This window comes from Poecile atricapillus, chromosome W (genome assembly GCF_030490865.1).
Source record: "Poecile atricapillus isolate bPoeAtr1 chromosome W, bPoeAtr1.hap1, whole genome shotgun sequence".
NCBI classification, from domain to species: domain Eukaryota; kingdom Metazoa; phylum Chordata; class Aves; order Passeriformes; family Paridae; genus Poecile; species Poecile atricapillus.
In genome coordinates, this window is record NC_081288.1 from 44,282,369 (window position 1) to 44,526,161 (window position 243,793).

At 39.6% G+C, this 243,793-nt stretch overlaps 2 protein-coding genes and 1 long non-coding RNA gene across 11 annotated transcripts; 2 read left to right on the top strand and 1 right to left on the bottom strand.

The window, feature by feature from the left end:
* The first annotated feature begins 3,640 nt into the window (after positions 1–3,640).
* On the top strand, positions 3,641–127,168 carry LOC131591378 (protein phosphatase 1H). Its single transcript, XM_058861992.1, has 10 exons — positions 3,641–3,897; positions 59,204–59,372; positions 67,941–68,285; positions 75,269–75,381; positions 90,319–90,403; positions 97,461–97,579; positions 110,573–110,636; positions 112,251–112,358; positions 120,884–121,035; positions 127,021–127,168. The coding sequence occupies exons 1-10, from the start codon at positions 3,662–3,664 to the stop codon at positions 127,166–127,168; spliced, it is 1,539 nt and encodes a 512-aa protein (XP_058717975.1). The 5' UTR covers positions 3,641–3,661.
* On the bottom strand, positions 109,959–232,598 carry LOC131591377 (protein MON2 homolog). Of its 6 annotated transcripts, XM_058861991.1 has the most exons (37): positions 232,306–232,598; positions 222,000–222,054; positions 219,536–219,599; positions 215,467–215,594; positions 214,519–214,650; positions 212,970–213,099; positions 212,326–212,423; positions 211,000–211,125; positions 210,033–210,227; positions 209,205–209,329; positions 208,690–208,829; positions 206,144–206,297; positions 201,709–201,938; positions 200,536–200,617; positions 199,676–199,857; positions 198,331–198,443; positions 197,311–197,415; positions 196,986–197,066; positions 196,656–196,729; positions 196,487–196,577; positions 195,168–195,269; positions 192,873–192,983; positions 192,018–192,193; positions 188,688–188,850; positions 187,903–188,196; positions 186,955–187,153; positions 185,000–185,628; positions 181,930–182,073; positions 181,389–181,406; positions 180,997–181,125; positions 178,932–179,122; positions 172,889–172,949; positions 171,420–171,543; positions 170,428–170,635; positions 169,649–169,731; positions 167,625–167,767; positions 109,960–110,073 (listed from the first exon to the last, which is right to left on the bottom strand). In XM_058861991.1, the coding sequence occupies exons 4-37, from the start codon at positions 215,551–215,553 to the stop codon at positions 110,032–110,034; spliced, it is 4,962 nt and encodes a 1,653-aa protein (XP_058717974.1). In that variant the 5' UTR covers positions 215,554–215,594; positions 219,536–219,599; positions 222,000–222,054; positions 232,306–232,598; the 3' UTR covers positions 109,960–110,031. The 6 variants fall into 6 exon arrangements, with proteins under 6 accessions (XP_058717968.1, XP_058717974.1, XP_058717970.1 ...); XM_058861985.1 differs by lacking the exon at positions 222,000–222,054 and having other exon boundaries at positions 109,959–110,073; XM_058861986.1 differs by lacking the exons at positions 109,960–110,073; positions 222,000–222,054 and adding an exon at positions 126,501–127,216.
* Positions 232,599–232,688: 90 nt separating this feature from the next.
* On the top strand, positions 232,689–243,060 carry LOC131592306 (uncharacterized). Of its 4 annotated transcripts, none has more exons than XR_009280581.1 (3): positions 232,689–233,326; positions 238,549–238,662; positions 239,029–243,060. It is a non-coding gene; the product is annotated as an uncharacterized LOC131592306 (long non-coding RNA). The 4 variants fall into 4 exon arrangements; XR_009280583.1 differs by having other exon boundaries at positions 239,829–243,060; XR_009280582.1 differs by having other exon boundaries at positions 242,098–243,059.
* Positions 243,061–243,793: the final 733 nt, after the last annotated feature.

Consider the following 243,793-nt stretch of genomic DNA (forward strand, 5'->3'; position numbering starts at 1 on the left):
GACTGTATTTGTCTCCTTTCCTCCTGGCTCTGTGGAATAAGTTGATAGCTGGAGGGCAGGACTACAACTCAGAGGGATCTCAGCAGCCTGAAGGAACGAGCTGACAGCTGGGAGTTTAGCAAGAACATGTGCAATGTCCTGCAACTGGCTGGGGAAAACCCATGCAGAGGGCTGACAGTCAAGAAGACATGTTCACAGGAGAAAGCCTGAGGATCCTGGCAGGCAATAAAGTGAGTGTCAGTCACCAATGTGCCTTTGAAGTGATGGAAGTTAAACACGCATTGGGGTGTATCAGCAATAGTCATGGGAAGTGATCACACCCCTCTGAATGGCACTTATGAGAGGATTGTCCAGTTTGGGGCTCCCCAGCTGACCTACTGGAGGGAGCCCAGCAGTGGGCCACCAAGGTTCTGCAAGAAGATGCTGAGATAAATGGATTTGTTCAGCTTTTAGAAGGCAGGGCTGAGGTGAAGAAACCTTACTTCTGCCTTTGACTACCTAATAAGAGGGTACAGGGAGGAAAGAATCTCAGAGGAATTCTCAAAGGTGAAGGGTAATAAGGAGCAACAGACACAAACTGCAACAGAAACAAACAGATGGCAGGGGAAAAAGAATTAATGAATGGGTGGTTGAATATTGGAACTGGTGCCCAGAGAGGCTGTGGTATCCCCATCCTTGAAAATCTATCCTTGGAAATATTGAAAACTTGACTGGACAAGTTTCTGGAGAATATAACATAACTTTAAAGTTGACCCTGCTTTGAAAAGGAGCTAGAGGACATGATCTTCAGAAGCCATCTCCAATCAGAATTATTTTATGCATAAAAGTTTACTGTGTTCTTTGTGTAAATCTGTTCTCATTATGATTAAAATTATTGAATTTTTTGAATGATGAATATGATTCATGGCAAGGTGGCATAACTCAGATGCTTCAAAGAGCTCATATGAATGTGTTTCTGGCCCACACACAGCTTCACTCCCTGGCATGGTTACCCATTCAGAGAGAAAAGTAGATTTACTCCAATGTCACAAATAAGATAACATGTAAAAAAACCTCCAAACTGTCATATTTCCTTTGCATTAGTCATGGGATTGCAGAAGGACAGAGTCAATTTTCAAACATTTGCATAGAGAATTCATCCTCCAAATTTTACTGGAATTCAATATCCAAGCTTTTAAAGGTCTACCTGCCACTAAGAAAAATGTCTGGCTTGGACCAGGTGGACCACAGGCTGGGAGATATGGGGAACTCATTGAGCCCTGCAGGGACTGATTATTACTTCCTTTGAGAAGTGAGGCTTCACTTCTGACTCACAAATAAACATGATCCTCTTTCCCAAAGAACTGAAATCAAGGCGTCTCTCTGTACTTTTCAGTATGAAGAGGCCATATCCCTCCTGTTGTACTGTTGTATCCTTACAGCATTCTTGAAATAAGCATCCATAGAATTTCAAACAGCGCACAGATCTGTTTTGAGTGGTGAGCTACTAAGCTGTCTCCCCATATGTCTCATCTGGGCTTTTCCTTGTCATCTAGCAGAGATAATAATTTAAACTGTAACACATTCCTCCACATTTCTCCTCATGTTTTGTGCAGAATAGTGACTGCAGTATGGGGCCAGAGAACAAACACGGCGTTCTCTCTGAGTTTTAGTCAATTATATTTTTCAATGTCTTTAGGTCCAATAAACTGCAAAGTCTAGTATGTTGGCACAGCTTCTCCGGAAGTTCCATTCATAACCTGTGATGGATACAGGGATACAGATCAACTTCTGCTGCTGTCCCTCTTCTCACACCTCTCTTCTCTGGGTGGGAGGTCCTATAAGCATTAGTGAGGCAAAAGAGTGCTGGAGTACCTGTTAGATGAAAAAAAAGAGGCCATCCAGCAGACAAAAGATAGTATAAAGAGATTATCTTGGGTGGAAGAAACTGGGAATAAACCAAGAGAGGTTTACCGTTCTTCAGAACACTTATAATATCAACCCTGGAAATGACTATACAAGAGATAAGAAAAAATAAACACCTTGTCCTAAAGGAAGTGTATCTGTAATGCTTAATTTGGAGTAGATATATTTCCATTTCTACTTTAGAAGGCACTTATCATGCTCTTAGCATCTCTGTTCTCTAATATACTTTTGGCTCTCTGGACTTTATTAGTAGACAGCTTTATCATAAAAACTGGTGAGTGTCACAATAGGTTTACATTTCTTATGTCTGTATATAAAGAACCTGGAGCAAACACAGGCATTGTTTGAAGTCAGTTCTCAGGATATTTTTTAATAATCAGAAACTGAGCAAGCTCACAAGACTAATTCTTTAAATCTCTGTAACTGTGTGTTCAGTTTCATGGCAGCCAGTTTCTAGTATGAGCCAGCAAGATGATGGCTGACCATCCCCACTGCATGTATGCCATGTATGATAACTAACCAGCTTTCTCCTGCAAGTTCCAGTGCTGCATTACCATTTCGGAGGTCACTGCCTTTCAGTGAGCCTTACAGCTCTCGAGGGGGTTGCAGAATCACAGGGCTCAGACAAAGTCTTGCTTCAGAGGTCAGACTTCCTATATGCTCCTGCTCCATTCCAACATTTTCTTAAAGCTTGGCACACTGAAATCTGCAACCCTTCCACACATCTGGGTGACCACCACATGGAAGAGACCTCCCAGTTTATTTTTTTTTAATCGTGAAAGAGTATGACATGGTCAAAATTACATAACAAAAGAAGAAGAGGTTAAAACATCTATGTCCGCAAATTTGAGGATTTTTGGCCAGTCCTTTCACTTTTGCTCCATGGCAGCATCCGAAATGTCCTGCGGTGAGCGGAGCAGCCGGGGGCTGCCACTCCCGTCACCGCTGCCCGGCGGACGGGCACGTCCCCGGCCTCCCCCGGCAGGCAGGGGGAAACCACGGCAGGCCGGCAGCAGGGCTTTCGGCCACTGCCCCGGGTTCTTTTTTCTAACAAATGGCTTCCTGGGGAAAATATCCTTGGCGTGTTTGAGCAGGAGAAGGCACGTAAACCCTCCAAGCGGCCGTCTTGTCCCGCAGGATCAGCGGGCTCTGCCGGGGCTGGGACGGCGCTGGCTCAGCCTAGGGGCAGCAGGGACAGCGCACCGCGGGCGGCGATCTCCAGCCCCGGCGATGGAACCCCGAGCGACCCCGAGGGCACGGCCTCCCGGGCGGCTCATCCCGGAGGCGGCGGCGGCACGGCCGCATCGCTGCGGGAGCGGGAGCGGAGCGGGGGCGGCCCCGCCGGCCGCAGGCTCCGCCCGCCGCGCACCTGCCGCGGGCCGGCCCCCGGCGCGGGTGGGCGGGCGGGGGCGGCGGCCGCCCGTGCCCGGCGTGTGCCAGGAGCCCGCCGGTGCCGCAGGAGGAGCAGGAAGCGCCCGGGCGAATCCAGCCGCGCTATCACATGACTCAGCAGCCGCTGCCGCCGGGCTGAGTTCACCCAGCGCCGCGCCGGGAGGGGGAAACCTGCAATGAGGCCTCGGCCCCGCGGCTGCCCCTGAGCCCGCCGTCCTCTCGCCCGGCTCCGCGCGGCCCGGCGCCCCCATTGCGGGAGCGCGGCGGGGGCTGCCGGAGCCGCCTCGGCAGCGCTGCCCGCCGGCGTGCCCCGCTCCCCGCCCTGCGCGGCGGCCCCGGCGCTGCCGCCGCCGGCGGGGTTACTATGCTCACACGGGTGAAGTCCGCCGTGGCCAATTTCATGGGCGGCATCATGGCTGGCAGCGCGGGCGCCGACCACGGCAGCGGCGCGGACTTGCCCCTCCGCTTCCCCTACGGGAGACCCGAGTTCCTGGGACTGTCCCCGGACGAGGTGGAGTGCTCCGCCGACCACATCGCCCGCCCCATCCTCATCCTCAGCAAGGACACCCGGCGCCTGCCCTGGACCACGGGCTACGCGGAGTGAGTACGCCGCGGCTCGCAGGTGGAGTGCGGCCGAGCCCGCTGGCCGCGAAAGGCGGCGATGCCGGGGCAGCCCCCGGCGGGTGCCCGCGCTGCCGGAGGCGGGGGGAGCGCAGCCCCGGGCCTGCGCGGGCAGCGGGAGCGGAGGGGGGAAGGTGCCGGGGGAGGGAGCGGCATCCCCGGCGCCGTGTGTCCGGCCCTGGCCGCGGCTCTGTGCCTGGGTGGTTCCCTCCTGGGAGCCCGAAGAGGCAGACGGTCAGTTGCCCTTGAAAGCCCCCGCGGGAGTGGCCGGTGCCCAGATCGGCGAAGGATGGCCAGGGGCAGCGCCGGGCTCCCCTGCCCGTAGTGACGGCTCCGGGGCCAAGGATGGGGTACCCGCCGGTGAACAGCGGTTTAGGTCCTTGACCCTTGAATAGAAAGGGCTTTTGGTAGGAAACACGGTTTGGTTTGTGCCTGTGTAAATGCTTTATGCTACCTGGGAATGGTGAAATGTGTGGGGTTTGGAACACCTTCCTGTGGACCTGACAGTCGTTGTGCTCGCTGGTGGTGATGGGTCACATATCTCTCTCTCTCAAAGTGCTTTCTAGTTTGGGGAGACGCTTGAGGACCGCAGGTTCCAAACGGAAAGAAAACAAAATCCGTTGGCTAGCCCCCAAACTGGGCTTTCCAAATGGTTTGTTGCCCTGACTTACTCATATAATGGTATTTACTTTAGAGGGTGTCTGATCAGGACCTGGTTGTAGACTTGGCAGCCAGGCAAACGGCAGTGCTCCTTTGGATGCATCCAGCTGGCAGTGGGAGTAGCTGCAGAGGCAAGGCATGTCCTTGCACTTGATGCCTTTATCGGTAGGCACATTGTTTTCCTTGAGGATTCTGGGTGCAGGATTCAGTATTTGGTTTCTTTCTGTTACTGCTTCTAAGTCTTGAGCATGTCTGGCTATCCATGTTGCTACCAACTCAGAGATTAATGAAGTTACTAAATTAGCCCTTCCAGACTACAAGTCGTCTCTTCAGATGTACATGAATTCCCAAAAAAACTCCAGCAAAAGCTACAGTGAAGGCTTCACATTGTTAATGACCAATCACTAGCTTTATTTAAAAGGTTGTTACATCATTGGGGATGCTGAAATGGGAGAATTAAAGAGAGATTTTAATGAGAGATTTAAAGCATTTTAAATTGGATTGTTTTCCTCAGACAAATAAAGACTTGAATAGGTTACTGAGTAAATTCCCTATAAACTGTAAATATTTAAAAATAAGCTCTAATTGTTCTGCCACTATATTAGTCCCTTAAAAAGCACTTCTTTACCGAAATAAGTACATGCTGCTATTTTCAGCTCAGGCGAAGTTCTGTGGCTTTCAGCAAGTAACTGTAATTGCAAGTTGGTGACAAAGTGGAAGGGAGGTTCTCTGGCTCCCAGGTGTGTGCATCCCATGACCTTCACCTGACACTGCCAGGGCAGAAAAATGTCGGTGCTGGAGAGTGAAGGTTTCATTGACCCTGTCGATGAAACCAGATGGGAGAGAGCATTTGTAGATAAAGTAAATGACTCTGGTGGTCATGAAAGCAGAACATACCAGGATTGTTTTCATATACTTGTTGCTCTTCCCTCTTGAGCTTTGAGCAGCTTGGTTAATTGGGAGGCATAAAAAAAAGGCACTAGCTTTTTCAGTTCCTGTCGTTATCTATGTGAAAAGAAGTTGCCCTTTTGTTTTTTCTCTGGTGGCTTTTTTGTTGTTGTTTTTGTTAGGTTGGCTGGTTTCGGTTTTTTGTCTCATCCCCTTCCCTTGCAGTTACTGGCTCTGGTGCTGGTGGAGCAGATCTAAGGGAAAGGTGGTACTTGTTAGAGAGAATTAGTGAATGTGTTACTACCCTCTGCCCAGAAGTATGCATATGATGTTCCAAAATTGGGATTCATTCTAACCAGAAGATCTCAAAACTGCAGAGAAGCTAACAGGAAAGCGGTGCCACCAAAATTGCATTGTTTTCCAAAGGCAAAGCATTAAAGAATAATGAAATAGAAGAAAATATGGACAAACTCAGATTTTGACAAATATGACTTTTTTTTTTGTTTGTTTTACTCACGCTGAGCTATTACCAGGCTTTCTGAAAATACTTGCAAAGACTTGCTATATGTGTTGAAACTATGTTTTCCTTTTGAAACAGATTTGAGTTACATAGAAGAAATGGAAAGAGTACCAGGAAGATGAAATTACTAGTATACATATTCTGAAGTTTGTTGGCTTGAGTAAAGCAGGGAATAAAGTACTTCCACGCTATTATTTAGCATTTTGTTAATGTCTGTGTTAAGGAAACTATCAGAACAATGTTTGCCTTTTGTTACAATACAAGTACTTACAAGAATGTTAGGAGGAAGTCTGGTGTCCTCACAAGCAGCTTGTGATGTAACACAAAGGTCAGCTATTTAACTCACATTTTGCTAGTTTGCTTAGGTATGAAGACATGAAAGAAGACATGACATACCTGTGGTGTGCCAAGGTGCAGCTTCCCTGAGCTATTGCCCTTTCTGTGTTTTCATGTTTTAGCAAATCAGCAAAAGTGATTTCAGCGTTTTGTTGGTTGGGGTGCCTATGGACACAGGGATTTTTACTTCCTGAAGCTAATGAGAGAATTGTTGTAGACTTAGAAGGTGGGGTTTTGGCCCAGAAGGTGTAAGGAGAGTGTGTGCCACCTGCACTGTGTTTGCCCTGATGTTGTGAGCCGTTGCACGGCAGGGTTTGAGTCAGTGGATTTATGTTCCACACCCAGCACTAGCATCTGTCTCACTATCTTTAGGAAGAAATTCTGGCTCTGAGAATAGGTCACCTGGAGGCTGAGTTTCAGGAAATAATTTGTAGTGTTCATGTTCTTTAATTGTAAAACATGTCAGTTTACAGATGATACTGGAGTTCCTTGATGTTGTTGTGTCGACATCCAAGGAGAAGGCATTTTGGGGTTAGACCTGGTTCCCATGCCAGACTGAAGCAGTTTGTATCTACAAAATATGCACTTTTTTAGGGGATTCCTTTTGTTTCTTTGATTCCTGAGGATTAGTATTTCTTACTAAACAATATATTGGCAAAGTAGCTCACCCTGTTGACTATTTCTTTTCCCTAGCATTTGTGTGGTATGGGCCTGTTCATCTGACTTACTCCCCTGGAATAAGCATTTCTCCTCTACTCCACTTTCTTCATCCTTTTGTACTGAACATTTTGTGTAATTGGTATTTTTGCAATATTGCTCATTCATGTAATATATTTTAACTTATTTTTAAAATTACCTACTTAGTTCTATGATATTATGATGTGAAATGTAAACTAGCTTTTATTTTTTATTATTAATGTTCCCTCTTTTAATGGTGTGGTCATTACAAAAAACACACAGGCAGGCAAATTAAACATACTTGGTGCTGAGATAAAATATCAGTGCTTCTTAGCATTTTACTGGGAATCTCATAGGGACCCAGCTCTCCTTAGTCAGTAAGCAGACTAAAAGTTGTCTTCTGAAATGAGTTGTCTTCTGTCCCTGCTGTCTCTTCCTTGCATGGGAGCTCTGAGACCTTGAATTTCATTTCACCTCATACAGGATGGCAAAAGGCCATGTTTCAAAGAGATATTCTTATACCACAGACACTTGTCTAATATTTGTCAAGCTCCATAGGAGAAAAATTAAAATTGTGTCCTACAATCCAGTAAGCTCTTTAATTGTCTTTAAAAGTATCATTATTAGAAATAAACTTTTCATTTTTGAACAAGGGCATAACATAATTTTCTGCATGTGGTTAGCTGGTGTGCATCAGGAATGACCCTGGGAGAGGGTAGTCTGTTAACAAATGTTCTTGTAAGTCTGCCTTTAATCCAGAGGAGTAAGGAGATTTGCTGCTCTCTGAAAAGTTAAGTGATTTATTCAAGTAAGGGAGGGTGGGAGGGATCTGCCTCACACTTTATTTAGTTGTTGCCCTGCCTCTCATCTGCAAGCAGCTGCACTGGATCTCCTCTAGAGCTTTCCATGTCTGAGCCACGAGCTGGTTTTTGAGCTTCTGCATGGATTGTCCTGTTACTGGGAGGGGAATTTCTTCTTTGGTCCCTTCCTGTGCTGTTTTCAGGGTGTTAAGACCTCTTCCCTGCAGCACTGCTGATAAGCAGCCCTAGTGTTCAACTCTGAAAGTAACTGGCAAAGTAAAGGCAGTAGCAGAGAGTATGTAGCATGAAATGACCCAGATTATATTCACTGCATCTAAACTCTACCCAGAACAGTATTTCTCACCTTTTCCTCCTCTATTCTATCTTCTTCCCTCTGTGAAGCTAGAGGATGAACAGGGTGGAGCAGAGCTCTCCTCTCCCAGTTGAATTCCCTTGACTACATATGGCACGATAAAATAAATGCTAAATTTGTAAATGACAAAGAACTAGCCTGCTGCTTATGCTGGTGGTGTTGCAGAGTAACTGCAACTGAGTAGCATTTTGTGGTAGAAAAACAAGCTTAGTCATTTTCCATCCATTTTGAATGTATATTCCTACAGTCTGAATCCAGTACTAAAATATCTATATCTAGCTATCTATATAAAATATATATACTAAACTATACTATAAACTATGTATATAGTTTATATATATTTATAGATATAAACTATATATATACCATAAACTATACAAAACTATATATATAATCTATATACTACATGTATATATATACACTATATATATATATACATACACACACACTATATATATATATGTACACACACACAATATGTATATATACTATACAAATTGCTTTTCTAAAGGGTATGAATCCTGGGGATGGGACCATAGCTGATTGCTTTTGTGTCACATGTGTCCCTCTCTTTGCTCTTGCCTTTCTGCCACATCTCTGGAGAACTTCAAAAGGTACTATCAAATAACACTTCAGGGACAGGGGGAAAGATTTGATTGTATGTTGTCTGTGTCCTCATACAAGAGACAATTTGGCTTGCCTTTTAAATTCTAAGTGACACTTCAGATACCTTTGCAGTTCTGAGTTATGTTTTCAGAAACTTGACTTTGCTGGTATGTGTGTTTCTTGGCTTAAAAAGTCAATTTATTAGCCCAGCAGTACCTTTTGTTTGATGAGACAAAGTCCAGGCTGTTTTTCCATAATGTTACATTTCAGATACTGTGGTTTCTCTACTCTGCAGGCCTGCAGTAGAAATTACATTTTCTCTGTGATGTTGGTGGCTACTGACCTGTAATGAATGCAGAGTTGTAGGTGAAGTATGATGACCATGTCCTTCTACAGCATTATTACAGTGGCAAGTTGTTACAGTTCAAAATGAAGCAGGGGAGGGGATAGTTTATAGATTTTATAGGTGTTTTATTTTCCTTCTCAAGGTTCTGGATTTTTTGTAAGGCTGATGCTATTGCATCATGTTTCCTCATGCTATGCTACTTAGTTTGTAGCAAATGAATGTACGTGAGAATTAACTGGGGGTTTTTATTAAAATATTTTCCAACATTTCTGAGTGATCATAAATACTTAAGTAAATTAAGATAACACAGAAGCATTCTTCTACCATGTGCTGTGTAGACCAAAATATTTATTCAAATGCTAAGTATTTTAATAATGTTATGAAGCAGGTGAAAGCTTAATATATCTGTCAGCTGAGGTGAGGCAAAACACAAAAAATGTTTGTCCTGGGTTGAATATTTTGATGTTGGAGGATAGCATAGGGCATGCAGCTACTGATTGCTTATTCTAATCCCCATTGCTTCTTATTAATAGAAGATAACAACACCACAGTCCTGCTCCTGTGAATTGGAAGTGATAGTCTTTCTAACCCTCCCCTGGGAGCATGACTCATACCCATAGGTAAACACACTTCTTGTGTGTGTTCTGTTTGGTACAAATTTCAGGAGGATGAGACTCGTGGGGAAGGGAATACTTTTTTTTATCTTGTTCTGTTTGGTTGTCAGTTTATGTACACAGAACTAATGAATTACTTTCCTTTTAAAACTTCTTAAAAAGTTGTTTGCAATTCTCCTTGTCTAGATGAAAATATTTTCTTTTCTCCTTTTTGTAGTTCAGAACATAAGACTGAGTAGTACCTGATGAATGAACTGAAAACTCAAGTCCCATATATGTAGCTTGAGACAACTGAACAGTCTTCCTCTGTATGAATTATTCTTCTATGCATATTATAATGTTAACTTTAATATATATTGCCTGGCTCTTGTTTAAGCCTGGCTTCATATAAAACAGCGTACAGAAACCTCATGATAATTTTAACACCTTCAGAAATCCCTTTACTTGTGTAAGACCTTATGCTATAGCATCTAATATTTATGTAATGCCTCTAATCTGCCAAGTGCATTGCAAATAATAATTTCAGAGTAACCTTGGAGAAAAATGTAAATGTGTAAATGTACTGGTTCTTCCCAGTGAAAAAAATGCAGCAGTGAGGATAAGCTTTGGCAAGAGATTTTATATGAATGTAGAAAATGAATCTCAGGTTTTAGGTTCTGTGTTTTGATGACAGTTATTTTTCCTGCTGTTGTGTACTTGGCTTTTCCTATGTGGTCTCTGATTTCATAGAACTTACAGGGGTAAAAGGAGAAAAATAAAAACAGGATAAAAAACGTAAATCATGCTCAGATATTTTTAATACTATCTAAGTTGCACAAATGTGTTTCCTAATGGGACAAGTATGCAATTCATCCCTCAAAGCTCTCGCCAGTCCCTCAGAGGCTCAAGACTAGTGCTGTCTCACATGTTTCTGAAAGGCTAGCTTGAGTGTGCTTCTAGCTTCTGACAGCAGAGCATGGCTGTGTCCTCCCAGGCAGCCTTCCTGTGTTCCCTCCTGCCTTTGCACTGTCAGCAGATGCTACCTGCAAGCACTCCAGCTTTGTTCATTTGTCTCTGTTGCAGCTGCATCACTCGGGATAGGTGTAATGGGAATGGCTTGGCGCAGTTATCACCATGGCATGAAGTGAACCGACAGGGCTGTGCCCCTCGGGGTGAGCTGCTTTGAGCCTGTGAGTGTGAGCAAATGAAACATGTTTGACCTTGAAAGGGAAGCAGTGCTGCAAAGCACAGGTCATTCCTGTGATGGGAGCTGTGTACCACTTGAGAAAGAAATATGGTTTGTGGGTTGAAGGATGGGTTAAGTCAGCTTTGTGAGCTGAATCCCAAATAAGACTTGGAGTGGGGGAGTGCTGTTAATGAGTGCAGGGAGATAATTTAGGCAGAGCAGACATAGCTGCTTTGATGTGGCATGGGGCTGGGGTAGGTGCTATATCTGTGATGGAGCAGCATTTGCAAGGAAGACGGAGGCTCCTGAACTACATCTAACCTGGATCTTCATGCACTTCCCCTTGGGTTTCTGTTCTGACTGAACTTGCTAAAATGCAAGAGGCCCTATTGGACAGCAGCACCATCATATTAACTGTGCCTTTTGTTGTCTCTAATGATTTTTTTTCTTTCTTCAAGAGAAAGAGAAAGATGACTTCAAATTGGTTCCCATTTGGCCAGTCACATTTACTTGGTAGGGTATGTTTGGGATGTCCAGCTGTAACACATGTATTATCCAGAGTGGTTTCCTGATCAGAGGTCAGGTGGACTAGATCAGTTTTAAGTGTTCAGGGCCAAAACAGTGAGCAGAGCTGGTGAGAGAACTCCCAGCTTGTATTGAGCTGCTCTGCCCCTCAGATCTAACTGACATGGGGTGGAAGTTTTATTGCACAGTAATTACAGAGGGTCCAGGAAGTAGGAGATAGCCAGCAGGTCCACTGAAGCCTTTTGGCTTCTTCACCCATATCTCCCTCAGCCAGCAGCACACTTGCTGTCTAGTAGGTGCTGCCAGCTGTACTTGGGGCTATAAATGCCATGGTTACTAAGTGGTTGATTCTGCATGAGCTGTTCAGTAGGTGAAGCTCATAAAATGGCTGGAGGCAGGTGTGATTCCTCTTCCCAATACTGTATGAGGCAAGTGTTTGTCTTAAAAATTGAACATTCTCCAAATAAATACTGTACACAGTATTTTGTCAGGGTAAAGTATTTTGCTAGGGTAAAGCCAGCCAAGGGGATCTCTGTGGTTCTTGATCACAATATGATTTAATTCCTGGAATGTGAGTGGGGAAAGGACAAAAATAACACCAAGCTGAGGCAGTCAACATTAGGAAGTGCAGTAGATAGTGCAGGAGAGTAGGTGGTCAATGCATAATTGGGGAATGCCAAAATATGAACCCTGTACATAACTTAGCAATCACACTGATTTAAGAAAGAAACTCAAACAAGAAGAGGTTTTAGGGGGCTGTGGCCAGCAGAGAACTTCCTGGCATGAAGTAGGGTGGCAAATCTACAACTTCACTCATTGTTTGGGATCTGTAACCCACACAGTGAGGCTTAAGTGGGAGAGAATCTGCTTCTAGATTCTCTAGGGAGTCTAGAGCTGCTGGAGGTACAGAGGTATGAGCAGTGATGTGTCTGCATAGAACTTCCAGCTTGACTGAAAATCTTGTGTGGCCCAAATGGGGACCTAAATGCACCATCTCCAAGACAAGCAGGAGTTGAATGGGTCTGGTTCCCCCAAGATCGTGTCAGCCACTCCCTCCTCTGGTGTGGGGAGATTTGTCTGTCCATTGCTGTCATTTGTCATAGTGCCAGCTTGTTTTAACTCTGTGAATGATGTCAGACCCTGTAGGCTCTACACTTTTCCCTCTTATGAAAGCAGGTCTGAGGTCCAGGTGGTGACTGTGGCTTCAAGGTGAATAACCATTTCAAATATCTTTTTTTTCCCCCCTCCCTCTTTCTTCTTTCTAAAGTGCTGCCCTAAGATGTAGTCAATCTTGACTGATTGTTTTGATACTGTTCAGGTTCTTTTGCAGGAAACAATAATGACACTGAAACTGATTTGAGAAAGCCAGCTTTGCCTGATTTCAGGAAGAAAGGGTGGGGAGGGAAAAGTAGTAGAAGACCATGTGCCATTGTCTTTATGCTTTCCATGATGGTGTTCTGCTACAGGAAGGGGAGAAATACACTGAGCTTTGATTGCATCTGATATCCTACATACTCTGCTCCAGAAATTCTGCAGCACAATGTCCTTGGACTGGCATTAGAGGTCTGTGATATTGTCCCTCTATAGACATTGCTCTGTATTTTCTTCTTTTATTGTATCTGCTAGTCCCACATCTAAGTGCCTTCTGTGCTGTCCTGTCTGTGTATCTACTCCATTGCATAAAGGTGCAGACAAGAGATGAGTTCTTTCCTCCTCTCTGCTCCCCACTGTGAGCCCTTCTGGATTTCCCTGATTTATTTCTATGTCCTTTGTGTCCTGTTATGATAATTTCTGCTTTCCAAACTCCCTGCAAGGAGCAAAAAAGATCCAGCTCCAGCCAAGTTCTGCAGCAGATCACTTTTTTTTTCTCCTGACAACATTGATTCATTCAGGCCAAGTATGATTTTTCTATCTTTAGGTATGTGTTAGAGACCTCCTCAGAAACAGATGATGCGTAGTGCATGTTTGTAATGCTGTAAAATACCTGTCAGTCATAACTAACAATCTGGTCCTTGGTGGAGTTTTTCATTGGAGGTGGGACTGAGGACACATCTCCAGCTCTTATAACTTGAGCAGTGCTCCATTTTGTGCAGAACTCTTGTGAAGAGATAAGTTACCTTGCTGTTCATAAGTGATCCCTGTATTTCCAGATGTGGTAGGTCACCATGTGAACCCATGGGTTTTGTTTGGTTTTGAAACAGTTTGAGTGAAAGGTGGGCTTGGGCAACATCCCCTCCCCCCCCCAACTGAGTGCCACTAATATTTAAAAAACTTATTATTATTATTCTTTTCTCCCTCTCTCTTGAGGGAAGTTGCTATTTTATTGTTGGCTGTGGACTTTTTTCTTTTTGATTCATTAGCTCTGCTGCCTGTCTGGGGAGGAGAGGGCAAGAAGCTGTGAAACTTAATAATGGACAGCAACATTTTTCTTTCTGGTTGGGAAGAGCATTCCTGAAATTGATTCAGGCCCCAGCCATTGTAAATGAGAGCAGGGTCCTGTTCAGCAGCTTTGGGGTTGCACTGAATGATCACTTTCAAAGGCAAGGGCCCCATGTTAAAGGTCCCTGCCTAGCTGGCCAGGCTCAGGGAGTGGCTGGACAGCTCTGCTCCTGCCCCAGAGTGCAAAGGCTTGCAGCTCTCTTGGTTCCAGGGCCTGGTGGGGGAGCTTAGTGCCCCTTCCTCTATCTCATTGCATCCCTCCCACTGTTACTTCCATGCCTCCAAGTCTGTGCAAGTGCCTGGGCAGGCTGAGTGAGTGTCCTGGGTGTTTTATTTGTTCAGCAGTCCATGATGCTTTGAAGAATCCTGTGCTAAGGTCCTTAAATTGCTGGTTGTGTGTTTTAAAACTTAATTTTGAAGAAAGTGCTTTTTCTTCTGAATTTGTATTAAGAATCTTTGTTTCATGAATGATCGCTAAAAGTTTGGGATTGAAACAAGATTTATCTGAACTAGTTTTTGTTTCTCTTTACTGACCTTATTTGTAGGTGTCTTGACTGAGAAAGATCAAATCCTTGAAAATAAATGGTAAAAAAAGAAAACTTTTCATTTCCTAAGTTGATACTTGCAATGTTTATAATTTAGAAAGTTTAGAAGTTGTACAGTGAAACCTTGCATTGTATTTGTGATGCCATGGGGAGTGGAGTACGGCTTTATATTTTGGTATTTGGAAATGAAAAACAGTAATCATAAAGCCAGCCTCAGTGATTATTGCTGCTTATGTCATGACAAATGTCAAAGTTTTATGTATGTTTGGTTTGATATGAGTGACTTGCATTTTGAAGCATGTAAATAGAAAATTTTCTCCCCTTCTTTGTCTTCCCCTTTGAACAAAAAAAAAATAAAAATTTTCAGCTATTTTCATGAGTCATTTGAAGACTAGAACTTAGCCATACATGCTCTCAACAATAATTCAGGAGTTGATAGGGCATTAAAACATACACTGATCTCTTCAAACAAATGTAAATCAACATCAGTCTTGGAGGGCAATTCCCTCTCCCTTACTTTGTCACTGCTCTCATTAATCACATCTCCAGACCTGGGATTTCAGTTCATTTTGTTGTTCCTCTCAATAAACTTTAAGATTAGTGTTGCCACAGCCCTTACAAAATCTTCTTCAGACCCTGGCTCCCTCTAGGGTACTTCTCAGTGTAGTTTTAAGGTCTTTCTATCCCTTTCTGTTAGTGCAAAGCCAGGAATTACAGTCCAGTTAGTTCCTTTGGCAACCTTTCCAGAGTAATCCCTGAAAATCCTAGGTCTGTGGATGGTAATTCTATTAGCTGTTCAGCAAGCTGAGTCTGGAAGAATGCAGCTGGTGTGTGGGAATGTGGGAAGTTCCCCATCTCTGCCTTTAATCCTGCTTTTAGAGGGGAAAAAAGTTATAGGCTAATGTGATTAGCTGTAATTCCATTCTTGCTTGGTTTTAGCAAAGTGTCTGATTCCTAAATCACAAGCTAGTTCTGCGAAGTGCTTTCGTAGAGGGGAGAAAGAACTATTTTGGTAACTGCTCATCTGTCTTTGAAAAAGTGCTGGAATCAAGAGAAGAAGAAACTCTCACAGCCAGCAGTAAGTTTCTAGTTCTTGCTGCACAGAATAATTTAGAAATCTGAAGCTAAGAGCATTTAAATGGAAACAAAGAATGAGCATAATCCTTTCAGGTGTCTGTGTCTAAACATGGGCATGGAACAACTTAATGCACACTGCACATGGTTCTTCAGGGCTTTGCAGCCCAGAGGATTGCACTGGGATTGTGTTATCGGCTGAAATGTGACTGCTGCTGGGACTGGTGGTGTACCTGTCCCTTTTAAATTCCTTTAAAAAATAAAAAAGCTCTTTTAATGGTGGACAGTATTTTTATTTTATGTGTATATTTAAACATTGCAGAAGGCAATTTTTTTTTTGTTCAAAGATGAATGCGCTTATTTTATGGTATTCCAGAGTAAGAGCTTTTCCCCAATAAGAATTGAGAAAGGCTACCTCACCAAGGAGAAAAATAATTACTGCTGGCTATTGGCATCATGTAACATCTTATTCTTTGTCTTTCAGTTCTTGTGTAATATTCTGAAACTCATGTTTCAGAAACAAAAAGGCAGGAGAAATATATCCAGATACCTTTTGGTTTTTTGCGGTTTTTTTTGTCTGTTCTGTTGAGAGTCACAACACATCAGAAGCGTCACAGACCTGTGGGGCTCTATACTGCTTTCCGCTGTGTTGCAAGATTACTGTTTGAAAAAGATTTCACAAAAGTCAAGTGAACATCCTACTACAGTAAACAAGCCAGCATTGTTACAGGCAGGTCAGAAAGCAGGGAAGATCTGTGACTTGTGAATGGATTAGTCATAAAGAATCACTGAACAAGTATCTCAGTCTGGGGGAGCGGCAAGGTGGTGTTGACTTCGAAAATAAGAATGGAATCTGAAAACTCTTTCCCTTGTGAGGTCTTTAACAAGACCTGGAGGAACTAAAGTGTTGACAAGGAAGTAGTTATGCTCTCAAGGAATTAGAGCAGGTGGGATTTGTTTTCTGTGCAGGGGAAGGCACTCACAGTACAGAAGTGCTTGGTGCTCACAGTAGCACATCACAGTGCAAGTGAGTGACCTGAGTCCATATGGAGCTGTCGTAGCATTTTGCCAGAGAGCTTATCTTAACCAAAGTTAAAAGCATGTTTGGAATTTGTAGAAAGAGATGAGAGTTTTTATATATGAGGCACAAAATAAGCTTGTTTGGGAATGCTCCTGCTAGAACTTCTTCATAAACTATTACTCTTCTGCGTCTGAAACAGGAAAAAACGCATTATGCGTATCTGCAGATCAGTGCTTATCCAGTATTTGTCAGCAAAGTAAACCTGGTAAACTGTGCAACTTTAGCTACGTAAAAGGTACATCTGTGGGGCTATCGGAGGAACTGTGATTGGAGGCTCAAAAACAAAGGTGAAATAGTTCCAACTTGTTGTTTTAGGAAACAACACAAAATCTGAACAATAGCTTGAGGTGTTAGATATAACATACTTCCAGGTAGCTGTGTAAGCTGTGTGTACCCTTGATCAGCTTTGGATGGGTTGCAGGAAAGGCCCTCCCTGTAGCCTTTGTCTGTTCCCCTTATGCTCTGCTGCCCAGAGATGTGGAGCTATAAAAGCTTTAATTTTGCAGCAGTGAGGTTACTTTTTGCAGACAAGGAAGCTGGTGGTAGCATGGCTGTGCAGTGGGGACTAGATCTGTCTGTGGTGGTCTGCCGCTGATGGGAAGGATTTGCTACAGAAAGCATTGACTTGTCAGAGCCTCTCCTCATGTGTGCTATGTAGGATGTGTTCTGAAAAAGGAGGTGAAGTGGCTGATGTGACTGCAAAACTGACTTCTATCCCTCTTGTCCTCCATATTTCATGGATGCAGTTCCTATTACAAAAGAGTGAAATGTGTCCGTCGAATGGCAGAACACTCTGACAATGTAGCTAAAGAAGTGTTTCTACTCACAGCTAGTTTCAACTAGCTGTGAACAGCAATTTGGTCTAGAAATCTGAACATAAGAATTTGACAACTTATGGAAGTAGGACCATTACTAGTGTTGCCTTCTTGCAAGTGGGGGCTTCCTGTGTGAGCAGCTGCCTTAGCTGGTGTTAGCAGCGGAGGAATGCGCACCACAGCTGAGAGTATAGATTTCATCTGTATGTGCTGGTAATGACCTATTAGATGATGTTTTGAAAAAAGCCATTTTAGACAGGTTTTTAAAGAAAACAAACCCATGATCTTTGTCTGAAACAAAGCCTTTCCTTATTCAGTGTGCTCAGCAGGTTGCCATACTGGGAGGTAGGTCTGTTCTTGAAAATGTTTTGTTTTCTTTTGCTTATTACTTTCTTTTGGCCCTTCCCATGAAATTGCTCCTGTGAAGTCTCATGCTGTTTGTTTGTAACAGTTAAATAAAATGGAAAACTTCTAATTATATTTAAGAGTGCTCCCACTTGACTCGAGTACTATAGGGGATAAAACAGCCATGTTGCTCTATTTTTCTGCTGGTCTAATCTTGCAGTGTGGCAGATATGCTTTGTGAATTATGCTGATAATGATTCCTTTTAATTAGTTGTGTGGCAAATCAGCATGAAACAGAAGAGTTTTGTCTAAAGGGAGGCAATATTATTTTCCTCAGCCAGCTTGTAGTCTATGGTGGCCAGCGTGGCTGTGCTGTCCATTTGACGTGTGGAGCATTAGGGGACAAGGAAATTGTCATCATGCTTTGTTTTCTTAGACGTTGTCAAACTACTGCAGTTTGATCACACACCAAGAAATCCTTATTCCCAAAACTAGCAGGCATCTGAAACACTAGCAAAGTGTTATATGCAACTCATGTGTTGCACTTACCTTAAACTCACTTTCCTTTTCTGCCCTTAGTTCTTGAGCCTTCAGAATAACCACCAGTCTTAACAAAATCTTTGTAAGGAACAAACTAAAACCAACAACAACAAATCCCACCAAGCAAAACAAACAAACAAAAAAATATCTGAAACTGGGCTTTGCCAGAATAGAATCAGAGAATCATGCCTGGTTTGTGCTGGAAGAGACCTTAAAGATCATCCAGTTCCAACCCCCTGCCTTGGGTAGAGACAGCACTGTTTCTAATAAATGCTTTGGAGGGCAGAGGTGTAGGAAGTTTGAGTTTTACATATGAAATTTACATATGCTTTGAATACAGTAGGCTCTGTCCAGAGCAGTAGGAATTGTGTGGGTGACTCTACACCCAGACACATTGCTCCAGACAGTTGGTGAAGGGCTGGAACACTGTTTTCATATCTTCCCATCATCTTCCTGGCCATGATTTTTCTGAGATATTTTAAATCCCCCAAAAATCCAGAGCCAAACAAAAATATTTTTAAAAATGGACCTGAGAAATCAAGCTTACTGCAACTATTCTGGATATGCATAATGGGAAAAGCTAGAGATACATGCATAATGGTAAGGGATATCCCTAGAAGTGTATAATGGCTTTACGGCCTGACTGGTAATTATACTCTGCTCTCCTTCTTTGTCCCCCTTTATTCCTAGTCTGCCCTTTCTTGCATCATCTCACCAACTAGTGCTCTTCTTGTCTGATGAGATGCCCTATGTTCTACCAGCAGTTTGGTTTTTTTATGGTTTATCTGCATAGAGCTAGAAGTTTTGTGCATTTCTTCATTTCTGAAGAAGTTTCTGCATACTTTGGGGAAAGCATCAAGCAAAGTTTGAGCTCTGTAAGCTATTCTCATAAAAGGTGCTGTTGCTCTCTAGAGACCTGATCTCCCCAGTATTATTTTGATAATGGATTATTTTAAGCCACAGTCAAAAAACCAAAATAACCCCCAAATTTGATTGTTAAAAGAAACACATGCTGTAGACTTACAGTAAGTCTCTTGGAAAAAAGCCAGTAAGATTAAATGCTGTCTGTGAACTCCCAGATGGTGAAGCTAGCAAAAGATTACACTTAAAGATTGTGTGAAACCCTCCTAGTCACTGAGAAATAGTTATGATATGTGGGAAGCCTGAGAAATATTAAAACAATTATTTGCATTACACTGACTTCCATCATCAAATATAAGTGTCATATCTTCAAGTTTTAATAATCTTCATTTTTCTGCATCGTTTAGATCCTGTTAAAACCATCCGGATTTCCTAATTTCAGATTATGGTGGTATTTGTTGACAGTCAAATACTAATGTGACTTTTATACATTTTGCTACAAAAAGAAAATGGCTATTTTCCTCTCTTATTTCAACTTCAGAGTCTGTTTTCAACCATTGCTACTGTGCCTTATGTTTTAATCAGGTCCTGGCAGAGGGATGGGAAGTGTAGGAGGACAAGCAATTGATGTTTAATCCTTCATATGATTTCTAATTTATACTGGGGCTGATTATACATGCATCTAGAGCAAATAAGCGCACATGCATATGCTAAATAGAGATACATTATGATTTTTTTTGCTACAAACAGTGTATCATCTTCCAAGGCCTCCGTGGTTTGGGTCTGGTAAAATTCCTTATTATGTATTTTCACTTCTTCACTGTTCTTGCAGATGGGAAAACCTTGATAAAGATTCAGTGCTTGAAAAGTCTTGTTTCTTAGGAGATTTTCTCAAACTGTCACTTCTTAGATCAAAATTGGGCCTTTTTTATACTGAATAATTAAAAATGCTGCATAAACTAGAGAATTCCCTTGAGTGGTTGTGATAATTGAGTGGTTGTGATAATTGAGTGGTTGAGTGATCATTTTATATGAAGGTTTTGCAATGTATCTAATGCTTTGTTTAAAAACTAAATATAAACCCTTGCAGTGTTGTGAAGGCAAGAACATTGATGCTGCTTCGATACAGGGCTGAATTTGGCCCCGTCATCTCTTTGGTCCATATAGGCAAGGTACCTGTTTTGCAGAATTGCCCATTATTCCAGGACTGAAAGCTTGGGCAAGTCTGATAGCTGCCCCCTAAGGGTACTTTGCAGGCTCCCTGACACCCTGGTGGCATTTGTCAGCAGTGGGGAGTGCTGTGGGGAGGGTTTCATAAAGTTACTTTGTTTGGGGAAAAGGTCTCTTGTTTTTCTGTTCTGTATATAAAGAAAAAGAAGAGAAGGAAATCTTTCTATCTTCATATCATACACTGTGTGTGTAATGACTATGAGTTATTTTTGTATTATTGAGCGTTTCCTGCTCTGGTAATTACTGGTGTGTAGCATGCTGCCAAATGGTTTTATAAATCTGCAGAGACTGCAGCTAGCACGGGAAGTCTATTAAAATAACACAGACTTTTGATTTACAGTGTTTCTCGCAAAATTTGGAATTTCTGTGCTGCAGAGCACAGACACAGTGCTTACAACTTTATACTGCATTTTGAAGTCACCTTGACAAAATTTGAGGTGGCTGTGGCACTTCTTGGGATGAGAAGGGGAAAACTACAGGGACACACCCAATGGGAGTAGATGCAGGACAGGGCAAGTCACTTCCAGTGGAGACCTTTCCACTCTATCTAAACATGAGGTTAACAAGCTGGTGTGCTTTGAAAGAGCAGAGAGCAGAAGAGGAGACAATGCAGAAAGTTTTGGAGATTAATCACTCCTTGTCATAAGTAGGCAGAGCTGAAGGCTCTGGGGTTTTGATAGCTTGAGCCTTGTTTTAAGCTGAGATGTTGATGAAAAGACCCACTGTGCCTTATGGACAACTTGGCTGTATCTCTTTGATGTCTCCCTAACATGGCGGAGAACTGCAGGATGAATAACCTCTGCATATCACATTGCATGGGCAATGGTAATGTCTTGGTGCCAGTATCCTTTAAAGAATGTTAGAAAAGCTGCAGGGTGAAGAAGGGGGCCGTGGAAGTTATTCCAAAGACTAAGAAAGTGTCTTAGAGCAGGAGACTTGGATGTAACCTATATGGTTGAAAAAAAAAAAAAAAAAAGTTTGAGAAATGAACTGATTAGATTTATGAAAATATTCATGGAAAAAAGGAACTCTTTTCTTTAGTGAAGAGAAACAGAAAAAGAGCTGAGACCTGGAAGGTAAAACTGTTAATTCAAATGAAAAATGAAGCTCAAATCTTCCATGAGATTGTGGGTAATTCAATGCTTCATCAGGGAAATGAGTGAAGCTCCTATCTTGTGCCCCAGACTTTCATGTGAACGCACCAGAGACACCAAAATACTTCTAGAAACACAAAATGACTGATGTTGATACTGAGATATTTCAATCACACATAAGGATCTGTGGTACATCAGTGGTCTGACTAGATAATTAACTTTTTTGGCTTCAGAACTTACAAGTATACTTTTTAGAATACTTGTACTTTCATGGCAGTTGGGTATATTGGTTATAGCACTTGGCTGCAGTTTTTCACATACAACTGCTCTAATCAGAGGTTGTGGCAGCCTTGTCAGTAGCTGTGGGTATGCTCTGCACTTCCAGCCATTTAGAAAACATTATCGTGGCTGGGGTTGAAATTAAGCAGGCAGCCAATTATCTGAGCAGCAGCTGAACTCCCAGATGCCGTGTGTGTGCATGCAAAATCCGTGTGCTAGGTCGTGCTGGTACCTGGCACTGTAAGAGCCCGCCTGGTGGAACAGCCTCAGCGAGGAGCTGGGGAGGGATGCGGTGATGGGGACCTTTGGAGAGCTGTCCCTTGCAAAGGGGCACCTTCTCACTGCAGAGGAGCAGCAACCCTCTGTTTCAAGCTAACTAGGGCAGAAATTTGGAAGTGGATCGTGAAGGTCGTCTCTCCCAGTTGCTCTGTAAAATAGCCAAAAAAGATTCTGTGAAAGCCCATCTTTGGCACTTTACAGTCTTGAAAAAAACTCATTTTAATTAGGGGGTGCCTGTACTTGGAGCATTTGTATTTCTGCTGGGTTATTTACTATATCATCATATTTACCCTAGTGCTGCTTTGACTGCTAGAAGATTGCTTATTTTTATTTTGGTTAATTCTGATTAATTGAAGGCGAGCATTTGCGTCACCACATTTCCTTTTCCATTTGATTTAATTTTATTCAGCCCCCAAGGAGTTATAAAATATCTATGACCTTTCTACAGTATCTACATAAATACTTAATTGTGAGGTGACTGTATTAATGGAATTTATTGTTCCTTATATGAGATTAATGTTTACATGTCATTTCATAACACAAGCAGTGAAAAGAAAACCCTGCTAAATTTCACGTATACAGAAAGCAATGCCTCCTTGTCAGAAACACTGTAGGGATTTCTATGTGTCTGTCTCCCTCTCTAAATATATCTGTGTAAGTGTTAGAATATATTTATAGATATATAAAATATATCTGTGTTTGTAAATATTTGTATATGTGTATTTGTTTTAGAATAATTTTCCATCAAGATATGACAGACCATGTGAATCAGCTCTTTGAGACCTCACATGTGCGGAAACCTTTCAGGACAGCTGGTTCAAGGCAGGACTGAGATTTTAACTTGCCTGCTCTGCTTGGTCTTACCTTTGTGCTTTAATTGTAAAGAGTAGTATTTTCATTACCAGCCTCTTTCTTTCCATTGTCTTATTCTAGATTACTGAAGTTGGAAATAATTGAGATGATAATTGAGATGAAAAGATCAGAAGTGTATTACCCTTTGCCTGATTCAAAATATGTATTAAAGTGAAACTGATTGTACAGAGCAAACAAAAACTCCCACAAAATTCTGTGGACAAAGTGAAGTCAAAATTGAAGGACAGATGCACACTTGTTTATCACATCTCTCAGGGGTAGATCCGTAGCTTGAAGTTTGCAGGGGAAAACTTCCAAGCCAAATTTATCCAAGGAGTGTGGCTCCAAGTTGAATACTCTCAGACTTCTTGAAAATACCTTGATTTATCTGTTCTCTTTTACCAGGCCTGATTGTCAGTCAGAGTTGGGTGTATTGGCCAGGGAGTCAGCAGATGCTTAGCTAGGGATTGGGCATTACACAAGTTGACTCTTCCCCTGAAAAAAAGGTTGTGCAGAAGGAGCTGGAAATAATCTTAGAATATTTGTTTCATCAGAAAAGGGGAGAACACAGGGACTGTGGTGATATCTGGGACAGAGACAGGCGTGCTGTTATGGTGTTTTGAGTGGCATAAGGATGAGAGAAACAAAGTTTTGTCATCTCTGCTGCTATCATTCCAGTCTTCTGAAATGCAGAGGAGACAATGAAGCTCTCTATTGACCTTCACGAGAACATCAATGCCCTGGGTCCTAATTATTAATGTGCTAAAACAAGGGCTAGTTGATACCACAGAGCAAAAATAAAATTTACCAGAAATAAGTGAGGGGTTTTTAGCATTATGTTGAAGTATAATCTATTCTTAATGGAAATCTTTTTATAACTTCTTAGGCTGAGCATTTAAAAATATTGATTATAGGACTAGTGGTTTTAAGTGAAAAGATGCTTTATATGCCACAACATAAGGGGGAAAGTTTGTGGTTTTTGGTGTTAAGGAGGTACAGAGATTGCCATCTCCCTTCTCTTCAGAGTAAAAAAAAATTAGAAATTAAGTTATAAAAGTGAAAGAAAAAACAAAAAACCTCCTCTACTGCACAGAAGTAGAAAGATAATTTTTTATAATTACATCTGTTAAAGTACTTTATGTTCCAAAATGCTGTTTGGACCATTTACTTCTGAACTCTGACATCAGCTAACTAGAAGCCTAAACAATTTAGCTGGGAGTTTTTTCTTTTTAGTTGTAGTGCTCATTTCTTGTGGAGTATGTAGAAGAATTTGAACACTGATGTTTAAGTTGGTTTTGAAAACAAATGTTCTGTGGGGCACTCAAAACCTTTAGATTTGAAAAATAAGCTGATAAAATATACAGCAAAATCCATACTGTCTGTGCTAGTGCTTTTATCAAAATTTACCAAAGGTGATGACACCCATCATCTAATACAATGTAATAGTGAGGATCTGAAAGTTTAATGCTGCTGAACTTCTTTTGAAGTCTGGACATCAGGGATATTTGATTAAATCTGATCTTTATCAGGAGGATTTGACATTCATGGGACCACTAAATTTCAGAAAAGCTATAAGTCTAACCTTACCTCTTAAAAATTCACTTACACCAGTATAGTTGAGTTGGTGTACACAATCTAAGACATAGATATTGCTGGACTTTTCTATGTTGTCTTGCTATTTGCCTTCACACAAAAGAGCTGGTCTATGACTCCATGGGGTTGGAGGACTAGCCTTTTTTGTTTTCTGATAAACTATTGAGGTATCTCAGCTTGCAGTACATATGGAATATTGATTGTTCATATGAATTATTACCTTAGAGTTTAATTCTACATCTGTTGAAGTCAGTTAAGTGGCTTCCCTTTGGATTTAATTGTTTGAGAATGTGAGTCTTTGGAAATATATATGACTTGGAGGTGGAGGTTCTGAAAAATAAATCTCTTCTATGTGTATATCATTAGTCTGGTACAAAGGTGGTTTTACTTTCAAATGAGGGAAAATAATTCTCCAGATACATATTTATCACTTTCACCTGTGCAAGTAAAAATTTTATGAAGATGGGGATATCTGGGAAATAAGTATTTTATACCCGAATAACCTGGAAAATCAGCTCAGGAAAAAGGAGTGTTTTGTACAGGTGGTGCCATCTGTTCTAGGCACTCCTCAGTGGTGGGGGGTGGGGGTTGCTGGGGTTTTTTTCTTCCTAATGCATTGCTATAATGTAGTGTTTAATCATGACTTTGGAAAAGTATGTATGTGATTTCATGTTAAAGTCCCAAAGCTAGTGTAGGAGAGTGTCATGCTGATTGCTCCATAAGTGCTGTTCTGTCTGCTCTCACTGATGTGACTGATGTGGGGCAGCTCATGGTCTTGAGGGACCTTCCCTGTTCTCGGGGTGCTGTATGTTCCAGTGTGGGCTGGAAACTGGGTGTCTGTGCCTACTGGTAGCACAGTGTGCCATTTGGTGTGGGAGCACCACATGTGTTGTAGTGCTAGAGTACTAATCACAATCCTCTTTAACAAGTCAAAAGCCCAGCCTTTTTTTCTTTTTCGTGATTGTATCTCTTGTTTCAGTAGAAGTGATTGGAAGAATCTTGAGTTGTGACCAAAAGAACCACAACTGAACAGGACGGTGCAAGAGAAGTGGTGCCGGGGGGTGTTTGGGAGGATGTGAGTGACATTGGTGGCTGAAGACTTGACTTGTGATCCTCAGCAGCTGGAAGCCATCTCCTTAACTGTATGTGTTATCTGTGCTGTTGTGTACGGAGCTTTTCCCTCCCAGTGCTTTGTCCTTCACACTGGAAAAAATGCTACCCTGATGCCAGTGTTTACCCTGAGGACTGGAGAAGGTGGAAGGCCTTGGGCAGCCCAAATGTTTGACTGAAGAACTCGTGAGAGGAAAAGATTGTTGGCACCAGCGGCCAGGAAAGGTTGGTAGGTGAGCCTAATGCTGTGGTTGCTGACAGGAGGATGCAAGTATAGCAAGCAGCTGTTACGGGGGGATGATCCACAAGCTGGGCTGATGGCTGGTCATTGCTGAGTTGATTTGCTAATGGCTGGTTTTGCTCAGTTTGTGCTGGAAAACTCTTCCAGAGCTGTTGCAATCTGTCATTTTTAAAGGCAAATGAACTGGTTAAGCCTTCCTCTGCAGTACCTTGTAGGTGCTGCAGCAGCTGAAAGGAATTGTTTTGCTGCAGAGGAGTTGCATCGGCACCTCACTTTTAGGAGTGGAGGGCTTGTCCCTCAAATTGCAATGCACAAGTTAGCAGTTTGCCTGGCAACAGACACGTGATGAGACAGCAAAAGCAGGACACAGAGAAGCAGTACAATGCAGAGCTATAGGAGCAAAATTAGAAATGGGCTGACTGAGATGAAGTGCTAAAAACTGAATTCTGTTAATGCTATTGCAAGCCTGCAAGGCAGGCTGGATGGAGGAGGAAATTCGGGTTGCTGTCATTAAACGGGGGGGAGAAGAGGAAGCAAATGGATGCACCGCAGGGAAAGAATGAGCGGCCATGTGGTATGCATTTAAAATAACTTTAAGGTGATGCACCCAAACGGGAAGGCAGCCTGGTGACTGGCACAACCAAGTCAGCAGTGATGCCTTGCAGGCACAAGGCTCTTGCTGGAGGTGGTTGTGCCTTGGCTCAGGCTTCAAGCCAATTGCCCCCGCTGATTACACTGACTGGGGGTTTAAGCTGTGCTGTGTGGTGCTCTCAGACAATGCTTTGGTGCAGTTCTTCAAGCCTCTTATGGGACATCACTGTAAGAGCTGCTGATCCTGCCATGCTTTGAGATTTGCCATTTTCTGGGTTTAGGTTAGAAAGGCCTGTCCACGATGCCTCATTCTTGCCTTGAGATCCCAACAAATGCTGAGAGCTTTGAGCTCAGAACAACTGCTGTAATACCATTCCTAGATGACTGGGGTAGTGCTGGGAAACTGGTGAATAGACTGAAAAGTCTATTCTGGTCTCTTATGAAGCGAGGGTGAAGTATTTTTCATCCTTTAGAAGTCCAGAACCCATTAGGATTTATCACTTGGATATTGCAGAGACCTGGGACAGGAATTTCAGAATTTAGGTAGTACATACAGTCACTTGATCTCAGTCTGGAGAATTTTTTTTTAAATATCTTCAGTCATTCAAGATACTGGGAATAATATTTTCAAATTATTTTTAAAGAAACTACATGCTGCAGAGAAACATTCCTCAAGATATGACTTAATTTGTTTTGTGTAAGTTTAATAAATGTTTTAGTGAAGTGACCTGAACAGTTTTCTGGCTGCTCCTAGAACTCAAAAACTGTACCTGGTCTGTAAAAGCAGGAATAGACTTAAAGGCTTAATAGACTTATTTTTATACTAATAAGTTATTATATTATTAATATAATAATTATTAATTATTAGATTACTTGACTTGCAAATATCAGTAGTAACTATTTAAAGAAAAACATTCTACTTAAACTTGAACATTCTTATAATAAATCCTAATCTGAGACTAAATCCTTACCTGAGAGTTCAGTTTGTCCAAAACAGTGATTTGTCTGTTTTCCAGCTGAAGAATTTAGAAGACTTCATTATACCTTCAAAATGTTGTTCATTTCTTCAAATTGTTGTTAATGTAAATAATCAGAAACAGAGAAGTAAAACCAGCCTTTTATGAAGCAAAATAGTTATACAAATAAATTGTAAACACTGATAAAGGTATCAAAATCTTAGATGAACCCTGTTCTTGGGTCTGTCTAATGCATTTCAGGGCTCTTAAATTCCCTTCGCATTAACCGTATAGCTCTCTGCAGCAGTCAGGGACTTGTCCCAGGGTTATCAATTGCTGTTCACCAGCAGCTTTCACTGAATTCACTTCTGTTTCATGGAAGTGTGTAATTAGTACTGCTAGTTTGTTTTTTTTGGCTAGGGTTTCTGTGCTTTCTTCTTCAAGAAGTGTTTTCCAGTTGGGGAGTTGAAGGAAGCTTTGCCATTTGTTTCAGTGGAAGCAGGGTACAGCCAAGAGTAGCTGTGCATGTCTGGAATGTCAGTCTGTACATGCAGTTATTGCATCTGAAGATCAATTTATGTAGTCAGCTGAAAATGTAACTTAATTATATGGTTCAGTGAGAAACTGTGTAGTACAGCTGTAGCTAGTGAAATCCAATGTGAAAGGAACACACAGTTTTAAAACAGATTCATCATCTGAAAACCCAGACAAAAAGGAGCTAAGTGAGGATTTTGCTTTTCTGGAAAAACATGAATGCAATGATACAGCACTTCAAACATGGTCTCTGCATACATGGTGAGGTTTTGTTTGTCAGTGGGGGATTTTTTGTTACTTTTTTCGTTGGTTGTTATGGGGTTTTTTCCCATAAATAGCAGTGGCTGGCTTGTGGGTGCTGTCCATTTGCAGGAAAAGTTTTGGTCCAGTATTTCAATTTGAGAATGTAGCATTACAGAGAGTCAAACCCCAGAAACCTGTGCTTTGAGAGCCTGGGTACAGGGCCTTACAGGAACTCTGTTTTCCAGATGTTTAGACAATATTGAAGAGGATATACATGAATATTCTCTAATTTTGGTGATCTGGGGAACATTATTTATGGTTACATCCTGGGAAAATCTTTGTGGGATCAGTGTTTCTGTGCAGAAATTGTGGGAAAACGGATATGTCTCTAGGAAACAGATACCTTTTTAGATATATTTTCATCTTAATATGTGATGTCTTTTGGAAACTCTTCAGTAAATGTTTTTAGTAAAGCTCCTTCTACTGGACCAGTGGTCTCCAAAATGGGGTGTGCAAGGTGAACCCTCAGGGTGCAGGAGGGAAAATAGCAGAAAATATATGTAATTTATAAATAAATTTTAACTCAAAAATTATAACTATTTAATGAATAAATATGCATATATTGTGGGTGCATGGTCAGAATTCATTTTTATTGATGGAATACACAGTAAGGTGGAGTCACTGCATGGGACAGTAATGTATTGCCTCAAATAAATACACAGAAATTACAAGAATTAAGTCCTATTAAAGACTTTACTCTTTACATGGAGTTTGTTTAATTTAAAAATATTTTTCTTTTTATTTACTCATCCTGATGGGTCTTGTCTTCCCTTTCTTCCCTCAGGGTGTGCTGCCTGTGCAGCCAGTCTTCCTTGCATGGACAGAATGTCTCAGCTGTTTCAGGTGGCTTTCACTTCTACAATCATTTAAGTTTCAGCCCAAGAACTTAGTAAAGCCTTATGTTATGTTTTGGCATGCTATTATTTTGACAAAAAAAATAAAGTGATGCTTTCTCTGCCAAGAATGAGTCACCCTGACTACCTCTGTGTTGTACCAGTTAAGGCTGTCTTCACATTAGGGCCACTTTCTTTCCTATTTGCTCCAGCCTGGACCTTCCTATTCTCAAGAATGGTAGATGTGGAGAGGAGGAGTCCAGGATTAAAAGCACTTTCTCATTCACCTGTCATCCTTTGGAAAAGCAGGTGACTGAATCAAGTCCCTTCTCTGCTAAAGTTCCAGTTGTTCCCTGATTTGAAGGAATGTTGTAAATGTTCTGATCACAGCTGATAATACAGATACAACTGAAATTTGCTTGGTTTTGAGTGCTTGTATTTAATGAAAAGTCCCGTTTATTGCTTTTTGTTATTTATAAGGCTATCTCCTTTACAAAATCATTATGTTTAGAGTAAGGCATTCAGGATCTAGGTTTTGTGCAGAGAATTTAAATGCATCACAGAGGAGGATGTTACTTCAAAGCAGTTGCATCTTTTTGCTTCTGAATATTTATTAAAGGTGTGAGAAGCATCCATTCTCATAGCTCTTTCTGTGGGTAGGTGATTACTTTATGCAATGCTTTTTTTCTTTTATGCTGCTCCATCTCTCCTTGCCCACAGCCTCAGGCATCCAGTGGTTGCAGCCAGCCTCCATCCTTGCTGGTATGGGAAGTCACAGCCAGTGAGCCATGCTGCACTGTCCTGGGCTCTGTTAATGGTACTCAGCATATCATTCTGGCAGTGTAATATTTGGTCTTTTTTGCTTAGGAATTTATAGGAATATTTATTTACACTGCTTCTTCAGATCTCTAGACTGTGTATATTTCTTTTTCTAGAACCATTATTCTAGAGAGTGGTCCCAATAGCACTATTTGTGGGCCTCCCTGCTCATTTAATGTTCAGTGCTGATTACAGAAATCGTGGTCTGAGGGTTCTGAAACTTACAAAGGTGTATTTTTATCTGGAATTTGTATGCTAGCAGATGTTAATACTGACCATAGAACTCTGGTTATAGATCTTTTTTGTGTGTGTGTTCTGGGGAATAATGCACCATGTAAGATTATTTCAGAAATTATAGCATTTCCTAGGGAGAATCCTGTTACCCTAACCAAGATGTCCTAGATCATTTAAGAAAACAACAAAAAAGGAATTGCTACAAACAAATGTATATACCTATTTCAAAGTCAATTAAAAATAGGAGACTTTAGATTTTTATCTCAGGAATTTTTCTCAATAGCTGTTCGACTGAGTATATACACTGTAACCCAGCTTTTGTACTGGATGCTTGACCTGATTATTTAATATTTCGTTTTGTTTAATTCTACAAAGTTGCATCCTGGACAGCTATCTACTGACTTCACTAATGACATTCCTCTTTTGCTCTCATTTGTTGTGAAGTTTACATGAGTGATCTCTGGAAAAAAGTAGGCTGTGTCAGTTGTGACTGTCCCTGACCTTGTTGAAGTTATTTTGCAGGCTTTACCGTGGAGTTGCCTTGTACAACCACAGCACTCTGGAGTTAATGGACAGGTACGAGCTCAAAAAAATGGGGCAACAGTAGAGATTTAGTTTAACCTGCACAGCTATGAATGGCAGCCTTTTTTTGGGGTGGCATTGGCAGGTGAGGCTTGGGGATTTTCAATAAAAATGCATTTTTCACTTATATTTTTAACTGGCTTGAATCCGTTTAACTGCATAGTAAGGGACCACCCATCAGAGGAACCTGAAAGCTTTGTTCTAAGTGTCTCTGGCTGCTGGAATATGCTGAGCTGGGACCAGCCAGTCTGAAGCATGAGCCACTTGTACTTGGGGCTGTTGCCCAACTTTTCTGCAGGAATCAGAATTTTGCAACTGCTAGTTTGATTGTTACTGCTTTTCTTGAGTAACTGATGTCTAGTAGTCTTCATTGTTTTTGTTTGCTTTGTTGATCACTAGCAACTATACTAATTTGGCTTTGAACACCTTTTCTCCCAGCCTAACACTATCAGTTTAGGAGCAGATAAAGCTATTAAAAAAAAGGAGAGAGAGAGGAAAGAGTGAGACCTTCATTTTCAGTAGGAAATTTGTAGATATCTTCCCTAATGTAGAAGCTATCCTATGCAAAGCATGAAGGTTGCCTCTTCTGTTTGGCATGAGCTTGTGCCTATAGCCAGCTTCAGCCTTCCTGAGCTGGAGTGAAATTCAAAGGGAGTTAAGAGGCACAGTGACAGATCCAGATCATGTCAGCCCTGGAGCTGTGTCCTCCTGAGTCTGTATTTGAGCCCAGTTGGCAGAACTAGCATCTCGTGACTGGGCATCTCCAGTGAGTGGATAAAATAAGTTGATTCCGTTGTTTGGCTGGGCATGGAGAGGACAGATAAATTCTGTGTAGCCCAAACTTGAAAGAGTAAGTTCCATGTATCCATTTTTACATGGCTGATGTTGTTGGCTCCCTTACTGGTCATGCTCCCCTGCAGCTGGAAATTTGTAGGATTTGATATTTTTACCCTAGGGTTCCGTTTTTGTTGTGTTCCTCTTAGCAGGAATGCCAATAGTGATGACTGAAGTGCTTGAGTTTCAGCTGCTGGCTACTCCAGTGTGTGTCTGTGTTCAGTGTGTGTCACAAGCAAGAATTGTTACACTGCAGTTGATATTTAGGCAAAGGGCATTTTTCACCAATTTTACACATTCAGAGTTCGAATGTATTCCAGCAGGATGAAGTAATCATGATGAAGGTAGCTTTTGGCAGCACTGCACTTGCTCCGCACCCAGGTCCGTGCTCGGGATGGAGAGGCAACGCTGTGGTAGTGTCCCACCTTCCCCAGGCAGCAGTGTGTCCCACCTTCCCCAGGCAGCAGTGTGTCCCACCTTCCCCAGGCAGCAGTGTCCCACCTTCCCCAGGCAGCAGTGTGTCCCACCTTCCCCAGGCAGCAGTGTGTCCCACCTTCCCCAGGCAGCAGTGTGTCCCACCTTCCCCAGGCAGCAGTGTCCCACCTTCCCCAGGCAGCAGTGTCCCACCTTCCCCAGGCAGCAGTGTCCCACCTTCCCCAGGCAGCAGTGTCCCACCTTCCCAGGCATAGCTCATGGACTGACCCAGGCGCTTGCAGCTGCTTTGTTCTCCTTCCCCAGCAGATACAGGAGGAGTCCTAAAACCTAGCACTGCAGTTCATGGATTGGAAGGAAAGGAGGAGTGCTGCTCTAATTAAATTTGATTTATTTTAGCGCTTTGTTTTTATTTCTGATTTGCCTGTTCTCTTTGCAGGTGGAAATAGTCCTAAAAATTTTTTGCCTTGCTATATGTAACTACTGTGTGGGCGTTGCTAGGAGAGATGGAAGCAAGGGGCTGAGAAATTATCCCCATTTTTTTAATCACAAGTAGTGTGTATTATTTGCCTGGTTTGGGGGACAGATACGGGTATGTGTGCACATTGATTTATTTATTGTTTTTTTCCAGAGTAGTATTTCTACCCTGATTGCTTTTAGCCTATCATGTGTAATTTAATTCTTGAAACATCTTGCCTAGTTTCATTATTTGAATAATACAAGAGATAAAGTTACCAGTTCAAGTCCTTGTTCATGACTTTTTACATAAGCATTTACATGTAAGTGTGCTCTGTGTGTGTGTGTTGAGGGTTAGGGGAGAAGAACCATGCCTGCTTCCCTGACAAAGAACTTTCCTGCTTCCCTGACAAAGAACTTGCCTGCAAGAACTTCTCCACCTGAGCTCAGAGACTGGTGCTGGAAGCATTGCTTGTACATTGTGTGGAAGGCAGCAGGTGTTAGTGCGATTACCAAGGTACATTTATACATGGGGAGAAGAGGCTGTGTGTGCACCTTCCATCAGTTCTGCTCCAATCAATCAAATCCTTCACAAGTCCTATTGATATTTGAGTATAAAGTAACAGCTGAAAGGCCTGTGGTCGTTAGTTTTAACAGCCCAAATGGCTTCCAGGCTTTTGGTTTGTTTTTTTTTTTCAAGGTAAATCATTAAACAGTAATTTACATGTGAAAAAATTTGTCATATTTAAAGAGCAGCAGAATCCTGTGGGACTTTGCAGAGGAACACATTTCCTGATGTTTGATGACTTTTAAAAATCAGTGGTAGGAGGCCTGGTTTTCACTCTCGCACTGCATGAACCTGGAACATCATCATCAGATGTGTTTACAAATGGGAAGGGGCTTTATATCATACCAGCTAAAATGCAGCAGTGGTAAAACAATGTGCCTGTATATTCAGGAAAAAAATTCTTTTTGTTTTTGACTAGACTGATTAGATGGCTTTGTGAAATAAGTGTTCTGTTTGGTGAATCTGGTGGTATAACCTCATATTGCTTTCTAGCCCTCTAATATTTTTCCAGAAGTAACCCTGGGACTATGAAACCCAATTTCCCTGTAGTATGGGATAGTGCAAAGAAATAAGAGCCAGCTGCAAGATAATGATGCTGGTTCTTGGACATGAGCACTGCCAGTTGAACTGCCGGGATGTGTCAGTCTCTACTGGATGTTTAATATTCAGTGATATCTTTAAGCTAATAATTAAGCAGTAGCATATATTGCATAATCCAGTATTCAATTTTGTTGGAATTGTATTCCTTCCTAAACTCTTACATGGTTATTTAGTACCATCACAGAATGGTTTGAATTCTGTGCTTGTTTGTAACTTTAAGATTAAACCTCTCACCTTCTCCAAATTTCTGTAATTCTTAGGATTTTTCTTCTGATTTTAACAAATCTGGATTTAATGTCAGAGAGTTTTGTCGTGAATTTTATTCACCCTTTTAATTTAAAGAGAGGAGAAAAATGGAAATTATGAGATGGTATGTAGTTGAGTGATGGAAAGCAGGAGAGGTTGACAACTTTTAAAATGTTTGCTTCAATAACTTTGAATCTTTAAAATCAAACTGTTATCAGACAACTCAGCAGTTAAGACAAAGCAAAAATGACAACCACTGAATCATGAAGTATTCTCATTAAGTAGTTTACAACTTTGCAGAGTTAATCTAGGTGATTATAGCAGACTCCTTCACCTGCTGAAGTGTGGTAAACAGGAGTGGAGGCTTCTTACTGCAGGTGTAGAATGCTTGCATTTGACTGTCTGATTCAACATAGGTCTGAGCTGAATGTTTCAAACAGAAACCTTATCTAGAGGTATAAGTGACCTCCAAAAGAAGGTGAATTTCTTCATTTCACTTTTCTGCTGCAGCAAACAAGCTAACCCCAATCTCTTGAACTCATTTTTCTTGCTTTACAGCCAAATCCTCTGAGATGGTTTTGGGAAGCTATTTGCTTGTTGCAAGCAGTGCACTCTAAACATGCTTCACAACCTAAAAAAATAAAAATTAAAAAAAAAAACCAACAAAAAAAAATTAAAAATTGAGGGGCAGATGAAATTGGGGAAAGGACTTCCCATTTCACTGCAAGACTTAAAGGTTTTCTTGCATGCCTTCAGGTATTGTGTATTGGTCATCTGCAGGCCAGAGAGTGGAGTGTTGGTGGGCTTGTATGTGGTTGTCTCTTAATATTTTACCATGAAAAAGCCTTTTTGCTGACAGAAGTGTCATATGTTGTCTTACGCTGGATTTCATGGAAGCTGATGAAACTATTTTTGCTACATACTGTAGGAAGGGATCCTGCTTTCTGGGAGCATTGGCTATTGTGATACCATTTGTTTACTGTTTTTAAGTAGATGTATCCTACTAACAAGAGTGTCATTTTATACTTTCACTTATTAAATTCACATTTTGATCTACTCTCAGTTTTACCAATCTTATACATTTTGGAGCTACACTGTATTCTTGAAATCCCAGATTTGGGCTGTGACTCATGATAAATCTGCTTGGGTATGTCTCATCTTCACCCTCTGCTCTCTTCTCACTCTGGAAGTGGAGATGGCTTTTCTGTATTTCTTCAGGAAGGGGTTCATCCCACTGTGGACCACATTTACCCTCTACTGATCTGAATCTAACAAATTAAGTGTATTTCTTTTAACACAGCTTGCAGTGGAGAACAGAGGTGATGCAAAACGAAGTCCTAAAATTTGGATTTTTCAGAAATTCAGGGGAGCCTTTCTCTCCATGCAGTTTCTTATGATCCTCTGCTGGAATGTGTTTCCAGTCCTGCCGGGCTGGATCTGAGGTGGGATGCAGTGAAAGATGTCTGCTCTATGTGGTGGAGGCAGTGAGATGTTTCTGTGCAAATTAATGTCTTTGTTTTTTTCCAGTCCTGGCTGTTTGCTTTATTTGATTTAAATAAGGAAGGGGGTGAGGAGAAAGGCAAAAGAGCAGTTGTAAATTAAACTGGCACCCCTGTGGATTTGCGCTTAGATGAAGTGAGTTTCCAAGAGCTTATGTTAGAAAAGGGTTATGTTTAAAGTAAGTTTTTCTCATGTTTGGATCACAGTGATAGTTTTGCTCTTGCGTTCTTCACTGTAGATGAGGAAGAAGCAAACATAGCATCCAGGATAGCGGCATGTTTCAACACTGGCAGTTCAATGCTGTGAATTCTTGCCTGGGAGGATGCTGTTCTGAATGTTTGGCGGGTGGATGATTATGTATCACCTTTAAAAGTCTTGAGGTTTTTAGCTTCATCTTCATGGAAGAGTTAATCAAGACTTCATTTCACAGTGCTAGTAATTTCCCTTATCTGTCTATCAGGGGTTGTTTGTTTTAATGTGATCTCATCGGTACTATTAAAGGAGTTGGAATGCTGAAACCGTTTTTTCCTTTTATTCCAGTGCCAAATATATATAAGTGGTTTTAAGGTGGAGTGTATACATTAGAATTATTATGCAGTATAAATAGCAAACACTTCTCAGCTGGCAAGTGAAAATAATTTTAGTTTATATTCTGTAACACGCAGTGTCGTAAGGATTTGAAGCATCCTATTTTACAGGACAGATTTCAGATATAGGTGACTGAAGCATTACGGGAAGTTCTATCACTGTCCAAACAAAACCTTGGATTAAAATATACATATCTTGCTCTATGATTACTCCCTAGTTTTAAATGTTACTCCATTTATGTATGTTACTCTGCATAATTTTTGTATTAGCAATTCTGTTGACTAGAGCGATGAATCCAAGAAATAGGGAAAACTGAAAGCAAGAGGGTACATTGCATAAAAAGTTTTCCAGTCAGAACTTAAAAAAATCACCAATGTAGGAGATTTAGATACTCCAAAAAAATCCAGGTTTTATCTGTTCTTTTTCCTTGAGTGTTCTGTGCCTTCTCTTATGAATATTTTCCTTAGTGGGGCATGACCCATCCATTCTCAGGTGTCTTGGGACTCAGGTGGCTTGTGGGACTCTGTAGACCAGGCCTTTGATAAGAATTAAACTACATCTTTAGGATGTTATCTGTGTGGGAATTTGTAGCAGTCAAATGCTTTGGTTGTCTCAGTGATTTTGCTTTGCACTGGATATTAGGCTGGGTTCTTCCCATTCTCCTACATACTGTGAAAATCTTGAAAATTGCTTTCATCTTTGCCCTGGGCTTGCTATGATGACCCTATTGATTTTATTTGCTTTTGTTGTGGGGTGGCTTTTTTCCCTAAGGAATGGCAAATGTTCAGCTTCTCACCTGTCTCTTTTGATGAGCAATGAGTACTTTTTTGATCATTGCTCTTAATCCAACATACATTGTTCTAACTCCAGGTTTTATGATTTCAAGTTGCAATGATTTTCAAGGTCATTGGGACACGTCTTTCCCTGCATCAAGAGGAGAGTTCTGACAGGCAGTAAGGGTATCATCTAGGGGAGGGGTAGTAACTCCTCACCAGCTGGAATGTGAATCTGCTCTCGGAAACCAAGCAGTGCTCACGTGTAGGGAGTGTGTTAACGGGTTTGCTCTTTGCCAGGCATGTGAGATGAATACCAAGAACAGAATAATTTGGACATTTTCCTCTTCTGGCAGATTAAACAGTACACTGTGTTCAACCATTCTACACAGAGTCCTTGAATATTTGATGCCAACACCTGTTAAATTCTTCTAGAAAGGTGTTGCGATGTGCCCGGGGGAGGCAAAGAGTTACATTGTCCCACCCCAAACCCCTTGTGAAGGGCGGCCCAGGAGTTCTGATTGGGTTTGAGTCCCTGGGGGTTTCTCCCTTGGTTTGTTTCTAGTGGTCCCCTGACCCTGAACTCCACCCTCAAGGGTGGAAACCCTCAAAAGTTCTGTCCCTCAAAAACCCCTGTGTGCCTCTGTACAGGGCTCTCTGTTCTGGACCTGAGTTTGTTCCCATGCTGAATAAATGGTTTCGTGAACCTGGAGCCCGTCTCGTTGGTGTTCCATGCTGGTCCCCAGAATCCTGCTGCTTCCCTGGACGAGATCCTGAGGTTGCAGACTGCAACAGAAAGGTATTTAGGTATTATAGGGAGGAAAATTGTATGTCCTTGGTGAAGTACCCCAGAAAGGAACTTGGTGCTAAAGACAAACATTGATCCAAATGATCAGTAAAAAAACTACTTGGAAGCAGGGGTGGGAAATCTTCCCTTGATTTTTTTTCTGCTGTTGCAATTGCTGTGTCATTCCCCTCAGCAAGAAATGTTAAACAAGATTAAATATGACTAGAGAAAAATATATCTGTATATATCTCATCAGTGTACACTGATGTAAATTCTGAGTAGGCCCTGGGATGATTTTTTTGCTACAATCCAAATGTTATGTTGAAATAAAAAAATTCCCTTTTTGCTTTTATTTTTTTTCTAAACTGACCATCATTTCTGGACTGTGGCAGTAAACTACTGGAAACATAAAGCTCTTCATGGTAAAACAGATGTAGATCTTGGTCAAAAATACAGTATGACTTGCTATGGTCGCTAAAGTAAAATGGCATCTCTGTCAGTTCAAATCAGTCTGTTGTTGAATTTAAAAGCTTCTCCTGCCCTGTGTTTTGATGACTCATATGCCATCTTCATGTTCACTGAAGAATTCTTTGAAGACTCTTTAAGGTTTGGACATGCCTGGAATAAACTGAGTGCAAAGGAGGGAGCCTGCCCAAGGTTTGTCGCACAAACTTCCTCCTTCACCTGGATTCCTGCAATGACCCATTCAATTCCAGCATGAACCACACAGTTTAGTATGGATTTAGTAAGGATTGTGCTGTTATCCTTTGAAAGCCCGTAAACTCAGTTGGGAGTTGAGCATCGTAAGAACTCTTCATGTCCTTGGTGATGCAGTACCTTTTGCATACCAGATGTCTTGAGGTCAGGATGGTTCAGTGTAAAGGTTTAGGGTTAAAAATATATTTATTTGATTCACTACAGGAAAAGTTTGTTCTCAAAGTTGTAAGAAGGCGACACATCAAAATGTATTTACAGAGTTAGGCTTAGCTGAGTTTTCTGTTTGTTGTTTGTTTGGGCTTTTCAGTACTAAGATCCTTTCTTACCTACTTCATTGTGTTAAATAGCTTGTGATAGTGGCTAATGAGCCCCACAGCTGGGCTGACATGTCCGGAAGAGTCACCAAAGCTACATCTTACTTTTGTATCCTTTCAAGTAATGTGTCCTGACACACTTTAGCTGGGGCTGGTCAGAACAGCTGCTCTGAGTTGTTTTCCTCTCCCTGCCTAAAACATGAGAAATGTTCTGACTTTTCCAGCCTCCTTTCTTTCACTAGACACTGGCCTGTTATCTTGTGGGAGATGAAGCAATTTCTGTGTCCTTAGACTCTAGATTAAAGTTTCTGTTGAGTATCTCACCTTGCACGTGTCCCATTGTGGTCCTCAGATGCTTACAAGGCACATTGTGCATTTAGTGTTGTCACTACCTATTATATTTTAATAGTATGGGAATGAAAAGCAGTGTAGTAGAGGTAGGGAAAGATTTAATCTAAGATGAATGTATGAAATTCACTTTACAATGCCTATAGCTCTTTTCTTTGCAAGTATCATATAAAACCAAACATTTTACTGTAGAGCTGAATTTGAGTGTTGGCACTGAGTAATTTCATCTTCCTGTCATGTGCAGTGGTAGTTTTGAAAAGAGGAAGGGGATATTCTAAGATACTCTTAGGAGTATTTTTAAAAATTGGTAGTGTGAAAGAAGTGTAGAACTCTCAGGCAACTTTTATTTAATGAGGCTGTACAAATGTGTTTTCAGTTGGGCAATATTTGTATTTGAGGTACAAGACAAAGTTTGCACTTGTTCAGAAGTATGTCACATCATGCTGAATTTGTTGTAGTACTGGTTGTAGATATGTGTGGACATCAGATTTCTGATTAAAACCTCTTTAAGCTTCCAGTGAAGCTGAAAGTAAAGCATGGAAACCTTGTGTTTTGGGCATTACGTCTATTATGCTGTGTTGGAATTACAGTGCAGTTTTATATGATTCTTCATTTGGTAGCTATCTACTGGCCTCATGGTTTCTCCTAGTTCTTAAAAGCAAACAAACAGAACTCCCTAAAACTCACCACAAAGAAACCAGCTTGCCATTCCTGTTGAGCTCTATAGTCTGGTCTGGTATAACTGCACTTCTTTTTTTTATTTAACATTTTTCATTATTGTGGTCAATTATTTGCTCTGTTTTCTACAGAAACAAGATCTGTCAAAGTGTTCTGTGTATACCTCCTTACTTGGCTGAAAATAGTCAATGGGTTTCAAACTAAGTTTCGCATTCATTACTTTTGTGGAAATACTGAACTGTAGGGAGTGCTTATTGGTCTAATACTCAATAGATATCAGATGCTGGAGATGTCACATGTCTTTCAGTTCTGGGATTTTCATGGCACTTGAGGTTTTGGGGTTTCTTCAGTACAGCCTTTTGGGGAGAGATTGTTGCTTTGCCTCCGTTGATGAAAAGCAGATGCGGGTTTAGTTTCATGAATTGTTCAAATTCATTAGCTTGCAAAATGCCAAGCCACTTGCCATGTCTCCTTGCCTCAATCACCTCTCCTGGAAATTGAAAAGTGCCCTCTGAAATAAGCTGCTGCTTAAAGTGAGGGCCAGGAAGCTAAAAAGACTCTCTAATCACTTCAGTGTCTTTTCTTTCAAGTTTCCTTTTTCCTACAGGTATTGAAGAGTTTTCCCTTAAAATAACTGAAGAATCAATAAATAGGAAAGTTGCACACAAGAAATGTCGTATGGCGTGGGATAGCTCTCTTATAACCATGTCTGATTTCTCTGCTGCTGCAGAGTTCAGCTTTCAACCTGTGTTTTACTGAGTGGAGAAGCCACTTCAAAGTACACATCAATCATGTGCAGAATGTGGCTGGCAGAAAGCTAACCTGGTAAATGCTTTGTGGCCAGGGCAGCCTGCAGCTTTAGTGCAAGCTGTAAAACCTGCCTGCAGAGGCAGGATGAAGCTGTTTGCTTGCACAAACCATCTACACTGGGCTGAAGTACTAGAATGTGCACCATTTTTTCTGGACCATAAACTGGAACATGGAATAGCATTTGGGACAAGGGTGCAATAAATCTGAGCCTCAAGTTTCAGCCTGAAAATAAAATAAAATAACCTGACCCAAATCTGGAGCTTTATTTTCTTTTGTATCATCTTTAATTTGTTTCTTCATTCACCTCTATCTGCTCTTGGAGTATTTGATCAGTCCTGAGTTCATATTATTGATATTCTAGTTCACATCTCACATCCTGAGGTCTCCCCAGAACAACACAGGTGTTTTCTGTTTCTGAATGCAGCTGCAGAGTAGGAACTTTAGAGACAATACACGGAAGTTGTAGTTTTGCCTCCTGAAACCAGGTTAGGGCAGTACTCCAAGGAGGAACAACAGTTTAAAACCACTTCTTCCTTAATTCCGTCTTCCTGTGGTACATGCAAACATTACTGTACAGAAAGAGAAAGACAACAGACTGGCAAGCTGTTACGTTAGCCTAGCATGAATTTTCAGGCAAGGAAAAGAAGGCTTTTGTATTTGGTCTGCTGACACTTTAAGTAAAAGTTTTAAAGGCCCTTACTGAGAGCAGGACTCTTCTTGTGACTGGCTAATCTGGAGGCTCCTGATGCAGTTTTTGCCCAGTTTTGCTAAGATTATAAACGGGAAATTTGTCTTAAGTGGAAGCAACTTTTTTAAAACCTCACAACCAATGTGTGAAGAACTTGGGAACAGGTACAGATTTCTAATACTTGGATTGATGCTTTGTGCCTTGGTGAGAGAGGGGGAAGTTTTCAAGCATCTCCCCTAGAGCAACTGGTGTTATCCAGCTAATATTGTTTTAAGACAGCCTTCTTTGAGCTGCCTGCCTGTGTTCTCCACCAGATGATCTCTTTTGTAGCATCCCTCAGGGCAGTGTGGTGTCTGTGGCTCAGCTGTGTCGGCATTGTTCATTTGGCATTGGTCACTGCAGGTTGGTTTGGCTGTGAGTGGATAGCTGGGGGGCTGGAAGCAGCTTGTGGAGGGTGACAGGCACAGTAAATCCTACTGGGGAAGATGGCAAAGACACCTGGAAGGGTGATCAAGCCTCGACTGCCTCTTCGCTTGCCTGATGAGTCGGGCTCACAAGACTCTTTCTGAGGGCTTATTGCCTGAGCAGAATCTCAAGCCTTTGATTCAACATAGCTGCTTCTTGATTTGATAGAAGGATAAAAGACTGACATATGGGCTTTTATTAGCCAAAAAATTACAGTTTATCTGATTCAATACCTGAGTTATCTCTTCTGCTGAGGCAGAAAGCGCAGTTGCCTAAGGCAACCAATATGTTGGGTGTGATTGCAGGTTGTGATTGGTAAACCTCTGTGGGTTTGACTGATATGACATAAAAAATGACATTGTCTTTTTTCAGAGCAGTGCTGGTTGCAAATACATATTAATTTTGCTGATTTTATCCTTCTTTACCAATGTTTGTTAAGAACATCTGTCATCTCCTAATAAATGAGATACCGAGTGGGAGCCAGCTTTTCCTTTTATAAAAGTAGTGCTAATACTGGTTTCTGCTGCATTAGAATCTGTCCTGAGTATGCAGATAGAGCTGGGTAATGGAAAGGTTCTCTGTAATCCTTTTTTCCCTTGGCTTACCTACTACAGCTAATGGCCAGAGGTGCAGAAGGAGACGGGGCTGAGAAGAAGCACTGTATAAAACCAGCCACAGGTCATTCCTGGGGTGCAGAGTATGAACTCCCTGTTTGGAGAGATGAGAAAACAGTTAGCTCAGTTGACATCTTGGGGATGTGGAACTGAAGGCAGGAAAAGCACTTGCTTTTCCAGATGTACTCTAAATTAGTCTTTCAGTTTCTTGCAGAAATAAGTTCACTTGGAGTCTAGGGACAGTTGGGAGGGTAGGTGTTGATTCTGTCAGCCTTTTGCCTAGGGGTGAACTTTTCTGAGGTGATGGGCCTGAGGTCCCAAGAAAATGGGATTGTTTGAACCTGCTGTTAATGTTGAACTTGTAATTATTCTTAGTTACAGTTGGGAGAAAGGAAACTTGTAAGTGGCTAAGTAGATGAAGAAACAAAAATTATTTTTCTTGGTTACCTGTAGGAAAGTTACTTCAAATGTAGGGCTAAGTGTCCCACATCCCCTTCTTTGCTGCTTTTGAGACTACTGAAGATTTAACCCACAGTTCTCAGCAGTTTCAGCTGCAGAATCATCCTTTAATGCTGAGTTGTGGAACTGGATTTCCTGGTCTTGAAAATAGCAAGCCCTGTGTTTGGTATTTGGGAAATGCTGTTGACCGAGTATCAGCACCCTGTCAGTGGCTGAGAAATGTCATTGCTCAGCCTGAGGACACCAGTTTATGATACCAGAAGATGTGGGTGCCTAAGCACTGAAAAGCAAACCCGCAGTTTTGCCCTCCAACTCTTTTCCCAACTTGACTTCACTGACAAACTTACTGGAAATAGGAGCAGCCAGTGGTTGTCCAGCTCAGAAGATACATCTGTATGGAAGAGTATATTTGCTAAACTGCCTGTCTGGAGGTGTTAGCACAGGTGAAGGAAACTCTATGGACTATAAAGCAATCTTGCTAGCTTTGTATGAGGTCAGAAGAGAGGACAGGTGGAGTGTTTGGATTTAGGGCATACTTTTCTGTCCCTTGACCTGGGCTGTATAACCTTTGTGTAGGTGAAAAAGCCTGTTTCTTAGTTTAAAAAAAATTGTTTTTTTTATAGTTCTGTCTGAGACATGTGAAGAAGTGGATTATATTCTGATTAATAATATGTATTTGAAAAGTAATGGAGACATACATGTTGTCAAATACAAAATTCAGATTTAGAGATGTACCTCTAAATCAAAAACTGTGAATAAACACTGGAAGGACTATTATTATTAATTGCTGGGATGCTGATAGATGGCTCCAGTCTATATAACTTGTCTTTTCACTTCAAGACAGCTGTAGAACATGCAGGGGAAAAAATAATCTTTCTCTCCTTACACATAATATGTTATCAGAGCCATTCATCTGTCACTTTTCCCAGACTAGCATTCCTCATGCTGTTTGTCCCCCTTACAGTGCTAGGATTATGTCAGAAAGCTCTATTTAGAGGGTGATTTTACCTCAGCAAAATGGGTTTGCGTAAGCTGTGCTGCATTTTATCTGAGTGGGAAGATTTTGTTGTAGTGCACATTACCACTGAACTGTTGCTTCCTAGTGGAAATCCCTGTAGATGTGTGTCATCAGGAAAGCTCATCTGAGGTACAGGAACAAAGCTGGTGGGGGACGGACCTTGAGGTGCAACATGAGCTCCTACAGGAGCCTCACACTGTGACAAATAGTCTTGGAGTTGGCTGTGCTTGCTGGCTGTGTTCTCTGGTGTTCACCACCTTCTCTCAGCAGCAAATGTAAATGGAGCTGCACTCTGATTTTATATGCGAGAGGTAGTTGAAATATATTTTCATATATGATTCTGAAATCAAGAATAAATTGGCATATTCTAATGAGCAGTAGTTCTGCCTGTTTCACTGCATTCTGCACTCATCAAAGCACCAGAAATGTGTTGTAGGCTATAGGCCTGCATGGCTGGAAGGTAGATACAAATAAGCTACAATAGGAGAAGGGAAACATTCTGGTTTTTGTTTACGTACTATTCTATCCATCTCATTTACAGAATTGCCCATGCTAGTTTGTGGATTTTTATTATTTTTATTTGGCTCCCAAAGGTGTGGAAACTTCATTATTTTTGTAATCTGCCAAAACTGGAAAGAAAAGCTGTTTGTTCCATTAGGCTGTTTCAGTCTTCTGTGCAGTTTTTGACTTGCTTTTAAAAATGCAAAGAGCTATGAGTATCAGAATGCCTGAGAGGTGAGGAATAAGCATGACACAGATGTCTCAAGCTCTGTTCATATCTCTGAGCTCTTGCTTGTTTCCATTAACTTCTGACCAAAATGATAGTGCTTAAGAGCATGCCCACCTCTTACCTTGACAAGATGGATAGTCTCTTTCCTCACATAGTGACAAAAATAGTTCTTTCTCGGATTAAACAGGCATTATCAAATATATTGAAAGCAAAGGTGGTCTCCTTATTTTTGAAAGAGCAATTCTTCAGGCAGATAAGCTTAGTAGAGTTGCAATGTTTTTTTGAGACCTAATATGGATGGGGTTGAGGAGTTTTCAGCTCATGGCAAGCACCTAAATGATATGCAAAACAGCCCCACAAACTGAATGTTAGTTTGACTGTATTATCCCTTGAGTCTTATAAATGCCTATGGAGTGGTGGTGATGCAGGAAATATTCCTAGAGCAAACAAGCTGAGTGTGATCCCCTTCTCTCCCTGCTTTCTTGGGCTCCTAGTGAAGTGATGCTGCCTTTGTTACTGAAGATAACCCTCTTAGTGTTTTGAAGACACTTGGTAAGGGACAAAGCCTGAGATGATTAAAACAGTTAGGGGAGTATTGTTCCCATGCCCAAACAATGCATTTCTTTGTTAATATGTCGTAAAAATGATCAGTTGTACCTTAATCAAGACAATTTTGAAGGTCTGTGTTGACTATTGAGGACTAACTATAATAGTGCTTTTGTTCAATTTTTTTTTAATTGTGATATTTAAAGCCCAGTTGAAGGCTACTGTGGAGTCATAGGCAGATAAAAAGGCTGGAAGCACAGAAGTCTAATGGATACAATTATCATTGTAGCGCTCTTTGCACTAATTATTGAGGCTATTCAAAATGTAATTGGGCACGAAGTTTCATTGCTAGAGACAAAAATTCTACTGAATGTTTGGATCGTGTTCAAAACATACCATATCCTAAGAGAATATTAGTTGGTATATTTCACAGCACATTGTATCCTTGTCTGTTAGCTGATGAAGGAAATGGCAGAAAAAGGAGGTGTTATACTGTGATGCCAACTACCAACTAGAAAATCAGAGGAGTAGAAGTGAGGAAACCCATAGGCTGAGACAAAGACAGTTTAACAAGGAGAGCAAAAGCTGAACATGCAAGCAAAGCAAAACAGGGAATTAAAGGACTGCTTCCCTTGGGTGGGCAGGTGCTCAGCCAGCTCCAGGAGAGCATGGCCCCATCACATGTAATGGTTACTGGGGAAGACAAATGACATCTGACATCCCCCATCTTCTTTCCCTCAATTTATGTACTGAGCATGATGTCACAGTTTGCGTCACCTGTCCAGGATGTGTCTCCTCCCAGGCAACAGGGAACAATACTCCCCCCAGTCTCTTACCCAACGCTGCCGTACAAAAAGCAGAAAAAGCCTTGTCTTCATTTTGTTCTCAGCAGTAACAAACAAACAAAACAAAAAACAACAACAAAAACCCCCTCTATTATTATCACTGTATTCAGCACTGTTGCAGCTGCCACACAGCACAAACCCAAAACATAGCCCCATAGTAGGGGCTCTGTGAAGCAAATTCTCTCTTCCCCATCAAAACCATCATAACTAGGCATTTCGATTTTTGTTTTCCTTTCCTTGTAGTTAAGTTTGTGCTGGTAAGCAGCAGATAAATCAGGGGTGGGGGAAGCACTGTTGTCATAGAGGTAAAGAAACAGTGCAGTGAAGTTTTTGTATGCATATATAAATGGGAAAGATGGCATACTTACTGCTTAATCCCCTGGCCTTCCATTGATGGAGGCACAAATGAATTTTATATTCATTGGCTAGTTATGGTCTAAAAAGTACAGTAAATCCAGAAGACTGGGCAAAGTTTAATGCATGTGGAAGTAAGAGGATTAAGCAATTTTAGTAATTTTTTTGCTGTAATTGAAAAAACCGTGACTTCTTAAGCAGAAATACTATTTGCAAAACAGCAACAAAAGGCGATGCAATTGTCCTTCAGCATCCAGCCTCTTGGAAAAGCCTCTTCCCTTCATAAAAAGGTAAAGAAGTGCCAGCCAGAATAAATTTCACAAGGGAAAGAATCACACAGAGACATATTTGTCTACGCTCAAGTGATAAAATGTGATTAACTGAGACTGGAGCAACCACTGAGGTTGGAGCATGCACCATGTACACTAGGAGACCATGAAGCACAAAGTGGACCATTCTTTTGGCATTGACTTGGTGGTGTCTGGTCCCAGTAGTACAGCAGGAGAGTAATATTCCTTTAAAAAATGTTCAGTAAAGTATGTAAATAGCTCTGCTTGCTGCCTGCTGTCTACTCCAAAATGCTACCTTGGAGTTCTTACGCATCAGGGACGGAGCAGCTGTGCTAAGGCTGTTCTGAAGATGCTTCAGAAACCGATTTTTGTTTTGTTCCAGTTTATGAATGGAAGCAGATCATAAGGACTACGGGCTGTCAGATTGGCAGGTTGGAAGGTTGGCATCTTTCTTTCCTGTTGGCACCACCATCCTCCAGTGGGTAGGGGAGCAGATAGACATAGTTGCTGCTAATCAGTCTGCTGCAGACTGGTTTCTTTGCAGACCTAAATGGGCAACTCTGCCCTGAGTGTATAATGCTGCTCTGGAGGAGGTCAGGCAGTGTGCCTTCACTCAGGTGCCCTTCTTTCCCTTGTTTCATCCTGTGAGGCCACACATTTTTTAATGTATGTGTTAAAGGAGAGACCTGTGTAACAGTAGGCAGTGCGGCAGGAGACACCTTTGCCCCTGCTGCAACCACTCTCCATTCTGTGGAAGAACCTATTTCTTCTACTCTAAATCACTTATTTGTAAGACTGAATTTTGTGCTTACTGATATAGTCAATATTTTAGAGGAATTGAAATTTTTTTGCTTGCTTTTTAATTTTTTTCCTTTCCCTTCCCAGTAGGGGAAGACTCCTCTGTGCTTCAAATCTTTCTTTTCTAATTGCCATGCTGATTACTTGTGTATTCTGTGGGGCATTTTATTTCAACACTCTGAGATTGTATTTCTTAATCTTTGCATAGTAAATAAAATGTGTCCTAATCAAATAAGTTTATCCCTGTAAAAATATACATATGGGGTATATATATCTATATGTATATATAGATATATAGATGTATCTGTGTATGCATGTCTTCAAAGCATTAAGGAGGTATGGTGCTTTAACTGGTTCAGGAAACACTAATTTTGTACAGTAGGTGGTGTGATTGTATTTTGTGATTCTTTGAGTCTGTGGGGTAAATCTCCTTTTTCTGAATTGAAGAATTACCCCTACCCTTGAAACACACACTCTGATGAGAAAAGGTTGGTATTCTGAGCTGGTTAATGGGTAGAGGGAAGGAAAATTATACTGATGTCAGTTAGAAGTGTAGGACAGCCTATGCATTGCTTTGAAGATCATGCACCAGCTCTTTGTGGGCCCCCCTCCCTTTTTTTTTTTTTGTGTGGCAGTTTAACAGCCATCACTTAATGCTGCTGGAGGTGTTTTGTCCTTGGCAAACAATTTGCAAATCCTTTGCTGCCACTTGTTGATAATTTTGAATTGAGAGCAGATTAATTATTGTTTCTCTACTGGTAGTGTTGGCCTCTTAATAAGAGCTATCCAGCTTTCTGTGCCTATTTAAATATCCTGTGCTCAAGGACTCCAGATGTATATATCTAGGTAGTGTGCAAATGTCTAAATATAGCAATAATAATCTCTAGCTTTCTTCTTTTCAGTCACCAGAAGAAATTGGTGGATACGTTTCCATGTGTGTGGAGTATGGACTGAGATAAGTCTATATAGACGTCTGTTTCAGTATTAATTTCTTACATCTCCCTGGTACTTTCAGAAGAGGAGAAATCCTTCTTGTGAAAAAGTCTCTGAGCTTGTCTTTGGTCCCTGGTTGTGGGTTGGGCTTTTTCCCTGTTATGCTAGAGAATATGCAGTTCTCAGCCCCTTTCCGAGCTGCCAACTTTCTCTTCCACTGAAGTTACTTCTGGCTTCAGTCCCAGTATTTGTGGGGAACAATAGATCCTATTTTAGCCTATACAGATTTAATTGCTGTGAATAAGATTGACAATTATCTTCTTTGGAGTCTGAAAATTCCACTAACTGTTTTAGATGCATTTAAATAGTTACACCAGGCTAAACTCGCATATTGCATCAGGATCTATAAGGCAAATATGTCCTTGGCCTTTATTTTAAAAGTAATTTTTGTTGCATTTATTTCTGTTTCTTCTGCCTTGCTTTAAACCCTAATTCTCTGCTTTGGGTGGCATTATTAGTCATACCAAAGGGCTTACATATCAAAGATGCATTTTGAGGAAAATGCATTTCAAATAGCAAAAAAACTTATTGAAAGAGAAGTTGATGGGCTTTTTGGTGGGTTTTGGGTTTTTTTTGTTTTTTGTTTTTTTGTTTGGTTGGGGTTTTTTGTTTGTTTGTATGTTTGTTTTGCTCCCTTCACCCTCAGAAGCTCAGGCATGTAAGTGGGAATCATCTGACCACGTGCTGACAACCTGCTGTGTCAGTGTCTAGGCTCAGCTTTATCACCCGAGAAGAGGAAGACACATTTCATGCTATGTAAACAACTAAAATAGGTCAGATGAATCATGCCCCCAGATGTCTTCTTTCTCTTTAGCTAATCACCCAGACTTAATAAGCAGACTTAGCTGTCTGCACCGTAGGTAGACATCTGACTAGTTCTCACCTCTGGAGACCATACTTGTCACAGCAGTCACATGTGGGTGACTAGACACATGTAGACATGAAAGAAGATTAAAAGTACTTGGCTTCTTGATGCAGAGCTACTGCCAGTGCCAAGGTGAAGGTGCTCTGGGCTCATCTCCTTGAAACCAAAGACAAACCTGAGGGGATTTTCCCAGAAAAGAGACGTATCAGTACTTGATGTTCACAGTTACATACCACTGAACTGGGGTGCGCTGTCTCTTTCTCATTACTAGCTTCCTAGACTCCCAAGATACAGCTTCATAGCTTTCTTTCTCAGAAATGTTAGATGGGACTTCTCCTCCCTGTTATCTGCTATTTCTACCTTCATATTGTCTCTTCAGTCTCATTGTGGAAATACATTGATTTGGATTAAAAAAAAAATAATTTCATTACACAGGTGTCCCCTTGGGGTAGCACACTGGCATATGAAGGTGGAGGTTGCTTATATTGGGAAAGCCAAGAGAGGGGGATACTTGCAGTTTGCCTTTCACCCTTTGCCTGAGAAGTTGTCTCTTGCTAATTTTACAGGTTATTCAATTCCTGAATTCTGTGGGTTTTCTTTCCAGTCTGAATACATTGTTTAATATTTATTTTATTTATTTAGAATCTTATCTAAGGGTGTATAAATTCAAACTTTCAATTTCACTCTTTGTGCATATTTCACATTTATGCAGCTTATAATTTCTGAAAGTTGTTCCTTGGTGTAGCAGGACGCAGGGACAGTCTAATACTTTATTATTTCCTATACATATTTTTACAGATCTTGACAAAGTTTTAATTTCCAGTGGTCTGAGTGGCATGGAGGGGTTTACATGGAAGTTGTAGTAGTCAGTTGGTTCTGGTGTTGACTTTGTTCTCGTTGAGACCTCTCTGGGATTGCATGTGCCTTTGGTCACACTGTACAGGATCTACCCCATCAGAGCTGCTTAAGTTTGTGTCAAGCTATGCCATCTTGTCTAGGCCTCTTTGGGCACAAGTGGTTCTCCTTTGTTATAGTGCTTTTTGAAGTATTCGATGTTGGCCCTACTTACTGTGTTTGTGCTAAGTATTTGGCAGTCTGTAGGCTTTCCAGTGTGCCTGTTGCATGTACAAGTGAAAACTTGGATCAAGCCTTGTTAGGTGCTTGTACTATTGACTTTGGAAAGGGTAAGGTTTGTAGTGGAGGCAGATTGCACAGCACAAGTAGAAGAAATAGTAGTGCTGGAGAAGCATGACCTTTCAGACTTCACAGGGTTTCAGTGAGCTGTTTGTGCTCAGGGCAACTCCTGTGCACACATCAGATAAGATAGGCCTCTTGTGCTTTGCTCCCTCTGCATTCCCATATGGACAAGGTCCTGGACACCTGTTCTAGGTGACCCTGCTTGAGCAGGGCTTTGAACCAGATGACCTCCAGAGGACACTTCCAAGCTCTGGTTCTCTCGTTCTGCACCCCAAAACTTCTTAACCTTGTTAAGCCTCCTCTTCTCCTGGGTGGAACACATCTCTTCGTCCCACTTCCTGCAAGGACAGAAGGAGCCTTTGGGGAAATTTACCCTGAGGTTGTGGCATACCATGTTAGTAGATGTTGTGCAGACCCCAGAGCTTCAGTACCTTCCCTCTGGATAAAGATGTGGCTGGAGAAGACACCCTTGACTCCAAGCTGTGTGCACGCACACAGTTACACAGAGCCAGATACTCACTGCTCACTGCTTTTTTCCTGCTCTTGGGTAGAAATCCTGCATTTGGCTATCGTTCTTCTTTTACTGGCACTGATTTTACCAGGGTTTCTATGTAGACTTTCACTCTAGATTAACATTGCACCTGAAAAATTTCATCTGTGATGGCTGAACAACTGGGCAAAGATATTAAGCACTTTGACCTCTATTACATGAAAAATAAGTGTTTTCAATGACATAATATTTAACTGAATTTTGTACACAAACACCACAAGTTTTTGTTTAGAAGTGTTTGTGTTCAGGTGTATATGAAATATATGTTAAACTACTGCAAAATTTTCTTCATCCTCTTTTGCTTTAATTTCTGCAGCTTTTTTATACTTTAAATTTAGGAAAGCTAATTTTGGAATTGATTGTTAGTGCCAAGAGGAATAAATTAATGATCACTACAAAAGTTTTGATGAATCATGGTCTATCAAGATTAAGGGAGCTGCCATTTTTCGGTAATCTTTTTTTTCAGGCTCAGGATTGCTTATATTTCATTGGTTTGCATTTAGCTTCTATTTTAGCAGCTTCAAAGATGAGGTCTAGGAATGCAATTTTAGTAACAGAAGTAAAAGACTCGGTTTTGTGGCACATTTCTATGGCAAAGAGTCATTGGAGTGTTTTTTGCACATGGTCTCTTCCTGCAGATCTGCCAGCTAATGTTCTCCCAGAGGAAAAGTGATAAATGTAAAACTCAAGCAGCAGAGTGTAGTTTTCCTTTAATTATTAAAAATTACCAGCATATGAGTGACTCTGAATTAATGTCCTACTTGTGATACTAAAGCTGTATGTAATGTTTTCTTTTTTTTTTTCTTTTTTACTCCCCCTTGCCTTGCATATGTGTGCTTCCATACATACACAGTCTCTATAATGACTTTTAAGAAAAAATTAGAAAATTGTCTTCTTTCAGGTTGTGGGGGCTTCAAGTACCTGCTGCAGTAGAGGGATATTGTGAATAAGGCATTAGTGTGTATCCGTGGAAATTTGTACCTTCTCTGTCACACTTGCAGAGATTATATTTGGGCTAAATTCAGTTGACAGCTGTATAAAAGGGATTAGTACTGTCACTGCTCATCTCTTGGGGTTAACTTTGACACATGCTAAATATGAGAGATAATTTTTTTCAAAGCTTGGACCAGTTTTGCATAAGCCATTTATCTTGATTTCTCTTAACCCTGAAGCTGAGACTGCAGTCTACAACATCACAGTCTAAAGATGTGGGATTTACTGCATTACTTTAAGCACATAATTTGCTTCACTGTAAGCATAAGGAGAACTTTTATTTGCATGTAATTGGCGTTTCTGTATGGAAGAAAGGGTTTATTTTAGATATGCTTTCAAAAGTAGAACTTCAGGAAAGAAACTGAAGAGGAGAGGGAAGTAGTCTTCTGTTTTCTTCATGCATCCTTGTCATATGCATATTCATTTAAAAGTCTAAAAGAAAACAAAAATATGAGGTCAATTCAAACTGAGCTTTTGGTTGGGGTTTGGTGTAGTAGTAGTAGTTGGTGGTGTAGTAGTGCTGAGCTTGTGGACAGAGTGAATATTTCTGAAACCCAGATGCCCCTTGCTGTAGCAATTAGAGGCAGATTGCTTTTCCTTAGCTTTTCATCATCTTAATTGGAATGATTTCTGTATTCGTCGCATCACTCTGTGGGGACAGTTGAATCTCATGTGCAGCCATTTTATCAGACTGTGTCTCGCTGTGGTGCCATCCTTATGAGGGATGTCATGGTAAAGATTATATTCAGCCTCACATGCAGAAGGTGGTGTACAGCTCATGGGAACTGACATAGAAGTGGCTGCTTTTCCTTTACATTAGTGGGAAAGGAATGGCAGAAATTTGGTTCCCATCTTGAATGTGAGATCTAGGATAGATGCAAAGACATGATAAAGGATATTCCTGTAGAAGGGGTCCATTTGTTTTCACTACTATTTAGGGGTTTTTTAATGTTTTCTGCTTCAATTTGAAGCTGAAAACATATCACACCAGCCAAAGGTGGTAAGCATTAGCAAAACCATAATAATATTATAATGTGGTAACATAATATTATAACGTAATAACATAAGGTAAGCTTTATCAGCAAAAAAATCTAGAAAAATCTAGTAATACATAAAAATCTCATAGTTTTTGTGCAGATGTATTCATCTGGAGGCTGACTTTACCAGACTGAATGTGCTCTATTCATATAAGAAGCATAACCTGAAGTACTTTCAAGGCAACGTCTTCCTGAATACCATGGAAATAAGTTCAGGCCCATTTTCCCCAGATTAGCAGGATTTGAGAACTTAACTGTTGGAGAGAAGAAGAAAAAGGTCCAAGTGTGTTAGTGGAAACTGGACTAGAGGAACACGGCTCAACACAAAGTTGTTTATTCTCATTGTCTTCTGGGTCTCTTGCATGTATTTCAGCAAGCGTTGAACAGACAGGCAAAGTTGCTTTAAATATTGATGATGAGCAGTCTGACCTGGTATTCTCTGCAATTGTCCTTTGTGGGAAATAAATGGTGGTTCTCTTACAGTGTCAATTTAATCTTTGCTTTTGCAACCTCTTGCCCCATTCTGATAGCTAGATAGCTGAAGAAGTGAGGGAGAAGAATTTGGCAAGCACTATTGCCAGCTGTGTCTGAGACTGCTCAACTCTAAAGTGAGGCCATGCTTAACCACCTTTGTATCCCACTGGTCTGGCTCAGCATCTGCTCGGGGCTCACTGTCCCTTGGTTTTCTTCTGCAATAGCTGCATGCTAATTATCAAAAAGAGCTGCCTCCCCCTGTGTAGTGCTTGCAGAGCTTGCTCATTCCTGCAGTGACCTACAGCTGTTTTGTTCCTGGCAGTCACTTAGTATTTAATCTTTCTTTGGAAAGGGTAGCTGGGTGGTGTGCTGCATTGTAGCATTTTGGGAATTCCATACAAATAACATCAAAGGGACTTCTCTTTCAAGATGTCATTGATTTCAGCCCAAAGACAAGTTGTATTACCAGGTTATGATCCTTTACACTGAACATTACACTGAAGTGTGGTAAATTTCCAGCATAAATGATATTCTACTTTTATACTTTGCCTATTTTAATCCCATATTTAGTTCTTATTAGCTTGATGGGTGTCACAGCTTCTAGCTAGGCCTCAAAGTGAACTTGGCCTACTATACCAGTGTAATTGCTCGTATTTTTACAACACATTATTGCAAGATTTCATGGCTAAATATTCACTTCTTCCTTGATTAATAAAATGGAAGTTTTATTTAACCCCATGGATTTAGAGAACTGATTCATGTCTGGCCTCAATTTCTGCCTGCAGTGGACAATACTAGTGAGTGCTTTGGTTTTGACATGCACAATGTTACAGTAATGAATGAATGGAACTGTTTAGGCTGCTTGAAAAGCTGCCTTTCATCTGAGGGAGGAGGTGAACAGCTAGAAGAAAATCTCTTTCAAGTTGATTCCCAGTGCAGAAACAAATCACATGTGGGTGAAAGGGAGGAAACAGACACCTACCTGGAAGTCTAAGACTGTAAGTGAGATGTCACAAAAAAAAGCAGTGGCATCTACTCACATGCTTATCCCATTAAGGGGGAAAAAAAATAAAAAGGTGGGAGGTTGAAGTAAAGCCAGCCACCCTTCTGTGAAAGTTGTTTTATTTATGTTATCTTTAATCGTCGTTCTAAGACTGTTGAAATTATAACACAAAACTAGGAATGTATTGTTTGTTGTCTGTACGTATAGTATTCATTCATGAGGGTTACTTCTATGTTACTAGTTGGGTTGGATGCAAACTGGTGTCATGCAGCTGTGGAGTGGTGTGTGAGTGCCACAGCTGGTAAGAAGAGAGGCTGGCTGTAGCTCCTCTGCAGGGAGAAGGGCTTTGTGCTTCCTGATGAATCCATTCATTCAGAGTCAAAACAAATACAGGTGTCCACCCCTAATCTGAAACCTCAGAGGAAGATAGAATTGAAAATTGCAGTGTACCACAAGCTGCCTATGGATATATCTTTGTATTTCTAGCTCTTCTTTTCTTGCTAGCCCTGAGGAGCTTTTGCATTTGTATTGGATTAAAATTTGTGGAGCAAATGAGCACAGGTTCCCCAAGTAAAAACATCTTTTTAGGGCATGTTACAAGCAAAGTTCCTTCACTGCATTTCATAAACTATTTGAAGCTTCTATTGTGGGCTATATTTTTCTCCAAGTGGGTAAGGCAACTGCATTGGGGATTTTTTTGGTGGGTAAATTTTTCCTGCTGCAGCACAGCTTGGAATTTTGGGTGACTGCAACTTAATGTAGTATCAAAGAGTATGGTATAGGAATGAATAAAACACTCAAAGAGAATATGCTGGTATTGATGCAAAAAAAAAAAAAGAGGAATGAGTAGAAATGCTTCAAAAGACTGAAGCTTTTATTTTTGGTTTGTGTTTGTTTGTGGTTTGGTTTGGATTGTTTTGGGGTGTTTTTTTGAAACTATCAAAGCCTGTTTTGGATTTGTTTACCAGGCCCATTTTGGTTCTCTTAAGATAAACTTAGGATTTTGCAATCAGTGATCCTGGCACAGAACTTTGAGCTGTGCTTGTTGAGAGAAGAATAGAAGCACAGCGTGACCTGCATTTCTATCTAGTTAGATGGGCTTTGGGGTCTCACGAGATACCAAGAGAATCCTAATTGTGAGGCAAACAAACTAGCTGGTTCCTATCTGGTGGATTTGCTTTTTAGGACGTGTAAGATTAAGACTCAGGAAATACTGAAATATCCATCAAGATTGATGCAGGTACTTCAGCTATGACCAAAGCCCACCAGCTGACTGTGCAGGCTTCAGGAAGCTCCTGTTTGGAAAGCAGGGTAGGTTTTTACTAGTACCTCTATACCTCAAACTAAACTTTAGGATTTTTTAAATGTGTTTGACATTTAAAGACAGTGAATTCTGTAAGAAGAGGGACATCTGATCTAGATATATTATTTGGATTGAATGTTACAAAAGATTGGATAGGAGATATATGGGTATTGGGGAGAGGAGGAAAAGGATGGCAAGGAGTTGATCATCAATAGGTCTAATCAGTGTCTTGAGAAATTTGGAGGAGAGAACAAAAGGAGGAATTCATGTGTCTAAGTAAGCTAGAGAATTATGTAGGCCTCAGTCTTCTAATTTTAAACTATTTATTTTCTGTGCATTATTATACATATTAATGATAAAATGAAATTGAAATGATTGGTGTTGTTTTATAGCATTTTGTTCACTTTATTAGTGGACAACTTATATTTTAAGTTAGATAGAAAATACACAGGGGCAATCTTTGGAAGTTGAGGTACTTCATTAGTGGAAGGAGGGGCAGATTATTCCATAAAAAATTCCAGAGGTCTAATTAAGAGTTACCTTCTGGTGATACGAATATTTTGTTAGTTCTTCTTTGTTATTTGTATAAGCAGCTTAGATGTGATTTTTGTTCCGGTAAATTGCAGTCTGGGAGAGCAAGGAGGAAAAACAGCAGTGAAATCAGCATTGGAAAGCTGGTTGAAAGAATTGCCTGGAGAAGGGATTTAGGAAACTGCAGAAAGAAAAGGATTTCAAAAGTCAGCAAAGACAGAGCTGTTTGAAGCTGACTAGATGTTACCAGCTTCTGTGCTTGGCATCAGGCACCAACACATAGTACAAAATTTGAAATTAAAAATCACAGGGCTTCACTGCAGCAATTTTCCAGTACTTGCCTGGGAGATGGGATATGAGAGTAGAAGATTGCCTCTGTCAGGAAAAGAGCAGCTTTTGCTGTCTAGACCCTGTATTACCTGGTAGGATCCATAAGCACCCTTTTGACATTATGATAATTTCAGGCCTTCACAAGGAACAAAATATACTCAATCCTCTGATGAAGAAAGAAAAACTGAAATTCTTGTAGATACAGTTGATTTCTTGGAGAGCACCATTCCTCCCTCCTCAGTACACTGACACCCCAACTCCCATGTCTGCTCAGTATTCAGTCTTGCCAGGTTCCTTTGGATCATACCCCCTTCTGTCAAGGTACTTGGAACACAATTTCAACTCCAGGTGTTTTGTGATAGCTGATTGTCAAGCCAGTCTGTTGGGTCACTTTGTTCTCATAGTCTTTCTAATGTGTTCAGTGCATTGACAAACTTTCTTCATAAGAGATTTATAAAATGATAATATTGTGCATAACCTGACATGTCATTAAACATCAGAACATCTTCCACCATACAAGTCCTGAAGTCCATCACTAAGCTCAGAAACCAGGGCAGCTCCAAGAGTTTCAATGACTTTTGTAAGGAACATAAGTGGTAGGAAAGCAGCCAGGTTTGTAAGGAGTAACTTTTGTCTCTTACTTGTCTTCTGCTTCTTTTTAAAAATAGGACTGAAAACAGCAGCATCAGTAAGGAGACTGATCAGCTAAACTGAATATTGATTAGTTCCTGATGTGATAAAACTACACTTTCTCTGCTGCTGCAATATTTTAATCATGTTTGTAGCATTTCAAACTGAACAGGTCTTGGTCAGCTGATTTAAATGCCTTGGCATTTATGACTTTGTCATGTGTTCTGTGTCTTCTGCCCTTCCCCCCCGCCCCGACGCTTTCCCCCCATTTTTGAATATATGCTTCTACTTTTCCTAATGTCAGGAAAATGAGAGCTTTTAGACTGGAAGCTTACTGCATCTCAGTATTTGATCTGCAATTGCCTAAAGGTTAAGTGCTATAGGGAATGAATGGTTAAACTGCTCACAAGTGCCTTGCAACTAATTGCTGCTTCATCTCTGCTCTCTGTGTTTTGCAAAATAATTTTATCCACAATTAGTGTGTATTTTCACAGCATACTTGCAAACAAATGGTGGTATTGTGCATACAGGTAGACTGCAATGTGTAGCATGTAGCACTGTAAGGAAACTCCTCATTTCTGAAAGCAGTTAACTGCAGTGGACATACATTTTCTTTTTAAAAAAGACTGGTTTTTCTATTCAGAGGGAGGAATACTCATTTGCATGGCACAGCATCATGTATGCTCCTTGAAAGTGAAAAAGAATGTATTACCTTTAAGCAGAGCCGAAACAGACTTGGTATTTCAGCAAGAGCAGGCAAGCTGGGGTTCCTTGCAAGCCTTCCTTTGATTTTTGTTTTCTTTTTATTTCAACAGCCTTTAGCAAGTATTTTCCTATTGTGTAAAGTTTTACTGTAATGAAAACATTAGGGTTCAAGAAGTCAGGTATGTCTTGAACTTGCCATCAGGATCATGATGTGCCTTCAAGCTGTTTTAGTTTCTGGGGAGGCAGCAGTTGTTTCTAAAGACTTTGTGTGCCTGATATGAAACTCGGTGCTCATCCAGTAGTGGAAATACTGTCTCTGAGTATCGGTCAATTTGTTGACCCAAACCTCGAGGTAAAGAGAAGTGGGTGTATAGTGTTTGTGGAAGAAGACATGCTTGCATAAAGTCACAGTGTCTCTGCTTGCTTGGACCAAGACATTGTTCCGTCTTGCGTAGATTTTCCCGGTGTGAACCCAGGACTGTCAACTGATGCAAAATTGGTCAGTTTGTGATGAGATTCTCATGTAAAAAGTGGAAAATGTGTTTGAGCTTGACTGTTCTGAGACTGATGATAGTAACCACAGTATTTTGGTTAGCACAGGCTTCTGATTAAGATCTTAAAAACTTGGTAGCATAGCTGTTATTTCAGCCTCATGACTGATCAAAGGGAGGAAGCTGTGGTACAAGTCTCAGAATGCCTTTGGCTGTTAAAAGCTTGTACTGAGCTCTTAGTGCTGGGTTTTGCATGCCTGCAGCTCTTAGTGCAAATCTTTTTTTTGCAGGGCAGGTAGGACAGATGGCTTGAAGTAGACTTCGAGAGGGCAGGGGGTTATGTTGTGCAGTACTAGAGGGATGTATTTAATATGCATCACTTTATCGCTGTGGTACAAGCAAGCTTTCCTTGCCTGTCGGAGACAAAGCCTTTGCTTTGTATTTCTGTCATAGCATTTCTAGTATATGCCATTTAACAGACTGCCTTTAGCAGTAACAGCTTTGTAGATTCATAGCAAGCATTTTGTTTGTGCAAAGACTTGGAACTTGACAGAACGCACACTCTTAGCTAGCAGATTCATTATTTATAACAGAGATGCTGACAGGTAGAAAAGCAAATGGGGGTCTCATGTTTAAACTGGGAGGCATATGTGTTATCAACTTCATCCATAAAGTAGTCCCTTTTTAAAAACAGTATGGTATGCCTAGGGGTGAAATATGCTCATGGAACCATTGGTTGTTATTCACATAGTTCTGCAGGAAATGCTTGTTATGTCATGTGTATGTGTACAGAAATAAGCAAGTATGCCTGTGTGTATGTTTGTATCTCTGGGAGAGTGTCAGGTATTTTAATTCAGTTAGGACTTGCAGCATGCTGGACTCTGCTTCCATACATCTCGAGTCACATTGTGAAACACAGATGGGGGCTTCTGCACTTTGCTAATCTGGTCACTGTTTTCTGTTTTTGTTTTGCTTTTTTCTTAGGGTAATAAATGCAGGGAAGAGCACGCACAATGAAGATCAAGCCAGCTGTGAAGTCCTCTTTGTCAAGAAAAAAGCTGGAGGCAGTAATTCTACACCAAACAAGAACTCTTCAACAAAACGGAGGTCATCGCTGCCCAATGGAGAAGGTCTCCAGCTGAAAGACAATTCAGTAAGCAAACTTCTGTATCTTGTAAAAAACACAAAAAAAATATAAAAGTATGTAGGAATGTGGGTTCATATTCACTTAAAGGTGTATTCTGAATATTTCATATCTTTTCAGTTACCTCTTATTGATTATCTCTGCTTAAATGCTGAACATTTCACTATATTTTTCATAGCTCTTCTACTTGATTTTTTTTGCATTGAGAAGTGCTCCTTGCATCTAAGATATTTAGTTTAAAGGTGGTCAAGGGGATGCTGCTGGATTTTTCTGTTTCATTTCTGAAATAAAATGTTGAGAAATTTGAAGATGAAGACAAGGGCTGGAGCATGTCTTCTGTGAAGACAGGCTGTGAGTTGGGGCTGTTCAGCCTTAAGAAGGGAGGCCTCCAGGGAGTCCTTAGACTGGCCATCCAGTACCTAAAGGGAATTGGAGAGGACACAACGTCCTGTAGTGACAGGAGAAGGAGTAAGGACATCAAACTAGTAGAGGGTTTAGATTACATATTAGGCAGAAATTCTTCACTGTGGGGGTGGTGAGGCACTGGAACAGGTTGCCCAGAGAAGTTTGGCCAGGTTGGATGAGATTTTGAGCAGCCTGGTCTAGTGGAAGGTGTTCCTGCCCATGGCAGAGGGGTTGGAACAAGATCATCGTTAAAGTATCTTTCATCCCAAACCATTCTATGGTTCTGTAATTTATACAGAATTAATTTATACAGAAATAATTTATACCTGGTGCCACAAAATGGCAGGTCAACTTCCATCTGCTCTGAGTTTTGGCGCTGTCATGTAGGCACATTTGCACTACATGGAGCTCTGTGGACACTGCATTGGCAGCTGTTTTCACTGTGCCTACACAGGGGTCAGGTAAAGACTTATATGAACCATATAGGTTCATATAGGCTGTTAAAATGTGTCTTATATCTAAGCCACTAAACCTCGTCTTCAGCCAACGTTGGAAAGATACCGTGTTCTCTAATTTAATCAACTACTAAAGCAGGATAACCTTCTGGTTTATGCAGGTAGAGTAAGGTCATCCAGCATATGAAATTTAGTGATTTTTGCAGACTGTAGCTTCTCTTATTTGTGTGAAGTGTGGCATATGTCATACACTTGTCTATGTATGGCAGTCATCTGCTATTTTTCATCTGTCTTGTTTCCTGACTGGCTAATTACTTCATCTGCTCTTTAAGCATGAGCTCAGTCTCCATCAGTCATTGATAGTGTGTGTTCAATTCCAGCATTTCACCATGTAATACTAAATGCCCTGTCTGAATGTTGATTATGATGTGAATATGCTGCATTCCTGCTGCTGGAGAATACAGGTTGTCCCTAAGTCATAATTAATTTTTCAGTGAACTGTGTCTATTTTAAATCAGGTGGTGGTTAGCAGTCTGCTTTAGTCTCTCTCCCAGAATTGGCTTGCTGTACCTGATGGCTGCAGGGTTCATGGGGGTCCTGAGAAACAAGTATTCCTCTTGTAATGTGTCCCTCCCAGCCTCTTGCTCCTCCAATTCTGTTTCATACTTCTTTACTGCTGCAGCATTTTCAAACTGATAGATTCTCAGGGTTTGAAAATGGCTCTGTTCTTTCCTCTTTAAAACCTTTCTTTAAATCGTGTTTCGATTCCTGTGTACTGATATTCCTCATTGTATTCAGACAGTCATGATTTCTTTTTTCAAGTAGATTTTTGCAAACTTTTTGTGCCTGGAATTTGCCCAGAACTTTTTGTGCCCAGAACTTGCCGGGACTAGGAGTTCTACATATAGTCATGCAAAGCAAAACAGAATTTGTTTTAGTTCACTATGTTTTCAAAAGTCTTTCCTAGAAAGTCCATGCAACTGCCTGCTGTTGGTTCAGGAAGATGCTTGGTTTCAGGAGTGTGTTTAACTTTTGCATGCCTTAATTATGTTTCATGAAGCAAACATTTTGCCACAGTGCTTGTTTATGTGTAGAAAATACAACAAGACAATTGCCAGTCTCATTGGTCCGGGTAATGGGTTTGTTTGACACTAAGGGTGTCACTGTGCCATGCACACAGGCACACTGCAAAGACACCTGTGCACACACCAGCCTGGGTGCACACATTTTGATGAGATGTGTGAGAAGAAAAGAGATATGAGATTTGAAGTGAAGAGATAAGAGATTTGGTCTCATAACCACATTAAAGTTCCAGACCTGTTGTGTGAGATATGTACGTGGTCAGGGGCCTCTGCATCTGGGATATGGGCAAATGTAACTGTCCTGAATTTGTTTTTGCATATTTTGGGGGCTTGCATGTGACATAAAAATCTTTGTAGCAGTGTTTCACAGAGCCCGATTAACTTCCAGTATCAAAAGCTTCTCAGGAGCAAAAGCCATAGTTCATCACGTTATTCAGAAGGAACTTTTTTCCAAACATTAAATAGTCAATAAGATTAGATTGCATTAAAAATATAGGGATCTAAAATAATTTTGGTATTGGAAAAGCATCTTAACTAACCTTGATGTTATCCATTGTTACAGTTGTACTGTTGCAGTAATGTAATGTAGGGTCAATAAACTGCATGTTTTTAAAAGCTGCTCTTTTTATCCATTTGATATTTCATGATTGTAAGTAAATATCTCCTCAGTAAATATCTGCTTACACAGAGTTTATGAGAAGAATCTCATGGAATGTTTTGATTTTTCTTTCTCTCTTTGCTACTGTATTTCCTAGTTTAATTCTGTATCTTTCATCTTGATTTTGGAAGAAACAGACACTCCCTTTCAAGTTTCTTGAGAGAAACACTTAGTTCAAATCTTCTCTTCTTGATTCTATTTCTGACATATTTTGACCAAAAAGGAGCATAAGATCAAAAGTCAGGAGCCAGCTGACCCATATAATAGAGTATACTGTTTTCTAGTTACTTGTTACTTTGTCCTTTATATGTTCTGTTCTTATCTATGGATTTATTTATTTTTCTACGTGGCACTAGAATAAGTGCTGTCACACCTATTATTTAGTTGTGGAAAACCTATATTAGAGTACAACTTGTGTATTTAATTCTGTAATATATTTTCCCAAAACAGGCAGCATATTCCTGGAGAAAGTTTTCTACTAGAGGGCAGTCTTACACTAGCAGTTAGTAGGATTTTTTCCTTGCTGCATCTTTTGTTGGTTGAATAGATCTAAAAAGAGGGAGGAAAAAAGCACATTTTTATGTTGTGTCATGTTTTTGTATTTTTGTACTGTGAGGTATAATACCCCTCACACAGCACTGTTTGCAGATATTTTTTAAGGAGTATATGAGTTTCATGGTAAATGTGATGAGGGTGCAACTTAATTTCTGTGAAAAAATTTAGAAATACTGGCTTAAGACATTACAGTGAATGATAGAATGTCATCCCATGAAATGTTTAGTAAGAAAGCTAGAGGCTAAATAGTGTGAATACCTCATAGGGAAATCCCACTGTAACACACAATCTGAAATTGTCTGTCATGAAGCACCTTGCAGAAGGAAAAAGCAATGAGGCAAGAAGTTCATTGAAAGGATTTTTTTACAGTGTGGAACACCAGGGAAATAGGCACTGAAATTTAAACTTTATATAACAGAATCCTTTTCATCATCCTCAGATTTTTCTTTTTTTCCACAGACTCTTTGAGAATGGCATATGCCATCTTTTCTTCTGCTTTTTGGGAGGTTTGTGAAACATCAGCTACATCTGAGACTTTCGTGATTGTTGGTTGATGCTAATCCCATCAATCCAGCCCTGTGCTTTGAAAAAGCAGCAGAAGGGAGTTGGAGATCCATGTGTTGTCCATACAAGTTGAATGCCATTATCATGGTCCTGACTCTGCACATGGACTTCCAGGGGTGGAAAGGAAGAGGTGGTAGGCCAGAAATGCAGAAATGGAGAAGTGAACATTTCTTTAACCCCAACACACAAAAAAAATCCCAGGAAGTCTATTAAATAGCATAAACATGGTTTTCTTCTTGAAAGGGTGAGTAATAAAATGAGAAGAGCATTGAAAGGAAAGACGCTTTAAATTCAACCCTAAGTTAATTCTGTCCTCTTTCCCCCCATCCCACTCCATTGCTGCTTGATTAATCATATCTCCTGTCTGTCCCCATTCAAGAACATTCACGTTAAATTGCACATCTTTTTCATTTCTACTATTTTTAAATGCCTTTAACTACGGAGTACCTTCATGATGAATGCTGAAAACCATCAACAAGCGAAATGGAAATCCTGTGCCAGGTTATTGTCATAGTGATAATCAGGCTGCAGAACTTAATGTAATGCATTATTAATTGTCATTGTAATGTGAGGATACATAATTACTAATTCTGCGGTTTTCTTTGCCACAAATCTAGGGTGGTGTGTGTGGCACAAGACTGGTAGCCTACCACAGGCAGCTGAACATATTCATAACATGAGGAGGCTTTTCTCTGAGGATTAGGGTAGCAATTGCTGGTCCAGTTCAGATTTAATGAGAACTCAAGTTGCACTCTTAAGTGTTTTGTGACTGTAGTTCATATCTGGAATAATGATAGTCAGGGTAGGTTGTAGTTCCCAGAATAAATCTTTAGTGGCAACATTATTTATCAGCCTGTTTGGAATTAGCTCCATAACAACAATCTGAAGGTTTGCAATGTAAGACAGCTGCCTAGTTTACCTCAAAAGCATGTCCCAAATTGATCACTAGCTATTGCTAAGGTTTTTCCATTTTTTTTTCCTTCATATAATTGAGCTCAAATTATGTATATATATGCAATTTCTCTCATGATTTCTTGTCTGTTGCTTGACCCAAAACTTTGCATGTCTTAATTATATTTTACCATTGCAAAACCCAGGAGAATCCTGAACCTTCCTGAAAGCTAAGTCAGCAGTTGAGGAGCCTGAAGCTTATTAAATTTCCTAGTACCTTCTGGAAATTAATTGTAAGGTCAGTGCAGTGAAGGATTTCTTTCCTCTTCATGTTTCTGGTAGTTATTCAGCCTGTTGTTAGGCCAGAATCTTTTGAATGAAAATCTAAAATAAATCATTGTGGTGACTGACCACAGTCCTATTTAAGGATTCTGTCTAGATAAAAGAAGAAATGAAGACTGGTGTTTGAAAGACTACTTTTGGCAGAATACTGCCAGTGCTAGTAAAAATATATGTCCTGTTCTCTGAGTTTGCAGGATGTCAGTTCTTTTTGGGAAGAAGTTCAAGCTCCCAAATGTAAAAGAGAACAAACAGGAATGCATGTACACTTGAAAACAAGTAATCAGTTGGCGGCTGCAGAGGTCATCTCAGCTGTGTGAGGAAAAGCATGCACTTTTCTGTGCCTTTTGCCTCATCTGTGTGCCCTGACTGCTGGCCCTTGTTTGTTCACTGAGTCACTGCTTTAATTGCATCATATTTTTAATTGTCATTGAATTGGTGTGGTTTTGGGGAATTAATTTTTTTAAAATAGGAAATGTTTTTATTCTCAGGGTGGGGAAAAATAGTTTGTTTTTTCTTCCTTTTTTAGACAGCTAATAGGTTATCTGTTGTTTTCCTCTTTGCTAGTTCAAAAGTAAATGGAGCTTTGTAAGAATACACAGAAGTTTTTCAAGACTAATATTTAGGTTACAGTAATGCCTGCAGATCCCAACTGAAGTTAAGGCCCTAGAGCGTCTCACACAGAATGTCTGTATGAGAGCAGCATTATGGTAGTTATTTCCTCTGAGTGCTTAGAATACAGACTTCACAGTTATCCAGAGTGCTTCTGCTGTTGCTAGGGAGAAATAAATCTACTTTGGAATGAAATGTGCATAGTTTTAAAATGCAGGGGGTTTTCTGTCTACCCAACATAAGGGCAATTTAGAGAACTATCTTGGACGTGTGCAGTGTTGATGTCTGAACTTAGCTGAACTGGAAGCAACATCCTCTTTGATCAAGAATTACTACTCCAAAAAGGACAAAATCAGTGGACCACCACTCTTGATGTGGCCATGCCATGGTGACATGTGTCAGTGAGTGTGTGAGAATACAACTCAGGTCCATGTGAAGTTCTCTGTCCAAATTTGTGCTGCCCATTGGCTTAGAGGAAATAAGTGGTAACATTTCAATTTACCTTTTTGTTTGGGGCTATTTTCATCTGTTTTAAAGCATCCCAGTCTCGTCTTTATTTAACTCCCAAACTCATATGAGGCTTGATCAGTGTAGAACATACCCAGCGATGAGATCGTAACAGAGTAAATTGTGTAAATAACTGTTCTCCTTCATCTTTTGAAAAACTGCAACACAGACTTTGCTGGGGGATTTTCTGTGGAGAACTCATGAAAATGGAGTGCAGATTAAATTTGTTCAGTTATAAGTTTCTGCTCCAGTTTGGGGGCAAGGGGAGAACAATGATAAAACGTCTTCTTCCTTTTCAATATTAAAATATTTCAGTGCCAGTTGGAGTTGAAATGCCTTGGGGATTTTTCCCCCCAAAGAGACCACATTTCCAAAGAAGTAGCACCTTTAAAGTACATGAGGACAAAAAAAACTGTGGAAGCATTATGCATGGTACATCATAACATGGATTTTGGCCAGGGAGACAAACTCTTAAGAGAAGAATGGGAGCAGAAGTGGTTTGATATACAAATCCCACGACTCAAAGTGTTGTTATTTTGAATAAATAGTTTCAGTTCTCAGCTGAAACACTTTCACTTTGGAAAACTTGTTTCTGTTGGCAAAATACTTTACATTTTACATGAATAGCCATCTATTTTTACAAGCAAGTTTTTAAGTTGCTAATCCTGTTAGCTGTTAAAAATTACTTACACAGATTTTTACAGCCAACTGTTGTGTGAACTTGGAGGGATTCTGGGCCCAGAGCAAGGTAGTACAACTGCCAGTCCTGCCTCCAGGTGGGAAGTTTCACAAGAGGCTTTTTGAGGAATTTACCAGGCTGGGTAAGTGCAGGGGGAGAGGGAAGTAGTTTCTGGCTAAGGAACCATGTACAGAAATGTGGACACATGTTGGGTTTTCACCATTCTAGGATATATCCTGCTTACTTTACTGTAGTAAGTAAAGAGTACTCTAGGACAATACCTCCTTATCACAGCATTTCAGTAATGAAATGAAAAGTGCATGAGGGACTGATGAATTCCTCTTGGAGGAGCTCTCTGCTGTGTAGATGACTATGCTGTTGATGCTTTGGTTAAGAATATATTTGAACTTTACCACATCAGCAATGCTGTATGCAAAAAAAAAAACCAACCTCGACTTTTATGTGATTTTTATTATCATGGCACCTTAGTGGAGCAGCTGAAACAGCAGAAAGTAAAAGGAGCTGCAGTTCACAGCCCTGTCCATAAATTTGAAGTAGGCAGTGCTTTGAAGTGCTGGGATGCAGGTGGTGCCTAAACTTTATGCTGATCTGTAGTGTAAGAGAGCATTTGTTCAGGTGAACAAAACAAATCACGTCTGTCATCCTAAATTAGACCACAATGCGACATACACATGTAATTTTGAGGTTTTTTGATTGCAGTGAGATCTAGGTTATTCTTTCTTACTATGAGATATTTTACAACAGTATAGCTTCATTCCTGTCCCTTGCAAAATTGTTTCTTTCTAAATCCGTATTAGTCCACCCACGTCCAACTTGCAAGGCAGCCACACTAGCAGCTGTTTCTGCATAGCTGGGAAAAGGTGCAGGATTAAAAGAAGTGGAGGGGAAAGGAAAGACAGGAAAGACTCTTTCCCCATGCTGCTGCCAAATATGCTGTCATGCAAAGATGGGTATCAACAAGCCTTAAATGGTTACTTGAGGATTGCTAAATGAATCAAATTCATTGGGTGATAATGTTGAGGTTAGCAAGAGTATGGCCTCTTGGTATTTTCCAGGCATGTTGGAGCCTTATGGTGCCCAGAGGTACTCTGCCTCCAGCCCTTGGTTAATACCCTGTCTAAGCAGTAGGGTATCCCACCATTTCCAGTACTATACAGGAAACTTTTTAGGGGATTGTGAAGAACCAGGCAGTGAACAGAGGCTAGATCAGATGAAGTGCAGCTGTCATCCTCGAGGACCTCTGTGCTGGTGCTATTTCCTGGGCTAGCACAGGCAGGGAAAGCCTGAGATGTCCCATCTGCCAGCATGGATGGACCTTATCTACCAATTGTGGAAGTGGAACTCACGTTTGTTGCTGGATGTTAGACTGAGGTCCTTTGTCTCATGCCTAGTAAAAAAAGGAGGTCTGTTAAGTATGAGGTGCTGTCTTGTGTAGAATTTTTATCTTTCATTATGTATTCAAATGCTTCAAATGTATTCTTCTATAAACTATGATGGCTGTAAGGTAAGAAAGATTGTAAGTTCAGCCTTTCTTATTCCTTTTTTTCTTTCCTGTTTGTTTTTTTTTTTTTTTAAGACGTTAAGGGAAAGATAAAACATGGTAGGGATGCGTGGTAAAAATAAGCATCTCTTCTTTCAGCCAGAGTTGTACTGACACTGTGGGTATTTCTGCATTTCAGAAAGAATGTTACCTCTGGGAAAGTTTTCTGTGTTTCACCTGCTGCCTCTGTGCTACTAGTCACCTCGCTCACAACTGTGCAACAGTGACCATCTCTGTGCCTTCCCTTTCTCCCCCTCTTGCTTCTCCAGGACACAGATGGGATCAACCTGTACTACTGGTCCTTGTTTGATGGACACGCTGGGTCAGGGGCAGCTGTGGTCGCTTCCAAACTGCTGCAGCACCATATCCTGGAGCAGCTGCAGGAGATTGTGGACATCCTGAGGAACACAGCCGTCCTCCCACCCACCTGTCTGGGAGAGGAGCCTGACAACCCATCCACCAACAGCAGGACACTGACACGGGCAGCCTCCCTGCGTGGTGGTGTGGGAGCCCCGGGCTCGCCCAGCACACCTCCAACACGCTTCTTCACTGAGAAGAAGATCCCACATGAGTGCCTGGTTATTGGGGCCATAGAAAGTGCATTCAAGGAAATGGTATGTATGTCTCAGGGCTCTGAAGTCCTTGTTGTTTACATTGAGTCACATGACCTGGAGATGATGAAGATTTAGAGGGTTTTTTTGTTGTTTTTTTTTTCCTTTTCATTGCTTTAACACCATCTGAGTGTGAACAGAACTGTTTAAGAGCCTCAGCAGCTTACCAGGTACATCCCTGTGAGGCAGGAGCTGCATCTTTATTCCCAAGTAGCACTGTGGCAATGGTAATGAATTACGTGAATTTTTGATATGCTGTACTTTTTAATTTTCTTCTCCCCCTCCTTTTATAAGATAAAGATCAGTATTTTATACCTGTCTTACAGTGCAGGTTTCAGCACTGGCACAGGCTGAGTATATGGGCATGCACTTTATAAAGCCTTGTTGCCATACCAGAGCAGCAGCAAAGGCTGCTAGGTCCAATGACCCCTAGCTCACATAGGTGTTGGAATAGCTGACTGTAGAGTGTCTGCAGCTCTTCACTGAGGCAGATTTTGGGGGTGAGTGGGGTATGAAGTTCATTCCAACCACCCACTTGATTTCTATACAGCCTGAACAACTGTCAGGAAGTCATGACCCTATAGGAACAGAATATCCACATATTTCCTTATGGAAGCTGGTTTTTTCCTCTTCTGTAGTGGATGTAGTTCCTCCACAACTTCCCCCTTCACTTTTCCACATTACTGAAAGTCATTCTTCTCAGGCAGAGCAAAGATTTGGCCTGCCAGCAAGTACATGTGGATCAGGTATTGGGAGGTCTGATACTATTAATTGTTTTTCTTTTTTTAAGAATTTTGTTGCTGTAGTTTTCAGAAAAGCCTCTTATTTGAAAAGGACCTTGAGCTATTCAGTGTTTCCCAGTGGTTTTATTTGTTGTCTGAAAAGAAATATCTGATCATCATTTTTCCTGATGTATGTGGATTTTGTCCAGTACATGCATTTAATTAGTGACTCCAGTTGTTACAAATAGTACTTCACTTTGAGTTCTGAATAACAATTATCTTTTGCTGGATTGTTCTTTCTTCCCAAGGAAGTGCAGGCAAGCAGACCCACCGACTGGGTTTGGACTTGCAGGTGGGTAGGTCCAGGAGCAGCATTCACAGCCATGGCTTAGGCATACTTCAGTGGGGGTTGTGCAGGCAGATTTATGCACTGTGGGTAGTAGGCTCAATTTCTGCTAAATGAAAAGAAAGAGGAGGATGCATTAAAATCTGTTAGTTTAGCACACCTTTTCAGAAAGGAAGGACTAGATTGCTCCCTTCTTCGTAGAGAAAAGAGGGAGAAGATGGCTAAGCCCATGCACTGTGCCCTAGTGGGTTCAGAGCATGCCTAAGAGGAATGCAAATTTTGTGCTTCAGTTGGTGTAATTTTGAGGCCAGAAGAGTGCCAGGCTCTGAGACTGTGACACGATTCTCTCCTGTTGAAACTGTCTCCAAGAGCAGGAGAGATGAGAAGTGGAGTTTCGTGGCACTGGGCAGTGAAAGTAACAGTATGGAAAGCCTGTTTCAAGTACTCTATCTCTCTTAGGAGAGCTGCATGTGTGTTACCCATTACTGCCTTCCTGAATGTGTCTGAGTGAATAGGGCTGTTATTGTACTGCTTTATTTTGATTTCACATCTCACCAGGTGTTCACACGTAAGACCATCTCAGCTTATGTTCACGGATCTGGTTGTAAGGGCTTTTGTGGGTAGGGGATAAGAAATGCAGAAAAGCTGGATAACTCACAACAGTTAGGGTGTTCAGGTATTCCTTGTATAGTTCATAATAATCTGTTCTCTCTGTTTCTAAACAGAGATCTGTTTCTAAACGGAACTAAATATCTTCCTCCCTGCATCTTTGTTCATATACTACAGATCCAGTATCTTAATTCCCACTTGCTTTTTTATTAGAGGGCTGAAGGTCATCATTGTCTTTGATAAACAAATGACTACCACAATGCAAAGTACTTTCAGCATTAAGTTCTACAGGAAAGCTTAAAAAATGGTCAGCATAAATAAAGTAGATAATTAAACTGTTTCTACTTGGAGCTCTGAAGGGAATTTTGCACTTATACTTGGTTTAGGCTAAAGAGTGTTCTCTTTTATCTGTGTGAGGGAGCAATTCATAAAATCAACATTTCTGTGTCTCATCTAAGCTTGCAGTGCTTGATCTTCCTCCTGCCTCTATTTAACTTCCTGCTAGCTTATAGTCCATTTAGTCTTTGCATGGAGACTTTGGGCCTCTTCCACAGCACATTGTTTAATCAGTCCTTGTTTGTACTGGAACGTCACGGGTATTGTTGGGCTAGGTCAGCGCAGTCGAGATGTGCAGCATGTAAAAGGGTTTTGTGCCAGCAGAGTGGATCAGTTTACCTGGCACTTGGTGAAAGCTCAGGTTTCCTGGACACGTTGGCAGGCTTCTTGGTGGTTTTTCCTGAAATACCGATTGCTGCAAAGGATTCTTGTGAACTGAGTGAAAATAATGAGTAGATAAAGATACTTTTTTAAAGAGTCTGACCTGATAGGTTTATCTAATGATGGCTTTGTCCCCTTTTCCTGGGAGCATTTAGTATACCATTATTTTTTCCCCCAACTTGCTTTTGAATTTTAGTTAAGGTCTCCTTGTTTTTGCCTCAAGTCTCAAATAAAATGCAATCCATGGCTTTCGAAAGGCTTTTAAAAATTATTTTTCCTTTATTTGATGTGGGTTTTTGGACGGTTCTTGTCTTGTCCAGCTACATGCAGCTACATGGAGTAAAACACTGTGGAAAGCCAACACAAATTGTCATTGCCTAACTTAGACATTTAGCAATTAAATTGTCCCCATTTTGAAGTACATCTAAATGATGTTTTCTTTGTTGAAACTGGGATTAGCAAGTTTGTGCTGTGTTTCCAGATAATTCAATGCCCTGTCTAAAAACCAGTGAATGTCAGTAATTGTCAGTATCACAATTGTTCCAGTTAAAAGGAAATAAACAAGCTCAGGTTCTGAAGGTGTCATAAATCAAATCCTCCAATTTTCATCTGTTGAGTTTTAAGATGTGCATTTATAGATTCAGTTCAAAGGAGCCAGGAGGAATGCTTCCAAGTGCAGTTCAATATTGGATAGAAACATCAAATTATAGTCCTTTCCCTGTATATTTGCAAGAAAGGTTAAGGGGGGAGAGCACCTATTGTACTCTGAACCCCATTTAATTTTAGATTGGGAAAAAATGGCACAGAATTAGTCTGTATGATTTATTGGGAGGTTTATATTTGCATTCATTGTGTCATGATTTCTTATTTATTGAGTTTTTTTTAACTTAGATGAAATCTAGGCAGGTGTTTTTTCTATATTGATGCCATTTTAATTAAGTTAACAGTCTTGAGAGAATGGTGTGAGTTGTACAAGTTTGCTTTTTTAAAAGTTTCCCCTTGTTATATAGCCAGTAGACTTGAGAGTTTAAACAGAATTACAGGCATTTGATGTAAAGTATGCTAAGGAGTTAATTTTATGTTTATGCCTTCTGAAACTTTTTTTAAAATCAAATACCTAATACTATGTGTGTAAAGTTGCTTTCTGTCATAGCGAGGTTGAGATCCTGGTGGAAAGGCTGCTGCTCTGAGGATAAATTTAGATGAGAAGGGTGTGGGAAGAGTGTGGCCAGCAGGTTGAGAGAGGTGATTCTCCCTCTCTTCTCGGCCCTGGTGAGGCCACAGCTCAAGTGCTGTGTCCAGTTCTGGGCTCCTCAGTACAGGAACGAGAAGGAGCTACTGGAGAGTGTCCGGCACAGAGCAACAAAGATGATTGAGGGACTGGGGCATCTCTCTTGCGAGGAGAGATTGAGGCAGCTGGGCTGTTTAGTCTGGAGAAGACTGAGAGGGGATCTCATTAATGCACATAATTATCTGAAAGGCGGGTGTCAAGAGGATGGTGCCAGACTCTTTACAGTGCTGCCCAGCAACAGGATGAGGAGCAACGACCATAACCGAAACCACAGTAAGTTTCATCTCAACCTGAGGAAGAACTTCACGCTGAGGGTGTCAGAGCACTGGAACAGGCTGCCCAGGGAGGTCATGGGGTCTCCCTCTCTGCAGCCGTTCCAAACCCGCCTGGTTCCTGTAGGCGGCCGAGCCTCACGGGGGCCTCGAGCAGGAGCTCCGCAGAGGTGGCGGCGGGCGGGAGCGGCGGCCGCTGCGCGCAGCCTCCGCCAGGTGGCAGGAGCGGCCCGCGCGCGGCTCTGAGGGGGCGGCCGCCGCTCGTGGGGAGTGCGGCCCGGCCTCGCCCCGGCCCGCGGCTGTGCCGCCGCCTCGCCGCTGCCGGGCTCCGTGCGGGAAGCCGCCCTGCCCGCCCTCACCTGCTCCGTACGTCGCGGTGTCCTCTGCAGGCTGTGCTCCGCATCCCGCACCAGGGAAGGGAGACCAGGCCTGGGGCAACCCTTGGGAGCACCTGGCACCCGCTGCAGTGCCTGTCCCGGCACGGGCCGCAGGGCTCCGACTAAATTAACTGCTCCTTCGGGAAAAAAAACCGAAAAAACAACCACCACCACCACCCCACACCCCCCCCCCACCCCACCCCACCCCCCCCTCCCAAAAAAAAACCCCAGAAACCAAACAGGGCAAAACCCCCAAACAAACAGAAAACAAACCACCAAAAAAAGTCTTGCTCTGAAAGTAGAGGAAAGCTTTGTATATACTCTGTCTAGAATGAGCCCCTTTACTCTCATATTTAGAGGCATTTTGTGGCTTCTGCCCATGTTTGTATTACTTTCCCAGCACCACTGTTATTAAGGTATTTCATTAGAAGCCAGTATCTTTACATCAGAATGAGTTGGTGGCATTGGTGAGCTTAATTTTATTTTGCTTTATTTTTTCCCCCCTCAAATCTTGTTGAGCTGTCAGAAAGCCTTGCCCTCTTTCCTTGCTGCTGAAAAAGAAAATGTCAAGTAGTGTATGTAATAGCAAATCATACATGGCACTCCAGGTTCTCTGACAAGTCATGGTAGTAAATTGAAGTTCTAGATGGGAGAGCCCAACAACAGCAATGATTTGAGAAAACCCAGTATACAGATACAGTTTAAGTCAAGAAAATTCTGAAAAAAGAGGCCCTAAGGATTTCCCATCTTCTTTCTTATAATAGATGCTTCTGAATTCTGCTTATTGAAAGAAATAAATTTTAATTCAGGAATTCCAGCACTTGCAAAATATATATATGACATAACTGAAAACTGGTGAGGAACTGCACACTGTTTGAAGGTCTTGGAGGAGATTTTGAACTGTGGAAATGAGGGTTTCTTAAAATTCCTGGCAGTGCTTGGAAAATCCGTAGCATTTGTAAATTTAAGTTATTTTGATGGTTAGAAATGTCTGCTTCCTTTGAGCTCTTAAGCTTAATTAAGAAATATGTAGAAACCATGGGGAGGAGAGTTAGCTTCTCTATGGCAAGATTTGGTAAAGAGGCATTTATAACAGGCCTGTGTCTGTGACCAAAAGTTCTGCAAGATATGATTTATAGCTTGGAGGTGTTCTCCTCCTGGTCCCCACCCCCCCACACCAAAAAAAAGTTGGTGAGTGCACTAGAAGCTGTGTCCCTGTGGCAGCTATGTGCAGTCTGCCCACAGAGCTGAGGATGGCCTGCTGGGACAGTACCTCAGCACTGTGTCCATGGCACAAATGGGATGTACATGCATTGACCAGCGAGGAGTCAGTGACTCATTTGTGCCAGGCATCTCTGCCCACTGGCTCAGGACAGTGCCCGAGTGCTGCTGAGGGTCCGTGCTGCTGCCTCAGGTCACCTCCCTCCCCTGAAATTTGTAGGAGATAAAGCATGGGACAGTGGCTTCCTCCCACCTCTGCAGATTTTCAATCAAACTGCAGCTGTCATGGTTTGTATTTATTGTAGTGTTTTTCTTCAGATAAATTTAACTCTAAAATAAAGCTCCAAATTCCATACCTCAAAGCATGAATAGCTTGAGTTGTTTGTTGCTCAGTGCAGATATGAAAATGGCTGAAGTATAGAGATGTGTATATGCACACAAACAGGGGAAATCATATATTCATAATAAAAGCCACACAAAAGTAGGCCGGGTTTAGCTGGAAAAGATCTGCCAATACTTGCAATAATGATGTTAAATGATGCTCCCTGTTTGAATCCAATATTATAAGGACAGACCAGTTTGAAGTGGGATTTGATTCTGGGCACAGGAGAGAAGCATAATTTGTAGCATGTTATTACCTGAAGCTAAACTACAGACAGCAGAATTAATTCATTAGCATACACTTCAGTGTTTGTTTAAAATGTATGGATGAAAATAGCTTGTTTTACTCACTTTATGTTCCACAAGCCTTCTTGGGGCATTGTATGTATATATATATGTGTGTGTGTGAGTGTGTGTGTATTTATGGGTTCTTTTTTCCTTTTTAGGACTTTATTAACTGTTGGTGATAATTTGTATTCTCCACTTCTGTTCTTTTTAGTCTATAATATTTCTTGCACTCAGAATCAGCTTAGCATGCAGTCATTCCCTGTGTTTCTGAAGGGTAGCCTTGTAGCACAAGTGCATCTTGCTGTTGTTCTTAAGGTGTATACCCCATAATCCTAGCATTCCTCTAGGGAAGTAGGTAGTTATTCATGTTGTAGCTGGGTCTCATTAATTATCTGCTGTCTGTGTAAAGCACTCTCCAATTATACCACCAGGTATCTGTTGTTAAGCTTCATTTATCTTTGCCTTCATTGTGCTTTTGCCGTAGCAAATTCTCTTGTATCCCAGAGAGTTGCTATTTATTCCTTAGTATCTGATGTATTAAAGTCTCCTGACCTGATTTTTCCCAAACATCTTTTTATAAGTAGTAGGTACTCCTCAGTTTTCTGTTCTTCTCCCAGCTCATGTGGCCATAGCTGCAAGAAAAGACAGACAGTGGGACATAGTCTAATAGACTCTATTGTATTTTTGGTTTTTAGGGGAATCTTCATTTTCTCAAACATTAATTGCAATGCTGTCTATAAATCTTGTTCTCTTTTCCCACAGGATTTGCAAATAGAGCGAGAGAGGACCGTGTATAACATTTCTGGAGGCTGCACAGCCCTAGTGGTGGTCTATTTGTTGGGCAAGCTATATGTGGCAAATGCTGGTGATAGCAGGTAAGTGTGTTCTCTCCACATCTAATTCTTCAACCCAAACTTCCCAGGCCTGGTGTTACCGAGTTCCTTAAATGCAGAGAGCATCACAAGAAGATTCTGTTTCTTGGCTGAACACTTAGCACTTCTCACAGAAATGAATGTAAGTGCCAGGGATAGCGTTCCCATATCTTGAGCAGTGGTTGCAGTCAAGGAAACTGGCAGCATTTCTGGTCCTGTAGCAGTTTCTAAAGATTCGATGTTTGCAGAGGAGTGGAAAGGTGCTAAAAAGCCATTGACACAGAAGAGGTGTTGGGTGTGTAGTAGGATTGTGTGTTGAACACTGACACGGTGACTGCATCCAGAACAGCCGGTAGGGCTGCATTTGTTCCGTAGGAAGTCCCGTGGCTCCTGTTTCCAGGCTTAGTCTTGATAGGCCATTTGACTTACAGATTTTAATGTAATTGAAGGTAGTGATCAGTAAGCAAATAGCTGCTACTTTTGCCTTAGGAGAAGAGGAGAGGGAGACAGGCTATCACAGTATAGGTTTTTTGCTTTGTCCTGTTCTAGCTCACTTGTCCATTTCTCAGAACTGAATGCTGCTGCTCAGGAGCTATTGCTTTGTTTTATTTTGAAGTTGGGTGCTTGAAGACTCACGATAAGAAGCATTTTCTTTGTTTTCTGATGTTGCTAAAGATAGGAGCATACTGGAAATCTCTCACACTCTTTCCCCCCCTCTAGCTCTGCCCTTAACACCATTGGAGGAAGATAGTGAGGCTCTTCTTGCAAGACTTCAGACTTCACCTGTTTTTTTGGCAGTGCACTGCATAAATAGGGCAGGGAGAAGAGTTCCCACATGATACGAATGGCTCTTGTATTCTGTTCATTAATAGCTGAATAATCTGAAACATCTGCAAAGGCATTGAACCATGCTGTCTTTAGGTGAAGACTGCTATGGTTATGAGTTTGCGTTTAAGGTTTGTGCACACACAGTTCATGTTTGTAGTGTGTACACCCATATATTTACAGAGACAACACTCAAAAGTTAAGGGGTTTGTAGTTTAAACTTAATATTTTTATTGCCTCTTGCTGCTTTACACTGTAGGAAGTCAGATAAATCCTCTGTGAATAAAATTCCTGTTCTTTTCATGTTGGTGATTGTTTTTAAGATGCTAAATTTGCTGTATGTGTTGCAAGTTGCTCACCCAGTTTCTAGGGAGAAGTGACATAATTGAATCTCCTTTTTGTATCAAATGTCAAGTGAGTCCTCACATGGTAGCTGCAAACATGTTTGAGTTGATCATCTATCCTGTGAGCAGAACTACTAGCTGCACTACATTATATCTCTCCTGCCATTAAATTAGAAATGATCACATTTTCTTGTGCTATCACTCTAGAGGTACAGTTGAGTCTCTTTCTTTGAGTTGGCTAATTTGCTTTATTGTCTCTTAAAAATGTGCTGTGTAAAACTGGCCATGCAGGACTTAATTCTGAGTAGCCAAGACCTTTGCTCTAAAATGACTGGAACTGGCTGCTTCCAGTTCCCTTGGGATTCCTTCTGTGCTCCCTGAGAGCAGCCTCAGCTCCACTGCAGCCTCTGACACACAAGGGCAAAACACTCTTGTTTGTGGTGATCTGGAGTTGGTGCCAGAGTATTGCTGTAACTGTAGTTAAACATACTAAGTCTTCAGGAAGTTTTGCGTGTTCATTAAGTCCACTCAGAACATCTCTTCAGAAAAAGAGGGAGAGCAGGAATCAAAAAGGAAACAGTCAGCAAGATTGGGTGTTGTTTAAACCAGGATTCAAATTCTCATTCCTAACATCTTTTTGGTAATAAAGTTCCTCCAGATTCAAAATAGTTTGGTTTTGCGCTTCCCAAATGGACCTCACAGAAAAATCTTTCTTATGCTGAGGAGAATTATTCCAAAATCTTTCATTTTCAGGTAAGTCTATTCCTAGACTTTCCTAGCTCAAAAGAAATTTTAAAGTTTTAAATTGAAGATCAGTTGGTCTGGGTCTCTGTCCCACTAAATCCCATCTTTCCCACTTAGAGGGAAAATCCTAGCTGTTGCAAAACATCTGAGTTGCTGTCATGACAAAAAGGACATTTTAGGACTAGACAAGTCACTGTGAGGTTGTCTGCCCACAGCCAGCGTACACAGTGCATTCCTTTATTGTGAAGAGCCTGGTTATGTAGTCAAGAAATTTTACTTGTGTTAGTTGGAAAAATGTTTTTTTTTGCTGTCTCATGCCTTGTGTGGTAAACTTTGTGGTTTGTTCAGATAAAAGGGAGGGCAGAGAGAAATACAGTAAGGAAACTACTTCAAGAAATGGTTATCTGCTCTCGAGACGGGAGGGTTTTTTTTTTCACTCAAACAAGGGACTTCCCTTGTTGCTGTTGGAATTAGATGACAAAACCCTTAGTTCCTTTGAGTTCACCTACTCATTTGTGCCTTTCCCCTCTCCTCATTCTCCTTCTTCCCTCTCTGCTACTCCACTGGAAAAAGCCTGCAAATAAATCAAGTTTCCCACAGATAGAAATCTCTGAGAGAAGGTTTTGTGTGGGAAATAAATATTTTGGGTTGATGCGAACCTCAGTTATACTCCCTCTTCCCAGGAGAAGTTTAGGTTTTATAATTTCAGGGAACTTCAAAACAGCATAAGCTTTTAAAGGTGGGTTTTGAACAGCTTCTGCTGTCAGAGGACCAAGGTATGTGCAACAAACTGTTACTATCACAATGAAACTAAGGAAACGTTAAGTGTGAGACTTGAATAATAATGTACTGTGTGGTGCCAGCTATACCTCAGACTCATGTCTGTGGTATTCAGTTTATCCACCAAAGCTTCTCAAATCTAATCATTTCATGCCACGTACCCTGGCAGTGTTGTATAGCAGCTGTCCTTTTGTAGTTGATGTGTAATTACATCATGAAAAGACTTTAATTACCATATTACTAAATTACCAGCCAGCAATCCTTTCAGGTTCAGCCCTAGCTCACTTCTGTATGGACTATTAGGCTTCTCCAAGCTGAACACTTTTGGTTGGTGTAAAAGGGAGGAAAAATTGTGCTAATTGTAGGTTTTGTTATGAACTATTATTTAGCTTGATGTTATGGCATCACTAATGTCAATGATATAATTAAACTTCTGCTAATGATGCAATCACAGTTCTGTAATAATTATATGTTAACTGCACATGATACCAGAACCCTACTAAAAATGAGGTGATGTATTCAGAGCCTGATAAAAACAACTTGGAAGGAACTGCTTTCATTCTCTAATGGCTTGTCTGCTCATTCTTGGACTCTGCCATAAATATACCTACTTGTACAGTCAAAATTCATATCTGAATATCAGCCAAAGCTTTTCTCATGTTTCTTTCTGTCTTTTTCTTCTCTTCAGTGATTAGCATTGTCCATACAAGGTTATCTGATCAGGGACTGATAGTGCTATAGTCAGCTATAGTGCTTTTTTTGGTGAGCATCGAGGCACTGTGTTTTGCTTACCGGTATGACATATTTGCTATGAAAAGTAGGCCATTGGAATAACTGCTTTATATTTCTTTTCTTTTTTAAATATTGAATAATAAATCTTCTCTGGTCTTTGTTTTAGCTAGTGTTCTTTAATTCTAAATTCTATATTACTAAAGTGACTTTTACTTCTAAACTGCCATACCATGCCTTATTAATCTCAGTTCTTTTTGGTTTTATGCTCTTTATTAGGATATTGTTTTATAGCTACTGATGAAGCAGCTGTAAAACAGGGATTTAATGTTTTTACTGATTACTGTCCAATTATTGTGTAGCCTCATGCAACATAACATTTGCCCAATATCACTACAATGACTGTAATGCAATATGATCATATTAACCATGTTTGGCACAAGTATTGTTCTGGCTTTTATGTTGTCTGGAACTACTCAGAGACTGCAGGCACTTCCATTTTGTGCTGTGCTTGGAGCCACATAGGGAAGCTGTGCCTTTATCATTATACAAGAAGCAGAACATTGCAAGTTGATTTGACTTTTCCATACACCCTGAAACCCTCAATGAATCTGCAATGGGTTCTTGGGCTTTTCTTGATTTATTGCCATTAAATGGCATCAAAGCAAAGAGCCTGATGTTTTGAAGGCTTCACAGACATGCAGGGTCACTGAATATTTTGCTTTGCTTCATCAGCTCTTTTTTATCATCTTTTTGCCTTCTTACTTTTGCTCCCCAGTACTTACATTTTCAGGGCATATTTGCACGTTATGCTCATGTCCAGAATAGATTTTCTCCTTCTTTTTGCGGGTGTAAAATTAATGCTAAAGCATTTTGGTTTATTAAATGGTAGGAGCTACTTGAATGAGTATTTTTGTGATGGTTTTGTGTAGGTGCAGGTGAAGTAACTTCATTGGTACTTCAGGAGACCAGGTGTGGGAGAGTGTGTTTATAACACAGTCTTCTCCCAGTGTAATAAAATAGCAAATTGAAAATTGAATTTGTTTACTGTTTCAGTTCTTTCTGGATTTGCTGCTTATGTTGAAGCTTACTACATTTATACTTCCTCTTTTTTGTCATGGTGCTTGTCAGCTGCTTCCTTCATTGTTAGTTCTCACTATAGGAAGTCAGATTTGGGGCTTAATTTGCTTTATTTGAAGTAAATGAGAGCAGCATGGAAACAGCCACACATCTGCTGACTGGCAGTGTAGCTTAAATTGAATTTCTGAGAAGTCAGAATTGATGATTCTGAGCCATTTTTGTGGTTCATGGTGTCTGACCTTTTCCTCGAGGCAGTCCAGCAGGGTCGTTTTTGCCAGAAGTGCTAACACTGTGTAAGGATGGAAACTAGAAAGTGTTCTAATATATTGGTATTGTAGAACTAGTTTACTTTAGTATTTGGTTTACTGTCTAGGAGGCTTTAATTTTCTGGGTTTTTTAACTACTCATCTTCTAATCTAAATGGTGTATGTTTTCCCTGTTTTCTGTGAGTGGTCTGCCTAAGCCCTCTCTGTCTTCTTACATCTGTGTCTGCATAAACAACAATAACTTTGCTTCATACTAGAGGCTTAGAGGTCTCTAGAGGAAAGACTTAGTTAATAAGCTTCTCCAGTCTGCAGTATTTGGAAAAGCATTCTTTTTCCTGTCTTCTCCTAAAGATGGGGCAAAGAAAGTTTCAAAACTGAGTAACACACGGAGGCTGTGCAATTGGTAGGGATTTCTGTTCATTCTCTGAAGTTCTCATTCCTTCAGATTCTGAAAGGATGCCTCCCCAGAGGCGAGAGCAACACTTACGGATTGTAGTTTGGCCAATCTATGGAACATCCCGGTTTTTAGGTTATTATTAATTCTCTGACAGAATCATTTGAAATTAAAGATGTTTGATCATTTCAGGGCAACAGGTAACATAAGCTGGGTTTGCTCACTGGTCTGTGTAGTGAGGAGAGACTGAATTCAAAGCAAAGCAAGTCTCTGCCGTGTACATTCTTCTTCACTGCCGTTTGATAGGTGGAGAGGTCTGATCCTGACTAGCCCAAAATGCTGGAAAAGATTAGCCATGTTCAGGAAACGTGGCATGTCCTCTCTGTTCTTCCTGTGTGTTTTCCTTAGAAGCATGATCTGCAGGCCAGCAGAAAGCCCTTCTCCCATCTTCCTGCCTGGCCTTCTTCCAGGGAGAAGCAGGAGCACAAGATTCATTGAAATAACAGCAACCTAAGATACTGTAGGATTTTGTGCTGGGTAGAGGTTTTGAAGGCACTTCAAGAAACATGTAAGGTATGGTGTGAAGAAAAGGTGTTGGATCAGAAAGAAGTAATTTCACTCAAAGGGCAATGCTAAGGAAGAGCGTTTCTTAGTTATCCAGTGAATGCCAAGTTCCAGGTTACTGGCATGTCATATCCAGCACTGACTTGGCAGGAATTATTAATTTGGTAGTAAATGTTTGCAGGCTTTGAAGACAAAACAAATGTCCTACTTCTTTTCCAAAGTCTTGTTTTTCCTGGGAGAGCATATGCCTTAGCAATACCTATGGCAATTAGCAGGTATTGAAGCCATTGTAAACATTTCCAGTGAGGGGTACATTCAGTTACATCTTTGGTCCTAACCACACAAATATTATCTTATGTTCCAGATAATGAGGAAGAAGAAGAAGAATTTGGGCTATTCAAGTAATACCAGTAAACTGTAAAGTCGCTGTTCGTTGGTATTGATTTCCAGGAATAAGGAGTTCTATTACCTTTAATTCTCATGGGGTTTCAGCCTTTTAAAAAACAAACAGAGAAAAAATACAAGCCAACAAACTCCAAACAGTCTTTTTTATCTGTGCCCTTGTAGCTGACCACAGAGACATGCAAGTTCTTCACTGCAGTGTTGCAGGGCAAGGGCCAAGGCATGGAAAGCAGGCTGAGCACCTTGGTTCTCTAGCTCCCATCTATATTGTGGGAGGAGGGCCAGAGGGAACACCCTAGGCTTGCTTGGTGAATGCTTCAAAGTCTACTCTGGTCCTTACTATGTTGAAAAGCTTTTCAAGTCACCTGAATTCAGCAAACTTAAGGCAGCCCAGGCTGTTCAGTCTCAGCAGAAGCTATACAGTGCTGCTTGATCCTTCCTCCTGGGGCTTTTAGTGATGGCTCTGGGCACTTCTGTGTGGGCAAATGAAGCAGGGCTTGGGTAAAAAATCACCCATGAAGAGTGAGCAGAGAGCATGAGTTGCAGTCTTTGCTTTTACATCTCAGTCCAGCTTGATCTAATATTCTGCAACTGGTACTGAGTTAAGCAGAAAAGCTGAGATCCAGGTAGATATGACTTTAGGTGCTAAAGTAATTCTTTTTGTCAGGGGTAAGAGAGTGAAGAGCAGAGAGATAAAAAATCCTTGCTATGTCCATCTTACATGGACAGCCATATCCCAGCCATATTACTGGCAAAATAAACACTGACTTGCACAGCAATGCCTTCATCCACTAAACCCAGGTTTAGTTGCCATAGTAACTTGTCTTGGAGATGAATGTGATATCCTGGACAGCAGGGAAAAAGGCTTTGATTCCACAGATACTGGTCCTGAGGCTCAGAGCTGGCTGCAGAGATGTGACTGCATTTCTTTGTTCATTTCCCTGGCACAGCCTGAGTAATTGGTGGCATGTTGTTCAGCTGTGATGCAGAAATGTGGTGGTCTGTCATCATTGCAACCTTGTACTTAGCTGTGTTCACATGAAGAATACACTGAAATCATCGGGGCAAAATGAATCCTATGAGGGCAGTAAATCTCCAACCTAAGGATATTGGAACCAACAGTGGACAGTTTTTGTTTTAGTAGTGTCACTATAACTGGCTTTGTTTAGTAGCTTTCTAGCTGCCAGCTGAAACCTTTTCTGAAAGATTGATGTGTTAAGATGTAAACCATCGGGAAAGTACACACAGTTAATTACACTGCATTTTAGTTTAGTTCATTCACATTTGGGTTAGTAGTACTGGAGCTGGAGTAGACATTACTAGAAGTGTATAGGTTAACTTATGAAGTCACTACTGGTTTAACAGCAAAAGTTACTCTCCTGATTAAACAAGAATGTTGCATACAGATAGCCAGCACCATCACCTTAGTGGGGGGATGGGCATAACAAAAAAATGTATAATTAGCCCTAAAATAAAACACTACTAGTAAAGCCAACTGCTAATAATAGCTCCATACTTAGATTTCAACCGCCAAGAAACACACTTGGGGTCCTAAATGAGAGCAGGGAATTCACTCACAGTAGAGTCTCATGGGAATGGAGCTGCAGCCCACTGAAGAGGCACTGACAACTAGAAGCATACCGCTCCAGGGGTCAAAAATGATGGGGCAATGTGTCTTCAAGCTAACTCCTCTGTGGACAGCCTGCAAGCTCAGAATTACATTTAATTTAAAACTGTAGAGTAGTGATGCAGAAACAACAGAAGTCATTTAGTTCCATTGTTGGTGACAGCCAGGTGCTTCCCGTGGTTAGATGCAATATATAGGGCAGAGGGAGACTGCCAGCAATAGAAAATCCTTTTAACTGCTGCTTACTAAGTTGTTAGTGAATACATGAGATGGAATATCAGATCAGTTGTTAAAATTCTGATTTCTGTTATTTTTGGTGGCTGTAAGGAAAATCATGACTGGCTCTGGTGCTATTGAACATGAAAAGCAAGCCCTTCCATAGAAATCTATGTTATTCTGCTTACAGAAGCAGTTTCTGTTTGCCTATTTGCGATCCTTTATTTAAAATAATACAATTAATTCACTAAAATTAGACCACCAGAATAGTGGCTGCAGAGTATTTCAGCAGCCTCATTGTGCCCAGAGGCCTTCTCCAAAGGAATCACTAAATAAGCAGTAGAAATATAAATATGAATGAGTCAAGTAATTGGAAACAGCATAAAGCTCTACACATGTGTGCACAGGAACAGCTCATGTGCTTGCAGGTGCCTCTGAAAGACGACTTTCATAGGGGTTTGCAGGGACTGAATTTCATCCTTTTTCTCTGTTTCTTTTCAAAGGCAGGAGAAGGTTTTCATCTTGTCACAGGAGAGGTGTAGCATGCTTGGCTCCATGGTGTGGCAAAGACATGAAGAAAGGACCTTGAATGAAATTCTTGGGAATGCCCAGTCGGTGTCCTGGTGTAGCAGGGGCTGCACTCAGCCGTTGTGCTGCTGAGATACTAACCCTTGGAGCAGCCCGGTGGCTGGCAGTCTGCAAAAAGCCTTAGCAGAAGTTTGGGAGTGATCTTCATTGTTCTGGCAGGAAATGCCAGAGCACGCTCATGTAGGAAATTACTTTTGCAATACTTCACCAAGGCAAGTTCTCACACCTTTTATTGGCTTGAGGGAGCTGAAGTTCCCCCAGGTGATGAATGAAAGTGTCTGAGCAGCCTGCTATAACCCACAATGTAACATGAAACTACACTGTCACAGGAAGAGCCACAAGCAGGGAGAGTCTGCTCCTGCTTAATGTTGGCTTTGTTCAGCTGAAAGAAAAATGATCCAGTGTTTCTGTCCTGTCACAATGTTTCTGTGAACAGGCTCATGTTTGTGCTGAAGAACATGAAGAAATCAGGGTGGCACGACTGTTGAGTGGCAGTAAATGGAAAATGAGAACAGAGACAATTTTCACTGGCTCTACTCCTTCCCTGGTTGTTGCTTGTTTTCTTCTTGATAGTGATGAAGTAAGAGTTGGGGCATTATCTTAGGTATTATGGGTGGGAGGCAGAGGGGGTAATTTTTCTGTACGTGTTGCTGAGGGTTGGTGCTTCCACCTGAGTTTTATGGTAATGAATATGTCATCACTGAAACCTGTTTTAATGCCAGCTAAATGTTATGTAACAGTTGGTTTCACTATCCCCAGCCTGCCTTAATTCATAAAATTAAGGAAATAGTTTAAAGGCTTTGCACTATAGTTCCACACAATTAGTGAAAACATGGGATGGAATATGAGATCAGTTCCATACTTATTTGCAGTGAGGTGTTTGTACACCTGATTGCTAAAGAAACATTGAGAAATGGGTCTGCATGGGACTGAGTAATTCAGTTTGAAGAAGTAAAACCAAGGTGCCAGTGCTGAATGTATTAAAAGTTATCAGTAATCGTAATGGTAGTAAATTCCAGTACTTCATTTACGGTGAGAAAAACATTTCTCGTTTTAATTGTTTTAAAGTCATTGTCTTTCACTTCTTAGCAATTAAGAAAAGGTAAGGAAATTTAAACAAAGCACTGGTTTGAAGCATACCAACCATAGCATTGATCTTCCCTGGATTGTTTAAGTATATGCATTTAGTTACCAAAATAAACAAGTACCCATGTAGACTGATTCAATAGTTCTAGGATTTACTTTCTTTTTTCCACAGCTATCTTGTGACACACCTAATTAAAATCTACTGCTTAGTTCCCCTTTGAATATAATAAAGCTCTGCCTTATTATTTCTGTCAGTTTAATCCCTCTTTCTTTTTCATTGACACATTTCTAATACCTCTGCAGACAGGCCAGATACTTCTGCTTCATCTGTACTGAATTCACATGCTTAACACCTTTTGACAAAATGGATACAGCCTCCCTGTGGCTTGGAATTGATATAAACTGTCAAAAAGGGTTTTCTGAATGGTCTTTCTCTGTCACCTTTACCAGATTTTTATCCTGTGTTGTAGAAATGTGCAGTTTAATGTTGCGTTTCAAATCATTTTTGGCTGAAAAAGTGTGTAATGGAATCAGGGTGTCCCCTGAATACTCCTAACAGTTGGAGATGTCTCTTTGTTTTGAGCACTGGAATCCCAATAGACCTGTGACAGCAGTGGAATTACACTTTTGACCTTGTTCACTAAAGTGTTGCTTTCTCTGGATGATTAAATGAGAGTAACCAACAAGATCTTCCCCTAAAATGTGAGTTTACTCTATTTGTTTCTCAAAAGAAACATAGAAGGGATGCTCTGCAATTTTCAGCTGATTGCGTTTTCCACAAAAGAGAAAGCAAACAAACAAAAAACCCCTAAGCCCTGCTCTGATTCAAGGAGGTGGTAGTTGTTAGGCATATTAAAAATGCAAAAGCAGCTGATATATCAATATTTTCCTCAAGCCACAGTTGTTGCTACATCCTGAGCATCACAACAGAAATACAGCACAGTGGCAGATTTTTATCCTGCTGTTGCTTCACTCTCCATGTATTTTAAAAGCGAATGTATATTAAGGCACCAAATGCAATTTCTAAGTATTGAACCTGCATATAGAAAATAATCATATACTTAATGTTGTGGGTGAATTTAGCTGATCTTTATGGACTACACAGTCATGTCAATCCACAAGATAAATACAGTTTTCTGCAGATGCAGCCTTTTAAGCTCCTGGTGTTTCTTTTCATTTGCATGTGACTGAGCAGACATAGCCAGCTGTAGGATTTGCCATGACTGCCGGTCCTGCCTTGTGCATTGAGCTACTCGCATATCTCTTGCTCCCCATTTACTTATTCAGGGTGTGGCTTCTCTGGATCAGAAGAACTCAAGAGGCCAGAAGAGATACAAAATCAGGTTCTTGTTTCTTCCATTTCAGGCTACTTCAGCTGTGTTTTGGGGATTTTTTTCTCCAATATATTCATGTTTACTATAAATATCCCAGCTCTGGAATAGTGAACATACTTTCATGGTCATGCAGAGCACATGAAATGCAATGGCAAGTAAAATCCTGTAGTTCCTGTGAGTGGGGAGTTCAAAAGAGAGGAAAGGACTCAGGGAAATCTAGTTTGTTTTTAGAATAGATCAGAATAAGTGATTTACTGGCCTCTGTGGCCTCAAGACTTCTGAGCAGTTTTTCACTGTAGATGATGCTATGTGGAGAGGACATCAGGGCATGGAGGGCAATGCACTGAGGAGCTGCAGATCTGTGACTTCCACTTTCCAATCCTGCCAAAAAAAGCTTTTGTTTTTTTTAATTACTGCTTCATTGGTGATATAAATTAATGATTGGTATGGGTCTGAAGCAACCTTGTCATCAGAGAATATTTGGTTAGTGTTGACATACTTGTTCTCTGCAAACATGGGTCATCTATCTGCCTTTGGCAGGCTCACCCTGTGGCTCTGCTATAATGTGTTTCACCAGTATGGTGGAAATTAAAATGTTGCTATTAACCATGGCAGAATCAGATGCTCTCTGGGCACCACATCTATTCAAGTAGTTCTTGCTTCCTGTGTAGTTATTTCTGACAGTTTAATAGGACAGCTGTATTCTGGCATAAAACAATCTATTCATATATCCTCAGTACAGGGGGAGTTAAATGCTAATAGAAGACTATTTCCTTGCATACACATGTGTTTCATGCGTGGCAGAAGCAGTAATGCTCATGTAACACCATGTTGCTGCTTAGTCCATTAGGAAGTGTAAAGTCAAAATTAATTGTCCTGCAGGACCGTGTAGAGTGGGTCTCTAAAAGCAGTTGCTGGAGCTGTTTGCAGCTGCTGCATCAGCCAGGCTCCCTCCTCGTGAACAGTTATTGACGCTGGGCTATTGAATTCAGGGCTCTGGAGGTTGCTCGGTGGAAAAAGCCTTCAGTTGCTGCTTGGCAGCTCTGTCACTGCAAGGTCACAGAAAGGGCACTTCAGTCTCCAAACCCAATTAGGGCCTTATTCAGCACCTTTTCAATCGCAGGGGAATATCCCACTGAGCAGGGTGACTCCCAGGCCAGGCTTTTGCACCCAGCCCCCTCATTGAGGCAGCCAACAAATGTGTCCTTTTTTGTCACTTGAGCCATCAGAAATACCCTTTGCTGTCATGAAACAGCTAAGCCGTTAGTGAAGAAAGGTTAAGAGCCCAGTACAGGCTTATAAACTCACCACAGCTTTTTTGGACTAGTGCCTTGTACATGTATGTCTATGTCCCTCCCTTTACTCATATCTAGAGCTGTCTCATTCCTCAGATCAAATCATTTGACTCTTATGAACAGCTGTAACTTGCAAGTTAAATAACGTCCAACTGCTGAAAACATTAATGAAAACCATAAAACTCTCTTTTACCAGGTATCAACAATATTGTTTTAATTCCTCCCCCTCTGAAGAGTGTGTGTATGTGTGTTGGGTCGTGCTTTTCCCAGGTGGCTGCCAATTCTGGTGAAAATAAGTTGAGCTGTGAAAGGTTGACCCACTCACCTCTGAATTGCTTTTTATATGATGTGAGTCCCTCAGGGCCAAATTCTACCCATAGAAGTGAGAAAGACAGCTATCAAAATATACAGGAAGTGTGTCAATATGCACAAAGAAAAAGGTGAACCCCAGACTGATCTGAGTGGTCAGTCTTTAAAAAATTGATTTCCTGTGAAAAGCAAAGAATAATTAGAAAATTAGCCTGATGTGCTAGCAGTTATATCAAGGTGTGGTTTCATGTTAGCTCTTTCAGGCAAGCAAAAGATCAGAAAATTGCTTTTTACTCAAACTAATGTGTAAAATTTAGTTAGTGTCTGATCAGCTCCTTTGATCAGGCTAGTCTAGACTGTTGCCTGACTATGTACTCTGTACTAAACCCACAGACCCCTTAAGCAGAGGCTTACTCAAGTGAATCAAACAACATATTAAAAAGTTATATAAAATGTTCACTGTCTGAGTAAATTAATCTGGTTCAAAGCTGAATAACTGAGGAACAGCAAAAATAAAAGCAGAAGTGTTGTTGCAGAGGAGAGGTGGTAGAGTTCTTAATTCATAAATTACTGTCTCAGAAACACAAAAGAAAAATTTTCAGCAAACTTTTATTATTTTTAATTAGTAATTTTTTTAAGCCTGTTATCAGAGTCCCTAAAGGACAAAAAAAATCTGTCAAAAATTATGCACAAATTTTTTGAGGAAAAAAAAATTCCTAAAATGTCTGTCTCAAGTGCACAATATTGGTTTTAATTTAGGGCCAATGGGAGCCTTCCATATGTAGGCTGCACTCTTGCCACCTCTAACTTCTACACAGGATTATTTGCAAGGAAATGCTGTAAGAAGAACAGTAAATTTTTCAAAGCAAAGCAGTTTTCCCCTCATTGCCAGAGGTCTTCAGACATCTGCCATTGCTGTACCATCCTGAAGCTGTCTGCTCTTTGCCACATGACTCTCAGAAATGTGAACAGTTCATTTACTCACAGTTAATGCAGCTGCTGCCTTTCACATACGAGTAACAGTAGATGACAATTTGGAGACAATTTTAGTCCAATGACCAATCCAAAAGACTTGGAAATCTGTCCAATGCCACTAATTTTAGAAATTCAGGTGTGTACCTGAGATGATTTTCTAAAGATACCTGTGTTTTGAATTTTGAAGTTTAAGTTTTCAGTCTTCGTGTGCCTACTACATTTGCATTGCAGTGCCATCAGAACACCTGGCATAGAGGCAATGACAGCAAATCAATCAAATTATCAGGGGAAGTAAGCTAGCTCATAAATAGGACATCAGTGGGGTGAAAATATCACAGAAATGGGACCATTTTAATAATAGAGAAACTGATCCAAGTGGCAAATACTTTATTTAGCTACACTAAATTGTCTAAATTCAAGAGGAGAGCTGGTACACTGCGGTTATCCAAACACTGAATTAATCTACTGATGGCTGAGAAACAGTTCCACAACAGGAACATTAAAGTCTTTGGAATGATACATAGCTTATCAAAAGTGCTGGGCATTGCTCTACTTACAGAGAGATAAGTAATGGAAAGATAAAGAAACACAGTTCCATGAGTGAATACATGAATGTAGAATACAGTAAAAATATTGGGTAAACTCTTCCCTCCTGTGACTTGCCTTCCAGCCAGTGGCATTATACCAGGGAAAGATTGGACCATATTTTGTGTGCATCAAATCAAATTGTTACGAGACAACAGACAGGTGTTTGAGAAAATTTTCTCTCTGCCATTTGCAGAATTATATGAAATCTTCTGGCTAATCTACAGTCATTCCATTACCTGCTATCTTTCAGCAGGTAACTAGTTAAATTTGTGTTAAATGGGATTTGCTTTGCTATTTCCATTTACTGTTGGAGTAGAAATGTTCTGACATGACATATGACCAATTAATAATTGGAAAGTGCTTGGATGAGTCATTTGAAGGCAGTAGTTTAGACAGCATCAGCCACAACTCATATTAAAACCTGCAGGAAGAGTTTTGATAAAATAATAAAAAACCCTACAATCAGTGATTCTGCAGCATCTCCTCTGGGTGTCTGCATTTCACTTAATAAAGATGCCCTGCAGACATCAATTGAAATAACTCTTGCCTTTGTTGCTTGGATGTTTTTGTGAGCTCTAAAATGAACTTGGCTTATACGAGTATACTTTGTTGCCCAGCCTAAAGGATAGGATGCAGGGCAGGAATTACCCTGTTCTGCTGTCAACCTCAGTAGAAAAGAAATGGCTTTGGCTATGATTCTGAAGAGAATAAGAGTGTGACTGTACCCCATGGTTTTCTGTGGGTTTTTTACTTTATTTTTTTCCTGTGGTGATGATGTTCTATTACTTTTACAGAGCTATAATAATCCGAAATGGTGAAGTCATTCCAATGTCTTCAGAATTCACTCCAGAGACTGAACGCCAGCGACTTCAATATCTGGTAAGAGACCTGAGGACCAAATCAGGTGCTGCTGATGACAAGCATTGCCCAGTAATGTGAAAGGCTCAGAGAAATGCTGCTGAGTTACTGTGGCTCAGTGAAGGATGACGTGTCCGCTGAACACCAGTGACTGATCATGTATGTCTTTAAGCCATCAGCAAATGTGGAGAAAATCCTGGTGGTGCAAATGTCAATAAAAGGAATATTACCTCTTCAGCAAAGGCCATTGATTAGCATGGCTGTGCTTGTGTATGTTGTTTGGCTCCAGACCCTTCAGCAGTGCACTGGTGTTGGATTTTGAAAGCTCAGACATAGAGCTAATGAGCCACAGATGTATTTAATACATCCCAGTACTTGCTGTGTGTCAGTATAAAAAACCACAGACCGCTCTTTGTATGTGAATGATACTGCAGAGTTTGATTAATTTACTCTAACAGCATGCCGTATCAGAGTATAACAGTATCTCCATCAGGAGAAAGATACCAAACTTGGAGGTGATCTCAATGAACATTAGTAGCTGCAGGATAGGATGGGTGATCAAAGATTAGTTTTATTTACTGTAGCAGCACCCATAAAGCTGGGACTGGGTGACTAGCTGGAGACACATGGCATGCTTTATAGACCAAGCTGTGTTGGCTGATAAGCTGCCGGAGTAATATAAGTCAAAATATATGGTGTTATTTTTCATACAAACTATCCTGTTACTTTTTAAGGTTTTAATCAATGGACAGATCAGTTGGTTGAAGTTGATTAGTTGCTTGTCAAAATGTCATTCCTAACATGGCTGAGAGATTTCCTTTGTGCTTCTTCTGTTCTGCTTTTTCCTTTTAGAAGTTTAAGCTTCAGCCAAGGCAGGCTCACTCTTAGCCTTGCCTGACTCAAGATGGGCAGGCCAAGGTCATTGATGTTCCCAGGTCTTAAGGTGTCTTTTATTTTCAATGTAGACCAAGCACTGTGAATTGAAACTAGACAAAATGCCAGTGTTTGAAAGGTTTTAATGAAAAAATTGTATTCCCTCAATTGTCACATTTAGTTTTTTTTCAGTCAGACTCATTGACTTGAAGTTGAAAATTTCAGAGAAAATACTGCTTTGGGACTATTTATATTCAGAGAATCAAATGGAAAAGAGGCCTAATAAATATTTACAGTTCAGTTACATTTAAAATAATTTGTTTGCCTCTAAAATAAAAGGTATCTTTAGCATCTAGGGAGTCTGCTACTTCTGTAGGAAATATGAGATAAAACATTGCCTACAAGGGTTTTTTTTTTTCTCTTTTGATGTCCTTTCTGGCTTAAATCTGAAACCAGTAGCTGATCTGAAAAGCATTTCTGCTGTTTCCTGTGGAAAATTCCTTTACCTTTGTTTGTCTATTTTAATTCTGTATGTAACAAATATGCCAGGTCTATGGCTATCATGTTCAAAGAGAATACATGCAAGACAGCAAGAGCGTGAAACAAAATTACAGATAATTTCAAACACAACATTACCTAAGATTTTTATTCTTGTGTTTAAAAAACAAAAAGTTGACCCCAAATTTCTTGCAAGGTTGGCATAAGCACTACACTCCAAAGTTTGCATCTGTCTTGCTAATTAGATCCCAAATAATTCCTCTTACTCTGTCCTCATGTTCTCATCCGTTGTTCTGTCTGAAAGTTATTTACATTGAGTCTATTTTCTTATTCGCAGTTAAAGCTGAGTTTTTGTTTCAAATATGTTGCACTGCTCTTCCTGCACAAAAGGAAGAAAATCCCTTAATCACTTTAGCATTAATATTTTATTTGGTAAATGCAGAGATACTGTTCACTATGAGGAAGTTACTGTAGAAGCAAAGGGAGGGTATGGATTTACAGCCTGCAGGCTGTTGCCTGTGCAGCAGGAGCTTCCCTCTTCCTCTAGTGCCTGTTGATTGCTTCAGTCACACAGGATATTCTTTTAGGCTTTATTTTCTGAGCCTTAATTTCTGCGTGGAAAGAAATCCATGGGATAATGAGTAGTTCAGGTCATGTGAGTATCTTTTTATGAAGTATCTTTATGTGAAGTCCTCCAATCTTAGACAAAACTGTGCTTCAGCTAATACTGATTGAGTAACTGAGAGAAGGGGAGCAAATGTGTTCCCTGTCCTGGAAGGTTTATTGCCATGCCTCCAAGAACAGCCTTGGCAGTAGGCCCCTGGCATGGAAACCTGAAAAGAGCAAGTTGGCTATCCAGTCACTCTGACTTCAGAGCAGCTCTGAACCTGGTCATCACTCCATAGGAGGGCAGTGGCGGGGCAGCATCCAGCTGCAGACTACAGGCAGGCTATATGGCAGAGACAGACTTCTGTGTCAGGCAACTTGTGAGAATATTGCAGGAGGCAGTCAATCCTTCAGTCAGAGAGCACTTCTTAAGATGTAATGTGTGAAAGCTTTGCACCAGTATTCCCTTGGTCCTTTGGCCTTCTGTAGCAGTTCAGTGGACCATGTTGCTTCCCTTCCACTGGTAAGCTTTTGAAAGCCTCCTTTTCTTCTGAATTTCTGTGTCTTTTTTTTTTAGCACTGTAGCAGGAGATCTCCACACAGTGCCTGGGAAAAGTCCTGCTTTCTCGTATCAGTGTATCTTGAAGGAAAAAAAATCCAGTATTTACTGGGAAATGCTCTGGTACATTCAGCAGTTGTGCAGTCAGTGGCAGCCAGAAGCAATTTTTCTTTCATCTTGTGAGGAGACTATTAATTTCAATCATGATAGTCTAAATTGCAACAGTAAATAGGATATTTTTTTTACTTATTCCCTTGGAAAAATGTGTTTCAAATGAATGGGGAATTGAGCATACTGCAGATGGGTGTATTTCTACTAGTTGCTGAAGTTATACTTTCAAGATGTCATGAGGTCAATGTGGTATTTGTAGCATCTTCATGTGTGCAGCCAAACAGCCCCTCAAAAGTTCACCAGAAATGGTGCACCACTGCCACCAGTGCAGGTGTCACTGCTAGTAGAGGCTGTGTAGCCACCAGTGACAGTGACCATGGGTGCTCTTTGTGTTTACCACCATTCAAGCAAAGATTCATGAACCCACATAGTCATGGGCTCAAAGGGGATATATTCATATTTTGTTGCTCAGGTGAGGATAAAAGTGACACTCACTCATCTGCTGAAGGATGCCTGCAGAACCTGAGCCTGAAGAGGAAATGCACTTAGATCTCCTAAATGTCCAGTCAGCACTTCGATTACAAGTCAGTCAAGATGTAATTCTCTTACAGTTTTTGGCTCCCTGTAGCGCCCAGAATAGGATTACTTCAGCCATCTGACACAGTGGATGATGCTGTGGTAAAAGAGACCTGTGGTTCCATGAAAGGGGTCCTAGCCTTTCACAAGATGAGAGACCAATCAAGAGATTGATTTGGCTTTTAGTCTTCTCGTTCCTTTTACCACCACATCCTTTAATTTTAATCTCTCTTTGGTTTAAATGTGTCCCTATGATAATGGCTGAGTCATTTGCAGACCTTATGGGTGTGTTGCGCTGTGCATGCTGTTGTGATCAGTAGTCCCATATAGTAGAATATTCTTTTGGAGAAAAGGGCACAATATGATAAAAGTATAAACTTGTAAGATATAGTTGGTGTAGGGGAAAGCAGCAAATCTGAGAATAGCACAGGTTGCAGTGAAAGCACTAGTGTCAGTGACTTTCCAGTGCAGTGCCTACTGAAGGAGCTGAAAAAGGCAGTACAGACCTTACTGAGGTACAGATAAGATACATGCAGTGTTTCCTGGCACCTAATTAACTGCCATGCTAGTGTGTAAGTCTGGTTTTATCATAATTTCATGTTTGCTTTTCTAATCACCAGGAAACACAGCAGGAAGTAAATGCCCTTTTTAAACAATCGTGACTAATATTTCTTTGACTGAACTCCATTTTAAACAACTGATTTTGAATGCAATGCATCCAGCCACAAAACACACCATAAAATGGCCAAGTACCAAAAACACACAAGGCATACTATGCCAGATTTATGCCCGAAAGCTCTAACAGCTTCTGAAAGAGAAAATATGAAAAATGTTCCAGTTCCATAACACAGAATAACAGTGTTGTCTGAAAATACCTCGTAAGGATATAGGAAGTATTTGATAGCCACGCTGTTTGTTAAATGTCAGGATCTCTTGAATGGTGTTTCTGATCTGAGGTTCTTGCAAATCAAGACTAAACAAATTTGAAAATAGAAAATACATTGTGTCATCACAGGTAAAATTCTGGTAGTCAGTTTGCTTACCTTTTTTTATTTGTTTGTTTGTTTGATCACTTGAGGGGATTTCATGCTTGTATATCTATTTGAAAGATCTGCAGATTTTTAAACTGTTGCTTTTTATTTATTTTCTGGTTCTGCTGCTCAGCATGGTTTTGTTGAGGTGGAGAGAAGAGTCAAGCCTTGTACATGGAGAACAGTTCTTAACAAACCCAACTGGAAGTTACAGCTGAATTCTACAGTAGAACATTCTTCTTTCTGTAGAATTACCAGTGAAGCATCAAAAATAACTGTTTAAAAAAATGGTAAAAAATACGGAAAATTTAAATATAAAGCAAAGCACAATGAAAATCCTCATTTCTTCACATAAGAATTCGGATCACAGACACCAGACGCTTCCAAATTGCTCTTTTCCCTCTGTTTCACTGACGCCAAAAATATTAGAATCAAGTTAAGATCACTGGATTGTAAATCAAGCGTTGAGGCTTGGCTGTGGAAGAGAAGTCTTATTTGAACATTAGCAGTCCACTGGTAACTGTGCCAGCTTTATTAATCTTATTTCAGTTATGACCTCAGACTTTCCATCTGAGTAAATCTTTATGCAATGCAGTCTCTCCTGATTGCTTTACCTTTTCAATAAAGGAAATTCTTGTTTTTAAGTGAAAAAATACTAAAAGCCTGTAATGTTTTTCTTCTGGACCTCTTATTCAGACTAGTAGTCTCACAGTCTGAAGGTTAGATAACTTCATTTTGATATCAGGTATGATGGTTTTTTTTTCTTTATGTATGACCTTGTTTTGTAGGTAGGTGACAGTATTTAGCTGAGAGTAGTTTGTAATGTTTTAATCAAGATAGGCTGTGCATTTTTAAAAGTGGTCTGAATTGCGCTTACAATAAGGACTGACTTCATTGTTTACGATATCATAGGCTAGAAAAAATTTTAAAAATACCAAAACCAATCCAGCTCTTTGTTATCATACAAAGAACAAATATCATTCATATGCTGTGATACATCAAATCATTAGGAATTCTCCATCTTTTTTGCAACTGGAATGAAAATAAATAAAATAAAAAGCTTACATGCACTTTTAAATGAAGAAGTTCCAGAGTTCTGGAAGTATGAAAAGCTTCATGTGGACAGAATACTGCTGAACTTCTCAAAAGTTACTAGTGCTTCTCAACCATTTCTGTAATGAGGAGAAGGGATCCAATTAGAGGGCCCTTGACAACAATATTTGGGTGGAGAAGGGGACCTTGGTTGACTGTAGACTGAAGGAAAAAACATGTTGTTCCCTTAACTGTACACAGAGAGAATTTGATGGAGTTCCTGTTCCAGGAAGAGATCATGATGTGAAGATCACTTGCGCACTTGAAAGCCACCTCTTGAAAGCAGAATCCAGTCTTGTTGGCTACACACAACCTTCCTCAGTCCTGTTCCAAACAAACTTGAGGTGTTTTCTGGAAGGATGTCTGGTGATGGGAACAGGGACGAGCTGATAGGAAGTTAGCATGGTGATGTGCTGAGCCTGATAGAGCTGCTATTAAATTGAGTGGGAGCAGGCTCAACTCTTAAATGCAGGAAATATTTTATTGTGAACTATCTGCATGACAGATGCCAGACAGATCAATAAGGGCTTCCAGTGCTTCCTGCTGCTTACCTTTGATGAGCACTAGATTTATGACATACACACAAACTAAACCCCAGCTCATTTCATCTCCCTTGATGGCAGCTGCTGCTGAAGATAAGACAGACTTTATTGCCTTAACTGGCTGGATAAGGAAAAAAAGTTATCTGCGAAAAGGTTAAGAAATGCAACTTTTTTTCCAGTTCCCTACCAGTTTGACTGTGTCTTTCATAAGAACTTGCTTACAGTGTAGTTTTTCAGAGGAAGAGAGAAAGGTTTGTTTATTTGAGTACTAAAGAAAAAGGATTGAGATTTATTTCAGAAGGAAGAAATAGAGTATGTTTAGGATTAACCTATCATGTCAAGTGATCTGTGTATAAATTCAATCCAAAAATTTACACAGTGGATGAAGAGCCTGGCAATGCTCTCAACTGTGGCCAGCTTTGGAGAACATGAGCCAGAGGCACAACTCTGGCAAAGAGGCCTCCCAGGATCTGCAGAGCAATGCACCAGAAAGGACATGAGGAGCGTTTGAACATTAAAACCATCAAAGACCTTAGTTGCAGTTGTGACGCAAAACTGTTGCTGCTTTTCTAAAAGTCTGTTTTGCATGAAGGATGTAGTTTTTCAAAAACAAGAAAATAAATTGCTCTGTAGCTTGTGTTCATTTGCAGTGTTGTGTGATGGGGTGCATTTTTCTCGAGGTGGTGACAATTAAAGTGTGGTAGCAATGTTAGGTTTTCTGTGTTGTTGGCATAGTTGAACAGGGAGTCAAAAAGCAGGAGCTTCACTGCACACTCACCCCTCCAAGTATGTCCATGGCTTTGTATTTGATCATTCCTCTCACTCTTGCTGACTTACAAAAGGGCATGTGTTCAGTTTTACAAAGCTCTGCAAACTCCTTCAGAGTTAATGTATGAAGTGTAATTTAGAGATCCCAAATCTTGAGGAGCTGGGAGAAGAAATGAAGGATTTTGAGGGCAAGAGGACTGCTCCCTATAAGGCTTCTGCTGGATATCAGGCAGGGGGAGAAATGGTGTATGTGCATTGTTTGTTGAAATGGAACACATCATCTTCCTTATTTAAAAAGAAAGGTTAGAGGAGTGGGTGGAATTTGTGTGGGAAGGGACCAAGAAGGGATGGTAATACTACCTCATTAAAAATAGATGATGTCTTGTTTTATGTGGTATCTGTGGTTTGATTTCTGCCTGCAGGCTTACATGCAGCCCCACTTGCTGGGAAATGAATTTACACATTTAGAGTTTCCACGGAGGGTGCAGCGCAAGGAAGTTGGAAAGAGAATGCTGTACCGTGACTTCAACATGACTGGCTGGTAAGAATGTGTCCTTCTCAGCAGGTCAGCCTTCTTCCCTAGCCAGTGCCTGCTAAAAGAAAAGGCACTTCCTTCTTCCAGGTGTATCTTTCTTCTAGAAGATAATGTTTTAAATAAGTTGACCTCCCTCCAGAGAGTTCATTTTAATATGTGAGTACTCAAAGCAGAGCAAGCATATAAAGGCAAAGATGTGCCAGGGGATCTTTCTGAAAGCTAAACAATTTTTCTGTCTTGGAAGTAGCTTTTTATAAATTCTGGATCAGAGGGTGAGACATTTGTCTTTTAAACCAAGATGTTGGGCCATCATGCTTTCACATGCTGAGGAAAGCTTGCAGAAGTGAAGAGCTGCCTTCCCTACTCTACTGCAGCTGGCCTTTAGTTAGGATATCCCTTGAGGAACTGTTTTACACATGGGCCTATCTGAACACAACCAGCCTAAAATGAAAAGGCTTGAATGAACAGCATGGAATTACAGAAGTGAAGACAAAAAGAATGATGTGGATTTTTTTTTGTTTCTGGCTAAATGTCTTCATTGTTTTTTGTTGGTTCAATAGGCTCCTTGGAGAAATCCTAATCTTTGCTGTTTTGAGTTCTGTGCATGACCTATAAAGGCAAAAATCCAATATATGCAAATGGTCTTCATTTCCATGACATTTATGTTTTAGTGTCTGTATTAAACATCTTTTCAGGAAGAAAAAGAAGAGAGGGGTTAAAAAGAAAGCCTATTTTAGGTTTGGAAGACTGGATGCTCACATACAACTACAGCTCTACATAACTTTTGCTTTGTTCTATGCTTTATGGTCCATAAATATAATGATGTTTTAATGGCAGAATAATGATCTAAGTTTAAAATAATCTGAAGTGTTTGTGCAGAACATGTAAATCTGAGAATAACCGTCATTGTCTGTCATCTTGAACAGCTGCTAGTAGAATATGCAGTTTCACCCTGAGAATGATGACTTCACATTTTAAAAAGGCTACAGGCATGAGCAAAAGAATAGGAACAGAATGAGAACATTGGATCAACTGAGGACTTAGACAGCAAAACATTTGGAAGATCATGAGACACTCTCCCAATTTCTGCAGAAGGAGGGGTTTTTTGTTAAACTCCCAGATGTCTCTGGAGGCACCAGTAAAGAATGGTTTCATGTAGACTTCCAAAAGCACTTTTTCAAGATGTGAAAAATCATCATGCCTGTTGGGAGGAAAAACATGTGGGGGAGAGCTACAGAAGTATCATAGGCCAGGAACTTCCTGAGAGGAGGGCAAGAACAGATTTCTGTCATCATGGCTGGAAGGCAGAGAGGGTTTCTTCAGGTTCATGGGAGTTGTTTTGCATTTCCCTGGTTGGTTAGTGGCCTGGAAAGGAAATGAGATTGGAATGGTTGAAGTTGCAGCATTGGCAGGTGACACCACAGCTCTTTTCCTATTAAACAAGAATGACCATGAGGTACTGCAAAGAATTAAGTGATTAACACAAATGGGGTCACTGAGATCAAATTTGGTATTAATAAATGAACAAAGTAAAGCATGAAGAGGAAAAAATTTCTATTTATGCACATTAGAGGTTCCAAATGAAATGTAAAAAAACTCAGTGGAAGTTTTGCTTACTACAGTATTTTTTTCCAGTCCAAATCACCAACAGAATGATGAGATTTGTACGGCAATGGATAGTTTAAAAGTTAAGTGAAGAGATAATTCTGTATATTAGTTTCTACCTCACTTGTGAATGTGTGCATAGCACTTTACCTTATCCAAAACGGTTATTACATAGTTAATACTGTTTGGCATTAGAAAAAGGAACAAAAGCTCTAAATGTAGAATAATGAGTAAGGTAGAAGTCAAACTGGCAGATTTGATTCAATGTGTTGCTTTTCAGTACTGATTTGTGAACTCTCTTAGCTCTAGGGTATAGCAGGGAGGAGAAAACAGTTATTTTCCAGTTGATCTTTCTGAATTTCCTGAAGTCTAGGACACACGTTGATCCAGTTAGAGATTCTAATACGGTCAATGCAAAAATTGTCACCAGTTCAGTACAAATATGCTTAGCCGTAAGCAGTTATTCTGCATAAATGCTTGAACTGTGACTTGAAAATTCAAGTCTGAATTCATCACAGTATTGTCCTGGAAAAAGGTGGCCTGTGCCAAGCAGAAGCACGTGGAGACTGGGATGAGGCTACCTCTCCCTGTTGTTCTGGATGGAAGTGAAAAATGGGGCCTACATTTTTGTCCTAATAAAAGAATTGGAATCTTTCAGCTGCTCCATATTGCACAAGTAGTGCATCAGTTACCTCTTTATTTTTTTGCCTCGGGACACTAAAATGATGAGGAAATTGCTCTATTCATACATTTGTGTAAAACAGAGTCCTTCTAAATAACGATCTATTTCTTTCTGCAAGGTCTTGCCCAAGGTGTTCGTTATCCATTGAATTGTGTGCAGCGATCCCCTAGGTAGAGGAGAAGCAATCCGTTTCTGTTTATCTAAAAGTCTGGGTCAATTTTAATGGTTGTGATTGTGGACAAGACATTAGATTTCCAGTTTGCTGGGCCCTCAGAGGTGACACTGAGGTGGCAGAGGTTTCTTAGCGGCTGTTTTCCACTTCAACGGTTTTGCTTCTATTTTCTTCCCTTTCTTATTCCTGGATTCAACTGATGCATCAGGACACTGTGGCTGAGGACATGTCTGTTTTGCATTTGTTTCTAAGGATACTATCTATCATGGAGAATAAATTAGCATATATATTCCTTTTCTAGAAAATGTCAGATGGCGCTTTGGCCAGCCAGAGCTTGATACACTAAAATGCTGCTGAACTTCTATCACATACAATGCAGATGATCAATTGTCTGAATTGTTTTTTGGTCACTAACTTCACTGTTTGTTGAGAGTTAAACATACATGTAAAGAGGTGCAGGTGATACTAGGAAGAAACAGCTACTCTTAGACTTAATTACTTAATCCTTTAGTGAGAGAATGTAGAACACTGTCTGCTTTGATGTTTCCTCAGGAAAATAAACTGGTTTATTTTACAGTTCAGTATACTTTTTGTGTTTTCTATTAGAAGCTGTATATGACTTTTTTTTCTTCGTTTTTATCCTTCTTCTTTGCTCCGGAGCTTTTCAGATTCTCAACAATGCCTTGGCTTGCGCAGCTTGTTTGGATTACAAAAGATTATTGTCTTTGGGTCTGTTATAATGTATTTGGCCCTTTATTTTTTCTTTCTGCTTTTTCTTTTTCTTTTTCTTTTTTTCATGTGAAGTTTCCACACTGGCTTTGTCTCCACAGCCCACAGTGGTAGTACAGCTGCCAAGTTTCCCCACAGCATTAGGACAACCACTGATCCAGCAATGTGTACCGCATCACTAGTCCAGGCTGCCTGTAACTGCTTTGAGACCATCCTTCCCCTTCTCGCTCCAGCTTGCTCCCTTTCTCCTTTTTTTTCAGTGGCAATTGCAGTGAGAAATCATTCTCTATTAAATATATGTAAACTAAATCCCACACTGCTGGGAGCTGACCATGAACTGCCCTTCCTGCACCCTTGCCCCATGTGCGTTGTGATTAAACAACGATTGCAAAAGGTGTAGCGTAGCTGGCAAGGCATCTTAAGAGCAGTGTGTCCTGCTGAACAAGCTTTTGAGCTGTCTCGAGCCAGAATTTGCTGGCAGATATCTGTGTTACTGACAGTCTTTCACAGCTGGGTCTCTGGGCTGGAGTTTTCAAGCCCATGCCTTGCAGAGGGTAGACCTGTATTGGAGAGATGTGTCCTGGTGGTTTTGACAAGTCCTGGCAACAGAAGCATCAGGACAGACTCAGAGGCCATGTAAGCAGAGTGGTCAGTGCTAAAAAAGGGGAATGAGTAAACTGAAGTGGAAATATGAGGGGGAAAACAGCAGGCCTGGCGATAGCTGCTCCTTTAAAGGACTGCACATAATTAGTGTTCCTTGTCTCTGGCTTTTATTTAAAGTTAAGACATGGTTAGACTTCCTTCATGTGTACATCCAGTGTGAACAATTTTGAAGTACTTTGCTTTGGCTATATCCTAGAACCTTCCCAGACTTGGATTCCTGACTGCCTGTATCCTTCACTATGGGTCCTTCCAGAGTTCCCCTCTCAACCTTCTGTGGGGCTGGAGGAGCTGTACAGCGCTGTGCTTAACCGAAGGCATCCAGAAGGCACTACCAGTTGGCATCAACTTCGGTGGTTTCAAAATTAATTCTTTGCTTCTCCTTGGAACAAAAACAGTGGCTTTTAAATTGCTTGCATTGGAGTTCTTTAAAGGCTTGTTTCCAGATCACAACTTCAACTTTTTGACTTTGTATTAGCATGGCAAAAGAGACCTAGATAATAAGTACAAATTTTGACCTATTTGTTAGTTGCTTTCCTTGCCCTCCAAGAGAGGCAAAGCTGAGCTGCACCCCATCAGAACTGGTTCGAGGTCATGTAGTGCCCACCACATACCACGGGCAGAAGCCCAAGGCGGCAGCGTGTGGGGAAACTGGGCACTGTCTCTGAGTGCGCCAACTTCGCAGCAGCAGTGGAGCCCTTGCCAGCACCGTGTCCATGTGTCTGGTGAGGGGGTGCTGTGGCACATGGGGTCAGCCCCCGAGGGTCAGCCCGTGCTGGGGAATCGCCCACCCGCGTGATTTATTCCAAAGCAGGGAGGCTGATGCCCTGAGGCGAGCACTAAGCAAAACCCATTTTATTCTAGAGTCAATATTGTCCACTGCCTGGAAAGCTGCCAGCCTGCTCTGCACTCGCCCTTTTCTTTCCAACAGGGAATGTCTTTCAGCCTCTAAGCATCTGATTAAAAAAGCAACTTCACTTTTCAAGCCATTTTATTTTGTTTGGGATGGATGCCTTTTGCTTTCATTGTGCAGCCTGCCTTGCCGTCTGCGGTTCAGACTCCAGCTCACAAAAACCAGGCTCTCATTAATCACTTATTGGGGATCCAGAATACCCCAGTGAGAGCCAATGTACATGTTTTGCTTGGTAATGTCTGAGCTGATTTGAACAAATATTGCCAATGTGGCTGCTATCTTACTCTTTATTGCTGCGCTCAATGTCCTTTGACGGCACATTCAGGTAGCCTGCCCAAGGAGTGCCTGAGCAGACTGAGAAATGCCACAGAAATGCTTTATGGAGCTGGCACCTGTGCTGCACCCTCCTGCAATATAAATTGATTTATTGAATCAAGCACAGAAGCCCTGCTACAGAAACCTCAGGCTATAGTCTCTAGAGAACCACCTAATAAAACAGCCCCAACTGACACTCCTCATTAGCTTTTCCACTGATCCCAAGGCAGTATTTAAAGTGACAGTGTCCCTCTTTTTGGCCTGAATTTATCTGCTGGCTAATGCCTGTGGGTCTAATTAGCTTAGTATTATTAGTCTTATTCAGATAAGCTGCATTTCCTAACAGCTTGATTCCAACTTGTAAGAAGTAATTGGAAGTCCGCAAACCCTGTGCTCTAACCTGCTTGATTGCACCTTTTAACCAAAATCATGTAATCTACAAAAAGTCATCTTTTCCCCCGTTTTGTTTTGTTTTGTTTTTTTTTAATTGAGCTTTTTTGCCTAGTGAAACATTCTGTGTTTATTCTGCTGAAATCCTGGCTGTATTGTTGTGTTTGAGACCTCAGCCGTATCCTTTGTACAATCGCCAGGGAGAGATCAAATTTTAATTTCATAATTACTTCACAAGAAAGCAACCTTTTCCCCAGTCATGCCTGATACTAATTTCCTTCCAGCAACTTACATTTTCATAATTTAACGATTATGAGGCACCTTTGCAGCACTGGGCCATTCTGGAGGAGAGAGAGAGGATATCATTTTTGCAGCAGAAACCATCATCTGCAGTCACCTGCCTTGTTTTCTGTGTCTGTGCTTTTGTTTCTCGCTGCAAGGTGGCGGGGAGCGGGAGGGGATGTACCCTGTTGGTGCACACAGCTAGAGCAGCTTGCTGGGCTGTGCCTGGGTGTCTGGGGCACAGCTCTGCAATGATGAATGGCTGTTTGCAATGTGCATGTTATGCATCTTTTCAAGATTTGCAGCCCTCACTGCAGGAACAGCAGGAGGTGAGAGCTGACCTGCTGTGTACAGCATATCTCCTGACGATGATAAATGGCTCTTTCCCCAAGTGTGCACATGCCACAGGAGCTGAGCCAGAGTCTTTGGGGCAGGAGAAAGCAGAAACAGGAGAGCAATACTGCTGTAACGTAAGAGAAAGCTTAAGTCTGAAGTAAAGCTCTATGTAAATGGCCTCTCTGGGGCCAAATGAGTGATAAGAATGAGGTTGGTCTGAATCGTGTCCTGCAAGACCATCTCCTTCTGGAAGCAGTGCATCTTAGATCTGTCCCTGCATGGCTGTGCATCTCTACTTGGGCTTCACCTTGGCATAGGATCAGGTGCCACATATGCCAGGGCAAACAAAAGAATCCCCGTGTGCTTTTTCAGAAGGAAACTAAACTAGAATGAGATAATGTTCAATCTGAAAATCCAAGCAAAAACAGTCCTTCTTCCTGATAAGGTGAAGTCTCTTTCCACGCTCACGCTTTCTCTGGCTTCCCCCTCTGCACAAATTTTACATCGCCTCAGCTGGCTCCATAGAAGTTCTCTTTCTTTCCCTTGTTATCAAAGATTGATTTATGGCTCTGCTTCTGGCTGAAAGGAGGCCTCTTGCTCCTTGGAGGAGTTTCCAATACTGCTGTGGAATAGTGAGGTCTCTGCTTGCTGTGTCTCAGTGCCTCCTCCATCCTGCAGTAAAGAAGACTTTCCCAGAAGAATTTGCTTTGTGATTTCTCCTTAACCTCAATCTCTTTTGCTTCCAGAGGATCCCAGCTAGTAAATGTGGAGCAGGCGCTGTGCATTTAACATGTGGCCTTTTTCTCATCTGTCTCACGACAACTTTTTAACAAGAAATACAGCAAAATACAAATTTACAAATGTTTTTTCTGTCCATCACAGTGCACTCCAGTCTATCAGCCCATAGAGTGTTAACAGGCCACTTCCTTTACCCCTCTATCTCCAGAGTAAATTGCTGACAAGCCTTCCTGTTTGTCTTTTAAGAGTAGAAGAGATAGAATAACTTGTAAGAAGTGGTCAAGGCAGCAGGCCCACTGGGGACAAAAAAGAAAGACTTAACCTGCTGAGGCTGTTGCAGAAGATGAACCTGCTTGATGTGCAGCTTCAGTGTCTGCACCCAGGTTTTGTCACTTAGTAGTAACAAAGCTCAACAGGTCCCAAGCAGAGAATGAAAGCAGTTGGAATATTCTTGCTCTGTCCCTCACAGCCACTGCTTTTAAATATCTTCATTCATTTTTTTTTTCCTGATTTATCTTTTTGTGGGCAAGGACATCTCTAAATGCTTGAGATGCTTGACAATCCTCTCCCTGGTTTGTCTTCTACCACTTTGTTTTAATGCTCCAGTAGAGGTGAATGGACTAAAAACTCAGCTGCATTCCAGGAAGTGCCTAAAAAGATTCTGGTGCTCGTGTCTTTAAACTGGGCTTGTCAAAATGGATAGTTTGTTTTGTTTAGGAATTACTTTAATGGGAATATGTGGTGCTGGTGCTCTCTAAAGTCCAGACTCCGTCTTAGGACTATACACAGCAGTGAAGGCTCCCTGGAGGTCCAAGGCTCATGTATTAGTCCAATTGGACCAAGCCAGAGATGACAGATGTGTACAAGTCATGCTGACTTTATTTTTTTTAATTTGTAGATTGGTAGACAGAACTAGGATTGGCAGAATGAAACATTATACACTTTCAGGTTCATAAGAAGGTGTTTCTGACTTTTCTGTGAATAATGAGTGTTTTAAACTTGTATGTTTTCCTCTTTACTTGAAAGAAGCCCTATGAGAGTATCTTGGTTAAGGTAGATCTTCCCCTAAAAACTATTTTGTGCCCATGTGCATGTGCATCGGTCTTTGATTTGGCTTTGCCATCATCTTTTCTCTTAACAAACATTGCTATAGTTTGTGTGCCTTAATTGTCTTTGTTTATTGTAATTTTGTTTCATCAAACTGTGTGTCAGATGAGCAATAGGGGAAAAATACTGTGACACTGAACATTAGAACTAGCCTATCTAGAGGGTACTTAGTATCAGACAGTGCTGTCTGGATTTAGAGATCCTGACTCTGCAGAAGCACAAGTGTAAGGACATTTTTTAAGATAATGGCTGAGCTGAGACATAAATTGTATAATTTTCAGTGGCTCTGTGTCTAACCTGCACTACACATCTTTTCTTCTTGATATTAAGTATGTACTTACACTGGTTAGATGCCTGTAGTTGAAGAGACAGTACAGATGAATATTTGCTTTTGGACTGGTGGTTTAAGCTCTGTTACCCAAAGGGTGAGCTTGATTACTTGTGTGGGAGGGGAAAAAAAGGAAAGAGTTTCTATCAAGTTGTGTGTTGCTTAAAGATTAAAACATGATTTTCTGTTGGTATGACCAAAGAAAGTTGAGGTTGAGAAGGAGGTTATTTGGAGAGCTGGGGTAGTTTTGTTGTGAGCTGGGTTATTTTGGGTGAGGGGGAGAGTTGGGGCAGGTGGAGGGTGTATGGATGGCCCTAGGTTTGGGGGTTTTTAAGAGTGGTAGCAAAACACTGCTAGAAATACACGAAATCTATGAACCTGTCTCAGAGATGCCTTTAGCATTGTACTCAGTGTGGACTAGGACTTTTATGAAGCAGAAGTACATTCTCTTGGTTGATTGCCACAAGTAGGTTTATTCTATGATTCAAGCTAAAGCCCTTTGATGATGATTTTCTTTGCTCTTCCTTAGGTTTAATTCTCAGTTTACTATTAGGTGTCACAAGCAGAGATGTGAAACACAAACTTTCTAAAGCCAAGTGCCATGAAAAAGCAGAGCACAGAGTCTGGATTCCCCTGTCGTGCACAGAACTGAACCTTCCAGGTCAGGGTAGGTTGTGTTTTCAACACCATCTGTTGTGCCTGGGGATGCCAATGCAATACTTTTCATGACCAGTAATCTTACACAGTTTGCCATGAAAGAAAATGAAATGTGGATTTTGGTTTTGGTCATCAACTTCTACTCTTACATGAATTTGTATGTGCTTTCAGAAAGCAAATTTTAAGAACGACTTATATGGCAGCATAACACATGTAAGATGTTATCTAGGATTTTGGCACTGAAATTTGCATACGGGAGCTGACTGGTTTTTGAAGCTCTGACCCAAAAATATGCAGGTAACTTTGATAGTCTTTTATTTAAAAAGTGCTAAAACACTGCTAATGACCCCAGCATTCTAAGAAACTTCTGTAGATTGTGTTGTGCATTTAGTAGCTCCTGTTTGTTTTTTCACCATGCATTTAGAGCAGATTTCAGTTAGCATATGAGTAACATCATGTCAGTCCTAGTTCTTTTGTTCTGACATCTCTTTTGGCTCCTGGTGCGATTTGGCCCGGTTTTTCAAAATGTTGTTCCTGAGTCCAAATGTAACTTTGTGGGTGGTACATATGTCAAGACCTAGTTCAGTATTTTTGGACAGCAGTAGCATTTCATAATTCTTTTGAAATGAAAAGAAGAAATAAAGTTAACTGACAAAAATGCAGCTAGATCTAGATGGGCACGAGCTTGCCTGTTCTACTCCCCACTGCTCCCCCTGTTTTTCCATTTGGAAAAATAGAGGCTTACGTGGCAGAAACACTTAACAAGCTTTAGGCTCATTCAGAGCTGGAAGCAGTAGCATTGCCTTGTCTTTAAAACCTTCCTTGTTATCCCCTGGCGGCCACCAAAACCTCCTGGGATGTGGACAAGCAGGACAGGGAGAGGGGAGGGTTGCAACACTGTGTTGTTAAAGCAGTGAGATGGGCTGAATTATGCAGGGGGCTGAATAAGGCCATGCTGGCACTGAAAGATCCAAGCCACCCCCTCAGGTTCTCTGTATGTCTATGTTTGATATATCTACTGCCATATTATGTCTTTATATACAGTGCATGACAGTATAAATGCAACTTTATTACATAAAATTAAGATAAATAGTCCAGAAGGTTGTAGCCTGTGTGAAATAAACCCACATACAAAATACAGGAGGTTTTGCAGGGCATATATTAAAATGAACTTCATATCTTCTTTCCATCTCCCCAGTGCAGTTACTGAGTTGTTAGCTGAAAAACTGTGCTTCATGCTTCTCTTGCAGCAAGCCACATACTAGTATATTGTTAATTCTGTTTCTCTAGTAATGCAGGATATAGGTACTTTTCCAGAGTGTCTCAGGTTGCTTTTCAGTGTATCTGTGCTACAGAGACTGCTGTGGTTGCAGTTCTGAGCATTGATTTTTAAGTGATGATAATTTTTCAGGCAATAGCAACATCAGCAGCTCATTTGAGATGAGTTTGACACCCAACTTCCAAGCCCAAGAGGTGACAGGCTATGAGGACTATGACATAGCTCTGTGGGCCTCCTTCACTTAGTTGCACAGCTTCAGGAGGTCACAGGCTAGCCAGCTGCTCTCCCTAATCTGCTGATGGAGCAAGTTAGCTGCAGCCCTTGAAACATGGCCTCCCCCAATGTCCTTACACCAGGGTGTCATAGTTGAAGGCCTGAGGGACAGTGGTTTTTGTAATGATTCCATAAAAGAAGCTGGACTCAGCAGTGGGGAGCGTTCTTTTGAAGGACACTGGCCTATATGATTCTTTATTCCCTTCTTCCTAAAGCACACTCAGTGTGAGGTGTTGTGCAGGAGAATATAAGGAGAAAGAGGAGAGAAGGAAAAAAGCTTGGTCCCTGTTTTTGTCGACTTACAGGGCAGTGTAAAGTGAAGGCTTTATCTTAAATATTTGTAATTACCTTTCAGATAATGTAGTCTGTGTATAAAGGGCTTGTTTTTTCTTTTAAGAAGGGCTTTGCAAGTAGTTTAGTCATATCATCTTAGTTTTGTTTGCTATTTTAACAAATATATACAACATGAACATTCAGTAGGAATGGTTGGCTTCTCAGGCTTGTGGCTTGATTAGTCATTTGACTGATGCCCACAATGGACTCAGCTGACACCCATTTTCTTGGTGGCAGAGAACAATTGGTTCTATGCTAGGCATAGTTCAGACTCCTCAAGGATGTTTTCCCAAGGCTTCCAGTATTGTAGGTCCAGTTGAAAGCTTTGAAGCATATTCATGAGTGGTCAGAAATAGTATATTTTTTTCTCTACATTCAAACCAGGATATCCAAGTTAGTGAGTGAGGCAGAGATATTTGTTGGAAATAAAGAAAGGAACAAGAGCAAAAGCTATGACTGACTCCTCCTTACCAACTAAATGCTATTCCAGGATTTAAACATCAGGGAAGTATTATCATGTTGGCTACTTGTAGTAATTTCTGCCTCTTTGTTTGGTTTAAGACCTAATTTATTCACCCTCCCCAGTGCAGAATGCCATTTGAATGCCTTCACTGTATTGTGTCTTACAGAGATGGCCAAATATTATGGCTATATATCCTAAGATATTCTTGACTACATGAAGGACCCACTGTATTTTGCAAACTTCACCTATTTTCATTTTGGGATTTTATACATAGTAATGCTTTGTAGTATGTGAGGACAGCCCTCCACTACTGTTTCTTCTGTGCATTTTGGTTCCTTGTCTTTTTTTTTTTTTGGTCCTTCCTCACCTCCAAAACCCTAATATGATCCCTTCCTGTGATTACTGGGAAATGTAACGGTGGGGCTTAAATGTCTAGCAACTCTCAGTAAGTCTGAGGCTTGCCTGGGTGATGCAGCATGTACAGCACCATTTATTGATCCCAGGCCTGTGCCATATTTTGGTGAAACTGGTAAGTTTGATTGCAATATAGGATTTCACCCTTAATTTTTAATTTCCTGCTGGTTTAGTCACAGCCTTAACGTTGCTTAAACCAATCCCAAGCTTAAACTGACTCCCTGGAGCTCAGGCAGCCATCCTGAAGAGTGAAGAGCTACACAGCAGAAGTTGGCAGTGGATGGCAGGGGACCTGCCCAGCACCTTTCCTCCCCCTTCTGTTTGTGCACTTGGGTGCTTCTGGTATCACCCTGAGAGCTTTGGGAATGGACAGGCCAGGAGGGAAGCACAACATGCAAGGAAAGGCTGAGGAGGGACAACTTTGTGGTAAGAAGGGAAGCATGTCCCTCTGGGGCAATGTACCTTAGCCAAAAAGGTGCCCCAGCACCCGAGCTCAAGCATGTATTATACTAACCACAGGACTCTACAGCTTATGACAATGATTGTCATCTTCTGTTGTTTTTGTTTTTTTTATTATTTCTCACTGGCAAAATTGCTAACCTTCTCACCTCATCAGTGTCAACAGCTGGATGTGTAAAAGGTAGAGTACGCAGGCATGCGGTGAACAGAATCGGAGCATGAGCATTTACTTCTCTTGTCTCTTGTCCATGGAAAAGCTGTGAAATGTGAAACTTCTGACAATCTTGACTGTTGCAGTCAAGGTCAAATGAGCACTAAATATCCTAAGACTTCAGCACGTGAAGCTTGTCTTGGTTTCTGCGGTCCTGGAGGGTGAGAACAGGATCAGAAAGCTGTTTCATACCGTGTGTACACGTCCTGTCATTGCTCACATTTCACATTAACAGTGTGAATCTAGGCATTGGTTAGCTTCTTGGATTTGAGGTTGTTTTGTTTGGGTTTTTTAGTTTGGTTGAATTTGGTTTTTTTTTATGACAATGAGTTATGGTGTAGCTGGTATCGTATCTGACAATATCTTAACTGATTAGGATGTTACTCCAGTTCACCTCTTTCTTTGCGATCAGTAGGAGCAGCCTGGCATGTTAGATGTTTTCCCATCTTCATTTTTCTTTTTGGTGAAATTGTAAATATTTACAGAAAACCTTCCTGCAGAAAAATAAATTTACATCTTGGTTCAAAGACAGAGTCCCTAGGAAAAATAATTTCCTCCCCCCCCAGTTTTTGAAATCTCAACTCCTTGTTTCAGGACACTGGGTCACTAATTGAGTACAAGCTTCATAAATGTTGTTTGTCCTCCCCCCACAGGGCATACAAAACCATTGAGGAAGATGACTTGAAGTTTCCCCTTATATATGGAGAAGGCAAGAAGGTGGGCACGTTTGTTTTTCTCAGACCAAAGGAAGAAGGAATTTTGTGCTGTTTACCATTCAGTTTAGCCCATGGCAGTCCGGTGTTTTCCACTCAGTATCTCTTTATTTTATCATTTTGACAGCTTGAAAGAATATCTTGGTTCTGTCATAAATCAGTCTCATGTCTGGGGGGTGGTGGGGAGAGCTCAACATAGTAATAAGCATTTTACAGCAGTCATTTGTTGTTTAGTTTGCTTTTGTTTTTCTTTCGTTGTAAATGGGCTACAATGACACTGTCGTAAGTAATTGACTTTAAATGTTCCTGTTTCAGTGTAAAATATAACTAGAACAAAGCAGGAAGATAATAGTGCTCTGAGATGCAAAACTGTAATTTAGGAAGAGGAGGGATCAGGGCAGGATTTGTAAAGTATAACACCTTTTAACCTTATCTTCTTCAGCTAGTGTATGTGAACTCACTTTGAATTTTTCTGATGTGTGAAGGCTGACAGCTGAAAGGGAGAAACACTGTTCTGTTTGTTATACTTTGCTTTCAGCTCTGTGATTAAGAACAGTGAGATTGTTAGTGTTGGTCCCAGCAAGCTTAGCTGGATGCAGCAATAGGATCAATCTAAGGACAGAGTGGTGTCAGTTTGCTGATACTGGTATGCTTGCTGTTTCTAAACAGTGCTCCTCTGCTGCATTAGGTTCTTATCTCAATGCAAAAATAGACACCCTTCAAAATTAGTCCATGTTTTGAAGGTTCAGATGTGCAGCTTATCTCTGAATTTCATTCAATTTATAATTTTTTGCAAAATGTTTCATGCACATCTTTTTAATTTACTTTCTTATTGCCCTGTGGAGCCAGGAGTCACTGAGGCAAAAAGATTCAGTTGCTCACTGTTAGTGATTCTGAGCTCCCTTGCTCAGAAGCTGCTGTGGCTAAGCTTGAGTTTGGGGGAAGTGATATGCAGAGCAGGATTCCCTGGGAGGCTGAATGGCTGGCCAGTCTTTGGAGCAGCTTTAATGAAGGAGAGCCCAGAACCTCTTGGGACACTGCTCATGTCACAGAGGAAGGTGCTGTGGGAAGGAAGTGGTAGATGTGAGGGAACAGCAGACCTGCTGTAGACTGACTCTCCCTAGAAGAGAACACTGTGGTTGGTGCTGCTATCAACTGTGTGTTCAGCAATTCAGGGTGGCCTTTGGCACTTCCCCTGGTAAAGGGAATATACAACAATATGTCAATAGGAAGATGCCATGCATTCCTTATGTAAGTAAATAAGCTCCTTGTCCTCTTTATAAGACCTATACTAACAGTATAATTTTCTGAAGGAACGGTCTCATAAACTGGTGTGGACAGTGAGGTGACTGGATTAGGTTTCTATAGACCCAGTACCTTAGAGATGATGACTCAGTGGAATGTGAATGAAAACAAAGCTTGGAATAAGGAGAAAAATGTAGATGGCATGAGTGTGAAAAGCTTTGACACTGATTAGCTATGTTAAATCTAGAGTTTCTGGGAGAGAAAAGGAATTCATCCCTAACTGCAGCAGTTACAGAGTAGGAATGTTGTCTCATTCCCTATTGACACAGTCCATGTAAAAAGGTTTTATCCCATTCCTTTTCTTTATTTCCAGGCTCGGGTTATGGCAACAATTGGAGTGACCCGAGGACTGGGAGACCATGACCTGAAAGTGCACGACTCCAATATATACATCAAACCTTTCCTGTCCTCATCTCCTGAGGTAAAACAGCCAAGGTTCAACTATCTGATTTGTGACAGGGAAATAAATTTACTTAGTGCATTTATTTGTTCTTCTCAAATCATCCATTCTAATTGTGATCCAGTCCAGGTAACATGCTGCCCTTTCCGAAGGTGCAGCATGATAGTAACATCCATGGTTCATAGCTGATTCTAAGTTCCCCAGCTGTGTGCTCTAGCTCTGATTGCTCCACATCCCTGCAAAGCACTGGTTCCTTCTCACTCCCTGTTCCATGGTTATCCCTTAGCCTTGCTAAGTGTTCAGTGTTACAGATGCCCATCTCTCCTTCCACCTTTATGTGCTCCAGCTCCTGTCAAGGCCTAGATCATGCTGCCTTCACAGAAGGTGTCAATCCATGTATTGCAGAAGGGATGTCTTCTACAGCAGTGTAGTATCCTGCATTACACAGAGAATACCAGATCAACTCTTAAGCAGGAGAATGCCAAGAGCCATAAGGGGAATACTTTATGCTTCAATCTGTCGGCCCCTTAACCTTCAGTTCTTAATCCTTTTCATAGTTCTTTGCAAACACCAAATAACGACAGTGTGCATTCCCAAATGATGGTGTAATGAGGAGATTACGTGGTATTCAGGTTAGGGGTAGTTTTAAATGTTTCTGTCAATTTAAATGGCCTCATCACAAGCAATTCCACCCAGTTTTTGACCACTGGAGTGAAGTTTTGATCACTTGCAGTGAAGGATATCAAGCCTTCCAAAAAAATTTAAATGTATTTGTTAACAAGGGGCATGCAACCCTTGCTTTTTTTCTCCCTCTTTAACTGCATTCCTGTTCCTATGTCAAGGAACAGATATCACATATTTTTCATAAAATATTAAGCAAGGACAAACCATCTGATGACAGCACAAAAAGAGGCAGCTTTGCTTCCATGGCCCAAGTGCTGATAACTGTCCATTGTCAACTGGACTGCCAAAGTTTTAACCATACCCAGTATTTTACCTTGAATTTGTTGTTTGCTCTAGCAGTATGAGAGAATAAAAACACACAAGTAACATCATACTGCTAGAAAGGAACCAAATTATTAAATTAACCTTGCTTAGAACATCTCCAAGGCATATTTGTCCTGAATGTTTCAGGCTGCTCAAAGAATCACTGGCAAAAGTATTAGCAAAAGCATGTTTAATATTAAAATGAAAGCACGACAAATTTTGTTGGCAGGTTTCACTCTATTACTTATTAGATGGCTGGAGCACACAGAGAAAAAGTTGGACTGATCTAAAATCAATCAATATAAAACTAAAATCAGCCAAAAATTATCTATGTGGGAGATAGGGACAAATAAACGTAACGGTAAGGAATAAGGATAAGGGTAAGGATAAAAAGGAGTGAGACCCTCCTGCTGAGTCACAAGGTTCAGAGTAAACACCCTTGCCAAACTTATACCTGGACTTCACCACCAGTTTAGGCTTAACGGTTTTAACAACACTTAATCAATAGCTGAATTTAGACAACTTAACAAAAGATTCTATAGAATTTCTGTAAGCACAACAGTAACTGACTTACAGGCTTAACTTATGAATATAACATTTAAGAATCTAAGAGAGCAACATTCCTAGCACCTTTGCTATAACATATTCATACTCATAGGTACACAGACCTAAAAGAGTATGTACACAGCCTCCTGTGGTCCAGGAGTACTCAAAGAGTCTCACTTGGACCCACTGTTTATAGGGTTACAGGAAAGTTGGCTTTAGCCATAGTAATTTTCCATTCTGCCTGCAATTTGGGTGGTAATTTTCTCTGAAAGTTTGATAACTTTGTTATAATGTTGTTCCATTTGGGTTTTTATTCAGGTAAGAAGAGTAAGTTTCCAAGGCTGTCTGAAAAAAAACCAGGTGCTCGTTAGACGGCACAGGTTTCTGGGAGCAGACAGTGTTTCTGATAAGCTTGAGAGGAGCTCAGCCCAGGTGCTGTTCATCAAGGCCAAGGCCTGACAGCATTTCTGAAATCATAGTGTGGCCTGAGGAGGGGCAAGGAGGAAGGATGCGCCACCACAAAACAACCCCACAACTGAAGGTGATCTGTTTTAATCCACAGAGTGGCAGTGTGGTCCCCTCTCTTCTCTGTGACTATAAACAGAGAGATAAAGTTTATATATATATGTTTATATTTATTATATATAAATTATATAGTAAAATTCCAGTTATAAAAATAAAAAAATTTAAAAGTGCTGAGAGAATCCAGCCCTGAAGGAAAGAGGGAGATCTACAGACAGCCCCTTCTTCATGTTTCCCTCCTATCAACTGTGTACGTTCTCTCTCCCCCTTTAAATGTGTGGTGTCCCTCACTTGAGACCTGCTCCTGTTCTCCTCAGGCAGGCAGGAGCTCTGCCCTTATCACTAGGATGGATTTGTTTAATGCCAGAAAAATGATGCAATTCTACCTATTTATTTTTGTTTCTGGCTTGCTGAGACCCAGTGTTTTGGGGTACATAATGGCTGCAGCACAGCATCCCAGCAATATCATCTCTGCCAATCGCTGCTGCAGTGTTTGTGTGTGTCTATAAACCAAAGCTTCTCATGGGCTTTGCTGATTTGTGGGGAATGTGTCCATACATGTTTAAATTCTGGAATGTGGCATCCAGTTCCTATGCTAGCCACGTTTCAGGATCTCTTAACTGCTTTGCAAAAGGAAGTAAAACTGGCTTTGTTTCCACATACTCTTCACAGCTAAATTCAGCAGAAATGTATGAGGGCAGGAGGAGGAAAGACAGAGCACCAGCCACCTTAATTTAGAGATGCTGGCAAAAAAACCCTGAGTATTATTAGGAAGTAGCATATGCTCCAACTTGCTTTCCATCGCACCTTCTTCTCTTAATCATCTCTTCCCTCTCTTCCCAGAGAGAGCCGCAGTGCTTGAACTCCTCATGTTTTTCCCTGACTTGTTCTGTCCAAACATGGGCAGCACACCTTGCACAGAAACCGGCATTAAGAAACAACATCTTTATTCTGCCATCTGGGAGGCTTGGCACTTGGAAGCAAAGGCAGTGATGTCAGGCAGCAGTCATATTTGGTCCCTGTGCAGCACTGGATTTTGAATTGTTTATATAGAGATAGGGAAGCGCAATGTGTGGTTTCCAGACCTGGAAAAAAAGAGGCACAGGAAATTAAGGCACAGAGTGAGTCGTGAGAGAGGGAAGATCCAAGTTCTCTGGCTTCTGTTTCTGTGCCATAATTGCAATGTCCTTTCTCAAGTAAGGGTCAGTGTGGTGAGTTTTCTTCCAGCACATTTTACTTCCATTATGACAAAGCACTGGTATGCCATATCCACCAAAATTTAGCTCAAGGAGAGGTAAACATCCCTGAGACTACATCCAGAAATAGGCGTATAATAGTAATTTGAGGGTGGTGTGAAATGATACTTTGACAGAGTGCCAGGCTATGGGAGGAAAAGTCATGCAGCCAAGACTGACAAATGTAATCAGTATTCACTGGCTCAGCTGTTATGAGACCAGATTTGGAGGACTTCTGCAGGTTGGTGAGCTCTAGAGATTTGAACCTCTTATAATGAACTGGAGTAGCACAAAGCAGGCAAACCATGGCTGAGGCTCTCTGGCATAGAATTAAATATTTATTTTTCATAATGGAAGAGTTAATTTGAAAGCTTTCAGCAGGAAATTCTGCTTTTCAAAGCTTAGTAAGAGCCACCTTGTTGCAGATGAAAAGCAGAATTTCATCCTGAAATTTTTTGAATGGCAGCTCAGCTAGATGTGGCTCTGATAGCAGCATTTGGCCCTTGCCAACAAGGAACCCAAAGCCAGCCACCAGAGCAAATGATAAGGTGATAATGTAGAAGAATTTTCATTGTTCCATAGTGTTAGTAAAATCTTTCCAGTAACTCTACAAATATGTTGAGGAAGAGACCATTTTAGATTCACATCTGCCTTCTGAAGAAATCCTCAGGAATTATGCCATCAAAAGGAGCAAGTAATGCGAATACATAGAGAGTATGGGATCAGAGGGGGTCAAAGTGGCTTCAGGAAGCAAATATCACACTTGAGTGGCTTCAGGTCCTTGAGGTTATATCTACAAGAGAATTAAAATAATAATAATAATAATAATAATAATAATAAATGCAGTTGACGCTCTTGCATGAGCACTTTGATTCCTCAGAAAATGTTTGAGAAACTGTTGTGCATCGCAGTGTAAACTATATACTTTTATATCACAATATAAAAGATATGAAGCTACAGACGAAGTGGAAAGTTGGCACAGTCTAATGGAAATTGGCTAACGGGCAGGAAACAAAGGGTGGCAGTAAAAAGCTAAAAGGAGATTAATTGGTGAATGCTGCAGGGAGCAGTGTTGGGACCCACTTTTTATTATTTACATATAAATTACATGGAGAGTGGTATTGAAAGATCTCATCATTTGCCAGGAAAAGCTGCACTGGGTAACACTGTGCATAAAAGGGACAATACAATTAAGAAAGGGCTTAATTTATTGAGGTAGCTGGGCTGATCAATAGTGCAGGCGAGTGAACGCAGGCTGTTGTTTAGCTGCAATTCCCTCAAGGCTGGCTGCTGAGGAGCACCTCAGGTGGCTGCAGGCTCGCATGTCACTCTGTTGTGAGCGGTTTTCCAGCCACAGGGGCTCGCGTTGGCTGCCTCTTAAAAACAAACCTGGCAAACGAGGCACAGCGCCTTCGCAGGGCTGCTGCGGTCCTTTGCAACAGCCAAAGGCAGGGTCTGTCCAGTGGGTAGATCTGTTTGAAATGTAAATAAAAACCAGCCCACCTGTTTGTTTGTTGCTTGCCCAGAGCAGTTTTCTCAGTGCTCTTGACTGCATGTAGGTAATATGTAATTTGAGAAACAAATACCTTCATTGAAGAATTTGACAAACTGCATAATGCATGTTCAGAAAGACGTGTATGACTGTGGGCTCTAGTGGTGTGTATCCACTGTTACCTCTCAGCAGATCTGTAAGTACTAGTCATGTTAACTGTAGGATATAAGGGTAACCCAGTGCTTATTGCTGTGGCTTCATGGCTGGCTGTGCTGCTGAGGTTCCTCTCCTTGTTCCTTACAGCTTTTACATTTTCTGGTTGCTAACATCAAGTTCAACTAGTTAACAGGTCAGCTGCTTTACATCAATAAGACATGAACAGATTGGATAAGAATGGTGACAAACCTGGCTCTTTCCAGGGCTGCCCTGATACTCCAGAGAGATTAATTTAAAGAGTAGGAAACTCACTCTTCACACAGAAGGGGCTGGTAAGCTGGAGTGAGTTGTTGAGAAGGCTCTCAGGACAGCATAGGAGGCTGAGGACACAAGTTCTGTGGGGCACTCTCAGGACAGATGTCCAGCTAAGCAATTCACAAGGAAAAGACTGAAGATTCAAGATGGCATTGTTAGGAAATTTGTCAAGGGTGCTGCACCAGTTAAGGAAACCTCTATACTGCCAGTCATGGTCTGACCAGCTGTCACCTGAAACAGGGCTCTTCAATGCTGCTTTACAGTGTAAGCAGCTTTGCACAAACCTCTGTCACAGACAACTTTCCTTAAACCTCACTCTTTACTTTCCTGAAATGCAGCTACAGGGAGGAGGCAGTCATTGGGAAGGTTTAGTCTGGAATTTAAAAAAACAAAGCAAAATAGTAATTTTCATTGCAATCATTGAGCTGCTTTTGGTCACATAAGATTTAACGGGCTGTGTGGTTCATAGCTGTTGCAGACACTTAGGTAATTCCCTGGATGTCTCCTCATACTTCAGAACTGTGGCATATCATACTCTGTCACCTTTTTTGTACAATGTGGAGTGTGCTGTGGGTGCTGCACAGCGTGGGATGTGTGTGGAGTGGGTGTTCAGTGAGCCCTGCTGGGCTCAGCTTCCATTCCATGTGCCCTGTAGGTGCTTCCCAGCCTGTGTGTCTCTGGGCTCTGTTGTCACACTGCTCCAAGTCCAGCTGAAGGCACAGGGTGCTACTGCAAGAGACCCTCAATGACCCAAGTAAGAACTAGAACAAAGGTGCTGGCAAGAAAAATGAAGGGTTGGGAGCTGATTACTTTCTGCACCCGGACAAGGCAGTCTGTGAACATAACCTGACCCTGCAATGGGCTGGACAGCTCTAACTCTCTTTTGTTGGCAACATATTAGGGGCACCTACAGCTGTATTTAAGAAATCCAGAGCAAAACACAAAGAAAGGACTTTAAGGCAACTGGAAAGCAGAGAAAGCTGCATTTCATTGAATGTTTTGTTACATGCCCAACTGGTCCTTATATGCAACAATTTTATGTCAGTTGCCTCAAGCTTGTCTCCTGTAACCTTGGCACTCTCTTTTCCTGGCCTAAGAACTTACTGTCCTCTCCATCTCTTTTGGCATCTAGTTTCTTCTCAACATATTCCTTTCTGCTGAAGGAGCCCAGTTCACAAAGCTTGTCATTTTAGGAAGTACCCTTCTTCCTAGATTGCACAATAAATCAGTGAATGTATTTTTTTTCCTGTTCCCCTAAAACAAAACATATTCTTGGTAAAGTGATCTCTTCTTGATGCTCCTCTTGAATTTTGATCCATCGGCTGGCTGCAGGTAGCTGTGAAAAGTTTCTCGTGCATCCCAGTGCTGCTCCTCAGTCAGACAAAATGGTTCTTTTCAGGAGGATTCCAATCAGTGATGTATGGTTTTGCTTTCCCACCTTCTTCCCCACCTAAGCTGCAGAAATGGCTCCTGTGCTGTAATGTGTCTTGCCTCAGTTGGGATGTGTTTTTCCCAGCACAGATCTTTGAAGCTTGGTTAGCCCTACCAGAGGCTTAGTGCTGAGTGCATCCCTGAGCATTAACTCTGATGCTTTCTCAAGTATTTGCTGGTCCCCAAGAGATCTGACTACAACATGTGCTGTATATTGATGGTTGTGTTGGCCAACTTACCGTCCACACCCCAATGATTTCTGACTTGCAACTGTAGGCTGTTAAAGCTGAACTAAGTTCTGGGACACAGGGACTATGACAGCTACTGATTTCTGTACAAAAAGCTTGAGATGAGAGCTGTGCTGCATATATGTGTCTTTTCTATATTCCCACTCAAGTCTGAATAAGCAGATATGCTCTAATGAAGAGAGTATCTTGCCTTGAATTTAATCCTCTCCCAAGTCCTTATTCAGCTGCTACCTTAGATAATGAAGTGAAGGTTACATTTTACAAATGACCTTCTTGTGCTTTTGAGTGAAAGGTGAACTGGTAAGGATTAGCAGTGAGATCTAGGTGATTTTTTAAAATATTTTTTTTTCCTCTTGTACTTGTTGAAGTCCCATAAAAGCATAATTACATTAAAAGGTCCAGGCATTTTATATGCACTGCCTGCTTCATGGCTCCTAAGGGGAGGGTGCACCATGAGGCAGAATAAAACAGCTCATATTTTCTTGTTATGCCAAGTACTTTGTCCTGACTAACTGCTGTTAGTATGAGGTGCACTGTTTCTGAATTTCAGTATAGGTGATCCTTCCCTCCTGACTGCCTTGCCGCGGTTGTTACAGTTCTTTCAAACTGTGGTTGTTGCTGTGGTAATTAAAGTGCTCTGTGGGTGCTTCCTAATGGCTCCCCATCACAACCTGGGAATTGCAGGCATTTCTCAGCTGGAGTGCAGCATGTGCTGGAAGGGGAGTTACACCAAACTGAAGGCTTACTTCAAAACACTTTCTATGGCCTTTGCTTGCATTCTGGCTCAGCTGTTGGCTTTGTAGCAACCCCCACCGTGGCTGCCTCTGCCGCTCTCAGCCTCTCTGGGAAGGGGATGGTGGAAGTTGTTTTAAAAGGCAGGGTGTTAAGAGGTGCCAGCAGTGATCAGCCTGACTAGGGCTGCAGACAGATGAGTTGAAGTCAATGGATATTTTAATAGTACAAATAAGGTTCACTTCTGTGCAAATCCTGAATTGGTCTGTAGCTACTGAAAGCCTTACAGATAAATGTGACTGAGCAGTTTTTCTGCATTTCATGGAACCACTCACTTGCTCAGGCAAAACTCTTGAGTGCAGCAGCTGCCTCAGGTTTAGAAAAGTGAATGCAATGCTGGCTGTCACACAGGCATTTCCAAACATGCAATCTGGCAGACTTAAATGGATCTGGACAAATAGTGAAAACAATTATTTGTGAATATTTTATTAGAAAATATCAAAAATTCATCAAATAAATGATTCAGCTTCCATATGACTAGTCCTGCCAATGATAGGGAGGAGCCTCATGCACTGAAGCCAGGCTGCCGGGTGGGGGAGGCTTCAAGTGCTTCTGGCATCAGGCAGTGCCGTGCCTTAGAGCCTGGTTTCAGAACACTTGCATCCATCCTGTCTGGGGTTAGCACCTGAGCCACACGGAGCTGCAGCAGGAGGAGCTGCTGTGTGGAGGGCTGAATTGGAGACAGACTCCACCAGTGCCATAGGAGGTTATTTCAGTGCCCTGGTCGAACCTGATAAACTCACAGCCAAACTCAGCAATGTTTCCCAAACAGGTCTGACAATCGCCTCCTTCATGAATGTCTCTTGGGTTTTTTTCTTTTAGGTGCGAGTCTATGACCTTCTGCAGTATGAGCATGGGCCAGATGATGTTCTGATCCTAGCTACTGATGGACTCTGGGATGTGCTGTTAAATGAAGAAGTGGCAGAAGCTGTCACTAACTTTCTACCAAACTGTGACCCTGATGATCCCCACAGGTTCGTGCTAATCCCTTATTTTCCAGCTTCTCCATAGAAGAACACTTTCTGGTAACATATTTTTGTAGAAAGTATGATATGAATAACATTTGGGCAATATGCAACACTTACAAGAGAACATTTTTATAGGTTGGATGGAGCCTCTACAGCAAATGTGAGCAGTTGGAGCAGGGGCTCTGTTGTAACTCAAAAATGCCCACCTTCAAAGGAATAGGTGTGGGATCACAGTATCTTGGCATGGGATCCATTTTGTTTGCTGTATGAGGTCCTGCGAAAACTGTAAGAGACTGGGAAGAACATGGCAACAAGTCCTTCCTCTGGACAATCCCTTAACACTAAAGATTGTTTCTCAGGACATCCTCAACATCTCCTTCTCTCTCTCACTCTGTGTGTTTATAAATACTGCACACTGTGGTTCCCACTTATTCCTAGTCATGGTGTGACCTTTAAACCCACCTTCCATAGAGGATGCTCAGTGCTACCAGCTGCAGGACAGGTGTGGTGACAAAATAGGTGGAAAGTCTGACTTTTATTTCATTTAATTAGATCATGCATCGTTTCACCATTTTAATTTACCTCATGCTCTTCATTTTTTCTATCGTTATCACTTCTTAGATTATTAGTTTCTGTCCTTAAAACATGCTATCATGCAAACAAACAAGTTCCCAAACAACCATCTAGAGGCTGTCTGCCTTGAGTGAGTCCCTAGGTTTGTCTGCTACTGAGTTCAGTGTCACTGTGAATTAAAACATTATGCAGGGGATCGGAAGTCTCTTGCTTGTAAATGGGACTGTGGAAGTGGAAAGAGCTTTATTTGTTCTTAGGGACTGTTCAGGAAGGAAAGTGTGTGTTGCTGGTGAATTTAGGGCCATCTCCCACTGTGTTCTGCCCTCACCCTGGGCTGAGAGTGGGGAAGAGAGATTTTACACATCCCCAGCTGATCTATGTAAAGTGGAGTTTCAGAAATAGCTGAGACCCATCTCAAAATGCTTGCTGTTCCACATATTTCTAAGTGGTCATCTTCACAGGGTCAGCCCTGTTCATCAACAAAAAAGATAACTGGGTATGGATACCTAGAGAGTGACTTGGATTTTAAAGAGAGAACACCTTCAAAATAACTCAATAACAGTATTTTCTTGTCCCGACACAAATAAATACGGAATGCAAAAAGAGGTTTTGCTGCAATCATCGAGAGAATGGGTGATTGATGATTATAATGAAGCTGCAACTACAATATTTTGACTTTGCCCATCTCCTTATGCCAAAGATAAGATGTGGTATGAATGGCAGTCTCAGGCCATCTCTATTCAGCAAGACATGCAGCTGTGTCTGCCCTCTCCCTGGGAGGAGATCAGACAGGATCAGCTAAGGGCACTTCCAGGGCATCTGGCAGTGTGCTATGCAGACATGCCATTAATTTAAGCTAGGAGGAGATGACCCATCCAGATGACTTTTAGTTATTCCCTAACACTATTCAGAAATGCTATGGTGCTTTTGTTCTCATTCCTGCACCCTTGAGATTCTTTGAAAGGCACCTGGTAACATGCAATACCTCTGTCCTGCTCTGTCTCCATTCTCATGTAGTAATTGGGAAAGCTTGCTCCTGCCTTCCACCCTCACCAGTCCCATCTGTTGTAAATGCAGTCAGAGTGTGTTGTGTCTGTCTTGTTCCTTTTGGTCTTTACTAAGCTGATGGTGATGGCCACCATGATTGCTGCAGTAGGAAGCAGGATTCTTCAAGCTTTTTCACTTGTTAGGTGAGTAATTTTTCATCCATTATAGAATACTCAGAGCAATGAGAGACACTAAAGGAAAATTGTATTTTCTTTGTTTTGATTAGATTTCTCATACTGGTTTAGTAATTGTGCAGAATTAGTCACTCTTTGTGCCAACATGAGAACCACACATTATAGAGCTGAGCTTCCTGTTTATAACTTAGAAAAAACACATTTATTGGTGTTTGACCTACTGGTCATTGAATGGGCCTCTGAATTGTAAATAAATTTGTTCTTTTCAGCAACTTTGTGCCAGATCGTTTAGAGGCTTACAAATAGTGATGGCAAGACATTTCTCATGCCAGCATGCAAAAGGTAATTAGAGCAGTCCCTGATATAGTTTACAATGATATTTATGAAAATTGCCTTTGTGGAATTGCTCTTGCTGCTTGGCTGTAAAGAATACTTAAAGGTTTTAAAGTACTGTGTGAGAGGTTTTATGTAATTATTTCACAGTGCTCTAAATGAGGTATAACTAATGAATTTACAGTAGCATTCCAGCTCAAGCTGTGCAGCTGCATTCATTCCTCTCACTAGTCAGTGACAGAAAAATCTCCTTTGCCATATCATAAATGTTATGTTTAAAGGAAATGTTATCCCAGAAAATGTCAGGTTCTGTGATGGGTGCAGTGACATAATCTGTGGTGAGGTGATCAGCTGAAAATGTAATATCTCTAGGGATGTAGAAAACTTGTCAGAATGTAAGAGACTTGCACCCTGGGTTTGGCAATGCTGTGGTCTTCAGGAGAACCAACCTGTGGAGCAGCCCCTGGATTCGCCTGACCCAATAGCCTACTTATTCCCTGGCAGCAGTATGTTAGAAAAGAAAAGAGAGAGGAAAAAAAAAAAACAACTAGAGAGGATTTTAGAGCTACAGAGTACTTATCTGTTGCATAATTAGCTCCTTGTGGGAACAATATCCCTCCCATTTGAATTAGAAGTCACTTTGTAGCCTGATGGGTAAGAGCTTACAGCCCTCAGCAATGCTCTTGGGACTCTCTCGTGGTGATATTTACTGTATTTGTTGCCCACATAAAAAACATCACCGAATTCTGTCAAACATAGCATGTGCCTGAATGTCTCCAAGTACAGGGAGAGCAAAGTCCTCAGGTCTCTCTTCATCCAGCCATGCAGGCACAGCCTCAGGGCATTTGGGAACAGACTTGCTTAGAGAACAGTTCCTTTGTGAGGGCTATGATGGAGTGAAGAGGCTGGGATGGAGCTGGATTTCTTAGCCAGCTCATTTCTTATGGGTACTGTGACAGACAAACATATAATGTTTGTAGGGGCTCCTAGCAAAGGACAGGTGGCAGGGCCACTGCTGCTGTCCATACATCAGCCCTTTAAAGAGGTATGACTCTGCCAACTTCCTTCAGCTGCATGTATGCATGTTTACCCCCTGACCTTGGGAATCTTCTGTTTCTCATACCTCCTTTTGTCATTTCTTGTCCCCTCATTTTCCCCCTCATGCTCACTAGGGATTTATGAGGATGCTGAGGAGCTCCTTCACCTCTGCTGGGTGTGAGGAGATAAGAAGCTGCTCAGACAGCAGCATGATTCCCCCACTGTCACCATTTCTCCTTCCGTACTTCATTGATCAATACAGAAAGCTTTGGCATAAGAAAAAACCTCCTTGTATTTATTCTTAAAATACAAAAGTTGTATTTCAGCAAGGCTATTCATTAGGAGGAAGTGGATACTTTCAAACTACTTCAGCAGTTCTCTAATGCTGTCTCAACAGCTGAATCCCAATTTCACAGCACTGGAGAATAAAACATTCAGTAATGGACTGCTGCTGCTATTCATCTCCAGGTACAAGTGACTCACACTATCTCTTCTGGTGCCAAGTTGAACAGCATTGCTTCAATTCAGCTCTACACAGGAGAGGAATACGTTACTTCACTACTGCCTTCACCTGCTCCTTTTTCGTTGCTTCATTATGCTGGTTTTCTTGAGTATTTCACAGTTTGTCTACAAGAGAATTTCTTGTTTATTAAAATTCCTTTTTTTTTTTATCTTCCCCTCTCCAAACATTCAGCAGCAAAAGCCAAGTACAATCAAAAGCAATACTCATTCCTTTGTACTCCTTAGATGTGGAGAGTCCTTGTTAATTAGAAAAAGCAGGAAGGCAAAATTTTCTTGCAGAATGATGGGCGTTTCTTTCATAAATTCTGACAATAGCTGAGAAATCCTTGGGAAATGATGTTCTTGCCAAAATTCACTCAGCATCAGACACGCTGTGAATAAATACTTCAGTTCCTTGCTTGCCACGTGGAGTCCTTTTGTTCCTTAGTCCTGCATCTGATTTGAGAACTGAGGAGTTCATGTATGTATGTTTGGGTTTTTTCCCCTTAGAAAACATGATTTCGTGTTGCATTAGGGCAGTAAGGGCGGTGCTTCTTGTTACATCCTGATGTTCTAGCTCGAGGTTGTGGCACAGACTGATCTCAGAACATGTGGACAGTGCATGTGTATATGCAAGTTTGTGTGTTAGATTTCACATCTTTGGGCCCTACTCTTACTGCTAAAGTAAATAATTTGTCAAAACTGGTGAAGCCTGGAAAGTTTATCACCCAGTACCATTAGGAACAGTAAGTGCATTGCAACTGTGCAACATTACTTGAATTTGGCATCAAACTTTTTGAGTAGTCAAGTATTGGTTCATTTGCATTGAAGAAATCTTTCTAGTAGAGCAAATATCTCTACTCTTGATTCAGCAGAATGCTCTGAGTTAAAGGCATCAGAACTCCAGGCACAGAACCTAACTGGGTTTTTTTTCCTTCTTTTATCCCCAGAGACTGAATAAAGTTTCTATGACAGAAATTGCAACTTAATAAGGAATTCTATGGTGAAAAGTTCTAAGGTTAGAAGAGTCCTGGGTAACTGATAAACCTAAATACACACACAGTGCTTATGATCAACAGAGATACTGTTCTTTCCCTTTCTACAAATGAGATCTGGGCAGATAATTTCTGTTCAAGGATCCTCCCTAGAAAAGGGGGTATTGAAATGCACACCCTTCTTGTCCTTTCTGGTTTTGGAAACAGAGATATACTTTAGTTCTGGAGGCCTGTGTGTGTGGCTTCATAGAGCCCTGCATCATGCTGAAGGTTGATGCTTACACTTTTAATAAAGACCATGCAGATTGGTGTTTTTTCCATTGTCAGTATTTTAACTGTTCAGTTAATTTTAATTATCAAATCATAGAAAAGCTTTCCTCCACCCAATGGAATTTAAAACCTCTTGGCCAGGTGTTGGAAAACATATGACAGTAACTGTTCACCCATAATGAGATTTCTTTCAGAGGAAACTTCTAAGTGAGTACACAGATGTGTTGATGTAGTAACAGAAGGTAAAGCAGTAAGGGAAAACATGACAGCACACTGTCTATGTTTTGGACTCTGACACCCTTCTGCCCCCAAGCAGCATGTGGTAGTTTTTCAAGACAGAAAAATAACTCCCGTAAATCCAATGCCACTCAGCCTAGCACAGGCTGGGAGTTTTGAAGCAACGTGAAACTTGGTATTTCACTAAATGAAGCACTTGACCACTCACATTCATGCATTGTTCACTGAACTCATAAATGTGAAAGAACTGTGGGACTCTGTTAATCTGATCACATTAACTGTAAGTTTTCTTTTACAGTTTAAGAATAAAAAAGATTAAAAAGTTGTTCCTAAGGTCGAGAAAAACAGACAAGTTAGTCTTAAAGTGAAATTTGCATTTTATTTTTTATACTCTATTACTTGCTATCAAATTACTTTCTTTGTTGCAGTTCATTTCTGAAATAGTTGAGCCATGTTTACCTTCAGGCATGCCAGTGAACAAGAGTGTAGTTTTCAACAAGTAGTGTTATTTCGGGTCCTCTATTTTTCAGACTCCTACTAGAAAGCCAATTTGTTACGGCAAATATAATATTTGTGTTTAATATTTTTCTGAAGATCGGTGAAGCCAGGCACTTAGAATGGCCAGTGACTTTTGACCAGGTGGTGTCTGTCAAATAGCTTTACATTCTTATTCAGGAACTGTCACTGAACTGGAAGGAGTTGCTTTGTGCATATGCCATAGTTTGTGTTTCTCCTGCCTGCTTCTAAAACACTGGGAAGCATGTCTTGGTAGGTCACAACATTAAATCTGGCAGGCAGCAGGCTGTCAAAACCCCACTTTTCTCATGGAGACAGCCCTCCTCAAAACTGTGCCTTTTCCACAGGTACACACTGGCGGCACAGGACCTGGTGATGCGAGCCAGGGGAGTGCTGAAGGACCGGGGCTGGCGGATATCCAACGACAGGCTGGGTTCTGGAGACGACATCTCTGTCTACGTCATCCCTTTGATACACGGCAACAAACAGTCGTGAGAGGAGCACCAGGAGTGGTTACAGGATGGCGATCTTTGTGGGAAGGGCCTGTAAGAGACAATAGGTTTTTGGTGGTCTGACCAGGACGCTTCCAATTGATGTAATCTAGTCAAAACTAATGCTGGAGGGGTATTTTTCTGCCCAAGAGGTAGGGCTCTGCACATATACAGTATATGTTTAAAGATAACCCTTAAGACTCCAATTTCCCTGCAGAAATGGTTTTGGTGCTTAACAGGAATGGGATTTAAATGCTGCTAGCATATTATGGATTCTGTCATCCCTCTAGGTGGGGTGGGGAATTAATTTTTTTCTCAGTTTACCATGTAGCTTGGAAGAGCCATTTCAGTTGTGAAAGTAGGTGTCAGAAGCCAAGGAGGCTCCTGAAATCTACCCCCAAATATTCAGAAGGGGACTTGGGTCACATCTCATTTAAGAATATAGATATACATATATGAGACTCAAGAGTTTTCTTCTTTCAGAAAGTTGTATTCATGACTTATCTATGGACAACTTCAAACTTATGTAATCCTTTGAACCCCTATTTTCCTCTCGTCTCTTCTTCAGTAGACTATACCTCCTGTATTTTAGTAGGAAAACTGAAATGGGTTTCAGTGTGACTATGCCTGTTTACTGCAGCTAAAACAGTCACCTGCAAAGTTGTCCAGGAGAAATAGGTCACAGTCCTGTATGGCAGAATTCATCCTGGTGTGAGGAATTAGTTGTCAAGATTTCTTGTTGTGTGGATACCATGATTATACAGAGCATGCAAACTCAGCTTTATGTGATGTTTACCTGGAGGCCATGGTTTCTTTGGGATCAGAGATTTACATTCATTGAATGGTTCTGCCTGCTTTATCCTGTTGAAAGGATCTCTGACCATAAAATTTTCCCATTAGTTGAGATTTAGTAAGTTTGTTTGGGCTCCTGAGTGTATTTGCAGTTGGACTTTTACTTGAAGTAGTGGTATTGTTCTCATTAGCAATTTGGATACCCAGATAGTGATCTATTTCAAAGATGGTTCAGTTCTTCCTGCCTCATTTATTTTTACCTCACCTGCTTGACTTCAGTGATCACAAAGGGACAGCTTCAAACTTTGTCCTCTTGGCATTGAGAATTGTACTCAAGGATCACAAGATGACTGTGATAGATACAAGCCCTTGGCTTGCTTCAGCAGCTGTTTTCTTAGCAGTGATAAATCAATTTAAATAAAGAAAATTTGTTTAAAACACTATTGGCATGAAAGCAGTAGTCCAGGAGAAAAACAAATGAGCAAGTCTGCAGTGTAACCTGGCTGCTTAGTCCATGCAGGTAGCTCTCTTACTTCATTGTCAGGAGTTCAAGAGCAAACAAAATCAGAAAGATCTAGCACACAGGCAGGAGGTATATTGGCTGGGGAGCCAACATCCACCTCATTTGTGCCCAGACCACATTGGTGCGGAGCTGTTCATCTGGTTTGTACTTCTTCAATAAGAAAAAAGAGAGGGAGCTGACATCATTGTAGGCCACTGACTAGGAAGCTCACAAACATTGTGTCCTTTCCAGAAGAGACAGAGATGCTGTGCCCTTTGCAGACTTTCTCCCAAACAGGCGTGGCCCCGAGCTTGCCAGTTCTGTAATTTATGATGTGCTGTGTAAACACGGCGCAGCCCAAGTGTGGTGCAGCTGCCCAGATGCTGTATTTGTCTGCATCTGGAAGTACAGTTTGGTGGATTTAAACTATTCTTGCTCCAAATCTCTAGACCCAGAAAAGTTTCAGGATGAAAGCAGGCAATGTGGAGAGTGGAACAGCTCAAACATTGCAACAAGCTGCGTGATTTTAGCCTGGAAACTGTTCCATGAGTTCCCTAGTGCCTCATGTGATAAAGCTGTACAGAATGTGGATGTTTTATATTCTAGAGCTTCAGTATAAATCAATGGCATATATGATTACGTATGTTCATGCTTTCTTTCCGTATTTTTTTTTTTTTTTTACCTCCTTTTCTATGTGCATCTGGGTGAAAAGAGAGGCTTGGAGTCTGGAATATTTTTCACATGGCCCTTCATATGTTTTAAAGTTTAAGCAAGAGATCCTCTCTTGCACTATTCTTTTTTTTTTTGGCCTAATAAACTTGTAAACGTGCTTTTCATGCTCTATGTAACTCTTGTTGTCTCTTTGCAAATGCAGTTGTATAGTCCTCTAGCAATTCAGATCCTCTTTGGCAAAGAAATTAGTGATGGCAAATCTGATGAAATCATCTGAACAGCAAAGATGCTGGTGCTTGCTGGTACCAACTACAAGCCCAAGTCAAATATTTCAGTGCTTGTGCACTGTTGGTCTTCATTTGGTAGCATGGTGTCAACACACATACCAGTCGCTATAAAACCACTGAGTGCAATGTGGTGGAAGTAGATTTCCAGTGCAGCATTTGCCAAAATTTGAAAGTGAAACTTCAAGGCAATGGAAAAGGCACCTTCTTATTCAGGGGTGTTTTTAAATTTACCCCTGAAGAGATGGGTTAGCAGACTGCATGGCTTGGTGGGAGCAAAGTGGCAGGTTACTTTCTCAGAGCATAATCTGTTGGGCTGGTGAATCAGCCTGCACAGTGTTTGTTGTTCATCTGAGGCACTGGCATTAGTCAGGAGTTTCTCTGCAGCAGCTGGGCCCAGGTTGAGTTAAGTTCACTGTCAGCCCCTCTCCCAGAAAGGGCAGAAATACAGTTTCAACAATTAGTATCAATTAGCATCAATTAATGAATTCTGAGAACTTTAGTAAAATGTTTTATACTCAGATTTATGTGACTGAAACTGTGCTGTGACACTTTTTGCTTTGCTTTTTTTGTTCCACATTTAGGTGCTTGCCTCTCTGGAGTGTCTGGCACATCTGATCCATGCATTAGTACTTGGGCTTTCACTTTTACCTGCTTTCAGTAGGAAATTCTTGCACACCTGGGGTTGTGCTCTGCTTCAGGGCATGGTATAAATACATATACACACCTAAGGCTCACACAAACAGCAGGCAGGAGTCATTTATTGGGGAGATACTATGTGAGAAGCAAGAATAATTAAAAGCACTTCCAACTCTCTTTAAAGGCTGAATGACTTTGCATTGCACAGCTTTACAAAACACTGGTGGCAGGGAGGATTCCTTGGTGCACGGTGCCATTTTTCAGATGGGTGCAGGATGGGTACGGCCATGTTCAGACTTGCAGCTGCACTAGGGCTCAGTGAAGCTCCTGAGTTAGGAGCAGACATCTTGTGTCCTCAAACTGGAGCAAGTTAGGCACCAAGTCCAAATTTTAGATTCCTGGCATGTCATCTTAGTTACTGCCTGATGCCAGCAGTACTCTGGCTTTTGGCGGTCAAGTTCCCTTAGTATCCAAAACTGCTACAGCCTCAGCAGCAAGGAGCCTCAGCCCTGAGTTAGATCTGTGTTCATATTGCTATTGCACACAGTATCCTTTGTATCCCAGTATCCCAGTGCACAGGCACTGCTTGGAAAGTTGGGAAAATTCTTGTCCTTCCTTGGATAATGGCAAGGAAAGGCACCAGTAGAGGAGTTCCAGTGAACTGCAGCGTAACACTGTTTTCTTTTCTAGAAACTCAAAACCAAGAGGCTTTTACCATTCTCCCAGAAATATTGTTGCAGAAAGTAGAACAGCCACTTCAGATATTTTTCTCTTGCACTACAGCCTAAAATTTTCTTTATTTAAGTTGATGAAGAAGGTGGTTAGAAATTTAATTTACACCTGATTATGTAAGGCACACAACCATCTTTTGGTGCATTAAGACAATAATGCTTCCTTCATGAACACGAAAGTGTATTGTCTGAGAGGGTTGCTGTTCAGTGGCCTCACACTGGAGAGAGAATTTTTTTTAATAAATTCTAAAAAACAACAGGGCTAATAAAGGAAAAGTGGTCAGAATCTCAGTGGATTTCCATTTGCAGTTACTTCTACACTGAAATATGACAACATATTGTTTGTGAGGTACTGTCAACTGTCCCTCCAGGATGTTTCTGAGGAACTGCTCTTGATGTTTGGGCAGATTTTGGCTCTGAACTTCTGCTAGGTTTTTAAAGAACACTACATGCTTCGAGCAAATCTGCTGTGTTTCTTCCAACCTTGGTGTTTTCCTTTTATTTTACATTTTATGTACTAATACTTTCAGCAATTTTCTATCAAACATGAATGGCAAACTCTGTGGAACTGTTTTTCCTCCCGGACATTTTAGGTATGTAAGTAGTTTTCCTCCATGTGTCTTAGATGAAGACTCAGTGATGTGGCTGTCATAGAGAGAGTGACCAAACGATGCTGTAACTGTGCTGCTGTACTTCTATCTGTGATGTACTTGAAGGATGCCTTTCTCCACCTCTCCACCTCCATGCTTTTTTTTTTTTTTTTTTATTCCATTGCTGCTGGTATTCTTTCATAGGTGTCTAATTCTGATTTTTTAATACCTGCCACATTTATCTTTCCTTCAAGGGGCACTTAATCTTAATAACTTGAGATCTGTACAACTGTCTAGGGTTTATATGTCCTGGAGAAAGGAGGACCTGCTGGAGGAAGATGTTCTGGACCAATGTACTTCTGCTTTGTGACTGTGAAATGTTAATCTTTTTGTAACCTAAGAAAAAAAATGTTTAGTAAAGGGATATATTTTGTGTTTTTTGAAACTTTTCAGTGCAATGAACAAAAGAGGGAGGATACTGAAGAAGTGTATGTGCAAAGTTTTAAAATAAAATTTTAAATTATATATTATATAATCCATCTGGATGTATGATCATTTTTATTCTGCATTTGTCATGAACATTCCCTGAGTCTCCTTATGCGTATTACTAATTGTACAGTGTGGACAAGTAGCACACTCTGCTTTACAATGGAACTGATGATTCACTGACAAAAGGTCTGATTCTTGAGCTAGTGAAGTAAATTCCTTTGAGGTGCATTAGTGGATGGGTTGATCCAGAAGAGTTCAGCTGTAGGGTAGCTGTGAGAGCTTTGTGCTGCCATGAGATCATGATTCATCACGCAGACTGCCAGTTGCCATGTTCTGACTCAGTGAAGAGCTATGCAAAGTGATCCAGTACCAGTCTCAGAGGCATTGGATGTAATTTTGGAAATGACAATACAGTTGGAGTAAGTCTTCCCTCATCCTCAGTTCCTTAGGAACCACTGTCTTCTGAATTCTGCTCTGTGTTTGTGTTTGAGTAAGGGTGAATTCACAGGTTCCACTGAAACAAGCTCTCACGGTTATTTAGTAACCAGAGGTGCTTTTGCAGCTACTGAAGGTGCGGGAACCGACACCGGCCTTGCCCTGTACCAGCGCAGCTACGGACAGTGCCCACCTGAGCTGCCAGCAGGAGAATGCAAGCTGGGCATGTATCTACTCATTAGATTTTGAAATACTGCATTGCAGCACAAGTGGTTCTCCTGCTTCCTATTTCACCTCATGAGCACCAAAAACATCTGTCCTAGTGCTACTGCGGTTTTTTAAGTGCTGCCCCTGCCCGTTGTATCCACTGAGCACAATGGAGAGCGCAGAGAGAGTTAACGTGTTAGTTTCTTTCACTCTTGCTTCACTGCTCTCCCCTTAAGTCCTACAGTTTATTACTGCAGTGTGACCTCAGTGTCAAGTTTAAAATTGCTGTGCAAATACAACTTCAGCACAGCTTTGCCTGGCTTGCTGGTGTCAGCTGAATAATAAGTGTTGGTAGCATGCAGTGACAGGGAACTGTTGCACACCAACTGAACCTAAAGGACCTTATTCCACATCATGCTTTGCATTTCCTATGCCCTAAATTCTATAAGGTTGTAGATCAAGTGAGGCTTCTTATTTTAAATTTTTTTAGGTGATCGATACAACTCCTAAAATTTGGACATCGGCTTCTGTAATTCCTGTAGGCAATAAGATAGTGCTTTGCCAAATAATCCATTCATGTATCCTAGTGAATGTGCCCGGTTAACTAAAGTGACATAAGGGAACAATCCCAGTAATTCATTGTATTTTGTACAGTTTCTGTAAACTGAGGCCTGAAATTTTGTCTTCTTAATGTATCCTGGTAGAGCAATGTACTTTCACAGTGGGTTGACTTTATACTTTCACACAGTGGCTTTTACTGATTCCAGAGTTTCTCTCATGCTTTTCAGGAAGGCTTATATAAATCAAGGTTTTTGCACATCCTGTTCTTGTTAGGAGGAAGGATGAAGGTTTTTTTTGAAAAATCCTCCACTTTGAAAAACAAAGGATGCCATAACTTATTGGGGATGTTAAAATAATTTCAGGGGAAATGGTGTTTTGAGGGTGAAATTGTTACAGAGGAGTTTAATGAAGGTAGACAAAATGTGTCTACAGGTAGATAAAGAGATTCTTAATAATTTAAGAGTAATTAATCATAAATTTGAAGCTGTAGCAATAGTCCATGACACTCTGCCACAAAATGTTAAGGGGAGAGGGAGGTAGCTGCAGCAGACAAAATAATTAGATCTTTACTGTAGCAAATTTAAGACTGATTATTTAGATGTGTAGAAAAGTAAGATCTCTGAACCTGCATGAATTTGAGGCCACCCAATAATAGAATTATTTTTATGTGTTTTAGCGCATAGTTTTTTGGCCTCTTAAGGAGTCAAAGTATCCCTCATCTTGACCACAAGCATTTATTCCCTTCAGTGACAGAAATCAATCCCTTACAGTGTTCCTCTGTCAAGACAGCACACAAACAGCTGTAATGGTTTGGTGTTTCCCATGAGCTTCTCGGCCATCCCTGGATTTCCATGTCTGTTGGTTGGGTGTTCTGCTTGTCTGTGGTAATTCAAGAACTTTCCCAACAGACAATTCCAGCAGAGCATCTTCCAGGTTTATTTATGCTATGGGGTAGTATTTTTCCTTCTTTTCCTCTCCTTACTGTGCCCCTCTCAGATTTAAAACATTTTGGAGTAGTTAACTGCTGTTTGAGATGAGACACTGAGTCCCTGGCCACTCCTCCCACCACTTGCTTCCTGCAGGTGCTGACAGTGAGAGCATCTCCAGCAATGCAGGAATGCTGGTAGATAAAGGGAAGACTCAAAGAAGGGGAAATGGTTTCTTCATTATCCTAACATTGCTCATTACCTCTAAATTAAAACTTACGTGCCTGTAATATTTTAATTCTCCAGTTTGAAAGGGGAAACTTTAATGGTTTTTAAGTTGGTTTTAGAAGGCTCGACTTTTTGCACCATTGTTGCCCAGGTTCTTTGGCTCAGTTATTCTCCAGGAAAACTACTCCTCCTTGGCAAATTAAGGGCTGTCTGGGAAAACCAAAGGTTGTCACACAAGCTCAGACAGAGCATTTAGCTTCTCCTATGATAGTCATCGTGTATTTCTGTAAGTGCTACAACTTTTTGGAGACTAAGCAAAGAAACCTGAAATTTTGCTATTTTTGCTTTAAAAAATTAAGACTTAAGGATATGGAAATTCTGCAAGATATCTATGAGTAAAACTACAAGGAAAGATCCTGCTTTCCCATGAGAGTTGCTGTGGAAGACAAATGACTAGGGAGTCGCTTTATGAAATAGCATGAATTGTTCCTAAATAGAGACCATTTCTCTGCCCAGCATAATATTCAATAAAGCTCAAGGATATAAAAGCTGACAGCCCTGCAGTCATTTCAGTCTGTTCAGAATTTAGATTGACCCTGCCCATCCAGAGCTCTTAAATGTGTATTAGTTTAATTTTTAATCCTGCAGCCCTTTGTGGCAGATGTGGGCTGAGGCAGCTGATCCAGGGAACAGTGCAGTATCACAGCACATACTGGGATGGGCAAGAGCAGACAGGGAGAAGCCAAACCCAGTTGCAGTTATCCAGGATCTAGAAGCAGACAAACCAGTTATTTAAAGAGGGAATTGCCAAAGAATGTAGAAAGAGCAGGGGATTCCTGCAGCCATGAGCTGTTTAGGCCTTAATTCTGAAAAATCCTCTCATCCCCATGTTGTGCCTGTTTACTTTCATTCCTGGGTTGGTACCACAGCTAATTGCACCAAATGTCTTATTTCTTACCATCCACCAGGTTTCCCTAGAGCTTTGTCTGCCAAATGTCAACTGCATCTCATCTAGCTGAGATCAAGGTACTCCACGAACAAGCTCCTAATACAAAATTCTTATGCTGCATTTTCTGAGGATTGTGTTCACTATGCTCCCAATTAAAAAAATAAATTTACTTTGCTGGTCTTTGCGGCCCCTCTTAAAGTTTGTTTTTTGCCAGCACTCATGCAATTGAATTTCACATCTGGGAATTTAGAATATATTAAAAGATCTGGAACATCATTCTTACTCCTTCTCTGCTTGAGCACCAGCATAGGAGTTTAAATAAAACAGACAAGAATCAAAACACAACTTTCAAACTCAGTTTGAACGCATAAGTATTCTGTGAATGGGAAAAATATAAAACACAATGCTGAGATAGTAAATCTTACTGTGGTTATATTTTTGTAAGAAAGGTGTTTTAGGGAATATCTGTTTAGTGCCAAAAAAAAAAAAATAAAATAAAATTTATTCTATAAAATTACCCAGTCATTCTTTTCTGCTACTGCTCCTGTAAGGTTTCCCTGGTGCTGGCTTCATTAGGAAAGTTAGTAGCCAGGGACCTGAGTACTCAGTCAATTAGAAAATGGGCATCTTTTCCTTTTCCTTTTCCTTTTCCTTTTCCTTTTCCTTTTCCTTTTCCTTTTCCTTTTCCTTTTCCTTTTCCTTTTCCTTTTCCTTTCCTCCTAGGAGATGAATGCTTCTATTTGCACACACCCAAAACAAGGCTCAAGAGCATGAACACCAACCCCTGTAAACCTCCCAGCAGAGTCACTGCTCCTCCACTCAGGAAAATGGAAAATAGAACAACTCATCTCTTTCTGCTCTGGAAACAGGCAAAGAGAGAAAAGCATGGTTTTGCCTGCAGTCAAGAACCAGCACAGTTGCTGCATTTCAGGTCATGGGCTGCCTCACAAATAGAGCTTGGCAGAGAAACTTGAGGTTTTGGGGGTCTCCTCCTTGTTGTACTGGGCTATAGTTGGCACTTAACAATGTTGGTTGCTGTCTTGCAACAGCTGAGGTGGATTGTGTTGCTTTTCACCAGTCTGGTGTTGCTCTTAAAAACAAATGTGCTGAGGTTTCTGGAGAAATAGTTATAGGTTTTTTGAATGCATCTAGGGCCACAGTGTGATGATTGCCCACCAGCCTCCCCCAGACACTCTCCTCTTGCCCTCCCCAGTAACATAACGTGCTGTGTGCAACGAGCTGCTTGCTCCCAAGGAGGTGATTCATTTCCAAGAGACATATTTGTAGGAGAAAAATGCTTTGAGGGTGTTGCTGTGGCTCTGTGTGACCTGCATTGGGGATGAAGTAGAAACCTCAACGCTGCAGACATACCTAGGGTCATGTTCACAGGGGTAGCAGTGGGGGAAGGATGCAAGCAGAGCACGAGCAGCTCTGTTGCTTCATGTGAAAATAAACTCTAATAGCAATTAAGGGAAAGGAGTAGGAAATTAATAAGGCAGTAAAGATTTTTCAAAATTGGTCACAAACCATTGGTTTATCCCTTGAAAAGCTTAGTTGACAAGGATTCTCTCATCCCTTTGTCCCCCTATCTCTTTCAATAATCATCCTTCTTCATGCAAATATAGATGGAAAGGGGGGAACAGTGAAAGGTTAAAATGGAAGCAGGCTATCTTTCATCGACATGGTAATTTCGCTCCTTGGCTCAATGCCAAGCGCTTACTGCAGCCACTAGCTGCCATTCCAACATGAGTGAAAGGATCTTTAATAAGAGTGTAAATAAAAGCCAGGCTGAGAAATGAGTTTTCCATCCCAGCAATCACTGGCCTAACCTCGGCTGTAAATAGTCTCTCAGAGCAGCACAGATGGAGTACCAGCACCTGGGGATCAAGGCAATCTCTGCACAGTGCAATTTAAACAGCTGGGTACAATTGAAACACGAATTAGCAGGGATAGACAGAGGGATTCCATTTTGTGTGCTAGGTAAAAACAAATAATTCAGTCCTTTTTCCCCTTTTTAAAAAAAGGTGGTGTATGGGGGGAGAACTTTTGACATGATCTTGTGGGAGGTGCTCATTGCTGCAGCTGTTAGATTAATTTAACCATGAGAATTTCCCACAAGGTGCTGTAAAAACAGGGCTCTAATTTATGATCATTGATTTAACAGCTCGAAAGTGATTTATCTGACCTCAGTAAAGATAGCGAGGACACCAGAAGAATGATCGGTCATTCTGGGCTTTGTGTGGCTGTGATTGGCCTTATTAATTTAGAGCAGAAGGTCTCTTTCAATGTCTTATTGAGACAGTCAAAGGCAGTTGGCAACTGAACCATTTTAAATACTTTTTTTTTTAAGCATTACTAATGCTGCTAAGAACTAAGGATTTATTCCACATGGAAAAGATTCTCATTAGTTAAGAAATGGTAAGGCTTCATTTAGAACTGTGCAGAAACAGACGCCTGGTCTTGGATTTGCAAGTTGTTTTTTCTTAAGTAATTTTTTTTTCTGTTGTTGGGAAGCTAAAGCACACTGTGAAATGGAATTGTTAAGCATAACAGTAAATAAGAAATAGCTCTGCAAGAGATAAAAGAGCTTGGCACAAGGGATTGCTGGCTCTTGCTCTTTTTAAGGGTAGATTTCAGAAACACCTAAACGCTTCATATCTTTTACTATTTTTATCATTCAGTCCTTTTTATGGAGTTATAGAGTGTATCTGCTGACAAGTATAGCTAGGTTTTATTTCAGAAGAATATGCTTTCAGTTAAAATGGGTGTAGTGTCCAGTACTGAAATGTCACAACTGAGTGATAGAATTTCTTCATACAAATAAGAAGAGAAAGGATGAAAGGCAAAGGGAAAGGTGACTACTCTCTCTCCAGAAATAACAACTGTTCTTAAGAGAAGTGTGAAATGAAATTCAGGTGCTTTAAAAGTTTACTTGAACAAGAAAATTTGAATATAGAATAAAGTCTGTTTGCACAAGTGTGTACACCTGCACAGAAATCACACAGGAGGTGTGTGATTAGGAGTGCTAACCAGGAAAATGGGCTGGAAACAGTCCTTATGAATTTCTCTTACCAGCTGGACTGACGTGTGGTGGGGTTAAATGTCACTGATTTGTACAGCTCCGCATTTCATCCGCCACTGGATTATGCCCAGCTTTAAAGCACATCTACAAAGATCTCAGTAGTGGTTTTCTCAAGGTGAGAGACACAAATGCTGCAGGTTGGTATTTCATCCATGGGGGATGAATGCTTACAGTCATTTTGCTGTCCCAGTGACATGCTATCTGACCTGAAACCAAGATAGTCTACTTAATCTCCACAGAACAGGGGAAAAACCAGAAAACAATATTTCAGCCCTTCAAAATATGCAATAATAACAGTAATTTTAAGATGTGGAAAGACTAGGACAATAAAATAAATTATGATGTATGTAAAGCTGCCACAAAAATCTCACCCGTTGTCAAGAGATTGAAGAATACATGCACAAACAGCTATAAATCTCACTAAAAGGTTTGAGGGATCAATGGTACCCATAAAATCAACCCTCAAATCCCATACAAATAAAATAAAGCTGAAGACCATGTGGAGGCCTGAAGAATACAGAAAGTTTTATGTTAGCCTGAGCATCTTCTTCCCATCTTCTTGTGTTGCCATCAATCTTGTGTTGTTCCCTATAGTACCTTATAGAGACTTAAGGAGAATTTTATAAATTATGTGCAGTATTACTTTGCCTAAATTCAAATCTACAGTGAAAAAATAATTAATCAATGAGTATCACACTAAAATGTTTCCTCACACTTTTTTTTACCAGTGACAAAAGTCTCCTAAAAAAATAAAATAAACCTTCAGAGTACAGACCTGCATCTTTGTTCTTGTTCGTCTCTAAATAATGCTATGTATTTCTTCCCACTTAAATGGATGGGAAAATTACAAATAACCATCCTCAACAGCACAGACATCACAAACACTTCGAAAGAAATGGCTGCCTCTTAGCAAACAGTTTGTCTTTTTTTCCCCTATCCCTTAATTTACCACAGACTTATTCTAACCCTTGACACAATGGCACACATAGATGTAAATGAATGTTACAGGTTAGTTTAAAAGCACAATTATTTTTCATCACAAAAGAACCTAAAAGACATTCTCTTTTAGGGACTATAGTCCACATGATATCCTGGAGTACTGTTCATCTCAGACTTCTCTTGTTTAACACTCTTAAGGAAGACTTAATTGGTGTTTCAGGATCTATTATGTGACTTGTTTATTGCTGAAGCACCAGCAGTACAGGAGTAGAATCTAGAATATACAGATTCACTTGGGTTGTTGTTTTTTTTGGTTAAGGAAAAACAACCTCAGTTACCGTGTTCATAAAAATATTCCTGCTTAACAAGAGACAGACAATGTGAGAGGACACCAGAACCTTTGAAAAAAAATGCTAATAACTGATGAGCCCTACAAGGTGCTCTTTTACACATTGTCCTCCTTCATTTCTTTGAACTTTTAAGAACCATTTTCATGAAAAGGTGTCTTTAATTACTGCAAGAGCAATCTGCAAATGTGCTCAAGTGCCCATGTGTTTACCATTAAGACACAGAAAGAGACATTCCCTTCCTTTGATGCTTCTTGACCTCCCCAGCTCTGGATCAACCCACTCCCACTCCCACTCCTCCTTATGGTCCTGACAACAAAGACCAGAAGCAGACTTCTCTTGGAAAACACTAGAAGGAAATCACTGACTGCCCAAGGCTATGATTAAAGCCACTCTTGTATAGTTGCATACAAAACCAACAAAAACTGGTGTTGCAAGCCTCTTGCAAGTACCTACAAGTAAAGAAAGGACACTGCTTGGGGTTTGCTGGGCTCGGATTATGTGGCACGACCAGGAAAAACCCGGGAGTTTATGCTTATGCACTCCTGCCTCAGGACTGCACAGCACAAGCAGAACAGGCTTCAGGAGCAGCACACATTTCACAGCTATGTATTCTGCCCACAGAAATGCATAACCTACACGTGAGAATTAAAATCACGAGCTAGAAGCACTGCATGCGGTGACCTGTGGAGGACCACGGGCACGAGGAAGGTTTGGAGCGAGGAAGCGGCGCGCTCTCGGTGGCACTGCGGCCACACGAGCCTGGTGTGAGCCCACCCGACAGCACAGGGGCACAGGCAAATGCCACCGTGGGACACCAGCCACCACCGCAGCAGGCAGAGCACTGGCAGCCACAGAAACTCACATCTGCCTGGGACAGCAGCCTGGGGGTACGCTGCTCTGCGTACAAAGGACCAGAGCTAACTCTGGAAGCTGAAGTGAAAATTGGGCTCATATTCGCTTCAGTGCTAAGAAAATTGCTGGAAAGAAGCTCATGGAGTTGAATTAGTATAGCAGTAGGGTGGGGGATTATTTGTTTACCCTTGCAGAAGTTTTAACATTATTTGAGATCTCCTGGAGAAAGGATCAGGCCCAGTAACTTCCATCCTGATTTGGTATTCAAAAAAAAACTGTTAATTATCAGTCAGGTGTAGAGCATATTATTCATAAATGCAGAGGTAAGAGAAAGCCTCCAAGTAGAGTTTTAGGACCATTAGGAAAATCCTTTTCCTAAAAGGATTCCTAAAGGATCCTAAAAGGATTTCCTAAAAGGTAAAGCTGAATGTTTGCTCCCACACTGGCAACTTTGTTGCTATCCATAGTCCTATGAGAGAAGGGGTCACCAGGAGTTTTGCTAGAGAAAATATAGATCATCAGTTGCTTGTGTGCAAATGCATGACGCTGCAGTACCAAACTGGCTGGGGATTAGCAGAGTGAGGATTTGTGAGATCAAAGATGTATGATCAGCCTCGCTTATAAAGATAAGCATGTTAAAGGTGCTGACTCCACCTCATATTCAAAGCTATTACTGACAGGTGTAAAAGTGGTACAGAATATATGTGTGAGTTATGCATAAAAACAGTCTTGTAGATGAGAAGAAGGAAATGGAATGTATTTGTGTAACAGAAAAATGCTGAATACTGTATTTCCTACTTTCAGCCACCTTCCTATGGAAAGGAACTAAATTACTCATTATTATCAGTGGTAAAAAAGTTATTTAACTTAAATTTCAGCCTTTAGTGGAAGCATGTTTCATCTGTACTGTTACTATTGCTACCAGCATTGCATTCATAGTCATTTCTTGTGGCTGGTGTTGCATCACCTTCTGTCATCTGCACTGATGGGTACAGGTAGAAAAGCAGGCTTTCCAGAAACTACTCTGAAGAATAAAATGCACAGTCATAACTTCAAAGTTATTACCCTATGTTCTTAAAAATTGCACTTCATAAAAGAACCACCATGAAACAACCTTGTTCTCAATACATTCTCTTTTCTCCTAACAGCAGAATTTTTATTTTTAAAAGAGATTGAATATATGTTGATCATGCACTACTGCTGAGAAACCCTATGCTAGTTTTTAGCACACTTTCTGTAGATACTTAGCTGGGGATGATCCATAGTCCTTTAAAACTGGGACCAAGAATGATTCATGTACGTATGCCATTAATCTGGCAAAGTTCTACAGTCTCCTGTGTTTTTCTTACACTGCCATTTACTCTGGAGTTGGGCCTATAAGATGATTTCTTATGTGGGTTTTAATGTAACTGATGAGACTGAGCTCTTATAGCCTCCACTAGCAGGCTCTCTTCTTCATGGAGCTGTTTAGATAAAGGCATTTTTTTTCAGAAACTTAACATTTCTAATTTTTCTTCCTGCCAGTCAAATCTGGATGAAGTAGGCTAATGAATTCAAGGTTCATATGGAAATATTAACAGATATTAGCACAATCACATAAACCTTGTTTTCTTAAAAAGTCAGGTTAAAAGTGTTCAGTCATAGCAAAGTAATTGGTAAAAAAAGCAAGTGAAATTACATTATAAAGCAGAACAAGCTTTTAAGTAAGAAAGAACAACAAATAAGCATGTGGATATGGATTTATTTTGCCCTTTTATTTCAATAAACATGGGGAAGGCTGAAATGCTTAGAAACTACCCAGCTGCAATGTTAAGTGTGTAACAATGACGTGACACTACAAAATGGCAATTAGCAAAAAGAAACTGTCATAAGACAGGATCAAGAGAAACAGTGAGAGACCTTCTTAATAAACATTTAAGACCATACAATAGGAAAGGACTCTTGGAAACCAGATTTTATTCCTCAGTGGTTTTACAACTGTCTCACATAAGCCTTCTCATGAGTTCACAAAATGATTTCTTAAAACTAGTGTGGGATTTTTGTCCCAGCAGTCTGCCTGGGATGATTGTTGCTCTTTCTCCATGCCGTACTCTGTGATGAGCCTTCATATCCCATCCCCATCCATGTGTTCATGTAGTCACAGTTTGTACATTAATGTAGCTCTATCGCAACTTTATTTCCCACTGCATGGGTATAAACTGAATCTCAAAAAGTATCCATAATATTAATATATCCATTATGAAATACTGTTTTACAGTACTGTTCTCAGTAATCCACTGATCTTAGCACCAACTCTTGAGTCATCTGTTGATCATCACACTTTTACCTTTCCTTCTTCAGGAAATGGGAAAACTCCACTGGAAATTTCTAGGAAATCTGTACACTTCTGTTCATTTGGATCATTTTAAGTTTCAGATCCAAATCTTTACTTTTTATCTTAGAAAACACCCTTCCAGATCCATTATCATGACAGCCTACCCATTTTTCTTCAGAAGGGAGTACCAGTCACATGATGTCTTGGGGAGGGACACAACTAAGCCCCCCTAACTCAAATTGACCAAAGAGGTACTTCATACCCTAAGTCAGCTCAGTTATAAAAACTCAGAAAACGAGCATGAAGTGGGGCATTTGTTATTCACAATGTTTACCTTGTGAGGCAACCGCTATGTGTGCTGAAGCCCTGGTTCCTGGGAAGGGCCAAACATTGCATGCTGATGGGAAATGGAGAATAAAACCCCTTTTTTTTCTCTTTGTTTGTGTACACACAAGCTTTTGCTTTATTAGACTATCATCCTACAAATTGTTTTCCATCTTATTCTCTCCCCTGTCCAGGTGAGAAGGGGGAGTAATAGAGTGACTCAGTGGACACCTGATATCCAGCTAAGGTTTACCCACCACAGACAAGTAAAGAAGATGGCAATATTTAACTGCAATTACCCACCATCTTTTCTACATAATCAGATTAGGTAAGGTCAGAGAGCTCTGAGAAAGGGCAAGTACATAAACAGTTTCAAAATGCATGTATAAGTGTTTACAGTTCAGCATTTCTTATGAAACACTAAGCTTACTGCCAGAGTTTCAAGCACCAGTAGGACAATAATTAAGTAGTAATCAACTTGGTCATCAGAACTTATGTGCAACTAACTAAATTTGCTTTCTTTGAGGGGGAAAAACTTAATAGAGAGAAGAAAATACTGCTATTAGTATAAACCGGAAGAAGATTTAGAAATGTGTTCCATTAGAACCCATTCCTACAACACACTTCTCTATGTAGTCATTTACAGTTGGGGGTTGGTGTAAGGAAAATGAGATTTTACCAGCATTATTTGAAACATAAAAGAGTAAAAGTCCAGTCACTATAGACTCAAAATACCATGTTGATAAAAAAATCACAGAATTATCTAGGTTGGAAGAGATCTATAACATCAAGTCCAACCTTTGACAGAACACCTCCCTGTCAACTAAACCATAGCACTAAGTTCCATGCCCAGTCATTTCTTGAACACTTCTAGGTACAGTGACTCAGTCACTTCCCTGGGAAGTCTGTTCCAATGCTTAACAACCCTTGCCATGAAGAAATTCTTCCCGAAGTCCAGCCTGAATGTCTCCCAGCACAGCTTGAGGCTCTGTCCTTTCGTCCTGTCACTTGTTGCCTGGGTGAAGAGGCTGACTCCCACCTGGCTCCTGTCAGGCAGTTGTTGAGAGTGATAAGGTCACCCCTGAGCTTCCTTTTCTCCAGGCTAAATCAGCTGAGCTCCCTCAGCTGCTCCTCATAGGACTTGTGCTCCAGCCCCTTCCCCAGCCCTGTTGCTCTTCTCTGGATTCACTCCAGCCCCTCCATGTCCTTCCTGTAGTGAGGGGCCCAGAGCTGGACACAGGATTTGAGGAGTGGCCTCAGCAGTGCCGAGCACAGAGGGACAATCACTGCCCCGGTCCTGCTGGCCACACCACTGCTGACACAAGTCCAAATGCCATCGGCCTCCTTGGCCACCTGGGCACACTCTGGTTCATGTTCAGGTGCTGTTGATCAGCACCCCCAGGTCCTTTTCCACTGAGCAACTTTCCAGCTGCTCTGCCCCCAGCCTGTAGCACTGCCTGGGCTCATCTTAACAAAAGAAGTCACCATAAATAAACAAAACATCATGAGGATGTGAAGTCTTCTGACAGGAAGAAATAACCAAATTCAGAAAAGGAGGAAGGGGTTAAATTATAAGAACATTGAATCAGCAGATATATTTTATGTTCATTACATGGTAAGGTTATACTGTTCCAACAAAAATAAACCCCATAAATTTTATGCAGGACAAATGAGGTCATTAGTTTATGTTCGAAATTGGTTTGATTTCAGTCACAGGCCTAGGATTCCCTCTAGTACAGTGTACTTTTGGGAAAAGCTAATGAAAATGGTCACATGGGAATGGTCAAAATAATTAAAAAAAAAAAAAAAAAGGAAAATAAGGTCTGTCAGGCAAAGGTGTGAAAAAGTGCCTGAATAGATGCATTCATTTTAAGAAAACTATTTTCCACATGTATGTAAAGGTCTGTCCTTTTTTTCAAACTGCTAAATCACTTGAGGGAGAATGGAAGCTTATTTTTAAATGCAAAAAAATAAAAACAGCCAAAATGGAAACTCAATAAAGAAGTGGAAATATTGCTGGAGAAAATGATCATATTTTCATCTTAAATTTGTGCAGCTCTTAAGGACCTGCTTATTTACATACTTCTTGATACAAAATAGCACGATGTTACTTGAAGCAGCAGTCACAAATTTCTTTTCATCATTTGCAAATATTGACATAAATACAATTCATCCCATCCTGCAGTTTACCAAATTCAGGTTAGAGTAGATAAAAAAAAGGGAGGCGAGAATGGGAGAAAATATAAATACATGTGTTGCTTTTCAAGCAGTTCCTTCTTTTCTTTTGTAGATACCATGAACAGGCATTTCTGATAACCTCAGCATGACAGTGAGATAGAGAAGATTGTTTGCTCCTTCACCTTTTTCCTGTAACTTTTAAGACAAGGCGAGCTTTGCAGGCTCTTACTAGAAATACAAAGGCAGCTGAACAAGTTGTATTACACAGCCACACACCTGAACTACAAACAGGAAATTATGTTCTGGGTTGGGTTCAATATCAGGTTTCAGAATACCACCTAACAATGCAGCAAATGTGCCAGTCTGTGGTTTAGGTGACAACACCAGGGCAGATGGCTGCAGACTCCTCATATGAGTATATCCTGGTTTCACAGAAAAGGTAAGTAATTTTTGGCATAGCTTCAGATCACTTCCAAACCACCAGACCCATCTCTGTACCACTGTGTTTGAGTCCCTGCTCTCTCACTGCTGCCCCAAGTTCACTTCAGGCAGCTGAAAAAAATCTGTCTATGTTTCCTGGAAAAATCTGTAAACAGCTCCTTTCAAGTGTTGAAAAAGGCTGAGATTAGGTTTAGCTGGTTATCCTGTAGCAGAACACAGGGGAGTGTCCTTGGAGAGGAAGAGCAATTTCTCAGCACTAGCTGAAGAGAAAAAATGTGTTGGCACAAACACACTTAAATGTATCATCCCTGTAGAAAAGAAGGAGGAATTTAAGGAAATTAGGTTTTTTCTCAGCTTTTCTGATTTTTTTTTTATTGAAAAGCAGACCATAATGTAGATTGATCTAATAGGCCACATTAAGTGATAATTTCTTGGTGCAACAGCTGCTCAGATGCTTCCATAAATAGAACACAGAACCTGTATTGCTTCAGAGGAATACTGACCATATCCAGCAGTGGATCCATCAATTCCCCAGTTGCCTTCTATAGACAAAAAAGACATAAGTGGAAGATCCACTGCTGAATGAAGATCCATATTTAATAATACAAAAAACAAACCTGCTTGAATTAAGATGAGAACAAAGAAAAGGGAAGTGTTTGAGAAGACTAACATTCCTAAAGCAGAGAACTTGAGTTTGTCTGGGGAGGGGGGGGGGGTTTGCAGCTGTATTTGAATAAGCACCCCAAGAGAAGCAATGTGCTACTCACAACCAAAGCCAATGATGACAGCAAAGGAAGAGAAGCTCCAGTGAAAGCAAGGGAATTATTCTGTTACAGCCACGCCAAGGCACTAAAATGATTGCAACCTGCTTGCCAACGCAGTCCCACTGACAAGCTTTATCTCATAGCATGGAAATTCTCCATTTATACACAGCATTTTAAAATGGTAACACCGGCAAGTATTTACTAGGTATTTGCCACTGATTGCTAAACACCCCTCCCCCCAAAAAACAAACAACCAAACCCAAATAACAACAAAACCAACCAACCAAACTAACAGAAACAACGAAAAGTTTCCTCCTACAGTCCAATCAGTAATGCAGACTGTGACTTGTGGAGATTTTCAGATTAGTCCTTTTCCTTCCAGGTGACAGCATAGCACTTCCTGAGTCTGTTCACACTCCAGCATATATAACCTCCAACCCCCCAAACCCCCCCAGGAAGAAAAGAGGAAGGAAATAACTGACTCTGAATATTCAATTAGTAGCCATAGGCATTCTGCAGATTTTTATACTACAGGAAGAAGAGAAGAACCATTACCATAGTCATTGTCTCTCTTGCACTCAATGGAGCTGAGGACTTCAGGTACAGTAAGGATGGCAGGATTACCATCTCCTAAAAAGGAGAAGTCCAGGGCCCAGACTGCCGGAAGCTGACTGTTGTGAAGACCAGACTTTGAAATCATTGCAGAAGCTTATCCATTAAGTAGCCATGGAGTCTGATGCTGCAGACAGTCCCACGTAATGTTTTGACCTAGCAGTACCACTGATGTCACTAGCTCCATACAACAGCCATGTAACTTTTTCAATTGTCAAACATCAAACATGGGTCAGTGTGTGTCGTTTAAAGACACAGTTGTTAAGAGCTATAGCGTGCTTCAACTCCACCACTTTTCCCAGTCAATTGTTCAAAGGTTTAATCATTCCTGCAACTCAAACTATAGAAAGTAATGGCATAAGATACAGCTGCATCTCCTGTGACTATATATTATGAAAAGCTGCCCAGTCTTTCATATAGGTAAGTGCTATATTACCTTCCATCCTGTTCTTTGATCTGCTGACTACATACATTGCATATATCTTGACAGTTTTCCCCAAACACTTAATTTTTTGAATTCTCTCCAAGAGACCCATTTTCTTTCTGAATTAAGATGGTAAGTTTATCAATATACAATAATCAAGTGTTGCATACTGGGAAGATGGCTTAGTTCAGCTTAATAGCTTTCTTTCTGTACAATGACACTGTGTTACATAAGTCCACTTCAAGAGGACTATGACAGCCCCTTTCCTAAATCTTTGCTTAATGAGATACTGTCCTGGTGGTGACTACCTTGGTCCTTGTATAGTGCCAAAATCAGTGCAAAGAAGTTAACATGATGTTGCCTTGCACTGTATGAAATGTCACAGTTATGCACTCAGCACTTTCATCCTGCTTACTTCCATTGCAGACTACCATACCAGAAATATGCAAGCACTTTATAAAGAATGTGGGGGAGGCAGTACTAGTCCTACCCAGTTAAAGTATTTGAAGGGTAACCTAAATCTTCAGTTGTATCCCTTTCCCATTATGTTAGATATACAAAATATAGAACAGAAATAACACTCCTGTTTTCACAGTCTTGACAAACCAAAATGTTGGTAATAGTGTTCATAGTATTTTTAGGGATGGGAAACCAAATTGAAATAGCTTAGAGATTCACGGTGTGAAGTCAAAAGGGATGTATAAACACAACGAGAGAGAGAGGGAGGAAAAAAGCCTGAATATTAAACAAGAAAGTGCCATTTGGTGTTAAAGATTCTCCCACGCCAGTCACTGTTAATGAAAAGGTGTCATCTTTCAGTCACTTAAAGCTCTACCAAAACTATTGTATCAGACACTGCTTTGTACCTGGTCACAACGTTGCAGAAGGCAAGTTTTTGGCTAATTACATGAAACTTGATTACCATAAAGGAAAAAATAGAAAGAGGGAGAAACAAAAGCACAAAGGGGCAGTCTTTGGGATTTTGAATAATGGCTGGGACTAGCTCAGTCAGTGAAGATGGTAAAATCACCTCAGTCCTTGCTACCTTGGCTTCGTCTGAGAACTTTGGGATTTCAAACATCATGACTGAACCCTGAAGTGCAGTGACCTACACTGGTGTTGACTTTGAAGGTAAAAGCTGCACATCTTTTTAACCAATCAACAAATTCCAAAGGAGATGAAGAGAGGGGAAGCCCTTCTACCATTTAGGCCTAATTTCAAAATACTGGGTCCACTGCAATAATTTTCCTGTTAAACACTCCTGTTATCCCTCAGATATAATCTCAATATGTTCTTTAAAACCTGCAGGAATTTTTGACTGAATTAATTCTATTTTTATCTTTTTCCTGACGTTTACAAATAATTTTATATAACAGACTGAGAGTTGCCATCTGTTACCTTAAACTACTTTTAGGTCTCTATACAACACATCCTGCAGATGTAGCCTACTTTTTTTGCTAGTGTATATGGTACTTCATGGTTGACAGTGTTAAATATGTTGGACTGTGACTAAAGAAACAATTTGGATTGCTTTGTAACAGTAAATGTTCCATGTGTACTGTCCCATCAATCACTCTGTCATCTGCAGCTGTCATCATGGATGGTGTTTTGCCTTCCTGAGCATTGATAACTGGAATGAACAATACTGGCATCCATATACAGAACTGCAAATTTTAGCCTTGAGTAAGCTCTGCCAGACTAAGAGTGCCAGAGTAGACAGGCCTTGGGAAGCAGCTCCATGCACAGCTCAGTTCCAGTGCTTCAGTCTCTGCTGGTTGTTGATGATGGGTTGTGCTGCTCCACAGCTGCCTGCAACCCCTCCTGCCACTCCAGTCAATAGGAGGCTGTGGGGGGTACCACAAAGACCTCAGAATTACCATAAAGGATTTTCTGGGCAAATGCCAAGTCCATCCTTGGCATGAGCTGACCACAGCCATCTGGGCAGCATTACACATGATCATCGTGACCAGCTGAGCCACCTGCATTAAGGCTTTCTCACAGCGAAGGTCCTAATGGCACCTGAACTGCTCACACACCACCTCCAGCTTCAGCTTCAGCTAGCTGCAGCTCATGTGGTGGCTGCTGGAGTTTGTCAGGAGCCACGAGATATCCTAAGTACTCAACCATCATGCTGCTACAACAGCAGGGCCATAGGTAGTACTGAAGAAAAAGGCAGACTGGAAAAGGGAGGGGAGAACTTATTGCATAAATATTTAAGCACCTCTGCTCCCACTAGACTTGGCACTGATAATTCTGTGTTTTGATTAGCATCACTGCTATCTATCTACTTTCTTTAAGCCCTGCCCTTGTGTTATTAGACCATTTTTACTTTTCAGAAAAATGTTACAAATAATTGGTAAGCTTAAGCATTTGCTTCCACTCCCACCCTTCCTCTAGCCTATAACCATGTACTAATATAGCAAAGGCAGCAGCTGGGTACAGGATGCATGACAGATCATGTATGACATCAGGGAGTAACATGATAAGAAAGCAATCATTCAGATGCTGGAAAGAAGACATTCATGAAGCTGGGGAGTAGTGGAAAAGTCAGTCACAAGAGAGGGAAGAAACCTGAGGGACCTGGAAAATAATGGCATCTTAGCTGGAAGACTGGCACAACTATAAACACTTAATGTGTACAGCACTGCTAGCTCTCACTTGATAACACTTCAGACCCACCTTCCTCTAGGCATTCTAGCCAAACCTACATGAGGTTATACAAAAGTAACCTACTGCATCCTTGCTGACAGAAGCATTTCTTGGGTCCATATGCAGGTTTTGCAGCAGGAAAGGCCACCATGACACTGATGGCACCAGCAACGAGCCTAGCTCAAATGATTACTATTTAACCACCACACTGTATCTCTAGGTTGCCATATTTCAGCATGACTGAAATCACTGTGTAAATCAGATAGACATGACACAGAGCAGCACAAGAAACCTGGACTGTGACTACACATGTGCATTCCTGATAACACTTACAATTATCACCTTGTGAAAGAAGTGCTCTTTGCTCCAGAAGCACAGATACCACATAGTACAGCCCACTGTCTGTGTACATACTGGCTCCTAATGAAGTAAGAAGGTAGGTAAGTGAAGGTAAGGAAGTGATTTATTTTCTACATAGCCTGAGAACTGTAGAGAAAACATCATGTAGTAAGTTTTTGCAACATCATCCCAGTAGCAGATTCAGACATCAGATTTACCCATTCTAAAGTAATTGTCCACTCCACCAGCTGACCAGAACTGGGTGCAGCAGGGCTCACAGAATCACAGAATATCCTGAGTTGGAAGGAGACTATTAGGATCATTGAGCCCAACTCCTGGCCCTGCACAGGACACACCAAGAATCACACCATGTGCCTGAGAGCCTTGTCCAACTGTTTCTTAAACTCTGTCAGGCTTGATGCCGTGACCACCTACCTGCCTGGGGAGCCTGTTCCAGTGCCCAACCACTCTCTGGGTGAAAAACCTTTTCCCAATACCCAACCCAAACCTCCCCACAACATACAAAATCATTTTTCTGGACAAGACTGATACAGCTTTCACTTACACCTAACTAGGTAAAAAAGGCATCACTTCATATTTCAAATACTGAAATGTAATTCATCTTCATGAGCAAAGCTTCTAGTAATTAAAACTTAGTAATTTTAGATTTATTTTAATCTTGCAGAAGCTTAATTCTGGAAACTTAATTGGACCAACCTTCCCTTTAAGAGCATGGTACAAAAACTCTGGGTGAACAAGACCCTTTTTAGACTGAAAACTAAGCTTCAGCCTGAAACACAACACCTCAGCAAAAACCACACACACAAAACACACTGATTTTTACCGGATAAACTAGATACCAGATTAAAAAAAAAAAAAAAAAAAAAAAAAAAAAAAAGAGTAGATTTCAAAGCAGCTGAAAATCTGTTGCCATTTTTTTTGTACATGCCTTCACACCTACTATTTTTCTTTGCAGGTGGCACACAACAGATGCTCTTGCCTTTCTGATCAAAAGCCTTGGCACCACAGTAATGCTCTTTCTATGAACATACACCTCAGGTAATACGAGGTCACTGGGCTATCACTTGGAGAGTTCCTCCTAATGTGGTACTTCAAAAGTTAACGAAGAGCAAAACTATCCCTTCTTCTCTTCCAATACACACAAATCTCCACAGAGAAGACAGGATAAATAGGACCTTATCTCATTCAATGCCACCATTTTTATACCGATTCCTTCATCTCATTTTTTGTGGGATAAGGCTGGTTAATTTTAAGACAAAATCCTTTCTTCTTGCAAAGGGCAAAATGAACAGCAAAGCATCCTTCAGGAATGGGATGAGGCATACTCCAAGTTCTCCTCATGAGAAAGGAGGAATTTGGTTGTATCATGCTAATTTAATGAGATGTTTAAACCTATTTTCAGGGAAGTCAGAAGTACATAATTTTCTTCTAAAAATCAACCTTCTTTCAGGTAGCTGAAAAGAGTTGAACTTACTGTGGAGAGGGTAGAAAATAGGGATAAAGTGAATAGGGACCAGGAAGGGATCTGATAACTAGGTGTCATGGATGCTATTTTCTTAGCTAGAATAAGAGACTTCCAGCACTTATAAAAGAATGTGCAAGACTTCTTTTCCATGTGTGTACTGACACATTGGCATCACTAAATTCTGGATGTAGTTAATCTCAACTACAACACAGTTCTTTGCTGCAGCCACTGCAACCCTTCAGCAGAAGCCTAAAACAGGCAAACTTCAAATGCTATCACCTGGGAAAATAGAGGCAGTTTTGCTTGGGTTGCAGAGGTAAGCAGGCTAGATAAAACTAATAAGGCAAGAGTGATTTCTTTTCCTTATGCAAGACTTTACCAGCAAAATAACCAAACTTGGGAAGAGAAACTGTAAGACCAGGTAAGAGAGCCTTTTCTGCTGGTAAAGTCTTGGATAAGAAAAAGAAGTGCCACTTTGAGTCCTCCGATTTGCTTCCCAGAGCAAACATGGCAGCTTTCATTGTGATGTAGCACTTTTCATGTCCAAGGAAACACTCCTGCCCCCTTTCCATTAAATGCAAGCCTTTCACTTCAGGGATACCAGCAGATCCCAGTGCAGGTAACTTTTGTTGTTATGTTTCTCCTCCTGTCTAACACCTTCAGTGGCAGGACACGTGTTCACGCTTTGGACAGAAGTTCACAAAGCCTATACATTAATGTAGCTAAGAGGCTAAGACTCTTAGTTAAAAAACTTAACTTGCTCAGATGAAAAGATTGGCTACTTTGTTAAAAATAAATGCATACATTTGTAAAAATTATGACCCAAAAAAATATATTAGAAGATTAATATTCAAGACATTTTAGAGGAAAGCAATGCATATGTGACACCAATTTCCCAAACATTCACACTTGTTTTGAGTGACACTTCCATTTCTGCTACAGAAACTCTAAAGGCATATACCGTGTGTATATGCATATATATGCATATATATATATACATATGTATATATATATGTGTGTGTGTGTGTATGTATGTGTGTATATATAACAGATATAAAACCTCCTCCAGAAGCAATGTTCTAGAACTAATATCTCTGATTTCACTGAGTAACACTTAGGAACAGGATAGTGGAAGATGCACATAAACTTCAGCATAAAGAATGTGGTCCACTTTCATCTGTAATTACTAAACATTTCCTTATGTTAATTTAGCACTCGTTCTTATGAAGAAAGTATCAAATGAAAAGCCACACATAATTTATCTAATGCACTGAAGCATTTTAAGTAAGTGCTTATGTGTTTAGAGATGTAGTTCTCTAGACACTAGCATTTCCTCCTACTGTCTCAAGCTGCTGCCCAGTGTAAAGCAGGAGGTCTCAGTCTCGTAATTATGTGCATGGTCCAGGACCTAATAAAGTAAAAGACCCAAGCCAGCCCCCAGTGAAGACAAGTTCTCAAATACCAGTTTTGCTAGCATGGGAACACAGCACTCTCCTTGGTGACAGAGAGGGCAACTGCACCCTGCAGGGAAGCAACTATCTTGGATCTAAGATTTTAGGTTGATGCATGCCAGTATCTTTAGAAGCAGCATTGACAGACAGTAGCTGGAGGGGTGAGCAGCTGGTGACTGCTCTTCACAAAATAGGTAAGACAATAGCACAAAAAGACATCAAACCAAAGAATAAGAGCATCCAAAGCTTAATCGACTATGCTGTGAATCTCAATGCATTTTTATTATTCCATGAGTCAAAAGAAGTGCTCAGAAAAGCTACAGACGAAAATTTCTTGCAGTACTTTCTCACCCAGCACAGCAAACAATACACAATAGGGACACTATAAACTAAATAAGTTTGCAGAGAAATTCCATCAACTCAGCCATGTGCCTATTTTAATGTTTCTATAAAAAATTCACACAAGAAGTTTGACTGAGTGAAAACTCTGAAGAATAAAGGCGAAAAAATATCTCAGAAAGAGACGATGCCATAGACAATAATGTGCCAGCAGTACTGCTTTTTAATTGGCATAATGAAATTTTTCTTTCCAAACTAATTCATCAAATCACAGTAAAGAATGACTGAATTTACAAGATATGAGCTACTCTTTCCATTTGGGGTTTTCACAGTATTTTCAGATTCTTGACTTTTACAACATCTGTAAGGTAAGGCTCTCCATTCCACCAAAGAATTAATCTCTTTGCCTCAAAGCCTGATGTTGCAACCTTCATCACACAAGTACACAGTGGCTGAGACTAGGGCAAAACTAAGGATGAAATTTGACTGGATTAACTTCTGTATTTTGAATACCAGATTGAGTAACATTCTGAACCAAGAAATGTATGGACAGCCCTAAAGCTAAGCATCTTGTCTGTGGCTCCTCAAAGAAACAATTCACGTGTACTTACCTAAAACCTACAGAGTAATACACCACCAAGACCCATGTGGACATGGGGACAAACCCCCTCATGTATTACACAGCATCTCAGTAGTCCACTGCATGCAATATTTCAGTAGCGCTGTCTCATTTTAGTACAGGTTCTTAATATTGTCCTTAAGGCTCCACAGTGTAAAACACTACTGTTGAGGTAGCAAGAGAAGTTTAAGGGAGATACCTTACCCAGGAGATAAAACAACTAAGTGCTTAATGGCAGCATGGTCAAGCATATTTTTTCTCATTGATTCTTTCCCTCACACCCAAAAAGATACAACAGGAGCCAAAATCCATCCTACCCAAGTTGCCTGAGCATAAGGCAAAGCAACAGGGAGGACAATTTCACACAACCCACCTACAGGCACTTAGATTAACTGAAACACCTTCACCTCCTTTACAATCAACATACAGAGACAAGCTCTGTGAAAGGCTAATTCAGATCAAATAATGTTAAGGCACTTGCCAGCATGGTTTGGATCAGGAATATCTCCCTGCCATCTCCACTGAAGAGAAAGGTGGATTAGCCAGTTAAAATAAGATGCCTAAAGGTCGATGGTGAAAATACTATCCCAACTTCCAGATCAAACAAGCTCTGCTTAGTATGTGCTGTTTGTTATGATGTGAAAAGCAGGCAGCTACATCATCCTTTTCAACCCTTCACTTAAGTTAGGAAAAAAAAACAAGGGTGTTTTAAATCTGGAAACAGTCAACAGCTAGGACTGCTATTTTACTTCAGAAAAAAGCTACTAGTAACAACACCTAATGTGATGGTTTACTAGTGAGCATGAGATAATCTAGCTTTTGAAAAGTTTATTTCATGACAAAGGTTGAATTACCAGAATAATGCAGTGCACAGGGTAAAAATGAAGTATCATCAGATTGAACTTTTTCTCTGTGGTCTGCAAGACATTTTACATTCAGCAGAGGTGCAAGAGCAACCTTTGCATGTCTTCTAAACACATAATAAGTTCAAACAATTCAAAAAGAGAGGCTGAGTTAAATATCTGTAAGTTTCTTCTCAATATTATAAATACATTAGAATTGTGAATCAGAAGCACTACTAAAGGCATCAACTTAATTTTATGTGTTTAGCTACAGCTTTAATTTTCATTATAAAGTTAACAGACTTGTGGTTAGGTCTTATAAAAATTCTGACTGAAAAATTAATTAGTTTTTAAAACATGAGACAGTTATGCACATTTATTGTAAAGGTTTTAATATATTACAAGTTTAAGCCACTATAATAAGCCATCAACACACTAAAATTTGTATCAAAAAGATACCCTTAGCCATTGCTATAAATATACCAGCAATTTTAATTAATTCACAACACCAAATTAATGACTTTGCTTTTCACAATAAGTAAAAATATACAGGAAAGATATCTCAGAAGTTCACCTAAAACTGTGAGCAGCAAGCAGTAAAACTGGTCAACTATACTGTAAAAAAACTCTTTCATCAATATAAAGTGGTAATTACATATTTTTGCTTTTGTTAGAAAAATACTCAAGATTTTTTACCATTCAGACACAAGCACATAACATCACACATACAAGTTTTGCATATTCAGAAGACACAAAATACAAGTCTGTCACTGATCTCCATCTTCACAAAATAGAAAATCCATCTCTTTCAAGGACGCCAGGTGAATAACAAGGTCTAAGCATGAGAAGAAATGCAGGCACTTGCTCTTCAGCCCAAATTCAGGTACCTTCCAAACAGCATGAAACTAGTGATTTTTCATCCAGCTCTGTGAAAGGAGTATCCTACTGATGGGGTCGAACCCCACTACTTGTCTCGGTGGCCAAGGCTAGATTTCTCCTGCAGAACCAGGAGGAGAAGGAATTGTTGCCACCTCAGCAGCATGCAATCCCGGGAATACAAAGGGGATTCCCATTGTCATTGTCTTCATCTGCAGCTGATCATCACCAGCACTAGCAAGGCAGTAGCTTGCGCAGTTATCTCCACAGCGGGCAATGTCACAACCCGACCAACAGCACAAACTACTACCTCAGCCAGGGCCCTGGTGCTCCCGACCCCTTCTGAAGGGGGAAACAAGCAGGCAGACAACACGGCAGCGACAAATGAAATTAGAGGGAAAAACAGAAGAAAGATAAAAGGGCTCTGAGGTCTTTTGATGATCCTCGTCTCCTTTATCTGCTGCAGACATCAACCAGACTCCTCTCGCCTGACTGTGAAAAGCAAAGGGAAACCCCGCCCAGCTCCCTCCCCAGATTTGCCCTTTTCCTTGCATGACCTGAAACCGACGGGAAGAGCTTCATTTATCAGATACATTACAGACCCCAGCTGGTACAGTAAAGATCACGTTTAATTTCAAACAGCCACAGTTCCGCAAGCCTGTAACAGATGGGCCGGGGAGGGGAAGGGAGGGAAGGAAGAAAGGCGAGGAGCCGGGGGAGGCAGAAGGGGGGAGAGAAACACAGCCGAAAGACAACCACCCCCCACCCCCGACCATCCAGCCGCCCTCCTCGCCCCCCCGGAGGAACGGCGGCGGCACGGGACCTGCCCGCCGCCCCTCCCGGCAGCGCGGCCGCCCGCCGGCCCCGGGCCGCCCGCCGAGGAACGGGGTGCGGGGCGGAGAGACGGCCGCCAGCCCGCCCTGACCTCCCGCCACCCCCGCCGGGCCGGCCCGCCCGCTCCCCGGAGAGGCGGCGATGGGCCGGGGCGCCCCGGACCCGGCCCCGCTCGCCGGGGGACGCGCCGTGTCGCCGGCCGGGGAGAAGGGACCGCGGAAGGACCCCCCCCACCCCGGCCGCTCGAGCGGGGAGCCCCCGCCGCCTCCTCCGGCGGGAAGGAGGAAGCCGAGCCCTCTGGCGAGGGCGCCGGAGGGCCGGGGAAGGGAAAGCGCTCGCCTTGCCGAGGCCGCAGACAAAGAAGGCGCCGTGCGGGCGCCACGGCTCCGTCCGCCCGCCCGTCCCTCGCCGCCGCCGCCCGTGTGTCCGGCTGAGCCATAGAGACCGCGCGGCGCGGGGGGAGCGCGGGGCGATCCGCGCCACGTGACCGGGCATGTCACTCACCCGGCCGCCGCCATCTTGCGGAGGGAGGGGGAGCGCTGCCCCCGCCGAGTGCCCAAGATGGCGCGTGCGGCGCGGGGCCGCTCCTCACAGACGGGGGCGCTGCGCTCTTCCCGGGGCGCGGGCACGGCCGGCCCGAGCAGGGCCGCATCTCCCGATCCCGAAACGCCGCTCCCCAAAGGCCGCGGCCGGACCGGGCCCACGGAAGGCGCTGGCGGGGCGGGCGCGAGCAGCGGACTCGAGCGGGTACGGGAGCGGCGCGGCACCGGGCGGCGGGGCTGGAGACCGGGACTGCCGCCACACGAACCGCTTTGGGACGGGGATTTTTAACTCTTCAGCCCGAGAGGCACAGCGGGAACGGGCTCTCAGCGTACTTACAGTACCTTCCTTGGCTCTGGACTTTTAATTTGGAAGCTCTTTTCTTTCTAAATGTAAACAGACTCCATAGCGATTACTCCACAGAAACTGACCTCAAAGAAACCCACTGTGAACCTCATTACAGATTCACGAAAATTATAAATACTAACGTTCTTACTGTTCTGTTTTTCAACACCAACACATCTACAAACAAACCTACTGAAAAACAGCTACCAGCACACAGAGGGATTAATTAGACTGTAAGAGTTACAAAAAAAAAAAAAAAATGGAATGTGTTACTGTGTATACAAAAACTGCATTAACATCAGTGGTGCAGAATATGGAAATAGGAATACGGACAATAGTCTTTAAGTTTCTAATGCAAAAATCTATCTACAACATGAGTTAAGAAGGAAATGCAATGCCTTTTATGACAACTTGCAACAAATTTGCAGGTGAGAAAGCTGCACTGGAAAGAAGCCAAAGCATTGCCACCTTAGAGACAAAGATAAAGTACTTTACAATTAGGTAGTTCCTCGTTTTTGAAGTTGCTAACTACATGAAGCATCAGGCACAATTAGATCACAGATCACTTGTTTAAAACGTATTTAAACCAGTGACATTCTGTTGGAGAAAACATGCTAAGAGGTTGTGTATGATGAGGTGATCCTGAAGTTCGTGTGTTTTTGATAGTGCATGGCATGTTAAAGAATATTCTACAGCTGAGAAAACGGAAGCACCCAGTAACTCAGACTTCTGGTTCTGGAAGGGACTGTTTCAGTCTCCTCCAGACTGCTTTCTCTCAATTCCTGTTTCCCCTCTGTAAATCCATATTTCTCACATGGACAGGGAGACTTAGTATTTTTTGAGGTCAGCTAAGGAGAGGCAAAGTATTACAAATATGGATGCACCAAGGAAACGTATGCTCCGTTCCTGCTCAGTTAACTTGGTGTACACATAAAAAACTCAGTTCTGAAAAAGAAACACAATTTAAAATTGGGATATTTAAGTGTTTATTAAAAAGAAAAAGCAGAAGCTAGATATTTTCATACCTTTTCCTATTAAATACTCAGATTTATTTTAAGTATATTACAAAATATATAAGCACTGGAAAAAATCCTCAAAACTTTAAATATTAAAGTTTTTATTTAATTCTGGGTTATTTTTTACCTTTTTTTTAATGTGCTCTCCTGTTCTAAGTCCACCTCAACTATAAGGTAAAGCAACTTGTACACAAGACTTTCAGTATTTCATATCTCAATGACTTATTTTCCTGAATTAAGGTCTCTTTTATATTTGCTAATTAACAGACTGAAATCCATCTTAAAATCATGAGAATATTTAGATAGTTTCTTACACAAGGAGTTAGCAATTTCTGTTTGAAGAAAATCAGCTCTTCTGGGTGACAGTAAAATGTAAATTAAAACTACATCATTTGCATAAATTATAAGAAGGGGAGATAACTATAGAATACTCTTTCTATTTGGAGTTTGGTAAGTTAAATGATTGAAAGATTTGTCATTTATAATGTCTAAACAGAAAGTGTTTTTAAAATTCTAATTGGGTATCAGTACAAACTACTGGCAGATACTCAACACACATCACAGTTTATTATATGGCAAATCACAAGACCTATACATCTTTTTTGACTTGCATTTATCTAAAAAGTGGAAATCCAAGATCTATTACAGTAGATCCTGGAAAACAATGAAAAATTACCTAAAAGGAAACCACCCACATTCTTGATTCATGCTGTAATGTGAAGCTCTGAAAGGTTTTGAGGATGGGACCCCCAGTTACTTTCAGTAATTCAAGTTTTATTTACCAAGAGTGTAAATGTGCAGGGACTTTCAAAGAAGTAATGTTTACAGGCAAATATTTTATCATTTTCCTAAGAGATGACAAATTCAAGTGCCAAAAATAAGAATTCAGGCACCCAAGTGGAAGGTATCAGAAGTAACTAACACCTTGCTGACCTGAAACACTTGTGAAAAAAGCAGCAGTTAAATGTAATATATAAAACAATCAGAAAAATTATCTGATGAGTGTACAAAAGTGTAGCAGTAATGGAAATGCTTGGTTCTGTTTACTGAGTTTATGAAGATAGTAACATCAAGTACTCATCCAAATTGGCAAACCAATGGAAAACCAAGATGGATCGGTAGCAGGAAGAATTTAAGGCTCAAAAAGAGCTCAGCTTTATACAGTAACTGTAGATCTCTTAACTCTTCATGTAATTATTTAGACTAATGCCATGACTACAAGGAAGTCACAGCATGTTGTCCCTTGCAGACAGAGGTTACAACAGATAAATACTTGAACATTATCTCCACCCAGGAAAAAAACAGGCAAGCCTTAGAGCAAGCCCTTACAAAGGATTTGTAAAAACCCAAGACAAACAAACAAACCAACAGAAACCACAAAGAAGATGCTTTTAGGGGAACTCAAAAAAACTGTAGCACCACAAATACACTGCAATAGCAAAGTCAACAGCTTTTACAGTGGCTCTCTCATCCTCTCCCTTTTGGGATGTCTAAAGTAAACTAAAAACCACCATGAACCACCAGATGCCTAAGCCTAATGCTCTGGTAGCAAGAACTGTCACTTCCACGTAGCAACTTAGATGACCTTTAACGATGGAATGACTCTACCGCCAGGCCTGCCTCTTCTGTCTTCCCTGACTGCAAATGAAAGCCAGGCTATTTAATCTTGTGGTAGACCTCAAAATTTTAGTTACCTAAATCTCAGAAGAGAAATCTTTGTGCATCTCAAAGCAGATGCTCCATACTGCCTCTCGTAAGTTTGATCACAGGAGGAATTATTTCTTTCAAAAGTAACTTCTATTTAATAATGACTTAAATAAAGAAGAAACTACATTTTAAGCCCGATTTTGCATCTGCATTCATCTCCTCTAAAATATTATTATTATTTCATTAGCAATTATTTAAATATTTGTTTGCAATTAAATATAGTCCCACTAAGTCTGGTAACTGTTTAAAACTAGGGAATATATTTTACATAGGTAAGATTATATTGTTTGTTAGATGCTAAATGATTATGTTTTATTTGAAAACATCTGAGTACATTTTTTGATTATTTAACACTTCATTAGTCTGACAAAAGCTCTGTTTGGATTAAAAGTACAATAATGTGAAAAATGGCATTCAAAATAATTCTTAGATTGATCTCTTTTAAATGTATTGGATACATCCGTGAAATACATTTCGTTAACAAAGAGTACATAACTGATTGTTTCAGGTTGCCACTGCCTTCAAGCTTTTAGAGAGAGCAGATTTTACCTTCACAGGTCTATCCTGTGTATGGAAGAGGAGCAAAAAAGGCAGAACTTTTTCAATTCCTAACCCATTTCCAAGTTTGACCTAGTTGATTGAATTGAGTTGGTTAAAGCAATTTTTAAACTGCAAGAAAGAGCTACTACTATCAGACTGAAGTTTAACACTTCAAAAACTTGCTTCTCACTCTATAAAGAGTGATGAGGCTCGTACTACTCCATCAGTTCAGTGCATTCTCTTTGAGACTTTGGCAACAAAACTGCTTAAAATTTTAAGCCAGTATAGTGCATACAGCTGTAACAGACATTAGTAATTTTGTATTTTGAGAGAAAATGTTTAATTTAAATAACCCTGTTCTAAGATAAATGTTTATCTTTCCTCATTTGTTCTAGGGCAGTACTTTGTGTAGATTCTGAAGCTCATTTTTGTAGTAAGGTAGTACCATATAATGCTTTGCCAAGCCCAGAGGCATGAGCAGATGTTCAGTAAGTAGGTCTGCAAGTAAAAGTCGTGATCTACTCCAGAAACTAGTTCTTTGCACATGTACATCCCAGCAGCACTGTGCACTTACTATTCCTGTCCCCTTCCATGTTTTCTCATGGCAGAGGTTGATCAAAACCAGTCTGCTGTCTGTGCTCTCTCTGAATTGGTGGCAATCCAGTTTTGGCTGCCATTTTTCCATGGAGCCTCTCAGCCCCACCCCTCATGACCAGGCATTGGTCTGTGATGTGACAGGGGACATATGAAATATGAGTCTTCTGGCAAGGAAGCCAGAAGCACAAGCAATTCCTTGGCAACTTCATTGTTCTAAGTAAGAAATAGTTAACATTAAAAACATCAGATCAAATGATAGCAAGCTTTAAGTTTCCCACCACCACAGCCTCATGAACTTCTGCAGTCTTGAAGCAGCTTCAGCTTCGGAGATACCACTGGAGACTTGTGTCAAAGTCTACGACAGATATTTTGTGCAGAGAGAGCAGCAGGAACGACCCCAATTTGACGATTAGGGTCTCCAGTAACAAAACTGTGAAGATACCAGATACCTGACTTCCAAGGGCTTTCCTTTCTTATTTAATTATTGGCAATCTCTTCTGAAAACAAAACAGGCCAAGGGGCCAATGCCTTCGAGTATGTTTCAACATCACAGTATTTTTGATTGAAGAAAAATATGGTAACTGTACTTAACTCATTCTTTCCATAAGGAATACATTTTAGGTGAAAAGATACCTACACTAGTGATAAATGAGATTACTTATGAATTAAGTTCTTAAGGCAGGCATCTAGATCACCAGTGGAAATAAATGTGTTAACATGGAGAAAGAAAAGCTTACCAAAGTGATTATAAAAATAAGCTTATCTGAGAGTTTCTCTAAACATAGATAATAAAGTAAATTCAAGCAATAAATAGTTTCATTTCTTGCTAGTGAAATCTATATTAGCACAGTAAACAAACAGGTAAATCTTATCCTTTTTATCAGTTGTTTCATAATCAAGACATAAATTCTTAAATTAGGAGCTTAGAAAAAGAAGGATCAGTTTTTAGCATGTTACTCTGATAGGACACAAGAACATCACAAAGATGATCTTAAAAATGCTGAAGTAACTCAGATTAGTTCTTTAAATTCCAGGAAGAAATTCTTCAGGCTCAGTCAATTTGACAACATGTAACCATTTCCTCTCCCATTTCCTTTTTCTAAGCAAGCTTCTTCAATCTTTGTCACATCATTTACACAAGCAATAGACTGGCAGTAGATTTCTGATGTTTTTGATTAGCCATCACCATAACAAAACAAAAAATTCAACACACAAATTGCAGTTCTGAACCAAAGACCATCACCTGTGTAAACAGCCATACTCTTTTAGTAGTCAGCACTTTTGTTAGTACAAATCTTTTACTATTTATGCATTTATTCTCTGTTAGCTGACAGGTATTATCTACTTTCATCCCTATCTGTTAACTTATCTTTGGTGGTATCTGACTGCCTATCTTTCATAGGCCTCCCCTCACTGTTTGAAGTTGATGAAATTCCTTGTTTAATTGAGCTGGTCTCATTACAGCTTGTCTGGCACATACTTTCAGTCATGACCTTTACATCTCCAAGGAACTGTCTTATCTCCTCAGTTCCTCTCTTACTTCAGAGTCGTCTCCTGTGAGATCTTACGTAGCAATTTTGTGTAGTCTGTCTTCAAGTCCAGTCATTTTTCTTTTGAGGTTCTCCCTCTCCCCTAAGAATTGTGAATATTTAATTTCACTTTCTTTCTTACAAAAGTTGTCTTAAACCACCCATCCAATACTTGCTGCTTCTGTGGTCATTCTTGATTCCAGCAATTGGTTCTTAGTGGATATAATGTTGTCTGTCCTAAATTAGACAGCAGTCATATACTTGGAATAAGACATAAATCTGAACAGTACAGCTCAGCTGTGAGATCTCAAGAGCATCTACTCTCCAAATGAAACCTGTGCTCTACACTGACAGTTATTTTTATTGGACTTGTACTACTTGCCTTGATATATAAAATGTTGTCTATACAAAGAGTCTCTGCCTCCAAAAGTTACAACTGAAGCACGCACAGAAAGTACTGTCAGAAGGAAGGGGTGAAAAATCCTGGGAGAAAAGCTTTTCTTGGGGAATAAAAATATCAGTATTTTGCTGATGGTTAAATGGTTTTCACCTACAGATATAGACAATGTCTGTGCACTGTTTTGGATTCCAATTCAAACAAAACCTACACACTAGAGCTGCCTTATTTGGAACTTTCTGACACCCCCCCCACTCTAAGCTGTTTTACTGGGCCTGTAGCAGTAGCACAGTCAGAATGTGCTCTGCTCACAAGGCAGCTGTGCACAGCAATTTCTCTCTCTTGTATAGAGCCTCACCTTATTCAGGAGGACTGAAGCTGAAGGTTGCCTACCCGTACAGAAAATGAGTAGCTAGCTGAAAATGTGAGGTGAGCAACTAGTGAAGAGACACAGAGCTGAGCTGTACAGAAACAGATGAGTAGAAAATGTGCTTTCCTCCTCCCTCCCCCCAAGAACAGTCATATCTTGAGCTTCTAAATGAGTTTCTGTAAAATACACTGATGGCTAGTACTTGTGTTTGCCATTGTGAGGAAAAGAAAGGCATTAACCTCACTAAAAGTACCTTGCCTGGAGAGTTCAAGGCCAGCTATGGGAAGATTTGCTCTTTGGCAAGAAGAAAGAACTCAACCTGGGTAAAAAAAGAATCCCATCTGCAGAGTACAATGATAAACGACTCAAATTTCACACACATACTCTTATTTACTCTTGTAAATAACTAACAGTGACCATGTGTTTCACGTGATTTAATGTCCAGTAACATTCTACAGTTCATCAAATAAAGCAGGTGGAGAAGCAGGCTTATGTACAAGGGAACAAAACAGATGTCCAGTTAGATAACCATCTCTGATGACAAGTAAATAACTACTGTAGGTTACTTCTGGGAATAAGACTTTCTATAAGAACTTCCCAGCTTGAGACATCTGTTCTTTTTTCATAAGCAGTTACTATGCAATCTTAAATCCTCATGTACATTAAGGCAATGGTCATAGCACTGAGACGTACAGGTTTTCCCAAGTAATCCAAAGTCTTGATATGAACATGCTAATAAACTATTAATTTTCTCTTTGGATTCCCATCTGTGTCTTTGTTGAAGTTGTGAACAAAAAGGAAAAAGGTGAAGACTGGTTACATTTAATAAGCAATTAATGCTTATCTTCTAACTTCCAACTGACACATTTCTATACAGTCAGCTGCACCACTTTTCCAGCTGACTTCAGTGACACACTGCAGACCCCATCCTGAAAATGTCCACAGGTTTTAATTTTCATGACTAAGCAACCCTGCACACTTGAAATTAACTTGGATATGAGTCTGCTCAACAGGTAATGTTAAATTAAGTCAGTTTCTTCTGGAACAAGATTTATCTTTCTAGAATAGAAACATGTAAAAATGTGAAACTTAAGTATTCAAAAATGCTGCTTGCCTCAATGGAGCCCTAAGAATGCTTAGCAAAAAGTACAATTAGGAAAAAGAAATTGATATTTCAAGTTGGAAGAAATATTTGAGTGTTGGACAAGAAGGCACATTAAAGGGAATAATTCTTGCTCACAGACAAAATTAGTCAATGAAAACATTTCCTAAGCTAAGTAGCTTTGTTTTTAGTTTTCAAACTATTTATACAAAATACAAAAAAGCAGTTTTAATACAGTCAACCTCAGATTGCATGACCAAAACATGCCTCGAATAGCACAGGTATTATTCATTTTGTAATTAAGAGGAAAGGATGGTAAATTAACTCATTGGTAGTTTATTTCAAAACCTTTTGAAGATTAATATTCATAGGTTTAAAGTAGTGTAAGCTCCAGAGTCAAGAAAGACTCATGCATCCCTTTTTGAATTACAGACAAAGATGAAGATTTGCCTTAACAGACAAACACATCTGTATTATCACTGAAAAATCCATTCAAAACTAATTAGAAACAAATTCACCCATAGCTTGGACTGCACACCTATATATTCTAAAACAAAATAATTCTCTTCTTTCCTGTCTACAGTTTATTTCTTTAATGACCTCGACTTAGCTTCCTCTAATTAGGAGAGCAGTTGTCAGGTTTTCACTTTCAGAGTATGGATGATGTTGCTTGCATGTAAGATCTGGTTCTGCAGTATACTGGAACTGCTCCTCCAGAAAAAGTATTTTGACATAAATTCTATTAACAAGAAACATTTGTTTCTTTAATGTAAACTGTATTCTCTTAAAACTATTCAGGTTTGACAATTAAGTCCCATACAACTTTGGTCACAGAAATGTGCAAGGTCTTGAATCCTCTTTAATATTTACTGTACTTTGAAACAGAAAGCTTTTAAAAAGGACCATAAACTGGAGACTTGTGGGAGCAAGCTGTCCAAAGAACTGCCTGGAGAACATTATTCAGGCACGGTAACCCTGACCAGTTCATCACACGTACAGCTTGAAGCTTCTACATCTTTTGCACCCATTCACATGTACCAATCAGTGTTCCTTTAGTGAGGAAAGTGCAAACCAAACAGATGTAATACCATTTCTTATGCATGATAATCTTTTAATATCTACAAAACACTTGAAACAAAACCCTAAACATAAGCTCTGAAATTCTGAAATCCATAGAAAGGCACCTGTCTTTGTTTTTTTTTTTTACATTTGGCCTTTGTGCTTTCACGTCACAGATTAAAAATGTGAATACAGGTGAAACATTATTGAAATCAAAATCCATTAAATAAGAGTTTAAATGCTAGATCCCAAACTTTAGAAACAATGCTATTAAAAGTGGTTTGCTTCAATTGTGTATAATGTTAAAGTGAAACAAATTCATATTACTTAATGACAATTTTTACTGCATTTCTAACTGAGTAACTATCTTCAGAAATACACTTCCCATGGTTTTTATCAGACACAGTTTATAATTAAAAGATTAGAACAATTGGGTTGAAAAGACATTACAAATTAAAACACTTTAAATTATTGAACCAAATATTACAGCCAAGTATTTTAGATATCTGAACTTGCCTTTCCTGGGTCATGATTGAAAGACTGTGATACTTGCCAAGAAGGTGAAAAAAGGCTAACAACCCTCAAATACCTTTGTTTTCTTTTTAAAGCAAGACTGCAACTGCAAAAATGGATAGAGTTAAGTAGAACAAACATCTTGAAACAAATTTATTAGGAAGTGAGGTATGGTAGTGTTGAAGTGCTACAGTGGATTTCTGCATATTCAAACTTATTTCAGGTCAACTACTCTGAAGTTTGAGATCAACAGACTGTGACCGCCTGCTTCAATCTTTTGTTATATGACCCTTTGCAGATGTCCAATGGCCACAAAGAAGATACATTCAATTAAGCAAAAACTAACATGATCAGATATGAATGAGCATATCTGGAAATTTAGAAGGCAAACTGTAAGTAAAAATGCAAGCATACAACTTATTCATAATAAATACATTTTCAAGCATTTGACATTATCAATATTTTTAAAAGAATTTAAATAATAAATGCAACTATTTTATACATAACTGTACCATTTATTATACACACAAGTATATCAGTTCCCTTTGTTTACAAAGGCTGGTTACAGATATATGGAATGTTACAGTACCATCTTGCATAAAATTTTAGTACAATTCGTACTTCAAAAAAGGGTGCAAAACACCAGCCTAATAAATCTGACTGAATTGAAATATTTTTAATTACATCATTAACACATACACAACAAGCTGTACATAAGCCCACTTTTCAATCACCACTTCAAGATACTGTAGCAAGTACATTAGATTATAAATGATTCCAACTAGTCAGTTAAATTTATTAAAGGTTTGCACTGCTACTCACTCTGGAACCTTTGAGATAAAGCCTGTATTCACGACTTACTGAGCTCTTGTTAGTACAGTTAAGAGGCAGTCAGCACTGGTTGCCAAAGTACTAGTCACAAGAGATTTCCTCAGAGAAACTTCACCCAGGAGCAAACATTTTTGGATATTCCCTTCAAGAATAAAAAAGAAGTTTTTATGGGGTCAAGACTCTCCATTCTGTACCTTGGCTGCTGGTGGATGCATGAAGTCCTTAAAGGGAACCAGTGCCTCCTTCAAAGCAGAGCACACTTCTGAGGATGAGCAGGTGATACATTCTACTAAAGTCGGGTACAAGGCAATAACTTGTGCCCATGTGCTAGAATCAACTGCAGGGAAGAAAAGAACACACTGAATCACTTACCATTGTCCAAATACTGACTGTAGATTTTTTCCAATACCTCTAACTAAAGGCAGATTCACAGTGTGCCTGTACACAGGTACTTAGTGCTATACAGACACTATGGCATCCATGCTGGGCACTCAGATATGGGGCCAGGATTTCTGCTGGAGAACCATTTGTTTTTTCAGCTGCAGACGGAGGCCATATGGGATAATATCTCTGGAGTAGGGCTACACACCTGTGTTTCTACATATGAGTCATTCACTGTGTCTTTGGGATGAAGAACTGACAAATTTAAGATAATACTTCTATTCAATCTGTAATACACATGCTTTCTGCCTGCTTTTCTCAGCTGTTGACAGAAAATTGAACTGGATGCACATTTCACTTTTGGAAGATTGTCAGCAATAGACTTTCTATTGATTTCAGATCACTTCAGATTACAAGAGCTACAGAAAGCAAAGGTAGAAACACTGAACAAAGATCCATGGTAAAGTTTTGTTAGTCCAACAAGTAAAATTAAACATTGTAGCATGATTCTTATTATAATGTCACTTCCTTGCTTATTTCTGTTTTAGCTCTGCTTTCAAAAGAGAACAAACCCCTGGCTTCAGACAACATTAATAATTATCTTAAAAAAATAAAATTATTAAAATGTAAGAGAAGCGGGAGTGAAATGATTCTGTAATTTGTCCAGTGAGTGACACTGGAAAGTGTGTGGGAGGTTTGGCAAGTCTTGCTGCATATGGACCGGAGGAAGTATGTCTCTCATTGCAGAAAGAGAGATGTGGGGAACAGTCCACGGCTTCTCTACCTCTCTAAGAGGAAGACCCACCAAAGCAGCACTTCAGTTAACTTCAGGGTTAGCCAAAAGGCTTTACGCATCCTGGCATAGTTCTGCCTGCACACTTTTGCCATGAACCTTAGAAACCACATCATAACCCTAGCTGCTCAGGGATGATGCTAATGAGGCATTGCCTCTTTCCAGAAAGCCACCTGCCCGTGTTTTTCTGGAAAGGCTGGTTTGTTTGTTTGTTTTGTTTCAGGATTGAAAAGGGTTGGGTTTTTTTTTTCTGTTCCTCCTAATATCAAAAACAGGGAGGAAGAGGGCAATGTTGTATACATAATTTTGTCAGAATTTCAGAGTCCAATACAGTGGACTTGAGCAAGACTTGTGATTAAGAGTCTTCCAAGTTCTTCCAAGAACTCTCCACGCATACTGGAGGTGCAGCTTACAGGAGGAAAAGGATAGTGAGTCTCTCTTTAAGTTGAGGTGTTTCAGTTGATTCAGCCCTTTAAATACATCTATCAAACAAGTGCTCAGGCATCAGTGAGCTAAGCTCAATACAGGGGACAGAAGATAATAGAGCAGGAAGAGAGGGAGAGCAAGACCATGAGTGTAGGTATCTACTAGCCTGTCCATGCATTTAACTTGTACACTCCTTTAACTGCAGAGTGCACCTATGTGAACATGACCCATAGCAATCTAAAAAGGTATTGTGAGAAGGAAAAAGGGATCTAGCCAAACTTCATATATTTAAGAATTCCACTAATATTTTATGGAACAGGTTTTTTTCTTTGTTTTCAGAAGACACAAAGCTTTATCTAATAAAGGACACCATAAATTGAAGTTTTCTTTTATTAAACATATCTTAGGTCCTTATACTTTTAGTCACGCTGGAAAAACTTTGTGGGGTTTCTTGCCATCTGTGACCTACATATACAAAGAATTACAGAATACTGACTTTTATAGAGTCCACTTTTCTTTCAAATTTCTGGGAAAACTACTAAAGGAAATAATAAATACATCTTTGGGGTAGATGTAATGTTACCTTGTTTGGAACCATGTTATTTATCAATAACTTACCATTTTCAGGTTGAGTCTTTTTAAGCGAATCTATGAGAGTACTGACAGCTTTTAAAACAAAAATTATTTCTGTGACTTGCTGCCTACAAATGAAAAAATGCAAACAGTCAACTACTCATTTTTGTTTCATGAATGTAAGTTTTATAGAAAAAATTTCCCACCATCATTGCTGTTGTCTCAGCTAAGACGGCTTTAACTTTGACAATGGAAACAGTAACACATACAAATCTCAGTCTGAAAACACTCATATCAACGTATGTGATAAGACTAACACTCAATTTCCACATTCATGATAAAAACCTTCAAAAGTGAAGTGAATTTCAAGTAAGTTCCCATTTTAAAGAATTTCTTCATTTTTCGGTCTAATTTTTCCATTTCTAGTACAATTACTTGAGTAATGATTCACAATATTGCTGTTTGGATATTTTATTTTGAGGAGATTCTACTCACTTCTCAATTTAGAAACTACACATAGCTCTACTGGGAATAAAAGGAAAACAAATTTCAGAAATATAATACTAGAGATATCAGAAATATTGTTTCAGTAACTGAAAACTGTTGTAACAGCACAGAATATGACCATTGTTACTTAAAGTTTTTTTAAAAAAATTGGGTACCAGCATTTTCTTTGAAATATCTAACCCATAAACATTTCCCTGCCTTTTAAATTTCATTCTCTCCCTCCCCACTAATTTTTTTCATGGCTAAGTGATATTTTGAATGCAAACTTCTCATAAAGTCATGGTAATACCTTTATGTTCTGAAGGCAATGCACATACCGTGGAAGAGGGCATTTGCCACTCAATCTCTCATCTTCTATGTAGCGATGCAATACATCCTGTGACCTTTTCAAGAGCACAGAAAGTGCCATTCTAGAGATGTAGCCTTCTTGAGGAGTTGTTACTTTATTACTGAATGAAAACTGGAGCAGTGTTTCAAAACACACCTTAGAAAACTCTTCTCTCATTCGAATATCTATTTCGGCTTCTGTCAAAGTAAAATGATGCATTTCAATTAAACAGTGTGTATGATGCTGCATTTCAATCCTTTCATTATATGCTGAGAAAAGGTTATCACTCCTCTAGTATTAGAAAATATTAACAATGGTAATAACAAATATTAAGAATACGTTCTAAGAAAAAATGACTGTGCAAAAATCACAATAGTTCTGAACCTAAGAGATGAATTATGCCACATTCTCAGTAACACATCACATACCTGACACTGCTTTAATTATAAAATACATGAAATCGCTAAAAACAGCAAACTCAATCCTACATTATAAATACTCGTATTTGGTACTGTACAATATGAGTATTATTCTATGTAACAACTTATGTCCATTTTTTTTCATCTTTCCAAAAACCCCTACAAATATTTTTTTCTTAAAGGCAGAGAAGTTACCTGGCCAGGTACACCATATAGTTACACAAAGGTCATTCAGGTTTTAAGAACAGGATGTTTGTCTCACAATTGCCTGAAATTATTATTAAAAGTGGCACAAAGGAAAATAAACTATGTAGATAGTAACACAAGTACAATATTACATATGATACTGTCCAAGCAGTAAGGAAGTAATTTTTTAAAAACTGCAAGGAAAGCTTGGCAACTTCCACAAAATATAATTTATAAAAAAAGTTGGATATCAAACAGTCTATACTGAATACAAGCCAGAGAACTTCAAGTCTTTATCCTGATAAGTACACTCAACATTTTAATTATTTTCTAGTAGATTTAAACACTCTATTTTTTTTTCATTCAAGTACCATACCTGTAAAGGAGGATGACTGAGAATGTATTGAGCCTTTATTGAGCATAGTCATTATCTGACCAACAAATTCCTTAGGAATAAAATTAGCATATGGCAGTATTTCTGTGCTGATAAGCTGCACCACCTAAAATAAATTATATATATTTACATTAGTTCTCTAAATACTAAAACTGTAAATCTAGTATGAAGAAACATTTAAAAACATTTAAAGAAGAAATATTTGAGATACTTGTAATGGAAAAACATTTAAAAAGAGAGAAAGGCCTAATTAGACTTCTCAAAATCTTCTGTTGCTAGCATTTAAAATTTGCAGATATGTCTGAAAGAACGGGCTTGCATGGGACTTTAAATTTGAAATAAAAACCTTTCCCCTGCCCCTTTTTCCAGAGTTCCTGATCAGATTTCAAATGACATTTGAAGTATAATCTTGAAGTTGAATTTATGGTTTTGAAAAGAGAAGATCTAACATTAGGAATCTCTCCCTCCCTCCACCCCAATTCAATACCCTCTCAATGACATTAACACACATATCCATCCCCAGCAATGTGACATCTGCAAAGCAGAATAAGTGTGTTAATTATCTAAATGAGCTTAAGACAATACACATTAACAGAAATGCTTTCTATCCTTTTCTTGATGCTCCCATTCAGGAACAAAATGGGTTTAGATCTCCATAAATTAATGCATTAGATTTGAGAGTTCTGCTCATTGCAGGCAGAACTGGTCTCACTTTTCATCCAGGTAGTTTGTGTCTGGAAGGATGTCAGGTGATGAAGCCACAGATACTGCCATGCCTTCTCTGCAACTCCTTTTGCTTTGTACCCCTAATCTTTGTTCTGCCACTTCTTTTTTTTTTTTTTTTTTTTTTGCTTTCCTGGAGCAAAGGAAGTCCCTCCTCACTTCAGGTAACATCTTCTCCTAATTTCCTTTGGCCTTATTCAACCGAACATTATCTCTTAACAATTACAGTTGCACTGCACTAAACTAAACATAATTTCTTCATTTATGCCACAGCTTCTCAGTACAGAGAACACATCTTAAGGGCAACAATGTCTAAGAAAAAACTAATTTTTGCTGACCACCCCCTCAACAGAAGGCACTAATTTCAGGTTTAATTGTTAGCTTTCTCTGTGGTCTACAGTTACCAGTGTAAATGCTCAGCAATAACATAATAAATAAGGATCACATAATGAGTTAGAGACAGAAACAAATTCTGGTTTAGCCAGGTTTTTATGCTGTTTTGAAGTTGAGATGACAAGTAGTTTTTGGCATCCCAGTTCCTACTATTTGTATCACCCTGAAGCAGCTGAATTCTGGACCTATGAATTTCCTGTCTTATTTTCAAAAATGAAAACAATATAACAGAAAAAGTAATGAAAGGGTAATTTCAAGAAATTATTACAGAACAAAATACAACTTGTGAATAACACTAATTCATTAATTTCAACAGTACGTTATAGGCTCCTTACCTCAACATCAATACTCTCATTCTTCTGAAATTCTTGAATTGAGAGATTATCAGGAGGAGTACTAAAAATAAACATACTATGTTATACTTTAAATTTACAACATGTGTAAGGAGATAAGTATAGGCAAATGCATTACATTTACAGTTATTACATGCATCAAGTTGGTACTATTATATGGTAATGATTAATGATAACAAGGTGTGGTAGTCAGGTTGGATGGGGGCTTTGAGCAACCAAGTCTTCTCACTCACTATGCAAGAAAATACTTTTAAGTTTCAATGGTACATCTTAAAATTTTTTTTTCATTTTATATTTTCTTCTGCATTAATGAAACATTTTTCATTAATGGGATATTACCATGTCCTTTTCCTCTGCTAACTGAAATACTGAAATTATGTGTTTGTTCTGATTCTTAATGAATTTTATTAAAAGAAAAAACCAGTTTATAAGAGTTTTGAAGAAATATAGAATTTTCTGGAGTTCCTCCATTATGTATATGAATTTATTTTCAGATGAAATGTCTAGAAGCAATTCAACAGACCCTGTGGTGGGTAGTTTAGAGCTAAGCACGTGCTCACAGGCAAGGCAGCTGGCCAGGATGGCACTGTGAACCTGTGCCAATCTTGTCCTCATAAGGGTACTCATCTAGGCCTGTCTCCTCCACCCCATTGCCAATTTTAATGAAAGTTTAAGAACCTTGAAGCTTTTGAAATGTCATTCAAATCTGATTAGTTTAGCTGACAAACATTTTGTTGTGTGTATTTTTTTCTTCCAGTGCTGCTGACAAAGACAAATAAGATTTTTCTGATAGGCTTTTTTTCCCCATCTTCTGAATACTTAGCATAATGCTCTGGAAGATCAGTCTTCAGACCTACAGCTCATTTCAGTTTTGACAATTAAGAATATATTGTATATGTACCAACGTTTCTGCTTGAAAAATAAATATATCTCTATTCCTCAAAGAGACTTCATGCAGTTAAAATCTAGATCACTTTATGAAAGGGGCGTGTGTTATATGTATGACTAGAAAAAACACTAAGAATAAAATATGAAATTATTGTATTTATTAGTGGGTTGTGTATTAGGCAGTCAGGAAGTTTGGAATTTTATGTTGAAAACCTAGAATAAAATATTAAGTAGCTGTTCAGTCAGTACCTTTTCTAACACACAGAGTTGTTAAGGATGCAAAACCTTTAAACAGTAATATAAGCTATTATGATGCACAGAAATGCAGATCATGTTGAAATACATGGGAAGATTTCAGTCTGACACTTCCTAATTTATGACTCACTTTCAGAGCTGAGGTTTACTTAGAGAGTAAGGCTTTTCTGCCCAGTCATCCATATCTGATCTACCTTATCTACTTCACATTTGTTCATGTAGCAAATTATTCCCAAGTAAATAGATTTCTGTCTGTATGGATACACCTATCTAGAGGCCAAATGCTTTGCTGTTCTGGCACAACATACCTAAACTGTACTGGAGGGTCAAGAGCCAGGAGAGATAAGAGTGTGATGCAACAACTTTCCTCAGTAGAGAGCTCCCAGCTCCTGCCCACTGGGAACAGGGATGGCTTCAGAGCCAAGAGCAAAGACCTAACAACCACCCAGAGTCCTGCTGTACACAGCACTCTGTTCAGAAGCATCTTTTGGGAAAGTATTGATTTAATTCCCTCATGTGAACACAGACTTCTGCTCTAATAAAACATATATACACACACACACACTTGGTCAATTTTATTGTCTCTAATAGACGTGCTTCTGTGAAAGCCTCTGGGAAAGAAGAACAATATGAAATAATAAACAGACTGGCTTCTTACTAGGAGACAATTTTGTGTAAATTAAGTTATATGAAATGTATTAATTTTAAATGCCATCTTGATTTATGAGAAAAATCAAGATTATTGAGTCTCCTCAACTGTAGTTTGCTTTAAAATGATTTTTTTTTTAAAAGCTGAAACTTCTATCTTGGAAGTCGTTAATTCTCTATGACAGAAACATCTTCCTTTTTCATTTACCTGGGCTCTCTTGGCTATATTTGAAATTTCTTGTTGTAAAAACCTGCAAAGATGATTTCTGCTGTGCTTTGTACTTTTTAAACATCAGTGAGCATCCCCTTTCATTTAGCCCCATAACTGGCTTGAAATTTTGTTCCTATCCAAAAGACAGAGATGGGACCATGCTGAGGAGGTTCACTATTTTAAATACAGATAGTCACAGAGCTTTAATTTAAGGGTTCAAATTACCGTGACCTCTAGTCTAATCAATGCCAACTCAGTTTCACTGCCAGAAGCAATATCAGGCTTCTGATATTATGATACTTATGATTTCTAGGACCAGGGAGACTAGATGAGTTACGAGTTAGACTAGAAAAATGTTTGAAACATTGGTTAAAAATTTGGAACATCAGTGAAATAATTTCATTTTTCTACCCAGTGCTCAGGCAGGTAGAAACCTGAAGAACATGCATACAAAAATAAGACAATGTGCACTGGCATATTTTAATGAAAGCTAAAAGGGAAAAAAAACTAATCAAATTTGTTGTAAAGTGTTGCTAGGAAGACTGACTGCATTAAGGCTTTTGTGAGTCTTAGAGAGATGCAGATGTTTCATATTTAGAACCATGCCAGCAATGCTAAGTCAGGTTTGGAGAATAAAGGTTTAAAGAGGAGGTAAAAAAGGAAGCCATTTACTTAGCTTTGCATAAAGCCTGGGACAGACAACAGCACAGAACACTTAGAACATTTAATAGTGGAATATATTGTGGAATATGAAATAGCATCAAGACTTAAGGAAGAAAAATATAGAGGTTTTGTGACATAACTTTCCAGTTTCATAGAAACAAAGAGCTTAGGAAAAATTACAGAATGCCAGCATAAGAAAGTGAATTTTCAGTTCTAACTGTATTCAGGCCTAACTGTATTTATCTAACTATCCCTGTCACAAGGGGTGACATATTAGAGGATGCTAAAAATCCAGATAATGCAGTAATGCGGTTAGTCTGTCTCACCGTCAGCCTCTTGGGGAGTAAACTGAACTGCATTTCCCAAATTCTTTGTGCTCCAGAACCTTTTCAATCCATGCTGGCCTTAGTAAGATTGGTTCACTTCTGCACCTAACTTAATGACCTTCCTGTCCTGCATGACACATTTGCAAGTTGGAAAGCCACCATAGATGACCTGACTCGCAGCTGCAGTAGCGCCATTTGGTCAGGTTCAGCAGGGTTACTGAAATCAATCCAAGTTTACAAGTCACAAATCTAACTAAAAGCATGCTTCTCTTCTCAGTTGTGGCTTGGTTAATTGATTTTGGTGATATGGACAAAAATCCAAGTAGTACCAGAAGTTTTAAAAAACACAGCTCACTGTTAATATAAATAAATCAGGAAACATACCAAAACCAGTCCTATATCACTAGAAGACACAATTTAGCAAGTTTCAAACCAAAAAGGACCAAAAGTAGGTTTGACCTACTTGCCAAGGGTAGTCTCATAGCATCTTGCACAGAGTGCAGAAAGATTTTGGCAAAGGAAATCAGAAGAGAATTACCTCAGCTATCTCTAGAGCCCTCCTTGCATCACGAGAGAGACACACTTCAGTAGCAATGTGGGGAGGAGAATGAAGAGGATGAAGAAAAGGAGAAATGACTGCTATTACTAATTGTCCTGACTACTGGTATGAGGAAGATGTACTCCCTTTTCAGATTTAATGTTTTTTAGGAACACAAGGCTCAGGCTGATAGAGAGAACAGAAAAACTATCTATCTCTCCTAAAGATAGAGACAGGGACAGGGCTCTAACTGTATGTAGGAGAACCATATACTTGGAAGGCAAACTGGTGTTTAGAAAAATATGAATATTACATAGGTAAAAAAAAAAAAAACCCAGACATTCTGTAGCCTCACAAAATACAACTACATAAGCAAAACCCATCTATACACAACAAGCCTGGAAAGCATAATGCTAGTGGCCATTAATTATACTAACAGGTCAAATTATCTTGCTGTAGTCATGTGGTTCTATGAAATACCAGCCTATTTTTAGTGCATTAAATTAATTTGAACCTTAAAGTTTCTAAGTGAAAAAAAGTTCCCTACACTTTTCTAAGGACACCTTTAATTATGATGAAAAAATTCTCTTTAAAATACATTTTGCATGTTTAATTAGAGTATACATTTTGGTTGCTAAAGAGGCAAAACCAGACTTAAGACAGACTTAAGGCATCATAAATATTCACACAAGTACTATTTTTCTTCTGCCTCTAGAGAATATTTGCCCATGTATGACAAATAACAAAAGGTATTGGAATTAACATAAAGAGTAATAGTTTCTAGCAAGCAACGCATTAAGATGAAATTTCTATGTTTGAAATAATATTCAAGCAAAATATAAATCACACACTGTAAACTAAAAAAAACCAGACAACATATTTGGCCAAAAAGGTCATGCAGAAGACAGTGGATCATCCTGAATTACATCAAAGAGCTGTTATAATTTTACTTCCCTGGATTTATGAACAACTAATACCAAAAAAACTGTAGCACTACTAGTCTTGTTCAGCTAAGAACATGCAAGATGGAAATGTTTAATTTGCTTTGCAAATACTTAGGAACAATTAAATTACAACAAATAGTAATATGTATTCCCAAACCAACTTTTAAGTGAACATACATTCTTCTACAATAACCTGAAAAACCTTCATTTGAATTCTGTAAACCCAACAATGATACAGATTATAGGGCATTAACTGACATAGACTGCCTGTCTCAGAATGGAAGCAAGAATACTAACTGCAGCTGAAAAGAAAACCAAGCAAGATACTGTGAAGATTATTTTATATTAAAGAAACAGTGAAGCATAAAATAAAAACTTGTATGACTGTAGTGTCTTTTAAGTCATCATGATGACCTTTTCTATTTAAAGGTCCTCCTACTTAATAGTATTTTCTTTCAAGTAAATGCAAAAACAATAGGAAGGTTTTTCACCTGATTGCCATGTAATCCTACTGATGATATTCCAAACCCATTCATTATTACATACATTTTCTCTAATGGATGTGTCTCTAAAATAAATTTTCACTGGTATTTATTTTTTGTTTGTTTTGTGCAAGCTGCTATTTATCCATCATTAGTAAATACAGCTGTGTTTGGTTGCTGACTTTTGTGTGTTTCAAAACTAAACACACAGCATATTAGCGTAAGGCACTGAAGAACCTTACTGTTTTCTGCTAAAAAGACAGACTCATTTGTTACTGAAAATCAGGGAATTAAATTTTTCATGCTCTACCTTACTCTTTATTCTAAAACACTGTTAGATAAACTACTCCTAAAATACGCTTGCCCACAGATGTTTACAGAAGATGGAAATTCCATACCACTCCTAAGCAATTATCTAAAATATCTAACCTTCCTTAGAGTAAAAGGTTCCCTTAGTGTCTAACCTAGAAAATCTTTGCTGTACTGAAATACATTTTTACCCATTGCCAAAGAACAAAAAAACTCTTCTCTGAAGCAAGCTTTTATTATTCTTAGGAAGAAACACATACAATGTAAGTATGGACTTCTAAGTGCACAGCAGTGTAAACAATTTTCAAAAATTCACAGTAAATGGAGTATTTCAAGATGAAACTCTGGAGAAACACATATAGTTAATGCTGTTCACCTTAATTAGAAAAAATACTGTTGCAACTCTGTTCAAAGTGAAGAAAGGAACAAACTGAGTACATATCGGCAACTCTTTATCAAATCTAGAGTAAACATCCTTGTGAGTCCATACAGAACTCCCTGTCCTGTTGAGAAAGACTAAGCCTTATACTGAGAGTCCAGCTGAGCTCTCTTGCTCCTACACTTTACCTTTTGATTGAAGCTTTTTGTACTACTTTCTAATAGTATAGCTTTTTGATGTAGATAGATTGGTTACCTTTTCTCCATCATTCATTAAAATAATTTTCATATATCAAATAGGTCTACTGACACATATAGTGAACGAATTCTTTATTAATATTTTCCTTTAATTTTATTTTTTTTAAAAAGGAAATTGTGTTTACCTTTTTGTGAATAAAAAGTCTTCAAAAGTATTTGCTAGCTCTGGCCACATACTGTCAAATTTTCCAGAAGATGCATGCTGCCTTGCAACAGGCAGTCCAATGGAGAGAACTTTGAGAAGAGAGGACACAGCTAGCTTCCATGTGCTTTCAGAAGGACACGAGTACTTCAGGCTAAGAGGTATTCTAAGTGTCTGCAAAATGACAGTCAAAACAAAATTAATAGTTGCTCAAACAAATCTAAGATTACAGCAAGTTTCTGTGCAAGATCTTGGAGGACACTGTCACAGATGGCAGTACACATCCCTACCTTTTCTCCTGGTATATGAGATGGCCTTTTACAAATGCAATTCTGAAGACAATTTATCATATACCACCTGGCTAACACACAGGTCTGTAGCCAAGTACAAGGTTAGATGATGCATTATCATTTACACTATGAAGTCACATACTAATTTTCTTTTTCTGTATTGCCATCCACCATTTCTGCTAAGTCTGACAAATGGGCTTTCCTAACATCTAAAACACTGCAAGCAGTCTGTTATCATGAGTGTATTCTGCACAATTCAGTCCCATTCCTACAGAGCCATCCCAAGTGCTTCCACAGTTAAGAAAAAAAGCCTCATTGAATTTGAACTTTCCCTACTAAAGCTGAACTGTAAACACTGGAACATAAACACTGGAAGAATTCTGGTCATTATTGACTGTTAAACCACATGAAATTTGAAAGTAAGGACAGTTAGTGAAATTCTAAGACAAAGGCTACAATACAACTCAAATGTAAAGCAGATGAAAACACAGCAAATTTTAAGTCTTTTAGATAGTCATCTTCAATGTCTATAAAACAAAGTCATTAATAAATTTTAAAACATTAGACATATGAACCATTTACACTTATATGGACTCCTTTTAGTATTGTTAGTCAAACCTTAGAACCTGGTAGTAAGTTATCTTGGAAAATCAATTATTTACTTGACATTTCAAATACACAATGCCTAAATTCAGGTAACATATAGATGCCCCCCATGCCTTTAGTGCAGTCTCTGTTTTGAGAAAAGCAAAACGAGCAAAGACTCACTCTGACTCTTACAAGGGAGACAATTAGAATTAACTATGGCAAAAAAATATGACAGCTAGAATATAATCCTAGAGATAAACAGACCATTTTTTTTCTGCTACTATTGGTCAAATCTATATATCTGTCAAATCTAATTCCAAAATCAACATGAGCTTTAGAGACATGAAAAATAAATTTAAAAGCATTTTCATATATGACAATAGAACAAATTTTTATCAACTGTTAATGTTACCAAAAAGTGGTATTTCTATCAGTTTCACCAATCCCATTAAAACCAAAGTGGAAAACTACTGCATTAACTTTGAAATACAAATATTTAATTCATAGCATATTCCAAATAATATCACCTGTTTTAAACACATTCAGAGTTATCCTGATGTCAGCCAAGTAATTCCAAACAAGCTAGGTCAGATGCATTTTTATTTTCCAGACTTCTGGAAAATACTACTTCTATTACTTACTAAAATTTTTTGCTGAAATTGAATGGTCAAAAAAAGTGAAGCATTTGACAATTTCACTTTAAAGGTTTTTTTTGCTCACCTGTAACATTTAATAGCTTCATTGACAGATGAAATTGTTAAAAGCAGAGCAAAAATAACAGAGCACACACCCCCAAAGTCCATGTGCCAGTCTACAGAAACTGGGCTTTGGCCTTGAATGACACATTTATTAAGAGGTCTACTTACCACACTCAGATGCATAACACTTTCAGAGATGAAAATTTTGTGGCCTAACACATTTGTTAATTTTTATCTTAACACTGAAATACTGATGCTGACATTATCCAGCTAAGAACAATACATATAGGCTAATAAATAGCCTTCCAGCTTCAAAACAAATTATTCCCTGCTGCTCATCTTCATAAAATATCAATCTGTTTACTACAGCCTGAGGCTTCCCAGGAAGTGCTTGTTGGCACTAGCTGAAAATAAAACTCATGATTTTCAATATAAGCTCATTAAATTCAGAGCACATGCAGGTGCTTTTTACCTTAATGATGTTCTGAAGAACCTTCTCTGTTACCACAGCTTTATGGCAAGCTGTCTTTTGGTATAAGTCCACCACAACTTCCAATGATCTCTCTGCAAATGGTACGTAATTCAATGCCACCCATTCCGCCTAGGAAAAGGAATTAGTAAATTACTAAATTATACATGAAAACATATTAAATCAGGAACAGAAAGTGTATGTTTTGCATTGAACTCTCAGTTTAATGCATGCAAGGTTTGCTAATATGGTCCAAGCAACAAAACTGCAAATACAACATAGTCTGGCTATAAAAATGTACTCTACACTGAAGTAAAGTACATTTAAGTAGGAGAAATGTTGCAGTCTAAGCAAGACAACTACATTAGGACAATCTTTAAGGAAATTTAACTCACCGGTGCAAATAGTTGTATCTAGTGTGATTCCATTGTGTTGCAGGACAAACAGAATAAGAAGAATTAATACATACATAGAAGTTACCTCTTTGATTACACTGAATCAGATGCTCATGCTTAGTGAACAGCAGTGTACACAGACAAAAAGAATTATTGAACATCTTCCATTTCTTTACAGCACGTGCAATTCAAAAATCTGCAGATTGAGGGAATTTTCTCCATTCAAAATTATCATGTCTCTGTGTTAAATTTAGTATCTCTTGTAGGACAAATTATTTTAGATTAATTCATGTACAAATACAGACATTTGTCTGGTATCCAAGCCAGACCTTTCCTACGTGAAGGAATACAAAGTATAAAAGCAAAGAAGAATGCAAAGGGAGTAAAAGAAGATAACAAAAGCATGTTAAAAAACCCTTATTACACAACATGCAGTTAAGTTTTTACTGATTGAACAAATGCATCTTGCTGAACAACCTATATCTGAAGCTGAATTTGATTAGCCAGCCAATTGAAACAAGTGAGATTTCTAATTAATTACCTGATTATACTTTGCATTTGCAATGTGCTTGGTTTCCAGCTGTCCATACTGTGGAGGCTTGCAGGAAAATTCTACAAAGGCCAGCAGCTGGTCAAAGATTGCAGGATACATTATCTGCATACCTTCTGAGCCCACACATATAGCCTTTATCAAAAGAAAATACCAAAGTTTAATATATATTTCTTGAGCTTTTGCTTTAACACAGTACATCATTTTGCTTTAACATCAGTACAAATAACTCCTACAGAAAAACCCCCATATAAGACTTTGCAGGAGTCATGCTGTGTGAAAGACAGTGTGTAGTTCCAATAATTTAAGGAAATTAAATGTTGCTACTTTATTGAAGTAAAGAAAGTGGCAAGATACCTGGGCATATATAGTTCAGTAAGTACAGCTACCTCATCCAATAATTTTTCCACAAACTCTGCTTTGACTTGTCTAAAATAAAGTCTTACAGAAGTCTTTTATATAGACCTCAGCCACATCTTTAAGTTCTACTTCAATAAACATTTAAATATTTTAAAGTAGTTAAAAGAGTGTCTTATAGAATGGAATATAAATAAAATGAGAATTATATGGTTTGGTATAGCTGAAACTCAATCTTGCTTTAAAACAGAAAATTTCAGGAACAGTGTACTTATACTAACACCCCCTCCCCCCATACTACAGCAGTAAAAGACTAGAAGATGAGTTCTAATGAGAAATAATAAGACAACAAAGAACAAAACAAAAGGTGTAAAATGGGCTTAACATATGGAAGCCTGAAAAGAGATCCAAAGCTCCCTTCCATTCCCATGTTCTTAAGTTGTAATGATGTCCTTTGTTAGTGGAATGAAGTTATAAAATATATTTATTAAACTAGTCAGGGTTCAGTCTGTAAAATGTTAGGTTTTTTTCATACTATTCAAACTGCAAAATGGTTCCACAACTTCTGAGAAAAACAGAATTGACCCAAATCTTCCTGTATCAGCAAAGAACCTGATCCTACATGCAAACAGAGAAATGTTTTGTTTCAAAGATTGCAAATATTTACATACTCTTATTTAAGGCTTCCACTAGCTTCTGTGTGTACTCCTGAGAGTATCAATTGATTTCAAGAGAGGAAGAAGGTACTCTGTCCTAAAGCAAAACCATCTGACGCATGGCTTTTGCTTCACATCAGCACTGGCTGGCTGCCATGCCGTGTGAACTGTACTGTGTTTATACAGCCGAGAGGAGCAATCACGCAACTTCACAGAACTTACTGGTGCCCAAAAATACTTCAAATGATGTTTTCAGGAACATCAGTGCTGGTGTGTTAGTAACGTAAGTATAGGTGGGAAGGGAAGGTTTGAGGTACCATCTTACGGAAGTCTGTATTTTCAAAGGCTTGTAACTGCCACGGTAACCCACTGACACTGGGAGTGGGGAAGGGGAGATGTCTCACTTTCTCACGTACAGTTACTGCTTTTGTTATTGTTTAGAAACCTCCAGCTAAAACATCTTGACAAGAACAAGAGTATAATAATGTGCAGTTTTTCCTCATGTTAAAAACTCTGGTAATCCCTTCTCTGAAAAGCCTTAATGCCTGCAGCCTTTGGAAACTATGATCATCTGGATAAGGAGACTAAAAAACAGAAAAATTTCAGATGAAAAAATGGACTGATCAAATGGGAAAACTAGGATTTGAACTGGACTGACCTGTTGGAAAAGGGAGGGGAAAAAAAGGTCAAAAGCCTGACTGGAAAAGGATGAAAACATAGTAGTTTTCAGTTAAAACCTGAGTGGTTTTAAAATTTCATGTTATTTATACACCCACAATACAAAACTAAGATTTAATACCAACTTCTATCCAAGCAAACTGAATTGAAATTTAAACAAAATAATTCACTCCATAGCATTTCCATAGCAGGGGTGGTTTGAACTAGATCATCTTTAAGGTTCCTCCTGACCCAAGCCTTTTTATGATGCTGTTCTTATACCTCTGTTTTCAAAATACATGAATGAGTATTAAAACCATCAACTAAAGAAATGGGTGCAAGACAATGATTCTACCTTGCTTATGTTTGAGATTAATCAATTCACACTAAGCAAAAGAGAAAACAAGATACTGAATTGCTGCTCATCTGGCAGCCACTGTGTGTTCTAGGAGCTAAATGGAGCAGGATCCTGTCAGCAACAGGGGGGTATGTATGGCCACACAGTGAAGCCAAATAGTCATAACATGAAAGCCCAAAGGGAATGACATCAGGTCATGTGGATATTTTAATTCTGGCATTTCCCAAGTAAGGTGGTTTTGTTGGTGTTTTTTGTTGTTGTTTTTGGTTTTTGTTTGTTTGTTTTTAATGTAGTGCTTAATATAAATGCATGATTTCACTCTGCTTCCTTTGAATAAATAAGTTCTGTGAATGAATAGTGAATTTTGCAAGGAGCTATTTTACAACTGCAAAAAGAAAGAAGCAAGCAGCACTATTTTCTTTTGTCTTCCAGAGAAAGAGCACCCTAATCTGTTGTTTATAGATTTAGTTGCATTAAGGGTGCACTTTGAGGATGAGTTCAATAGTAAGAATTTCTTAAGCACAGATGCAGCGTTTTCATCAAATAACTTTATGTTACTAAGAGGCAAGAATGTAGATAATATGCCAGAGAGCGCCTTCTATATTTTATGCTTTATATAAACTGTAAGTTCTCATGATCATTGTTCTTTCTATACTGTTCACAGCAGCACCTGGACATCATACAGAACACTGCTTGTGGGACTGTTCCTCCATCTCCATGTACAGACCTTCAGTATCAACACCAAGAGTACTTCAACATTAGATGGACAAGTAAATGGCTACAAACACAGCACAACACTTAAGGCACTTCTGCAATTAAGCAGAAAAAAAAATCATATTTCTTCAAGGTTACACCATTCCTTTCAATGCAGAGCATCTATTTTGCAGCAGGAGATCTGATTGTCATAATACAACACAATGTGCAAGCATAAATAATTTTTAAAGTCATGTTTAAATCACCACACTATAGCTCTATAGAGAAGAAGTAGACACACTGTAGTTTACCTTTCACATGCCAGAAGTTGCATTATTACCTTTTGTAAAACATCTAAAGCTGTAAGAACCGCTTCCTGTAAACTTGTCAAAACTGCTTCAGTGTAAGATGGAAGGATGAAAGGGGAAGCATCTGAACTGATCGGAACTGAAACAGCACCGTGCAAAATGATACCCAGCTTTTGAAGATCATCCATGCTGAAACCAGTTTTGATGTGTTGGTAAAGAGCTGGGAATATTTGAATTAAAGCTGTAAGAAAAGGCTGGCTGGGAATGAAAGTCAATTTATCACAAGTAACTGGAGGCCTTGTACTTTCTGATCCAATCCTATACCAGCTGTTCCAGGCTGCCCACCAAAGATTCAAATCTTCAATCTCATCTGTTATTGCAGGAGGTTCAGATCCATTGTATCTTCCTATTCTTTCTCCTATGGAGTCAGTTCTCATGAATGATCTGCCAAGACTAGTGGCAGTTGTTGTTCCTACCACCAAAGGTACAGAAACATTGATGGCAGGTGGTGTCTCGGGCTTCTCAGAGTCTCGAACAGGAGAAACGATTTGCAGGATCTCCTGGAAGCTTTTCAGAGCAGCCAAGGAAACTTCATTGTTTTTGCTAAGTGCTGCTGATTGGATGTGATCAAGAAGAACATCCCAGGCTTGGGAAAAGTCTCCTAATTAAAAAAAGAGGGGATGGGGGGAAAAATCAATTTGGAACTTGCTTCCTATTCCCATTGCCACCCAACCCTGCCAACCCAACCTAAAAGGTTGCTCATGTACTTGTTACTCTAATACACAGAAATTTCAAGAGATTAGGTGGCCTCTTGAATGACTTTTATATCAATTCAACCATAACCTGAAAGAACGAATGTGACAGAGAAACACATAAAAATGAAGAATGAAACAATATACCTATGTTCATGTTAAATTTGCTAGCAAAAAAATCACATACCACATCCCACACCAGTAAAATATATTTTCTTCATTCGGTATAGTGAAACATAATTAAACAGATTTGTTCTTATACATATCAGATGCCTGTTGATTTCAGGAAGGGTTAACCCTATACAAGAAATTAAGGGTCAAATCTATACTCATGCAATGCATTTATAAAGAACTGATTTCAAAATACTTTGATAATTGTACTGTGGAAAGATTTCATTTGAGGCATTTGAGTTTTTCATTACATTTAGCCTTAATCTTCAATCTTCTATATTACTAATTAGAGGGTTTGAATAATTAAAGTAGTTCTCATTGTTTTATTCAGTTTTAACTCAAGTTTAATATAGCCTAAATTCTACCACGTTTCTGCAAATGACTAATACACTTACTAGCTGTTAATATGTTGATACTTCTATCACAAATGACCAAAATGAAATACAACACAACTTATATCCAATTAATATACATTAACTGGATACTATAGAATGCTGAAGACAGATTAATCTAATGAGGACTTTTCTTTGTAAGCTATACATTCTCTATTCCTTTTGCACTTTTTCCTTGTAGAAATTACCAAGCTATTATAAAATACAGTTGAACAATGTAAAAGTTCAATACTCCACTGACTTTACAAGTAAGTTCTCTTTACATTCTAAGAGTACTGTTAAATTTGACACACTGATGCCATATAAAAGTTCCAGGCAAGTGTTGCATTCCCTTAGACAGACAAAAGGAAAAACATGTTCTAACAAGAACAAAGTATTATTGTTATCAGTCTACTATAATTTAAAGCTATTTAGCACCCAGAATTGGGACTGAATTGTGACTACTGAGATTTCATCTCAAGTACTGAAATACAGAAGACGAAATCTGTAGTTATAATTTTTGGGTCTACAGAGCATGAATTAATAACGCCATAATTTTTATAACATTTGAGGCAACAAAACAAAAAAACATTTTTGAGCTAAGATTAAGATTATTGCCCAGTACTTTAACTGAAAAGAACATACAACAGCAGAAAGTTTATAATTGTGTCTTTTAACAACTTTAAATTTTACCTAGAGGCTGCAGTAAGTATCTCCTGGTGTTAAATATTCTTGCAACTCCAGCCAGTGTTAATACCCATGTCTCAGCCCACTGCTTCTCAGCTGTATCTCTTGAATGGTGAATGAGAATGTTGCCTCCTCCTGACTCAATCTTCTCTTTGTCAGCTGTTGTAGAAGATTCTCGAACCCTATCCAACAGGTGAAATAAAACCTGTAATAACCAGAAAAAAAGAGGAAAAATGCAACTTTTCAAATAACATAATTGTATTCATAGCAAACCAATAAAAGCTGGTAATTCTTTCATTATCCTTTCTATCACTATGTCACCCTGAAAATTCCCTTGTTCTAAACAGTCTGCACAGCAGCAAAGATTAACAATCAGTCAAGTGATGGCCACTTGAGAAGGGCTGGAAATAGCACACTCAAACCCACCAAGAACAATGTCAGCACCAAAAGAATGCTAAAACCAGTTGGTCTCAGGCACTTCACAGGCAGGCTCAAGTTTCCATAGGCCTAAAGTTTCCATAAAGCACAACAAACATGACTGTGACTTAGAACACAGCATTTGATAGATCCTCTTGAAAGATTCAAAACAGAATGCAAAGCAACGCTCCACCTGATACCAGATCAGCCCAGTCACATGACCCTCAAACATCTCCATTTTCACACAAAAGATAAGTCATTCATTCATATACAAAGGAAACCACCTTTTTATGAAACTCCTAAGAAAAAACAGGATACCAAAGTTTTATTTTAGAAGAGGCTTTAAAGGCCAGAGAGGACAAAGTGTAAAAAACATTCCCAAAACCCAAGAGATCAGATTTCTGCCACCTTATGTTATCTTTAAAAAGTCTTAATAAATTATCTAAGTGATAATGGTTATTATATGGTAAATGGTCAATGGTTATTAAAATGTAAATGCTCTTTACAAAACCTTCAGAGGGAGCTTACACATCATACCTTCCATATTACTGTGTGCCACGTTGAATGTTGCAGTAAAGTTCCATGAGCACCAATTGTAGAAAACAATGTCTGCCCAGCGCTCTTTCTAACTGCAGGTCGGGGATCCACACACAGTTCTCCAAGTTTGGCATACAGGCATAACCAAAGACAGTCAAATGGTGATGCAGGATGAAAAGGTCTGTTCAGCATCACTCCCTTTTCTTCTGCCTGTTTCTGCAACACTGCTTCTTCTTTGTTTAGTTCCTTTTCAATTATTTCACCTCTTTGGAAAAAATAATCTGAAATATTCCACTAGAAAATAAATAAAGACATATGGTATCATACAATAAAAATAGGGTAGTGCTCTTAATGATCATTAAATAAATTGCCTCTTATTTTCACAAAGTATTTTGCGAAGTACATCAAGATATTAATTTCACTACATTGGTGAAATAAGATCAGCACATAAACATTGCAAGGACCAAACATTACTCTTCTTTCACAGCTTCTAGGTTCCCGTTATAGGGGGCACAAAATAATGCATTAAAAATTAGATACTGATAAACATGGTTACAATGCAACACTATTTCTTTTAGTAAGCCAGGAATCATGAAAATTAAAGGCAAGATGTGTTCACTAAATTCACCTATGATTCCAAATGACAGCATTGGAGCTCAGTAAGAACCCAAAAGATAGGTTGTGGCTGTCATTTGTATAACTGACTACAGATAAGTTTTCATTAAAAAAAAAAAGGAAAAATGAAAGCCAAAAGCAGCATTGGTGTAGGTTAATAAAAAACTCACCAGCAAACCAATTGAAGTTAAGCTAATATTGAGCTCTTGATTGTGAAGTCCAAAGCTTCCTGCAACTTCAACAACGATCTGCAGACAAGTACATGGCATTGTAGGAAGGAAGTCGGTCACAACCAGCTGAAGACACTGGAATGCAGTCCGTATTAAGGACTCTCTTCAAAAAACAAAATAAAAACAAAGCACACACACACATGCTCATTTCGCATTTCTTCAAGAGCACGGAAATATTTTGAATACAATACCTCAGGAGATAGCAGCATTAAATACAAAAAGAAAAAAATCAAATTAATCTCTTTGAGAAAAATTTGCACTATTTTAAATGGGTTTTTTGAGCTATAATTTTAAGTTGAAGCTTAAAATTCTGATGAAGCCATTTAGTCCATGCTAACTACCTAGTGGAGTTGAAGTTTAGACTTTCAAGTGGTCCTTAGCTAATTTTATATAGTGAAGTCCATTTCTCTATTTTAGAGCTCTAAAACTTGTCAGTTCAAATGTGTTAGCCAAAACATTAGAAAAAAAGCCACCATGGACAAAAAAAGCAGTTCATTTAAGCATTATCATCTTCCCAAAGAGTAAGCTGTTCTGAAGAATTTCTTGTATCAGCAGTTCAAAATTACTTCAAGTATGCCAAACAGTTGGGCAAAATTTGGTTTTAATTATTAGGGAAGATGCATGCTAACATAATGGTAGTCTTACTTGCTTCAATACTACATTATATCAGACAAAAACTTTTCAAAATGTCTACCATTAAGTAGATCCTTAATAATAACTTTGCCTTCAGAATTAGATTCTGAATACAAACATAAAAACATGTACAGGAAAGGTCTGCAAGAAGGAGTTCTCCGAAGCAGCAAGGGTTTTTACAACTAAAATCTTGTTTAATGAGAGACAAAATGAAGGAATCAAAAGGAGTGGTGGAGTGTAGGTAACACAAAATAGGGAAGCTGCAGTTAAATTTCACTGCAGGGTTTTTTCAATGTATGACATAAATAATTTCAAAGCTTTGTAATACAGAAACTTAGTATCCTTCTGGATATGTATTCTGGGGAAAAATTTCAGATTATAGATATGTCCATTACCTATTCCAGGATTACAAATTCTTTTTTTTAAATTTAAATTAAATTAAGTTAATCCAACACAATATAGAAACCAGAAGAATACTCAAGAAACTTCACATGGACAGTAATGGTACTATTAATAATTCTCTAATATGATGAATACTGTAGGGAAACATCTATCCTACCATGTAAGATCAAAGTATTTATCATTGCTATACTGATGGAGGATAGACTCACACAATACTTTTCCCCATACGCATTAGAGGAATCGATAAAGTGAAACCTATAAAGTGAAACAGACCCAAAACTGCTGCAGTTCCCCTTCCTGTACAAAGTTTCAGAAGTATGTGACCTTGAAGGATTCTAAGAGAAAAGAGAAGGAGGCAGGAAATCAAAGTATAGTTCCACTACTCATTTTGAAGTAGTGAGTTAAGGGAAAGTAACCTGTCTTTCTACGTTTCAAATGCAATGCTACAAGAAGAAATTCAGAACAGTTTTTCCCTGTTAAGGTCCTACACTACTTTGTGTTTCAAGAAAAGTTTTAAAGTTCCTCGTGCAAGTAGCAACAGCGATACCACACTTCAAACTGTGGAACTGTCCTTGACCTTATAGGAGACCACAAAAAGGTAAACTGTAAATAGAAGAAATTTAATCTTAGTGAGAAATCTCAAGATTGTATAGGACTTTATCTATGCTTAAAATATACAGAGGCTTTCCACTGAATAAGTCCTGAAAGACGGGCTTCTTTTTGTTTAGCAGGCTTGTAGTGTACAATCCAGAAGTGACCAAAGTATGGTTTTTGGCTATCAAAACAGCATTTTCTGTATTTATAAAAGAAGTTCTCCAGGAAGGTAAATGGATTTCTGTCCTGGAGTCCAGGACGTTCACTGATCAGAGGGAAGACATTTGTGAAGAAAGTCTTGCGGTAAGTTAATATTTAAAGTACCATAACAGTATCTGTATCTTGTGCTCACAGCAGTAACTTAGGTAAGAAAATAAGGTCTTTCTCAACAAACAGGAGGCATGGTTAATTTTTTTCTACTGTACTTAATATGACATGGACAAACAGTGCTATGTAGTTGGGTTATTCCATATACCTTGTAGGAGGAGACTAAGAGATGACACAAGATGTTAGTAACATCTTGAGATATCAGCCAGTGAGATACGGGTTTGAGATTTAATGGGATCTGAAGACTGTCTTGAGAGGAATTTGTGGTGGTTCTCATCCCTCATTAACAACAATGAAAATCAAAACGCATGCAGGAACACATTGCACCAAATGTGGAAACAACAACTACCAAAGGAAGCTTAATGACAAAAAAAAAAAAAAAAATGCTCACAACCAAGAATGCCAAAATCCTTGGGAATTTCGGTAGGTACTACTGTCAGTGCAAACAATACTGGTCCAAGAGCTAAATCCTTCCCACTTTTGAAGGAGCCTTAGGTTTTTATTTGACCAGAAGACTAAAGGTGGGATAAAAGGAGAGATATGCTAAGGAGAATTCTACTGACACTAGAGTTATATGATGACCTATCCTGTTGCTAGTCTTGACTAGCACATAAAAAACTAATAACTATGGTTTGAGTGTGTGGGTATAATTCTTGGTGCTTACAGTTGCAAAAGCAGATGTTCAATTCACTGCTCATTTCAAAAATACTCCTTGCAACTTCATCTCTCACTTTCCCTTGTGGGCAGAGAACAAGTCCACCTCTGCTGGCAACAGAGTCAATTGTGTAAGTCATGAGATTCACCCACAGCCAGTAAATAATCTTCCATCCTTCTGCTACCAGCAACCATTGAGGTAGGAAGGCTTCAAGAAAAAGAGAGAGGGATCAGAAGAAAACACACACTAGAGACTACTGGAAGATTTAAGAAGAAAAAGAAACAACAGATATACTGAGCAACATCTGATTCACACAGGAGTATTGGAAAGCACCAGAGATGTGTCCGCCAGATGGTCAAGATCAAATGAAATGGCACACTGAGTATTCCCAGTGTATACTGCATGCTGACTACAGGAGAATGTAGAGTGGAATAATATTCTGGTCTTGTGGAAGATTAATTCAGTAAAATAAAGTGTGCTTCGGAAAGAATTAAAAAGTGTATTTTTGTTCGGTAAATTTTTTCACAAGCCAAAAGTTTCAATGCAACTATGATTATTGAAGCGGCTATTAAAGAACAAAAATATAAAGTAGAAAAATATAGGCTTTTTTCTACTGTTCTTACCTTACATAAGTTTAAAATTTTATTTCCACCACTTACCCCTGATCACTTTGGATTGCCCCCATGACTCCAAGCACCAATGGCCAACCAGGTCCTAAACTGTCACCCTGACTCTGTAAAATCTGTAGCACACACTCCAACTGCTTGATCCTGATATCAGGATGACTAATGTTTGACAGCTCCTTTAGTGGATTCAATAAAAGCAACTGCAGCCTCTAAAAGTAAACAGTAAAGCATATTAAGGATGCTAACATTTAACTGATTTTCAAGTATTTTTATGTATAAGTGAAAACAGAGTACAAATTAAAGATTCGTTGAATTAATTCAGAAGCTCACTCACTAAATGCTCAAATTCAGACCATAAAGGGTCTTCACAGAAAATCTACCTTCCTGGCTGCTGTTCTCCAGGTTCTTCAGGAAGCAGCTACAGATGCTGCTACAGTTGCATAAAAAATATCATGCAACTTTATGCTCACTCAGCAGGGCTACACTCAGCTTCCTACTCAAGAAAGCTTGGAAAAAATATCCAGTAAGTCTCAGTAAAAATATTAGAATGTTTTATTAACCATGATTAATCAGGATTGAACAGCTGTAATTTAGAAGGTTAGGCAACACATTTTTTGCCTGCCACAGCATCACATATATACTTCTAAACATTCTGAAATTTTTTGCACTCATGAGGGTGACCCACGATTTGTTCTAAGAAATGGACATAATATGCAAGAATCACTCTTTGTTAGACATTTGAAAAATGAAAGAGGATAGTTTATTAGAATGCATGTGGCGATTCACAATAGTTACATCTGAGTGTTACAGCTACAGACTTTATATACTCAATAATAAAGTTGCTTTATGAATGAAGGAGAAAAGCATCTGCTCTTAAACTTGCTTTACCTGATTTTGAGATAATGGAGGATCATGTCTGAATGTCAGTCCTGCTTTAATGAGAGAAGTTAAAGCCTCTGCTCCCCATTCTCTCATTCTGGAGTTGGGATGCTGACAGACCTGAAAACACAGCAGTGTTTTGTTTAAAGTCACTTTCATTTAACCAACATAAATAATACATTAAAAACTGGTATTTTAATGATATTAGCATGATAGATACAATAGTACAAGGAAAATACAACAAATACCTAAGTCATAAAATTTGGCTTCATAGTAAAAAAAAAAAAAATAAAAATCTTTTGGATAGACATACCTTCTGAATAAGGAAGCAATAGGAAGCAATGAAAGACACAGAAGGAAACATAGTTAAAATTACATATATAATTCAAATAAATAAATTTTCCAAAATTACTAAACTAACTACTAATTCTGATAATGATTGATTAAAAAGCACCAAACAACTCTTCAATAAATGCCTAAGACTCTCAGGTTTAACTTAACTCAAAACCTACAAAATTTCACACACTGCTTAACATAATCAAGTGAGGTACATGGCAGTAGCCAACAAACCAAGTGTCTTCTATACTCTCAAATACAAAAAATAACCACATATTGAAGATAAAATAAACCTCACACTCCATTATTTTAAAAACTTGGCAAAGCAATAGCAAGCATCTTTAAACTTGAGCTTCAAATGCACACCTTCATTTCTCTTTGTCTCTAAATTCTCTGAACCTAACAACTTCGCTAATTGCTTTTTAGAATAGAAAAAATTTAAAAATTGTGCCATTTCTTAGATAGCTAGTCTGAAGTGTGCTGTATCTAATACATTACCCTCAAACTAATATGGGAAGTGTACAGTTACATTGACTGGTACATAATTTCCACCCTTCCAGCCCTAGTTCTGATCGTGTGAGAACCAAGAGTCAAGTCAAGGTATTATCATAAAGAATGCTGATGCCTTTTATTGGTGGACCATTCCCTTATCAACCTAGCCAAACCAAAAAGGAGAACAATGTAGAAGAGCTAGCTTAATGTTAAAAAATGCAGACAAGAAATAGCCACTCTCCTGATTTACTTACATTTTTAAAACTTCATATAAAATAAAAAAAGAGAATTTGAAGTACTTCAAACTCTGATTCTGTAAAGATAACCAATTCCAGAACCAGGGAACAAGCTATTCCCTCAGGTTGTGTTTAATTGAATTATAGCTGATGTTTCCTCCTTCCTTATTGTACTCCAATACCTGAGGTTTAAAAGGAAATAAGGCAGTACTTTGAAATAAAATAAAAGACTCCTGTATTTCCTATGAAACACTGGCAGATTACCCGCAATGCATGGGTAATAGATTGAAACAGACTGCTCCCTAGATGAAAACAGTCTCAAGATGTGGATGGTGAACCTTATTGTCTTGTAGGGCAAAAAATAAACAAGAGAAAGAGATGCTTGTGTTTTAAGTCTTCAAACCCAGAAATATCCAACTTTTTTCTCCTTGATAAAGCCATATGTGGCTTCCATAAATAGACATGGCCAAACCTTAATGCTGGTTGAAACAATGCACTGGTGCTAAGGAGTATCTGATACATTCTGAATTATGAGGAAGAAAAGCCTTCTCCTTTACCCACTCTATAACAAACCCTATTCTCAAATTTTATTCTCCTATATATTTGTGTAGAGAATTAAAACTGTAGTTACATTCAATCACCTGTTTTTAGTTCCCAATTCAAAATGTACTGGTTTTTTCCTTGATAGAGTGTATTTTTCATGTTGAAGTTAGAGTACTGAAGAAATTGCAATAGGATTACAGCATTTTTATAGTTGAACAGTAGTCTGTTAAAGAAAGCCTTCAGAAGTTAGCTTAAATATTAACCAAAAAAAAAAAAAAAATCAAACAAACAATCCTTTCTTAGTAAATCTCCTGGCTTCAGTTCTAGAAAGATTCTAACTCAGAATCTTCCTAGATAGTTGTACTGTGTGAAATAGTAAAACATGTTTGTGCCACCTTAATTAGAACAGATATATGACATATAATTATTTGATCTTTTTAAACACTGCTGTGTCAAAAATATATAAAGACTGATGGCACCATAAAGACGAGATATTAAAATATTGTAATTTAAATATATAAGTTCACTTTAAAATTCAAACCATATTGTATTAGAGTTGCGACAATAAGTGGCTAAACCGAAATATATAATTACAATTTAGAAATTTCTTTTAAATTACATATTAAAAACATATTTCCACAAGATCTTCATTAATACAAAGAAAATTCTAGTACGAGTGATAAAAACCATTAGTTACCTCCAGAAGATGACCGGTCAGAGGTCTCCAAAGAATCTCAATCCTGCGCATGTTAACTAGTCCCGTTTCCAGCAATTTAGCAACAGCAAAAAGTGATGGTTCCTTAAGAGAATGGAATTTGAACACATGCCTTTGAGGTAAGCGCGGTAAGGCGAGAGCATTTTGCCAGGGGATAATTTCTAGCCGAGGTACAGCTCGTTGCACAGGCCGTGAAGGCTGGGAAGCTCCCGCAGTGCCGCAGGAGAGGCCACACGGGGGCAGCAGTGTGACAAAAGCTGGCCCTGAAAAAGCGCCTAGCACGGCCCTCCGTCCAGCTTCTTAACATGTCCTGCTAGGAAAACAGCCCTTCCCCCACCGCAACTTTGCAACTTCAAATTATAGTGAAACAATCTGCACTATTTCATTTCGTAATGAAAGTCTAATTCATTATATTTCTAATTCTTTATATTTCATTAGCTTCATAAAAGCTCTGCAGGAATATGACAAATTTCCCATTCATCAAATATATCTGCAAATATTTGTGATAAGCTTCATTCAATTTTACTTTTTTTAAATCAACACATAGTCAAAATGACTGTTGCACTGAAATCATTATCTCTTCCCATTTCTGCTGATTTCTTTCGCTAATATTCAACTGATTTTAAACACAAACTTTGCTTATTAAATTCATTCTCTGTTGCTGTAATAGCAAAATATTATAAAACATGTTCTCTGACTTCATTATCTCTAGTGTAACAGATTAAAGACCAACTTTCAGAAACTCTCCTCTGGGATAAGATTTTGACTAGGAAAATATATATTTAATCTTCCCCAATCACAGGGTCTTCAACCTTTCTAGGCTAAAGGTTGTTTACTGAAGCTGAATGACATGAATTCTAACTATGGTTTTCCCAAGTAACTACGACTTACCAGGTTTTTAAATACCTAATTGCCAGGCTTTCTCTGAAGTACATTGTAAGAGAAAATTAAAATGAAAATTAGCATCTCACAGAAAATAACTGTGCTACTCAGCATCCCTAACCTCTGAAATTACAAGGGCTTTTAAAAGTTTCATCCACCCACAATTTTATTAATAGAAACACATGACATTCCTTAACTAATAAAAAGCTCAGGAACACAGTGAGGAAGTTCAAAGAATCTGGTAACTGTATGAACCATTAAAAACAAGACATTCTCTGGTTCATATTTTATTTTTTAATCTAGAGCATCAAAGGTATTACTAGTTTTCGTATTAGAAATAGTTAGCTTAAAGGATAAATGTACAAGTCGTCTGCCTGTTTTATAAAAACATCTAAAAAAAGAATAAACTATTTTCATACCTTATTGTTTCCATAGGCCATATCCATGGCTTCCAGAGACAAGGAGCAAAGGGCATTTATTAAGTGATGTAAAGACACATCGTCAAGGTACCTGAAAAATAACTGCTATCAAAACACTGTCAAGTTTGATATACACATATTATTTTAATTACAAGATAAGGTTTCTTACTGTGAATTTTCAAAAAGCTTTGAAATCATGCTGGATATAGACGGTAGATCAGTCATAACTGCTGTAGTCAGAACCTTGAAAAAGACAGAAATATGTCTTACAGATTGTAATAGAAAAATACTAATACAATATATAAATATATATTAAATTATATTTTAGATATATTTATATAATATATATAATAGCTATATAATATATAATACATATTATATATACTATATTTATATAATATATATAATAGATAAATATATTATAAATATATAATACATAAATACTAATACAATAGAAAATACTAACAATCATTAACTGAAAACAAACAATCATGCTTACTGTGCTTGGCCCTTCTACAGCTCTCCCAGGTTTTAATGCACCCCCAACACTAGGCTTCAGTCCCAGAATCCACACAAGATGCTGAAAAATACAAAAGGAGCATTTTTCAGACTGAGAAGAAATTAGCATTGTACTCAAGCTAATCACCAACTTTGCAGCCAAACAGAACTCAAGAGAAGTGCTACAGTACTTATACAATACACAGTACACCATGAGAAGACTCAAAGCTTTTTCTATTGCTCACTGAGCAACTGAAAACCAAATTACAGCAAAACACCAAGGCGTAAAAGCAAGGCATAAATATTTCCTGTGAGGGAAATACTACCTGAAGCGTAGCCAGGACAAGCTGCCACGATGTACCAAGAACAGCTCCATGGAAGTGAGCTAAGTTGAGTAAAGTCCTCATACACTGGATATTTTTTGATGTCAGCTATGAAAAGAAACAAAACCAAAAAGCCATCCAGTTTTTATCATTCCACAATGATAGTGTTTCTAGTAAAATTCCATTTTTTACTGAAGTGCTTTAAAATTACATTTTGTTTGCACTGGTGAAATACATTTTTCTAGACAAGTAGTTCAGTATTTCTCCTTCTCTCAGGCTTTTCTATGTGAGGCTTAAAATGAGTACTTGAGTGCTGCATCCATCTCTGAGGTTCCCAACACTGGAAGGACAGGGCAAGATTATTTAAGAGCACGTAGTGATGGGACAAGAGGGAATAGGTTCAAATTGAAAGAGAACAGGTTTTACTGTGAGGCTTGTGAGGCACTGGAACAGGTTGCCCAGGGAAATCAAGGATGCCCCATCCCTGGCAGTGTTCAAGGCCAGGTTGGATAAGGCTCTGAGCAAGTTGGTCTAGTGGAAGGTGTCCCTGCACGTGGCCAATGGACTGGAATGAGATGATCTTTAAAGTCCTTTCCATCCCAAACCATTCTGGGATTCTATGATTTATTTGATCACTGCCCTCTCCTCTCAGTTTCACATTATTACCAGACACAAGTTCAAGTACTCCAGCTTAATTGCATCATCTAAACAAAATCAGTCTATCTTAAGTGAACCTTCACACACAGGCACATAACACAGCTGAGATCTAGAGTTTTCCAAATGGAATGGATAAGAACTTCTGAACTAGAAGTCAGAAAAAAACAAGAATGAGACCTCTTCGCAATTTGATAATTTACTGTCCAGGGCTGATCCAAATTAAAGCCTTAGGACAATAGTTCAGCTGACCATTATTTGTAAGAATGTTGTATATCTGTAGCCTGGTTTTGAGACATGGTGAGATGCAAGAAGAAGCAGTTAAGCAAAGTAAGATCACTTTGTTGTACTAGTACAAGTTGTACTTACCATAACTGTTCCCTGTGGCTGAAGAGCTAAGGGTTGCCCTACTGCTACAACTTGCTGGTGAGACTCACTTGAGGGACTAATCATTTGAACATTCTGTCCCTGAATGGAATATGCTGGAGAAAAATTGGAAAGAGAAGGAAGAAAAAAAATTTAAAATCTAGTACTTACTTGTAGTAAGAATCACCTTCTGGCAAACAGACTCTAGGAAATTTTTTTTACAGTTTTAGATTTAATATACTTCACTTTGAGACCTTTAGTTATATTTAGATTACAGTGTCATTCCGTAGAGAGTTAGAAACAGGGAGTAATTGCTGAACCTTTAACTAGTAGACATTGCTTGCAATACATTTATATATTTTATGTCAAGACTGAAATATTTATGCTTAAGACATGAGCATTAGACTGTCTCAACTCAGTTTTTTGGTCGTTATGTGTGAATGGTATCATTGTGTGCTACCATTGTACCAGTCCACTCAGAAAATTATGGTGTCATTGATGGTGTATCATGATATTTTTCCAATATGGGACTTCAGGACATCCATTTGTAAAAAGAGCAACCTACATAAAATAAATGAGGTTCCCTGCTCTGTCTCTACAGATATCTGTGTAGTTCAGTCACATGTACTTCTTCACAGACTTACAATCTAATAATACACTTAGCTGGTACACTGGACTGAAGTAAAGGTGCTGGTCCTCGTTCCCAGAGTAAGATATTTTTGTTTTATATTAAGAGCTCTAATGTTAAATTCATCTGCATATTTCTCAGGTAGTTGCTTTTCTTAGTAAGTGGTAATTCACTTTCAAAGTTAGAAACAGAGTACATTGTAAACCAGCATATATTAAGAATTACAACATTTTCTCAAGATGTGGGATGCATCAAAGCTTTTTGTAGGCTACAGAGAGCCTAGAACTTGAATCTTCCACTTACACATAAGTAATTATAATAGGCAATTGTAGAAGACCGTAGTACATCATAAATGCAGGATGTTCTAGCCAAAGATTTAGAATCTGAGCTGCCCAAAGACCTTTTCAGATTTTGAATGCCTTAATTTTACATATCCTAGCACATCTTTACAATGGTAGACAGATCTCTTTAGAATTTGAACTTTTGACATATGTGAATCATTCAGGAAATTTTAGATTGATCAGAATGATAGTCAGCAAATGCTGCAAGACCAACCAGTTCTGCCTGGAAAGTAGGTAATCTAGGTACTGTCTGAGGACTCTAACTTACTTTAATATAGCCAAATACTACAGCTGTGTGTCTTTGGAATAATATCCTGAAAAAAAATGGGCTTAGAGGACAATATGATGAAACACAATTAAGAAAAATGTATATATTTACACTTGCTGGACAGAGCTGCAGTTGTGCTGTTTAACACAGTAAGGGCATAGTGAGGAGGCAAGGATCCTTTGCAAATGGCAGTGATAAAGGCGTCTCTTGATGTTACAAGACCCAGTCTTCCACAAAGTGCAGCCATGGTCAATTCTGCTTTTAGAATATTTTCAGTGGCAGCCTCATCAGTGCTGAAAGAGTACACATTGTTCAGCAGGAATTACTACAGAGCACAGAAGCTAACCAAAACTGAAAGCCATAAGAACATATACTTTAAATCCATTAACACAATAAATATTGAAGATCAAGCATAACCAATCAACAAAATTCTTCAGAACCACTTCCTACAAAATCAGACTTTCTCAGCGACTTGCTAAATGAGACTATGAGAAGATATTTAAAACTAATTTCAGAAAGTGGTGTTTGATTACAAAAGGCTCTTTGAAGGCCTCAATTAATTTACCACAGCCATTTCCTAGTAAAAAGCTTTTCCACTTTAAAGATTAGATAGTACTAAGAAGTACTAAGACATTACTTATTCTCTTACTTGCAGTAATCAGGACAATCACTTCAATATGTTGAAACATGCAAGCAAGTAAAAAGAAATAAAGATAATTCAAATAGTTTAAATGCAACCCTTTGAAAATGCAATTAATTGTTCTGTATTGAAATACATTAAAGGTAGATATTGGACTTCCAGAGACTTCCGTGTCATTTATTCATTCAGTCTAAGCCACAAACCTGACTGCTCAGATGCCATGAACAGCACTTATGTTGACAACTGTCAATTTGACTGGCATCAAAAGTCAGTTCAAAATATAGCTTGGAATGTCAACTTAGAAAATCAATAGAAATGAAAGATCAGATACCTTGCATCAAGTAGGAGGGATAGAGCAGCCAGAAGACCACACCAACAAGCGTTCACCATTTCTTCCCAGACAGCTCTACTAACTTAAAAGAAATAGGGAAACTTTTTAATAGCAGAAACACAGTAGCTCCCTTAATAACTTTAATGTGTATCACAAACAAAATGTTTGATACTGCATCTTTTGAAGAGGGTTTTTGTATGTATGTTTACATAGCCAGATATATGTACATACAGAAACACACTCATAACTTGCATCGAAAGTAACATTTCTGATGTAAAAAAAAAAATAATTTCACCAGGCAATGCTTTTTCTAAATAGCATCAAAAAACCCCACCGATATCCAACTTATTGCAACATATATAACCATTTTTGATCTTTGTCTATAAAAATAAATATTCAGAAGTACAAAAATATGGGACAAGAAACTCACTGATATTTTGCAGTGAAATAAAACTACTCTCCCGTGGTAGCTATAGTTTTTTTTTTTTTTTTTACTTTCATTTAATAGGGAAAAAGGTATTGGTCTAGCAAACGGGTAGCTGCCCAGCCCATTTGCACACCTCCCTCTCTCCACCGAGCCACGCCAAGCCCCGGTGCTCCGCAGCACCATGGAGAGCTCCCCGCTCCCGCGGCAGCGCCCGGCCGCAGCCCCCTGCCTTCCCCACATCCCTTGGCTGGAACTCCAGCTGTACTGCCTTGGCTTCCTGGGCCACAAGCCAAACTCACTGGTCAAACACAAGTCATTTTGTACATATAGACTCCATAACAGACCCATCATATGTTCCACAAAACAATCCTCACTTCACAGCAGTTCTGCTGTCAAGGAAGTCCTTCTCTATATACTGCAATCTTACTAAAAATTTGTCCATTAGAACATTCTTTTTGTTATGTTACTAGAGATGTATTTTTCTTTTAATGTGGTTATAAGTCCATTTCTGTCAGTCAGGTTGTCTCTTGTGACCTTAGATCTCACTGTTAAGCCAAAAGCAGAGCACCAAGTCAAGTATTTTTTTAAATGGAACTGCTGTTCCATTAAAAAAATAAACCACACTTTAAATAAAGTTTTTTTTATATAAATAAGAACCAATAAATTTAAGCAAAAAAGCATGAAATTTTAAAATCTGCTTTCTGCAAAACTGTTGAATTTCATATAGCGTTTGCATTTTCCAGTACCTAGTTCTTTCTCTGATTGGTCAGAAACAGACTGCAGATCTTGCTCTGAAGACTGCGCTGGTAATGATGTTGCCTCTGTTGTGGTTTGGATGACAGTTTCTGCCTCTCCCAACTCTCCTTCGATCATGGTGGTGATACCACGGACAAGATCCAGCAAACAGTGAAATGCCACTGACATTGCATAGCCTTCAGGAATTGTCGGTGGCTCAACTTTGTCCAGCATCTCCAAACTAAAAAATTGAAAACATGGTAAGTGTCTAGCAATACCACTGTTTTAAAAACAATAACAAAACACAAGATTCTGAATTAATGTTAAACACAAACAGGCCCGAAATACAATCATTCAAGGTTTATTGCAACTCAAGAAAAAAACCTTTGAGTCACTAAGTAAAAGAGTAAATGAATTACTAAATAAGACAGCAACCAAAAGGGTACAAACACTGAGTACAGATCTGCAAAAAGTATTTCTAAAAACTAACATACATAATCAAGCATTATGAATAATTCTACTTGTATTGTTATTTTACTTAGAACCACTGCAACAGAACTTATTCAGACCAATACAAGTATCTAGGAACAACAGAGGAAATACATCAGAGAGTCATGACAGTGTGAACGTAGTTATAACAAATAGAGAACAAGTCAGACATTCTATTATCTTTGAGTCCACATGACTAGAAAAGCCTGTCCATAGCCTGGCCAAGTATTCATCACTGACATGCATAGGTAAACGATGGACATTATTTGTACAAAGAGGATATGTCTACACGATTCACTGCTGAAAAGCATGCAGTTAAAACATCACTGTGCTGGAACAGCAGCTTCATTGCCACTTTCCTCTATCTATTACTTTAAAAGCACATGAACTGCTGAGTTACAAATCCAACAGAAATTGTAGCTGACACAGAAGCAGCAGCACCTATACATGTAGAGACAGCCAGTTACAAAATCTACCTGCTTCCACAGAAATCATTATTTCATCATTTTTTACTCTACAAACTACTCTTAAAAAAACAATGTATTCCAGCTAAAATATACCAAAGGTACTTTTATACCTTAGTGTCACCACTGTTGTCTGCACAGAGGATTTTTCCTTCTCCCAAACATGCCACACTTCAGTTATTACCTCTAATTTCCTGAAGATAGCTGCCTCCTACCTGGGGGAGCAGGAACTACAGCTAAATCAAATGGTCAGGAGTTCATCCTGTATATACAAGTAGGTGTGAATATATATGCAGGCCTAAGTAAAATTATTAGTGGGTTTTATAGTTAAAATATATTTGCGAGGTAGAGGTCACATCCTTTTACTTTTAGATAGAAAATGGTAACTACTGAGTAAATTAAATATTAAATAAATTAAATTATATAGTCACCATCATGGAAATATGGTGGGATGACTCATATAGCTGGAATGCTGCACTGGATGTCTACAAGCTTTTCAGAAGAGATAGGTAGAAGAGGTGGAGGAGTGAAACTTTATATTAGGGAGGCTTTTGATGCCATGGGTATTGAACTAATGATGATGATTGAATGCCTATGGGTAAGAATTAAGGGGAAGGCCCACAAGGCCGACATCCTACTGGGAGTCTGTCATTGTCCACCCAGCCAGGACGAAGAGGTGGACAACTTATTCTATAAGCAGCTGGAGAGTGTTTCAGGATCACCAGCCCTTGTTCTTGTATGTGATTTCAACCTACCAGACATCTGCTGGGAACTTAATACAGCAGAAAAGAGGCACTCCAGGAAGTTCTTAGAGTGTGTGGAGGACAGCTTTTGATCACAGCTGGTGAGTGAGCCTACTAGGAGAGGGACTATGTTAGACTTGTTGTTTACAAATAGAGATGGGCTGGTGGTGGTTGGAGGCAGCGTGGGACATAGTGATCAAGAAATTATGGAGTTCTTGATACTTAGTGAAATCAGGAGGAACATCAATACGACTGTTACACTGGACTTCCGGAGAGCAGACTTTGGCCTATTTAGGAGATTTATCCAGAGAGTTCCCTAGGAAGCAGCCCTCAAAAGTAAATGAGTCCAGGAAAGATGGGCATGCTTTAAAGCAGAGATCTTGAGGGCACAGGAACAGACTTTTCCTGTGTGCCAAAAGATGAGTCAGTGAAGCAAATGTCCAGCCTGGATGGGCAATGAGGTTTCAAAGCAACTTAAGAATAAAAAGAGGATGTATCATCTTTGAAAGGAGGGTCAGGTTTCTCAGGAAGTATTTAAGGGGGTTGCTAGGATATGTAAGAAAAAAAATAGGGAGGCCAAAGCCCAGTTCAAACTTAATTTGGCAACTTCTGTACAGGATAATAAATAATGTTTTTACAAATATATTAATGGTAAAAGGAAGCTAAGACCAGCCCTTATTCTCTATTGGAGGCAGGAGGAAACTCAGTAACTGCAGATAAGGAGAAGGCCAAGGTGCTTAATGCCTTCTGTGCCTCTGTCTTTAGTGGGAAGACAGCTTGTCCTCAGGACAACTGTCCTCCTGGGTTGGTAGATGGTGTCAGGGAGTAGAATGGTCTCCCTGTTATCCAGGAGGAGGCAGTCAGAGAACTGCTGAGCCGCTTGGATGTTCATAAATCTATGGGCCCAGATAGGATCCATGCCAGGGTGATGAGGGAGATGGCAGATGATCTTGCGAAGCCACTCTCCATCATTTACCAACAGTCCTGGGTCACTGGTGAGGTTCCAGATGACTGGAAGCTGGCCAATGAAAGGTGGCTGTGGTCAGGTGGGGATTGGTCTCTTTCTCCAGGCAGCAACTGACAGAATGAGAGGACACAGACTCTAGCTGTGCCAGGGGAAATATAGGTTGGATACTAGGAAAAAGTGTTTTACAGAAAGGGTGATAAAATATTGGAATGGTTTGCCTGGGGAGGTGGTGGAGTCACCATCTCTGGATGTGTTTAATAAAAGACTGGATGTGGAACTCAGTGTGATGTTTTCATTGAGGTATTAGAACTGGATTGGACTCAATCTTGAAGGTCTCTTCCAACTTAGTGATTCTGTGATTATATGAGTTATTACTCATATAATAAAATAACAGTTATTACTCTTACATGGCAATGGCTGTGAAAAGTCTTGAATAGTTTGCCTATTCCTCTTAAAAACGTTTATTTCCTTAAGTAAAGGGGAAGACAAGTTCCAGACAAGATAGTGGTCTGTGGACAAACTTGTACAAAAGTATGAAATGTGGCCATTATTTGAAAATCTAATGGCAGCAGAAGAGAATTGGTGCTAGGACGTGACACATTACAGCAAGTCATCTCCTTACATACAGGAGCTACAGACAAAAGTACAAGAAAGGGGAAAAAAATCTGCCGTGAAATGCTTATGACAACTCTGCAATCTTAAACAAATGAAAAAATGCAAAAATTATACAGAGAAAATCATAGTGTTACTTGAAGTATCCAAAGGTAAAACACAAGCAAGTGTAGAGAAGGACAGGAGATTATGATGGCTGCAAGGTTCTTAAGCCAGTTAAGAGTAGATAGTAAGAAAAAAGAAAAGGAAGAAAAGTGGAGGTTGTAGTAGCTGACCAAATGAAAAATTTGCATTCTCTGAGAACAAGCAAATAAACTAAAACAACATTCATGTCCGCTGCTGGAATAAGAAGTCAACACATACACATTAACTATTGAAATTTGAGGATGAGGTTTTTTCTTCTGCACCTCAAAGGCAGATAAAGCAGTTCCTACCCTAAAAATATTGAGATGTAGGCTATTTGCAGATTTCACTGAATTTTAGTATGCCAAAATTTTATGGTGGTATAAATAGCTTCAGGTTTGGAGGCACCTGTCCCTCAATGATCATGACTGATATGAAAAAAATTGCACTATTTAAAAAGTAACATAGTATTTGCAGATTTAAACTGAGAACATCTCCTTTGTACAAAGTCATGACAAAACAATTTGCCATTCTAAGAAGCATTCATAATTGGCCTTGGTACACAGGTCAATATATTGTTTGAAATGACAACCAGACCAGTAGCTGCCAGGAACTATCCTGCTCAATAAAAACTGAGAGTACAGTAAAGCTGGTGTGAGAAAGCTATTTTTCATTCCCACTGATGTCCTGTTTGCTTAATGCCCTTCATGTTTGCCATTACAAAACGCAGCAATAGGTATTCCAAAATTGTTCTATACTACAGGGAGGCCTAAAAATAAAGAGTTAATACAGATAAAATGGTAGGAAAAATAAAAAATCCAATGGATGCTACAACCATAGGGGACATCCCAAACAGAATCCAGGGCTTGCAGAAAAAACAGCAAAAAGACCAGAACACCTCATGGCACCAACAAAGAGAAAATTCCTAATAGACTTCCATGCCAGTGAAACAAAAACCTCAATATTCACTAGTAAAAAATCCTTGCATCACCAAATTCAAAATGAAAACACTTGGTACATAGACTTTCAAAAAGATAGAGGTACTCACTATGTAGCTTTAGCATTGCCTTGTACTGTTACATTCAGGATGGGTATCCAAGTGCCTCTGTACTCAAAGGCAGGTAATACAGTTGCACCTCCACCCATTCCAAGCACTCCTGGGTTAGTCTGTGCTGAGCCAGTATTCCCTGATGCATTGCTTCCTGTTCACAAAAACAAAGTGATAAAATCAACCAATCTGGTATTTGTGATCAGAAAACATCCTTTTTCTATTCAATTTTTAAGACACCAGGATTAATCTGAAGATACCCAGTTCAATAACAAAAATCAATAACACAAAAAACTATTTCTGAGCTCCCTCTGCTGTCTAAAATATAATCTCATGTGCAGCTCACTGATGCCAACTGCCTATTTTCCAGTCAGAATGTAATGTTTCTGTGCAAGGTACAGCAACATTCATAACATTCTGTGAATGAATCAGACTTATATAGTCTTGATGGAACAATGTATGTTTTAGTGAAGAGTCAGACACATACTTGAAAGTTAAGGATTATTTACATAGTTGCACCAAGAACTCAGTAACTAGAAAGTTTAATTATTTCAACAAAAAACTTCAAAGATTTCAGAAATGCAAAAACCACAACTAGTGGTTTAGTAAGAATAGGTCCCACAAGTTCAGATTCTCTCTGAACAGACAATGTGGGGAGAGAGTAGAGTCCCCAGGATGGTGACTGACAGTGTAACTGCCATTTTGGTGTGCTTGCTTTTAATACATGGAGAGTAAGCTAACTACTAATATAGGCAATAAATGACTAACTTAGGCAACATGAATACACAGAAGCTTATGCATACACTTTAACACACTAACACTTAACAGACTGAAACAAAAAAAAATCATGCTGCTAAACAAATTATTAACCAAACACTGGCACTAACACAGTTACACTGGTGTCATTTTTTATGACCCCACTATGCAGTCAGACATATGCAACTATTTTTGTATTAATCTAACTCATTAAAGTGTGTGTCAAACACTGGCCAGTATAATAAAAGTAACACAGAACTTCAGTATATGCAGCTTCCAAGCTCTTGAGCCTCTTGCAACTCTGAGGATCAAAAATCAGGTGTATAAGAAGTGTAAATGTCCAAAGACAGGTTGGATAAGGCTTTGAGCAACCTAGTCTGTTGGAAGCCCCATGGCCAGGGGCCAGGGGGCTGAAACTAGATCATCTTGAAGGTGTCTTCCAAGACAAGCCATTCTATGATTCCAAAAGACAGGCTGCTATGAGAAGACTGCTGTTATAATCAGAAGACTCAGTTCAAGAATTACATTGCATTGATCTGCTCTTTGCAAGTCAAATATGGCCATAGGAGGAAAAAAGGTAGAAAAATAAATGCATGAGAAAGTGACATAAAAAACACTCAGACAAAGTAGAAATTGAAAGTTAAAGAGAAAACAAACTGTAGTAATAACCCAGAGAAATGGTAACAGCACTAGAGGCATCACCTTACTGCAGTGCTGCTTCACTTGAGGCAAAATTTAGGTTTTCAGAATAAGTATTATAGAACGGTTTCTCATATATGCATGTTACGTGGTGAAAAGTGTGTTTCTGATCTACCTTAGGATAATTAAGCTGACCTAGAAATGTTCTATCAGTTGCTGCATAGACAGCTACTGAACAGCAGACACTGATGCAAATTTCTTCATGCTATCACTGCTAACTCCAGCATGGGATTCCAATTTCACGAGTGAACACTGAATGATGTGAGTCTAAACCCCAAGTTTTCAATGTTTCTTAATTTAATAGTAGGTTTGATAGACATTAATTACACTTATTATCTGGCTTTTATCTCTTTTAAGAAGACATATCAAAATAAACCTTCACAATTATTTTTAAGTTGTTTGTTGCTGAGGACTCTGCTTCCAGAACTACAGAAAGAAGCAGAGCCTTAACTTGGGACATAAACACCTGCAAAGGCATTAACAGGACAATAATTTCATCTTATTAAAATACAAATATACCTAGTGAAATGCCAAAACCCTGGTTGCAAGAAAAGACAACCAAATTTAGTTTCAATATATGTCTGACTTCAGCTTACAAAAAAGACAGAGATCATTTGTAAAATACACATCTTTCATTCTTCCTCTTGACTCCCTCACTCCAGTTTTGGCCTTGAACATCCAGAAGAACTACTGATTGCCTCCCACAAACCCACACCGTCTTACTACTTAAATTGCGCCCTGCCATAAATGACATCCCTGCACAAGGAGACAGAAATCAGATATATTTTGTACAGTCAGAAATTAGAAATAACTCCAATGGAATTTCCCTCCGAAAATTTGTGAAACAAGGAATCTGATCACTGAAAAACAGGAATCAAGGCAGATTGATTCTGCTGCTGACTGGGGTCTATGCCTTCCCCACAAAACAGGTAGATAAAATCCCCTGTTGTACCAGAGCTGAGAACACTAGCTCTACTCAAGCTAGCTTTTTACCAAAATAAACACCAAAGTACCAGAGCTGAATCAAAACAGAATACATTATTACAAGAAAATGATAGAAAAATAAAATGATAATAAGGACAAGGCTTTACCAGTTTGGTTTGGTGTTGCTGATGTGTTCCCTGTGCTTGGTACAAGAAATAGAGACTGGATAAAGGACCCCAGTGCATTCACAATATCACGGAAAACTTTAGTGGAATGTTGCTTCATATCATATGACTGACAAAAAGACCTGGAAGGTATTTTATAAAACAGAAAGTATTTGACAAACTGGGGACTAAAAGAATATTTTAACAGCAACTTCACCCCCACACACACTCCAAACTGCAGCCTAAAAGCACATTTCAACAGCAAATATTTAGGCAAACAATAGTATCTAATTTTAGGAAAATGTTCCTTTGACACTGCTAAGACATACTCAACTATAATTCAGCCCTTCTTGGATAATAAGCATTGCCTAATGCATTACACAAAATTATTACGAGCAGCTTATTGCATTTAAGTTTCTATACATTTGCAATGTTTTAGGAAGCATTTTCCATTAGAGAAAAATAATAAAAATATATCTTAAACTTTATGTAAAAGCAAAAGCCAATATAGTTAATACCTTAATAGCTGAGGCTGCACACAAAGCCTGTGAATAGATTCTACTGCAACAGCTCGTAGCCACTGTGGTTTGTCTGCATCCAGAAACTTAACCAGCAATGACAGAAAGATTTCACATTCTGTTACCTAAAACATATAGTTTATAGTAATTAATAAAAAGAAAAAGCCTCCTACAAAATAATTTCTAAAGAAACCTTTCATCTCAGGAGTCCTACCACAGCAAGTTTTGTACAGAATCTAAAAAAATCCCTGGAGTGAGTATTTACTCAGAATTTTATTAAAACGTAACATTTTTGACAAGCTAAAATCACATATGCAATTGTACTGAAGGAGTTAAATTCCTCTCAGACATTGCAATAAAGGTCATACATTTACTACAGTAGACAAATGAAAAATGTATTTTTTAACAAATACCAAAAACTCAGGACATAAGAGTGGCTGAACATGTGTTTTTTTACCCACATTCTGTCAACAGCTTTAGCAACTCAAGTCAAAAGCCTCTTAGAAAGTATTAACAAGGCACAGTAATCATCATTATCTAAAGTGAGGCAAACAACAGAAGATCAAAAGGTTCCCAAAACCTGAAAGGCAGTTAAATAGAGAAAAGCTAATCTACTATAAAATTCATACAAGTCCATGTCTAACAAAATCATACATTTAGAATGCATGTAAACACTAATAAATATAAGAGGAAAAGAGTATTTAGCCTTCTCTTCCCTCAGTAGACATCAACAGCTCCCAAGAACTAATGAACACTACTACTGATCACAGCACTGGCATATACATAGAAAAATAAAATTGCATAAAGAAAATTTGAGCATATTCTTACCAGCAAACTGTAAAACTGTTTAATCAAAACAGAAACTACTCGCAGCAAACGCATACAGATGGGAAAGTATGGTTTTTCCACTGGTGCTGGGGAAGATGAGGTGGTGGAACCTTGCCTGAATTTGATATTTGGGGAGAAGAGCTTTATAACAAGAGGGCATACCCTTTCTTTAAGAAGAAAACTGAATTCCTGATGCTGAAAAAGAAAACAGAAAAAGTTACATGCAGATATTCCTTAATTGCTAGCAGTAGCTCTGATTATACATCTTATTTACATTTGTAGTTATGATCAAGCAGTCTGAAATCATGCAAATTCTGGTATAAATGACAATCAGGAAATGAAAAGGCAGAACTGCAGACACCATTGTAAAGCTACCAAAAAGTATGAAATTACAATTGTCAGGTTCATGCCATGCATCCTTCTTCCTGTATTTTGCAAGCTGAAATAGGCTGCTAATATATCACTTATATATTTATAAATTAATTTATCTACTGTCAGCTAATAAAACACATTATTGCAGGATCATGAGGCATTTATATGCAGCAGATACATGCAATTCACAGTCTTGATTTTTACTTTACAAGTGAGGTGAGCTTAATAGTTTTGTAGAAGTAACAATTCCACAAATTTAGTTACAGAGCTGTCATAAATAAGGCAAGATAAGAAAATGCATCTCTGGAGGAGATATAAACACCAAAACCAAAAGTGAAAGAGTAAAACAGCTCTACAAAATGTATAAACATAAATAAAACAGAAATATAAATAAAGAGTTTAGGAATAGAAAAACATTCAAGAAGCACAGGGAACTTTTCTGTTAAACACCACCCCACACCCCCCCAAAACATAAAAGCTAAAAGTCCTCCAGGGTAACAACATTCATGTCAAATTAAAGAGGATTTAATTAAGTGTAGATTTTACTACTCGTGTGAGTAAAAGTCTTCCTGTTTTCCACCCAAGAACTACTCACTTGTAAAAACACTTGTGGAAAGTCGTTGAGGACCGACTCAAGAAGCTCAAGGCCAAACGTACGTGTCATTTCTGTCATACCCACGAGCCAGTAGGGAGCATCAGCATTAACTAACTGACAGAGATCCTTAGAAAGAAACACAGTAACACTGTCATTCTCTGTAAAGTCCTGTACCAAGAAAGTTTCCCGACTTCATAATGAAATCTACAAACTCTCCTCTTTTGTGAGCAATCTCCTGATTTCAACGTTATTTTTTCTTTAAATACTTTTTAACACAAATTATAAAGCATAGAAAATGTTTAAAATAATTTTTAACTTTGCTGGAATCCTTGTAGCATGTGTTCATTCCTAGCCTCAAAAATATCTCAAGACGAGTCAATTTGCTAAGTCAAGAAGATTTTTATTGGTGTGATGAATGCAACTACTCCTTTTCACTACATACTTGACTTTAATGTCCAGTACCAACCACAAGAAACAGGACTGAATTACAGTTGCAGTGTTTTGCTCTGTACTGGGTCTTTCTGAAATGGAGTTAACTCTCCCCACAGCAGCCCTTACAGTGCTGAGCTTTGCATTGGTAGCTAGGAAGGTGCTGATAACACACCAGTATTTTGGCTACATCTGAATAGCACTGACTCAGTGCTGTCTCTCAAGATTTCCCTCCACTGCCACCAAGGGGCTGGGCAAGATCATGGGAGGGGACACAAAAAATGTTATCCCAAACTAACCAAAGAGATATTCCATACCTCAGTTGTAGAATCTAAGAAATGGAAGAGGAAGGGAGGCATCTGTTATTTACAATGTTTGCCTTTGGGAGCAACTGCCATGCATTCTGAAGCTCTGCTTCCCAGGAAGTGGCTGAACATTGCTTGCTGATGCACTTCGCTCATGCACATGCAAACCTTTGCTTTTGCTTTAGTAAACTGCCTCATCTCAACCTATGAATTGTTTTCCTTCTCCTTTTCTCTCCCCATCAGCTGGGACAGGGAGTGGTAGAGCAATTTGGAGGGTACTTGAGAGTCCAGCTAGGGTAAACCCACCACAGGCTCACAGAAATAATAATCATGAATTTAATGCACATGTACACTTAGCTATTATTTAAGATTTTTAATAAAACATTTTCCAAGGCCACTTTATCTTTATTTTCTCATCATTCCCCTGTGATACAGCATATCATCACCAATTAGAATAAATAGCATAAGAAAACCCAAGGCTCTGGTTAAGGACATTGTCAATATGCCAACGGCAAACTCTTAAAATTTCTTAAAGAGATGTAGAAGCACCCAATCTTAACTGCAAATACATATATATATGCTCCCCATCTACCTGAAAAAGCATATATGCATCCTTAGCACATGGCTTCAGCGTACTGACAGATCTTCTATTGCTATTCCCTTGAACTGCAGCTGGCTGGTCAACAGCATCTGTGCAAAAAAACAAAAAGTTTTTATGAACAAAGTTACTGTTAAAAATCAAGTATGCATTAAGTGTTCTCACAGGAATATTCTATGAGAATGGCCAAGTAATTCTTCTGCAACTTATCATGTATATAGAAACAAACATTAGATTGACTACCAAAGATCATTGATACCAAGCACTGCGTTCCAATGTTCTCTTCAAAACTACTGCTGCCATGTATTTCCCACTCAGCAATCTATGGTATCTGCACCATAAATGACACCCTCACCTCAAATCCCTTTACAGTACTAACCTGAAGACCAGTTCTCAAAGCTTGAAAAAAAATCTAGGTTTTATATATTGCTGCATTGAACTGGACTGACACAATGGTGAAGGATTTAATCTCCTTTAAATACAAATCAGTGTATAAAAGACAGTTAAAATTAATGATGTCTGTGACGTTTTTATAACATCCATAGACATCTTACTACTTCTTTATCTGAAAGAGAAACATCTGATATGTGTCAAAAAAGCAGGTAAATAAAAGCAAGCTGAGTAAGCAGTATGCCCACCTTTGTATCGTTCATCTTCAGCAACCACTCTCTCAAACACAACAGTAACTACCTGCCGCACTGTAGCTGCCGCAGTGTTATTTGTGATATTATCTTTTGTGAAGTGCAATCGAAAGCAAAGTACAATTGCCTGAAAAGAAAAAAACAGAAAAAATATTACCTTACAACAATATATTTCATCTTTTAGCTAAGAGTCAAGAAGGTTGATGGACTGAGGAACGCCTTCTGCTACAGTTTGTCAGAAGGTTGTCAAAAAAAAATAAAAAATTTGAAGAACCAGAATACATTCTATGGATTACCCTAGCCAAAAAACTCCCTAGCAATCCTCCCAAAAGGCAATCAAAACGTGGTATTAACTGAACACATTACAATGTGCCAACAAAATTGCAGTCATCATACAGAGAATACACAGTAATCATGACACAGAACAACTTGTATCAATTAATGTCAAAAGGACATTAGGATTGTAAGGTTAATCACAGAAAGGTCAGTCAGCTTCACAGCTAAAATGTCATTCCTCTCCTACGCTGAATCACAATACTTTCACAATCATGTTGCCTTGACTGCTATTAATCCTAAACTGTGCATTTCAAAGTGTCATTGTGCTGGCAATGACCTGAATACATTTTCCCATTGGATTTTGTTATTACCTCTAACTCATAGTTTAATACTTACCTGTTTTATAATGAATATTGAAAATTAACATTTTTATGTGTAGTGAAACCTGTATTTCTTGTTCTTCTATCCATATACTGTGTTCTTGCACTTTCAAGAGCCTCAACCACACCCAGCCATAGTGCTACATGCTGTGAGCCATACAAGATCCAGAATTTTCTTTTGCCTCTTTTTCATGTCTGTGATTTGTGGACTCTTACTCAGATCATGTTGCCACGTCAGTTTAAAATCTTACAACAGCTTAACTGAAACATGAACATGCAATATATATCTGGCTGAAACCAATTTTCTACAAGTTTCTACAAGAGAAACTAACTAAGCAGAATTTCACAAGTCAGAGAGGGTAAACAATGTTGCTTCTTCAAAGAGAAGTAGCTTACACTTTATATTACACTGGACTGGGACATAATTTTTTAGTTGAAACATAATATCTAAAATGTTTCATGTTTAAAACTAGGACCCAAAGTTGTTACTGAAAGAGCAATAACTGGAATGTTTTCAAAAGAGATTTAAGGCCAGGTGGAAGGCAGCTTCTTCTAACATTTTCTCTTAGGGAGAGCTGCCATGTGCTCTGATTACAGTTCAAAAATATACAACGAATTTAACAGAGGAGAAGGACAGGCACTGGCTCAGAGTTTTTATTTCAAGTTCCTATTAAGTCTGAAATGTATTACTGAGGAGGAATTACAAAACACATGGAAAAGGAAGCTAAAAGAAATCCCATTTTCAAAGTCTAGTCAAAGACAATAGAGACACAATAGAATCAAGAACCCCCTTTTCTCATTCATTGTTTTCACATGCTTCATATGTAAAATTTCCCCATTTTTCCTCTTGGATATTTTAAATTCTGTAGTTGACACCAACAAATTCTTACCTTGGACAATGCTTCATCATGCACAACTGTATTGGTTGTTAAAAGTACAAGAACTGTCTGGAGCAATTTAAGTTCTTCAAGACTGTTCTCCATCAATTGCCAAAGCATATTAATAATGTTTCCTGCTGCAGCCTGCAAAGAAATAATTTTTTGTCACCTATTACAATATTTATGTACTGGTATATCATGCACATATGTAAGAATGTCACTGTCATAGAGGCATATCATAAATTAATGTGCCTGTTTGTCTATACTGAAGAACTACTTTGAGAATACAATGCAAATTTCATAGTCACAAACTTCCCAAAGTATTTTTAAAGAATTGACAACAGAAATGTCTTAATATGCAGTACAAATTAGAGCCTGTACCTCATTTTCTACTTGGAAATATGGAAGACACAGTAAAAATGTATTTTACCCTCAGAATTCATTCATGTCAGAGAGAAAACAGTATAATTTTACATTACGCAAGCACAACTGAAGGTGTATTTTTACAGCATTATTTTCATCAGCTTCCTAACACACTATATATGCAGCACCATAATATATCATGACATTTACTGCTGCAGAAAATGTGCATCTATTTTACTTTATTTTTAAAAATAAAATGTAACAAAAGCACAATAACATTATTGCACAAAGTATATTTTGTTGATGCACAAGGTTCATCACATGTTCATTTCCTGCAGTGTAAGAATGTGAATTAAATGAGCCGGTTTCAATTTTCATAAATTTCCTTCTAGAGGTTACTATACTGCCTCACCTCTTTTTGTTATGGTGTAAAAGGTTTTCTTTTAAATTACTGAAAAACAGACATGAGTAAAATATTTTGTGGACTATATTCATTATAATATAAAGAGCCTCCTAAAACAACTCATTCACCTTACATTTGAGGTCTGTATTTCTCACTCTGAAATATTTATGTTTCTGTATAAAGATTGATCTTACCTCTGAAACAACTTCATGAGACATAAGCCTCTGTATGGCTGCTAGACACAGCTGAGTGATCTTTGGTTCTTTTGTTCCACAACCCATCAGAAAGGGCTGAACCACCTCTGAGCTGTTCTCTTTCAAAGCTTTCAAAGAGAAAAGTCAATGTTTAATACTTTGAAAAATACAGTGCAAAAATTGTTAATCACACCTACTAACAAAAAGCAATCTCCAGTCTTGGAAATTCGGGATTTACACGTGGACCACAGGGAAAAGCCAAGTGAAGACACATGGGCTGACACAGCTCACTTCCACAATTATCCTGGCCAAGGCTCAAATTCCAAGAACCTTCTCCCTTAAACACTCAAGTGACTTTCTAAATCCAAAACACCCACTTAAGAGTCCACGTGGTTAGCAAGAAGGTGTACAGTTCTGCCAAGGCCAGAGCTTTCCCTGGCCTTCCCACAAGAACCAGTCTCAGGCTGGTAGCATTGTCCTGCCCTGCTTTACCTAATGCAGGAAGCAACACAGTGCAGCACAGAGTGACATTCCAAGCTCGGGGCAGGAAGGGGAAGAGCAAATTGCCGCTGGCAAAAAAGGAGGAGATAGAGACTGGACTGAAAAAAACAGGGAGAGACTGGACTGTTTGTATCCTGGGTATGTTCAACTGGCTGTGAATTTGTCAAATTGTGTTTTAGTGAAAAAGAGTAGCTTCTTAAAATGGACTTTTGCCAGGAGAAAACCCATTTCGATAAACTTCTCTCTCGCCTGCTTTTTTTTTGTTTTGTTTTTTTGTTTTGTTTTTGTTGTTGTTGTTAGGTTTTTTTGTTAAGGAGAAAAAGCTTCATAACGAATAAAACAGTCTACACTGGCATTTAAAACAGTTTTTTCCCATAAAAGTAACTCAAGAAGTCTGAAATATTAAAATTTTAAAATATTAAAAATATGAAAGAAAAACATGGCTCTGACTGATGAGTGGTTTTCCATTTACAGGTATGTTTGTTGATCCATGCAAACTTCTAACATTTTAGCTGCTAGTCACCATTTCAGATACTACAAATTTCCTTACAGTTGAAAGGTGTGTTCTTACACTGAAGGTCATACACTGTATTTCAGTCTATGTGTAATAGAAGAAATGTATTCATTAAAAGTTTCACAAGCTTTTCAGAGGACAGTAGCTACCACAAACAAAAAATACTTTCTCACATAAAAATGCAAACATGGTCTCTACTACTAAGCATCACTACAGCTAATTTGGAAAAAAAAGGAAACAAAACTACAAAAATATACTTTAGTGATATTTTCCAACTGAAACACTGACTCTAAAGTTTCTATGAAAAGAATGGTCTATTATAAATGACAGATGCCAACTTTCTATAAGACACTAGTTCTTACAGGGTGATACCAACACACAGTCCAGTTTCATCAGCCTCTTCAGAGCCAGTGCAGGCTCTGTGTCCAGTTGACATTTCTGAACTCCCACTAAATTCTAACTATCAAGCACAAAAAAGCAAGCAAAAAGATGCCAAAACACATTTATCCTTAACACGAGACTCAAGATATAGTTCTGAATGGCAAAAATGGCATGAGCTAATGAATAACAAGACAAAGAATAAATTTAGCCTTTTACAATACTTTCTCCCATAACCCATTAAAAGCAACAATCTCACAACAGAATTGTTACAAGTATTTTTAATTTATGAAGCTGAAAAATTAATGTTCTGTAGATTTGCTTTGGTACCCCTTCAGGTTTTATAGCAACCAGGCACATGGGGTGATTCTTGGGGCTTTTACTGTTCACTGTGTCTGGAGGTAAACCTTGATGATCCCTTCCAACTCAGAATATTCTGTGATCACATGATTCTGTAGCTGTATTAGCTTCAGTCTTAAAATGCACAATAAATTTATCATTGCCAGGTCTGCCTTCATTTTACTACCAATTTATGGCAGAATATATTAAAAAATAAACCTATCTCACTGAATCATAATGAATGAGAATTTTTTGGGAAGTATAACTTACCTGTTCATTTCATCAGCAAGATTATAATTCTAATTTTTTAGAAGAACTCCTAACCCATAAATTTTTGCATATCTCAAAGCCACATGAAAATAATTTCTCAAATTTATCTCCTGTGATTTAAGGCTTTCTCCTCTTCTGGAATTTCTCTAATTCTTATAAATTAATAATAAAGTATGTACACACTGCCAAGAATGAAGACTTTGAAACTCAAAGCTCAACTTAACTTTTCCAAGAGACAGAAAGGAATTAGATCACTGACCTCAAAGTTCTGGCAGGTTAAACATAATCCACCAAAAATAACAGATTTTTAAGATTTTAATAAAGATTTTAAGCCTGCATCTATTTTCCTAAAAAATGTAATCATACTCAATGAAATGCTTCAAGAAAGCACCAGATCAGCTTATTCAAAGCAATCTGATATAGTTGTTCTTGTCTATGTCAGTGAAATGACAGTTTACACCAAAATATTAAGAAAATTATATCCTGATCAAAATATTTATTTGTATTACTAGAATGTCTCATAGATGATCTTAAATTATCTAGCAGTCAGAAAGTATCCATTAGATTTCATAATTACATTGTAGCATTTTGAGGCTTTATTATTACTAAGATATATTATTCTTCAGAAGATTTTAAATATTAGATAGACAATCTCTTGACACCAACTTATCTGTAAGATTAGCTTATAATTGATACCTCAAAAATACAAGAGTTCATAAAGAATTTAGTCTGGTTTTATGCTTTACTATGCTTTAACTGTGGAATGTTAGGATAATGCGCAGGCAAAGTACATTTACCCAGTACAAAACTGTGGAACAAAGGAGGAAAAAGCTATTATCCTATTAGCAAAGATTAACTAATCAAAATAACTTCTAGGACCTGCTGGTTTCCCAAACCTCTTAACAACAAACCTATGCAGGTTTTTTGAATTAAATAAATACTAAGTACATTTTAGTTTAAATTTTCCAAGAGAAAATGATTTAAAAATTTTTACCAACTACAAGAAAGTATTCCTTCAAAAATATGAAAGCAAAGACAGCCCATCCATCATCAAATTTAATGCTCTTTCCTATCTCTTCCCTTTGAAAACTAATAAACAGAGAATTTTGCATGATTAGAAACTAGCTTTCTAAAATACGAACTTCTTTATGCAGTAATATGTTTCTGGCTCCCCAACTGGCTAACTACTGCTTTCCCTTTTTCATTTGTGTATTTTGATACAGCTGACATTACCTGGCATACTTTTCCCACTTATGTCAGCATTCATGACAGCAGTAAAAACAAAGAAAATAAACAAATAAAAAAGAGGCATTAAAGTGAAATACTGAGGAGTGGGTCTATTAATTCAAATAATCCTAGAAAATGCCTCCTTAACAATATCTGATTTACATATCTCAAATCAAGATATGGTTTTGCAGCTGGACCTTCCAAACAATCTAGCATTTCAAGGATTTTGACTACATCTGGGAGACACTCAAGTATTAATGCAGGGACATTCAAATCCAGCCAAGGGCTTTACCAGCAACTGGCAAGAAGCCAACTTTATAAAGCTGCAGACAGTCAAGAGATACTGTTTTAAGCACTTAAAAAGCTGCAGCTCACAAGATATGTCCCATCCCTCAAGGCACTGGAACATCTTAAATTGAACGACCTTGTCTCAGATAAAGATGGATATTTGCCTACCAGTTACTAGTCCCCAAAGGCTGGTACTAATACATATGTGGATCATACTGCAGTTCTCCACACAGAGCACTCAACCGCAGCAACTAAAACAGTGAGAATGTAGGGTCAAAGTATTTCATGTTATTTATCTAAGTGAATGATTACTTTTGTAGAACATCAACTGAAAATAGAGCCCTTCCTCAGCATCCTAATAGCACTAAGAAACAAGTAGTGTTAAAAATCTTCCATGCTACTGGATCTTTTGCTAGGTGCCCAAAAGTAAAGCATCAACAATATATTACACACTAAAAGACATGGAGTATCATTAGACATATCCAAGACACCTTTTCAACATTTTGATCTGTCACTCAGCTTTATTTTTTTTATTGCACTGCAAATAATTACCTGCCAAAATATCTGTGTTCCGTGCAGCTATTGTTTTCACTTTTATTATTCCTGATTCAGCAGCCTGGAAGAAAAGAAAACAAGTAGTTTAGATGCTATATCATACATGAATACCTGCAAAGAAATAAAAAATATTGTAGATAAATAAAAAGGTATAGTCTCAGAGAAATAAATGTATTTGCAGTGGCTTCTGTCAGCAGAGCTAATTCAGAAATGATATTTTTGTAGCAGCTGGAGTTCCTTTTTAGAATTCCACAGGAAGGGCAATATTCAGAACTTTCAGAAATCATGATTCTCATTATATTACTTTCAAGTCTATGAATGCAAAAAGAAATCACTAGTAAGCATAAACACTGTTACATAGTCTCTATAAAGTTTCAAACTATGAGTATAAAAATGAAACTCATCCTTCCCCTGGATTTTGGCTCCCAAATGTCCTACACAAATTATACCAGGGCAATGCCACGAAGATGACTTTAACAATACTCTGTTCTTCCCAGCATGCCATACAGTACACAGCACCAGTTCCTCCCCTTTCCCCACAGGTAGGACTTGGCAGAGCAGCAGCATCGTCCTCTCCCTGGCATGCTCCTTCAGCAGGGGCAGGGCTGTGTGGGCACAGTGTGGCTGGGTGACAACCAAGGCTCCCAGCCCTGCCAGGACATCACAACTTGGCCCCAAGGGAAGAGCAACTCCCTCTTCAATGCCCACAAACACACAAAATAAAAGTAACAGGTTTTCCCAAATGACTGGATGCAAATTGCTGGAAACTACTGTTCTACAAACTTGAAAGCACCCTTCCCCTTTTATTTCAGCTTTGTATTTCTGTGCTATTTCTACACTAAACATTTTTATTTTTCTTCTGATACTACTATTTAAAGACATGTGCTGTCACCACAAAACAGATTAGAGAAGCAGAGAAGCTGTCACAGCAGAAATATGAAAGCGATAGTACATGAAGTTTTATCAAGTATTAATATTCTCTCTCCAACAAGATTTCCCAGAAAGTCAGGTTAAGGTGACTGTATAAATTCACAACTAAATATTTTAATTAAGATTTTATAGACATATTTCTCAAAATAGCTAAATGAGAAATGCAAAGCTAACAGGTTTTTGTTTTGTTGGTTTTTTAAAAATGTTCATTTCCCAAAACAATATAGGAAGACTAAGCACTGCCTTAAAATCCTGGAGATTTAAGTTTTTCTGAATACCGTTTTCTACTTTAAAAATAAAGTCAGTAATAACCACACTGCCTGATACAACATGCTCAAATGAGCACAGAGCAACATGAACATATATATCTTGCATAAGTATAATAAGGCGTGCCAGATGCAGCTCTCATTTATTTTAATTATATTAATTTATTAATGTGTTGAAGTTCTTGAGATTTAAGTCAAACCCTGTTCTTCTTCAGTTATAAATTGTCAGATAATTGTAGGGGTTCTTGTCACAACATATTGTTCCTATTAATTAATATGAAGGATTTGTCACACTCCAACTTCAATTATCTGCAAACTAAAACTAATCACATCAACTGGCAACTGATTTCTGTCTTGCCAGGAGTGACAAACTCATTTTGATTCAAAGAAATATTAAGCCTGATCATATTAGTGGCATTCACAAACACCATGCACTCTGCACAAAAATTTTCTAACATAATGGCTCTCAGCTGTTTCCATGCTGGCTTTATATAAAGTAGTATACATTAAAAAAAAACAAACAAACAAAAAAAACCAAAACAACTGCTGAATATAAGAATTCTTCTCCACGAGATACAGAAATTTGTATGATCATCTGCATTATGCTATGGTTTCTACTCAGAATCCCAGCTAAAAATGTTTACAGTTAAAAACTAATTGCACTGCATACAAATCCTACAAGAGAAAAATACTCTAATGTATATATAAGAGATAACACATTAACATTATAAGAAAATACCTCACTTGATCATAAATAGCCAACAGAAAACATGATACCTATAAACAGCTCTAATCTGTATACATGAATGCAAAAGTGTGCTTGGATTGCATCAATTTAAGTGGCAAATTAAAAGATAAATTCATAGATTTTAAGTTTACGAATTTACAACAATTGCTATTGCAGTTTGCAGGACACTGCCACATGAGAAAAGGATCTTACAAAACACTAATCAAGGAGAAAGACAGCATCTTAGATTGTGCATTTATGGGTTCAAATATGATAATTTACTTTCATATAAATATATAAGGCACCATGTTTTTAAAGCACCAATTTTAGATGTAACATTACCAGCTTCCCTTAGCACCACAACTGACAGTAGTCTAACAAGCAAGTCAGTCCTCTATTTTGAAAAGAAGCAAATACATGTAATTCCTGAAACATAACAAAGCTTAAATGTACTTAAAACCTTCAGCCAATTAGATTTCCAATTCTTCTGCTTTAATAACTGTGAAATGAACTGGTGTAAAATGTCTCAAGCACGCACCTGCCATTATTGAGTTTTGGTTCATGTTTCTCCTGAAGCAACTGCAGCATCCAGTCTGGGAAGGTGAAATATTGACGAAGAAGAGAAATTGACTGTCAGTGATAGCACATATTCAAGTCAATCTCTTCCAGTACTTTGATCTGCTTTTAATCAAACATTCAATAATCCCACAGTAAAATTCAACAGGACCCTCTGGGCTCCAACACTTGCCCCATCATCTCTCTGCTTCCTTGGAAATTACCAAGTATTTGCTAATTGTGTGGAAATAACCCTTCGCAGAAATCAAAGTAAGGCAAATAGAGAATTTATGTACCAAAAAAATTTAAAAAATCAGGACAGTGCAGTTTTAAGTAGACTGAGAAGAAGTCTGTGCATAGTGTCTCTCTCCTGGCCTCAAAGTTCCTCTTTGAATGTGCAATCTGACAACAACATTCATAACTGCCTTACAGACAGAGGTTCTCTACACATGAGAGACCACAATGTGGAAATGAATAGAGACTTCCAAACCCAGCTTCAGGAGTTTCTCAGATCCAAAACTCTTCCCCTCCTAACAGACTTCTCAGTCTTCAGTTGAAACAGGGAAGAATTTCAGCCTTCCTATCATTAGATGTGCTGTCAGCATCTTCCCGATTTTTGGAAATTTTTACTTTGTTTAGCATCTAAAGCACTTATCAAGTAACAGAGGCAGGTACTATCTGCTCTGGCAATCAGGAAGGAAAGATCTAGCAGATCCTCAAGCAGAACCAACATTTACCAACATCCAGGTAACATTCACGAGCTAAATCTCTCCACACTGTAGTCTGTGTAGATATATTTAAAGATCTATAACTCATAAATAGCATATGAAGGTATTAGGATAACTGGGATATTCAATTCTACATGAATTCAGCATGACATAAAGGCAAGCCACCCACACCACAAGTGGTAGGTGGGTCTAGAAAGCACCAGTTCTTTAAATCTGTTTTCTGGGACATCATGGAAGCGCTTAAACCCAGCTGCACAGGCAAGCCACATTACCTGATCATCATCATGTTACCCAGCAGCCCAAGAACGAGACTTGTCTTGGCAGTAGAAAAAATAATGGCACAGCATATGCTTTCACATTTAACTCTCAGAGGCCAAGACATCTTGGACCTCTATTGCAATGTATACAGACAGGCAAGTAAGGGACCAGAACAGTCAGCTGGGATGTGATCTGACATCTGATGCTCTGCAGTAATCTCCATGGATTTGTCTTTACTCTGGGGTAAACATGAGTTACCCTTCTTCTACTGAAAAATAACAATAGTTAAAAGTTAACAACTTTTTCTAAGGGAAAGATCAGACAAAATTAGAATCTAAAGTGACAAAAAGCAATTGTTGTCTCTGACATAGCAATAGTTTTTTTTAAAGTTTCAAACCTGGGTTTTAAAAAAAGCTTGAAAAAGATTAAACATGCTAATCTTCAAAGGAATTTATATCTAACAATAAGGAACAGAAGTCATCACCTTTTTTACTTTACTAACCAAAAAACCACATATTCCCATAAGGATATTTAATACAACAACCAAGCATGTGTTAATTTCTACTAAGGATTGATCTAAAATTAAGGATATTTTTGTATGAATTTCTAAATGTGGTACCATTGTTACCAAAAGTTAATAAAACCAAGAATTTTCACTGCTAGTACTTTTGAATGCCCGTTTGTGTTTCCATTGTACATTAGCACAAATTGCTATCTCCAGAGACACTAAAACTGTTGTAACATTTGCAGTCCTTACCACACAAGTTATTTCTCTATTCTAAAAGGAAAAGCATTCAGAAACGATGGTCTGCATTGGTATTTACATTACATTGTTTGCCAACCTTTTATTAAGACTGGATGAGAGTAACATGTTATCTATAGTCACTTTCATATCTATTACATGAAATAAAAAGAGCAATTTTTTTCTATCCACGATTGTCTGCCTTTCCAACTGGAACACTAACCCCATATCCAACAGTTTAGATAAGAGGTCCTCCTGTCTAAAGTACAGTTTCACTTCATAGTGATTCTGCCTTGCTGTGCAAAAGCATATTCTGGACCATTACTGTACTGCTAAACTATTATTTGGAAAAGAACACACAAAGCCTCCTCACTAAATCAGTCTCATGAAAGCACTCAAGTGCGCCACATTTTTGTGAAAAAGCATTGTACTTGCCTTCTGTATTTTTATCTTCTTCCCCCTGAGTACAATCCCTACTCTGACCCTTCTTCTTTATATATACTCATTTTATGTGTAATTTAAACTGCCAAAATGCCAGTTTTGATCTGACATTGCTGTACACTCACAGGGGTTTATTACACTGAACAAATTACCATTTTGTTATAAAATTATCATAAATTAGAAAAAAAAAAAGCATTAACAGATTCTATCATACAGTTTATTCTCCAGCTGAAGACTTAAGATACTGCAGTTTATGGTTTTTGCATTTTAAAAACACACAATATTGTTCATTTCCAGTGCAACTATATTAGCTGCTCTCATATTCAGAGTGCTCTTTCAGACCTGACAGGAGTGACTAGTCCTCTGGTCCATTAATCTTCTGAAATTGTCAGTTTGCAGTACCCGCAGCCAATTCAGAATCCTGAAAGTTACCCATCACTAATGCCAGGAGAATTGCCAGTTATCTAAAGTGCTTCAGAGCTGCTGTCTCTGGAGCTGCCTCACATGACGTGAGCATAAAGATATTCAAATACAAATACTTATTATCACAAGTTTTCATTTGACAGTCAAAGTACTATACCTCAGCTGGAAAAAACATCACATATAAATTAACAGATCAAATCACAATGCATAAAATAAAACATTTCATTACTGAACAGCACTAATGTAGACAGAAAGGTAAAAAAGCTAACACCTGAAAGAAAAGCCACTTAGCAACAAACAAATTTTTAAGCTGTTTTTCTCTCTTCAACAGACAGAACAAAGACATACCTCGTATTTTGTATTGTATTCTATATATATGATATGGATACCTAAATAGTATATATTATATAAGGTATGTAATACATTAGTTACCTATGTAGTGTAAGGATATCCTGAGAGAGCCCTTGTCTACCATTAAGAGATTTCTGAGTGATCTGTTCAAGTACCGTACGACTGATTTGAAACCACTGAAACAGAGCACTTGCACTTGAATTCTAGTTACATATTATTGACACAATTATCATTCTATGTTAAAAATAAAACAACACACAGTTTCAGAGCTTTAGGAAATACACACTTGACGTTCAAACTAACGTTGCCTTCTGTTTGTCAATCACAACAGATGGGACCAGACAACTTTTGAGGATTTGCTACAAGTGTTATATTCCGTCAGCAACGTCCATTTGCCAGACACCGGGTTAAGAGAAACAACATTTGACAGCTTAGGCATTAGCTGGAGTCACCAAGGATTTCCAACTTCTGCTACAAGTTTCCTACATAATCTTCAAGAAGCCATGGGAGGCAGACTGGAATTAAATCAGAGATTAAGGTGCACAAATTTAAATATTTAGACTCCCATTACAACGGAGACTGTCTCTCCTGAATGCTCCTTAATTCTTAAAGCCTCTCTTTAAGCTAATTCAGCTGACCCACTAGCAGGGGCTCAATGCAGAAGTCTAAGTTCAGGCCTCTGTATCCAAGACAACTACACGCAGACACCAGAAGACCCATGCTCTTCTGGACCAGAGGCTGGAAGCCAAGCAAGAAACATTACTGTATCTCAAGCAGCAATGTAGAACACCTGGTGTGTAGGTGATAGAGGGAATCAATCCCCTGGCTATGAGATACTCTGCATAGCTCTTTGGCTCTATTGACTCTTTCCATAACAAGCCAAGCATGCACAATCAATATAGTTCAGACATCCAATATTAGGCACCTTAATCCTGCACTGAAAAGTGTAACTTAGAAAGCATAGATGAATATACTGAAACTTTTAAAAATTTTATTCATTAATTAAAATTGCAAGGTATTACATGATGAAGAAATTTGACCTATGTGGCTTAGGTGAATCACTTCAGAGCACGCAACACTTCTTCTGAAAGACTAAAATGATCATATGAAACTTATGATTTAAAATGGACCATGAAGCTTAGAATGCATCTGAATAGATGGTTTCCCCTAGAAATGTAAAAATTCACTTTTAAAAACATAATTTTGAAAAATATGCTACTGTATAAAGGTCAATATTAAATAAAAATGACTGCAAAATTCATGGACTCCAAACATAAAGCTCACAGACACAGCAAGTGGTAAAGATCAGAAATTATAAAAGAAAGTAAAAGAAAGTACTGGTTTCAAGTTACCAGCTATGGGCTGGCAACTCAAGAATGCTACAGAGTAATCTCCAGTCACATGCACAAAACACATGCTTTAGTGCAAGCTGCCTAAGTGTAACAACATACATTTTACAGAACATTGTTTCTCTATTTCAAAGGAACCTCTAAAATATTACTTAAGTGAACACCCATTTAAAAAAGCCACAAAAATCTCTAGTTTTAATCCTTTTACTGTAAAGACCTGAAAATAAACCAACCTGGAAAGTTCAGTGCAGGTTGAATTCCCTGTGGGCTATAGTGTCAGAATTACTTAAAACATTTTATTAAAAAATAAAATGAGAAACCCAAAAACTTGGTTACTTCTACAAAAAATGGTCTATGTACAAAGACTTCTTCTTTCCTAGGTTCATTGGCTCATCCTTTTACCACTAAAGGAGCATGAATGCAGATCACTCAGAAACTATTCAATGCTAGAAATACATCAAGTGACTCAGATGTTCAAATCACAAGACAGTTCAGTATGTAATTTTCTTTCTTAGCCTTCTCCAATGTCTACTGCACTATGTCCAACAAAATTTCTGAAATATTATCATTACTAAAAGCTAACAAATATTCACATGTTCTGATGGCTCCTTCCAGTTGCATAAGGAGTCCTAATGATCGCTGACATTATATACTAAATTAACTGATCTGTATCTTTTTAAATGTGTGTTTAACTTTTGCAATACATCCTCATGTTTAATTTCATACAGGTACCCAATGAAATCAGAGGTTCTCATAAAAGGACAAGCTTTCCAATTAATTTTTTTGCATTAGCTTTAAAATGTGTTTGGCATATCATTCCTAAACAAGAATGATTTAACCCAGAGGACTGAACTGTCATGTATGTCACTCAATGCAAACAAGACTGGACTCCAAAGGAAGAAATGCAGAATAATGCTTGTCTTCACACAACACAACACATAGCCTCTCGGAAAGGGCAAATCCTATCTCTTTCCTCAGGCTAGTCCACACCACATCTACTTAATTATATAATTTAAAGCTTGTTTTGTCCACAACTCATTCAAATCCTACCTTTTTAATTTTTATCCTAGGAGCTTTGTAAGACTACTTGGCTGCAAGAAGAGTTACTTATAAAAGAAGAAAAAATAAGATTGTAAAATTGGATTCTATTATTTTTCCTGGATACAGCAAATGACTACAGTTTCAAAAATATGTCTATGTGCCAAAGGAAAACACACAACTCAGTAAGTAGCTAAGCAAAAGCAATGCTGCTCTTTCAAACAAGGATCTGGTAAAGAAACAGGTGAGGCTACCAAAAGCTTTCTTCCAAGAGGCTCAAGAGAGCATTTATACTGACCAAAATATTCAAAGCTAATTCTGTGCTGCTCTTCCAGTGGAGGCAAACTGAACATCACTTCTCTTCCAGCCCTATTACAGCAACAAACATCCTAAAACATACAGGCATCTGCAACCCATTACACAACTGCCAAGAAAAGGGCATGCCCTGGTCCGGCCCAAGCTGATCCTGCCACGGGATGATGCAGTAGTCCCTGCCTGCCCTACCACTGCCCGTCCTCTCCCTTCCCTTCTCCTACCAGCACAGATGTGCCTGAAACTGTGCAGGGAGCTGGACAGGAGTTATTTTTTTGTGATTTTTTTTTTTTAACTCACTTTGCTTTTACTGTTATTTAAGAGTCAAGAAAAAACCTGGCACAACACAGAGACTACAAGCCTACTAGAAAGCTGCGACTGCTTGATTGGATCTGTGTAAATAACAAGGATTTACATACAACTGAAATTCAGTCTACAAGAAATTTTTGGGTATACTTAGTTCACATTTTAACTCCATTATTTCTGCCAATTATAAGTATCTTCCCCTTGTATTTCTAAGTTTAGCATTATTTAATGCAGTGGAATTATCTAACCAAATCTGATGCAGTTTACTGAACAGTATTTTCATTCTGTAATAAGAAACAGCAGGTAACATATTTAGGACACCAAACCATTTTCAATTCTGTGATAACAAGAAAATTCTTATTGCACTTCACTAAGGAAAGCACAACTAGCCTTCCATGAATGCAGCACACAATAACAAAACTACAGTCACTAGCAGGTTAAAATAGTTTATAAAGCTCTATGTGTGCAGCATGCAATTCAGTGCAGCGTTAGCAACATTACAATATTCTCTGGTACAGAGCAAATCTCAGAGCCCACTGTATTAAAAATTACATATTAATGACCAAGTAGTATTGTTTTCTAGGAGAAACACCAGATTATTTTAGATAACATCAACAGATTAATGCTTGTACCAAAGACTGTCTCATCCTCTGTAATTTCAAGCTCCAAAAGACAGTATTTTATTTACACTTTCCTGAGGGCTTCTATCCCATCCATGGCTACATCTTTTCTAAACGGGCAATAGAAATACATTATGAAAATACAAAGACATTTTTCAGCAATGTCATTATTTGTATGTCTGCCAATATAAACAGGTTTGGCATATCAGAGACATAATCACCAAATCACTTCTTGGTCACAGTGTATAGCATTCATGCCTAGTACACTTCTGTAGTCAGTGATGATCTCAAGAAGGATCAAACAGAAAAAACATCTAGCAACAAAGAGAAATTGGTTTCAGGTGTAATAATAAATGGCATTCTCCACACACTTGAGAAAAGTCAGTCTGTTGTGTTATTTAAACCCCAGACATTGCCAGCAACATAATTTTGGAGCCACAGGTTCTCTCTGCAGCTCCCATTTTTAAAGCCTTAAATGGCATAACCTAGGAGCACAGATAACATATGGATACTTTGAAGCCAACAAAACATCCTGTTATTTCTCGGTTACAAGCTCCTAACTAAAGGGAAGGAAGCTGGCCACATATTCATGTCCCAAGTTTGACACTGGGAGTAATTGAGTAATTTCAACGTTTCTTAACAGATTATTAAAGTCAGCAGAAACCTCAGACTCTACTGCTGTAAGTTACTGGACCTACAGCTACACAATTGGCACATAAACACAACCTACTAAGAAAACTTTACAGACTCGGGGTAACAGAAAAATTGGAATGAAAATCCTCAAAACACTGAAGAGTTCAAGTTCCATTTTCAATAAGTGCTCATTAAGAACTTCTATTTCCTAACTGAGGATAAGATCTAGATCCCATACTTGGCTGTCCCCTTCTCTTCTGCATCCAAACTCCACCCCCCACCCTCACCCTCCTCCCCTAAAAGAATGCCAGTAAACTTCTTAGGCTGTGTCATGTACATGCCTGTTCAAAGAATCATTTAATATTGTTTTGGTGTCTCTGAACCGAAGAGATACTGCATAATTTTGTAACAACACATTATTAGAAAGGTGTTTAAAGAGTAAAAACTAAAACCTTTTTAATAAAAAAGGCTCAATTTTTCTGATCAAAGCTTGTCTAAATCTTTGCAGAATTGGTTAAAGAATTTACTCCAGTTAATCATCTGAGCAAAAAGCAGAATTGAGAAGTACATTACCACTTTTATCACAGAAAACCTATCAGCTAAATTAATTTTGTAGAATTTTAATACTATTAATATAAAAACAAAACAAAACTAAAACACACAATTCATTTTAGAAGTGGCTGAAGATAACAACTGCAAGCAGAATCAAACACTAGAAAGATTATAAGAAGCAGTTTACCTTTATAAAGTATCTATCAAATCTAACAACTATGATATACATCTCATAACCATTAATTTGGGACTAGGAGTTTTTCAATAGTTTTATACCAGTACAGTAAGCTTATTAAGTGACACGAAAGCATACACATCAACTGCAACATAAACTCATAAATTACAGTGCATGTGGGAGAGTTTAGCTACACTGCAAGTAAAAAAGTCAGATTGTAAGTAGTATGAATTTGTTTTTAAAAGCCACTATTTAAACATGGTTTAAAAAACTGGTGCTGTTTCAAGTCAGTGAGAAGAATATGTCATTCCTCTGATCACTCCAGCCAAATCTAATCACAATCAGACCACAGCATGCAATTAAAAAACCTTGTTAGCAGTTGAGATTTGGGGGGAAAAAGGACACTCGTTTTCTTTAAAACTAGGGGAAAAAAAAGGGCTTCCAGAAGTAAGGAAATAAGATCATGTAAGATCGTTTCCTGCAACTGTGTCATACATCCTACTGTAGGGCTGCTTTCACCTCAGACTCTTTGTAAGAGCACACAACTCCCAGCAGAAAGTCCCACCTCTTTATAAACATCTTCCAGTACTATTCCAATAAACCTATCTCAATCCCAGACAACTGTGAAAAAGTTTGTTAAGTGCTTTTAATGAGGAAAGATATACAAATTGCCGTCAATTTAAAGTGAAAAATACGAAAGTCAAACTTACACAAGAATAGGATAAACGTGCTGAACAAGTATGAAGGACATGCAGTAGTTACTATAATATTCAGCCATGGCAAAGGTAATGAAGCGTTACTAAAAATACTAGCTTACAAATGACACTGCCCAACTCCTTCATAGATCTCAAAGAAAATAAACATTAACACAGTGGGGAAACTTGTTCAGAGACTAAACAAGAGTCACACAGCAATACACAGAAGGGAGTGCAAGCAGCACTCCCATCTCCCTCCAAACACACACGGATTTCTGTTCTACTGACCGCAGCTTTTTCTTATTTACGTGTGACCACACGCAATTCCTCAGGACTGACTTTCTCGAGTTTTTCTGTGACCACACAAAATTTCTCAAACATACCAACATTCCTCTGAAAACTAAAATAGTACACAACATGCTCTGCAAAACAAGCACAGTCTTTAGCTTTAATTCAGCTGTTAAAGTGTATAATATATTGTACAACATTAAATATGCTATCACTTAATTGTAACTTAAGTCACGTAACACATGCAGTGCCTTTCTTATGTGCTTCTGGTTCTGCATCTTAAACTGACTCGATCTTTTAGTATTTTTCCTCCCACTATTTCATAGAAAACTTTTTTAAACAGCAAGTGGCAAACTGCTGATAGGGAAAAAATTAAACCGACTGTATAAAAACAACAGAAAAACATATGGTTAAAAAGTATATTGTAAGTTAGCAAGAAAAGTTCCGACTGTTCTTCAATTAAAATAATCCTGCTCACCGAGATGACTGAAGTCTTAGGCTGCACAGCATAAACTCAAGTTTCAAAAATAAAACATACAATCTTACTGGAATGAGTTTAATAAAGGGTTTTTTAAGAAGGGAGAAAAAAGAAGTAACCTAAACTTCTGTGTCTCCCAAGCTTCCTCTGTCGTGCCCACACCGTTGGAAAGCCACACAACCCCAAAACGACGAGGTAGCGAAGGCGAGCGACCCGCACAGCTCACACCGGCAGCCACGGGTCTGCAATGGTGAGGAATAAGGCACGCCGGCCCGGGCACGGCAGCCTTCGAGAGAGGGGCAAGGCACAGACCCGAGGGGAGACCTGCGGGGCCCTGGGCTCCCACCGCAGCCTCAGGGCCGGCCGGGGCTGAGCACGGCCCTCCTCGGCCGCAGCCGGCCCGTCGGGCTCCCCGCTCGCTCGGTGTCCGCACACCGCGGCGGCCAAGCCCCAGGGCCGAGCTCGCCTCCGGCGAGTTTCGCTCGCTCCGTAGTGCCGAGACAGCCAAGCCAAACTTTGCGTTTTCCCCGGAGGGCGCCGAGGGCGCAGCGGGGCCGCCCCCGCTTCGCCCGTCAACAGACGGTCTGTCCGCCAGCCCCGCTCCCCAAGGGGCACAGCCCGGCCCGCGGCCCCCGCCTCGGCAGCGCACTGAAAACAAAAAACAGCCACAGAACACGCGGCAGGCACGGCCGCCCCTGGGCACAGCCACGTCTGGGCACAGCCCACGGCCGTGGAGGTCGGAGCTCATCGGGAACGGCACCGGGCTGGGCACTGGAGCATGGACACGCCGGCAGCTCCGCTGCGGCCGGGCCCCGGGGCCAGGGAGGCCCCTCCGGAACGGCGTCCGCCGCCCGGCTCAGCCCAGCACGGCCCGGCTTGACTCGGCTCAGCGCCACTCACCTCCTTGACGGGGGGGAATTTTTTCCGGCACTCCAGGCTCAGGCCCCGCAGGTCGCCCTGCATGTTTTCCAGCAGCTTCTTCACGGCTTCGGGGCTGCTGGTCCCGGCCATGGCGCCGCCGGGCCGGCCCCGGGCCGGGCGCTGTTCCGAGCGGGCAGGGGCAGCGCCTGTCGCTCCGCGGCCCCGGCCGACACGTCTGCGCCCAACACCGGAACCCTCCGGCCCGGTCCCGGCCGCGTCCCCTCCCCGCGCCGCGTCCCCCCCGCTCCCACAATCCCGGGCGCCGGCAGCTTCCGCACACACGGCCGGGGGCGGAGAGAGCGGCGGCCGCCGGCTGGAAGGAAGGAAGGGAGGGAGGGAGGGAGGGAAGAAGGGAGGGAGGGAGGCGGCACCCGGACCCGTCCTGCCGGGCTGGGCCGGGCGCGGCCGGGGGAGCGGGGCTCTTTCCCCTAGGGTCCCTTCCCCTCAGGGTCGCTGGGTCGGCGTGAAGGGGCAGAAGAGGCGCTGGGACGTGGGCCGAGGCGGGGCCACCGGCGCTGGGGATGTGCCATGGGGAGGGGACAAACCCGGCGTTGTCGAAGGGTCACTGAGGAAGGAGGTGGCCAAGCCCTTTGGCTTTGGCAGCCGCCAACCCCGCCGAGCGGCTGCAGGGGTGTAGGGGTCGCTCCCCTCTGGCCAAGTCCGGCTCTCAGGAGCGTTTGATTATAGAAAGCAAAAAGTGAGGTATACTGTTTTTCTTTTGAATCCTGAAGTTCTTGCTTTCTTTTCAATGCGAGCGATCGTGCACTGAAACAGATTGCCCAGAGTCCCCTCGCTGGAGATTCAAGAGCCGTCTGGATACAATGCTGTGCGCTGTGCTCTGAGGTGCCCCTGCTTGAGCAGGGAGTTTGGACGAGATGACCCAAAGTGGTCCCTTCCAGTCTTGCCCATTCCGTGGCTCTTCAGCAGGACTGAAGCTTTGTGCCCTTCTCCGCCCGCGTACATACACAGCGCTCCGTGGTTTCCTCTAAGCGAAACAAGGGTAAATCCTTCATTGAGAAGTTTAAGATAAACACAGGCAGGAAAAAAACAAAGGCATGTGGAATGGTTGGGCCCCGGGTACCTTCCATGTCACCAGAAGTGTCCCTCAGAGTTCCATGCCAGCAATTTTTAATCCATTTCTAAAGCTGGCTCCTGAACAACCAGCATGAGCTTTTCAGTATCTGTTACTTGGAGTAATGCAGGGAGCTTAGGCCTAATGGTTGCCTGGGAGCTTCCTTCTGGAGGAGACCATTCATCATTCACCATAACAATTAACATTTCACAAAGATTTTGGTCTCTGCAACAATAATTTTTCCATATTCTTGGTACTGTAAATGCTGTACTGTGCTGGCTGCCTACCTGTAATGCAGCATGGTTCTGTTCCCTGTCTATAAACCCAGGCGGCTGGAAAACATCTGTGAGTTTTGATATGCTGTAGTTGTCAAACCTGGAATTCTTGAACAAAAAATTATGAAGAAGCCAAATGAAGGACAGATTTTTACTGCCATACAATTTTAAAAAAAAATTTAACAGCTTTTCTTCAGACTTTCCTGAAAGTCTTCAGTCTTACTCAGACAATGTTTTAATATTTTGGGGGTTTTGTCTTGTAATGAAAAGGTAAAAACTTTTCACAAATTTGAGCATCCCTACTTGTATGTTGAGTTCATTTACTGTGAGTACCATTGTAAAGGATATAGTGAACAGGCTCCCACTGGCACAGCATTGACTATACCCTTATGGATAAATCTTCAGGAATGTTTTGTGAAGCAAAGAGTGCAGGATTGTTTTCTAAGTAATTTGTTATTTTAAGATCTGTATACTGTTTTCAACATACTGGTTGTTAGCTTGACAGATCTGGATAAACAGATGTTAATTTCTAAAACTCTGTAATGCTGTCGCAGTTGAATTAGGTGGTCAAGCTTCATGTGCCTTCAGACAAGGAATTAGGATTTCACCCCTGTGTTCAGTAAAAGCAGACATGATTCTATACCACTGTTATACTTTCAAAGTGTATTGGTCTGTGTATTCTCAAAAGCTTTGATTTTTCTATGCTTACTTATAAGAAAAACAACAAAAGAACAAGACTGTTGTCTTCAGTAGAACAATTTACGTGCTTAACCAATAAGCATTTTCCTAAGGATTTTCCCATCTTAGTGCATCTGTTCTGGGCTTCAGGCCTGATGCAATTCACAAACCAGTCCAAATACCTTAATAAGAAACATGGATGATTAGTTAGGAGAATGAATGAATGAATGAATGATTGACTATGCATATGTGCACATTCTTAGGTAAGCTTTAATGATTTACTTCCTTTGTGTTGTTCAGGTTTTTCCACAGATTTACTGTACAGAGTAAGCCATGGACACATTGCTATTCCCTGAATCTACTTGTCTGCCTGTTTGCATACTTGATATCATTTACACTGGTCATACTTATCTTTTCAGCTACCAGCTTAGACACTCAGTCTGCTCAGCGTTGCCAAATACTGCAAAGATTGTTCATGAGTTTGGAAATGAATCTTACAGTTTGTAGAATTCTTACAGTTGTAGAAAAACTCTTCGAGATTTGCTGAATACAAGAACTGGGAACATGTGCCTGAATCTCAGACATATCTCTTAAACAACATCATCTTTCTCATCGTTTTGATGTATGCCTTTTGTAAATGCAGAGATTTATCAGTTAATCTAAATCAGTGCAGTTAAACTGTTAAAGTTAGCCAGGATCCTTTTAAGTGACACTGATTTGATTGTGAATGTGACTTCTACAGTTGCATTTCATTGCAATAGGTTCTCTTATATGTAGTCCTAAACCTCAGCAGAAGTGCTTGTCAGTCTTTTGTACACTTAAATACCCCAGCTACAATTCAAGTCACTTTTAATTCAGAAGGTGGCACAGCATATGTGGACATCTCTGAGGCCACATTTTTGACCAGCAAGCTAAGAATGCTAGTTAGCTGTTATGATTACTTAATTTGGAATAGTACACATGCCTATATCTCAGGCACATCTCTCAGCTTTTAAGCAGACTTTGTATTGCACTGAAATTATTATGTTGTGATTTGCTTTGTTATTAAATTATACCTTATTTTGTGATGGGCAGTGGGTGATTGAAATAATTCCCTGTAGCTTTATGGCCCTAATTACCAACAAAAATACTCATGAGACCTATTGTGACTCATTAAGTTACCTCATGTTCATTCCAAATAATGTGCATCAGTCCTTTTAATTGGATTAAACATGGGATAGCATTCAGCTGTATTAATTTGAGGTGTTTGGTCCTAATTATAGCCCATCCTGGTAGATGTATGCAGATGCAGGTTTTGTATATGAGACCTGGGTTCTGTCATTGTGCTATACAGAGACAAAACTATCAGATTTCATTCACTGTGGCAATGGTTTCATCATAATTGGAAGAGTTATGATCTTCCTCTGACTTCACTTTACCTACACTTCTGTATACTTTTGTAAGTGATATGAATCTGAAAGTAGTGACAGTACTAAACTACAGGATATGAATAATCAATTGTGTGGAAAAGTAAAGGTGTTTGCAGACGTCTCTGGTGATTTTTTTGTACTGCAGAGTTGTCGTGGTTTTGAACCAGTAATTAACAAAAAGGGGAAAAAAGAATTATTTTTTTTTTTTTGCTGTGAGATATGGATTAAAATAAGAGCAAACCAGGCATAAAACTTAAAAGGAATAAAGAAAGTTTATTGACAAACTACAAGAATAAGAACACCAGAATAAACTTTTAGAAAAACCTTTTCATTTCTTACTGCTCACTATTCTTTTGTTCACATGACCACAGAGACAAAAACTCTAGAATTTTGATGGTTTAAACAGTTTCAATTCTTTTTATAGTCTTTTCCTCAGTTTCTGTAGAGAAACAGAAGTTCCTTTCTGTTAATTTATGGAGTTTCTCACAAGAAAGCTATTTTGTTATAGTTTTCTGTTTTCTTGATATCAGCTGCTCAGAGCTGCTGTTATCAAAGCTCACTCCTCCTATTCCACATCACTCTGAAATGTGTTATAGGTCATGATGCTTAGGGATAGTATTTTTAAGGATAAGTTAGTCAAAGGCAAAAAGTATTCTTTATCTGTTTCTGTGCGCTTCAGTAGAAAACAGTTTTCTCATTGCCTCTCAAGGCTTCAAATCTCCCAGCACTTCACTATACCACAATTACTCTGCTTTTTACTCAAATTTACACTTTGAACACTCTATTCCTCCCCATACACTATCATGAATTAAAAGAGTTCTTTTCAAGACTTTATTGTCCATTTCCATAGTTTTAACAGAAAGATATTTCAGCTTAATTAAAGCATCTTCTTAATTCTCTACCTTTCTTCAAGTTTCTTTTCTTTCTTGCCACTAGTAGTTTATAAAGTCTCTTTTCATGTTGATCACTCTCTTTTTCTCTCTCTGGATAAAAAGATTAATCCGCAAGTCTCATCTGGATAAGAAAGAGTTAAAATCTTGCCCAAGCTTTTGTAGATGGTTCGGTGATCTCTGCTGAACAGGAGCTGGAGCTGTCTGCGATGAAAAGTTCCTCATAGCTGCTCTGGAGAGCGTGGTCACCGTCTCTGCTTGCAGCAGGCCCAGAGCTCTTCTTCTTTACTCAGCAGTTTCTGGTAAATTCCATCACGGCAAAACCTGCAGCCAAGCCAGGAACCGGCCTGGCCCGGCTTGGCTCGGAGCAAGCTCCCGCAGGCCCCATCTCCCGGCCGGGAGACAGGAGACGCGGCGGGCCCGGCCCGGCCCCCGCCCGGCCACACGTGGCCAGGCAGAGCGAGAAGCCGAAGCTCTACTACCTTTCACAGCCAGAAAACAAAGAGAACCACAGACTTCTGGTTGTACACTTTAAGGTGGGGTTCACAAGTTGATTCTACTTTTCAATGGCTAAAACTGCTGTCAATTCTCAGCAATGACCGATAATTGGTCAGGAGAGAAGACTCCCGGCAGCCCCCAGCAACTTTAACCTTCTTAAAGGTAAAGTAACCCCATGACAAGAGTAAAGAATTACGATGGAGAAAATTTTGTCTCAGACTGAACATGGGTACTGATATCAAAAGACAAAGTTAAACTTTAAATTAAAAGACAGTGAGAGATGGATTAATACCAAATAAACCCTGTAACCTTTTATTAAAAACTGTGCGTTGTATTGGTCTGTGTAAGTACAAAGAAGCCGTTTGCTATATGAACACTTCAGTAGCTCCTTAAATTAGAGACCAAAGAAGTGGGTCAAGAGAATATTTATTGTGACACAAATGGGTTAAAAGAAGTAATAAACTTCCCCCTAGTACATGGTATTCTTCAGGAGTTTTGGAATAGAAGTGAAGTACTTGTTCATTTAGGATGTGGCTGTGCAAGGAAGTTAGATCTATCAGCAGATTGAAATGTACATTTTCCAGTGTGAACTCCTCATTAATTTAGCCTGTGTTCCTTTCTGTTCAGGTGTGAGTATATGTTTACATGTTAGTACCCATTTTGCTATTTTGCTTACAGTTAATACACATTTTATTTCATTTGGTCAGCTAAAAAAACAATCCCAGCTGCTCTCTATTGGTGGATCATCCTCTGCCATTAGCAAACTATTGGTAATTATGTCACGTTTTGTTTAAGGTCACTCACAACAGTGTTAAGCAGCAATGCCCAAAATGTCAGACCTGTGATGTGTATTAGGGACTCAACAGTGATTCCTTATTGAGTGCAGAACTCCAGGCACACACAAGTCTCTCGACCAGAGGCTTAGATGCTTCCAAGACTCTCATGTAACCAGCCAGCAAAGCTGTTTTCCCAATTTTTCCTGCTTGAATCTTGTCCAGACAGATTCTCAAAGCAGTGGGGTTTGTTTGGTTGTTTTTTTTTATTGGCCTTTTGAGTGCTGGTAATTGAATCAGCTGCACCTAGTAACATCTTTTTTTGAGAAAGAACTGTTGTCAAATGCTTGAATTAATTTATTGCTGTGTCAGAGCTGGCAATAGAACAACAGATCAACAGAGACATAATAATGACAAAATTTTATCAGCACCTCCCATGCTCTTAGTACTTTTCAGCTCACACAGAAGTATGTGGCTGGCCTGGGAAACAAGTGTTACTCTGTGCTTTAAGCTGAATTTGTCTTACATTTCCTTACACAAATAACAGACTTAATATCTGTTCATCTGTGATTTTTCCCTGCATGATGTGTAATGCAGCCCATTCATGATATATTTTTTTTCTGTCAGGTGGAGAAAATAGAGAAACTATTAGAGAAAATAGAGGTGGAGGGGCTACATGACTTACATAGAAAAACCCAACATTGATCATCCTTACCACCTCAACAATTAGCACAGCATCAGGTAAGTCAGAAGATTAAACTTCAGTGATGTTGCACTTAAAAAGATAATTTATTATAATCTTCAAGTATTTTATTAGGAATTTTGATTTAGAGATAAAGGCATAGTTGTGTTGAAGCAAAGCAATAGTGATTCTAGGCACTTTTATTTGATCCAGAGGTCTTCCAGTCGACAGTGCATTCATCTACACCCTTGGAAGAAGTTTTTTCCTGGTTATCTCATGCTGACTGCAGGATGTGTAACTTAAAAATGCCCATCAAGAATGTCAGTAATTTGCATTATGCTGCAATCTCTTTATTTGCTGCTCTCTCATCTGTTTGCCAAAAACCTTCCTACATCTTAATCATTTCCTTTTTATACCTTCTTCAGCTTGTATGAATATTATGGAAGTACCTAGTAACCTTCAGACAATCTACTGTTCACAGAGCAACACCACAGAGGAGAAGGGTGTTCCCCTGTGTAAAAATGATTTTTTTTTGGCTGCTGCTGCAGAGAGAAGTCACTGGATGCTTTCTGCAGGCTCTGGTGAATTCTCTAAGATAATCATTCCAGATTGCAGCCCTGAGGCAGCTGAGTGATACCATTACTACAGAAGGGTTTGCACCTGCTGAATGGATGTTAGTTGCTTTGTGTCAGGGGTGGCCTCTATGTAGCAGGGACTGCAGTCATATCTGTAAAACACATAAAAATGATGATAGAAATAGCTACACTCACTATACTTGTATAAGTAGCATGGTGGCTAGCACACTATATAGGTAATTCTTCTCTTCTCACACTGCCACAGCTAACTGCTGGCATGACCAAGGTAATTTGTAGCTAACTAGGCCAACCTAGAAAAGATTCAGTGTGGCCATTTAGTTGTGAGAGCCTCCAGAACAACTGTTGGCAAAGATAATTGAACTGGGACTGTTCCATTCTTTTACAGGCAGTCAGTTCTTTCTATAAACCCCATGAGGATTAGAAATTTCTTATGGAAAAGATCTGAATTAAGAACTGCTGCTTGTAGAGGCTTTTGTTTACTTTATGTGTTGCATTTATCCTTGTTGCTTTATGAAGATTATAGACTTCTTATCTAATTCAGAGGACTTTTCCCTTGAGATAAATATTTGTAGAGGTTCATGTGTGGTTGTATTTATAAGCAGCAGTCTGAAAGAAATTTTGTTACTCAGGTTGGATCCAAGCAACTAAACAGGATGAACCTACTTCTCAGAAAATTTGGAAGACAGCTAAAGATATCCAGTCATAAAGATTCAAATGTTTTCCTTTGTAGTAAAATGGCTACCCAGATCACCTCCACATGTGAATAAGCATTCCCAAGAAAGCAGGGCGATATCACTGTATGTATCTACCCCCTGGGTCATGTGCTAGCAGAGACATCCATAACCAAGGATGCATACATGTGGCAATTACATCGTTAATTTCATTAGTTAATATTGGTATTTTGGCAGCATTTCTACAAGTTGTATTCAGTATTTCACAAATAGCAGCCACTTGCTGGAACCTGCTCCCAGGGCACAGTGGATGAGCTTGTCTGTCTCCTCACATCAGTGCATGGATGTGCTCTTGGCTACCTGCTGGCTAGGGCATAGGAAATTCCAGGTCTGAATACTCACTGTTCCACCTGAGAGCCAAGCCCTGGAGCTACTGAACAGATCATTAAGTGGGATGTCAAACTTGTTCAGCCAGTCTGAAACCTTATTTCCTTTTGACAGCATGGTCATCAGTAGATTCCTATGGCTGTTTATTTCTAAGGGCCTTGCTTCCCTGCTTCAGTCATAACGAACTAAACCATGCCATGATCTAAGAACATTTGATAAACAATAGAATTATAAAATTAGAAGTTGACATGTACTAAGTATTGACAGACTCTTCACCAAGTGGCTCTACTGACCCACTCAGCCACACTTTGTTATGGGTGATACAAATGTCTGGTGGGCTTGAATGCCATAGTTTGTTAGGAGACAAGGTCACAGAAAGCCAAAACCAGCCTTACCAACAGTAGAATTTCAAAGAAATTGACATTTCATTGTCCTGTGATGAGCAGCTGAGGGAGTTGGTGTTCTTTAGCCTGGAAGAGGCTCAGGGGTCACTCACTCTCCACAACAACCTGAAAGAAGGTTGTAGCCAGGTGGGGGGCAGCCTCTTCTCCCAGGCAGCTTATGACAGGATGAGAGGACATAGTCTTAAGCTGTGTCAGGGGAGGTTTAGGTTTGACAATCAGGAGGAATTTCTTCACAGAAAGAGTTATTGGACGTTGGAATGGACTGCCCAGAGAGGTGATGCAGTCACTATCCCTGGAGGTGTTTAAGAAGGACTGGACATGGCATTTAGTGCCATGATCTAGTTGATACAGTGCTGTTCAATTAGAGGTCTTTTTCAATCTGATTGATTCTGTGATTAATTTTTTCCTCCTTCAGGACATTTCAAACCTTCCTTTGTAAACTAGTTCCTAAAAATTATTAGGAACTCTGCTACCAAACTTCATAATGTGCTGGAATCACCTCTAGATTGTTTCCTTTTGGGTTTACCATTATGTTTCACTAAGAAGTTAAATCCATTGCTAGAAACCAAATTACTTTTTTGTTGTATCTCTGCAAGAAAAACAACCACTATTAAAGATTTTAATTTTTGATTGCCTGTTAATGACTTTTCCAGTAGCTGCTTTTTTTAACCACAGGACACTGCTCCTTTTGAAATCCTCTACCACCTCCTTAGTAGTATCCTACAGCTACTTTCTCATTACATTCTTCTTTTCTATTCATACTGTATAATGCTTCTCCTTGGCTTGTCTTAGTGTGATTCATTGTTTTTACATACATTCACAGTTCTGCACTATTTCTTCCTCTCTGATATTACAGAAACAATGTGCATCATAAAAATGAGCTTCCTAAATTACAGCTTCTGACTGATCATTACATTACCCAAACCAAATTTCAAAGATTACACAGAGAACCCAATACTTCCCATATTAAGTAGCACTACAATCTTCTTTGATTTATCTTTTAATCTGCACTACCTTATCTCAAAAATATTATATAAATAGCTAAGGTTAAATTTTCTGAAGACATCTGCTAAGGCATTATTTCCTATGTCAAAATCAATATGTTATTTATATTTGCTTTTAATAGGTATAGATGATACAGAGTCATTGATTACAGTCCCTTGTGTTACAGACTTTCTCCTCAGGCAAAAGACACATTTACACAATACCCAGAGCATAATACATATTTTAGAACATTGACAGATGTTGAAAACAAGCATAGTTCATCTGAAGTCTTTCCAGACAGCATTCATTTTGCTGTGGAAAATGTCTTTGTGCCCCCAGAGCTGGTTGCAGACCTCTTACCGATTTCACGATATGTAGGTTTTCATTTTCATTTTTAAGGAACTACTCATTTTTCAATGAGTATGCCTGAATGGGTCATTGTGTTTTAACAGAAATTGTCATGGAGAGGCAAGGATGCTCTTCAGGAATGGAAAAGAAAGAAGGAAAAGGGAGATGTATGTTTTGGTTTAGGCTGAAACTGGAGTAAAGTGTTACTTTGACAAAACGATAATAAATCATTGGTCTTTCTCATGGTTTAAGCCTAACTGGAAATAAGGCCCCACAGAGGCTCTCCCCTTCCCCACCCCTCTAGTCAAAGAGAAAAAAGGTAGGGATCCTGAGCTAAGAACAATTTACTGGAAACGGCAATAAGATTATCAGCAACACTATTAATAGCAAAAGTATTGTTGGGGGTTAGGTGTCCTTCCTTTAGTTCTGGCTCTGGAATTTTTACCCATTAGTTGCGGGGAAAACCTCACTGCGGGTACTTGGTGGGAACTTGAGAAACACAAAGAGACACAAAGAGTTTGGCTGGGCCCAGGGGGGAAGTGGAGCAGGAAAAGGGAAGGCGGGGACAGTTTTGCTGGCTTCTTCAGCTTCAGAGAAAGACACTCGCTGGGAGCTGTTGCTGCGGGGAGAAGGGAATTCACCATCACCCAGATGGAGCTGCTGCTGCTTCTCCTTCCCTCTTCGCTGCTGAGCCTCGCACCCCTTGTCCTGCCGGGACGTGTGGCAGTGCCAGGCACCGCCGCGGAGCTGCTGATCCACCTCATCCACCAGCCCAGGATCGCAGCTCGTCCCTGCTGTTCCAGCTGACTGTTTCCTCGGAGCCCTGCAGGAGCACCGGGACTGACTGCCCGAGGGGTTTGTGAAACAAAACCTCTCCTCCATCCCGTCTCAGCCGAGAAGGCTGTCACGGGGTCCCTGGTTCTGTTTTCTTGTTAATGTTGTAGTTATTGTTGTTTGTTTGCCTTGCTATAAATAGTAGTAAAGAACTGTTATTCCTATCCCCAGATCTCTGCCTGAGAGCCCTTGATTTCAAAATTATAGTAATTTGGAGGGAGGCTCCTGTCCTCCCTAGCAGACACCTGTCTTCCAAAACTGAGGCAAGTATACAAAAAAGAGGGCGATTTACATACAAAAAATGTATGACCAAGCAACCAAACCTGGTGCTGTGCAGCTCCAAGACAAATAAAAAAATGCCCCATCCCCCCACCCCTCCTCGTGCCCTGTTTTCCCCCAAGTCCAAAACAATGAAAAACAATGGCTGAGAAACCCTCTGGTCAGGACAATTGTTACCCCACTGCTCCCTGGAAAAAGGAACGATCGCCCTTTCCCTGCCCCATGCCATGATGTAAGATAATATGGAATAGCACAATGACTTGGCCATGCACACATGGCTCCAGCCTCCATCCCTCATGTCCTTGGCCAGTACTAGGACAGTCTAACAGAGGGTTTGGAGTGGCTTCAGGAGTTTAAGTTGGAAGCCATGGTGAAGGAAGGGAAGTCATACCATTCGTTATGCTGAACAAGAACATGGGTTTTATTTTCCTATTCATGAATTACAACGCAAGTGAGTAAAGACCTTCCCTCAAACCATGGTGAGCTCAGAGCAGATACGTACACATTGAGGCCTCCATTCAAAACTTCTATGGGATTTTTAATGGGTACAATTAGGTCTAAAGAAGGAGGAACATTCCTCTGAAAAGAACAGGATATCTGCCTCGGTAGTCCTGGGAAGGCATCTAACCCAGAGTTAATAGAACAACCCACCACTTGCCTCTGCTGGTTGTTCTGCCAGTATCTTCC

Bases quoted from the DNA above. Each gene is read 5' to 3' on its own strand.
- LOC131591378 (XM_058861992.1), top strand. From the start codon at position 3,662: ATGCTCACACGGGTGAAGTCCGCCGTGGCCAATTTCATGGGCGGCATC. The intron at 90,404-97,460 runs GTAAGAGACCTG...TTCTGCCTGCAG, and splicing joins GCCAGCGACTTCAATATCTG to GCTTACATGCAGCCCCACTT. The intron at 121,036-127,020 runs GTTCGTGCTAAT...CCTTTTCCACAG, and splicing joins GACCCTGATGATCCCCACAG to GTACACACTGGCGGCACAGG.
- LOC131591377 (XM_058861985.1), bottom strand. From the start codon at position 232,416: ATGGCCGGGACCAGCAGCCCCGAAGCCGTGAAGAAGCTGCTGGAAAAC. The intron at 209,330-210,032 runs GTAAGAATATGC...TATATGTTTTAG, and splicing joins AACAGTTTTACAGTTTGCTG to GTAACAGAATGTGAAATCTT. The intron at 196,578-196,655 runs GTAAGAAACCTT...GTTATTTTTCAG, and splicing joins AAGCTTTTTGAAAATTCACA to GTACCTTGACGATGTGTCTT.